General features: G+C 41.2%; 9 protein-coding genes and 1 non-coding gene across 17 annotated transcripts; 6 read left to right on the top strand and 4 right to left on the bottom strand.

The window, feature by feature from the left end:
- The first annotated feature begins 61927 nt into the window (after window positions 1-61927).
- On the top strand, window positions 61928-69859 carry snw1 (SNW domain containing 1). Of its 2 annotated transcripts, none has more exons than XM_065963906.1 (14): window positions 61928-62028; window positions 62512-62665; window positions 62828-62989; window positions 63440-63535; window positions 63860-63966; window positions 64181-64285; window positions 65766-65835; window positions 65946-66011; window positions 66194-66310; window positions 66395-66536; window positions 67233-67338; window positions 68093-68210; window positions 68466-68629; window positions 69521-69859. In XM_065963906.1, the coding sequence occupies exons 1-14, from the start codon at window positions 62015-62017 to the stop codon at window positions 69711-69713; spliced, it is 1614 nt and encodes a 537-aa protein (XP_065819978.1). In that variant the 5' UTR covers window positions 61928-62014; the 3' UTR covers window positions 69714-69859. The 2 variants fall into 2 exon arrangements, with proteins under 2 accessions (XP_065819978.1, XP_020489142.2); XM_020633486.3 differs by having other exon boundaries at window positions 67230-67338.
- A 10113-nt stretch (window positions 69860-79972) lies between these two features.
- sptlc2b (serine palmitoyltransferase, long chain base subunit 2b) lies at window positions 79973-97046 on the top strand. The gene is made up of 12 exons (XM_020633448.3): window positions 79973-80216; window positions 82822-83016; window positions 83449-83603; window positions 83984-84132; window positions 85201-85325; window positions 86406-86499; window positions 87067-87172; window positions 88292-88511; window positions 89716-89842; window positions 92932-93067; window positions 93389-93518; window positions 94728-97046. Exons 1-12 carry the CDS (start codon window positions 80079-80081, stop codon window positions 94839-94841), a joined length of 1689 nt encoding a protein of 562 aa, XP_020489104.1. The 5' UTR covers window positions 79973-80078; the 3' UTR covers window positions 94842-97046.
- Window positions 97047-97517: 471 nt separating this feature from the next.
- ism2b (isthmin 2b) lies at window positions 97518-109507 on the top strand. Its single transcript, XM_020633473.3, has 6 exons — window positions 97518-98236; window positions 102533-102784; window positions 103926-104253; window positions 106222-106359; window positions 106444-106512; window positions 106869-109507. Exons 1-6 carry the CDS (start codon window positions 98126-98128, stop codon window positions 107384-107386), a joined length of 1416 nt encoding a protein of 471 aa, XP_020489129.2. The 5' UTR covers window positions 97518-98125; the 3' UTR covers window positions 107387-109507.
- A 9197-nt stretch (window positions 109508-118704) lies between these two features.
- Window positions 118705-118777, bottom strand: trnat-ugu (transfer RNA threonine (anticodon UGU)). Its single transcript has one exon. It is a non-coding gene; the product is annotated as a tRNA-Thr (tRNA).
- Window positions 118778-118887: 110 nt separating this feature from the next.
- LOC109983647 (cholesterol 24-hydroxylase) lies at window positions 118888-123773 on the top strand. 2 transcript variants are annotated; one of them, XM_020633442.3, is made up of 15 exons: window positions 118888-119109; window positions 119248-119325; window positions 119651-119732; window positions 120038-120111; window positions 120446-120532; window positions 120708-120846; window positions 120987-121097; window positions 121182-121344; window positions 121665-121730; window positions 122122-122194; window positions 122285-122369; window positions 122595-122705; window positions 122893-122981; window positions 123107-123173; window positions 123256-123773. In XM_020633442.3, exons 1-15 carry the CDS (start codon window positions 118961-118963, stop codon window positions 123418-123420), a joined length of 1539 nt encoding a protein of 512 aa, XP_020489098.1. In that variant the 5' UTR covers window positions 118888-118960; the 3' UTR covers window positions 123421-123773. The 2 variants fall into 2 exon arrangements, with proteins under 2 accessions (XP_020489098.1, XP_065820125.1); XM_065964053.1 differs by lacking the exon at window positions 119651-119732 and having other exon boundaries at window positions 119067-119109.
- A 145-nt stretch (window positions 123774-123918) lies between these two features.
- On the top strand, window positions 123919-170168 carry ccdc85cb (coiled-coil domain containing 85C, b). 4 transcript variants are annotated; one of them, XM_029277250.2, is made up of 7 exons: window positions 123919-129011; window positions 156999-157078; window positions 158362-158403; window positions 162465-162566; window positions 166264-166356; window positions 166742-166840; window positions 167961-170168. In XM_029277250.2, the coding sequence occupies exons 1-7, from the start codon at window positions 128288-128290 to the stop codon at window positions 168048-168050; spliced, it is 1230 nt and encodes a 409-aa protein (XP_029133083.2). In that variant the 5' UTR covers window positions 123919-128287; the 3' UTR covers window positions 168051-170168. The 4 variants fall into 4 exon arrangements, with proteins under 4 accessions (XP_029133083.2, XP_020489123.2, XP_020489126.2 ...); XM_020633467.3 differs by having other exon boundaries at window positions 162462-162566; XM_020633470.3 differs by lacking the exon at window positions 158362-158403.
- Window positions 170169-171173: 1005 nt separating this feature from the next.
- ccnk (cyclin K) lies at window positions 171174-178830 on the bottom strand. 2 transcript variants are annotated; one of them, XM_020633489.3, is made up of 11 exons: window positions 178691-178830; window positions 176383-176618; window positions 176007-176088; window positions 175785-175916; window positions 174639-174744; window positions 174490-174547; window positions 173882-174051; window positions 173582-173790; window positions 173407-173437; window positions 173065-173142; window positions 171174-172605 (listed from the first exon to the last, which is right to left on the bottom strand). In XM_020633489.3, the coding sequence occupies exons 1-11, from the start codon at window positions 178697-178699 to the stop codon at window positions 172058-172060; spliced, it is 1659 nt and encodes a 552-aa protein (XP_020489145.2). In that variant the 5' UTR covers window positions 178700-178830; the 3' UTR covers window positions 171174-172057. The 2 variants fall into 2 exon arrangements, with proteins under 2 accessions (XP_020489145.2, XP_020489146.2); XM_020633490.3 differs by lacking the exon at window positions 178691-178830 and having other exon boundaries at window positions 173071-173142; window positions 176383-176635.
- A 3844-nt stretch (window positions 178831-182674) lies between these two features.
- On the top strand, window positions 182675-212983 carry bcl11bb (BCL11 transcription factor B b). Of its 2 annotated transcripts, none has more exons than XM_065963503.1 (4): window positions 182675-183310; window positions 183431-183748; window positions 191318-191704; window positions 207832-212983. In XM_065963503.1, the coding sequence occupies exons 2-4, from the start codon at window positions 183685-183687 to the stop codon at window positions 209892-209894; spliced, it is 2514 nt and encodes an 837-aa protein (XP_065819575.1). In that variant the 5' UTR covers window positions 182675-183310; window positions 183431-183684; the 3' UTR covers window positions 209895-212983. The 2 variants fall into 2 exon arrangements, with proteins under 2 accessions (XP_065819575.1, XP_029133084.2); XM_029277251.2 differs by having other exon boundaries at window positions 182675-183341.
- A 7205-nt stretch (window positions 212984-220188) lies between these two features.
- On the bottom strand, window positions 220189-221529 carry LOC109983678 (uncharacterized). Its single transcript, XM_020633488.3, has 5 exons — window positions 221461-221529; window positions 221329-221384; window positions 221015-221257; window positions 220334-220905; window positions 220189-220252 (listed from the first exon to the last, which is right to left on the bottom strand). The coding sequence occupies exons 1-5, from the start codon at window positions 221484-221486 to the stop codon at window positions 220241-220243; spliced, it is 909 nt and encodes a 302-aa protein (XP_020489144.2). The 5' UTR covers window positions 221487-221529; the 3' UTR covers window positions 220189-220240.
- Window positions 221530-224742: 3213 nt separating this feature from the next.
- On the bottom strand, window positions 224743-226071 carry LOC109983677 (uncharacterized). Its single transcript, XM_020633487.3, has 5 exons — window positions 226011-226071; window positions 225879-225934; window positions 225565-225807; window positions 224885-225456; window positions 224743-224805 (listed from the first exon to the last, which is right to left on the bottom strand). The coding sequence occupies exons 1-5, from the start codon at window positions 226034-226036 to the stop codon at window positions 224794-224796; spliced, it is 909 nt and encodes a 302-aa protein (XP_020489143.2). The 5' UTR covers window positions 226037-226071; the 3' UTR covers window positions 224743-224793.
- Window positions 226072-288358: the final 62287 nt, after the last annotated feature.

Genomic DNA, 288358 nt, shown 5'->3' with positions numbered 1-288358 from the left:
GTCTACTCAACAATCCAGATATGAGGGGAGACACAAAGTGACCTTGGTTGGCATAATAACCCTATCAGCTATGACTGTTGTCAGGGGCAGGGAACTAGCTAATTTTCTGTACATCTACAGAGAAACAGAAATTCAATCACACTCTTATTCATACATGCTAAATTGCTGAATTAACATTAACATGAAATATGGTGAGAAAATATACCTAATCAATATAATCTCTCAAAATGTTAAGCTTGATAAAAGAAAGAATTATTCATGTGAATTGATTATTGTGTTCCCGTGCTTTGCTGCAGCATATTTGATCAAAAGCTATGTATTTCTTTAACACCTCATCATTTTGAGATATTAGCTGGGATCAGGTTAGAATCCATACTGAGTTAGCATCTCAACTGGGAACCATAAGCAACTTTCTCACAATCAGTTCAATCTGATAATGTTCAGGCAGTGCTTCCCCTCCCCCCTGATCTTGGTAGTGCATAACCTGGTGAAATAGCTGGAAATCTTCCATCATGGTCCAATAGGGACACAGTTTCCAAGTAAAGTGGGAGGAAAGCTTGCATCATTGTTATGTACAAAAAGCTAACCGTATATGACCTCCCTTTGGAAGACAATTGAGTCGGGTGATATTGTCTTCCTGCATGCTAGCAAGGGACTAGATAGTGGTTTACCAAGAGCTTGTATTTCCAATAAAGAGCATATCTTATGGCCAATATTTCTATACAACATTTCTAGTAGATTGAGGCTGATTTTGCGGGAAACTATGCAGGATAATTCAATAGAGCTAACTCCCTTTTTAGATTACTGCACTGAATAAAGCTCTGCCGGTTTCATAGTCCAAGGTCTTGAGCTTAAGCATGAAACATACTGTAGGTAGTCAACTCATATTTTTAAATTCCTGGTAGATTAGAGAGTGAAAATGGTTAAATTATTTGTATTTTAAAAAAAAGAAGTGATGTTTCAGCAATGAGGCTGCAACACAGAGGCAGAATGATGTGTGAAGAAAACATACACCTCAGTGCTGAAAGCCCCCTCCACTCTCAAAACACAACGAGAGCTGCTAGGTCAAACACACAACCTCTATCTCTCTGTCACACTGACATGTGTGCGCACACACACACACACACACACACACACACACACACACACACACACACACACACACACACACACACACACACACACACATACACACACACACAGTATTTGAGCAGGGCAGTGGTTTGTGCATGTAAATCACGCCCTTAATGGCCTGTGGAAGAGTGTTAGGCGAGGAGGCTCAGTCTCAACTCTATGAATAGCAAAGCAGATCCAGCGGGGACTGCAGGTCATGGACATAAATAACAGATTAACATCTTTTTTCTTTTACAGATTAAACATTATCTTCCACAGCACGTTAAATGAATCACCGCAATTCAGACTTTTAGGGTGAGTCCTGTGTTGAGCTGCCTGGCTGTGACAGGCTGTTGAAGGCTCATAAAGCTACATTGCTTAGCTAATAAACTTTCCTGGATCAGCTTTTCCAACATGTACCTTGCAGTTATACTTCTGATCACTTATACTTTGTGTAAGAAATCGAATCACAAAGTATAAGCTTGCAGGCATTGTAGCTCTTAAATGCTATTTAGCGAAAATGAAGTTACATGAGATGCTGTTTACTTTCCATTATTGCAATCGTGAGTCTGCTTGGTTTGTCTGCCTCTCTTAGAAGGCAGTTTAAGCAGCAAAATGCAACCACTGCAGAGTGTGTGTGCCTTTTGGTTCCTTGAAAAAACAATCTTGTAGTGCTATATCAAAGAGTATCAGGGATGTGTACCATTGGGTCAGCCAGCTTAATAACCTGCTAGCTTTGGTGTTACAAATGGTAGAAAATAAATTGTTTCTGACCTTTGAGGTAAAACTGGTTCCCTACGAGGTGGTGTGTAAGTGAAGCCATTGGAGGCTGATGGCACACAGATCAGTATTACTCACCAGAGCAGACCTCCACCGCTGAGGGAGCCATTCGGCCCCTGTGCTGTCTGTCATCCCTGTGATATACGCTCCGAGAGAGAGGCTGCAGAGATGCGAGAGGGAGGCAGGATTTGATGGGTACATGCTGCTCAAACAACGAATGGCCGCTGGGCTTGTTGTGTGTGTGTGTGTGTGTGCGTGAGAGAGACTGTTCACAGAGAGCGGGAGAGAAAAAAAGCGTGTAGCCTTTGAGGGATTGACTTTTATTTGTGGCACGATGTCACATTTCCAAGCGTCACACCGGCAGTTCTTTGTATGCGCCCGAGGTTTTCTGGCCCACGTTTCTCTAAAATGCAAATGGACCTTTCCGCTTTTAGTCCAATAAAGACAGGAATCAAGATAGCACAGAGGCATTGTTTGTTTGTCATCACACAATGACATTTCTGCTCATCTCTGGGCCTGCAGCAGGGTAGCAATTTAAATGTTAACATGGAACGGGTAGCACTGGCAGGATAAGAAAAGTAGACGTGGCATCTGTTAGACAAAAAGACCCAATCCTCCCAGTGGGCTTTATGTAATACTCCTACTGTCTTTCAAGAAGGAGCAACTGCTGGTGTATGCTTATAGTGATTTCAACATTTGTAATCATGATAACAATCACTTGATCATGTGACCACGACTCCGCTGTTACATGATGAAATTAACTAAAAATATCTTGTTCTTCTATTACTTTTATGATGACTACATTATCATAAAAAGATACAACATCTGTTAACTTCTGAATATGCAAGAAAAAACTTTCTGCTCCGGCGGAAACCAGCACTTTTTTAACAAGCACATTGACAGAACATCATTTGATAGGGAAAACAAGTTACCAATTGAGGAGTGTTTTTACATCGGCATTTATTTAGACTCTTACCTGTGTCTACCTGATGAATGTAGATCCAATATTAATTCTGAATGTATTATTATGCTGATAAAATATCAGACTTTTAGTGTTCATCCGCTAGCTTTGTCTGTTTGATATGTGAGGTATGTGTGTTGTTATGTTTTAGTGACTGATGACAGCGCTTTGGCGGCATATTGTATAATTGTACAATTGTTATTGTAAGCAAACTGTTATAATTTAAGAAAACGTCTAAGTATCTAGTATGGAAACATAATGTAATGGGTCTTTTCATATCTGATAATGGACTAAGAATTAATTCCAGATATACCTTTTGACCACTGACCACACTTACCTTTTTACACCTCATTGTGCTCTATTGCTTAGGTAATTGGCCTGTATGAAAACTGGGTTAAGTTGCAAAAATGAACATACACCATTCTCTGTTACCAGATGCATGCTCAGTGTTGGCTGATGAACTGCTCATAAGTAATCATTCAAGTTCCACAAGAAGGAACTTCAGCACACAGCTGCTTCATCACTTTAAGACTGATGTACTCTGAGATGAACTGTGTGAAAGCGTTACATGTCCTTAAAATCAGTGACCTCCAAATTTAATTAGCCTACACGAGGGACATCAAAGCAGAATCTCACTTTGGAACAGTTTTGCTTAAAGTTTTTGTTGGCGGAAAATAATGGAGACATAAAAGACAGTGAGTCCTCATCTTTTTTATTTCATTATTATCCTGTGCATTTTCATTTTCTCCTCCTACTCCTACCCTTCATGTCTTTGTGGCTAAATCTGAACACACTGACTTGACACTCACATATTAGTTTTTACTTACACTTTCTGAAAGTATCATAAACATTCGTCTAAAATGTACTTCAACTTCTTATTCATAGAAATTAGACCTACTCATAAATCCTAACTTACCAAGGAATCATCTTATGTTTAAGCTTTATCTGCATCAAAGTTATAAATAAATCATTTGATACTTATTATCAGTGTTCACACTGTGTAGGGGAATAGCTTCATTATTATTCAGCAAAGTTGTTTTTCTTATGTTTAAAATGACTAAACAAAGAAGGAAAAAAATGTACAAAAAAACACCTACTGACCAATCAGGTCCCCTGATCATTGAGCTCTGTGAGCCAATCATGAGAGGGGAGGATGATTGACAAAACACACCGGCTTTCAAGTATGAATTTTCATTCACAATATATTCAGTAAAGACATTCATTGTGCTTTACTGCTATCCTATAAATGCAGCTAATAAGAGCACTAATCTTGCTGCATTTGTCACTCACAGCTTTGGTGATTTTAGTCTGGATAATGTGTTTAACTTTTTAATAGATTTCTAATATCATAGTTAACTCTAAGTTTGTTAAAAATGACAATCTATGGTGGCAAACTTGTTCATGTTTATGCTTTGAACTCCGCTCCTTTCATGAAAACATGTTCGTCGACCTATCAAACTGATAACCACCTTTATGTGACAACTTAGTGCGATTAGTGAAGTAACCTAAAGTTACCCTGGGTATGTTGAACTTCGTAGTTCAGGCCTCCGAACACTTCTAACTACTATAAAGAGATGTCCCTTGCATACAGATTCTGTATTTTCATTCTGGTCTGTAAAAAGAGATTACATATGAAGTAAGGACACAAGAATCTTTTCTCCATAACATTGAAAAAAATTTTAGCTGCTGATTTTTCAGTCTTTGTACGACAAAGATCCATTCAGCACGTTTGAGTGTTTTATTTGTATTTTGAAATAAAATAAAATAATTTGAAATAAATATATTTTAAACAACTTGTGGTTTGCAGACATTTCAGGCTGCCCTCTTTAACTTGCTAATGTTTCTTCTGTCAAATGTCTGAGGTGAAAACTGTTCTTGTCTCTCTATTTGAATTTAAGAGTGAAACAAATTGTCTCCGATCTGTACGTCTGTATCAAAGTGAAAATCAATTTGTCTTTTCCCACCTGGCAGGGAAAGACGGCTCAAATTATCTTCCAAACCAGAGCAGTTGAACGGCACAGGAAGGGGCACCACGGCAACCATACTAATTTCTGCTCTGCCATGCTGTCCAGATGGCAAATCAGAGACCCCCATAATAAAACATTAAGTTTAACAACATCACCGCAAGCAGCTAAGAGCGACTGCGCTACAACAGTTGGTGCATTAACAGCCGTGAATCAAGTGTAACAGTGTCGGCTCTGAGTGGTCTTTAAGCAGAGCGCCGTTTTAATGGGATCCTAGGGGCCCTACACATCAAGGCTGGGGGTCGTACAGGGAAACGCCTGTTTCTCTAGGAAGTAATGAGGTCATTCGGTCTACAATGAGGCAACTGATGTGGGGGGACGGGGGGGACGGGGGGACAGGGGGGACGGGGGGAACGGGGGGGGGGGGGGGGACGGGGGGCAGCGAGACACGAGGGATTTCAACATCAATTTGTCAAAACAGGTTTTGGATTGCAATTTCTCTTAGTTGTTTTCTCCTTCGTGCTCCTTCCTCCTCCCCCTACTGTCTCTAACACACTGTAATTTTGTCGTGTCATCAGTACCAGCAGGGTGTGACAACCCGCTGCTTTTAATCATTCTCAATCAGAGGGGACTGTCTCTCTCTCTCTCTCTCTCTCACTTCGTCTCTTTCCACATCTCTCTCCCCCCCCTTCTTTGTCTCAGCAGGAGACAGACAAAATGGAGAAGAATGAAACATGTGCGTAACCTTTTCAAGGACAGCAGCGAGGATGGGCTGTCCGGCTAGAAAGCACTTTAGGAAAAGAAAACCACTGGTGCGGTTAATACAGAAAAGAAGAAGAGAGGGGAAATAGATGAGGGGGCCTGAAAGCCGACTATGATGACTTCTATATATAGCCGCTGCGGCGCGTGGTGAAGGCCTGCGCCGCTAAGACGGCATGCTCTTCCAGCTAAAGGGATTTCACACTGAAAATGTGTGTGTCACAGAGTGTGCGTGCATGCATGTTTCTGCATGTGTTTATTTGGAGCAGATATTAAACTGAGCACTGCTGCCGACAAGAGGAGAGGAAACGAGGAGGAGGAGGAGGGAGAGGAGGAGAGTTGCTGCAGGAGCTGTAGCGTCCTTAATTACAAAGCAAACAACCACAGGCCTTCTCCCTTATAGGATAAATGCTTATGTATTCCTCTGACAGGCTTTTATTACAAAACTTTTCTACTCAGCAATTTCTAATAATTAAATGTTACAAGGACCCATTTTTCCTGCCAGGATTGTATGGATTTTTTTAGGCTGCATAATTATTCAGCAAAGAAGACGTCTTTTATTCTTCCACGCCTGGTTTGTTAGAGGAAAATAGGCGGCAAATTATCCCTTTAACAAATGTGAACTGTAATGCATTGCAATGTGAGTGCATGAGTTATGTTGCTATTATAAAAATTGCATGGTGTAGGGAAGTGTTTAGAAGGACAACACTGTGATTATATGCAACGTGAAAGAAGGTTGATATCTAGTTAAAGTCTGGATTAAAAGAAGGATTCACTTTTTATTTTTGAAGTGTGACAAAAATCTTTCTTATCCAGAACTAAAGTAAATTCATCATCAGAATTCTGTCAGATGTTTTAATATATATATTTTTTTCTTTATTCTATTCTGGCTGCTTCAGCATTCATGCACCATATTTGGATTTTTTTTTTCTTTCAAGTTTGGTGCAATCATAGAGGCCTAATCATCTACTTTAAAACAATGTGCACAGTGACAGTCTATTAAAAAGTGTCTTTTGTAATTGTCTTTTGTGTGCGTATCGTACATTATTTCTCTTTTCTAAGGTTTTTCTTTTAGAACTTTTTATGCCACTATATGAGAGATAGGAGAGGAGATAGAGCCAGATATCAAAGAGAGAGATGGGGAACGTCATGCAGGAAAGGAGCCACAGGTTGGAACTGAAACCCAGGCTGCTCGCATGCAGGACCACAGCCTCCCTTCTTGGGGTGTGCGCCCCAACCACTAGGCTACCGGCACCCTGAGTAGTGTACATTCTTGCCAGCATTTTAGACGATGTAGAGTTTAATCCAAAGAAGAAACTGAATGCCCAACTTATTTCTTCTCCACTAATTCCTGATTTCCCTTACAAAATGGCAAAACTTTAACCAAGCTGACAGTCTCTGAGTTCACGCTGCACCCACACTCAGTCACCTTCAACAGTAACAGAAAATAAACAACACATGAATGCACTTTTTTTTCCCAAAATGTTTTTTTAAAAAAAGGGGTTAAACGAGAAGAGCATTTAGAATCTAGATAAAATAAACAGATTTTTTGTAAAGCAATAAATAACACCACCACCCCTGCATCCACCTGCAGGCTATGGCTAACAGGGTTAAGTTATTAACAAATCACTACCCAAATATCTGCATGTAAGACCAATATGCAGGGAGTATTGAGGTCAGTTTTTATTTTCACAACAAGAGCAGGTACACACTGTGCTCTTTGTGTTTTTATTTAGACACCCAACATTCATCGACCCCTAACAGACACTTGTTGACAGTGGAAAGAAACCTCGAGCAGAACCAAACTCATTGATGACCAGACTACCACAGCTCAAAAATTACAACCTATTTGTACGTGAATTGCAAAGTCTTACTTTGAAACTCAAGGACAAATACCTAAAGAACAGATACAATGGATACAGATACAAAAGAGAAATTATTACATTCAAGATCATCTTTAACTACAACCGCCAGTTAAAAATGCACAACTGTGAGTTTGTGCACCTTTGGAGGTTTATGTGTGACTCTCAGCATATCCTTTAGTGGGCCTGTTTTGTCTACAAAGCCCTAAACTTCAGCTGAATCCACTTCTACTGCTCTCCAAACTCTGCACCAAGTTTCTACGAGTTTTTACCAAACTTTTTTGGAAAGAAAAGGAGCAACTGAATACATCAATGAACTCCCACAACGTTTAGACGGCGCTCTTCTCAGATTTACAATACAACCATTGCAGGATTGGGCACAAAATTTAAGGAGTTTTACGAACTCCGCTGATGGGCAGCTCGTACTCTGTTTTCTCATTTTAATGAGAAAACCGTCTCCATTAGCTCCTGTGGAGACTGTGAATGGCGATGGAGGTAAATAAAAGACCCCTGATTGTGAAATAATGAGTACGCTGGTTGCTTCTTGGCAGCCGGCTGCTGCTGTCAGCAGGTTTGGAATCACTGTGAAAAGCAGTGGAACGGGGAATAATGGAAGCTATTAAAATTGCTATAAAGATTACCAACATGCCCACCTACCGAACACCTCACCTGATGAAAGAAGATTGGCAGATAGGAGAAACATTCACGTGACAAATTACTTCAGTATGCTCAATGATGATATCACTAGAGCATTAACAAGGTTATGTTGTCTTGCTTGCACCCACAGAGGCCAGTGACAAGGAAATCATCTTAAATGGAATCACTGGGCTTGATCATTTATTAACCAAAGCCATGTTGAAAATGTATTTTTAAAAAGCACTTTGACAAACTATTAGGCTACAGTTTAAACTGATCCACAAAAGACCCCTCACTTGTGACTTCATCTGATAGGTATTTTGATTCCCCGGGTTAGCATTACTCACATGAGAGTATACATTGTCTATTTACGGAAGGAGAATTAGGGGGAAATAATTAAACCTCAGGGGCGTTAAAATAATTTCACTCACAGTTATGACTGCATGATTTCACATAGATTTGTGTTGATGCTCGATGAGACTCACAACTTTAATATCATAAATCAACTCTCAACATTTCAAGTTGAATTCCCAGAGGCCTTAAAAAATATACAGAGACACACAAACATATGCACACAAACACACACTCAAAATCAATAATAAACCCAAGTTGCTCCAAGTTAACTTGGTTTCCGTCAGTGTGCCTCGTTTACATTTTCACAGTTCAGGCAGCTCTTCCACCACAAACTCCTGAATAATTTGTGACTATTTGGAAAGCATCCACAGGGCCCATGATAACATCACCAGAACCTCCAATATGCCTTGATTTGAACATTTCTGTGTATATGATTCACTGTACATGTATGATCAATCAATATGTATCTAACTTACCAGAAAGTCAGCTCTGGGAGAGATTTGGAGATTTTCTCAAGAACACTTTAGAAACTTGTCTGCGTGCCAACACAAGGTCACCAACTCAAAATCCAACATTAAAGGTTAGTCTTCCACCTTGTTATGCCTAGAGGCCCGCTTTGCACAAAGGTTATAGAGAAGTAGACTTGAATTTATAATGATTCACATATTTTATATCTTTTCAGTGTTGTAATAACAATTTATTAGCCTTGAAAGTTTTAGATGCAAAGAATTAAAAAAAACAAAAAAACAAGACGTAAGTATTCCCAACATACTGTCAAGCTCCATTAAGTAAGGATGAAGATTTTTGCAGCTTGCACTGTGGATTTTCAAATGGCATTTTGATCCATTTGACAGAGAGTCTAGTACTTTGTTCAACATTGAAATCTCAACTACTACTGGATTGCCATTATATTTCATGAAGATACACAAAGGGGCCAGAAGACCACTACTACTAAGCGACCATCTGACTTGATTATTTATTTACTCAACATCACAATTTCAAAATATGAATCATAATGCTCCTGATTCTTCTGTGTAGCTACTTTTGGTTTGAATGTATTGTTTAAAACATTGAAGGAGAGTTTACCATGAGATTTGGTCATCCTATTTTGGTGCAACGTTATCTCCAGGATAAGTTGATTAATTAAATATCCCTCAACTTTCATGTTGAACCACCATTGGGGCAAACTTTTACTTTATCCAACAGGGCTATGACTCAAAGATGGTTCTCTTTTTAGGGTTTTGTAAATTGTACTTTGCCTCCCTTTGTGCCTCTGTTTGTAACTTGGTGTTTTTGCTGCTGACTGTCATGACCAGGGCTCTCTTGAAAAAGAAGTTCTTGGAGTTTTTGAAGAATCTCAACGGAACCAACCTTGTTAAAAAAGGTTGAATAAATACATTAAAATACATGAATACATTTCTTCATAAAACCTTAAAGTGCAGACAGAATTTCCAACCCAAAGGTATCAATACAGACAGAATCAATATTTTTGACTGATGACCCTGTTGCAGACCTGGAACACCCACAAGAGCCGCAGTTTTGCAGATGTTCTGACCTTGTTTCAGGCCTCTATCTGTGAACAGCATGTCTCTCAAAAACACAGTGTAGATCTGAATTTTGCCTTGGGGATTGATATAATTAGGGGAACAAAAATGCCATCTCACCATCACACAATTTGGCTCTTGTCAAAGTTGCTCACATCCCCACCCTTTCCCATTTCTTCTGCTTCCAACACATCAACTGCTGCATCAAATATCCCAGCCACTGCCAGGTGCCATTGCACAGAGATAGTCAGCATTATTCCTCTCACCTGTCCGTGGTAATAATGGTATAACTGATTGCTGCTATGCTACATTTTAATGTTAGAATGGGGGTTGACTGTATTTCATCTTTATATAGAGTGTTGAGAGAGAAAACTGAGCAGTTAGGGAATTTGTGTAGTTGATAAAAAGTCCTAACAAGGGTTGAAATAAAAATGTGATTGTACTGTGAATGAATGTGTGTGTGTGTGTTTGCACTTGAAACTACAGCTCACTGCTTTCATCTAGTACATGAGGTTGTGGGATTTTGGTGTGTGTGTGTGTGTGTGTGTGTGTGTGTGTGTGTGTGTGTGTGTCAGGGCTGCTGTGTGTGTGGAGTTCACAGGCGCACGACCAGAGTTACTGAGAGCGGTTAATGAGAGAGCTGGCAGAGTTATTAGCTGATCGCTGTAAGTCAGTGATCTGTGTGAGGGAGGATTAGGTTCCTCATGTCTCACACAGCCTCAGAGGAGACAGGGGCTCAGTCTCAGGGAAGCTTGTTAGATTTAAAAATGTCCGCCTGTAGACACGATGGAAGTGAACTGTGATCCTTACGATGGTGCAGTTCAGAAGGTCAAGCATAAATGTTTGTGTTGGAGGGCAGTGGATGTGTTTGTGTGTGCTGCTCTACATAAAAAAAAACAGAAAAATATGATTTGCCTAATCACAGCCTCACATTCAAATTTGATTATCTGCTGTAACTACTTATTATTCACTGAAAGAGATAAACATAAGGTGTCAGGAGATTCATTTTGGCAAAGCCCACTGACAGTTTTCAGTTTACACTGTAAAAACAAAATTGAGTCATATGGGTGATATAATAGACTGCCAATTAAAAAACAACACATACTTTGTGTAAACAGGAGGCCGCTGGATGTCTCCTGTGGTGCTGTGTTGACAGATTTCCAAATGCTCAAGATAACTTTACTAAAGCTTTTTTATTTGTATGTGTATTATGAACCAAGTTATAGTATCTCTTGGGGATCATTGAAAAAATTGGAAGGTGTTAAAGTTTTCCAGCATGAAAGTTGATACAAATTAATTTGAAAAGCAAAAACTTTCTAGCTTTTAGAAATGGCTAATTCAGCAAATAGATCAGACTTTCAGATTCTTGCCTACGTAATCTATAACCAATTCTTGTAATAAAGGTGTGTTATACATGATTGCAGTCTGGGTTTTTTTTGGCATCTGCCACTCTAGACACACCAGAGCTGCCATGACTGCAGAATTTTCCTCAGAATTATTTAACAAAGGAAAGAGTTACTCTAGAAAAAAGAAACACTTCCTCTTCAGTTTGATATCTTACTGCTAGCATATTGACAGCTTCTGTCAGAAAGGGTTGGTTGCCTCTACTCATAGGCTAGCAACAGCCTTGACAAAGACACATTGATTTTTTTTTTTTACCACATTCAGACAACTTATTGTGAAAACTTGTATTTGCTTACTTGTTACTGCTACCTTTAACACACTGTTCTGAATCTAGCTTTGAGAACGACTGGGCTTCTGCAAGTCCCATGAACCTTCACACCACATATAACAACAACCATGCATTTCAATGGTCAGTATAGGTTACTGAGTATGGATGTGGAAAATGAATTATAGAATACAACACAGTCCTATTCTTTAAGGATGTAGCCGGGGCTGGAGTTTTAATTCCTGAGGTCATAGGCCATTGGAGGCTGTTTTCTTGTTAAGTATTGGTTGGGGCTGCAGAGAAGGTTTCTTTACTTGAGATCATGGTCTTGCTCTGGCACTAAGGTCCACCTCTTCTCAAGTCACAATGCAACTCTAAATGGCACACTTAGATGGACATATCCTGCAGTGAGTGGTTATTATATAAGATCAAGGCCTTCTGCTCGTCATTATGTAACCAAGCGGTGAATCAGGGGGTTGATGACATACATATACTTACAGGGACAGCAGTTCTGCTTTAAGCTGACTCCATCTGCAACTCCTCTTCTTCTTTGTTACTGCTTACTGCTCGCTCTTTTTCTTTCTCCTGCACAATGTCTGCCCTTTTGACCCTTCCTTTTTCTTTCTGCCATCACTCTTACTTTCCACCTTTTATGCTTCCTTATAGATAGCATCATGCAGTATCTGATCTTGCAAATCTCGGTTCATTTAAATAGGGGCACTTCTGCTATAACCTGCTGACTCATTTATTTAACCAAAACTTCAAATACCAGGAGGTCTTTTGATCTTCTTAATGAAATGAATCTTTTTTTTTCGTCTCATCATTTCGTCTCCTATATGGTCACAAGAAAAGCTGTATGACCAAAGTGATGCCAAGGGTGTTTCTTAAAATTGCCAAGAAAAAAGGCCAAGAATGCCGTTTGATTTAATTTATGTTTGCTGCAAGCACATAAAAAGCCTTATCGAACAATCTGTCACAGGCTAGAAACAGAGGCTTTGTGAACTCATGCATCATCTGTGGGCAGAAATTGTCATATACATTCCTACTTATTAACCCATCATTGTCTTCTTTGGATAGGAATATGTGAACCAACATTGAATGTGTCCTTCAGTGTAATAATTAAACGGTTAAAAGATTGCTCTCTGCCTTTATATATGTTCTTTTAATTTTTCAATTTAATATATGACCTTCAAGAGAGGACTGTTAAGTGGTAAAGTGAGGAAAAGAGGAGGAAGGGCACTGGCTCCCGTCTCTTACCCTCTGTATATATATATATATATATATATATATATATATATATATACACATATACATTGTAGCCAATGATCCATGTAAGAACACAGTGCAAGCCACCACGCTCATTGACTTTCCTTTTACTCTGTGTACCATGTGTAAAGTGTCTTTCATTCCCTGTCCACCCATCCAAAACACTCCCCTTTCCAAGTTAGCCAATCAAGACGTAGCAAGATAATGAATTACGTAACAGCAAATTCTGTGTAATCGTCTCCCTGTCTGACTCCGTGCCCATGGCTGCGGGGACAATTAGAAGAGAGAGAAAGATGGGACAGGATGGGAGAGAGAACACCAGGAAAAGAATGGAGGAAAGAAATGGTCCAAAGTTGTATTAGAGTTAAAAAAAAAAAAAAAAAAAACAGGATAAGTGAAAGCAAATAAGAAAATGAGACATTTGACATTTAAAATGTCTTTATTGAGTCATTCAAAGTCCATGCAGGCAGGCAGAAAAAAATCCCTTCTAAAAATATGGTCCACAGAGCATGCAGCATAAAACACAGCAGACTATTAAACAACAAGCTATATCTTTTATTTTGTTTACACGGATAGCTGTTTTCAAGGTTTTAATCAAGGTCAAAAGGTCACAAAAAATCCCTCCTTGCTCAGCGTTGCCTGCGATGGAGATAGCCAGTTTTGCTTTAGTAAGGAGGAAAATGTCCCCACAGGTTTAAGGGCAAGAGAAGTGTTTGATTAAAGAAAAAAATTCAGCCTGCCTCGGAAACTTCAGATAGAGGGATGCTAGTAAACCGATGCCAGGTAGGGTAATTTGGGTCATAATGGGCAGTTTGGTTGAGCTTGTGGGGTTAAATGTAAAACAAAAGCACCAGTGTGGCTGCCAGCTATGATCTGGGTCCAACCATCATTTGCAGTTCTGTGTAGCGGCTTTATATTATGCACCTAATATGTCAGATAATTTCTGTGGATGCAACTCAAGACTTAATCTCCCAGTCTGCTGTCTGTTATCATCGACTGACTTGACACTGAGGTCAAACCGAGAACTCTTCCCATTTTTGGATATTGTGTGTCTCAAGTACTCGGAAAAAAAAGAGTTGCTGACTTCTGCTCTCTAAACTTCAATAGTCTTTTGAGACACTGAGGTCAGGGAGGTTCACTTCCAATTTTATACCAGAGTTATAGAGGTGTGTGAAGAAGTCTTCTAGGGAAGATTCTGGCAGCAGGCAATTTGAACAAAGCTTCTCACTGGTCGCTGTGGGCAAAACTCTGGCTTTCAAGTAGCCTGCTACTGCAGTTAGCAAACATTGTGTAGACATGCAGTCTAAGCTTTTTTCAAATTTGAACCCTTGAAATTTGAAACGAATAAATGGTAAATACTGACAAGGAAAGTAGTATGAAGTAGCTCGAGTATGTTCACAAAGATTGAGACGATTTTTCAACGTTTGCAGGATGTAAACTTCAACACTATCACTCGCTCGCTCCATTGACTTTTCCTGAACATTACCTGCTGAGCTCTCACATCAGCTCACCCTGACACAACACATTCATAATTTTATGAGGGGAAAATTCAGAGTAAGGTCAGGATGGAAAAGCACGGCTGTTTGCATTCACACATGCAACTCACCCTGAAAATCTTAGCAGTTTAGCGCATGTGTGAAACACCCCTCCAGCATTCCTCAAACATTGAACTGCCTTCGTTTGAAACTGCACTCTAACCCCCAATTCACACATACTCTGTGCGCACCGCGGTCCATCAGCGCCGCGCACTACGTTGTACTTAGCTGCCACTCTAGTCAATCACTGTGTTCACACAGGGCGCGCTGCGGTCCGTCTCCGGCGCGTGCCACCGACGGCACTACGCTCTGCTCCGTTTCAAATACGCAGCGAGTCTATTTTCGCCGGAGTACGCTGCAGGCACGCGACAAGCTGGACAGAATATGACAGCCCGGACAGGAAGTCAGACAAGGAAACGCACAGAGCATCCGGTCAATTTCAAAATAAAACACAATATACGGACTCGCGATCATATTTTTCATCACTTTATCAACATTACGTCAAAACAGGAACCGAATTAACAACAATGCATCCTCAGAAAGACAAAGCAACATGTTGTTTGCATGTTTTTCTCTTTATTCCCGCGGGATCTTGTAGTTCTCCTGTGATGTGTCATGGGTGCACTCCGCTGCGCTGACGTCCCAGAAACGGATCCAGTGTGAATGGGCGCGAGACGTCAGACGGAGCAAAACCGTGGCGCTGACGGACCGCGGCGCGAACAGAGTATGTGTGAATTGGGGGTAAGAGCCAAGAGATCCAGAAACCACAACAAATGTATCCTCTATACCCTTACGCCTTCATCCTGCATTCATTTTGGTCTCTTTTTTGGGTTACAAATCAGCCCTGATATTGATTCTGCCCAAACTGCAAAACTTTAAACCATGTCAGCCTTGTGTCATCTGAAATTTCTCTATGCCTTGACAAAAACTTTCACACTCCCCATCCAAAAAGACCTGTGGCAAATATTTGGTTGCCTCATGCTGATTTCAGTGAGTTTTTACTGTTATTGTGCCTAAGGAAGAAACTGCCAAATATTTCAAAGTCTCCACTGAGAAATATCAGTATTTTATCTTAACTTAAGGGATGTATTTCCACCTGTATTCTTCTGTTTCCTCACTAGACTACCTCTTTCTGTAATAAAGAGTAAACACTTCATGAATGCAAGACAGTCCCCTCGGTTCCTTTTAAGTGGTCAGAGACGAGAGATAGAGACTTTCTTTCAGGTCAAAATGTGTGCCACTTTCAAATCATGAAAAATAAACTTGTGCTGTCATCCTACTTTACAGGAAAACCAAATGTTTCAAAGGAAATTCAACAGTGAGTATCTTTGATGACCTCTTCAGAAAAGAGATAACTGATACTTGGCAGAGCTCTGCCAAGACTTTTAAAGCAATTATCCATCGAATGCCTGAGCAAGATGTTGCTTTATCTGGGCCCAGTGCTAAAGCATCAAAACAGGTAAATGTTTGGACCAAGGCCTGTGCCAGACACTGGGAATAACTCAAAGATATGCCTTTGGCTTAGGATTTAGTCCTGAATGTGTGCACTGCATTAATGATAAGAAAGCAGGGTTAAATGTACTTTCTGCTCAAGCCTTACTGGACTTTAAACATCAAAAGCTGAAATTCAACAATGCACAAAGCAATGTATATACAATTGTTTGTTAATTCTTCACAGAGAAATTCAAATAGGATTTTTTTTCAATGAGGAAGTGTTTGGGGTAACACTGAGATGGTGAAATATAATCCAAGGTGAGTAATATATCAATGAGTTGCACACACAAAACTATGCAGCATCTTGTATTGTAAAAAACATGATTTACATCTTGTTAATGCTATCATAGATACAAACTGTAACTGTCATTATGATTACTTTCAATACACAATAAACAACAATAACAATAATGACAATGATGACAACAATACAATCCAACAGAATTTGAGCCAAGAACTACACACATCACTTGTGTTAAAAATCAAAACAACAGGAAAGAGTAGCATGGCTAAATTGGGGAGCAGCCTCTCTCCATCTCTCCTTTTCCCACCTCCAACAATGAGGAAGAGGGGCCTGCTCTTATGGATCGGGAACACCGGGCCCAGGTGTTCTAATACGATCCAGCCACACCTACTGGCAACCTGAAACACACAAACAACAGCCTATCAGCAAAATGAGCAACCAGCAGGAATGTTAGAGGGAAGACATGGCAATGAAAGCAGGATAAAGCAAAAGTAAGAAAGAGGTGAAGAATGAACCTGAGGACGGGAAGCTTACAGTCTGAAAAAAAGAGAATCTGAATGTAAAAGAGGAAAACATCAATGAGAGAAACAAGTTAGCAAAAACAGAGTAAGGAGTCAGGATAATGACTGAAAGGGGGAGGAAAGGGGGACGGACAAAGATGTAGGGCTAAATTAGTAGCTTCATTATACAGTCAGCAGAGTGTGGTGGACATGTACAGTAAATGCTGTGTACTGTAGATACCTGCAGATGTTCGGACTGGACAGAAAAAGGTGACAGTATAGCCTTTAAGCTTGTGTAAAGGTGTCTACGATATTGCCTTGGCTTGACTGCATGTGATAGTAAATGCAGGAGAATACATCCAAAATGGCTATTAGCTGCATGATGTACAGTTTCATGTAGTGTGAAATTGGGTTTTTCAGGTGTTATTTCACCATGCATTCACCATCATTTACTCAAGGACTCTCACAGTGCAAACCAGATGTCAGGCTCATAATTGGGAAAACTCAGGCAAGGATGGCACAGTATACTTGACTGTATGAATATGTTTTTTTTTCTTTGCTTACAGTGACTCTGCTGGTTAGTCAGGCATGTGTGACACAGAGCAAAAATGCCATCCAATTTCCTTTTTGGACGGGGAAAGGCACCTCGCTATCAAGTATCTCTCTGAGTCTGTCAAAACAGATTGCTGTGACATACTGGTTTGACACAAGCAAGGGCATCCCTCGACTCCTCAGAGAGGTTTTTGGGAGAAGATACAGAAGCGAGGAGACAGGCAGTGCTCATAAAACCTGCATTCACTGACAAACTCAATACACCAGAGGAGAAGATGCTGACAAATTGACATATAACTTTACTGTATCTGTCGGTATTTCTCATTTTCTGATGCAATAAACCCTCAAACAGTACACACTGCAAGACAGCACAGATAACAGCCTGTTTCTGACACCCGTGGCCTTTTATGATGGCTGTAAGTCAGTTAGATAAATTAGGAGCCTTCGCGCACACACACAAAGACACTGCGCGCTCACAGAGGGACACATCCTCATACACCTCTTTCTGCTTATGTCATCAAATGTGGCGTTAAATTTGCGCTCGGAGCAAGAATACACTCTACCTGTCACCATGGCAGCTGCGTGGGGTGATTGCAATCGCACAATCAGCGGTGGCTCATGGGAAATAAGCCTGAAAGAATGAGCTCTCCTGAGATACAGAAACAAGACAGAGAGAGGAAGGGAGCAAGAGATAAAGACGGAGGGAGGAAGTCAGGCAGAGTGAGAGAGAAAAGAGCTGAACAGAGACAATGAATCACAGTAACCTTTTGTCTGCACTGACGTGAATTAAGTATTTGACTTTGCATGTTTGCAGCTCATTTGAATTTTTAAAAGGCTGCTCCCTCTGGGGAGAACATGTGGGAAAAACATGAACTAACAGACAACAGGAAGCTTGATTAATGATTATGCATTTACATCTAGATTAATAAATTCCAGAATCTGAAGCTATTGGCTATTTGCTTTGTCAGAGGCGGGATTTATGTCAAAATCAACTATTTGGACTGTGTTACAAGAGGCAGGTAGTAGCTTTCTTTGTATTTCAAAGTGGCACATTTCCTTCTGTCAGAACTTTAAATCATGACTTTGCACAAACAATTTCTCTTTGAGTCCACAAAGAAATGAGAGTAGAAGATTTAATGTTGACACCCTGTGGTGTTACTTTTAAAAGTTTGATGTTCCTCCAAGGTAGGGCATGACAGAAACTGTTTGAGAACCACTGCACTAACAAAACTGTGTCTACTACTATTATTTGTGTTCATGTGTGGGATCTCTCGGATTTTCAAATTCTGTTAAGATTTTAATATAGTATGTCAGTGTTTGCCAGGCTGTTCTCTGTATACCCTGCAAGGAGGTAAACCATTGCAGGATTACACATTCAAAGTAAATAAGGGGCAGGACTTACTAATGGACATTAAAATGTCTTCCTTAATAAAACAAAAGCTCTAGAGGCATGTTTATTAAAAGCACTTATAGTGAGCGCTGCCTCTGGGTGTCTGCGCGGGTTGTTCCACTAGCAGGAGGAGGAAGTCCCCTGCGGTGTAGAGCTCCATCCGGGGGGGCCCCAAGGTGCTGACTATTGCTTAACCTGCCAGCAGAGGATTGTGGGAAAATAAGCTCTCTGAGTTATCAGGCGGGATGTTTTTTGGTAGACTTTTAAATATAGTCCTGCAGGAAACAAACTCCCACTTGACCCAATCTTTTTACAATTCCATGATGTAACACTCCTACTTATGCCCTAAGCTCGTATTTCTTTCTGCTTCCCTTTCCTCTTTTACATCTCTCACTCCATCCCACCCACTCTGTCTGCCTCTCTCGTACATTAGTCCTCTGTGGGAATAAACTGAATGAGTGAACCTGAGTGAGTCTACACTTCCCCTCCATGTGTATCGCTCCACATTAGCCTCATTGCGTTTCCTCTCTCTTCCTTCTTTCCCCCTTTGGACGTCAAATTAGCCTTTTACCCTGAAGCTGCTGCGAAACATAACAACACAATTCACCCCTTCACCTGCCCCCAGCCCCTAGTCCACGTCTCTGTCATACTCCTCATTCCCCCAAAAGCTCTATGTGTCCCCGCTTCACCTTTAACAACACTGCCCTCCACCTCTCTCCCCCTCTTTCCGTCTCCAGCAGCTACCCCCAGCTGCACGATAGAGCCATATTCAGCATAAGCTTAGGAAAATGAAAACGTTCGACTGGAAGATGCCATCGTTGTGTGTTAGTGGGTGACATTTCACACTGGGGGCTCAGAGTGTGTGTTCTCTCAGCTACACGGCTCAAACCGACCAGATGCTCCACGGGGGGATGAAAGAGCAAACATAGCAGTTTCACAGCGCTGCCATTACTTCACGCTTGACGAGAGGAGGATGGAGAAGTAGTAATATATAGTGCTTTTGGAGAAAGGCAAAGCACAACAGTATTGTAGATCAGCCTGTGCAGGGACTCGTACAGCCAGTAGGCCCCACTTAAAAGTCACATATTCTCCATGAAACTAATGCTATAGTGCCAAAATTCTGATTCTGATCTGCAGATCCTCGAGTATGAGGCTGGCTCAAAAAGCGAGTCAGCCCCCATTTGACCCTATGTTAAAGAGGACATATTATACCCCTTTTCAACCTTTTCAAACAGTCCCCTGTGCTCTAAATGAAACATCTGTGCTGTGCTTTGGTCAAAATATAACATGAATCAAGCACCAGAGGAGGTTTGTGACCCTGTATAAACCAGCTCTCTCAGAACGCTCCATTTTGGTGTGTGTGTCTCTTTGAATTAAATGACCCCCCGAGTTTTCCCGGTAGACATCACTCCTCTGTAGCGAGAATAAAAATGGCGGACATATGCAAAAGTTTTGTTCTATGCTGGGGATGGAGTCCATGGGTGGAGATATCAGGGGAGGGGAGGGTATTTTTTTTTTTTACCAGAATCCCACTGTGACATCACAAGGAGAGCAAATTTGAAACGGTTAATTTTTCTGTGTTGTAAGACTTATACAGACCACAAACAAAGGACTGGATGGATTTATTTCACATTTTGTGGGTCAGTAGACACTCAGGTTACCCAAATATATGTTCAAAAACACTGTATAAGTGGATTCTTTCATAATATGTCCCATTTAACATTCAAAACTATATTGCAGAATTTAATGTTTAGAGCCCAGTAAAGGAATATGTTCTGGTCTCTATAGGTCTTTTCTTTTCATGACTGTACGTTGTTTTTTTTCAACTCTTCAATTTAAAATACATTAACCCTCCAAGTTATGCATAACATGGTTGCCATGTATGTAGATGCCAAACTTGAGTCTAAAAAAGAAAGAAAAACCAAAGGGGGATGTCACAGTGGCTATGTCCATTATTTTTGACTGTCTATGGTCTTGTCTTGTTTGCCCATGTGAAAAACCTGGACTTCTATCCCACTAAAAAGTAAGTCTGGTTTGATGGCAGCTGATTCTCTCTTTCACCAAGAGAGCAGTGTGGAAACATGCCTCTTAGTGATTGACTGTAAGACAAATTTTGGCAGCCACAGCACAGTCAATAGAAGTGCAAGTAGAGTGGAAATATCATTGCCCCAGGCATGCTATTCCAAGCCCTGCAGTACACCCTGGTTATCATTACCACAAAAAAAAAGATAATCTCCAGCAGTGTGAATTCTGGGGATAAATATTGAGGCCAAAAAAAAAAGGAAAGAAAAAAAAACACCCAATTCCAGAGAGTTAATTAGAGTTTGGATGACTGGCTGCAGAGGGTGTGGATGAGCAATGTGCTGCTCAGCGATAAAGACGATTGGCTCAGTTTATTGTTGTTTCCTCAGCCTTTCTCCCCCCCTCCAAAAAACTTGGGCTTGGTCGGTTAATGATTGCTGATTGCCTGATTGTTTCATTAATCTGATTACCCGCCAAACTGTCTGTTATCTGAGGGTGGATACAGAGCATGACATGAAAGAGATGCATGGTGTCTTGCTTGGTCGATGGTAATTGCACATACATGTGTTTCAAATTTGCATGCAAAACATACAATTGTACAAAATGATATTTAGAGTTGTAAAACAGCGCTGTATTCTAAGGGGGGCTTCACAAGGTTTCAACAAGGCTGAGCCCACCTGGTTGCATGTTGCATGATTTTTGGTGTTGGAAACATTCTGTTTGTAGTTTGTAGTTTGTGAGTATCATCCACCAGTGTTTCAGAGCAATTATTTCCTTTCAGTTGCCACCTAACACAGAAAGGGATGTATTGGCTGGAAGTCCTCAATGGCTTCATAAGAAGTTCCCAAAAGTTGGCCATTTATTGTCAGTCCGAATTTAAATGGTTCCAAAATTGCATGCAAACCATAAGAACTGAGGCTAAGTCCATAATGATATTGATAGCAGCACTTGTTTGTACCATTCTGATTTGGGTCATTTGCTGCACGTCATCTCTCCCACTCACACTTTTCCTGTCACTTGAAATAATGGAAATCAAATCCCAGCAAGAGGCTAATTCTTTCCCAGCACAGACTATATTTTTGTGCCCTTGTTTTCTTCATTGTCATTATCAGAACAACAGAGGTTGCAGAACTAGCTTTCTTGCAGGCTTGTATGATAGTCGAGGGGTTCTCAATCCTTGATCTTGAACTAGGGTGTGACAAAAGTGCATGATGTGTTGTTCAAATACAATAATCACCACTGAGTGAGGGAACAATGGAGGTCATGTTCAGAAAAATGTTGACTCTGTAAAAAGAAAAAAGGCAGCTAGGTATTTGCTTTGTGGGCCGGTCATGTTTTATAAACTTGAAATATGATTTTTCTAGCACACACATAGAGTTCTTGACATTTCAATCCCCCGATGGCTCAGAAGGGTCTGCAGGTCTTTGTCTTTGCAAGTGATGTTTCTATCGACTCTCCATTCATAGTGCAACTGGCCCTCTCACTTGAGCTCTAATCAATGGGCGCTAATGCCTCTATTATAATCCATGCTCTCGAATTAAGGTAGCATTGATCAACAGGCCTGTTGTTGCTACAGTGTAATGCTGAGATCCTAGAGGGAAATCTATGTATAAAGCACACAGAGACCGAAAGAGGCAACAAGAGGGGCTGACGTGAGATTAATATGGGAACTGAGCCTGTGTTGTTGTTTTTCTCAAACTCAATCTTTAATTTGTTGCCTTTCCCAGAGGTTTTAAAGTATGCATTGTTGCTATCGCTTCAGAGGGGGTGGAAAATTGCATCATGCATGTCGATCAGAGGTGTGCTGGGTATTAAATACCGCTGAGCTTTGGGGTGCTCTGTGAAAGAATTGCTGCAGGTGTTTTTTTACAAAACAGAAATGGATCAGTAAGCCTGTTTGAGCTTATACATGCATCTAGCTTTTCTTGTGTAATCATTGTGAAATACTGAGTGTGGACTGAGTTGTTAAAGGAGCTCAGATTTACACAGCATCTCTGACAAGCGGTCACTTTGCTCTTAGTGTCTCCACCCTATACCAACAAAGAGCTATGATCAATAAACCCTTTATTATATTTTTAACACATAGTTTTGTACAGAAACAATATAAGGGGTTGTGGGGTTTTTTTTGTGTGCAAAAGCTCATTAGGAGACACTTGACAATTAATCAGCTGTGTGTACTCTCACTTCAAAGAAATTCATCAGTTTGCACACCTAACACGAATACGCACATGAATATGCACCATATGTTATAAATCAATTATCAGATAATTAAGAAAGCATGCAAGAGCTGCAGAAATTAATACATGGAAATGTAATAATTCAGCTTTGTAACAAGAGCCCCATTTGTCTGACAGAGCATTCATTCCCATGTGTTGATATTCATTATGAAAACTCCAGGTCTGATTAGATCAATATGATCCTGTTCTTGTGTCTAACCATGCAAGGTCAAACAGCTATCCTTGTTGGTAATGTGCCTTCTATTTCTCACTGCTCACTTACTCTCTGTAATTTATAAAGCCTCTGAGCTTCCTCTACATGTTCAAGGCCGATGGAGTAGTCAGAAACACCATGTGAGGGAGAGATGTCAGAACAGAATGGAGAGGGTTCTTTATCTGATACCATAGTGTGTGTTAATGCACATATATATTAACACAATGCATTGTAAATCCCATTGAATACAATGCATTAGAGTACAGCAATAGATAATTTCTCAAAACAAAACATCCACAACATTCAAACTGGGCCCCTCGTCCTGGGCTCATCGCCACCAGAAGTGCATGCCCACTGCAGGACTGCTTACTGCTTGTACCTATACTGCAAGTTTCATTTGTTGTCCTACTTACTCTTATCTTCAATGACCAGCACAGAAATGTATATCTAGGCTTCCAAATGTCAAACAAAAGCAAACTAGACCATCTGCATAAAGTGTAATCCTTTTTATATTGTTATTACTCATGCCTGAAACGACTGCTGCAGGGTAGACAAAATGATGCACTACAAGCTGCTGAACACTTTACTTTAATATATATTCAAAGGCAAAGATCTTGGATGAGTGATATATTTAAAGGTAGGATGAAATGTTTTGTTAGAAAACACTACTTACTCGTGTACAGGGCAAATACAGCAAATGGATAACAGGTACCATTTGTTTTGTCCAGGGGGCACCAAAATCGAAACAAACAATAAGCTTTTCTGTAGGCAGATTAATGACTTGTGTAACATTGCATAGTTAAGTAAAATAACATCAATCTGAATTGTATTCAGATTGGCTGTGGGATGTCAATCTCCTACATTTTACACCTTCCAAGTTGTTCTGATGACACTGTTCACTATTCTTTAACAGTCCATGCCTAAGGCAAAGCCCACAAAATATGCAACTCATTTAGAAGCTATAACTTTTTTGAATTACAGCAATAAAAGGACTTTAACATTTTGTTTCACTTGAAAGTAAAAACATAAAAAAAGTGAGATTTTTGTTTGACACAGTGAGTGCAGTCTTTCAGTGCCTCCTCCACTGAACACCACAGCATGGCACCTGTTACAAACAAGCTTAGATTGCACTGCTGAAGTTAAGTGTTTCCATTGCATTGGATGCTTTCTTTATGTTTTTCATGTATGAGTCGAACTCTCGGGTCATACCACTGTGACAGAGTTACTACTCTTTGAAAAGCTTTCATTTTTTGACTGCAAATCATGATAACCTTAATTTATGGTCTTATCACTTTGCTCCAAGTGACCACACTATAAGCAGGAGATGGGAGTCGTAAATACTACAGCCATTCAAGGTTACAAGCCTACAACGTTATAGGAAAAAAGCTGCTTGCATAGACAAGCTATATGGCTGGATATTTGGCAGGATGATCTGGTTTAATAGGAGGTAAACTGAAGTAAAGAAATCTTTACTACACTAACTACACTATGGATAATTAAAGCCCGTCGTAGAGTAGTTGACATGCAGCCAAGGGATTTAAATCCTACAAGGTACTAAAAAATACATTAAGTAACATGAAAAAAATATTTTAAAAAACTTTATATATATATATTTGTAGGATTTTTTTTATTTATTTTAAAATCCATTTGTGTATTTTAAGCCTCCTTGAAATGTACTACACACATTTTAAAAAAGATTATTCTGCAAGCTTTAAACCATCCCCTTGATTCCAACTTGGTGTGGTGTCATCCTCGCCTTTGTTGGACACGCCCTTCACCTCCATGTTGGTGCTCATTGGTTGGCCAACAATTCACTTAAACAGTAAGCTTATGTAACAGAGTTTATGATGTATGTTGTTCCACTTGCATGATGTAGGATTTGTTTATTTTGTATTGTTGGCTCAATGGCATTCTCTGTCACGTAGAGTATATATTCAATGGGCAACCGTAATGTTGAGTTGCTGTGCGCCTCATTGTGTACAAATATCGTATATAATGCATGGATTAACACTTGTGGTTTCATGAATACACTGTGTGTGTGTGTGTGTGTGTGTGTGTGTGTGTGTGTGTGTGTGTGTGTGTATTTTTATGAGAATATTGTGTGACATTTCTGTGAGTTAACATGTCAATATGACAACATTGTACATGAATTAGTTAGCTAACTCGCCGCTGTGTTGAATGTGTTGGCTATCCTTTGAAGTGTGCTGCTGTGTGCGATTCTGAACGATCCAACTGTGTGATTTACCAGTAATTACTCTGTTTTTTGTTCAGATAATAAAGGGCAGCGTATACAGACAAACAAGCCTCCCGCTCATCTTTCAACACACAACGCAGAGTTGAGGGGTTTATTGAACCAGCCAGCTGCCATGAAGTGTAGCTGAGCTTGGTTACACTTATATTATATGGTCACGGCCTTGGTCTCACCATCAGCTTTCCCTGTGTTTTCTTGTGTTTCCCTTTGTGTCTGTCTGTGTCTGTCTGTGTGGCAGGTGTGGCTCATACATCTCAAGTCCTGCCTCCTCGTTATCTGGTCAAGCCTCTCCACCTGCTCCTCCTTGCTGCACACCTGTTTCCCGTCCACAACCAAGCCTGGAGTGTTTAAAAACCCTGGTCTTTCATCCAGTTCAGCAGATTGTCAACTCACCAATATTATCAATGGAAGGCCTTTCACTTAAATTGATTATCTGCTGATAGTTGCAACTTTATCAATCTGTGAAAGTGCTTCAGTATGATAGACCACATTGTGGCGAGTCACTTTGTGCAGCTGCCAGATCTAATGTAGTGACCCACAGAACAGTATCTATCAAGCCATTAGTACCTTACTGTCAGTTAATAAGTTAGCACCAATCAGTTGTAGTTCTGGCAGTACATACGATCTAACTTGAGGTTCTGGTATCAGCTCCCAGCCACGTCACTTATTTATCATCAGGCACCAACGCCAAACAATTTTTTTCTGCCACTGGCTCATGGTTCGGATGCCATATCACTAGTTTAACAACGTTTAACAATGGCAATGAAAAGGGAATTTGTTTGGTAGTCACAGCACTGGGGTTACAAATAAAAGAAAGTGCAGCAAGTGGCAGAACGTCGCTGTCGCTCTTAATGCAGTGAGTGCAACAGAGAGGACATCGCCGGAGAAAAAGAATTTGAGTTTAAAAGTCGAGGCCAAGAGGAGGATTGTCTCCCAAAGCCAGAGCGTGTCAGGTTGGGGCACAGGCATACCTGAGCTTACACCGCAGGAGGCCGAGATCGCAGCAATACCAGGAGATGCAATTGTGTCTGGTATTGTGTCAGAGAAGGAGGGAGACACAGACTTGGCCGAAACCACAGAGGAACCAGCTAAAGCAGTTTTATAGTCTTTATTGTGATAGAACAAAAGAAAAATATATACTTGTCAAAAGCACAATGAGCTCATGTTGTGTGTGTCTTTCTATTCTTACAGAATCGGGAGTGCTTCCCAGTGAGGAGGTTCCTGTCGAAGAGGATCCCTGTGAGGGGCCTGTGGGCGCCCAGCATGCTCTTCCCAGCACAAGTGCATCCCGTGTGCATGATGGGCCCGGAGGTGTGCTCATCAAAGCCGTTCTGCAGACACAGAGGGAAACAATTACTGCCATTGATAGGGTGTCAATAGAACTTAAAGAAATTAGAACCCTGATGTGCAATATTCTTTCAGTGATGAACAAAATATCATCCTCATTAAAAGACCTTGTGAAAAACTAAACCTTATTTTCTTGTCTTCTTAGAAACAAAACCTTGCTCCCTGCTGGAATCCCACATGTCTAGGAGGGGGTTATGGGTCTGGATCCTCATTTTGGGGGAGGGGGAGGAGGAGGTCCAGGAGGGGGAGGGACAGTAAACCTCTGTGCTATATTGTGCAGAACGCCACACGCCATGACAATTCGGCACACCATTGACGGAGTGTACAATAATCTTCCACCAGAGGCATCCAAACATGGCCACCTACATTTTAAAAGGCCAATGGCACGCTCCACAACCGTGGATGTGGTTGAAGTGCATTTCCTCCGTGCTCTGTGGGTTCAGTAAGGGGGTACTCACTGTCACCTGCAAGCAAAACCAATTCTAATTAAAGCTTCAATTACTGGAATTAATGTTGTATAATTTGCGTGTGTATTTACTTACCAAGAAGCCAGCCATCACTCACCACACCTGCCGGTAGTCTGCTCTCTGCTGTGCGTCAGGATAAAAGAATCATGTGTTGACCAAGGCCATTGTGCCACTAAATTTCTTAATACCATGTTTGGGCCACATGTTACTTGTACATAAATCGAATGGGTATGCTTTCGATTATCGTAAACATATTCGTTTTCATATGGAGCCCTTATAGCAACATGGTTGTAGTCAATTGCGCCGATTCCATTTGAGAATCCAGACATTGCTGCAAATTGCCTTTCATGTTCGGGAAACCTGATGTGGTGACTACTCAAATGATTTTTTTTTTTTTTAAATTTAAAAGATTTATTTTTGGGCTTTTTGTGCCTTTAATGGATAGATAGGACAGTGGATAGAGTTGGGAATCATGGAGAGAGAGTGGGGAATGACATGCGGGAAAGAAGCCACAGGTGGGATGGGAACCCGGGCTGCCCGCTTGAGACGACAGCCTTCATACATGGGGCGCGCGCCCTAACCATGACGCCACCAGCGCCCCTAATGATTTATGCCTTTTATTACTGCGGGCATTTTTGCGCAAAGGGACGGCTGTTATATCCCAAACCTAAAATGAAATTAAACATATTCTCCACTGTCTTTAGGTTAAAAAAAGTAAATATAGCCAATAGTCAACATTAAACGCATACCTGTCAGCTAATTCCTGTTGGTGGGGAAGTTGCCAAATACCCAAGGGTAGTTAGAAGCTGTATTGGTACAGGAATGGCACGCTTTTCGTCTTGTGTCTCTCTCCAAACCTGGACCCAGTCTCAGCACACAGATCCAAAAGCACAGCTCTCTGGAATCTGACACGGCTTATTAGCCCGTCATCATCTTGGGCCAGAAAATCGGCGTGGTCCCTGAATACTCTTTCTCTCCGTATTCCCCATTTGCATAATCCTCCAGGAGGGAAAGTGCATCCATCATGTAGCATTACGCACGAGTGTCCCCACAGCTTTTATGTTTCCACAAATCAGACTGATTGCTCCACATCTTGCTAATTACCTCACACCTTGTCAATTATCGCTGATTTAATACTTCTCTGATTTATGAATTGTGTTGACTTATATTTACAATCTTATAGTTGCTTTTGGGTGATGGATCACTATAAGTTCAGTTACGAATAACAAAGCTGATTTACATGTTTCTATAGCTTGGATATGTCATTAAAATATCACCTTTTGTGAAATGAAATGTTTAAGAAGCTTTACATCAATTCATCACCTCACTGTCTGTGTCGCACCTGCCTCCAAAATGTACGTTTGCTTACCGGTGCACACATTTACTAGTGTCAGTTTCAGGCCCCATTTTGTGCATACGCTGCGGAAATAAATATGACCCCTGGACAATGAAAGCTTCTATCTGCTGGTTACGAAGGTTCTCAGGTGAAAATGTCTTTGCCTGACATGTTTGTCAGACTGTTCGTACCCAACCTGACACAGAGGTAAGTGTAATCGGCAGGCTTAAAATCACACTTCAATATATTGAACAAAAGATTAAAAAAGGCAATCAGAGGCTATAAATGTACAAGAACCGACCATTTATTAAAATGTATTGTAAGAGAGATATAATGCATGTGATAATCGAGTCTTCCGACTGCTGCGGGACCAGACACTAGGAAAAAGCCCCACAAGCCTGGTGTAGCAGCTAAAAGAGAATTACGGGGAGGTTGCTTTATTTCATGCCCAAAACATTAAAATGTTTTTTTTTTTATTCTTGATCCAACCTTGATCCAGGATATTAAAATTCTGGAGAAGTACGGAATAAGGTTCCATATGTATGTTCAGAAAGTTTATGGAACTATTGTCCAAGTTACAGGTGACAACCTGGGTCTTCACTGTTTGTTTGGTTTTGTTGAATCATTCAGTGCCAGTTATTGTTGCCACTTTTGTCATGCTGAGAAAGAGGACTTTCAGACAGAATCTACAGAAGAATCACCAAAGATTGTTATGCGAACTAAGGCACTTCATGCACATCACTGCCAAAAGATTCCCAGTCTTCCCTATGTGGTGGGTGTTAAACAGTCTTGCATTCTAAATTCCTTGCAGTACAGAGCAAAACAACAAACCTCCAGCAGTGAAGCTAGGAGAGGACTCAAATGACCTAGGGTTAAATGCCACCCAATCGTGGTGTTTACTTCACAATCTACCACTTTTCTTTGGAGACGTGGTTGCTCCAAGTGATCAATGCTGGTATTTGCTATTCCTGATGCTTCAAATTGTATATGTAGTTTTCTTTCCCATGTTATCAAAGGGTATTATCATTTTTCTAAAAACTTCATAGCAGAACATTGGTTATTCCAACATTTGTTTTCAAACAAGAGATTGCTACCGAAGCATCACTTTTTGGTGCACTATCCTTCGTGTATTCTAGAAATTGGACCAATTTTGCATAGCTGGTGTCAATGATTCATGACAGCTGGTGCATGTGATATGAAGCGAAGCATAATTTTTTCACACAACAAAAATCAAGAGCTTCAAAAATGTAACCAAAACATTGACAAAAAAAACACCAAAGTCAGATGGCATACAATTGGAAGTTGTTTGAGCCCAACACAGTGGTGGTTGCTAGCTAAATGTTCACAGGTTTCGTTGTTTATCTGAAAGTCATTCGTGAGATGCCAGTTTTTCACAAAATTGAACATGTTTTTGTAGAAGATCAATCAATCAATTTTTATTTGTATAGCGTTAACTCATAACAAGTGTTATCTCTTTACACTTTACAAAAAGCAGGTAAAATACCTTACTCTTTGTCTGTTAACATTACAAAAGAGCAGGTAAAAAGACCTTACTCATTGTTATGTTACAAAGAAGATGAGGGGTTATTGTTGGTGACTTTACCACTACAAACAATATGTGTTAATGAGCATTTCTATGCATTTAATGTTGTGTTTACAATGGAGAAACCATGTGTGGTTGATGTTAAAGAGCTTATTCGTCACAAAGCATTTGATATACAGACATCGTACAGTTATGATGATACAAGTGTGTTTATTGTTTTAAATTTAATTCAATATGAGTAAAAGTTATTCATGGTGAGAGGCTGGTGGAGTGGCCGTGTGGATACAGTGTTGGAGGGGAATGCTGAGCCGTGTGGCTTACAGCTCAGGTGGAGAGAGGCTAGGTGGTGTGGCTGAGGCGATAGAGCTTGGAGGTGGAAGGCACACATGAAGAACGGAAACAATCTGGAGCATGGGGGAGTTCAACCAGGGTTCTTAAACAGTCACTGATGAGGGTGAAATGAGGAGCAGGTGTGTGTGTGTGTGTGTGTGTGTGTGTGTGTGTGTGTGTGTGTGTGTGTGTGTGTGTGTGTGTGTGTGTGTGTGTGTGTGTGTGTGTGTGTGTGTGTGTGTGTGTGTGTGTGTGTGTGTGCGTGTGTGTGTGTGTCTGTACTACTGGGAGCTACCAGCAGCAGGAAGCCACGTCCAGCCTCTGAAAACACATGAGAAACCACAACAGCAGCACAGGGGAAAAACAAACATATTTCAGAATCACCACATGAAAAGTGTTATAGGCTATATGTGTTCTGTTTTCCCTGACATTATGAACCTCATGGATGATTTCCAGTATTCCTTAGACAACATAAAGTGTCTGTGTTTAGAAGAACAGAGTTCACTTTCAGAGTATTAGGTGGCTAAATACAAATAAAATAATGAATAAATAATGTAAAGCCTAATAAAGCATTGTGCCAGTACAAATGGTCCCTATTAATAGTGCGTATTTGTACAGAAATAAACAGCTGACTGATAGTTTAACGGTGATCAGCTGATGTCATCATCACAAAATGACTTCACTTCACATGACCCTTTGAAAGAAATGATGTCTCATGTCCCTTCAGACATACTTCCTCGTTCCCTCTCTCTGGTGAGAGGCACTAAGACGCAGGAAAAGGACACAAGTACGGGATGCATGCTTGCAATTTAAGGGAACTGAGACTTAGCCTTTGTTACCATAAGATAAACACGTTTTCATATTAACTGTTAATGGGGCAGTTGGCATAGATACAGGGAACAAATGAGGGAGGGACCAACCATCGGTTTGGCATTATGTTATCAATAACTAATGGTTAACGGGGAGGTAGCTCATTCTGTCAGGTAAGGTGGCTTGTTTTTGGTAAGGTTTATTTTTGGGCTTTGTATGCCTTTATTTAGAGACAGGACTGTGGATAGAGTCAATAACTGTGTAAAGAGAGAGTTGATAACAACATATAGGAAAAGGATTTGGAACCATGGCAGCCCGCTTGGACAACTTCAATCTCTATACATGGGGCGCACGCACTAACCACTATCCTACCAGCGCCCCAAGTTATGGTGGCTTTTTCTGTCACGTGAGGAAGCTCATTCTTTTAAAGGTATAGCTTATTCTTCCTGGTGAGGTACCTAATTTATTTTCAAAGGCAGCTCATTCTTCCATGTAAGGTAGCTCATTCTTTCAAAGGCCGCTCGCTCTGCCAGATGAGGTACCTTGTAAATTTTAAAAGATTCTTTCAAAGGTAGCTCATTCTGCTCATTCTGCCAGATGAGGTACCTTGTACATTTTAAAATATAGCTCATTCTTTCAAAGGTTGCAAATTCTTTCAGATGAGGTTGCTCATTATGTCATATTAAGCTCATTATTATAAAAGTCACTCGTTCAGTCAGGTTAGGTATCACATTCTGTTAAAGGTTGCTCGTTCTCTCGGGAGGCGGCTAATTCTCAAAGGTAGCTAAGATGAATGTGAGGAATTTGCTCGTGCTAGCCTCTCATTTCTATTTTCTGTCCTTCCATACATTCGCTTCTCTCCTTTTATCTCTCTCTCGCACTCTGCCTTCCCTGCACTGACACTAATTACTAGAGGTTCACAAGTGATGGCACTTATCGTTCCAGCATTATAGCGGGCATTTTCAGCAAATGCACAGCCTGATGAAGTGTCCACATAGCACTGTGCTATGATTTATCACTTATTTCTGCCACAATGCTCAGGCCGATAACTCTCATTCTACACCATTTACTGTTGCGACATGTCTCACGCAGAGAGGTAACTGTGTTATTTCTATTGATGCAGGTTGAATGTATGCGGAATGACCTCCAAAAATGTAAGGATCTGAGCTCAAAGAAAAGCTTACATAACTGTTCAAATGGTGTGTTGCACAGGACACATTATACAGAATGGTTACATGGAAGGCAACATTGTGCACCAGTGGGCTTTTTAACAATCTGGACACATATCCATCATGTGTAAGTGAAAGTGCCTGTGGGCGATAAGCATGTGCATACAGTCCAGTTGAGGTTGGTCTTCGTCAGGAAAAAAATCAAGGCCAATGCTTTTCTAATACTGTGAGCCAACTTTAACAGTGTTAAAGGGTTTTTTATTTAGAGTTTAACGCCAACAAGTCCCTTCCTATAGAGTACAAAATGTGTTAGACGATATAAAAGATATTACAGTAATAGTTTTTTTTACCAGAAGAGCCGAGGGTAAAGATGGTTGAAAGAAAAACAAGACAAGTTGAATGATGTGGGAATCTGACAAAAATAGGCACATTAACAACAAGGAGTGAATAAATAAGATAAAAGTAAAAAGAAAAGGAATGGGTTTGGACATACAAAACAGGTTAAGAGAGAGCAACTTAAAGAAAAGAAATGTCGTTTTTCTGTTTGAATTAGTCTGAACTCAAAGATGGAAGGAGTGTCTCTAATCAGTCCCCCCTTAGGCCTCAAATCACCTGCCATCCACAAAGTCACCGTCCATCCCACAGGAAAACACTCATTACAGGCTGCCATTACGTTTGGCTGCATCCCTCTCTATAACCTTGAAACACTGTTCACTCAGCCAAAAGCACTTCAATCCAGCGGGAGAGTCGGGTCAATTGAGTCAATGTCAAGAGACTCCTTCCTCCCAAAGGTACAGCAATTGACATGTTTTTCTGGGGGGGGGGGTGGGTTACAAGGACAAGTATAGGTATATCACATGGGAACATAAAGCGCTCTGCTACTGTATGTTGATCTAAGGGAAGCTAGGAGAGGAGAAATAAACCACAAATGATAATGGTGCTTGGCCAAGGATCCCACAGAGTCTTGAAGATTTCCACAAGGATGTCCTTTGTTACATGTATTGTGGATTGTCAGTATCCATCATCAACAACAAGACAAAAGACAAAGGGAAGAACTACCTTTGTTAGTGGCTTTGGTTTGACTTTCCTCAATTTCCATACCTTGTTGTGATCCTTTTGTTGGGGAGAGAACATAAAAAAAGAAAGGTCCTACAAAACTAAAAAGCTGGGCAAAAGGCAATGGAAAATCAAGCGATTACAGTTACCATCATACATTGGTGGGGTAAGAAGAAAAGAACATTTTAATAAATATACATGAATGAAAAGGAATTAAAAGAAGTCATACAACATGGTATATGTGGATGAATATGCATGTTTCTCTCTGAGTTAACTGACAGTAGCAATCTCTTGTAATAGGATGGAAACCCTAAAAATTTCAAGGCAACATTTCACCGTTTATCTCCTCCCATATATGGATTTTAAACTTAAAACATCCTTTTTATATCTTTGAATTATTAAAAGAACAAGAAAAAGCACTCCAAATTTTTCATTTTAATTGCCACACGAACATTTCTTCAGAGTGTGAACAGGCAATTTTTTTTCAAACATCCACAAATGTGATCAATTTATACTTTGTCCAAGATGAGCTCTCCTCCATCACAGTAGCGTGGGGCCCTTTTTCAAACCAACCCCTACACCCTCTCCCTACCCACTACCCCTCCGCTTGCGCGTCCTCGCGGAGGGTCCGCCATATTAAGTCCGTCCCAAACCAATTAGTGGGGAGTGGTGATGGGTTATAAAACCCTCCACCAGCGCGTGTGCACCAATGCCGACTTTCGGATCACGTGCAACGCCTATTGTGCAACCTGTGAGTTCCGTGTGATGTGGATTTCCTTGTTGTTGATATGTTTGATGATGAAGAAATTCGCCGTTGAGACTGACTTGCTTTCAAAGAGTATAATTTTATTTAAGCAAGAAACAGAATCACTGGTCACGTCTGACCAGGAGGATCAAGAAGCCAATAATGATCTCTCGCGAACATACAGAGACAATCGCTTATATGCATCTAAACATCTGCTTTTCGTCATGGGTCATAAAAAACATCATGTAACACATCCATATTTGGCAATACTCCTACACAACACCTCAATGTAAACATTCAACTTGAGGGGACTCCTAAATCTCCTTCAGATACAAACTCTCTCCAGATGTGCACGTTATAAACTTAAAGGAGCAGTATATTATCTCTGTCCTAGTTACGTCAGACACTTCACGTGCAAGTGTCTATAAACACTGCTCCAACTAAGATAGACATTTAATAGCCTCATACAGACGTTAACAACTTCAAATGTGTATTGAGGATCAAATATATGTTTATTTATTATTTAGTGTTTTATATTTACAGGGACTGTATGACTGCATGAAACCCGGAAGTTAGTATCCATACTGAAATGTTCAGTATACTGCGCGGACCCAAAAAATGCATACTGAATGACCACAAAAGTTCAGTATACTGAAACTCCATACTGAATAGTACGTACTACATACTGAACTGTGACAATTCGGAAAGGGCCCCTGATGAAGGGGACTTCACTCAGCTACGAGTGTCACTTCTAACGGAGTGAGCTCTTTCACGGAGGGGGAGGGTGTTAGGGGTTGGTTTGAAAAAGGGCCGGAGTCTCCATCCAACAACCTGCCCACAACACAAAACAACACCCAACCCACATGAGCTTCTTCAATAACGAGGTACATGGGCCATGCAACTCCCTCTACTGTGATGGAGGAGAGCTCATCTTGGACAAAATATAAATTTATCACATCTGTGGATGTTTGAAAAAAGTTGCCTGTTCACACGCTGAAGAAATGTGAAGTAAAATATAAAAATTTGGAGTGTTGTCCTTATCGTTTTTCTTGTTCAAAAATCTTTTGGGGATTCAGCACCCAGTTGTTGTTTTTTTTTGTTGAAAGTGAATTGAGCGTGTTTTTTTTTGTCTATAATTATTAAAAGAAACCTATTGCCTACTGCCAGATTGTAAAAGGAACGTGTACTCATTTGAAATGCATCACACATTACTCAAATTTCTTATTTTGTATAGTTGCAAATTATGGTACAGTTTTGCAATGAGTCTGGCTGTTCACACCACTCTGCAGTGCTGACCCCAGTAATAAATCTAATATTCATTTTTCTGCCGGTTTATTTGCAGTGGAAAGTATTGCAAATAATACAGCAGGGAATAACTGATGTCTAGAGAGAGACAGATCACAGAGGAGGGGAGCTGTAGCTAATTTCATGCCTTGTATTTTCCTGTCATGCATGGCTAATTCACGGTTCAGACCGACACTATGAAATTCATGCCCTGTGATCTTCAAACCCTCTCACCCTGGTCTTAAGTGGTGGAGCCTGAGCTATCTTTATGAGGGGAAGCCTGGCAAATCCATATCATGGTTTCTATTTTCATACAATGCTAATTCTGAGAGACTGATAAAAAACCAAGAGGGAGACAGTAGTGGCAGTTCCATTTAGGTTCGCTACCCTTGACTGGCTCTGAGATGTAAATGACTATCCACCCCCCACCATCCAATGTGTCCCGTCCATGCTCCATTTGTTATTTAATACCTTTAACGGAATGCACCAGGGCGTTGAAATATATATTGAAAAAAATCCTCCATATCCTGCTATAAAAATGTGATTTTTTTAAGATTGACTTTTTATATTTGATCCCAATCATAGTTGGCAATTTTTTGAGACATTTGTATCCTCATTAATCATTTACCTTAAAACACTGTGATGAATACAGCCAGATTCGTGCAGTGCACAAATAATTTAACGATGGACAGAAAGGCTCCATTAGACCTTTATACAGCTAATCAAGAATGTTGTAAGTCAGTAACATGCATGTGATTTTTCTGGATATTTTCACCAATTTTGAACAAATTAATTCCTTGACAAAATCATAGGTGTATAGCACCAACTGTTACGTGCCGTAGATTGGTGTGTGTGCTTTTTGTGTTTCTCTCTCTCTCTCCTGTGCATGCTCCCCAGGTGTTGCTCCTCAGCCTCAGTGTGCCCAGCCACACCTGCGGCTAATTGCCAATCAGTGGCTGAGCTATAAAGAGCAGGAGAGAGGAGGCAGCAGTGGTCAGTGTGTCATTCTGCTGGGTTGTGTGCGTGTCTGTGACGTCGACAAACTTTGGTGTGAGTTTGATTGAGGCCTTATTGTTGTATCTTGATTGTTTGTTTTTCAATTGTGTTGAAGATAGATTGGCTTCTCTTCTGATTTGTGTTGAAAATTTGTGTTAAGTTTGTTAATAAATCATTTTAAACTTTATTTAAGTTTAGTTCTTATTTCTCTTCCCTGGCTTTTATTTTATTGTTACTCCCCTCATCTCCTAGCCATCTTGGGGAAAGTAACACCAAGGTTACATGTCAGTTCCCTTAATTGCATCGAATTGTCCTCCACTTGCATCTTAGTCCCTCCCACCAGAGATGCATGGAGAGATGCAAGGAAACGAAGCAGAGGAGAGAGGAAATGAGGAGATATATATTAAGAGACATGAGACCTCCTTTCCTCTGTAGCGTCACGTGAAGCGACGTCTGTTTGTAATGATCACCGCTCAGCTTTCAGTCGACTTAAACAGCTGTTTATGGCCGCACAAATATGAACTGTATTATTTCTAACAAAATACACACAGTAGTTTAATCTGTGTACTTTATCTGATAACAAACACCTACACATGAAGAACAACCTGCAGTCTGCTTAAAACCAAAAGGACAATTTCTACTGACTAAAATATTTAATATTGAATTGTTTATTTTATTTTTATTTTTTTATAATAATTTGATAATGAACTCTGTATTTCATAAAGATTTTTTTTTATGATTTTCTAGGAATACTGGAAATGATTTAGCCTATTAAGACTTTCTGTTTGACAGTGAATCAAAAACAAATCAAATATAAAGTCTGGAGAGATCGGTCTACACTCCATTATATTGAGTTTATAGAACTTATGCTTCATGTTTAGTTGTTACTCCTCATGTCAGACACTTTTTTAATCCCAGCTCATCACAGACTGACTCTTTTCAAGCTGACATATGTTTACAGTCTGTTTAAATGTCCAACGGTCCGTGTAGCGTCTTGTTAATGTCTGTCTTTTCTCCGCTATTAAACTCCGCTCATGTTGATAAGTTTCACTGAAGTCTGATCTGCTGCAGCGTCAAATCAATGAGTGATATTCAATAAGGGGGCGTGCCTGTCAGTAAAAAGACTTCCACAAAGTCAGCTCTCGTGTATCCTCGGTCATGGCTCCTCGGATCTCCTTCCTCTCTCCTCTCTCCTCTCTCCTTCGTTCAGTTACAAGAGCTTTGGGACGTTCCTTAACATGGCGGGTCTAAAACTACTTCCGGTTCGGCCGAGGAGTAAGGACCGAGGAGACAGCGTTTAAGAGAACTGAGATGCAGGGCAGCTCATGTGTTATCTCAAGACGCTTTACAAAAAATCACATGGGATAATATGCAGGCAGGATTTCTTCTTTGGTATGATATGATTCAAAATAAAACTGCTGGTTTAAATTGTTATGATGACCTGGATCTGTCAGTAAAGGTTGATATTTATTTAAAGAAAAAGCGCTAGAGACATCAATATACATTCTGGCTTCAATTGACCGTCTGTGTGGTCAATTTCCCGTCTCTAAAATGTACGCCTGTATGGGTCAGAGTTTGCTTCCTGATGCGCACATTTTACTGACAGGTTTGTTTTTATAGATCATAAACTTTGTGTGGGAATTGACGTACGCCATTTTCAGGCCCCATTTTGTGCGTATGTAACCATTATAAATGAGACCCATGCTTTTTAGGTAAACTGGTGACTCTAAAATGCCCTTGATGTGAATGTGAGTGTGGCTGGTTGTCTGTCTCTATATCAAAGTTATCTTTTTTCCATACATGCTGGACATACAGAAAAATCAGTAAACTTAAAAAATCATACCAAAAATATCAAATAAGTTTAGCTTCCTGACAGCTTGGTGGATGAAACTGTTCATTAGTCTGGTGGAACTGACTCGGAGGCTCTGGTACCATCTCCCAGATGACAGGAGGCTGAAGAGTCTGTGTGATGGGTGGCTGGGGTCACACACAATGCTGGATGCTCTGCGGGTGAGGTGGGAGTTGTACAGTGGGTACGGAAAGTATTCAGACCCCTTTACATTTTTCACTCTTTGTTTCATTGCAGCCATTTGCTAAAATCAAAAAAGTTCATTTCATTTCTCATTAATGTACACTCAGCACCCCATCTTGACAGAAAAAAAACAGAAATCTAGAAATTTTTGCAAATTTATTAAAAAAGAAAAACTGAAATATCACATGGTCATAAGTATTCAGACCCTTTGCTGTGATGCTCATATTTAACTCACATGCTGTCCATTTCTTCTGATCCTCCTTGAGATGGTTCTGCTCCTTCATTGGAGTACAGCTGTGTTTAATTAAACTGATTGGACTTGATTAGGAAAGGCACACACCTGTCTATATAAGACCTTACAGCGCACAGTGCATACCAGAGCAAATGAGAATCATGAGGTCGAAGGAACTGCCCAAGGAGCTCAGAGACAGAATTGTGGCAAGGCACAGATCTGGCCAAGGTTACAAAATCATTTCTGCAGCACTCAAGGTTCCTAAGAGCACAGTGGCCTCCATAATCCTTAAATGGAAGAAGTTTGGGACGACCAGAACTCTTCCTAGACCTGGCCGTCCAGCCAAACTGAGCAATCGTGGGAGAAGAGCCTTGGTTGGAGAGGTAAAGAAGAACCCAAAGATCACTGTGGCTGAGGTCCAGAGATACAGTAGGGAGATGGGAGAAAGTTCCACAAAGTCAACTATCACTGCAGCCCTCCACCAGTCGGGGCTTTATGGCAGAGTGGCCCGACGGAAGCCTCTCCTCAGTGCAAGACATATGAAAGCCCGCATAGAGTTTGCCAAAAAACACAGGAAGGACTCCCAGACTATGAGACAGAAAATTCTCTGGTCTGATGAGACCAAGATTGAACTTCAACAAATCCAGGTGTGAAAACCTTGTTGCATCATTCCCAAGAAGACTCATGGCTGTACTAGCTCAAAAGGGTGCTTCTACTCAATACTGAGCAAAGGGTCTGAATACTTATGACCATGTGATATTTCAGTTTTTCTTTTTTAATAAATTTGCAAAAATTTCTAGATTTCTGTTTTTTTTCTGTCAAGATGGGGTGCTGAGTGTACATTAATAAGAAATGAAATGAACTTTTTTGATTTTAGCAAATGGCTGCAATGAAACAAAGAGTGAAAAATGTAAAGGGGTCTGAATACTTTCCGTACCCACTGTAGATGTCCAGGCGGGAGGGAAGTGAGACGCCGATGATCTTTACTGCTGTGTTCACCACACTGTAAAAAATAAATAATAAAAGTTAGTGTCCATGCTGCCTTCAAATTTTAAGTCAACTGAACTTAAAAAGATATGTTGAGATAAATTTGTTATTAGTCCAAAGAAATAAAAAAAATTCTAGTGAAATAAACTTGACATCAAGTCAGTTGTACAGTTGTAAAGTTAACAAAACTTTTGGTCACAATTCAGTTCCTGTGAAATAATCAAGTTAAGGCAAAATGGTCTATCAATTTCTTTTGACTTGAAATTAAAAATTGAAAATACTTATCAATAGTTGAAATCACTAAAATATTGAGTTAAATTAATCCATCAATTTAAAGCCCCAATATGTAACTTTTCAGTTTTGGTGCACTTTGGCGCCAACAGCAGGTCTCTGACTGCAACTGCACTGTCGTAAAACGGTTACGCTTCCCATCTGAAAAAACGTGCATTTGTTGACAAGCAGAGAGTGAGACGCCGTGAGAAGATAAAGAACCATGTCGACTCAAAAGGTACAGTAATATTACCAGATTTTGATAAAACCTGGATGTCTGCAGTCCGTTGTTTAGTATGAGTATGTGTATTCAACTGTTACCATGATATCTATAGGCCGTAGCTAAATAGCTATATGTATACATGCTAGTTATCGGTTTGTAAGCTTATAAACTTTTTGGAGACAACATAAGATGGATATATGTATCTATTTGTTATGAGTGTATGAGGTTTTTGTTTTTCAACATCAGTTCTCCTTTTATTCCAGGATTCAACTTCAACTCGCCATCAGTGATGAGCAGGAGCTCGGAGTGGAGCAGCATCACAGGCCTGCAGTATATAGACAATGTGTGTTATGATAGCATGGCTGCTTGGGAGAGGGGAACAGAGTCATGAATCAAAGCTGCTGCGTCTGGAAAATCAGAGATGCTTTCCCGAGTACAGTATCCTGGCTACAGGGTGTGTTGCCTTGTGTAAAAAAATGTGTCTTACAGACATCTACATACATACCTGTTGTGGTTTTGTTTGGTATTTTTGTGCCATTTCAAGTTGAGTTTGTATGTTGAGTTCACTGAAGTCTTTTGTTTTGACCAGTTTACATAATAAAATAGATATCCTTTTCTTCTACTCTATTGTTGTGACTGCATTTAGTACCTGTAATTGACCTGTACTGGTAATGGTTATAACAATTAGTAATTGTGTGCATTGGCCACTGATTTTTAGTTCTATCTTCTTCTTTACATTTACCAAATAACAAAAGAAAGTTATAACAAAAAGGTAAATCCATATCCAAGGTTTCAAGATTCAAGCGATCAGCGTTGGGCAGAACAACAACAACAAAGGTAATAATAAAATAGAATAATTTAATAAGAAGAAAAAGCTAAAGAGATCGAGATAAAATAGTTATTTATTAGACAAACATTGACTTTCCACACAAATACAATCTAAAGCACATTTAGGCACTTATTTACACATTCAGCTGCTTGAGGAGGGGAGGGTGGGGGGGTCTACACTATCCTGGAGCTTTGTTATGATGGACCTGAGCTCTGATGATGCACAGCTGTAGATACAGGCTGTGGGTGGTGCCTGTGGATCATCAGCACTAGACTGTTTTGTACGAAGGCTCGTTCATCTTTGAATTCTCTTTTGCATCAATGGCCGTAGTCTCGTCTCTTTCAAGGCGTTCACACTCCAGCTCTTTGATTTTTACTGCAGCAACTTCAGGACCTTGGACAATAATATGATTTTGTATTAGAGTGGTTTTCATATTTTCAAAACTGTTTAGGTAACAGCAACAATACATTTGTATGTTAGACAACTGTTATACTAAATACTTACATCCTGTGTCCATCACAGTTTTGAGCAGGAAGTCGTCAGTTCTGGTGGTTATAATCAGTAGCTGCAAGCAAGGTCAGTGTTCTGTATACAGGTGTGACCAAACTACTTCCCTGCACACATAAGGGTGTGCTTTTGGAAGTTATCCAAATCTGAAGTTGTCCTGTTGGTTAGAAAAGGCAGACAGAAAAAAACCTGCTCTGTTAGTGACATACTTCTCACTTCCACTTCATACTGCAGCAAATAACATAAAGGTGAGCAGAGTCCTCAGCTTGAAAATCAGCTGGAGAGATAGAATGAGTCAAAATATAAATGCAGTGTGCCATTTCAAATATATTTTGTACTGACTCTAAATAGCATTGATGCATCATGCAGCCATTGTGAATTTGTGGAAATGTGTTTGTATGGAAATAATTACAAATACAAGCATTTGCATGACTGGAAGGTGATCTGCGAAATATATATTTGTGTGTTTGAGATGTAAGTCAAATTTACCTTGATTACAAGACATCAGCCTCCTCCTCTTCCTCATTCAGTAGCAAACACGTCATTCCCGAATCAAAAGACAAGTAGAATATTACATCTTACCATTCAATGACAGTATTTTTTTAGATAATGTTACTCCATGAAAACATACCTGTCGCATTAGACTGGAAGACTCTGGCAGGGTTGTAGGTTGCATTTGTTGCTGGAGATGATACTGATCTCCTTTTTAGAAATCTGAAACAAAGTTTGAAGTCATTATGCTGGTTGATACAACTGTGCAGAGTATGTACAATAATGTTAGTTTCAACACATGAGAAACTTTGCATATGTGCTGCTCAGATAATTAGCAGCCGGAGCTATCGTAACCTGAACCCGGGACAATATGCTGTCTATATTATCATGCTACGGGCTAAACTTCTGCAGACATGAGCTGACTTGGCTTTCAACAACCCGCTAATGTGTTGACAACTTTTCTCGCCGTGCATCTGTCAAAGTCTGCCCGAATAACTCTGACATGTAAGGTTAGCCTGCGTCGCTAACTTATCATCAGGGGACAGTAACTATATTCTGACATTCTGGTCGTTATATGATATAGACTGAATGGGTTTGTGTTGAAACAACTGAGTAACTATGATGCAAAGAAATGAGACACAAAGTTTATAACAAGCATATTACTCACCAACAGCAGCAGTGCCAGCTCATTATCGGACTTACAGCCTACCGTTTCCCGAAGCTCTCTCCAAGCATGTAAAAGCCACTCCAATAATTACTCTAGTCCGGTCGCTCTATCTTTATTCTTTACTTTATTCCTAGCTTTATCTGTCAACGTGCTTTTCCTTTAGGCCTGCATCAAGCAGTACGGAGACAGGCTTACTCCTAATATTTACAGTCTTGGCTAACTCCGAGAACTTGTGAACTAGTGCCGTAAAGCTTACATAGTGGAATATTGAGGCAGCGAACCGCTATGCGGACGTTGGAGAGACAACATTGTTCCTATTAAACTTCGTCTTCACTGTTAGATTGCTTTACAAGCCATTATTTTATGGTGGAAAAATTACATATTTGGGCTTTAAAGTAATATCAAGTTGACCTCTCTTATGGGCCTAGTTCTTATAATTTGGTTTGTAAACTCGGTTTTCTATTTTTTGGTAAAATAAAAACCCACTTTTTCTTCAAGCTTACTCCTGTCTCTTGTGCCCTACTGCTTTGTCCCTAACAATTGGTGGGATCATTCAGTGAAAGACACAGGATTTTGTTTTTGTTTTCTACCCTGTTCCCCCTGAAAAGAGGACAAATGCCTCGTGGCGGGAAAAGTGAAAGGAACAAAAGAGGGCCTGCCGGCCCAGTTACAAGCCAGCGATGAAGAGGAAGACAATGGCGCTTCTGGGTTGGTAGGAAGCACTGAGGGTAAAGGTAAGGAGCCAACTCTGTCAGACATGATGTCCATTTTCCAGGCCCACATGGGTCAGCAAGAGACCCGGCAGGCTAAGCATAGTGAGCTAACTGCAAGGCAAGAACAGCGCTTTAAAGCACTCCAACATCCGCTTCAGCTTCTGCAGTTAGAATTTCCGGCCAGAACAACTCCAGTACCTGATCCTCAGTTTACAGAATCAGATCCATCAAATGTGGAGGCTCCATTGACTACCATGCACTATCCTTCCGCCCAAGCTGAGGCCTCTGCAGGTCCTTTTCACTCACACTATTAGCCCAGGTTGGATAAATAATCTGATAATGACGACATTGAACACTACCTAGTCACATTTGAACGTATTGCTGTAGCATGCCGGTGGCAGAGACCTGATTTGGTTTTTCACTTGTTACCAATCTTTACTGGCAAGGCTAGAGGTGCTTATGTGCATATGGAGATTGATGACTGTCTTAATTATGAAAGGGTGAAGTCTGCTATTCTTCCTAAAAATGACATTAACCCTGAGACTTACAGGCAAAGTTTCCGCTCCCTGGATGTCAACCCTGATGAGAGCCCTAAACAGTTGTATGTGAGGCTCAAGGAGCTCTTTGTTAAATGGATCCAGCCAAAAGGTAAAAACATCCAAGAAGTACCGTATTTTCCGCACTATAAGGCGCACTTAAAAGCCTTTAATTTTCTCAAAAAACGACAGTGCGCCTTATAATCCGGAGCGCCTTATATATGGATCAATTGGTTAATTGGTTGATCCATACTGGTTGTACACGGCGCTCAGCGACACTGACTCGGATAATGACGAGAGGGAGCCGGGCATGTTGGATGCCGTACTCGCCCAACTGTTCAATTCGGACACTGAAGAAGAAGAATTCGAGGGATTCGTGGACGGGGAATGAACTGAAAAAGTGAGCTTTACGTGTTATACGTAACTGAACAATGTTGAGTTATGCACTAACGCAGGGGTGCCCAACCTTTTTTGAACCAAGATCTACTTTTAAAGTTACCAGTCTGCCGAGATCTACCAGTCCACATAGTGAGCCATAGCCTTTACCAACAGCCTACAAACGCATTTAATACTCACACAACAAACAGAAAATAATAAATGAGAGTTCTGTAAAAAATAATGCAGACTACAGACTACAGCAGGCTGCTGTGAGATGATTTTGCTTTTGTTAAATTAGCTGCAGACACGGTGAGAGTGAACGGAGTAAAGTCCAACCGACTGTTTGACGGGGTCACATGTGTTCCCACCTTGTCTCCCAGCCTTGTTCAGTTGTAAACACGTTCTATTCTATGCGCCTTATAATCCGGTGCGCCCTATATATGAAAACAGTTCTAAAATAGGCCATTCATTGAAGGTGCGCCTTATAATCCGGTGCGCCTTATAGTGCGGAAAATACGGTAAGTGAAATGACTAGCCAGCTAGCAGGCCAAGTGCCATTTCACTTCCTGAGTCTTGCCGAGGTGCGCTTGAGCAAGGCACCGAAACCCCAACTGCTCGGGCACTCTTTCATGTGCCCTCACTCTAACATCTCTTCATAAGTGCATGTTGTGTGTGTCTTTCAGCCTGTGTGTGTGTAGCGTGTCTCAATAATGGAGTGAAAAAGTAATTTCTCCCTGTGGGATTAATAAAGGATATCTTCTTCTTACAGTGTCTGTCTCTGATAAACATATTATATACTGTATACGTATTCCTCAAATCGTTCCTCAATTGATAAAGGACGATGTAAAACATTTTACAAATAAATACAGCAGTAATCAAGTATATCCTCTGTAACTGTCTCTCTGAGTCATGACTGTCTACAATGAGTGAGAAGCCCCAGCTGTTCAGTTGTGTTTATATGAACTAGAGAAAAGAAGAATAACATACTCAATGCTTATTTGGATGTGATGTAAGTGTGTTTAGATCACGGTCATTCTGTGTCAGTTTATGTTCAATGTGAAGCTATGAGTTAACCGAGTGTGCTAACATTAGCCTGTTAAAAACAATGCAGGCCACAGGTTATTGCAGCTCCAACCAAGGACAATTTTGTCCACCACTTGCTCGAAATGGTGCTTAATTATGATGTTCTAATTGATAACTCCTTCGTGTGAACGCGAGTGGAGAGGCGTTGGAGGTGTGCCGCTGGAGGAGAGCGGAGGGTTCAGAATAGTGAAGGTGTGGACAAACAGCAGTTTGTTTTGGTTTAATGCTGGTGCTTAAGGGGGCGACATCTACTGGATCACAAAGTCACACATTAAATTATGATGAATGAATTTAAATGTATGCTTTAAAGGTCCCACATTATGCTTTTTCTGGTTTTATATGCTCTTTAGTGTGTTTTCCAAGTGTTCTGTGCACGTTTAGACACATCTATGTGCAAAAATTCAAAGTCCGTGGAAACGCAGCTTCTCCTACGTCCTCCTGTTAGCTGTAGCATTAGCCGCATGTAACGCTCGGTTCTAGCCCCCCTCGATAAAAATTGGTCAGTCCCACGTCATTGTCAGTGTGATATCACTGATCTAAGTCCATTGGCTCGTTGTGGCAAGCCCTGTTGCTCATGTTGCACGCCCGTTAACTTCTGTAGCACGCCCACGATATGCCGTAGCCTGCGGTAGCACAGTAGTGCTAAGGTGCTAATGTTTATGCTACCCTCGGACGGAGCCAAAGTGGCTGCATTCCCAATATGGTAAAAGAGGCGGGACATTTCCGAGAACCGTGCTGAGCGACTGACCAATTACGGCAGAGCCGACAAGCCGACCAATCAGATCAGACTTGGCACACATGGGGACTCTGAACGTGGGCACTTTAGAGCCTTAGAGAGAGAGTCAGAAGCGAGCCGGTACATGGAGCGGCAGTTCATGAAAACAGACACTTTTTTAGAACTTTATCTATTGTGAACATACTTTAGTAGGTACATAGATTAAATATTTAAACCCCAAAAAGGGCATAATATGGGCTCTTTAAGTAAAATCTTTCTTGGAAATAATGGAGAGATTGAAAGCCATCCTGTATGTCTTGGTGTAGATTTTTATAACACTAATCTCTTCACAGGGTGATAAAGAAAATGTTCTGACTCACTGGATGATGGACCCTCATCAGGACAAGATCTGCTCACTCACTCTGTCAGCGATGGCTTAATTCCAGGTACGCTCTTGTTTACAAGTACAGAGTGTGTATATATATATATGTACATATATAGCTAAACACTTTAAATGCCCTTTCAACTCCTGAACATTAATTATCATCTTACTAACATTTAGAAACAAAGTGACACATTAATGGGCTCACATTTTTGGACAGTAACTCACAATATTGTGTTATCAAACCTTAAAAGCAAAGGAGGCTGAGCATTTGCTGTTCAGGCTCCACGGCTATGGAACGACCTTCCTGAGGATCTCAGACTTGCAGCATCAGTATCTTCTTTTAAATCCCCTTGAAAGACTTATTTTTTAACCAAAAGGCCTTCTTGTTATTTTTTATGGTAATGTTTTATTTTATTAGGATTTGTAAGGATACTCTGAGTCTTTGGGACCTTCACTTCCTGGTCATGATTCACTGTTGGCTTGATCTGGCTGTTCATGACTTTGAACTCACCACATAGTGCGACTCTGCCTCCAGGGTGTATCAGTGTTTTAAAACATACTACAGCTGTGATTTATACAGAGAAATGGGACTCAAATAATGATGAAATATCTGTTTCACAGCCAAGACAAAAGCTGCATGAAGATGATTACTCTGACCAAACAAGACGACTGTCAGATATTTTTACAAACGCTTTTAAAGAACTGTGATATGTGATTTTCACGAGGCTGTTCTGAACTCAACATAAAGCTTTATCACTTTTCAGGTCAACTCACTGCAAATACGATTTCTGCCCTCGATGACTCTTTGTTACTCTCTGGATAATACTCAAAAATAAACATGGTAAACAATTAACCCTTATTACAGTGGTAAATGGATCTTGCATGCATTAAATGTAAAGATTTCTGCACATTTAAGTTTGAAATCCTTCAAACGGGAGCTTCTTGTTGTGCAGATCTTGTTTTTACTTTCCTTGCCTGCTCAATAACTACTCAAGAATGTGATAAAAGTTTTAGCATACTAAGCAGTCTTTTTTTTTTTCATTTGTTTTTTTGTTTCTCAACAATAGTCGAAGAGAGCCTATTTCTTCTGTCGTCGTCAGATGCTTCACAGAGGCTTTGCCCGAGAACAGGTACTTCACTTTATTTGGATGCATTTCTATGTTTCTTCCATTTTGTAAAATATTTGTATTAATATTTTGCATCACACTATATCATAAAATGCCCATTGTTTCACAAATGCTCATCTTCTCTCTCCAGATGCAATCATAAAACATTTAAAACCATCCCGTGCCATCTGCCTGCCCTGGGCCGTCTTTGACCACTTCTGCTCCCTGTTTGATCTTGTTTGTTTTGTTAAACTAGTAATTTGTATTTATTTTTATACATAAGAAATATTAGAGTTATTACCGTTGTATTCATGTTTGTTTTACTAAAATAAAGAAATTCTGTTAAATATAAAGATGTATGCCAGTTTTCTTTAAGTCTATGAATATTGTCTTTGATGGTCAAACTGTCTGCATCATAAGGATCAACTGCTGAAAACTTGCCTAGGGCGCCAAAATGGTTAGGGCTCTGTGTCTTTAACTTAAAGGTCAAATATTATGCAAAATACACTTTACCATGATTTTCTTACTCTAATGTGTGTCCCTAGTCTGTCTACAAACCCCCAGTTATTAGAAAAGTAAGAGAAGGTCCACACAAAGAGTCACATCCTCTTTCAGAGAGGGGCGGGGTCAGACACAGCTCATTTACATTTAAAGCTACAGACACAGAAACAGCCTGATCATATCACTGGATATGCTAATATCCGCAGATATTATCGGCTGGCTTATTTATCGGTCGAGCGCTGGATGGTGCAATTAAATGTGCAGCCTTTGCATGCAACTACAGGCTGATCGGAACCAATAACAGTAAAATGTACACATGCTGAGTGAGAAAGCATTGCTTGTCCGCGTTAATATCATTTTCTTGTGATAAATTGTGACTATAGCGATGTGATTGTTACAAATCCTTTCATTGGGATAATGATGTAACTGTAACCCTGACCTATGTTTTAATTTTGTTTTAATTTTGTTCTTTTTTAAGAGTTGGAGAATCTCAAGTCCCTGGTGTCCCACCTCTGTCAGCTTCTGGACCTGCACAAGAAATACAACCGCAGACTTTCACTTTCAGTCTTTGTGAAGGTGTGTCTAAAAGAAACTGTAAAAAGTTGAGTTCAGGTGACATAGTGACATTTGTCCCCAATTAATAATAATAATGTATACTTTATTGATCCCGTGAGGGGAAATTCGTTTTTACACTCTGTCTAGTTAACATGCTACACAAACATAGGCTGAAATACACACACATGCACAAACAGGATCCTATGGACATGCACTAATGGAGAGGTTCCAGAGTGACGGGGCGGCCCACAGTGGGTGCTTCTGAGCTGGTGGGGGGGGTTAGGTGCCTTGCTCAAGGGCACCTCGGCAGTGCTCAGGAAGTGGACTGGCACCTCTCCAGGCCAATTTCCGGACTTGGTCTGTGCTGGGACTTGAACCAGCGACCCTCCGATTCCCAAACCCAAGTCCCTACAGACTGAGCTACTGCTAAACCCCAATTTCACTAATGTCATGCGAATTAGGACGGTGATGTATTCTCTATCCATATTTACCACTTTTAATTAAGTTTTATTTTAAGACAGAGAATATATCTTTGTTGCCTCGTCCATATTATGCGGCTACCACTGATGTTTTTCCAACTGCATTTTAAGCTGGTTGTGGCTGTAATCATTCTAATTGAACTGACTTTGACAGGGAAGTGTACGGAGTGTAGAGTTCTTCATTCTGGACAAAGATCTGCGCCACAATGGAGAGCAGTATCCTGCCTCGTGATGAGCTTCTTCTACAGTATATCAACGTAAGACAACACCACTGCTGGAACATTAACTCTTGTGCCTTCCTCAAATGTATTTAGATTTTTCTGCTGTGAAGTTAAACAACTTCTGACTTGCTCAAAACTACCAAACATTCAATTGTTTTCAGGATTTAACCCTTTAAATGCCAGGTTATTAGTTGAATGGTGATTAAAGACTCGGATATGTCAAAGACTAGCAACAAAGTTTAGTTGATTGCATTAGTCTTTTTTATGTACCCTCTGGACACTTTTTTTAATGGCTTTTGACGGTATAAAGAGGGAAAGAGGGACTCCCCCCTGGTCTGTGAGAGAATGGGGTCTTCGGGAGGTCTTGCGCAAGATTCTCCCTCGCCCCCGGTCTCAAGGAGTTCTGTGAGAGAACGGGGTCTTCGGGAGGTCTCGCGAGAGATGGATGTGTTGGAATCATTGTAAATAGGTAGCCAATTCTTTTTCCAAAAGGCGTCATTTTGTTGAAAGAAAAAGCAAGTCTACAATTTATAGATTTAAAACCACAGCTAGCTCAACTTGAAGCAGGGAACATCTATGCCACATTTCCACAAAGTCTGTGCGCGCCACGGCCCGTTAGCGCCCTTGCCCCACTGGATCTGTTTCTGGAACGTGAGCGCTGCCATGAACGGTTATACGCACATCACAGGAGGATTACGAGATACCCGCGGGAATACAGAGAAAAATTTTCAAACAACTTGTTGCTTTGTCTTTCAGTGCCTGTTTTGAGGTAATGTTGATAAAGTGGTGGAAAATTCAATCGTGAGTCCTTATATTGAGTTTTATTTTGAAATTGACTGGATGCTCTGTGTGTGTCCTTGTCTGAGTTCCTGTCCGGGTTGTTCTATTCTGTCCAGCTTGACGCGTGCCTGCAGGGTACACCGCCGAAAATAGACGCGCATCGTCTATTAGAGATTAGAGACGCTGTAGAGATGGACCACGGTGCCAGCTGTGGAAACACAATCATTGACTATAGTAGAGTGGCAGCCAACAGTGGCATAGTGGTGCACACAGAGTATGTGGAAATTAGCGGTTACCCATCATTGAATCATGAGCCAAAATTCAAGTTAAAGTTGAGTCGTAAACTATAGACCAGAACAGCTGATCACTACACATGTTTGTGTGTCAAAGTAGTGTATTTAAGATGGGTTTTTTTTTCAAATTACCTAAATTACCTAAACATACTTTTCAGCTTCAATGTATAGCCTAGCTTCTTTGTCTGTTTTCAATTCAATCAGGAGAGACTTAATTGAGAATGAAAAATTATTTATTTACAATAAATGTGCAACAATTTAATTTTGAATGTGTAAAGTCTTTGGGGGATTAGACTCCATCGTGACGACTTCCCACTCGGAAGGTAATGAAGCCGACAGCAGGCTAGGAGACCCCACTATGGAGTCTAGACACTGGTGGTGGTGAAGAGGAATGGAGGCTATGATGATCCTGAATCTGGACTCTTCTGAGCTGGAATGGAGGTGACTGTGGCGGTGGTGGGTTGCAGCGGTTGCCCTGAAATGATGGAATGACTGTGGAAGAGACAGAACTGTTTGAGCATTTTGCCGCAGCAGGATGATTGGTTGAGAGAGGTTGTGCCCGAATCTGGTTGGTTAATTACTTAAAGAATAAACGCCCATTATGAGCTGATCACCAGAGCAGGTAGACAGAGGAAGTAGTAGGGGGAGTGGTTTAGGTTGAAGTGAAAGGATGAATGAATGAGTGGAATAATATAACCAGTCTTCCTGTCTGAACTTACGCTGAGCTCCATTAGAGGGGCTGAGCTGACCAACAACTCTGGTGGCTAATATACTTAATGTTGTTAGTACCTCATACAACCCCATTTAAAAAATCCATAACTATCCCTTTAAGGCACTCCAACCTCTAAAATGTAGACGTAATTGTAACTGGGATTAATGTATTGTAATTATTTGATCACTAATTGGCTCCTACACCTTGGGTTAAAAAGAGTCTTATTACTGTCAAGTGTAACAAATTAATACCCTGTTGGGCTATTTATTGAGCTGTAAAGGTGCTGGTAGGGAAATTTTGTTTACTTTAGTTTGATCCAGAGCAAATAAACTAATCTGCTCGTGGCAGCACCTTATTAGTAATCATACAGACTGGAAGGTGTTATTGATCCTCTCATCTATCTCTCAACAAAAAGGTGAAGCAGCATTTTTCCAAATATGTCAAACAAACAAAAAATCAGTCAACATAAAGGTTTTAGACTAATAATATGATAATTGGCTGGAGTTACATCTGCCATCATTAAACACAGCTCAACACGTTGGAACAAATCTTGAATATCGCAGCTGTGTCCCTTCTTCCTCGGGAGATGACGCCAGCTGATCTGCTACCAGGTACGTGTGGGGCACAGCTGCACATGTTACCTCCCATCTCCTTCACCTGTCGAAAGCTGTTAAGGCAGAGTAGCCCCATCGCACCACCCGCTACCAAAACATATCGCCTTGGTTGATATGGAGGATGCAACCATCCCTAGGTGAACCTTGCTGGCACCTTTTCTTGTAATGAGGTCCATTTCGGAAAACAGGCTGCCTGTGGTGGGGTAGTTAAGGGTCGGGGGTAAAGTGGGGGCGAACGGAAGAAATGAAGATGGAAGAGAAATGTGGAAAATTGGGGGGTGGGTCACCTTGGGGAACCTTGATGCATAAAGATGAAAGCACAGGGGCCCTCTTTGCTCCAACAAATCAATCAGACAGTGGTTTAAGGGCGCAGCTGTCCTTGAAGTGCCCAACTGTGACAAGAATATGTCCCAAATACAGTTGTGTGTGTGTGACAGTGAATTTGGGAACATTCATGTGTGCGACTATTTCCTCTGACATATATATATAGAAAAATTCCACTAACCATCAAAACATGCACTGAATACTAGATTCTGCAAAGTATAACACATGCAGAAACTTAACCTTAACTAACTATGTTTTCTTCAAATGCCCCAGCTGCTGTATAACTTGATTTCAATGCCCTTTTCTCAAACTGGATTACCTTTACTGACATAAAATGGAGCAGAAAATGAGGCTGAACTGCAGCTGCTTAAACTCGCCTTCCAAATCCTTTGCTTCACTTTGAGGGGCTCTGTCTCAAATCTGGAGCGATACATATCTCCACTGCTGGAGAGGCTTCTGCTGCTGCTCACTATCAGCTCCCTACATCGAGCAACATGCTCAGGAGATTAGCCCCTTGCGCTGCGGCTACTAGCACTGCCTGTATCTCTTCTTCCCCTTCTCAAGGTCACATCCACGTCGAGGCTCAGAGCACCAGCGCCACTGTTCACGCCAAGGCATGAACGCAGCATGTAATGTAGTCTATCAAAGAGCAGGTCTGCATACTTGTTTATCAGAACACACAGAAGGTTGAGTAAAAAGGCTGGTGATGTGTGCTGAGAGCATTTTAATTTGCTGGTTTGTCTACTCAACGACAAGCTCTGTCTGAGTGACGAAGCAATTTTGCAACTTTTTGAAAATTAATGACTTCCTCTCCAAATTGGGAGGCCAATGATGGGACTGGTGATGGGAATCCAACTGCCTCTGAATGGGATGCAAACTGCACAAGTTGGATAAAGTCCAAACACATGGAGGGGGGGTGCAGGGATTATCTCACACAGCCCTCCTGCTGGTTTGAAGAGACCCTGACTCACTGCAGCTCTCTCCCTCCTCTCTCTCACACCCTCTGCTTTCTCTTGCATTTACACAGACCTGCACACGAGCACACTCAAATAAAAACACATACAGTCACCGACAAAGCTGCAGCATCATCCTGCCATTTGAATGTCTGTCTCTTTTTCATGCAGTTTTCAGAGGAGCTCAGAGTCGTGGAAACACCTGCAGGCATCTCTGTTGTTACTTCTGACAGTGTGGTCGCTTGGATTTGTGTGTGAATGTGTGTGTAGAAGAATGACAATGCACCTTTGAGTGGGGCTGCCATCTAGTGGTGGATATAGGAACTGGGGATTGGATTGCATCCAATGTGTAGGACATGGTTCATTCATCACCGAATAAGCTGATGGGTGAATAAACACATTGCTATATCACTTACTCGTCCTTTGATTAATGTAAAAGGGCAACATACAATTAAACAGCTCTGCAATTGAGGTCATATTTCTGCATTGCATTCTGTTGTGCGTATCTCTGCATTATATACAATCTGCGTAATAGATTATTCAGTGTAGTCATTACATTTTGATGAAAGAGAGTGTTTAATACATGATTCACAACCTCAAGCAGGCAGCAAAGAGTATGTAGTGCATAAATGTGTTTCTGCTGTTTGCATCACTGCATAAACTACATGGTCATAAACACTGAATCATCCGTTCTGCTGCAGACTTAATCATCCATTCCACTGACCTAATTATGTCCATAAGACAAATGCAGACCCATTTCCCCTTACAAAGTAGCTCATGGAAACCAAATCAGACGTTCAAAATAAGTGTACACATAGAGAGCGTGACGTTTTTTTTACCTAACGGTGTGTCATGTAAAATCATCCCCCCTCCCCCCCCCCCCCCCTCCTCCTCCTCCTCCTCCCACAGCTGCCTCCTTTTAAGATTCAATGCTCCAAAGGCAGTGCCTTCAGTTCATTCGTTCTGGTGACCTTGCTTGGTCCCTTCTTTCGCTGGACTCCATCCCTTTCCTGGCACAGAGGAACACTATGCACAAGTGACTCCATTTCTGGGAAAGCCAGATAGCACAGCCGCCAGCTTCAACAGCCATGGGGTTAAGGTCAGCGGTAAAGGTTATGGAGACTTTAGCAGCAATTTAAACAACTTACAATCTCTCTCTGTCCGCTTCGTCTTTTATGATCTCTGTTTGTTGTGTTTGTGTCTTTTTTTATGTCCTCCCTTTTTTTCACTGACCAAGGATTGTTATACAACATAGACACAATCAGAGCAGTACTGTAACTGAACACTGGATGAAACAAGAGGATGTCATTTTTTTGTCTGTGAACTCATTGAAGTCTCGAGTTCAGCATTTTAACCGTCACCATCTCGTTTTGTTGGAAGCAGAAGTGACCATATTTGGATGACAGGGGGGACACATTGATAGTTGACAGTCCACTATGGTAGCGACTTTATAAAACAAGTATATCCTTCTTTATCATCATTCTCTAAAGCGAAGCCCTCTTCAGTTACCGATGTGTTGTGCCACAAACAGCAGCTGGTTAACCTCTTGGGCTGACTTTGATGAGTTTCTGGTTTAGTTTTGTCTGGATGGTTATTTCAGTGTTTACATTTATTTTCCTGTTTCATTTTGACATCCATCCTTGTGTTCTTGTATATTTTGGCGAGTTCCCTTGTGTTGCTTTACTGTTCATATTCCTACTTTACTTCTACTGTTTACTTTATTTGTAATTTGTTTCCTTGTATTTCTCTTTCACATGTGTGTGCATTTCCCTATGTTGTCTTTAATGTTTCCTCTTTTATTTTGTAGTTCCTGTTCCCAGTGTTTCTCTTGTCTTGTCTTACTTCCTCCCTTTGTCTGGTTTCCCTCCATTTTTGATTCCCCTGATTGTTGCACCTGTGTCCTGTTAGTCTCACCTGTGTTGGATTGCCCTCTGTATTAAGGTCTAGTCCACATGGGGGTGGGTATTTTTGAACACAGATGTTTTTTGGCCTTTCGTACACATGCAAACAGTGTTTTAGGTCACTGAAAACACACCTTTTGGAAAACTCCTTCCTGGATGAAGATTGTCAGAAACTCAATCATTTGTCATGATTGTGGGACAGTGTCTCTTTTGTTTACATGAGATTAGTGCAATGACAGGCGTAAACAAACTAGTGCTCTAACTGGACTTTGTACATGCACACACATACATACACAGTTATTTTATCATGTCAAGGACATCGTTTTTGGCTTGGCATGCTCATGACAGCTGTAACAGTGCGTTTTGTGTTTTCATGTTGACAAAGATGTTTTTGAGAACTTGTGTGAAGATTTTTTGAAACGGAGGAGTAAAACCTCAGTTTCATATGACCCGCCTACGTGTGGACTAGGCCTCATGGTACGGCTCCACTGGTTCCGGGGACGGCTAGCGTCTCGACGCGGTCTATTCATTTTCTATGGAGATCCAGAGAGGCGCATTGACATGGGCAAAGGAGCCCGAGTGAAATCGGGACGGAGCGTTGACAATTGTTAATGAAGTTTCATTTGAAAAAAACAAAGGATGACGGTTGGTGAAAGAAAAGGAAGTGGAATTTGTTGTAGGATATAGAAAAGTTGATACAATTGTAGGTATATGGATACAAGTTTAAGAAAAGTGCTGCACTGATGATCTGTACAGAAAAGTAAAAAAAAATAATAATAACGCCGGGTTGCGTCCTGCCGCTGGTCGCCATGACTACAGTCCTCCCTTATCTCTCGTGATTATATTGTAGTCACACACAACTTCTGCTGGACCCTTTCATGACGTAAACGTCAAGATTTTAAATTCTAAATATCAAACATGTTTGAAATAAATCGGGGCGTCTCCGACAATCGCCGGGCAGATCGGGGATGTTAAGATTGGATCTTTGTACCGCTCACACTACAAGATAATCTGAGCAGATAATCGGGTCCGAGCAGCCTTGAGTCGGGAGCGACTCTGCGATTGTCGGGAAGGAAGAATCGGAGCTCAAATCGGCCCGATTATCCTGCAGTGTGAGCCAGGCTTTACACAACCAAAATGTCACACCTCTTTACATTCTGAGTATAATCATGAAAAGCAAAGGTAGTAGAGATGAATGGCTGTGAATGGGAAGGATCCAGTTGCACACTCTCCATACCTGTCTCCTGGATTTACAAATGATGTTTTGCCCAATATACAGGAACACACATCCATGTAATTCAAACTGATTCCCCTCATCAAAACAGCTGCAGAGGGGAGCAGCAATGACATTCACTGTGTAACCATAACTGACAGGTGAGGAGTGAATGGACCTAAACTAATGTAAGACCATCATCCTGCCATCTGTAATCTAAGGTGACACACAGTTAGGCAGCTTTGTGAGATTGTTGGATCAGGTGTAAGGATGCAGTCCAACAATGAATAAGCAGAGTGCCACCATAGCATTGCTTCAATTTGGCAAACATGCTGTGCCCTATGCAGTAAACATCCTCTCAAGTATCTCAGTGTGTGTGTGTGTTAGTGTGTGTGTGTATATGCATGGATTTTACACATATATTGGGAATATGCATGTGCATGTGCACATATCAGTAAAACTGGGAGACTGCCGACCCACTTGGAGTTCTTTTCATTTTTCATTCAATCCTCCTGTGCAGCCACAAGGCTTTTGCTTTCCCTCTTTTCTTTTCTTTTTGTTTCCTGCGTCTTCCTGTTCTCCTCCCAGTATTTACCTGGTTATAATTGTGACATGAATCGTTTCCGACAGGGAGGAGCTCAGTTTTTAGAATAAACTCCCACTACAAAAGCCGGGGAGAGAGGAAAATAAACTTTCTTTTGATTCCCAAAGCTCAAGCACCTGATGAGTTAACTGGAGCTGTGTGTGTGTGTGTGTGTGTGTGTGTGTGTGTGTGTGTGTGTGTGTGTGTGTGTGTGTGTGTGTGTGTGTGTGTGTGTGTGTGTGTGTGTGTGTGTGTGTGTGTGTGTGTGTGTGTGTGTGTGTGTGTGTGTGTGTGTGTGTGTGTGTGTCTTTCTGACAGATTTTTCTAGGAATCTCTGTGTGAGGTGGTCAGAACACAAAATGCTTTATGAAGGAAAAGAAGGCATTCTTTCGTATGAGATGGAGTAAAATTTGATACAAACAGCACACAGTCACACGATCAAAATATTTTTTTCTCCAGCCAGTGTGTTCGACATGGTCTGGAGGTATCTGATAAATGCCCCGATATATAGAACAAACCATATGATGTATTTTTGTAGGCCAACCCGGAAGTAGCATCGCCATGGGGTCTAACAAGATTTCGCCCAATGGGACTTTTGTATTGGATTTTGGATCACTGCAGAAAATAAGCTCTGTGGCAAACGCACGTTTCTGAAGCGTAGGCGTTTTGTTCAGCAGGATAATCTTCAGAGATGAACACCATTTTTATGATGTTTGAAGTGTTAATGCGGCCGACAGAAGTAAAAAGCTAACGTTATGCTACAAGCAAACTGTACCACGGTCAGATGATTGTGACGTCACTAGCATTATGCTTCAGACGATCTCCGATAAATTAATCCGCGTAGCTTCATAAATTGTTTACTAACCTAATATTTGCCTTAACCTAAAGATTAAACCTACATGAGACATCTCCGACTAGTTAAAGAGTTCCCGGCCTCTGTGTCCAGCGTGATGATGTTTAACGTCCCCGACAACCTCTGTAGTCACATTTAGCCACTTGTTAGCAACGGCCTTTTTAAAGACGCGTAAAAACTTCAAAATTCACAAGTGGGGGTATTACATAACGTAGTTTATGTGGTCTAACAAAACGCCAACATCTCTTAAGCTTATGTTAACCACAGACCTTATTTCAGGTCTAACCACAAATCCTTTCAAAATCCCAGTTGATTTTTTGACGTTAGACCCCATGGCGCTCAAATGCTAACTTACTTCCGGGGTTTAGTATTCATTCCTGTGGCGCTCTATTGGTTTGTACATAAAGTTTTCAAATGATTCAGTGATCAGATTAAATCTCAGTAGTGTGGAAAAGAAAGTATTGCCATATTTTTGGTCAACAACAATTCAATATCTAATTCATTTTCTAAGTAATGGCTATAAACTTTTATTCCAAGTTCTTGATTTTACCCAACTTAAAAGAACTTGTTTTGCATTGAATAAGTGGAGCATATTCAACCGTACAGGGCTAACTATAAGTTTTACCCATTTACCCCTCCATTCATCACGCCTAGCATACAATGCCAGTGGGCTTTATGGGCACTGATGTGATACAGGGATCCTCGTGGTTTTGCTCTCCCTGGACATGTTCTTTGGAACTTCTATCTCTGATAGAATGCTGTGATTTTATTGGCTGAAAGAAGCACAATTCTCGTGATAATATCAGCCTGCTCTAGTGGAAGGAAATACCCACCATGGCCAAAGCGAGGGTGGTTTTAGAGTAGTAGAGGGAGTACAAGACACAATCTTCAGTTCGACATTCATCGTTCAAGGGGCCGAGGGGATCAAGAGAGGCTGGAGGAGCTTTCTCAATGTCTGCAAGGATGAACAAGAAATTTGAGCTCTTTCTTCCACACTGCAGCTGGATGCAAAATCCTAAAAGGTGTGACCTGGGGTTTAGCTGCTTCTGCATGGCAGAATAAAGTGAATAAACAACCAGCATGAGTGGGTTTTTTGTGTTCACTTCACTGTGTTTAATTTCATTCTAAGGGTAATTTCACACAATGCCACACTATAAGAAACTGTTAAAGTCATCCCCCAGCCATGCTCAAGACTTAAAGGTTAGTTCCCCTTTCTACTGAAGTAGGCTTCTCATTTTGCATTTAGAGGATGCCATGAATGCAGTTGTAAATAATTCAGCCTGCTATTCCCCATAGCTCTTAAAGAAGGTGCAAACACAGCACTAGCTTTTATCTACTGTCAGATTAAGAAAATTGATAGAATTAAAGTCCACCTGTTACTTCATGGCACATGGGATTTACAAGAGAAAGGCAAACCTATAATGATGGAGGAAGGCTGGGGCTGAGGATCTGCTCTACATGACATGCAGTGGCTCATGTTGGGCAGCTAAGCCCTTCAATCCAATCCAATCAGAGTCATGGGAAAACAACCCTAAAGAGAGTGAAAATAAATACCTTTACAGGAAGTGGCTTCAGTTGTTTCTCTTATATGTCATTGTACATAAGTACAGAAGTAATATAACAACATGTTCAGTTCACTGGGTAGAGATTTACACATCAGTAAATTAAATATTTTATTTAAAAAAAAAATTTTTAACTGTCTATAAACTGTAGTTTGGCTATGTACTGATGCCACAGTGCCTTACTATAGTTTAGCTTATTGTGTTTTAAAGAACAGGGCTACAGATTTAATTATGATTTTGTATGAATTTTCTCTCTAAGACACTGATTATATTTTAATAGCACAAACAGATGTATTATACATTGTGTAAGTTTATTGCTCTAATTAGCACCTCAGGAAGGATTGTATCCTAAAGATTAGTTGTAGCAATATTACTAGCTCTACATTCAACCCGGCCAAACTTTTAAGAAGATAGAGCCTCATTTTACAGCTCCCCTTGTGTGATGTTGGCCATTTTACAATTTCTTTAAAGTGTGAATGATGAGTGCTTATGTATCCGTTTCTTGTGTTCTCTCTCCTTGCCCTGAATCCTCTGTTATCGTACAAAAATCAAACACTATGGTCAACACAATGGACATGTAATGACGATGAGGTACTAGTGAGCATGTTTTGGTTTGGACCGCACAAACTTCTTGTGCTGGGAGCGTTAACATAGCAGCTCTGCCACCTCAGGTCCTATCAAAAGTACTCTTGGCCCGTGGAAGCCCCCACCTATGTAGCATGGCCTCATTATCAGAAAATTGTTTCACCTATTATCATATTGACTAGATGATGAGTATATTACCCAAATGTGTCTTACTCAAAAGGGAGACTTGCTTTAAGCCCTGGTCGTTGTTATGCATTTTTCATTTAGAGGATCCCATTCAAAAATCAAATCCATTTATCAATAAAGCGCATTTTTGAAGATATAGAATAACTGACATTTAAAGAACAATGTATCCTCCCTTCCTTAAGATATCAATACAAATTCTAAAGCACTGCTTACAAGCTCCCTGTAGAGTGACTTTAGCTGAGTGGTGAAAGGATGACCACTTTATCAGTCAAACTGCATGCAGCAAGTCCAGGGACAGGCAGACAGAACAGTATAAAGCTCCTCAATGCCAAATGCCAGGCACGGTCACAAAGAGATGCACCCTGATGATTGGGTATATTAAAAGCTTTCGTGTCCCGTGCCACCGCCTGGTGATTGATCTCCTTTGACGTGTCCTTTTACCCTGTGTCACATTAATACACTGCGTCTCTGCTGAACGACTGACAGACTGCCTCCTCCTCTGAGAAACAGAGAGGGAGAGGAAGGAAAAAAGACAGAGGAAGACCAGAGACAGAGGTGATGGGGAGATGGAAATGATGCAGACACAGAGATAAAATGATTAGTGTTGAAAGAAAGAAAGAAAGAAAGAAAGAAAGAAGACCAACAAGTTACCTATCATTCACAGCAGGGAGGTCACTTTTATTGCTGATCATAAAGACATGAGAGTCTGAGTCACCATATTCATCACTTTCATCATTACTGCAAGGTCTATAAAGGTGACATTACATAATCCTCCAATGTGATAGAAAAAAACAAATCATGCTCTTTTATTCTCCTTCTGCTAAGTTCTCTTGGTTATAAACAAGTGCTTTATTGCATCGCTGCTGTCCCTGCAACAGCTTGAGGGTTTTTCTTCTTTCCATTTTAGACAAGATAATGTTGTCTGGTTTTGGTGCTTATGTTTCTTTATTGCTCTGAGCAGGTGTTTTCTCACTACAGAAGTAACCTTTTCAGTAACCCCAAAAATAGGCATGGCCATTCTCTTATGTCGTTCAAATTTAAATCTACAAAGAAAGGGAATTCAAAGCAGCTAAGATACCAGGTGTAGAAAACCACTATATTTCAAGGGTCTGCGTATAGTACCTAATGGCATATATTGTTGGATTCTCATAATAGCTCAGTGGCAAACTTTCTGAAGTATTCTTACATTGCAACACTTTAAAAACACTGTACATTTATACTAACACTTTGGCTTTGGCTAGCTTACATGAAATAGAAACTTCAGTAAATGAAACCAGGCTAACCAGGATAAAGTGTATGTTTCCTATGTATTTTGCCTTTAAATATTTTATCTGGTGGTATTTGTTTTGTTAAACTCATATAATTTATATTATTGAGTCTTGAAATTACCTGTGTGTGTCTTACACCATTACGGTTAAAGAAACAGAGGAAGACCCTTAAGCAGAGAAAATGAAATCCCTTAAAAATGTAATATCATAATGTCACTAGTGGTTTTTTGACACTGTATCATTTAAATAAACCACTATGCTGGATGTGATAAGTGTGTACAAAGAAATTATAAAAGCATTTCAATAAGTGTACTATCTACTGCAATGCACCCACCCATTAAAGTCCAGGGCTCTGACCAGACATCTAGACCAACAACGTACACTCTCAGAACTGATATAATCTTTCTCATACTTTAAATGATCCATATTTAACATGTATATTAATAATAATTTTTACTCTTTCAGTTTACAGCTCGAAAGCAACATATTATGTTGATCTTCCAATTCTTGTCAGGTCACAACTCTGAAAAACGCCTTTTGCTTAAAGATAATCCTCACCTCTAATGTTAGGCCTGTATGTTATATTCATTATGTAAAAGAGATTTTATGTCTGGATAACTAAAGAAACAATTGGACTTCTCAATTATTTATATTACAATTCAGGCTATAAATCAATTATGGATTCTAAAATAATAATAGGAAAGAGTCTGTGGTAGAACAACGAACCCAATTGGATGATGAAAGAGTTTATCCTAAGATAATAATAAGGATCAAACACAAAATACACAAAAGGGATGTGGCAAAACCTAGTCTTGCCCCTTCACGCAGTGCGCATGCTCAGTAGCTTGCTAAGGAAGAAAGAGGAAAATGTCTCTGACGACGTGAGTACTACGACGAGGCCTTTTGTGCTTTTAATACTCGATATTGTCAAATATTTCGCTCCACATTATGTTATGCGGCTTAAAGACCACTTTAAATGAATCAAAATGATGTTTTAGCTCCGTCCGTCATCGTTACCTTGTTTTTAATCTAAGCTAACGGCATCAGCTAATGCTAGCTAGCTACATTTGCGTGTGGTAAGCTAAACAGTAGCTGTTAGCTAGCTAGCGTAGCAACATGCTGCCATGGTGGCATTACAAGAGTTTAATAAGTACTTTTAAGTGCAGCGCTGGCTACATTCTTCATTTTTGTTGTATAAAAGTATAAATGATTGCACACTGGTCTTCTCTTGTTGTCTGGCAGGTCAAACTCTTTAAAAACAAAGCTGGTTTGTTGAAGTCGGTCGAGCTTGCTAACGCTAGCTTACAGCAGCTGGGGTCTTGAACACGTCGATGATATTTTGACTTGTTTTATTTAATCTCCAGCTTTTTACCGGCGCCGACCCAGCTGTCCCAGGACCAGCTGGAGGCAGAGGAGAGGCTCCGAGCTCAGAAGTCCTACTCCACCTCCCTGGTGTCGTCCCGGAGAGAGCCCCCTCCTTACGGACACAGGAAAGGCTGGGTGCCTCGCACATTTGAGGTGAGGTGTTGTGGAGTTATTAATTTATATCAAATATGTTTGAAGGTGATTGTTGTCCCTTGTCAAAGATGGCTTATTAAATGTATCACTGCCAGTGAGCAGTAAAGGATGAATCAACACAAACAGATCTGTTTATATATATTTAAATGTCTATGTTTGCAGGACTTTGGAGATGGAGGTGCTTTCCCAGAGATCCATGTGGCCCAGTTTCCTCTGGAGATGGGCAGGAAGAAGAAGACATCAAATGCCCTTGCGGTTCAGGTGGATGCAGAAGGAAAGATCAAATATGACTCGATTGCCAGACAAGGACAGGGCAAGGATAAGGTAAACAAATACGACTGGCTGGGCAGTCAAAAAGGATGCAACAACACTGTGCTATGTTTAAATTCATTACTTGAGATAATGAACTGTAAGTCAAACTCTGAGACTGATAACCCAAAGATGGTGAAATAGTTAAAAAGCACAACCTTAAGAACATTGAACCCTTGTTTTATTTTTCTTGTAAATAATTGGAAAGCCTCCTGCCTTTTAGTTGACTTCCTACAATACTTGCCTTTGAGGCTAGGCAAGTCAAAACCCAGCTAGTTTTAAATGCTCAATCAGTTGCTGTGGTAATATTAACCGTAGCTACACCGACAATGTGTTATCACAAAATAAAGGCAATATGTTATGTTAATTTACAGTCTACACAAGCACAGTCGACCATGATACATGTTCTGAAAACAACTTCACTGATACAAATCATGACTTCAATCATGCATTTTATTGTTGCAGGTGGTCTTCAGTAAGTACACAGACCTTCTTCCAAAGGAAGTTTTGAATGAAGATATTCCAGAACTTCAGAAGCCTGATGAGGAGGCTGTCAAAGAGGTAAGCCATTCTCTGCTGGTTTAATTGTTTACAAGACTATAGCTTTGATTTCATAAAGATTATATATTTATTTTTATAATTTGAACTCAAAGAAAACATTCAGTGGTGGTCAATGCAAAATGTTCATGTGTGATGAAAAGTATTTTTGTATTCTGTAGAACCAATTTCATGTTAACTGGAAGTGTATGTGTGAAGTATTTTCTTCACTATATCACAATCAAAAAGTGATAATCTCTTTGTTTCCTTTTTATTTTAACATTTATTATTTAGAGTTATATAAATATAATCAGTTAATATATTTTTTTTGTTGTGTCTTCTTTGTAGCTCACAGAAAAGACTCGGGCTGCTCTGGATAAGCAAGTGTCTCAAAAGATTGCTGCTGCTATGCCTGTAAGAGCAGCCGACAAACAAGCTCCAGCACAGTACATCAGGTATTAATCAATAATAAATCCATTTTAGTACCATATTTAAGCACATAGTGTAAAAAGGTACAGTAATATTGTTCTGTTCATGTTGACATTGTTTGGGAATTAAGGTAGTGATGGGTCTTATTACAATTTGTCATCTATTTACCTGTATTGTTTTTGTGTGGTTTGTCAAACCCTTTATGCATCTTGACACATTTATTCCTTTTTGTCTCTTCAGATACACACCGTCCCAACAGGGAGTGGCATTTAACTCGGGGGCCAAACAGAGGGTAATTCGTATGGTAGAAATGCAGAAAGATCCCATGGAACCTCCACGTTTCAAGTAAGTAAAATATGTTGAATACATTAACATGTAGCCTGCTTGTATTGAGTGTTTAGATAGATAATAATACAGGAGAAGGGTTCTAGTTAACTGAATACTTTAAGGCCTTTTTACAAAGCTGATAAGCCCTTTTATTTAAATTTTTTATATATATAAAGCCTGAAGAGCGCCCTCTCGTAGTTTACTTTTATTAACTTTTCCATCTGAATTGAAAAGCAGGAAATGGCTGAGGGGCCGCTGATTGAGAATTAAGTACTGAGAAACAGAATGATTTAAAATAAATATTAAAATTAAGACCCATTTGGAAGGTTATGCTTCATTTCTTGTTCACATAAAGTTCCTCTGGAGTAAGTCTCCCTTCAGTCTTTATATGTAATTTCATTAATGATTGCTCATTTCTGCTTAAATATGAAGTTTGATCCATTTTATGAAGGTTTTGCTCTGAAAATGAAATAGTTTTTGTCAAATTAAACTTGACACTTAAAAGGAATACTTCACCGGTTGAAATCTGTCTTGAAATTAGGTCATGTATGTAGTAGAAATGTGAAATAAATGTTGAAGTTGGTGCTTTCTTGACCAAGAAAAGGCAGAAGGTGTCTTTTTGGCTCGTGGATGAAAGACAACAACTCAGCCACCTCCTGTTCCTCCAGCAGCCTCAACTGCTTGTCGTTATATTGCGGCTCGTAGAGATAGCCATGAACATCCGATTCGAGCATAAGACTTTCAAAATCCCCTTCACCCATATCAGTTTGGAGTTGAAACATTCTTTCCGACATTGTCTGTCCTTCTCACACCGTGTCCTAACAGCACACGAGCGTTATATGTCGCGTTCTGTCGCGCAGCAACGGACGCTCGCTGTCCACACTGAATGCGTTAAATATTGAATTCTGTGCTCTGTAAATTTCAGTATCCCCCTTGCAAAGAGAATAACATCTAGTGCCTTTGTACTAAAGGCAGACAAACAGATGTGTGGTGTTTTGTATTAGCGAGCAGCTGACTCAAATCACAACACAGAGGTTCGTTAGTAAACCGCTCGCGGTGGGCCGGAAAAAAGTTTATTTTCCGGAGTTACAAGTTAGAGCACAATATTTCAGTCACAGATGTGGATATTATCAATAAACTATTATCTCCCCTTTGTAAGATGAGCTACCAAACGAACAACTGGAAAAGCGAGTGTCAGTGCCTTGTAGGGCCCACTTCTTCCTTGTTCCCTGTCCGTTGACGCAAGCGACAGGGAGGAAAATAGAATCGTGGCGTCGGAGAAAAAACGGTGCTCCGCATCGCGCTGCGTCACTCTCGGTCAGTTAGGACACAATAGGAAACAATAGAATTAGGCTGATTCTAACGCTCGCTCGTGTAGAGTGCTGTTAGGACAGGCTTGTCAGCATGCTCAACATTGCGCTTTTTTAAAAATGTGTGTATTTTCTATTCCCCCGGCTAGAAGAAAATGATGTTAAATTGATATAATTGTGTGTTTCAGGATCAATAAAAAGATTCCTCGGGGACCTCCTTCTCCCCCTGCCCCTGTTATGCATTCCCCAAGCAGAAAGGTACAGCTGAAATGTTTTCTTATTTTGTTATTTTTATGCTGTATTGAATAATATCACATTTGCATGGTTTCAAAATAAATTGTTTAACAGAGTTTCTCTTTTTGTCGTAGATGACAGTCAAGGAGCAGCAGGAGTGGAAGATTCCTCCATGCATCTCCAACTGGAAGAACGCAAAGGTAATGTGACACCAGAGTCAGTGGATGTCTAACACATTGAGTGGATCATGAGGGTTAGGTTATATTCTATAAATAATGGATTTGAAGGACACCAATTCTTATGGTAAATCTAGTTTCATTACCCTCACCTTTTTTTTATTCTAAACTTATTTAATTCTCCTGGTGTGATTGATATTTTTTAGGGTTACACTATTCCTCTTGACAAACGTCTGGCTGCTGATGGCAGGGGGCTGCAAACAGTTCACATCAATGAAAACTTTGCCAAGCTGGCTGAGGCGCTCTACATCGCTGATAGAAAGGTACACCATCAATCCTAATTGTTTTGGATTACAGAATTTTTGCCTATTTACATGTATTTACATCATATTGGCATGTTTCAATAGGCCAGAGAGGCAGTGGAGATGAGAGCTCAGGTTGAGAAGAAGATGGCCCAAAAGGAGAAGGAAAAGAAGGAGGAAAAACTGAGGGAACTGGCCCAGATGGCTCGAGATCGCAGGGCAGGGATCAAAAGCCATGGGGACAAAGGTGAGTCCTGTCGATAACGGGCAAAAGGGATGTTTCTCATTTGTGTTTTTCTGAGTAAGTGGAGCAGACTTTGTTGCTGTTGCTACTTCTAAATCTGGAACATATGTGGCATAAGTGATGACAGCATTTTTCACCCTGCCAGAGATGACAGGAGCAGCAAGCTGTGAAACATTTCTCCTACCCTGCTGATAATTCAGAGATTTTGATAAAGAAAAATTAGTGTTGCATGTCCTCTTTTAGTGCATACTTTTGAATGAGCATTAAGAAACATGACATGAAAAAATAATTCAAAATCCGAATATAATATTTATTATATATTTCAACATCTGTCATCTGTGTGTTTGTCTTTTAACTTTACTGAGCTCTAATGGTTTCTCTTGGCTTAATCTTCCCTCCTCTACGGTGTCTCAACCACCTGCCTCACATTTCTTCCATGCCTACACCATCTGTTTTTTTCATTATCCCTAACATCACTTAACATCCGCTTCTCTCACCTCTGTCTCCTCATTTCGCTCTCCATCTGTCCTGCTCTTTATCGCCATGTTTGTTTTCACCTCTGCATGTCAACAACAACATATCCCATCATCCAACACCCACTACCTCCTCATTTTGTTTTATGTATTTTACATTTTTATTTTTGTGTCTCATCACCACCCTTTCCCTCTTCCTGTCCGTCCATTTCTCCGTCTCAAGCAGCAGGTGGTGAGGACGGCGAGGCCAGAGAGCGTGACGAGATCCGCCATGACAGAAGGAAAGAGAGACAGCACGACAGGAACATTTCCAGGGCTGCTCCTGATAAGAGGTGCTGGACACGCACTTTAAACACACCACATGTGAACTCACACACCCATCACCTCTTCATATATATACACACACACACACACACACACACACACACACACACACACAGCCACACTGCTGAATCATTCATGGGACCAGCAGTTATATGAACAAACACAGCAGGATCCAGAAGAGTACTCTGGCACTAGTCCACAGTGATCCCAGTCTGTGCATGAGAGATGACTGATCGGTGTATGTGTGTGTGTGATCTGTATGTGCACTGTCAGGTTGTCTTTTGATAGAAATGTGGGTCCCTGGAGGAGCGGAGGAATTGAAATTCAGAGGAGAGCTCATTACAATTACCATTCCAGCTGTCAGAAAGCACAAACCTTGTTATTTTCAAATTACCTTTCTTTTAACTTTGACACACTGTTTGCTCAAGGACAGTCAAGATGTGGAAGTCACTGAGAACTTATTCCAGAAAGTGTTTTTGGTGCACACATTTAATTTAAACAAAAGCTTTGAATGCAAACTTGTTGGTAACTTTTGATTTACCCATAGGCATGCATACAATTTCAAATGCTAAATTATGTTGTTTATTATGTAATACAACACCGTCAAATTGCAGTTCTCGTATGACTTCTATAATGCAGCTCCACTAAGATGTATTTTTAAGGAAATATGATATTAAGAGGAAGACTTTGAAGTTTTTTATGTTTCCACATTGTTGTTATTAGAATGAGTCCCTGTTAAATTTCAGTCGTTCTTTTTCTCAGGTCGAAGCTGCAGAGAGATCAGGACAGGGACATCAGTGAGCTCATCGCTCTGGGCATGCCCAACCCTCGTTCTGCCAGTGAGGCCCAATACGACCAGAGACTCTTCAACCAGAGCAAGGTTAGAATCAATCATAGCAACCATTCTCCTCCATCAGTACAAATATGGTGTGAAAAGCATGAAGAATTCAGGTTCCTTCAAACATCTGTTCTTGTTGGAATCACAACACACATTTCTTTTTTTAATTATTTTTTGAAAAAGGAAATGAGCAACATTGATTTCCTAAATTTATTTTCACAATCCCCCTGATGTACATTTGTGTATTTATCTTTTGGACTTATACAAGTCTTCCTCTCTCTGTCTGTCCCTTTCTAGGGTATGGATAGTGGTTTTGCAGGTGGTGAGGACGACACATACAACGTGTATGACCAGCCGTTCCGCGGCGGCAGAGACATGGCTTCAAACATCTACAGACCCAGCAAGAATATCGATAAGGACACCTACACAGATGACTTTGAGACACTCATGCAAAACAACAGGTATTATGGAATCTGCTGTCGTTTTGTCATTCTCAATAACATACACTTATTGTTCTAATATGGCTATTCATATGTTGACAATGTACCATTGTGCCTGGACTCCTTGGAAAAAAAAAATACAAACAGTTATTGTTTTACTGGACCCGTAAATTTCTCATATACTAACACGAACAAAACACCGAAGAGTGGAGAAATTCATTAGTGTCAGGAAATCTGAATAGTTTGCTCATATAATGTAAATACAAGGGTAGGATTAAATGGATTTTTCATTTAATTATGATTAGTTTTGGTCAAGTTTGTGTTTATATATGTAATTTTTTAAAGCCATAGCAACTCATGAATAAAAAAAGTGTGTGCTTTAATCCCCACCCCCCTTTCAAATTATTTTTCATGAATTATTTCATCTTTTAATCAAATCAAGGGGCAATATTAATCAGACTACTTACAGGGCAGCTAAAGTGTTAACCTTCTTAATTATAATTACCAAAAATCTAACAATATCCTGAATAATTTTTGAAAGGTAAGAGTGCACATGACGCCCCAGCAGGAGCCCTCGTCCTTGGGGCAGCGGTGCCACACTCTACTAGTCGAGCATGGCCTGTCCCATATGTTTAGTCACCAGCTTGTCATTGTCCTCCAGGAATGTTGTCTGGCTGCAGGGTATTACATCGCTCTGTGAAGCAATGGAAGAATATATTCGACTTAAGTAGATTTTCTGAGACGTAAAAACAGATGTTACATGGAACAGTTGGATACTTTGGATCTAGACCTGTAGTAAACAAAAAAGAAACAACCTCCAAACTGTTGTCCTCTTCCTCCCTTATTGAAACACGAGTAAATAAGAGAAAAATCTATGGACTTGTGTAACACTTATTCCTCGTCCGCCATCAGATTTGTACCAGACAAGGAGTTCTCCGGTGCCGACCATGCACAGAGGCGAGAAGGTCCGGTGCAGTTCGAGGAGGATCCCTTCGGTCTCGATAAGTTCTTGGAGGAGGCCAAGCAGCACGGTGGCTCCAAGAGGCCTTCCACCAGCGGCCGCTCAAAAGACGACTACCACGACAAGAAACGCAGGAAGGAGTGAGAGCGGCTGGACACCGAGGCAACGTTTGGCTGCTGCTATCATATTAGAGGATGAAGAGGTAGTCTGCACCCACCCAGTGACTGAGAAGTATTTTAATATACCGAGTCTGTATCAGGAATTCTCTGTCCGATTTTTTGTTTTAGTGAAGGTGGAAGATTGCATAAGAGGCTCATGATTTCTCTTTTTTTTCACACTTGTTTTCTGCTCTGCTTTATGTTACCATCATTCAGTGTCGTGTTAACTTTGACTTGAGTGAAACAACGGAAATATAAAGCAAGTGAAGCTAAACTGATAACTACCGTATGTGTGATGTCAGCCTCTGCCTCTGATGAAGTGTCACTGCACAGTAAAGCGAAGGCCATTTTTAGCTGTTGAACGTTACATGTCATGATATTCTGACCATCGATACTTTTAGATTTGAGTTATTCTACTTTTTTTTTTTTTTTTTTTTTACATGTATACAGTGTAAACCCAGCAGGAGCTGTTCACTTAACTTTTTCTCATTTGTCCCTCACCTTGTCAGCTGTGTTTTATTTAAGCCCCTGGTGTATTAGTGAGCACAGTTGAATCCTGTATGTGATGGCAGAAGTGATATGTACAGCAGTATAAACTTGAGTGTAAGATTTAAAGCAAACCAGCTTTATCATTCTTGTACATTACTTCCAATGGAATAAATTTCATATAGTGTGTCATTTGTTATGTTTTTATTGTAACTGAAACTATGCCTCCTCCGTTCAACTTATTTCAGACAAGTTTAGAATAAATGTAAACTTTTACAGCATATTGGCAGAGTAGAAAGTCCATTAGTTGTCTTAATTATTGTAATTTTCTAGTATTAGATTTCCCTCATTTTAATCACTTCCGAGTAATGCATCCCATTTACAAAGATGATTAAATGCCCAAAATGTATTTACAGAAGCCATCTATTTCAAAGTGTGAGTACTGACATTTTTTATCCAGAAATGGGTGCTGCAAGTTATGCGATGATTAGACCCAAACTGGTTCCATTAATTTCAATTAATTATGACTTATGCAGGCTGACAGTTTTATTTTCCCTGCCGTCAAAAAATAATCATCCCAGCATTACGCCGCCCAGCAGACTCGCAAATCTCTGCACAGTGCCATATTTCACTCATGCCTGAATAGGACTCAGACAGTTTTTATGTGCACATAATTTATGTTCTTTCAATGGGGAGTGTTTGTAGCTATGGCTTCCTGTATTTGTTTAGAGCTCAAGACTTTATACTGTGTTTTATGGCTTGCCTTTTAGCAGCATCAGAAAATTTTTTGTCTTTGAACTGTGGATAAACTCAATGAGAAGCCCCAAACTAGAGAGGACCCAAGCCAAGTGATAATTGAATTACTTTGGGGTATGCAAAATGAACAGGGCCAGGCACATCTTCTGCATAAGCTTCAGTTGCTTCTGCTGTTTACAGTCGACAAACTTAAAGCCACTTGTGTTGCCAGAATATCAATGTGGTTTTAATGGAGAGTGTATAAATGTGGAGATTAACTCAATGGGTTCAAATCATAGACTTCATATAAGAAGTGGATGTTGTTTCTTGATTTTCACAGTAAAGTAAAAGCAGCCTTAAACCTGCAATATCTCAAATGACCAGCAGGGGGCGAATATAATCAGAATCGCTTCTTATTGCCAAGTTCATTTACACACAAGGAATTTGACTTGGTGTTGTTGTGGTAAACCATTAGTACAAAGAACTACAGGCCAAAATAGTAAAAAGCTATACAAATTAGCAGTGCTGCTGCTGACTGGGAACCTATATAGAATCAGATAAGAAAGTATAAAGACCACGATGCAATGGAGCAGATGTGCGTGATTTACCGTGCAAATAACAATAGTTGTAAAAAGGAAAATTGATAGTATGGAAGCAGGGACAAAATGTATTGTCCCAATTGCCAGTATCATGTTTTCTTCAATCAAGTATGATTTTAATTTTGTAAATGATGGTCCCATTAAGAGTGAAATCATGGTAAGCTTAAGGGTGTAGCTGCCTTTATTGATATCTGTACCACTGACGGATCAACGATTAAAATGTACCCATGCAAATTCAACTTGTTGTCCAAACGTGGTCGCCTCATGCCCTCACAAAAAAGAAGGTGAGCAATAGATGTGACTCACAAAGATCTTTATGTATTCAGAGGCTCTGCTAAGAAAAAATGTTTAGGAAGGTATAAACCATTGACTCCATAAATGGAGTGGATGTAGCAACCGTGACTTCCCCCATTCTTTTTTGACCTGTATTGCCGGCCCACGCTCAGCATTATGGCTGTGAATGGTAAATGCACTGCACCTAAATGTCTCTTTTGTAATGTACCTACCACTGAAAGGTACTTTACAGCTTGTAACACTTACTAGGGGCAAGCCAAGAGCATCTTTATGATATAATCCCAAATTGTTATTATTTTTTAAACTTACTAAGAGCTTCCACTAAGAAATATCATCAAGAGACAAAGACAAGCTAGGATTGTACTTACACTTGTGCAAATATGTGTCCTCCTCAGGGTCATGGAGATTACCTTTTTAAAACCATTCAAATCCATTAAAGACATGGCAGACTTTACAATGCAAACTCAGGGTCTTAAAGAGATTTCATGGCTATGGCAGAACAGAAATAGTGTCAAAAACTGGGAGGCTAAAAATGCTACCTGTTAAAACACAAGTGGTTCTCCTCACCATTTGAGATCTCAACACCTGTTAGGTCACTGTGAGGCTCTCCAGCTTCCCCCTGCCTCTCGTCTTGAGGACAACTGAGGAACGAGGCGCATTAAACCCTCGCTCAATTACGGCAAAGTGGCTCTGATGTGATTTATCATTGACCTTTACTCCTGTGGAGAGGAGCAGACAGACTTACAAGCTTGAGGGGGAAAGGCGGTGGTGTGTCTCCCCTCTCCACCTGAGAAAACATCACGAAAACCACAACCCTGACCTTTATTTCCCTTTATTTATATATTTCCCCACTCTCTTTGGATTCTTCCTGTGTTTATCAGTATCCTAACAGTAATTAAGAATAAATCCTTGATGTAATGTTACCTGCTGTTTAACAACAGAGGCACATGATCAGGCGGTGTGCATCTGACGTGTGTGTGTGTGTGTGTGTGTGTGTGTGTGTGTATAAATGTTAAATGGATGGATGGATGGGAAGTCGCTCTGCTACCAGTGTGGGGTGATTTAAGGACAGCAGGGGGTTATTGTGAGGGCCGGGTGTGAATGTCAGTGTGAGGAAATCGATCTGACATGTACCATCTTAGCATGACGGACTCATGGTGGGAATAGTGATTGTTGTTTGTGGTTTTGCAGCAACATTTATGAGCGTTATTAAAGTCCTTGCGACAGAGAAATAAAAAAAAACGGAATTTGAAAGTAAACACTCGAGTCAAGCTTTTTAATGCTGCCGGGTTCTTTTCTCTAAACAACAGGAAAGATTTGCTCCCTCTCCGCCCGCATTTGTCCTCAGACCATTGTGGAAATGTAAGGGACAGCTTGATAAAAGGTCTCCACTCAGCTCTTGTCTCCCTTTATGAATGCACACAGAGGAAGATGAATGAGATTCTTATTCATGAAGGTAAGAGGAAATTGGTTCCTTGGCATTGCTTTTGTGCGCTGCTTGATGTAAACGGTGCACATATTGTGTTTGACCATAATGGAATCCTCAGGTTGCAGACAGAGAGGCCGTGATGGATAACTCCTTATCTCTTCTCCACAAGGAAACAAACCCAGAAATAATAAACAATATTGAGTTGTTGCACTGATCTTACCGCTCCATGGACTTGCAAGAGGAGCGCTTAAGTTTGTTTTGTGATGCCTTTTACTGATATTTCTCCCACCTTCCTCCCCTCAGTGGCAGCAAAGCAATAAGTTGTGTGATAAATGTCCCCACTGCCAACGTTGACCTGTCGAAGACGCTGGCCAGATGGCGGTCTTATCTCACGCCATGAGATTTGCTCCTCTCTCGCAGTATTGAAGGCTGCAGCTGTGACAGAAGAAGCCTTTTTTGTTCTGTTCAAGAAGCACACCCACATCCATGGAAGACAATGCTCCTATTCCCTCTCTGACAGCATCACTGTTCTTCATCCGCGTGGACAGATGAGTCATTTTAAGGAGCAGAAGAAAAGTGGGAAAAAAAATGCTTCTCAAAGTGAAATCATGTTGCCCAACTTCCATCCTGAATAATCAGATGACACTAATTGTTCTCTGGCTGATGTATTAACAAATGTTCAGATAAGTTGATGCATACTATTATGGAGTTACCTAACAGAGTAATCCTGCCTTGTTAGATACCCAAAACCTGCATCGATTAAAAAGAATAACGTTTTATTTCCTACTCTCCGTTTAAAATTGTTTGTACTATGCATGAGGAAATAGGTTCTTATATCCGCTGTGCTGAAGGTTTACTTTTTCTGATATCATATGTGGTTATAATTTCATATCTTCAATCAATGTGAACTTTTTTTAGTAGCTTTATTTATGGATTCCTTGGTAGAGGACAACAACTTTTAGTTGGACTTCTTTGTGGACTTTCTTTCAATGTGAGGTAGCTTTGAAGGCAATGATCTAAATGTAGCTGCCCTGTAGCTCTACAGGCTTTTTTGGTGTCCTCTTTTGACTTACTTGTCAACCTCACATGATCAACCCTTATGTTTGGATTTAGGCTCACTTTTCGTATAAACCCTTTTCTTAACGTGCATAGTCTCTATCTATCTCTCCATCACTACATGGCAGATGTAACATCTAGCTAGTAATCTGTCAGATACAGAGCAGGAAACTTTAGTCTTGAGATAAACACACAAAGAACTAAAGACTAAGGTTTGTTAAGTAGCCATAAATATGACTCCCAAAATACTTCTAATGCTGCTCCTTGTTAGCCTTTAACTTTAGTTTCAATTAAATTTAGGCAGCCCAAAGGGATGGACAGTCACACTGAACAGGTGGAGATTAAGTGCCCTCCACATTGGCCTAAACTGGCACCTCTCCAGCAACCAGTCACAATTTCCATACTTAGTCCATACCAGGATTTGAACCGGCCTCCCTCCAGAATCCAACTCAAGTCTCTGAGCTACTGACTTTAAAGTGCTTACTCAAAATGGTAAGCACTTTTTCTTCACTCAAAATGGACTAATTTAAAGCATTGCATACCCTGTAAGGGGGTTTATAAAGTTTTGGCTTCACTTTTTTGGGGAGCGGCCATGTTGTCAATCTCTATACAGCCCTAACTCAAATTATGTTCCTCCCTTACAATGTTACTTCAAACATTGCTTCCATATTTGAATCTAAAGGTTCCCTTTGGGCCTTGTCATAACTGCATATTGTTTATTATAAATGGACTGTCACTTTAATTCATGTTGGTGATATGTAATTTGAATGCAATGGGCAAAGCCACAGAGTGTGTAAACCTAATCTGTCAAACTAATGTTCACTTCTAGCATCACACACCTGAGTTACCTGTCTGTCCGCTGTCACTCACTCCCTTTCTAATCATTAGTTCCTCATCTGTGAATATTTGGTCCGGATTTTACTCATCATTATAGCAGCAGCCTAGAGTCGGACAGAGTCTACTGCTCACTGGAAAATGGTCTGCCATGATGTCAATCTGTCTGTCCTGTCTAACTCACCTGGATCCTGGAGAGCAGACTTCACCAGTCTCCTCAGTGGCTCCCTCTGTGGATCATCTATTATGTTGGGAAGACTAAGACAGGCGTAACAATCTCTAATGGTTGTGTCAGTCAGAAAGCAGCCTACCACACATACTTTGGCAGCGGGGCCCGACCAACCGTGGTGGGAGTGCACACCGTCTGCTCTGGGATTTGCGGGGACAGGAGGTGAGCAACGCCTAAGCCAATGTCTTTATCAGACGGAAGAGCTTCAGAAAGAGAGAGTGGTCTGAATGGAAACTTGTGGTAGAAAAGTCAAATGTATTGCACATGTGTTGATGATGGATGAGTGTTGCTTCTAGAGTCATAAAATCTGTCTCTTGTGTACACCTTTAAATTGCTATTCAAATAGTCAATGACACTGTATTTCAGGATATTAGACACATTGACTGCAGCAATTATCAGTCAGTTCTTGAATGCATCACAGATTTGCATGTGGCTTAGACTTGCTTTGTTCGTGCAGAAGTGTAAATCCTACCAGTGAAGACACTCGTTCATATTCATTTACATGGTTACGTGTGTCCTACTGTGATTTCATCATTTGTTATCGGCCACATTTGGATGCCACTGGAGTATGATAAATGGCTGCTTGCCTAGATTTCCTCACTGGCAGTATTGGGGTCTTAATAGGTTGTCGGGGGAATAGGAGGAGAGATTGATTCTCCTGATGATTTTATCAGATGACATCAAAGCAGGGAAATTGCAACAGAGAGGGGGAATACATCTTCAGTGAATAAGAAATCGTCTGTCGTCTGAAGTCGACTGTAAGAACATCAGGATCGACATGTGACCTTCCTCAGGTGCTGTACAGAAAAAAACAGGTTCAAGGTGGTTTAGAAGCTCCATCTACTTTGCCCTGTTTTGATGTCCACGCCCATGACGACTCCATGATTGTATTAAATTACACCTGAACCTGTTTTTGTGTACAGCACCTGAGGAAGAGCCCGGTCAGGCTCGAAACATTGTGTTCCTTTAATGCAGCTAATAAATAAGTATAGATTTGGGAGCCATAGTGTTACGAGTCTTTGTTTGCGTCTTAATTATTAAGTATTAAGTATTAATTCGACTCAGCACCTAATCAATTGATGTGCGTGTGTTATTTGACTTTTTCCATCAAAGAAGAGGATGTGGCCACAATTGGTATTTAAAGGCCTGAAGTTTGGTGTGTTTGCTGTCACCAAGCCCTCAGTCTTACCATGCTTTATTGTTTTTTTCTTTCTTTAAATAGGGCCATAATTTACATTAAAAGACTTATTCTGCATTGACAAAATGCTTGAAACTAGAGATGGAGAGTTTCATGAAACATTTCCCATCTGTCTTTATACAATCTGATATATTTTCCATCCCCATGGGGTCTCCTCCTGCTGACCATGAAAATGAACGCATGCAGGTTTGAGCAACGTCCGCATTGGCTTCACTTTTTATAACAGAATCAGCTTCTTATTAACAGTTCATGGTCCAGCATCCCAATTATCCCTGTTAGATTTGGGACTAATATTACATATGGGTCTGCTGCAAACAATAACATAACATTTGCCAGCAAGTTTTATGGATCATAACGGCGACATCTGTTTGACATCCAGTGTTTTATTGTAACAAATTCCAAATCATTCTAAGCTCCTTCCTGTGTCTGTATCAATGAGGGCAGATCCTCTTTCCTTTTAACCCTGCCTTTGATCCTATTAAAGCTGGATCCTTATCACCTGTATTGGGTTTGGAATGGATGGGAGCTTTACTGCCTTTGGGCACATTGGCAAGAGCTGGCCGAACTAATCTTTTATTATTCCACACTCAAGGTTACAACCTTGAGCCACAACCAGAGGGAAAGGTTTGAAAATTGATTCCAGAATCAAGTCATCAGATGTTATCTCTTATGTCTTACTCATGGATGTCACACCTTTTAGGTACTCGGAGCTGCAAACCCATGTAACCAAACACTGAACTACAACCCACAACATCAGCCCTATACTCTGATTCAAGGTCTGTTTTTAGGCGTGCTCAACCTTTGCGTGGTCCAACAGTGCCATCTAGGTGAGTGGAAGTAGGAGAAGGTTTATGAAACTGAAGAGCTGATGTTACAGTTGAAACTGTACATGAATACAAAGCCCCTAACACACAAACAAATCGCATGGAAATAGAGGAAGAAGGGGGAGACATAGTCATTCTGCCTCACGGTGGAGTGTTATACAAACAATCAAATCTCATACACACACACAAAGATAGCGGGGGCCATGCTGACAGGCACGTTCCACTGGTCCATGTGCCCCAAACAGGAAGAGAAAAGTACAACCTAGAGGTCCACTGTGACTCCAGGAAACCCGCCAATTGTTGTTGTAGTCTCTTACACCAGAGGTCTTCTCCTCTTCTCAATGTACCTGAAATATTTATGCTGGCAGTCCTCTGCCCTGTAGAACACCATGGCCACAAAGCAGTATTTATTTTATAAAGCAATTCAGTTGTTTTGTCAGAGAGGAAGCCCCACTTCGAGGTGTGGTGAGACTGAAGATTATGTTGACATAGCCTGGTGTGGTTCAGATAAAAGCTCACACGTTACAGTTTCACCCAGGCAATAAAAATCTCATGAGGTAACTTTTGTGTTTGTTTATTTGAAGTCACGCAATCCACTCAATTATTATTTTATGGAAAAACACAAGGCTTGCGGAAAGAGGTGGGAGACTTTTCTAGGCTGCAAAATAAATCGTCCCACACTGAAATAGCGAGGTGGCTTATGTAGTTTAGTCCTTTACTTCTTTCCGGTAGGAGTTGGCCTTGACCCGTGTTCAGCATCTTCCCAGCTCAGGTAAGAAATATCGTCATCGGAGGGAGTGGAGGGGAGGATTCAGCTGACTCCTGAGCAAAGGTTATTATGGGTTATTTCCATGGAATAGGCGTTAGGACGTCCCACGCTGGAGAGAGGTTGACGCCTAACAAAGAGTAAGAATTGAAAGAAGATGTCTCACACGTTTTAACATCAACGTATCTGAAACATAATAGAAGTAGGGGAAAATGTTGAAATCATCATTTTACCATTGAGTACTACTTTTTTTATCTTAACTTGCCAACTCCGATTTGACACTGAAGATGGATAAAAAAAAATTAAAGTACGCGTTTATACATTTAAAAACATATAGACTTTTAAGAAAAATAAATCCTATGGCTTATTGATTTGTAGGTAGGCTTTAAAAAACAAACAAATGTGCCTTTAAATAAACACAATAATTCACAATAAACATTATCCAGGGAAATAAAGTTTAAAAAAGGTACAAGCACCTCGAATTCTCCATTAGACTAAAATAATTGTAACCTGCCGTCTAAGATAAAAACTCAGAATTTGGTCTAATCAAAGAAATTAATCAACAGATATTCAGTGAATCTGTTATTAACTAATAAAACCAGCAGTAGTTCTCACAGTAAAGCATTTACCGTGCTTCAGTTTTTTCTTGTTAAAAAAAAATTGCCCCCAAATTGCTCCTAAAGTCCCCTGCTCTTTTTCCTGAGGACCCTGAGGCACAGCAGACTTCCTCGTGATCTGCTGAAGAACTTTTACTGCTGCACAATCGAGAGCATCCTGACTGTGCTGTCTGGTACTCGAGCTGCACTTCAGCAGAAAAGAAGAATCTTCAGCGGATCGTCAAAACAGCTCAGTGGATTGTCGGCTCCCCTCTCCCATCACTCCCACTCGCCCCGTCTCCACAAGCGAGCCTCAAACATCCGGAGAGACACATCTCACCACTGTATGTTCACCACCCTTCCCTCAGGCAGACTCAGGACCATCAGACTACAAAACAGATTCTATCCCAGAGCTGTGGACAAACTCCTCAACCCATAAACACCCCCCCCCCCCCCAACAAGACGGGAATACAATGTGCATTATTCCCTGCTTTATAATTGGCTATTTATTTACTCAGTCACTGCACTTTAACTGTATATTTATTTATTCATTCATTGCACTAAAACTGTTTATTTACCCATCCAGTCACTGCACAATAATAACTGTATATACTCTTTCAGTGCACTATAACTTCACTTATTTGCACTATATATCGCTCTCTCTCTCTCTCTCTCTCTCTCTCTCTCTCTCTCTCTCTCTCTCTCTCTATATATATATATATATATATATACAGTATATATAATATATATTTATATTTGTTTACCTAATCAGTCACTGCAAAACAAGAACTGTATATGTTCTTTCAGTCACCACAACTGTCTATTTATTTATTTATTATTATTATCATTCATTCACTGAACAGCAATTTCCTTGGCCACTTTTTGCATATTTCTCTTTCATATCACCACAAATATATTTTTGTTGTTGTTTTTGTAAACGCTGCTGTTTAGGATTGCTGCTAACAAAGCTTCGTTGTGTCCTTGTATACAATGATAATAAAGATTAAACCTATCTATCTATCTACTTTGGGAGGCTAAATACAAGGGACATGATTTCTCTCATCTATGACCCTGGTCAGTGTTATGAATTGTTATGTGCATAGACGATCTTTGTAGTGGAGTCTCAGCATCGACCAATGAAATTACTCGTGGGCGTGTATTTCCGGTAGGCTTGTGCGACCACAGTGCAGAGTGGGCGTTTAATCCGTCTTCTCCCCCCCAGCTCATACATGACTTCACGACAAACCTTACACAAGTTGGGCAACTTCAAATCGTCAAATATCCACACACAGACGACAGACAAAGATGACGGAAAGCTCCGCGAACAAGCTGCTAAACGGAGACGCCCGTCACCGGACCTCAAATGGTAAAAAATCGAGTAAAAATGGCTTCGTGAAGAACCACTGTGTGTTTCAGCAGAAGTACCGTCGACCCAGAGACAAGGTAAGGAAGGCCCGACCGACAACTGTGTGTTTTCTACCGTGGCTTGAATTAAGACAATAATGTTAGCTCTCTTATTGCAGCTACAAATACTTAGTTTGTTGTACAGTTTGTTAATTAATGTCCATGAAAAGTATAAACTGGAACATTTTTAAACCAGCTGCTGCCGATGCTTACAATTTAATGTCAACACTGCTTCATTCTCAACCGCAAGGCTTTCAAAATAATCTGCTTTCATTTGGAATCAAGATTTTCTAAACTCATTTTTAGCTTGTAAACATTATTATGTGCTATGTTAATTACACTTACGAATTTTACACCCCTTGTTTGGTGGTTACCTGCTACCTGATCAGGGAGGATTGTAGTGGTGACTTGTTTGTAACTCTACACCCTGTTGTGTGTGTGTGTGTGTGTGTGTGTGTGTCTGTGTCTGTGTGTCTCTGTGTGTGTGTGTGTCTGTGTGTGAATAGCTGGTGAAGTTAGACCAGTCTCAGTTTACATAGACTCTAGCATGATGATGAAGAGCAGTGCCCTCTCCTCAGTAGGGCAGGTCTGCGTCCACATGACACTTCAGGGGGAGGAATGTCTCCTGGCTGTGAAGGGTGTGGTCCCTCCGAGGGTAGAAACACAGAAAACAGTGTATTTGTATTGGTGGAGGTGGGGTATACAGACACACACACATGGCGTTGTTTTTGTTTTGATTAGTTAAGATTTAACACTGAAGACCGATCTAAAAGTCTGTCTAAACTGAAGGAAATGCACCACCTCTCATTTCTGGAAACGGCACATTCCAGACTTGCGATAGCTTAAAGCCGCACACTGCTTATTTCAACATACAGTGGGTTTACACAATGAGGCCCAGATGTTATCGCCGTCATACCAATTACATCTGTATTCACAAAGAGTCTCCATCAACCTGGAAGTGCACAGCTGCATGTTGTGTATATAAATACTGAAATGTTATTCAGGTTGAAATGAAGACAGTGCATTCCTTAACAAAGTTAGTTATTTGGAGCCACGTTTGATATAGCATGTAATGTTTTGAAACATTTACCATTCAACCAGGCCAATGTTTTGAATCCTTTTCATGTAAACAGTGTGAACTGTAGACACCAATGACACAATGGCCAGTATTTACATACACTTAAGTTAGTACAGGATTGCTATCAGCACTGAAAAGGGGGATCCTCCTGTCTGATGTCAGCGCTGGTGGTTGTTGATAGTAGCCTGAAGTTGGAGCTAGATGCACACAGACCCTTTTTTTTTTCCCAGACAATCTCTGTCTGTCTTGTTGCTTGTCCATGTTAAGGGACTCACCTGTTGACTCTGACAGCACAAGCACAAAATGTCCAACATTTTCTAGTGAGTCTGCATCTCCATCACAGACAAGTGACTCATGTCCACCTGGGATAGATCTGCAGCTAAACATGCATCTTTCATATTACGTTAACTTTAATCCCTTAGGGAAAGGCTCAGGGGCGGGATGTTGATGAAGCAATCAGGAATAATGAACTCACTAACAGCTTTCAGCAGAGAGCGTAGTGTCGGTTATCGCTGAATAGAAATAAGACGTGAATGGGCAATTAACAAGGAGAGGACTCGCCCATTTTCTTACTTTAAGATTTCAAGTGATAACTGCACCACATGCCTTTTCTTTTTCTTTACACAATGTTTAGGAGCTGCAAGGCAAGCATGTGATTTCCACACAGTACGTTGGTAGGAGGCTTTACTAAGGAGAGTTGCTGTGTAGCGAGAAGTGAGTTGCACAGGTCTACGTGTTTCCAGGTCTACGTGTTTGCAGTCCCTGTTTGTCCACAGGTATAAAAGATTGAACAAATATGACGTCATATTCAGAGTCAGAGAGAGGGACCTGTTTGACTGGCTTTACACACACACACACACACTGCAGTGCCCTCTTGTTCCTTGGATAAGAGGTATTTCTTGGAGAAGCATGACTAGTCACATGAGCCATGGTTGCTAGGCTACAGGCCGGAGTCTATAATGACTGACCGCCCTCATTTGTTTAATGTTTGTTTTTTAGACAGGAGTGAGTTCAAAGTCCAGCTCATAATGATGCTATTATTTTTCTGTTTATTTTTTGTGGCGCTCTGGTGTGGCCCCTTAATCCAGGATCAATATTGCTATTCATAAAACTCAGTGAAGTAGAACCCTGATCTGATGGCCATTTTACTGCTCACTGGTGGACACGGTCAGGTCTCTCTGAGTTAATGTGCTTATCGTATTGGTTTTCTTTTCCTAGAAAAACACAATTTTAACAGATTGGCCCTGCTGTTGTCACGTTCTTGCCCGGTTTATTCTGGAGTAGTTTTGCTGGTTTCTATAACAATTTATTGAACTACTTAGTGAGGCAGACTCAGTGTGTAAACAGAGTTGATGCATAGATAAACTATAACCCTGTAAGGAGAAACCAACTGCAGGAATGTTTTCAACATTACTTTTACCTCTAAATCTGTGTGTCAGGCTGAGATTTATAAATTTAGAAAAAGAGTCTTTGGTTTGAGCCTGATTATAGCTGTAATATAAATATTTTCATTTCAACTTTTATAGACTTGAAATGACACACTATTTTACTTCATTTTGCCCTCAGAACCAAAATGTCACACACAACTCCAGCCTGTACCAGAAGCCCTTCTTGGAATCATTTGAGGAGACGCCTCTTCTGGTGGCTGTGCTCACTTACATGGGCTACGGCATCCTCACCGTCTTTGGCTATCTCCGAGACTTCCTTCGCCACTGGAACATCGAGAAATGCAATGTGGCTCGGGAGAGGCCGGAGCAGAAGGTAAAGTAGTATAATGAGTTATTGTAGAATGCAAAGGCTGACTTAAGACAAAGTGAATGTGAAGCCACTTAAAACTAATTCACTTTCAAATTTGAATTATTGATCAGACAAATCACAGCAAGACTTTCTTTAAAAGGCGTCTTACGTTATCTAAATCTCAATCCTCAAAACGTATTTCAGTTGCAGGCAGAAGTTTCAAGATGAAATGAACTTTGATTACAGCACACAGCGCTGAGGGTTTCAGATTTTAATGTTAAGATATCCTAGTGGAGATCAAGAGGTCAGCACCTGCCAGCTGTCACAGTGCTGCGTGTCTTCCACACTTTTCCAATGTGGTTCAGAACTCATCTGTTGACTGTGTTCCTTGTCTTCAACAGAACAAAGATGGCCTTTAGAAGTCATAAAATTAAGAGATTTTGTCCCCCCCTGCAGGACTTTGTCCCCCTCTATCAGGACTTTGAGAACTTTTACACCAGGAACTTGTACATGAGGATTCGAGACAACTGGAACCGGCCCATCTGCAGCGTCCCTGGTGCTAAGATGGACCTGGTGGAGAGAGTTTCCAACGACTACAACTGGACCTTTGAGTAAGATGCTGTAATGTGTTTTTGCTACGATTGTTTGTTGATCAGATTCTGTACGTGAGCAGGATAGCTTTCAGTATCGAGGTGTTGTCTTTGGCAGTCATCACTCCCTCACAGCACATTCATTGATTTGCACGTTCAGTCACTGACCTTGTATGTCTGATAGTAAGAATGACATCAACAGTGATTCAGAAAGTATGTTAAAAGCACCCGTATCTGTCACATGGCACTGACAAATACTCGGTCAGAGGTCCTCTAAGAACAGTCTGGTATCATAACAATGATACAAGTGGCAGTCCAAGTGCATGCATATAGAATCTTTATAAAGGCAGTGATGTTTAAGGTTGATGGAAATCATGTTATCAATCCCCTGTCTCTCTCAGGCACACAGGGAAAGTGGCCAAGGGCGTCATCAACATGGGCTCTTACAATTACCTCGGTTTCGCTGAGAACGTCGGGGCTTGTGCCGATGCTGCTGTTGAATCCACACAGAAGTATGGAGTTGGAGTGGGCAGCACTCGCTGTGAGATCGGTAAGGGTCAAACTTAAGAGCTGGTTTTATAAAAGCCTCGATGATTGGTAATCCTCTAAGAGTGCTTTCGAGTCACGTTATGATGAAATGGATGATGCTCTTTCAGCTGACAGCAGAGGAGAAAGGCATGAGTGGGTTTTGGACGATCAACTATTGAGAAAGCTTAGAAGTTTGTTTCCTTTCAGTCCATAGTTTGCTAAAGCCTGTTTCTAACCTGGAAACGCTAGAGTGCGTCTCCTTTCTCATAAAACATTTACAAAGCCGATTTTTCGAATAGTATTTTAAATCCAGCATCGTCTCCATCAATATGTTTGAGCTTTGAGCTTTTAACCTGCCTTTGTTGGAGCAATGTAGCTTTGTTGTTATTTCAGATTTTTATTTTTTAAGTGTGTGATGAATTAAATTAGTTTGACAACAGCTGCTACAATTGTAAACTTTAAGTGTTTGTTCCATATAGTATAAGAAAAATCACTGCACAGAGAAGAAAGGGTCAGATTTCACTTGTAATGAGGAAGCAGAGTTTATGTAAACAGGCATTTGACCTATCTATTTTTAAGATTGAAGATCACTGAGATCACATGGATTCAGACAGAGAGCAGAGTGATGACACTTTCTGGTTGGCACAGTTTGCTCTAATCCTCATTGCAGTGATCGTGGGTTCAGGTCTGATCTTCGCCCCTTACTACACATCTCCCCCCCCCAAGTCTCTCCTCCCAACATTTTCTGTCTCTCTTCAGGAATTAACGGGATTGTGAATAATTTAGCTTCCTGTTTTCCATATTGACGTTTTGTCTTTTTGTCAGGGATAAACGTAGAATCTGCCTGTAAATTTCAAGCTGGATGACTGCAAAAAAAACATTATGTAACCTGTGGCATCCCTAGCACACTGCTATATGTCTTTGTATGTTACCTCCGCCTGTTTATCATTGGAATAGTGTGACAGGACTATGTACTTTATTCCATGCTTGTGTGTCCTCATATATTTCCAAACAAAGCAGGAACACATTTACAGAAAAGGATCTTCATAGTGCTACTAGAAGGAAAAAACTGAGATTGTGTCATTTCCAGGAAACTTAGACATCCATGAGGAGCTGGAGCAGCTCGTTGCCAGGTTCCTAGGTGTTGAGTCATCGATGGCTTTTGGCATGGGCTTCGCGACAAACTCAATGAACATTCCTGCTCTTACCGGGAAGGTAAGGAATTTAATTTACTTCCTTTATATGTTGTTTTTCTAGCTCACTAGCACACCATGATCTTCTTGATTTGATTATGAGGTTATGTTTGCCCCCGTTGCCATCCTGTTATTGTATTGAGCCTCATTTTTAGATTAGCTGTTGGGTAAAAAACACTGTTTCCTGTGTACAGTAAAAACAAGCTGCTTTTCTGATGTATAGCCAAGCTTGGAGAGTTCACACTGTTTCACAACACACTATTTTCCACCCAAAGCTTTCAAAACATTCTGAGGGCAGCGGCCTGGAGATTAATATTTGAAAAGTACCAGTCTCTGTTTGTTCTAACCTCAACAAATCACACACACACACACTTCTCTGCACTGCCATTCTTACTAGCCCTTGTCTTCCTTCACAAAAGTGTCTGGAACAGGAAGTAGATATGAGTTGACAGGCATGTGTACCATGTGAGTCAAAGTGCACATTTCCTGACAGACGGATAAGTGAAGTGAGAGAGAAAAACCTGCAGCCGACAGTAAAGATCAGAGTCACTGCCCTTGTCACATGGGGCTAGCAAACTGATAACCATGCCTGTAACTTTTCTGCTAGCTCACACTTTTATGTTACAGCCTAAATGTGTGTTGAGTAACACGTCCATTTATTCATTGACCAGAGAAAATGATGTGGTCCAGTGTGAAGGGTTCAGTGTGTTGACTTTAAGAGGTGGATGAGGTGTTTGCAATAGCTGTGACATAACAAGAAATACTGTATTGTTATTAAAATATTTGTGAAAATGATTACAAATGATTTTCCAAACAAAAGAACAATCTGGTTCTACTTTTCTGAAGACAAAAAAGCATTTATGGACATTATTATGTTTTTATATACAGTATGTATTCATGGCAACAGGTAGTCCCAGGGTATTAAAGGTGAAGAGCTGAGATACAGAAATAATCAGTCTGGGCCAGAAGGTCGTTGCTTAACACCAAAAGTCTCCAGCATGTGACAACCTGTGGTATTACAATGATGCAAGCAAAGCTCAAACTACGGTTTAATCTGAATTGTCTCATTTCTGCGTGTTTCACTCATTTCTTCCTGCTTTAGGGTTGTCTAATTCTGAGTGACGAGCTGAATCATGCATCACTGGTGCTAGGTGCACGTCTGTCCGGCTCCACAATCCGGGTCTTCAAGCACAACAGTGAGTGACCTTTTATAAAGAGCGCCTTCCTCGAGTACGATTAGGTAGAAATGTGTTTTCCTGTACATCCAAGGAATGCAGTAACACAGCACACACAGGGTTAAATGGACCTTGCAACACCATGAGGGAGGAATTAGTTATAATCTGCTTTTCCAATAGGAGGCATTTATCACGAGTGTGAGTTACAGCAGGTTGATTCAATACGTAGTCTTGATAACTTACTTTATTTCTTCAGCCCTACATTTACTTTTCTTCCACTATGTCTTTCTCTTGTTTACTGTATTGAATCACACATGAGTGGGTGTGGTGTAATTAGACTTTTACAGACACATATACAAACAGACACCACATATTCTCAAGATCCTCCCTTAAATGTTTCCAAGTTCACACTCAGCAGCCAGTTAGCAGGCAGGCTGTCTGCTAAGAAAACACTTCAAAGCAAATCTTCTAAAGGTTGCACTCGTTAATAAACTGCTCTCATCGGATGGTAAAAGAAACCTCTTGTGTTTTTTAAGAGGGAATAAAAATGTATCCTCAGACCATTTAAACATCTTCTCCACGTTGTAGACATGCAAAGCCTGGAGAAGCTGCTGAGAGACGCTATCGTTCACGGGCAGCCGAGAACCCACCGACCCTGGAAGAAGATCCTCATAGTGGTGGAGGGAATATACAGGTACTGTATACATAACCTCTGTCTTTCTCTCCCACACAGTTACAGTAAACCAGCACAAACAAACACACAGAATTGTTCAAATGCACTCAGCTTGATAATTAAGCTAAAAAGCTAATTAAGTTGTGCTTCTGTTTTATTGCTTTGTCACTTCAGTATTTTATAACACTACTGTATCGCTAAGTTTATTCCCAAGTACTTGACACCCTCAGCGTTCTTGGTGTGGACTCGTTCATCCTTCTGCTGTTCTGGGACCATTTCTGCTTTTATTTGTAACATCTGGGAAAATACATGTATAGACACTTCCAGATAGTAAAAAAGAGTAAAGGGCTACATTTTTACGTGTTTTTTAACAAGGAGAACTGCTTCTTGTTTACGACATGGTGTCACAATGCAAAAGTATTGGTACACTAAGCCTGCTTTAAGGCTGTTTTTATTATATGAACCTCCCCATCTTCATTGTTGAAGCATACTGATGTGCAACATTCAGAGTTCAGTATAAAGACATTTTCTGCATTGATTTCCTTTAAAGCTACACCCACATGCTGACTTTGTAATAGATACATCTAACAAAGACGTTTACTGCTTGAACAGTGTGAATAACAGTCACACATGTTTTAGTTCAGTTTCTTAGCCGTGACAGAAACACTCCCTGATACAAATAAAGAAACGAGTGTGCCCATCCTCCTATAGTGTTCTTTGTGTTTGATGTGTGCTTACTGTAAAGACGATCAATCCGGTTGATCAATACTGTTGTCATAGAAACTGCCTGACATAATCAGTGCCCTTTACTAATGCAGAGTTAATGGAGCTCCATGTCCACTGGGATTTGTAAAACAAACGCTTCAGCTGCTAAAACAGTGCCTGGCACAGGCCACAGGCATGAACACACACACAGCCATACAAAGGTTAGGCCGTTTTTAAAGGGTTAACTACGCCCATGCTCTCTGTATTATAATGCAGCTTTAGGGTTAGAGAGTTGTTGTTGGTAACATGAATTTACATAACAGGGAGAGAAAGCTGGGAAAGTACTGTTTATTTATGAAGTCTAAGCTTGTCTTTAGTTCGGATGAGTTGTGACACTTCTCTAAAATCATTTTGCGTCCATGTTATGTCCGGTAGTATGGAGGGGTCTGTCGTGCGCCTGCCAGAGGTCATCGCCCTAAAGAAGCGCTACAAGGCCTATCTGTACCTCGATGAGGCCCACAGCATCGGAGCCATGGGGCCCAACGGCAAAGGAGTGGTCGACTACTTTGGCCTGGATCCTAAAGATGTAGACATCATGATGGGAACATTCACCAAAAGCTTCGGTGCTGCTGGAGGTTACATTGGAGGCAAAAAGGTAGGTGAAAAACAAAATAATGCTGTGAGTTCAGACATTGTAATGTGAGACCTTCTATGCTGTGATGGAAAATAAGAAGCATTCTGATTTCAGAAGCTGGGGCACTTAGTCATACTGACAAGGGAATCTAGCAATTTCCTGATAAATCAGGCCCAGTATGTTGTGTCATTCACTTTCAGTATTGGTCACAATGCGTAGCAGCATAGGGTAAGTTAACTCCCTTTATTTCTAAAAAAGGATTTCCAGTCAGTGTAAGCATTCATTTTCAGATACAATCACGTCTACCTCTTATTAAGAAAGATTTACGAATAACATGCACATATGCACGGTTACATGTTTAGTAATACCCAAGTATTACCGTACTTCAACATTATAGAAGCAAAAGAAACCCTCAAACCCTTAAGCACACTTTTTAAAAATGTGAATTGTTGGCGCTGTAACTGAAATAGTGGTACAGTTTCAAAAATTAGCTACTAAAACAATTACTAAAAATTAGCTATTGTCATTTCGATTTTAAAGATCCCTTATGTATACTTTTTTTATTAAAATGAACTTCACAATAAAGATGAAATGCCAACAGAATGCCTCTTAGCTAAATAAAAAACAACAGGTACAGTGGTTATTTAGGACCCCTTGTCTACAAGAGAAGGAAAAGTTCAGTGAAAAAGTCAATATTGTCTCAATGTGACAAAGATAGTACTTAGCCTAGTGTAACTCTCCAGGTTGTCTGACTGTCAGGATCCCACAGATCCCATACTCGCTCATTCCTCACATATTATGCCCTGTACCTGTATATGCCTTATATCCTTATGTATTCAATTTAAACGCATATAAAACAAAGTTCTGAGTTATTTCCATTGTTTGTAGAAAATCTGAACACACAGCTGCTTATAGGCCTTATGTTGTTGTTGGCTCACATCAAAAGCGACTAAGAAGCACAATAACATATTGCCGTCACTGGAAAGCTATGAGTTGTTGCTGTGGGACGGGTAGATTTAATTCCACTTTCTTTGTTTTCTATTCATGATGAAATAATATGGTTGAAAAGAACCATAATCTATTGCAATATCTTATTCAATCAGACATGTAATGTAAATGTCCTACTGTTGTCCATCAGTGCTTTGGCACATATACCAAAACTAAATGTTTTTATCCCCTTTACTGAAAGACAACAAAAGCAACTTCATTTGAATTTCTCTTTAAGGAGCTCATCGACTACCTTCGGGCCCACTCTCACAGCGCACTGTACGCCACCTCCATTTCCCCTCCTGTGGCGCAGCAGATAATCACCTCTATGAAGATCATCATGGGAGAGGATGGGACCTCACTAGGTAGGTGGCAGAAAATAACTTTCAACATTTACATCAACATCACTTCCAGCAGCATTGAACATTGAGAAGAAAGGGTGGCATCACCACTTAAATCACACTCAAAGACAGTGGAGGGCGTGAATAGTTTCTATTTTCAGAAGGAATGCTGACGTTTTAGGTTAGACAGGAAACATCAAGTATTACAGAGCGACCTCAAACAACTACAAATGTAACATTGGCTTGTTTCTTGGTATTACAGCTGCAATTATATCCCAGATTTCTTCACCTTTGATTTGTCAGTGTGGCTCGAGTTTTGCCAGTTGTCATGACTTTACCTCAAGAGACCACAAGGTGGCAGTATAACATTGCTCTCAGACATGATTTAGTCCTGCAAACCTGTGAGCAATGGTTCAGACTAACATCAGTTTAGCCACCTTTTGTACTTTGGCTCCATGCAGACTGTGCTTGTTTGTCTTGCAATGTTTTCCTTCCCAGGCCAGAGATAAAGGCCATTATCTACGGCCAACTGGTAATTATTTACCAGTAAATAAAGGTGTGTTAAGCAGCCCTAACAAACTCACAGGAATGTGTAAACTCTTTCTAGGTATAGTGTTAGTGCCACATGAGTATGTGTATGCCCTTGTATGCCCTTCATATGTTTGATGTTCATCAGCTCACATACAACGACAAAATTGGATGGATTTTTAAGTAATGGTCATTTTTTGGATTTTAAGTCATACGATCTTAAATTTCAGGATTATTAAAGTCCTTTCATTTAAAAATTGTTCTTGAAAATGTTCCTGTGATCTTATATTTTGAATTAATTAAGCTTTTGAGAGTAACTTTTGTGAGCTGAAGAGTTGCTTTTGGCATTATCACTTAACAATTATCAATCTGTGTATGGTAACGTGTCTTCAGCCCGGTCATTTGAAGGTCTTCAAGAAGTCGTCTACAGCAGCTTTACTCCGGGATATGCATTTTTAAAGCCGTTGGGTGGACTGTACTCTTGTCGATTCAGCCCAGGCTGATCGAAGGTCTTGAAGTGTTGGTATGCTGACTCTTCTACCCTCTCCTGTATGGCTTTCAGATGTGTGTTTCTTTGTGTACATGTGCTTCTTTGCCTTCATGCTGGGTACAAAGCAGCTTGTTGCTGAGGGCCAGAGATCAGTGCAGATCAAGCTCTGTTGGAATCATCCCCTACACACACAAACAGATCACTAGGTATTGTTTTTCTAACAGGGCGGCACCCCCTTACTCTTTTAAACTGCTTGATTGATGTTGGCTCCATTTAAAATGCTGATTTAAGATCAGGTTACGTTGCTCCCCAGTCATTGAATCATTAGGTACAGGAGTAAACACCTAAGGCAACCTTTATTATATGGCTGTCCCACAATGTCATCAGCTCTTTTTCCATATTTCTAAGCAAAGAAGGCCCGACTGTCTGACCTTTTAACATATCCCAGTTTAGAGGACTAACAATGACAGTCTGATTGGTTCCAGGCCCGTCACTCTTTGATATTCAGGCCTTTGAAGATTCAGAAGTGACAGTCAGAGCTGCCTGTGAACAGTTTGTTGCTTCATTCGAGTCGCTGAGGACGTCTGTTCATTGTTCCCGGCAAAGGTCTGCATTGAAATGTGACATTTATTGTTTGAAACTCACATCAATCAAATCTGTGGATGGGAAATAGAAGCAGAAGGTGGGAAAAGCTTTCTTCAACATGAAAAGAACTCCAACCTGCCTGAAAAAGTCTGGATAGTATATGCTGTTTTTGAATGTTTCACATGCTGAGTATAACTTTGGATTCTCCGACTGTGGAAAAAGACGTCTGGATAAATATAAAGTCAAACTGTGTTGTGTCTCTGGATGCTTTGAAGTCCTGGTGTTTTCTGAACTGTTTTTCAACACAGCCAGGCAGATGTGTGTTCCTGTTGGCACGTTTTTAGCCATATGGCTATTTGTTTGATCAAGATGATATCTCTGGAGGTTCAGGATTCAGGGAGTGGATCCGCACTGTGTGTCAGAGCGGCTGGCATATGAGGATTGATGCCTGTTAGATTTCAGCTCCTTTATCTCCACTTTAAAAATCTCAGTTGTCTTCAAGGGCAAGTGATGCATTTCTTTCTCCAGAAAAGTGCAGGACATTACATGCACAACATGGGTTTACTGATGAGTTCTATGCTTATTCAAATATATTATTTGTTGTTTTGGTGATTGAAGTGAGCCAGACGGGGGAATTCTGGGAACTCTGTTGTGAAACTAGTTAATTTACTCCCTTTGGATTACAACAGAAAGACTGAGCCAAGTGACTGTTTCTAAAACACCAATGAAAGAACGCTTCACGCTGACCCTCGGCTCATTTGTCCCAGCAGAACAAGTGCAAAGATTGGGGAATATTTAAAATGACAATTCATATACTGAACTTCATTCTTAAAGTACTTTGTCGGCTTTGTTTTTTGTATCAGATTTGCACTTCTTTCTGTGTGTTCAGCTGTGCTGCTGAATGTTTTTAAAACAAACACATTGTTTAATAATTGTCTTCATACAAACACAGAAAGCACCAAATGACCACAACATTAACACGACTGCATGTTTATGTTGTTTCAACTCTTTTCTGTTTACAGCTGTGAATTATTTCTTTCAGTTGTCTGCTTCACTGACTTCTCATTTATAGTTGTAAGAATTATACTGACTGATAATTAACATGAAATAAATCTTGAGTACCCCCCTCGTCATTCTCCTAAGTACCACTAGGGCTCCACGTACACTCATTTTTACAAACATTGCATTAAAGGATGCAGGTAACCTTAATGGTCTTTTGTAACTTCAAAAAGTCCATGGCTTTTTTCAAAGTAAATACCGTTTCATGAAGGTTACAAGCTTCAATAATAACTAAAGAAGGCGATACTGCACACCCCGGCACATGTTTTCACTTTGCCAAAAATAAAAGTTTGCACTCGCACACAGCTGATAAGAAAGGATAAAAAAAAAAAAAGGGAGGACACTTGTCATCCAGTTGTATTCATTTCCATGCTATATTTGCAAACAGATGGAAGCTTAAAAACCTTTGCCCACATTGTGACCTATGCATGTGTTTTTCTGTCTCCTCCAGGTGCTGATCGCCTCAAACAGCTATCAGAAAACACAAACTACTTCCGCAGGAAACTCCTCGAAATGGGCGTCATCATCTATGGCAATGATGACTCGCCTGTAGTACCCATGATGCTCTACATGCCAGCCAAAATTGGGTGCGTGACTCCTCCATTTAAGCTAATTGAATACAGTATAAATGCTTTAGAGATGAAGGATAATTAGTACGACTATTTGGAAGAATCGCCGAGTGATTTCCCATTTGGAAAAGTCATAAAGGCTTACACTCTTAATTTGAGTGATTTTCTGTACTCCGGTCCCTTCTCCAAATAGAATCTGACTTAATGTGTGGAAAGCTGTTCATGATTTTAGGTTCACACATTAAAGACAAAAAACAGCTAAGATGTGGCTGTGGTGTTGGTGGAGAAGTTGGACTTTCCATGCATTGCCCTGCGTCTCATGTTGCTGTTGCTTTTCAGGGCATTTGGTCGGGAGATGTTAAAGAGGAACATTGGAACAGTGGTCGTCGGCTTCCCAGCAACACCCATCATCGAGTCGAGGGCACGTTTCTGCGTTTCAGCCGCCCATACTAGAGAGATGCTCGACACAGTAAGTCATCCCTTAACCAGTCACTGTCTGAAACACACACACACGTTAATATTTCTGTATTTATTCTAAAACAATAGATAAGGTTTTAAATTCTGAAATCTATTTTTTTTTAAATCAGAGCCATCTTTTAACTTTAAAGTTTTATTTGTAGTGCTACAGAGAACTGTGGCTGACAGACAACAAATTGGTCAGCTCCTGCATACCATTTCCTGTTCACTTACTAACACATAAAATAAAAGGACCCATTTTACTCTGGAAACAGTGTGTTTCAGTTTTACGTTACATTGAGGGAAAATTCTAATACTCTGCCTGAAAAACATTTAAAAATGGTTCCGTGCATCAGCAAGATGATCACCTATTTCTGTCCTGTTTGTGTGATGAGTACAAGAGCAGTCTCAGCTCATGATGCTTCTTTCTATTAAAAACTTCATTATTTAGCGTCTGCTGATCCATCTCGAGGGACATTGTTACAGGACCGAGGTGTACTGTTGAAGACTTAATTTCACACTCAACTTGATAGAAGATGTTACTTTAGTGGTGATTGGTAGGCCTTTTTGTCTGCGTCTGTCATCGGAGTTGAAATGTAAGTGTGCCTGCTGAATAATCAAACTCCTAATATGTCCTTTATTATTCAACAACTTGGAAAGCCAAGCTGTCTGGAAGTATTACAGCGTGGCTCAGACAGAGACTTTTATTTGAGCTGCGCCGTCTCTCCAAAGACACCTCATTCATCTTACTGAGGAGCACGTCAACACCGTTTGTAATAGTCCATTTAAAGGGCATCGGCCCGCCTTTGTAGTGCACTTCGAGGAGCCGCTTTTTCCGTCTTTGGAAAAGCCAGCCCTCGCTATTTCTCTAAGCATGGAATTAGAAAAAAAAAAAAAAAAAAAAAAGTCAGGAGGAAGGTAAATTGTTTCCAGGTGTTGTGCAGTGTTGCAATGCTGATACAGTCTCTGGTGAAAAGAAGTGGAGGGAGTGTGTGGGTGTAGTTGTGGTTCATGCACGGAGCCTGCTGTCATGTTTAGAGCTTGAAAATCCATGTGTGATAAAAGCTTATCACTTCATTTGTCACCTTCACAAGCAATCTTTATTCAAGCTCTGTTTTTGTGTGATCTGCGTATTTGTTGTCTGGCTGTCTTCATTATTTTGATTGACGTAAATAGTTTTTTTTGCTTCAAATTAATAGCCTTCTTCCTGTTCTTTTGCTAGGCACTGGCAGCCATCAGCGAAGTGGGCGACCTGCTGCAGCTGAAGTACTCCAGACGGGAGCAGCCTATTCCCTCTCTGGGGTGGATGTCTGAGGAGAGTCTGCTTCAGGACTGAGCCTGATCATTTAGCCCCTTCCTCACTATCCCTCCCTTTTTCTTTCTTTGTCTTAAATCCACTTTTTTTTATCCCTTATTTTCCTCTGAGCCACTCTCTCCACCATATCTCTTCTTGTTTGACCCAAGTGGACCCTAATTCTTCACAGGTTACCCTTGTTTTTGAAAGCTGCATCACTCACTGCCTCAGTGCATTATGGGACCTGACCAGAAACACCCTCATCTCTCTGTATGTGTCTGATGTTACAAAGTGCGTTCAGAGCCTTCCAGTGTGTCCTAACTTATTGTGACTGCATCTGTCTACGTCTTAATCCTGTGAGCACATCGAATGTGTATCTTATTTGTGCAATAATAACAACAACAACGTGAAGTTTCTTTGTTATTGAAAACAACCTAGAGCAAAGTAGACAGATTCTTACCAGAGTTTCTCCTCGTGAGCTTCAAGAAAAATAAATCTGGTCATAGCTATGAGAAACACAAGAGGAGAAAACTATTTATGTAAATAATATTTATCCCGAAGTTTGTAATACTGCCTTAGGGTGGCATCCCAAACCTCAAAGAGAAAAGTAACATCAGCATGTTCACTCCACGAGTATTTATCTGATGGCATTTCTTTCCTTATCACTTTTACTTGAATAGAAGGTAGAGAATAATGGGTTCTTTCCCTAACCAAAGGATATACTGTATGTGTATAGATATGTTTTCTACCTGTTCTCCTAAAATGCAAAGCAGATGTTCAGTCTGAAAACCTTTAATGGGGAAAGAATCCCAGGGAGCAAGACTTAAGGAATCTTTTTTACTGCTTATTTTCTAGAAATATTTTTCAGCCTTATTTACTGTTTACACCCGAACTCAAAAAACAAAAAAAACACTTAAGTCCAGTGTCTTTAACATTTCTATAAGCTAATGAGCTCCATGTGTAATGTTTTATTTCCCCTACACGCTAAATCGCTCTCACTCAAGTGCTTTAATGTGAATCAGTGACTGCACGATCTCTGAGCACGACGACACGCTGTACCTTACATCTGTATGTATGACGATGGTGCTCCCTTGCTTCTCTGATATACAGACAGCTTTATCTATTCAGAACTTCTTTTTGTACCTATTGTCTTGGGCAGCTCCGAATGAAAGGTGTGCATTTTATCTGACTACTTTAACACATCTTATCTTCAGTGCCCGCACTACTGACAGGCATCTTAAATGCACAGATGACGTAGTCACTGAAATCATTTTTTCTTTGGGTATGCCTAAATGTCGTTGTTGTTTTTTTCTTAATTTATAATCTGTGGTCTGGAATGACATTCCATATCAAACTGTTTTCATTAAGTGTTTTGTTTTGCTGTTTTTGTCTGACTTTTCTATGTGATGTTACCCCAAACAAGGCCGGCATGCCACGTTCAAACATCCTGTCGCGTTTGTGTTTATGTTCTGTCACTTATTTGATGTAAATCTGAGACCGTGTCAATGTCAGAGTCGGCCAAAGAGCTGGCCATCGTTTGGCATTGTGACCATTCCTATTAATGTCCGTCAGAGTGATTCAGCGCAAGTCTCGAGATGTTTTTTATTTATGTTTATGGCATTTTAGCACAGCACAACTTTAGGGGGGGTCTCCTTTTAACTGTACATTTGTTAGACCATTATATTTTTGTCTTTTAGTGAGTCATTCCAATATTGTTTCTTTTGTTGTGCAGAAAATGCTTGAACAACTCATTTGCTTTTAATAAATACAATGTAAAAAAAAAAATGGAACACATGACTATGATCTGGAATTGCACTCCTCAGAAACACGCTCTGACATAAAACATTTTCTTTTGGTCAAAGTTTCCTCTCAAGCCGTCTGCAGCATGGTGCAATAAGTTTAGCTTCTACGTTTCTGTCTATGGAGGCAGAAATGTAATTGCAAACAGCAACGTGACTGCTTCTCTCGGCCAGGTTTCCCTCGCTAAACCTGAGGAATTAAAGTCAAAAGATCACTCAAATGTCTGAGGCGCTCGTAGCTCTTCGATGTATCGTGACATTTTCTAGCCACCCTACAACTCACCTGTAGGATGACCTGCAGTGACCATTGGCAAACTTGCCTATCACTTGTTTTTTGCCCGTGGAGTTGTGTTTGGTTTAGCAATAAACCAGGAGTTTGTAAAACCATGATGTTTGTTGACCATGCTGATGGGAACTGTGCTGATTAAATCATTTTCTTTGTATCAAATAGGATGGTTTTGTGTTTATTTACAGCAGGCTCACACACAGACTGTTACCACATTTAAAAGCTCATTACTAACATGTTTGAAATATTACTCAGCATTCCTCACTGGCCAGTCATTCACTACTGTCTTAAAGTTGTAAAGGTATTAAACTGTTCACCAGTGGCACCGCTGGCACGAGATACTTATTTATCCTGACAGTTTATTAAAGGGCCAGAGGAAAATGAGGATTGTAGAAAGAATGACATAAGGTACTGGCGGAGTATTTCATTTTTGGATTCAGGTATATTGAATGTTCTTTCCCAGTGACCGAGTTAAACGTCCACGTCATGACCTGCGATTTTAGACCTCTGTAGTTTCTATGTAAACTAAACCGTGTACCTTATCAGGAACCCCAGTGGCCCCAGTCCCCCCCCTCGTCACAGCTGTGAGCAATAAGCCTCCCACCCCCAACTCCTGCAGCACCAACCTCCTGAATGCGTGCGTAAAAGACGAGTTTACCGAAACCGGTTGGCTGGGCTGTACGCACACAAATGCACGAACCGGTGGATGAACTTCACGTGGATAATGGATTAACGCATCAGACAGATAGCAAAGACGCAGCGCATACTATGAGCTCCAGATGTCAATGTATTGGAAGAAAACACCCACCCACCCACGACGGAATGACTCACAGTTTAAAGTAGTTGAATAAGCGGGCGCCGGTGCGGACGGGGAGATTCTGCGTGGGGTACTCGACTTGTTCCTGGTATTTAAAGCTCCTCTAACTGTGGGTTTTATGGGGAAGAGAGGCGTTGAGCTCGAGCCGCTATACGGACTGACAGTTGCTGCGCGAGGCACTGGTGCCAGATATGGATAGCGCGCGGGATACCTCAGGACACTGGTGCGCATCTTCATAAAGTGCCAAACTTCGAGACTGTCCAGGCCTGTTATAATCTTCATCTGTCCCACATCAAAGTGGCTGACAAACCCGGGACGAGCAAAACAACAACACTTCTTTGAGACCAAGAAGCGTATTTAGGAAGACATTTTGAGTGAAGTCTCCAAAGTACTTTTACAATTCCCCACAGAGGAAGTGTTGAAGATGCGTCTAGAGGTGGCGTGGAGAATTCAGATGCTGCTGGTGATTTGGTCAACGCTTCTCGTGAGTTTGGGGACAGGGTTTCCAACCAGACACAAACATATTGGCCACAAGGTAAGTTTTCCTCACATACCGAGCTTTTTTTTTTTTTTAGTTTAGCAAAACGTTTTAATGATGCGGTGAAGTCTTTGAATTACACCTGTTGACAAAAACTACTTTATTTTGAGGTTTTCTTTTTATATGCAATTCCAAATTCGGTGCGCATGTAAACAAATAACGTAAGCCTTATTATTCAAATAGCCTATTCTACATTTAGGTGTTCACCCCACTGCACACACAACACCATTAGTAGCATATGTCAAAAGGAAATGTTTAAAAGTGGCTTAAAAAGTCACATTTTCCGTGAAAAGATCCCATTTATTCATAAAGATTTAACATTTTATAATAATAAATAATGATTCAAATGATTAAAGGCCTCCTAAGTATAGTTGCTCTCTTTTTTTTTGCACTTCTCTCTCCATGTAGAGTAAAGGGTTGCCATAACTGGGCATGCTCCCTGCTATAATAGATCCTCTCTTTACAGACACACACACTCACTCACACACACACACACACACACACACACACACACACACACACACACACACACACACACACACACACACACACACACACACACACACACACACACGGGCTGTGCAGTGTGTGTTCTCCAGTGTTTGTGTTGCACACAGACATATTTGGATATCAAAGTCTGTTTGTGTGTGTTTGTGTCAGGGTTCAGTTTTTGCCTTTGAACTCTCCTTGTGTGGCCTCCCATGGATGCCCTGTTGGGACTCCCTCTCTCTCTCTCTCTCTCTCTCTCTCTATCTCTCTCTCTCTCTCTCTCATCATCGGCCTGATTGATGTCAAGGCAAAAAAAAAAGAGACAGGCAGGAAAAAAAAGGGAGGGAAAGGAGGGAAGAAGGGAGTGATTAGTGAGAAGAAGACATCAAATAATCTCACTGTGGTTGTGCGATTGTTCATTTCATTCATCAGAAAGGATGCAGTTGTAGACTCTGTACTTTCGCCTGTGACCTGTGTGTCCGTAAGTGCTGGATGAAGAGAAGAGATTAGCAGAGGAAAAAGGGAAGGAGGAGGGGAAACTCAGTAAAGTGTGTGCCCAGTAACGAGATGCTTATGTAACCAGAATAAGGCGAGCCATCGGCATCTCTCACACAGAGAGGGGTCAAGTGTCATTCATCTGATTGTTTACATTGGCTCTTTTTTTGTGTTAATGTGGAATTTCCTGTTTTTGGTTTAACCCCCATCTCTCAGCAAAGAAGAAGAGGGGGAGGAGAAGTTGTGTTGAAGTGGCCTCCTTTCCCGATATCATGACCTGTTTGCCCCAACTGTTTTGTACCTCCTACCTTCAACCTCCATAACCTCACCCTGATTCCACCAGGCATGCATTTGTTCCTGTTTCCTTTTGCAAAAGACAGTGATCAAAGAGGGTCCATAGATTATTGTTCTTCTGTAATGGTTTGGAAACAGCCAAGTGCAAAGGCCTTTGATATCTGCGGGCGCATAAATCAGGGCTGCCACACCGCCTGCCTTCCCGTCCTGCCCCCCCCCCCCCCCCCCCCCCCAACGCCATCAGATCCCATCCCTGCCCCTCACCTCAGCCCAATGCCCCCATCCAGACTCCCGACCCCCCCAATCCATAACCTGAAAGTGTGTCACCGTCAGCAGTAACTATGACAGTATCCCAAATAGATCCACTTTTTCCATCTAATGAAAGGAAGACTCAGTGTTGCCAAAAGGTTTGATTTAATGTTTTTCTAAGAAGAGAGAAGCGGTTTCCAGAACAGGCTGAGGTCCCCCACTGCATCCACATAGTCTCACCGTTAAACACACCGCATGCCATCATCCTTGGAGCCTTTGATCAGAAGAGCCCCTCTTCAGAGAGGAGGAGAGCAGGATCAGAGAAGACGAGGGGAGGAAGAAAGGAGGGGAGAGTGATATACAGGGCAAAAGAATACAGGATCCAGATGTGTGACAGGACGGGATGAGAAGGGTGTGAAAGTATGTGGCCTTTCTTGTGACGCCGGACCTTCTTTGTGTGCGTCATTGACTCTGGACCTTCTTTGTCTGTGTCAGTATGTTAGGGCATAGAGTGTATATTGTCCCTACAGATTTAACAGTGAGACAGTCCAGGGCCAGGGCTGGGGAAAATGAAGCATCATGATAAACCAACAAAGCATGCTACCATCCATTGCAACACGATATTAACTTTGAATAATTATTCTCATTGTAGATTCATCTGCTGATTACTTTATTAAATTCTTGATTATTTATTTTGTTTAGTTTTTTTTGATCATATCCGAACAGACCATTTTTGCCTGACATCACTCTAAAGTAGGGAGTTCAAATGCTTTCATAATGCCATATAGCTGTCTGTAAAGTAAATCATGGAAATGTGGACAATACAAGAACTGTTATCATTTTCTCCACCACCAGATCCAACCAAAAAAGAGAGAAAAAACGATGAAGTCCAGAGGGAAGAGTGGACATATTACAAGTTTTAAAAAAAACAGTAATAACCCTTCAGCTACCATTAAATATCAGCGAATGTTAGATGTTAGCATTAGCCACTTCTTAGCTAATGTCGCTGTTTTTCTGAAAAGGAGGGACTAAATATTATGATAACTGTTTGGTAGTGTTACACAATAGGACAGGGAAACTCAAAGACATTCAGTATACATTAAGTACCAAGAAAAAAAGAAGCAAAATCAAATCCAAATGTAGAGGCCTTATCAGCGTTGGCACTCAGTAGCCTGTCTGTTGTGCTATTTAACATTTAATAGTGGGATGTTACATGGCGTCTTTTTTTAAACATAACATCAACGAGTCTTTTAAGCCATTATGTACTTCATTACATGCTCTAAATTCAGCAGCTTTGCTCTGATTATTCTCTATTTCTTTATTTCAGCTTTTGGGAATCTGTCTAATATTTGCGTTGGATGTTGTTACAAAGAGAAAGCTAAAATGTCCTTAATAGGTTATCTACTTGTCACCACCAGTGTACAGATATCTAGGGAAGGGGCCAACTTCTCTTCATCTATCATTCATCATGCTTGACTGGCTTCTCCTCTAAACAGCAATAATGTGTTCACATGCTTGAATTTGACCGACCACATAACTTCTTTATGGGACAATCACAGGCAGTCAGTGAAAAGTACGCCTCGTTCTAGAGGCCACAACTATAAATCATCAACCGTCTGGTCATTAATCCAGACATTTTTTCTCCTCTTTAGCCTTCTAACAGCAAGTGTTTTGCATTTAGCAAACCACAAACTAGCTCAGGTCAATTCTCAAGGTCCTGCCCAATTGTACAATGGGGCCAATTAAGCAAATTCAGGATGATACAGAGAGGAGTGAATGGCAGACAAAGGTTCATTTGATTTTTTTCCAGTGTGCATGAAAGATATGTTTTACTGGACGTAAAAATGAATCATGCCAATTTAAAATCACTCCTCAGTATCTAAATTCTTATAACAGTACTTTCATCTACAATTCCCTACCATTATAATGTCATCAGCATTCTTAGATAACAACATTATCCTCCTGTTCTTCTCAGTACTGTAAAACCCGAAAGGTCAAATTAAGTGGTGGCCGTAGTGGCGGCAGCACAGCAGGTTCAGACATGCTTGCACCAGCCCAGGGGTCCCACGCCTCCCAGGCCCTCTCATTAAAGCTAAAAGCGGATCTCTCTGGCACAGGCCCCTCTTTGTCCACGGCCTGGATGCCATGACTGTTGTGGGAAAAAAAAGAATGAAATGAACGAAGGCTGGTTGGTCACTTGGCTGGTTAGTCGGATGCCTCAGGGGCTTTTTGGAATTGCTGACCAAGCTACAAAGTTCTACATGGTTTCAAGGTTTCTTCCTGGAAACAGAGTACTGATTGTTTATATACTCATCAGTGAGCCATTAGTGATACCCCTTTTTACCATTAGCCAGTAGCTATTGGCTTTGAATATATTCCAAATGCTTCCCTTTTTCTTTACATTATATCATAAAGTTTGTGTCAGCACAGACAGGCTTTTAGGCATTTCCCTTCATTTTTTTAATGAATTATTTATAAAGTTGTTTTGATACCAATGGCAGTATTGGTAATGTATCTGGTATGGACAAAATTCAGTCTCATCATGAGTATGCCAGTCAATGACAACATCAAAGCGAGCACAAATTCAGCATCAATGTTACATGTTTTATAATAATGTATTCTTTATCACTATGCTGCTGGATGGCAATTTGTTTTTGGCCAGTAGTCTCGTCTCGGTGTTGGGGAATCTGTTGCTTCATAATTCCTCTAGATTGTTGTTTTTGCTTCATATGAACTTTTTATCTCACATTTTAACTTTCATTCCAGGCTCATGGCCACCATGTCCAAGGCGGTGGGGCCCAGTATATACCTGAGACTTTGGAGCAGCAGAACCAGGTCCAGAGTCTTCTGCCTGATCCCCACAGCCACCAGAGGAGATGGTCCCATCCTCAACATCGCTCAGTCGGTGTTCTTCCACAGCCGGAGCCTGAGGAGGAGACCAAGCCCTTCGTCCTGGATCTCAAAAACTTTCCAGACCTCACCAATGGTGATATCAACTCTCAAAACCCCAACATACAGGTGGGTTTTGAAGATGGCAGCCATCTCCAAACTGTCTGAATTGTTTGTCCATGTGGTCTTTCAGCTTCCAAGAGATCCTGTAAGATATTTATACAATTAAGTTTGTAATATTTAACGCTATTAAAACGATAAATAAACATCAATTTCAGCTTAAATAGCCCTGAGATAAGTGCATGGAGCTTGTCTGTTGTGTCCAAACAGTAACTAAAGATGGTAAATTGTGCGTTAAATTAAAACCATCCATGTAACCAGGGCCCAGGCATTTTCTCTTTCATTTGGTGAAATGATTTGTTTCCTAAATGTTTCGCAAAATCAACAGTCTCTCTGTCTAATCTTAGAGACATGGCGGTGTGTTTTCATGCTACTATTTAATTAAAGTGTAATAAAGAAAAAACAGACTCTGTAGTCATATGTGTTAGCCATTAAGTCCTCATCATTTCATTCCAAATTGGCCCAAAAGATCAAAAAGTTGTTCTGTTTAACTTATCTCATGGCAGTTATGCTCTCCAGCTCTGGTCAGTGTAATCAGGATGTGGTTAGAGGGACATAATGATGCCTGCCTATGTCTACATGAAGTTCAGAAGCCAATGACATTTCTGATGAGTTTTCATGTAGCCTGTCGACCAGATGTACAATAATCCAGTGTAAAGACTCTACACTGAGTATATTCAACAAAGACAAATATAAGTAGTTCAAATCGGACATCTTTCCTAACTATGATTAATCTAACAACAGCTTCATAAAGAGATGTTCTCTTCTTGTCTTTTTTTCACCTCAGCTGAAGCGGACACTTAGAAGTATTGTGTATGAGTCATCTTGAGCTAATGAGAGGTACTTATCCAGAATAAATGCTCACATTCTCTCCCTGAGAAGATCGTTTAGTCGGCTGAATGCTCATGCTTACATCTGGATGGCTGACTTACAGTACATCCGGTGAGAAGTTCTGCTTGCCTAAAGGAGCTTTTCAGCACATTTAAAAGAGTTAATTTCCTGATAAGTTGAGTGTGGAAGAATCAGGACTACTTTCCATTTTTGATGACAAGTCAAGGCAGACACAGCTAAATCAATTGTTGTATGTAAATATTTTTTGGTGTACCACTCAAGAATTTGTCTGACATGGATGCTTTCTTTTTCTACATAGGTAACCATCGAGGTGGTGGACGACCCCCAGATGGAAGTAGAGATGGACCTGGCCAATGAAAAAGAGTGGCTACCCTCCTCATCCTCCTCCCCCTCCTCCACAGTAGATTGGCTCGGCGGCAAGAAGCTTTTCTGGCCACTTTTCTGGAGTTACACAGATTCAAGCGAAGACAGCAACAGTCGGTCAGGCGCAGAAGAAACAGGCGAGGAAGAGGAGGAAGAAGATTACTCCCTGGATTACGGCAGCGAGGAGCCCTTACCCAGTGGAGTGGGCGCAGACTGGGATACGCACTGGAACGAAGGCTGGGATCCAGTGCAGAGCTACTATGGTAAGACTTGCCACGTAGTACAAGTTCTGTCTGCTGTTTCAGCCGCACTGCTCTTAAGATTTGACTTTCAAATGATTACCAAAAATGATCTTGTGGGTTATACAAAATAATCAAAAGGAAAACAAGCTTCACATACAATCACAGAATTCATCTCACTAAAAGAGTTATTGAGTTGACAGGAAGGTCTGGAATGAGAGACAGTGGGAGAGAGAGGGCTGCATGATAACTGCCTCCCCAGTCAGAGACAGCCAAACGATGCCAGCATGCGAGGCAGCATGAGCACTCGACCATCAGGACATTGCGGGTTGTGTGCACTTTGAAGTCGACACTGGTCGTGCTGGTCGCAGAGGCCTGCCTTTTGAAGATGGGTCCGATGCGCTCGCTAATGGCAGCGTGAGGCCGGCACTGTATACTGGGACAAAACATCCCTCTGCTTGTGGACAATTAGAGGGCAGATTGGGAACACAGAATGACAGGGGCCATTCGGCCAGCCCTTTCATCCTTCCCCAGGACCCCGTGGGTCCCCCCAGACCCCGGCGGCCCTCACTGCCCTCTGCGGCTCAGCCTTTTTGAGCCAGTTCAAGAATTTCATGGGGCTTTCAGGGCTCTGCATAACTTTTACAGCCCTTTTCCCCCTCTTGGATCTGCCTTCCTGCAGTGGGGAAAAAATGTTGTGTCTCAGCTTTTGCAAACCCTTTATTCTGTGGTAATAATAGTACATAATAAAGAAAGAGAGGTGTACATTATGAATGAAAGAGTGAAGATGGAAATGAGGGACAGAAGAAGAAAAAGAAAGTTTTATGGGCTTGGCAGTGGTTAGGCTAGTGTGTGTGAGGCCTACTGTAGATCAGAGTGCTGTCATTGGTTTACCACAAACTAAAGCTCTCATTCTTTAGACATTTCTCACAGACACTAATCTGTTCATGATTGATCTGTTTGTTTTTCTGATGTTTTAAGGGTCGGTGAAGTGTGTACTCATTTACGTGTCATAAAATGTGCTAACAGGTGTCTAATGACTTGGCAGATTTGAACTCTTTAACCCTTCTTCTGTCCGTTATTCCACTACAAAGACTGTCTGTTGTGTGTTTTGCCAGCAAAGGGCAACAGTGCCTATAAAGTGGTCACATCTAAAGACTCGCTCAACATAAATCAAGGATGTATGCCTTAGCTTCTTCTGTAATTAGGGCTCTCCTGACACCTCATTGCCTTATGGCCACATGGCGAGTTGGCAGTGCCCACAAAGTCAAATTGGGTGCTCGCTACACCCAAGCTGGTATTTCTGCACCCACCTCGCCTTTAATCAAGAAGGACTTGTTTTTAAGTATTATTAACACCACAAGGAAGCATGGTGCAGGGGCGGACAGCCACAGCACAGCTTCCCTCTCTCTAATTTAACTGAAGTCATCTTAAAAAGAATATGGGCTTGCATGGGAAAGGTTCGACCAGGAGAAAATTGTCATTAATATGAACCAAGACTGCCCACAAATGTGACTATTGAAGTACAAGTTGAGTTGATCTCGGCACAAACTGTAAGGTGTAATTCCATTCTGCAGGGTTCTGCTTTGTGATCAGGATCAACCATTTGGAACTGCTGACTTCTACTAATTTAAAACATGTATATTTATTGAACATCATGACATCAAACATTTCACTTTTTTACCGTTACTTTTAGCTGTTTTCATTTTGTTTTTATCCTTTTTCCGTTTTAAACTTAGATCTACCACAAGATCCTTACTTTATTTCAATGTAAAAGCAAGTAAAGCACTCAGCTTAACACAGTACAAAATTAACATAGTTCAAAATAAAAGCCTAACAATGTTTTATTTCTGAATGTGAAATAATGGAATTTCACAATAAATCAAGATTACAAATTTTAATCGTTAAAATCTTATTACAATATGATGAGTTTTTAAAATAGCGCATACTTAATTTGGCGACAGTGACAAAGTTGTAATTGTTTTTCCACAGAAAAAGAGGCGGATGAGTGGACACCCTGGTCCCCCTGTTCAGTGACATGTGGGCACGGTGAGAGGAAGAGGACAAAATCATGTGGCTACTCCTGCACACTGACAGAAGCCTCTAAGTGTGACTTAGAGCCTTGTCCTGGTAAGATTATAACTGTGAGGTATTTGAACTTTGTTTTCCAGCTGTTTTTCACCTATAAATGATGAACCACTCTCCTCTTTATAGGTGAAGTCAACACTGTGGCTGAGCCTTTTCCCTTTGAGATGGAGAATGGTACAGAGCCATTTGGGACAGGTGAGTTTTCCTTATGGGAAGTTCTCCTTTAATTACCACAAGTATATTTTACTCTCCTTACTTACTACAAGCTGCATTTACATTACTATTAACAATTTAATTAGACAGACCTAATCCTTGGTATATATTTGAGCGGTATATTTATGGTAGAACCCCTTCAGCTAATGGATTATTGTGAGGAGCAACTGATATGCTGTCACAAGCTTATGTCTAAACTGTTTTTAGTCATTGTTTATATGTTAATGTTTATACATGCCAGGGATAGGATTCAGATTTAATGAAATCTGTTCATGCTACCAGTAGTGCCTCAAACTGTAACACAACTTCATGTGGTGTAACTTTTCTATCTCCAACAGATGTGGACAGCTGTGAGAAGTGGCTCAACTGTAAGAGTGAGTTCCTGCAGAGGTACCTCCACCAAGTCTTGTCTGAGCTGCCGAGCTGCCCCTGCTCCTTCCCCTCTGAGGTAGCGTACACTGTGGTCAGCATCTATGATGAGAGTCATGGCCGACAGTTCCGCTGGCGTGATGCCAGTGGCCCCAAGGAGCGCTTGGACATCTACAAACCATCAGCACGAAGCTGCATACGATCAACCCTTTCGAGTGACTCATCTACTCTCGCAGCACAGCATTGTTGTTATGGCGTTGGCGGGCGGCTGATCACTCGGGGGAAAGGCGCAGGTACGCCGAACCTGATCAGCACAGAGTTCTCACCTGAGCTGCACTTCAAGGTGGATGTGCTCCCTTGGATCCTGTGCAAGGGAGACTGGAGTCGCTTCCATGCAGTGCGGCCACCCAATAATGGACTCAGCTGCCCAGAAAATCCGCATGAAGACGTGTTCATGAATGAATTGGAAGAGGCCAGAGAGTACTGAGAGACAACAGCCAAAACTACCACTTCACTCCAAGAGTCAAAGGGCCCAATCCTAATTTTAGCAGGGACTGCCAACCTTAAAAGTCATGAAATATAATCCTTGCACCATGCATTGACTAAGAGGAAATGCAGTTTTTTAATTTGGAGATTCATGGGCTTTGGGTACGATGGTGAAGTGTGGTTGTCCCAGGTTAGGATTTGGCACAGTGTGCTGAGATCAGGCTTGACTGAACTAAAATGCATTGCAAGAATGGAAAAAAATGCAGGGCTTTCCCATCGCTTGCCAACCTGTTTCACATCTGGCATGACATCAAGCTCTCTTTCTTTGTATTTGGTTCACTCTTGGGTGCGTGTAAGCAGGATGTCTACCTACTGGCTTTCTTCATGGTGTCCTGGAGCGCTTGTGATTGACAATAACAACATATGGTAAACATCCTGATTGCACTTCTTGTAGGTTTTATATTTGTATGAATGTAGGCTGGTTATATTGATGAAACAAACACATGGATGGGAAGAGTCCAACAGATGATTATGCCAACTATGCTGCTACAATATAAAATCCTTCAGGTTTTAAGAAGGTATTATGGGGACCAAGACAACAGGACGTAAATAAACCCAAAAGATGCTTCATGCAGTAACAGTAATGAACATTTCAGTCACTACATTTAGTAATTTTAGAATTATTTGGGCTCTTAACCAGAGGTAAACTGTTATTGTTACTAAGCTTAATGAATTAGAATGATTACAAAATCCCTAAAGCAGTGGTAGTAAAGGATCATCACATTTGATGTCAAATGTTTGTGTCTCACAGATTGATTCATGTATTTCCTCACTTTCACAGTCAGGAAGATGTATTATCTGGGTGCCAAAGAGTTAAAATTGGACTGTTGGTGCCTCTGTAAATCCAGTCTCCTTAGTCTCTACTGTTCAAAATGTATCTCCAAGATGAGTAGATTGTGCATATAGATGTGTCTCTATAATGTTCTCAGGGGGTCTAAATTACCTTGCTAAACATATTCATTCATTTACCTCAACAGTGGAGCCCTATACAAAACTAGAACAAAGTGTTTTGGGGTAAGATTACAGAGTACAGGACGTGTTGTCCAGATCGGAATTTATAAGAAGATAATGCTTTCTAAAAGCAGTTGAGACCCTTAAAACTGAATAGTTGCTGTTGATTGTGGTTGTAGGACGATATCATTGCTGTTTAAGCTGTTGCCCTGGGTTTATGTACAGAACTAGATTGGATAGAAAGAACCTTTCTGCTCAAACCATATTCCCAATACTGTAGATAATGCAGTTGCAGCCCTTACATGGATATGATAGAATACAAGTAAAGGCGATATGCTAGCTTTTACCTATAAAAAAAGTGTCAGTATTTCAACCAAATGTACAGTGGAAGACATTGTAAATGCTACTGTTTATCCATAATCAGAGCAGTCATTAGTATTATAGCAGTGGTTGTGTTCAGCATTTCATTCAAAGCAGTGGCCTTTCTCTTAAATGTGATTGGAAATACCATAGGTTCCAGGAATGCTTTTTCTATCCAGTCTAGTTCTATGAATGTTCGCTCCAAATCTTTTTTCAGGAATTCTGCTTCCAGATATTTTTATGCAAACAAGCATTTACATGTTGGAATCACCGACTTTTAATGGAAGGCACTTTATTTAAGGTATATATAAAAATATACAAAAGATATATCGATATGTATTCTTGTTTGCCATTTGATGATGAGTATGGTGTTATTATGAAGGGAAACTCGTCAGATATGCTGCATTGTTCTATGAAAGTGCTTATGTCAAGTGTTCTGTTGAGGAAAGCATGAACTTGTGATTTCTGAATCTAGTATTACATATTGTGTTGTACAGTATTTATTTGTCTATTCTCTTTTTTTGTAAGTTTGCTGAAGCTTTGAAATGTCTCTATACTCAACATGGTGCACTAATGGGACTGAAAAAAATGAAGGCATCCGTTATCAAAAGGGAAACCACTCGCCTCATATTACTTCATACAGCAGCATCAAGTGTGTGTGATTTGTTCTACTTTGTACTGCAGTGCTCTATGAATATGTTGTTGCAATTATACTGAAGAAATATATAAAGACCTTGCATTCATCATCTGACTTTCTAACGTGTCATTTCTTCTTCCATACTTTTGATATTTGCAGCAGAGCCAAACATAGCATAGTACTGTATATCAAAATTCCTCAAGCACAACTGAGTAGTTATACTATTTACTGACTGACATACCAAACTTTTCTACAGCTTTCCTCTCCAACAAGACAGGTACAGTGCAGCAAACATTCCTGTAGAGAGCAAACATGTCACGTCCTTACTTAAAGCAACAAGCTTAATCTTGAGAGAGCAAATGGGAACACATGCTCCAAGACCATGCCAGAAAAGAATCGATACAGGCCTCTCCTTTAGATACCAAAAAATACACTTTTTGTAATACCATGTATGGTAATTATTCTGGACCTTCTTGTGAAAAAAATAGTTGATATTTGCTTTTGTTAATTAACAAAGGTGTGCCACAAGATTCAGTTTTGGGCCCCATGCTCTTCAGTGTTTATATGAATGACGTTGTTTCTTCTTTGAATGTTGTTGTGCCCATCTCTATGCGGTTGACCCTATTTTGTATTGTATTGCTGATTCTGGTCAATTAGCCATCAAAAACTTGCAACTTGCTTTGAATTCTCTCCAAAAATGTATTTTTAACCAAAAACTTCAATTTAATGCAATAAAAAAATAAATTGATGCTGCTCTCCAGAGCCAGAAATATTGATTATGAGAGTGTGCACATCTCTACCACAAATGGCTCTGAAATTGAGTATAAATATGTTGGCATGTGGCTGGGTGAGGAATTTACATTTAATTTCCATGTGAACACTCACGTCTCCAAGTTGCGACAGAAAATTGGCTTTTTGTACAGAAATAAATCATTTTTTTCCTTTGTCCTGTAGAAAAAGAATTGTTGAAGCTTTATTCTTGTCAGTAATGAATTATGGTAATGTAATTTATAGACATGCTGCAGCTTCAACTCTAAAGCTTATGGACACTGTGTATCACTCTGCCCTCAGATTCTTAACTATAGATTCAGCACTCACCATTGTTACCTGTATAGGGATATCAGTTGGCCTTCTCTTGACGAGAGGCGCAACAAACATTGTTTGTTATTTATTTTCAAGGCCCTCATCAGAAAACCTTCAACCTTACACAAAAGACCTGCTGGAGTGGAATTCTGACACCTACACAATCTACTGATTGACTAGTTCTTAAAGTCCCTCAAGCTCTTACTGCACTGGGTGAAACTACATTTTTTTTGATGGCCCAAACTCATGGAAGTCCCTCGTCTATGATTGAAGAACTTCCCTGTCTTGCAGAGTTTAGATTTTCAGTGCTAACAACAACAAAAAATTAATAGTTATGCTAAATCATTTTTTAAATATAATTTCTGAGTTTGTGTATTGTCTTGCTTGATGAAGTTTCATTTTATGACTCTAATTGTTCATCTTTATGCTCATCCAACAGATCTTCAACACACTGATAAGAGGATTAAATAAGTTAAGAGTTCTCCAGCATGCTAGAAATATGTGCAGTTGCTGTTTGAAACGACACCATAAAATATTTCTTCAGCTTTCTCCATTTAATTATCTGTGTGTCCAACTTTGGTTTTCTTTACAAGATGAGTCAGTTCTAAAAGTCAAAAGTCATACTAACATCCATCCTCCAACCACCATCCGTGCTTCAGGATTCACAAATAAGATTTGGCATTTTTCTGGTGATTCACAAGAGTGACACATAATTCATGAATATTGTACTCAATTGTGGTTGGGACAAGTGAAAGCAGCGGTGCTGAATAGATTTCTTTTGATTACAGTGCAAGGGGGGGAGGGGGGGGGGACTGGATATCAACATTATACAGAATGTTCCCCTCAACCACTCAGACAAAACAGCTCTGCTGATACACAAGTTAAACATCTGAAACCCACACAAGCCTAACAACCACCATCACTGTCTTCCATCTCCACTGTGGTATCTTGGTAGATATTCCTCCCATCCTGCTGTCTGAAGCTATACTCTTTCCAGAGGATTACATTACACTGAGATTTAAAGTCCAAAGGTCAGGGTAATGCAAATCCATAGGCTTAGGCAATCCAAACAGTCTTCTTAGATACTCTAATTCCTGTAGGTCACAATGTCTATCCTTCACTTGCTCTCATTGACCCAAGAGAAAGCCTGGTTATGTAGTTACAACAGAACATTAGGGCAAAAGTGTAACACAATTAGCAGAGGATGTTCTCGTGATATGTGCATAACCAAGCACATACTTAGAAATCAATCTATCTCGTCCATTTGTCTGTGCAACGTTAAGGAGCTTGGTAGGTCTACTGTGGTCGCTCAGTGATTCCTACGTTGACTACAGATGAGTGCTGCGTGGAGGGAAGCCAGACACATGTTGACCACATTGCTGCTGCAGAATAACAGATAAATAACCACAGATGTGAAGATGGAGGAGAAAGAAAAGGGAGGAAAAACAGAAAAGGGCAAGAGAGAAAGGGGAGAATGCAACATTAAAGAGAAGGGAGGGATCAAAAACTCTGGAGCTCAAAGATGTTATCTAAAATATTGAGTGAGGCAGGAGGTCCCGGGTGGTACCTCCTGTATTAAAAAGATGGACTAACGCACTTCACAGCTTTAAAAGGGCATATGTATCATGTCGCAAAAATAAGCACTATGTGGTTTTGCAAAGTAATAATTTGTATACATATGAGTATGTTTTAATTTATATTCAAAAATGTAAAAATATTGATTCACCATCCAAAATTGTCAATGCACGCTTTACCATGCAACTGCATTTTAGAGCGTAGTGTGTGTGATTTGATTCATTCCTTTGGTTTAAGCGCTGGTGGCCCGGGCAAGGTGCCAGCACTCTGTAGTTGCAGATCTGTTTACTTTTGTATGCTGGCAGGAACATGAGATTTCCTCTGGGTGCACTGCGGCTGGTCGACCTGAAAACAGCACAGCCCTTCAAGTCCTGCGCTGCTCCCGTTACAGGCAGCGGAGCACTTGTGCTGAGGCTAACCCCACGCAAACAAACACGCACACACTCACACCGAGACAGACAAGGGCTCATTGAAGTGATGAAAAGCAGCCGATATTCTGCATTAATGCTGGCAAATATACACTTATTCAAACACACTAACATACTACACATAAAGTGACTGCTCTACCTGCACGACTTGTAAAAACGCCAGGGGACCGCAGGATTTCATGGATTATCTGGGGTTTGACTTATCCCATTCCTTGACCAACTTGACAGAGGAAGGCCTTGTTCTGTGATGAATAACCCGACTAATCTTAAAATGGAACCTCCATTCATAAGAAGCCTGAAATGCAAGAGTTGTAGAGCATACATAAACATTCACAAAAAGGGCAGTCTTTACTTGTTTATTTCATTTTTTATGAGAAGAGTTCCACTTTGAGCTTTACACCTTGTTAACATAAGCCGTTTCACAAATGCACTCCTGAAAATATCTAGATAATTTCAGGACTGCTCCGGATTTTCTCCTGACCTGGCTCTTCACATATGCACCTCACAGTGGGAGACTATCCCTGTCAAACAGGAGGGGGTGTCTCCCCAAATTAGACGTGACGTGAAAAGAATGACGCAGAAGTAGCAGACGAAGCAACAGTGTGCCCTATTCGATGCTTTATTGAGAATATCTGCCTTCATACCAATGCTTCATGTAGTATAGCTAGAGGTGAAATCTCCTGATTCTATCCTGCTGTGTTCTATTCATGTTCACACATACAGCTCCTCTGGCAAATATCAGGAGGTGTACAAGCACTATTACTCAAGGAATTAAAAACAAAAATTATCAGAAAAGGTTGCACTTATATGTCTCTCTCTATTCGTCACTCACATGTTTGTATCAGGCCCAACATTGAGCAAAGATTTCATTTGTTTGGTGGGAAAAAACTTGAATCACTCAGCTTAATCTATATCGTCCTTTGCGGGGGTGAGGTTTTGTTTTTTAAATTTTCATCCAAGGAAAAGCTTTCTGTGTTTTTTGTCCCTCCCCTCATCAAACACAAGACTTAGAGAGTCTCCAGCAGCTATATGTTGTGACATTTTAGGTTGTAAATGTTTATTCATTTTAAGGCTTAAGTACAAGCCAATCAACATGCGTGACAAATCACTCTGTAGCTGAACGAAAAATAATAAAAGGAAACAGGTAAATATGCAGAGTGCATATTACATAACATATTTAATAAAACCGTAATATTGTTGAAACACTGAGGATACAAAAAATTACTTTAAATCAAATATGTATTTTTAAATAATAAATAATCAAAAAAACAAGATATAGCAAATTAAGGTGTACTGGGCTAATGTAGGTTAGACTCTTGGAGCTGGTGGAGAATTAATTAAACACATGACACTGAATGTTGATAACCGGTTGTGTATTTCAAAGTTCAATTTGTAACATATAACAAAAAACACTTGAATCAAGGAAAATACCACAAATTAAATAAAAGAAAATAGGCCTTCAATTAACATATTCTTAAGGGCACTTTTGACCCTCCATACAACATTGGCTAAATATTCCCAATTCTAGTTGTATAAATCAATGCACCAAACACATTACACGTACTGTAGTTATTTGTCATGTGTGTGCAGATGTCCAGCAAATTCAAATGTTTATTTAGGTAGGTGACAGCCAGGCTTGAGGCCTGCCTTTTGAGGGAGTCTTTTGAAGTTGCTCCTTTAGCTTGCCATCTTCTTTGCTCCAGCAATATGGCCTGACCTGTTTAGGCAAACAGGTAACAAAATTACACATCTGCTCAATTTGGGAGCAGCAATTTAATCAATGTTTCATTCTGGATGTCTCACCAGTGTTCAGTCCTGACACATTCCTCCTCGCCAGCAGCAGCAGCACAGCAGTTGAAGCTTGAAGTTTCAGTTCAGTTGAGTCCAGCTTTGTGTCCAGGGTTGAAAAGCACAGTGTTTTTCTTTCAGAAGTTCTCCTTGACTGTTTTAGGAATGATTATCTCCTGCTGCCTTCTCACTGACTCCTTGATTGATTTCTTGATTAGTGCACCTGGTGAAAGAGGTTAGATGCCTGTTGGCTGTAGGCTGCATCCAATTGGTTCAGGATTTGAATGGCAGCTGCTGTTGTCCAATGTCAGCAGTGTTACATTGTGCAATGTGTTTGTCTTATAGGAACTTTAATGTGCTGATGTTTAGCAGGTGTAACATTTAGGTTCACCGTCTAAGTTAAGCCACTTGGAATGGTTAGATTAGATCATTTTCTGTGGATATTTTTTTTTTTTTTACTCAAGTGAGTAAGAATCATCCTTTTTGGGGCATGAATATCTGTAATAAAAAAAATTTAACGGCAGCTCATTTTCTCTCAGTCAGTGTTCCAGGTTTGCAAAAAATATATAAAAGTAGGGAATTTGATCAACCATTATCATTTTACTGCTTTTTAATTACTCCCACAACTTTATAAGCACTTTGAAGTAAAAGTCCTGAGGAACCTCTGGACAGATTTCATAGTTTAAAAAACATGCAATAACCTCTTAGATACCTAAGACATCAGCTAACATTATCTTTCAACTACTTCCTAGCTAACATCACAGTTTGATAGTGTACAACAACATAACATATAGCCTATTATGCCTAGCATGGATTAATGCAGATATTAATGTTGAGATTCAGATGTTTGTACCTATTTTCAGTGTGTTATTTTATTTGAAGTATGGCCAGGGCTCCCTTCAGAGCTCAACTGTCTTTTGGCTTTTCAGTACGGGATCAATCAAGAAGTTGTGTAATGAAAAAGATTTATCAGATTCTCCATGTTTATATGATTTGCAAACCTGGATTACAGCCCTTTTAGCTTCTTTAACTGTATGACGTTGGAGGAAAATGTAAATATGTAGAGTAGTTATCATGGCTCATGATCCTTAAGAATACTATTGTCTTACTGTACTCGTATTTGGACTGTTCAATGGAAAAGGTAAATTACTTTTATGTCTTGTGTCAAAATAATCTTTCACCTTTGATATTTTTCATTCTCCTAAATCTTGCACACCAAGTAGAGGCAAATTGTTCTATCAAGTAAGAGCAATATTCAGCACAATAATCCCACACTGGACGTCAATATCCTCAGAGAAGTCTGAATAGCCGACATTCTTTGGATGAACCAGACTCTACAAACTTTTGTTTGTTTACTTATGTCCAGTGGAAGACTTAATTTTCTCCATCTCTCCCTCTCTGTTGATAATATAATCAAAAGAGCAGCCAACACAATACCTTTGGACATGAGAGGGGCCTGCAGAGCCAGTAGTACTGAGGCGGCAGCCGGCCAGCCATAACAACATCAAACAGCCCCTAGCCTCCAGCGTTTACCCAGAGCCAAGACCCTGGACCAAAAATATGATTGCTCGTTCTTTGTAAGATAAGAATGCAGACAAGCTTGAAGGTTATTGCGAACAATATATACAGGTATGAAGTGGCCATAGTGGTAGAAGTGGACAGATTGAAGGATAAAGTAGTAGTGGAAGATGTACTTTAGGTCAGAGGAGGCCTCCTGGATGCCTTCGATCAGAATGTGAAAACTTGTCTTTTAAGGGATTAGCATTTAATCAGGCAATTCACAGTCATATTTTGACATCAGAAAACACTTCATGTGTGTTGTTTTCCCACTGAGTCTGCAGCTCATGGTATCATGGAGAAAGCAAAGATGGGGAAAATGACCTTCAAGGAGACTGACAATGGGCCCCCCCTTGTGGTCGCTGGGACTAATTACAAAAGTCTTATCATGGTCTTATTATTCCCCTAATATTATTCTGTCTAAAACTTCAGAAATGTAACAGTTTAATGTTTGCTCATCAAAATCCTCTTAGCCTTCTTTTTGTTGTTATTGAACTTTAAGAATTATATGCATAGAGTGCGGTGCATTCTCTTCTCATGTTGTTAATTCCACAATATGACTCTGAAAAGCTCTTTACAGTTTGATTTACCATGTTGAAATCATCCTATAGTGTGTGTACATCAGTACCCATAGATTAAAATGATGCTCACATGACTGTGTTGCTTATTGCTCAGCCTGTTAGGTGAGTTTGAGAAGAGGACATGTTGAGCTGTTCTGTGTTTCGCAATGTTTGACCCAATATATAAATGTGAGCAAGACTCTGATTCACAATGTCTATCTGCATGACTTAGCCTGATCACTTCTGTATGCATTTCCTCATTAAACTTTTGTGAGAATCTGTGATGACTCAAAAAATCATGGTTATTCCATTGCTCCTGGAGATGAGTGTAATTGTATTTACCCAGTGATTGTTTGCTGCTTCATCAGCTTAAGTGAATGTAGGGAGTATCTGATGTGTGAAGTAGATTTACTTACTTGTATGCTCTGATTGGCAAATCAATCCTTTTTTCAATTGTGAAGGAATTCCCTTGTTCCTATGTGCTGAAACTGATAAATGGGGGATTAGTAAATGGTAAATGGACTTGAGCTTATATAGTGCTACTCAAAGCGCCTTTACACAGCAGGTCACAAACATTCACACACTGATGGCTGAGGCTGCTATGGAAAGTGACCATCAGAAGTAACTAATCCCGCTCAGACACATTTATACACCACCGATGACAAAGCAGCAGGAGCAATTTGGGGTTGAGCCCCCAACCTTCCGGTTGAGAAACAACCAAGAGATGACCGACTCTACCAACTGAGCCACAGTTTAGAAAAAACTAAATTGGGAGGCAGTACAATTACCAACGTAAACTGGTGTTTACAAAATGCACCAGGAACATATCTCATAGATTTACTTCTGCTTTATTTAAAAGGAAAAACAGTAAATTGACAAAGGACCTGACTCAATACAAAACCAAAATGATACAATGCTGCATGGTTTGAAAACATAAATTTATACATCATTTAAAACTGAAATGACAAAAGAGTATAAGCACTTTGGATTAAAAGATGAAATGAGAACATTTGCCATTTCCGAGTCCATTTTAAGACAAACCTATTTGTTTACAGTACTAATCCCAAGTCAGAGCTTTGTAACTTATGTTCATCGCAGTTCATCGATTACTTACTTCTTAGAGAATACATGGCAGCATCTGTTGTCGTCCTTCCTCTTATAGTTAATGTGACACAGTCTGGTAAGATTAAGTGGAATAGGAAGATGAAACGCATCAAAGTGTAAAAACCACTAAGTGTAAACAGTTTAAACAGTATAAAAATGAACTGTGTTGTAGCTAGACCTATGTATTTATTATTTAACTCCAAAAGTGTCTTGACTTAACAAATACTTCTAATACTATTTCAATACTTTGTACCACAATTTTCTTGGGTGGGACTCGTCGCCGTAACCAGCTGAGATCACCAAAGTCTGGACCTTGGTAATTAAAAATTGTTTTTAAAACAAGACAGAAATTGGTATCAATGATTGTAAATTTCCCGCCCATACGATCTGCATTTAAGACCAATGAACTAGTAGGTGACCGATCTCCCTCAGTCTGCACCTCTACATATTGCAGGAGTGTGCACTCAGCAGGTGACCAGAGAGAGAAAGAAAGAGAGAAAAAAGAGAGATGTACATTTTTAAGTTTATTTAAATTCACAAAACTTCAAATAATGTTCTTTTCTTTTGTAGCAGCTGCATGCAGCAATGTGATTCTGCTCTCTCTTGCTGTGTCTTGAAAACAAGCCTGCTTAAACAATGTGCACCTGTTTCGACAACGGAGACAAAAGTGAAACTTGTTAAAGACACAGCTTAAGAAACTCTGCAGGACTAGAATGATGCAAAAACACAACTCTCCAGTCCATATTAACGTGTTGCAATGAGTGCATTCATCATTGCGTGAACATGTGTCTGATGAACAAAAATGAGATTTGAAAAAGACAACTAAAAATGAGGATAGAAATGTTTGGTGCTTCAAATGTTACAGTTATAAATAGGAGGTAAATGTGTATGAGTTTGTGTGGTTGCATTTGAAGACACCATTTTTAGTCATTTATTTTGCACACCTGAAATGCCTTAAATACAATACATAAGAGACAAAGATTCTGGACCTCACTATTTTCTAAACCCTGGTTATGGACCTGGTGGGACTGACATGATTCATGAACAAGAAATTAAAGACAAATCTGCATCCAAAATGTTTTTCTTTGAAGTTCCGGTTGCAACAAATTTCAAGCTAATATAGAAAGGCATTAACGCCACCGGCATAAAGAGCACCCATGAAACTAAACAGGTGAATCGGGACGGTAAATATAAATTCTGAAAACGATTCACACGCAGGCCCCAGCGAGGATCGAACTCGCGACCCCTGGTTTACAAGACCAGTGCTCTAACCACTGAGCTATGGAGCCTGTCACAGCACCATTAGAGTATAAACACAATTTGACAATACATTTTCAACGTGTATTTCACAAGAGTATTGACGTAGCTACCGTACCGGAGCACTTCAGACGACTATCTCACTCACTTCACTTAAGACTCACAAACCGACCGACCGGTTCAGCGACACGGTCTGTGGGAGTTCACGTCTCAAAATGGCGATTTTTCACCTAATTCTGGGCTGGACTGCCCAATTGTTTATGTTTCTGCTCGTTCTGGTTTTAATTGCGTTTCTTGGCTACTGCTTGTATTTAAAACACATTCATGACAAATATGACCACATACCTGGACCACCGAGAGACAAGTGAGTGACATTGGTTGTTTTCCACTTGACACGAAAACCTTACTCGATATCTTGTCACCTAAGCAAGCTAAAGTTATCTTAAACAATTGTATTGGCATGAAGTTAAATGTTACCTGACATTATTTTGTTTCCTCACAGTTTCATTCTTGGACATTCCCCTTCGTTTTTGAAAGTCATGAGTGCTGGCGGAAACGTACACGATCTGTTTTTGGAATGGTAAGCAAAAGGCAAATTTAGTCTTAATAATTAGTACCCAATATTTACAGTCTGTGGTCTTTACCGAACAACATAAAATTCATGACAGCCTTTGACACACAAACTTTACACTGCCAACGAAATGTGACCCCCTACAGGCTGTTATAAGCTACTGCTATTTTATACCGTGATTGTAAGACGAGTCTCACACTTCAAAGATGTCATACACAAGGCAACATAGTGTGCTTTTAAGTGACACCTGTGTTTAAGCTGACGTTTGTAACTATCTATCTATTGTATATCAGACATGTTATTTCGGTTCAGACTTATAATACAGATGTTATAGGTCCGAGACATATGGGCCTGTTTGCAAGATAAATGCTCTGCATTACATCCTTCTCCTTGTGACCTGTCCAGAGACAACAAAGGTAATCCCTCATTACAACAAAAGTTTCATGTCAAAAAGATAGAGAATAAATTGAATCTGTGCATAAGAATGTCATGACCTTCCCTGATACTGCATTGAATCACCACACCTTGTAGTAAGCCTTGTATTTGTTTAACTGTCCATTTCATTGGGCAATAAACAGTGTCAAAGTTTATTGAACCTGCTTTTTGTATCCTCTTTAAATGAAAGGCCCTCTACATTTGCTTTTGTTAAATGTACAAGTATACGCTCTGAAATATTTGCATTAAAACAACTGTGTCTCCTATTTCATTGGATTTGTTTCAGGAAGTCCTGATGTCCCCAAAGTACCCCAAGGACAAATTCCTCTGCAAGAGACTCTTTTCCCTATTTAGTCAAAGGTATCAGACTAGATTAACTTTGAATACTGTGTTCATCTAAAGCATGTACAGATACTGTTTTTACAACATTAATGTCATGTGGCCAAGGAACAAGTGAGCAATACTTAAATAGAAGGACCTCTTGCTTGTAATATTGACATTTTGTTTAGTTTTCAACTTCTGGACCGCTTGGTGGAAACGGGGCTTTAATATACAGCATCATATAATGAGAGTCATCTCAGCACCCTTTAGTAGTTTCAGTAAACTCATGGAACCACTACAATGACTTTGTTGGTTCACTTACCTTTTTTTTTTGTTATTTCAATTTGTGTTGTGTTCACTGTCCCTCTTAAAGGTTTCTAGGTAATGGCCTGATAACAGCACAGGACCATGAACTGTGGTATAAACAGCGTCGGATCATGGACCCTGCATTCAGCAGCTTGTGAGCTTTTAATAATCACACTATTTGCTTGACCTTTGAAATACATTGTTGGTTCAGAATGCTTGTTTTCTTTTTTCCTTTGTTTAACATTGTACACTAAAATAAAAACCTGTGCAGCTTTGCAGATATGTACTGGATATTGTCGTGCACTTTCTAAAGGTACCATTATTTCCAGGTATCTGAGAGGTCTCATGGGCACCTTCAATGAGAGGGCAGAGAAACTGATGACTACACTTACGGATTATGCTGAAAAGAAAACCGAGGCCAACATGCGACAACTAGTCAGCTATGTTACTCTTGATGTTATTGCGAAGGTATTTTTCCAAATTCTGTTTCACAGCTTACAAAGCAGTAGCCCCAATTATTTTTTTGGAAACACACAACCCAAGTTTTGAAAGACTTAAAATTCAAGCTGTAGCGCTATTAGTATGTTTGTTTTCTTGTTCATTCTTAGGTTGCATTCGGCGTGGAGTTAGACCTGCTGCAGAATACTTCTCTTTTCCCGAAAGCCATCGAGACATGCCTTAAAGGGATGGTATACTACGTGAGGGACTCATTCTTTGAGGTATGAAGAGTTTGATGGAGAATAATGGCAATGATGAAAACTGTTAAGAAAAAAAGTTACACTCTTAAAATCTTGAAATTCTAGTACAAGCCAAAGAACCGCCCATTCATCAATGAAGTGAGGGAAGCTTGCTGCCTGCTGCGATCTACTGGAGCTAAGTGGATCAATGAGAGAAAGACTGCCATGAAAAACGGCGAAGAAGTCCCCAGGGATATCCTCACGCAAATCATCAAATCTGCTGGCAAAGGTTACTATCCCTTAGGTTCAGATTCAATGGCGTCAGATAGGAGGACATGTTTGGTAACTAGGCCATAGCAGGAAAGAGGTCAAATGCAAGTGTCGCTATCTCGACATCACTATTTATTTTCATTGTTGTGAGATTTGCAGTACATATAAGGAATAGTAAGCCTCTACCTGTCATTTAAACATTATGTAACTAGGGTAAAGTAGGTCAGTAACTATGCATGTTTGGCATCAGTGTTAATGATTATCTTTTTGTCATTGATTTTATATTAAGTTGAATAGAATACTGTTTACTCGCATAATTGTATTTTCTGAATAATACAGAGGACAGCATGACAAAAGAAGATGAAGAGTTAATGTTGGACAACTTTGTGACATTTTTCATTGCTGGTGAGTATTTTTATTACTTTATGTGTGTAGTGTATTAAATTAAGCTTGTGACTTCCTTTATTCAACCAAATAAGGCTAATTATTTAAGGGGAAATCCATCTGTAATTTCATGAAAACCGATTCAGTCATGATATTTGTTATTCATCATTATATGATACTTTACTTTAAAATTTAAACACTCGTGTATTTATATTTTTTAAAGGTTTTTGACCTTTATACAGGTGCCTAAAGACTCATATATTAACAGTTCTCACTGTGATTGAAACAACCACAGGGCACGATTTGGTATTAGCTTGTTTGAAATGTGCTCTACAAAGGGAAATGGGTTGTTTTGGATTCAGTAGAACATGGTCTTTGTAAAGCTGTTCATTTGCCCTCTTTTACTCTTTAGGGCAAGAAACAACGGCCAATCAACTCGCTTTTTGCATCATGGAGCTTGGAAGACAGCCCGATGTCCTGGAGAAGTAAGACTTATTAAAAAAAAAAAAAGAGTCAAAATATCTAACTACTGAACAGTGGCTTATTCAGTTGTTTTGTTTTTTTCTCCCCCTTAGAGTGAAGAAAGAGGTGGATGATGTCATCGGGATGAAACAGGAAGTTAGTTACGACGATCTTGGAAAACTGGTTTACCTTTCCCAGGTGCATATCATGAAGGGTCATCATGACTCAGCTCTTTTGTCGGACTGCATTATGATGTTGTGAATTCTTTGTGCAGCCTCTACAAACTCAATGTTAGGGCCAATTTCATCTATAGATGTTAAACCAGGGTTATTCACATGCCTTTTTCTTTTAAATTCTGTTGTATCCGTTTTGTTTTTGAAGTGAAACACAAGATTTGGACCTCACACTGTAACTTTTCCCCAGGTTCTCAAAGAGACTCTGAGGCTTTACCCAACAGCTCCAGGCACATCACGTGACATACTGGAAGATATGGTCATCGACGGTGTCCACATACCCGCAGGAGTCACACTTCTTGTGAGTCATCCACTCATGAGTTGGCTTGACTTCCTAAAACACGAAATGTTAGCAGAACAGAAAAAGTGTTGTATAGTGCGATTCCCCCTTTATTTGTAAAGGACACCTATCACTTAAAAACACATGACCAAAATGTTTTGAGAAACAAACAGTAATCATTTATTGTTTATATATTTAAATGTTACAGTTAAGCTCCTACACTTCCGGGAGAATGGATAAATTCTTCAAGGACCCGCTTAAATTTGACCCAGAAAGATTTCACCCAGATGCTCCAAAGTAAGTAACACACAACTTTTATATAATTAAGTTTTATTTTTTGGTCAACATGTTTGGACATTGACCCAGATAGATAAAATAAGTAATGCATATTAAACTGGGCTGTCTCTTATCTCTCTTTTAAGGCCCTATTACTGCTACTACCCCTTTGCCCTCGGCCCACGATCCTGCTTGGGACAGAACTTTGCTCAGGTAATTGACGGTCATAATTAAGCAACACAAACATACTTGAAAACGTAATGTATTTATTTGATGGCTTGTTGGGTGATTACAGATGGAGGCTAAAGTGGTAATGGCCAAGCTACTCCAGAGGTTTGACTTCACCCTGAAGCCGGGGCAATCCTTTGACATCATGGACTTTGGCGCGCTCAGGCCAAAAAGTGGAGTGGTGTGCTCCATCAAATACAGGGATTATAAGAACGAAATGGGCAAACAATAGTTTAACTTGAGGATAAATCATATTAGTTTACGTGGGGAAAACTGGGTTGTTGGTTTGCTTTTACTAATGTTGCGATTGCTGCTCTGTGATAAAAGCGTTTAAACACTCTTCCTATCATTAATACTTCTTTATGCAGATGAAATAGAATCTGAGATGCTGAACAGGTTATTAACTTTTATGATGATTATTTTGTATGAAAGGATGACAATATTGGAAACTTTTTATTTACTGTGACTATATAATTAGCCCTTATTTCTTAGACCTTTCACCACTGAGGGTCCAAACCGCTTTATTTACCTGTAATACTGATGTATATCAAATGTATAATGTATAATAAAAACTACCAAATACCATTTTATCAAATTATCAACAATTAAAAATGATTTGCACTCATTTAGAAAGAAAATGCCTGTGGGTGCACTTTACTAAATGTTCAATTAAAGGCTGTGTTGGTCATTTTCTACAGATACAATTTTTAAGATTTTGGCTGAAATTGTCTTTAAGTCCTGACAGACATTCATAACTCATGTGCTCTGAAAAAGGAATGAAGAAAATACATCATCTGTAGAAGTTGTAAGCCTGTAAAAACTTCGACCAATGTCTTCCACGAGGTACCAATCTGATGAACCAATCACGCCTCCCTGCTCCTTCTCTACCGCGGACCTGCCCACTTTCAAAGCATGAGCTGAGGTCCTCCTTTCTGGACCAATGCTTGTGCATGTAAGTGAGGGGCGTGGCTTTTGAGGGAGCACAGAGGGGAGGGGGTAAAGACGGAGCACTGAGGGAATGTTACTTTCAAAATCATACTACTTTTTGAAAATGACCAACCCTGCCTTGCTTGTAAACTGGTTTTATTTATAAACTCAGTTTAGGATGCAGTTATGTTTTTGACTCAAACTGTTGTTATTTTGAATATTACTGACAGTGTACATAGGGGGGCGCTGTGGCCTTGCAAATAAATCTTAAAAGTAGGCCTACCTATTACACTACAATATTAGACATTTCACACTTCAAGGTTATCACTCATTTAAGCTCCAATAAGAGCCCGTTAACACTGGGTCTGGTTCAAGTGCCGCCAATGACACAAAGTTTAGCTACTTATTAAGAGAAATCTCTTTTTTTCCTATCCTTTCTTTATTTCATTTCTTCATACAAGGTGTCAGTGTGAGCAGTACTTGCAAGCGTCAGCCAGCCCCCTCTTCTGTAAGTACAACTTGCTCCAGAGATAATATGAAATTAAAAAAAAAAACATTTGAACCTGCAAAGTCAGACTCTTGATTAAAATACAGTAATGTAATGTTCAAGTTGAAGGAAATTGCTCTTATAATTTACCTAATAATTCATATTGATAATCCCCTTGTCTCTTGTGGTCTAAGCCTTGTTTTGTAACAGGGAAAATGTTTGACCATGCCCAGCTGCAGGTGTTTTAGTAAAAAGGTGGTCACCCTGACCCGGCCCATGAATAAGCAGAAGATGGATGGATGGACATTTATGTTCCCTTTAAGACTTAATCATTTTGAGTGCATGCATTAATGCAGCACAACAACACATGGGGTGTATGGAGCAAGGACTGGCTTGTTGTTTTCTTTAGCTTAATTCATTCTCAGTAACTATACCTTTAGAGTTGGTGTGTTAGTTTTTTATAAGAAAATGGCTAATTGTATTTCCCTGTCTCCTTCTGAAATTCCCTTTCATTCCTTTCCTTGGACTTGGATGTGGGCTGTACTCATTCTTTGCCTGTTGAGACAAAAGGGCTCCAAGGCTGATGGAGGCTTTAACAGACAGCCAGATAAACCTACCAATGTCTGGAAAGGTAGAATTATCCCAAAAAAGGCCTGTTTTACCACCACAAAAATATATGTTCCAGTGTTCAACCAGCAGAGGTAACATCCAAAGGCCACAGGTGAGCTCCTTTTGTCATATCAAGGCTTCCTCACAGCAGACTCAAGGGCAAAGAGGGGATCCTGATAGGGCAGATCATTTAAAAAACACAGCTATTGGAACCCACCCAAGTAATTAACATACCTTTGAGATAGAGGGTGTTTTATTTCACTTATCCATCAAAATGTTCTAACTTAGCAAATATTAGGCTATGTCATCTAGCACATCAAGAAGTACATAACACCTGTTTCCCCGCCTCCTATTTTCAATGACGCCAATGTGCCCCCACTGAGGGTGCTGAGATCCTGCAGAGAGAGTGTGAGCAGGAGGGATCAGCTGGTGGAGCTGCAGTATTGACCTCCCTCTACTTCTGCTAACCAAAACATACATTCAACTTGCTGTTAAAATTTCAAAGATCCCTCAGGTCTGCACAGTCCAATTGAAGCTTGCACTCACAGTTATGGAAAGTTTAACATAGCACCTAAGGGGCGCATTTGTCAAAATGAGATGTAAGTCATGCCCAAATACCCCTTTTTAAAGCATGAATTAACAAAAGTGGACTTAAAAAAAAACAACCAAAAAACCCATAAATCATCACAAAAATAAATAACTAAAACGAGTGAAAGTATGTTTGTAAAAAATGTATTTGTTGAGTATTTTTTATTTGAAAGTTTGTCCCATCTGTTAACATGGAGGAGGCAGGCTTTGTGTCCTTCACTGCAGACAGAGAGTACTGGGAGCTCAAAAGTGTTTTGGTTTCAATTTTGGTGAGATGTCATGTTGTCCATGTTTTTATAAAGTCTGTGATCTTAATGGGTAGATCCAGTTATTTTTATTATTATTTTATTATTTATTATTATTGTGTATGCTCTACTGGGAACCCTCCAGTGCCTCAAATATAAATGGTAAATGAACTGGCACTAACACAATCATTTAAAACATTTATTTGATTAAATATAACCAACAATGAGACTTAATAACATACCTTTGTACCCTGCACCCAGCTTATGTGACACAAAGTAAAAACAGATTTTGGAAAAAAATTAAAAGCACTTTTAAGCTTGTTTTTTGGTGTCTCTGAACCCCAAAGTGGAACTTGAGAACCATGTCCTATCCTAAAGTGGTGATAGTCAAGTTGCTCTAGAGGTTTGACTTCACCCTTTATACCGAGACAGACCTTTGAAATAATGGACTTTGGCACACTCAGACTGATGAGTGGAGTAGTGTGCTCTATACACAGGGATACTAAGTAATAAACAAATACAGAAAGTAACATAACACAAAGCAAAATCACCATAGCCATAAATAGAAAAGTTGGGTTGTTGGTTTGTTCTGACTAGATTAAAAATGACTGCTGTGCACTAAAAGCTTTTTTAGTGCTCCAATGTTTTTGATAAACTTAATTCAAGTTTGTGAATTTTTCTTTTAAGAAGAAAAATGGCTAAGCGATATATTGATTTTTGTGTGTGAAGGATTGCAGAATTTTTTTTTCAAATAGTAGTATCATTAGCAATGGTCATGTTCAAGTGAACATTAGCAATGTGTTATTCTTTTTCCATAGCCTACCTACTTCACACATTGTTTTGTATCTCAAATACTATTATAGAAATTCAGAAACATCCTTACTAAATGAATAAATGGTTTATTGTAAACTGTTTAATATTTTCTTTTGTAAATGTGGAGTAAATGTTTTTTTTTGTTTATATTATTGTACACTAAATAAACATTTTAATGCTTCAATGCCCGGCTAACTGGTTTTATTGCAGAATGTTTATTGTACATTGATAATTCAAACTGAGTGTGTTGTGCTATTGCTGACTGTGTACACATGAGGGCGCTATGACATTGCCGATAATTCTCAAAAGCACCTGTTAAAGTGAAATTCTCTGAGGATTAAAACTACCAAATTGTTACTCATTTAAACTTCTCTTCAGACGTTTTTTTGTTGATTCTTTGTATTTATTAATCTCAGTTCAATTAAAGTTAGGATAATAAGCAGTTAATCAAATTGTTGTTTGAGTCTGAGGCTAAACAGGGAAATAGGCTACCTGTATGACTAAAAAGATCGAAATTCACAATGAAACTTAAACTAAAATGAACGCTTGTTAAAAATATCTGTAGTGCTCAGTTTAAAAATAATAATAATAAAAAAATATATATGTTTGCGTAAGTGGTGAACTTGTGTTACTGTTCCTTTAAGAGGGCTGAGACTTCACTACACTTCTCATCTACCTGCTGCCCACTCCGCTCCCGCGTCTTGATTGGCCGCCTTGGCCGAAATCCTCTTGAATGATTTCAAACCCGAGAGTTTGGACGGGAAGGAGGGGGGTCGGCTGCTAATTCCGAACTGGCTGGCTGGAAAGCGCTTTCAATCCTCCGTCCACCAACAACAGCACCTCAGTAAAGAGGCTTATCCGAGCAGGGTTGTTGAAAGGCTTTTGGGGAAACGCGTTCAGGAGAGCATCGCCGGGTTGGACAGTGGAGCTTTTTAAGGTGTCTTGTTTACGCTTTTTTTTTTCTTCTTCTTCTTGTTGCTCATATTATCTTTTATCCAGCAGTTGTGTGTTTTTTTTGCGTGTTTCTGTGCACCATCATTTGAATGGAGCGATGTCCAGCGGAGTCGGTGCACATTGCAATGGGACGCGGTTTGTTGTGCTGACATGACTATCAGACAGGACCTGATTGAGAATCTCTGGTAATCGATTTAAAATCACGTGTGTTCTGGTTTGACGGAATGTAAATATTTTGCATTTTTTGGGAGATTCGTATAGGATTTTTCGAGGGCATTCAGTTCATGCACGGGCTGCCATAGCGTCACATTATTTTCATTTTCTTTACGGCCTGTTGAAGCGGAGGGCAAAGAGATACTTTCATATTTTGGACAATGTGTTTCCACACTATTCCGCAACTAAGGCTTGGTTAGCTTTGACCGTCATTTTTTCGAGCCACCCGTTTAAAGATCTGAGACTCAAAGCCAAGACAAGTCATGGCTAAAAATCCATCCGAGGGACAGAAGGATGAGCTGAGCCAGCTGACGGACGAGGAGCTGCTCCGGTGCAGCAAAGAGGAGCTGGTCCGGAGATTAAGGAGGGTGGACGGTGAGAAGATGAACTTGATGATCGAGCATGGCAACATGATGAAAGACATCAACCGGCGGCTGCAGGTGCACCTGCACGAAATCCGAAGCCTGAAGGAGATCAACCAGAAGCTGCAGGACGACAACCAGGAGCTCCGAGAGCTGTGCTGCTTCCTGGACGACGACCGACAAAAGGGCAAGAAGCTGTCCCGGGAGTGGCAGCGCTTCGGCCGGTACACGGCCAGTGCCATGTGGAAGGAGGTGGGGACCTACATGATGAAGTTGAAGGAGCTGGAGGCCAACCAGGACACCGTGTTGAGGGAGAACTCTGAGCTGAAGGAGATTATCCTCATGCTGGACGAGGAGAGGAACGGAGCAGGCTCCAGAAGCTCCATAGACAGTCAGTCCAGTTTAACCAACCTGAACGGGGGCACCGGCACGGTCCGGGATGTTGGAGATGGTAGTAGCACGTCCAGCACAGGTAGTGCTGGTAGCCCCGACCACCACAACCACAACCACAACCACATACTCAAGCCCAGCACAGAGAACGGAAAGGTGGGCCCCACCATGAGGAGGTCCATGGATGACCTGTCAGCACCTCACCACCATAGGAGCATCCCCAATGGACTTAATGGTGAGTAGACACACCTCTCCACCTGTACACCTGTTTGACACTTCTGCATGCAGACTAAACACAGGCCCATCTATGCCTCTTCTAGAGTCCAACCAATCAGGCAAGGGATTAGTTTGAAAAGAAGAGTTGTTTTGCCTTGTTACCTTACAGCGAACATTGGTTTATTTAGTTTATATTTTAATGTTTGTGTCCAGAATACTCTTGGGAGCTTATATGACTGACTAAATTTTACCCATATTTTTGGGGCACTTGTGGGCTAGCGGTTAGTTTGCGAACTCTATGTACAGAGGATGTTTCCCTCAAAGGGTCGGCCTGGGTTCAAGTCTGACCGGTGGCGCTTTCCTATCTCAATAACAGCATTAAAAGCTAGAATGTAAAATAAATTGTTACCCAAGTTTGAGAGGAAACAAGGTTATCATTCGTTTGACTCCTCTTGAAATGATAGTTTCAAAAGATATAAATTTCTATGTAGTTGAGCTTTAAAAATACACAACTGCCACTGACCTTGTACACCCCTTCTTCTTGGTTTCAATGTTAATAGATGATACAGTTAGCGTGTGTTGCACCGACAACATATGCTGATCAAAAACGCTGTGAAGGATTATCATGGGGGGTCTGGGCTTAACCCCACTGTAAGTCTTGATTGGGGTGATTATAACGCAGACACACAGACACATGCACACACTGCATCCTTAAGTGGCCTTTTCAGTCCCACGCAGCCCCATCATTTCAATCTGCACTGATTTAGGTCACTGCACTTGTGGTCCTTAAGAAAGAGGACTTATCTAAATAGCTTTTAAAGGAGGGGGCTCTAGCAAATAGATTTTTTTTTGGGGGGTTGGTGGCTGATAATCATTGTCGTCCTTGGTTTGTGGAAGAGCTCTCATGTCTGCTGGAGGCCCGTTTGAAATGCATGGCGTGGGACCAGAAATCAATGTCCCTGTTTTAAGACCTAAATACACGGCTGAAAGCTCCAAGCCGGATGAAAAAGCCCTGATGGAACAGGAGGACACTAAGCCTTGTTTAGCCAGGACACTGGCTGAAAACTTGCCATGATCTGTTTGGCATGGAAAATAAATTCTGTTTCATATTGGGGAAAAAATGTCCCATCCCATTGAAACTTTCTTTTCTTTTATTCCACCCTGATTTATGTCAGGAGAAGGAGCTGCATAAAGCTAGCTGCTACAAATCAGATTAACACAGGTCACTTATTATTCACTGGACATGCCTGAAGTTGTGGATTCAAATCCGTGAAGGTAACACATGCATTGAGGGACATCTGAGAGAATCCAGACACAAATACACGCACACACACACACGCACACACACACACACGCACACTCTTAGGCTGTGTTTGGCTGTCATTACATAACAATATTGTGTCTGCAGTGGCCAGCACCTCTCTAAACTGCTGTTATGCTGGATGTGTGTGACATTGTGTGCCCCTGAGGCCCTGGCTCAGTGTGTTCATCATTGTCAATGATGTGCAGATACACATAAAGATGCACACATCACACAGCTAGCATGGGAAAACCCCAGCCTAAATGATTGCATTGTTAAAACCAATGCATTGCTAATGCATTGGTTGCATTGCATTGCATTGCATCGCTGCTATCTTATCCCAAACATAGATGATTATCAGAAATCTTTCTGGATTTAGATAATTGGAAGCAACTTCGTGCGTGAAGAAAAACAGAGCTACTGTTTAGATGGTGTTGTGAAATAACTCAAGAGGGCGATCAGTAAACACTACAACAAAGCAATTACTACATTGATTCAAATCTAATATTACACAAGTTGGATGAATGCACCCAGAGGTAGTATTTAATCCTTTTTTTAGATTTACAATTTAATATCCTGAAGTTTGACTAGAGCTTCCACAGGCCTGATGATTTCTTTATTTTTTTTAAACAGCATTGATTCATTCATTTGGCTGCTTGAAACTTGAGTGGGGTGACCATGTTGTGAGGTCAGATGTGCTCGCGGTGTGAGGTCTGCAGAGTCACTTTATTTGATGCTGTGTAAATGCCAGTGGCTCCCCTGGGCATTTAGGAGACAAGCTTGAGGATCGCCGCACAAGTGCTAAATGAACAGCATCTGTCAGGTTGCCAGACGCACACAAATGGGAGGAAGAGGATGAAATGCCGTAGTCCTCTGAGTAAAACCAACCGGTATAGAGGCTCCAGGTTTTTCAATTCAATGCCAATTTTGATAGTTTTTCATATTGTTTGTGAAAGTAAATCTAGGAGTGAGTCTCTTAAGGGGGAAAAGAGGCACTGGGGGAACAGGGTATGAAAGGGGGGCCCAGCAAAGGTCTTTCAATAGGTTTTGATGGTGTTGGGGGAGTGGCTGAGCGATGGTAAGGGGTTGGCTGGGACGCCTGGGGGAGGAGCAGTGGGGGACTGTTGGAGGGCATATTGCGCTCCAAGGAGGCTGGGTTTCAGAGACATCCTGCTGTCTGCTTAATTGAATTTCTTGTGCGTTGACACGGCTGACAACCTCCCCCAATCCTCTTCCTTTGGGGACACAAGCTGTGTGTGTGCATATTAACTTGGACTGTGTGTGTGTGTGTGTGTGTGTGTGTGTGTGTGTGTGTGTGTGTGTGTGTGTGTGTGTGTGTGTGTGTGTGTGTGTGTGTGTGTGTGTGTGTGTGTGTGTGTGTGTGTGTGTGTGTGTGTGTGTGTGTGTGTGTGTGTGTGTGTGTGTGTGTGTGTGTGTGTGTGTGGAGAGACTAAAGGCTTCTGTTCAAAAATAAATAAAACAGAGAGAGAGAGAGAACAGCAGGGTCTACATTAAACAGCACGGTTTCATAACCTTTAGTGTTGACTCCTATTTCTGGACTTCTCCACGTCTGCCTTCTCTTTAGGTGGTCTGGAACCCAATTCCAGTCAAACACCCCCTGAAACCTGATGCTGTCACCGAGAGCATGCATTAGGATCCCCTACAGAGCTTCACTGACTCAGTATAGCTCTATGAGATTAAGACAAAGTGGCCAAGCGAGACCCTAAAGTGCTGCCTTGACACTGTCCAGATAAACTGATAAAGATCCTCAATAATGCTTGTTGACCTTAAGCGGACCCTCATTCATGCTCGTGGCCTTGTAGCTGCCAAATGGCTTTACAGGAAGAGTGTTCCTAACTCAGCAGGTAAAGGGACTTTATCTAAAAAAGCCAGAGAACGAGGTTTCTTATGCTTGAACAGAGAGAGAGGGAGAGAGTGGTTATCCAACTGTGGCTAACTCCAACATGTTGTGCTAGTTTTTCCCCAGTTGAAAGAGTAGCAGGGGGATTTATTTTTCTAGTAGACGCTTAAGAAAGTTGTCCTTGCACATGGTGTTACCAATTTAATAAACAACTTTCTGTTTCAACCAATGGAGGCTGACAGCTTTGATACCCTTGTTGATTTGAGTTAGGTCAGTGCATGCACATGGGGAGACACATGTAGCCTACAGGAATGCATGGAAAAGTAAAACCGGCGTTAAATAAAACATTGATTCACTAAATGGATTTCAGTCCAGCTATGCAGGGAAAACTGAGGCTAGTTCTAGCTCATGGAAGCAGCCCTGGTGGGCCCATCTTTCACTTTCACACAAACTGGTGTGTTTGCTTTTCCACGTGTGTGCGCCTCAGGCCAGTGAGATGTTAGTTCAACACAACTTCTGTTGACTGGTGGACACGGCACACCAAAACAGAGGACCTTCATTAATGAAAAGAGAACAGTGGACTTTTCCTCCCCTCCCTTCTGTAATAGTTAAAGTATAGCATTAAAAAAATGACTAAATTCTGACCTACAAATTCACGATGTCCTCTAAGCTATGTTGACAGTACTTATTGATATGAAAATGTAATGAGCTATTGTAATGTTTAAAAGCTTTAGTGTGTGTGTGTGTGTGTGTGTGTGTGTGTGGAGATGGTGTCTTCATAAAGCAGAGGACAGACTCATCCTGCTATAGAATAACACCAAAACATGGCAGCACTTTTTTGTTACGATTTGCACTGGCATTTTCACAAACTCTTTTTTTAAATTTCAAATACCATCATTCTTTCCATGTTGCACACATTGTGGCACGGAAAGAATTGAAGGACGCTGATGAAGCTTCTCTACTGCTACTAGTACGTCTGGTCCGGCTTGTTTTCTGAGCTGTTAGCTCCTTTGCTGAAGTAGCTCACCGCCTTGCTCTGTTAGTTCCCACTGCATCACTAATCCCATAGAACCAAATATTCTGCAGTGAAGAATGTCAGTGTGGCCCTTAACACTTCACTATCATAAATCTGTCTCTAGCCACGCATGGCTCTCAGAAACCAGTCAGGTAGGTCACTGATTCACCAGGGATTAAGTACCATCAAACTTCCAACGCAATGAATTCAGTTGAAAATGATTCATGTTTTTGTTTCTTGTTTTCACATAAAAGAGACAGCTTACTCAGGCCCTTTACTTGTCTGACTCTGGTGAATTCTGTCTTTACTCTGTTGAGTCACCCGGTAAACCTTCTCTCTTGGGCTCAAATTAGGCCAAATTAGTGCCAATTAACCCACTGAGAGGTCATAAAATTGCATGTTTAAACTGGGATCATTAGCACCTTGCCTATGTGTGTATGTGTGTATGTGTGTGTCTTTAAAATACGAGGTGCCTCAGTGATTGTGAACTTTATCCCCTCTCTGATTTGGAGTCGTTTCTCTCTCTCTGTCTCACTCTTCTTTTTTTTTTTTTGTTTCTTTTTCTTTTACCCTTGGGGAGTGACGTGACCTAAAAGCTCACAATGGAACTGTAAAACCAGCCCTCCCAGTTGGCCACCAGTGTGTCTGTGTGTCATCATGCTAACTCAAATTAGTCAGTGACTCGATATCCCTGTTCATGTTTGAGTGAAGTGTTTAGCCGTTTTTCCTCTGAGGTTAATTATAAGGTAGCTTTCAAAGTCACATCACACATTTAAAGTCCCTTTTTTGATAGTTGAATTAAAAAATCTATGGAGGTTAAGATAATCAAAGACAATCTTCACAGCTAGTTTGATTTCTTCTGTCGGAATAAGTCAGACTTTCAGTATCGTTTTGTGTTTGAGTTTTTTTTTTTTCTTCAAATAAACATCAATCAATCTCAGCCATCTTATCAAAGTGAGCTTTGGAGTTTCTCTGTGTGAGCTCCTTTCTCATTTCAAAGGAAACCCTTGCATCAGCAAAACAATAGTGTTTTTTCTCTCGGCGGTGGTTTCAAGTCTTTGTGTGGCATGTCTGCAGGCTGTAAAAGGGTGTATAAGCAGGAATAGGAAGTGTCTGTCTCGGATTTCCTGTTTGTCCACACTCAGATTCAAGTATGTGTATTCCAAGAAGCTGACTTGTTTGTTTTTTTTGTAGCCGCACCCTAATGGTAATATTTACAGCTCCATCATAACTCCTTCGAGGTGCAACGTCAACAAAAAGGAGAACTTGGAAACTAAATAATTTAGATTATTGACATGATGCAAAGATTGATGTTAAAACATGCGTTAGATATATTGACGGCCTTTTTTCACAGCTATACTTTAACAGAAAAGCTGACCATAAAATGTTCCGCTACTTACTTCTTCATAAGTTGTTTCATTTGCAAATGACACTCATAGACACGTTGATTTGGACACGGATATTTTTTATTCTTAATGATGATTTTGACAAAATGCATTCCTCTACAGAGTCTGAGTTGTGTCATCTATTTTGTTCGATAGTTTCCCTTGAGCGCTGACCTGTCTGGCGATCTCTGGCTTGCATTTCCCAGCACCCTGTCTGCCTGCGTGAGGCCTGGCCCACTGATAACACAGATAATAGAATAGAAACACACACACACCACACACAATAGATACACACTGTAGAGGATGAGAGAAAGAGCCACAGGGGGAACTCTCAGCTGTGTACTGTCAATGAAAGCAAGCCTGTCAGGACGTCCCACATTCCTGGATAAACAAAAGAGGAAGTGGGTCTCTCTCCTCTTAGTGTCACAGCAGGAACTAGACTGCATGGAAAAGAGGAGGGTGGAAATGGAACTACAGCGTGTGTTTCTGGGTCTCTTTTTGAACTTTTACCCCCACTGTCTTCTCTTATCTGAGACACTTCTCCAGTCTTTTCCTCTTCCTCCATCTGCACCCATCTCTCGCTCTCTCTGTCTCTCGGTTCCTGTGAACCTGCTGTCTGATCTGCTGTCCGTTTTTTTTTTCCCCATCATCACAACACTCAGCCGACAGAATGAGGTTATAGAGCCAGCCTGAGAATCACATGCATACATATGGACAAACTGCAAAATGTAATGCCCATGCCTTTTATGAAAAGTAATTTCAACATGATTTTTAACATTAATGTCGTTGTTATAACACATTTTGTGTCATGTATGTCAATTTCAGCCACTTATCTCAAACTTCCTCTGACAGTGTATTCCAAACATCTACACTGATCTAAAAGTATGTCCCTCCTTTCTGATCATTGAGCATTTGGCTGCTGGAGGGGCTTGGGTTGCTCAGTCGCTTAGGCAACAGCAATGATCAGTGGGGCGAGTGGAGGGCGCCCACGCCTAGCCTCAGAGTTACTGAAGCGAAGGGGAGTAAGGGATAGGGGGATGGGGATAGGTTTGGGCATTGTTGGCCTCCATGCTGGATGACCCATGCAGAATGATGCTAGCCAGAGTGAGGTCAGGTGTGTGTGTGTGTGTGTGTGTGTCACTGCTATAGCTGAATAACTGATTCATGAGAGACAAAATGGGCGTGGTCCAAGCTACCTGCTAATTTGTGGTTATAATTAACTTTCATTATATAAAAAAGTTACCTTTACTAAAGTTAATGCATTTTTTTATAAAATCACAAATGAACTGAACTTGATTATTGTTTATTTATTAGAATCAGATAATGACTATATGGCAGGGAATTTCTAAAATACAATGCCCTGTTTGAAAAGCCAAACATCTAAATTACTAATCCACCAAATCTCAATATTAGTGTCCCAAAGTTGAAAATTTCAGTATTAAACATTTCTTAAAGCCTTTGTCTACCTGAGTTTTTTTGTTATCAAGGTTACCTTTGCTTGTCGTCTGTACCATTGTTAGCCTGTCCTAAGCTGACACATCTGCACCCCTTGAAAGACCCATATTGATCTGTGATATATGTCAGACTTATCTAACACATTAAGGTGCAAGCTAGAGTTGCATGAGTGGAGTTTGAAGAGTGTCTGAGTTCAGGTGGCACAGTGTCAAAAACCCATCTGGGGTTTGCACCAAAACTCACCATCAGCAATTTATTTTCTGTCTATGCAACACACCCAATGACCTTCGACAATAAAACTCTCCCAGGTTGCCAAAAGTCAGCAACTCCTCGACAGAGCACCTCTTCATCAGCTTCTTTCGAGGCCTGGGAGGAACAAGGCGTTCATCTGGATTTTCTGCCTGTCAGCTCTTTGCGTCAGGTTGCTGTGACATTGGAGACTGGAGTCAGCAGATGTCTTCACCTTGCTTGGATTTAGATTGTGCTGTCACCTCACTTTAACATGTAGTTTAACAGTTATAGATTGTTTACTGGTGCTGAGCCGCTTGAATTACAGGCACGGGACCACTTTTGGTTAGTCCCAAATGGAAAGGCATCATAGTTTTCAAGCTGAGAGACATAAATTCTAGATTTACATTTTTTGCAAATGTTTAAAATGATGAAAGATCTGTTGTGCTGTTGCAATACTGAAATACTGAATCACTTGATTGGTTGCTTGAATGATAACTTCAAAGTAATAGTTGAGACATAACAGGAGTGTTTACAAAATCATCCCACTGGCAGTGGAGCCTCTAGATGGATGAGATAATGTGTCGTTTTGACGGTCGGCTCAAGCATCTGGAATGAATTCTACAGTCTCAACATTGTCGGCCTATCCTCAGGAAGTTTTTTTTGGATGGTTTCAGGTAACCTTACTCTGCTGGTCTGGAGGCTAATTTCCTCTTGCAGGCTGGTTTTAAGTGCCAAGACTAGACTGTGTAGCTTGGGAAAACATGTACCTGTTTTGGTTTGGGATAGAGCTTGAGAAAGACATTTCTCTTGACTTGATCTTGGCGCTTAGAGCCCAGTGAGAAGCAATAGTTCCAAAGTTATGTATGACAAGTGATCAATCTAAGGGGATTTGGTTTGTGTTGTGTTTGTGTGATGAATGCAGATTGAAATGATTTTTGAAACATGTAAAAAATTCACTGACATACAAGTGGAAACATGGACATGATATGAGTGTTGTGTTACAGTGGAGGAGGTGACTTAGTCAGGGGAGTTAAATGTAACCTACCTCCTCCCATCCAGTAATGGTCATCTGTTAGTGTATAATATTTTTTATCCACGTTACATTAGAAAGATGGAGAGGAAAAAATAGTTTCAGTAATGTCTGTCTGAACTTTTAGAAGACTTGGTAGGTGGGCAAACATTGGAAAGTAGCTACGGTTCATTAAGTCAAGTCACATTACTTTAACAGCACATTTAAAACAACAGGAGTTGAAGTGCTTTACAGCAGACACAGTATAAGACACTTGAATAAAATAACACTGTATATGGATTAAAACAAGTTTTATTAACATTTGCCCCTAGTGTCTTGAGTTTCTTCATGAAAAAGGAACATTATTCTTTTCACAAAACAATCTCTTCCTTTGCTGTTAGAAACTTTAGCAGAATTGTCTTTTGGGTGGCGATGTCAGAAGGTTTGTTGGATGGTAAGTAATTTCACCTCTTGGCTAAGAATGAAATATCGGAAAAGCATCTAGTCAATTATTAATAATCAATTCATATGTTATTTCACACAAGGTTTTTTGGAGGAATATTTATGAACCCTATGAAGATGCTATCAACTGTTGGTTTGTTTGCACGTTTGCATGTTAAGGTTAGCATTTTGCTTCAATAACTGCTACGTCTAGCACAATCACAGGTAGCTTCAGGCTTTGCTGTAGAGCACATTTTCCTTATACTTACTGTACACACCACACTTAACCTCAAATGTATTTCTGTCCTCTGTTCGGTCAAATAGTATAGAGGGCATCTAGCTGATAAAAGGAGGCAAATCCCCAGAAGGTCAAATATCTCCTTTGATAACAAAAAGAAAGAAAAAAGTAATTGCTGTGAATTTTCCCCCAATCATTAAATATTTAACCAGAAAAGATTTATCAGTTTTTCATGTGTCTCAGCTGTACTGCTCAGTAAGAATCCTCAGAGACTCTCTGATCGCCATTAACAATTCCATCAGAAACCCATTGGGACAAACCCACTTAACTTGGCATTGGATTATTATTATCTGTTCAAAATTACAATTTATTTGAACCCTGCCAAATGCAGAGCATTCATTCCACCAGTGTTGCTGTCACAACCATAAAGCGCTTAGGTGAAAGCAGATGAAAATGATCAGTTGAAAGCTGACCATATCAAACTGCAGGCTCAATAAAAGGATCGAAGGTGGTTCAAACCCAAATGCATTTATCCCTTCATTTATTTGCCCTGATATGAAATTCGTGGTGGTATTAGTATTAACATTCTTGGAACAACCATAAGGGATGTCTACCTGATTATCTAAAACTCTGGAGTTGTTCCTGGGTTTCCCTAAATCCTCTTTAGCTCCCTGAGAGTTTCAGCTCATAATTCCCTGATCACACACACTGGTGTGCCACAGTGATTGATTTGAAAAGCAGATGTGTTGGAGAGAATTGAATAGCGGTGTTGATATGGAGACTTTGATTTAATCACATTTTAAAGTAGAGGAAAGAGATGCGCCTCTCCCATGCTTCCACTGCAGTCAGTTTTGTCAAGAAGGCCATTATAGCTTGGTAGAGAGTTGTTCGGCATCAGATGAGGCAAATGAAGCCAGTTATTCATCCTTAGAGGGGCATCACACAGCATACTCGTATTCTTCTCACTCACGCTGAGAGTAGACAACGTTTCTGACAGTCAATTACAGCCGTTTCTCCTCTCCAGCACTGTGGCCTCTTTAGTTCAGATCTCACACTATTCCACTCCTCCGCTGCTGTATTTGGACAGTTCGACATCAGCACATTTTGAACCAGGCGCTAGCTTGCAGGGCTCTCTTGCTTGTGGTCTCTGCATAAGCACATCAGAGCCAGAGTAAGACTGTTTTGAAACATCAGCTGTGATGATTTTAATGATGTCTGCATGATGTTAGACTGATGAGTGAACTCAATGAACCCATCCACACATTGCATCATGCATTTCTTTGATTATTCCTCTTAGACTTGTGGCTGTCTTAGAAGCTATCCATCACCTTTTTTTTTTTTTTTATCTCAATCCTGAAATTAATAATTGACTACCCCAAGCCTGCCAAGAGGGCTTTAAGGAGATGATTTCCAGTCGGTTATCTACCGTATATTCTTTGTCTTATTCCTCTCAGTGGACCAAAGATGTTAGGGAATTAATCTATCGATGCTGCTTTTACACTCTGAAATATGGCCGAGGGTTTAGAGGGGAGGGCTTCCCTGTTGAAAGGATAGAGGAGCAGAATCCAGTGCTGTATTTCGGCCCACCGCTCTTTTAAATACATGGCACGTAGCCCTGCGTATGATATGCACTCTATGAACAAAGGCTTAGCTCTTAAACCCTTTAGGACCCATAACGTTGTTAAATGGCATGCAGACTTGATGAAAGTGCACTTATTAGGGTGCAACAGGGTGTCCCAACAGGAAGTTTAAGAAGAAAGAGAGGTCTTGGAGGAGACAATAAAGAAAGATGCAAGATTGAAGATCCAGGAGCAACAGAGGACAGCACAGAGAAAGCAGCCTTTGCTTGTTGCTAGGATACCCTTTTATTCGGTATTATCGGGTGTGCTACACGGCGCTTTCTCTACACTGTTGCGCCTCTTTCAGCTCTGTGAATTCCTACCGTGTTAATAAATTTTCTCTGTCAAGTTCCACTCTTTTTGTTTGGGGGACTTCTACACAAGTTGGCTCTTGTTGCAGAGGAATGCGTCTCGATCCAGGGATTTATGTTCTCCCTCTAGGAAATTGTGGACCTGCAGGGCCGTCTTGTACCATGCACATGTACAATAAACAAAAACAGTAGGCATTAAGTATAAAAGGATGAAGAGGGAGATTGTTGCCATGTGCAATGGCTTAGTGATTCTCCAAACTCATACTCCACATGCTGCAGTATTCATACAGCAGCACAGCAGAAGATGAAAGGTCCAGTTTGATTTTTCCATGCAGAGGTTAATAATTGACCTGCGGATGAAGGAAAAATATCATAAAAAGCCCGCCAAGTAGAATGAAAGCAGAAGCATGGAACCGATTCCCTTTGTATTGATGTTGTATTTACCACAGTCATGGCAGTGCGGTTCACCAAACGGGTGGAAAGGCTGACGGAGGAGGTTTAAGAGGAGCCCACATCAGTGGCCCCAAGCTAACGGAGCGCTGAGGAGAAGTGGAATCTGAGAAATGAGGAGCGTACAGTCCAAATGTGGTACAGGGAGAGGTGAGATAAGGAGAAATGGAATGGTGGTTGGGGTTATGGAGGGTAAATGTTGGAAGAAAATGAGAGAACAGAAAGGAAACTAAAGCTGCATCACACATCGCTGCTGCTCACCCAGACTTCACGCTGAACATTTTACCAGGGGGCTACCGGGGACAAGTCTGGGTGAAAACTTTAGTCATTTGCGTTCACATAGGCAGCTCAGCATAAAAACTGAAAACACCATTTGTTAAAAAAGTGAATAGGGAAGGCAAAGCAGATGTAAGGGACAGCTGAAAATTGGCATCCCTGAAACATCAGGGACATTCTGTCAAGAGGCAGGGGGTTAAAAAGACTAAAGGCCAGATAACACACCACTGAGTAGCTCACTTTTCGCACTTTTCTTTTCAGGGAAGTTAATATTTCAACAGGGAAATCAATTTTTATCTTGACTCACAGAGCTGCTATCACTTTAAACTTTGACTGATGAACTTTTGAGGTAGAAAGGAACACCAATATTTTATGTGCGAAATCTGGAAGTTTTCTACAAAAAAAAAAAGATTCCTTAACCTGAAAAAATCTACTAGTTTTTACAGAAATGAATGTTGTCACTGACTATTTGGGTCTACTTTGAAACTGAGAAATAAATCGTGCATTTCTTGCTTACAAGTGCAAACACAAAGGTAAACAAACTGTACACTCCCTCTCCACATTCCAGCAGCTTAATCCAACAGGCCCAACTCTATTCAAAACTCTATAGACCTGCTTATTTACTCTGAGTGTTTTTTTCCCCACAACTGATCCAACTTGGCGCATTTCCAGGTGCTTAAATGCTTTTCTATTCTCACATGTTTCAGTGGTGGTCTGACGTTGAAGTATTTACAGTTTTGCTGTGAGTTATGGTCTTCAATTTGCGATCCTTGATTGTGAAATTGGGATTATTGCAACGATGCAGATGTTCAGAGCTCTTGGGTGGGAACTTGCTCTGCCTTTATTGTTGTGGGGAATGTCAAACGGGAAGAGCGTGCTGACAGGAACTTGGATAAAAGCTAGAGAGTCCAGCATATTGCCATTACATTGTTATAAAAAAAACAGCGAGTTTGGTTATGTAAATCAGACGTCGGTATCTGTGAACATAACCTGTTGATGAACTGCTTTGTAGGATGTGGAATGAAACATGTGAGAGACGGGTCAGGAGTTTATATTTCAGAGAGATGTGGGAGAGTGTTGTGTTTTCCATTATTTATACATTTCTATGCTATCCACAAGTTCAGACAAAGGACACATGATGTTGTCTACAAACGTAAATGAAGCCATTGCAACACATGTGGTAATACGCCAACACAATCCATAAGCCTGCAAGAATTTACATTTTTATAAGCCCCTGTTTTATCATCACAAAGTCAGGCTTGAATCTTCGTTTTCATCACTGCTGACACCAGATGTTGCATAATCAATAATCCATCCATTCCTATTTATACCTGCTTTTTATCTTGCACACAGTGAGAGGGAACTGGATCCACAGTCTACCACAATGCTGACACACATAAAATAACACATTCACATTTCAGGGCAATTAACAGTCACCAGGGAGTAAGACTAAGCATGACATATATTCCCACACGAGGAAAAACAGTAACACTCTTAATAGAAGAACTCAACAAGTTGAAAATTATGAATGATGTCAATTTTTTAAGCAACAGATTGAAGTTAATGACAAAGAGCTAGCATATGTTCCTATTTGCTAATCTGGAGCTTTTCAGTAAGATGATTAGAGGTTTTATATCCCTCCATGTGCAAAACAGCATAAAATAGCAAAGGCTTTTGTGGAGCAAGTTAGCTCTGATTTGGCCACTCTTAAACCTTCCTTCATTACAAATTCAGAATCACTTTAATTTCTCTATATTTGTCTTTCAAAGTCGAGATTTTCCACCATTTTTCCTTGGTAACACTTTCTCTTCATCCACCGCTGTTTCCCAACCAGTTTCTGTCCTGGTTTTACTCTTGACCTCCCTCCTTTTCTCCGTCGGTCTGTAAATAACATCCATTGATCCAGAGGGAGCACCTGGTCACAGTTGGCTTCTTCTGATCTGTGTCACTCACAGTTAATGTGTTCTGACACACAGCGGCTCCCGAAGGACAGTTGGCCTCTTCAATAGACAATGGAGGCCAAGCAGCGTCTGACCCACCTGTGCTGTCTAAGGGAAAGGTAGTCCTGCTTGGGTGGGCGACTCATATCTGCTGCCTTTTCAATGTTGAGGCAAAGGTTCCTTTGGGAAAGGAGGTCTGCCTGCTGACTTTAGGAAGACAACAGCCTCAGGGGAAAGAAGCACTGGCTGTTCGCCTGACAAAAATAAGCTGTAAAAAGAACATTTTAAATTTGGAGCATTAGTCATAACACATTAACGCATTTAAAATGTAATATTACACATCGTTAAATGTCTATGGCCTTGCATGGTATGTTGCATATTAACCAGCTTGTTTGTTGTCTCTGATAAGACGAATATGGCTTCAAAAAATATTGAATCCGTGTAGGTTAGTCATCAAGGTCATGGTAACTCATGGCTTGATCCAGAAGGCAACTGGACTTTAAATAAGTCTAGCTGCCTTTTGACTCAAGCTCAAGTAGAAGTGGTTTGGAGGATGAAGGTGACATCAACAAACTCCGACGGTGTTTGGTCAGTCCAAGCAGTAAGTGTTCCTAGCTGGCTAGCTGTTTACCTGCTGTTTTTAAGCGTCCCTGAATGTTGCTTCTTGAATTACTGCTTTCAGGACCAGCATTACGAGATGCATCATATGTTCCCTTCTTGTAAAGTATTTACCCAGTAGCCTGATACTTGATTCAACACTCTCCGGCAGTTCAGTGGTTTCTTGAATCCCAGTGGCAGCATATCAGCGTCAGCCACAGCTGTAATTTTCCTGTCACAAACAGTTTTAGTTTATAGTTTGGGAACACATTTTGCTGTTTTGTATTTCATTTATGGTAACCAGACCCCCGAAAATGTTCAAAGGGTTCGCCTGTTTGAGTGATGAGGTTGCATATGATTCTGCTCCGTCAGAGGATGTATCAAACCAAACGGCCTCTGTAACCACCCTGCAGTGTAAATTATAGCCATACATCATAAAGTGAGAAGTACGTAGCTTGACGACCTGACGATGGGGTGTCAGGGAGGTCGTGTGTGTGTGTGTGTGTGTGTGTGTGTGTGTGTGTGTGTGTGTGTGTGTGTGTGTGTGTGTGTGTGTGTGTGTGTGTGTGTGTGTGTGTGTGTGTGTGTGTGTGTGTGTGTGTGTGTGTGTGTGTGTGTGTGTGTGTGTGTGTGTGTGTGTGTGTGTGTGTGTGTGTGTGTGTGTGTGTGTGTGATGGAGTCCCACTGTACTGTGGTCTTCGTCAGATTGGTGTGTGTTGTTTTACCTCCTCCAAGCTACACTAATAAACCAAATGGCTATAAAGTCAGAGGTGGGCTTTAGGCCTATTAAGGGATGGAGCGTCTCTGTGCTGTACCAGCAGATATTGGGTCAGGGCCTTCATAATATACTCTAGTCCCGTGTATAATGACATTTAAAGCCCTCCCTATGCACTGGACTACAGGACATATATAATGCCATAATCCACTCCATCATCCGATAAATGTGATGCCCTAAATTTTAAACTAGTTTGACATGGGCAGCAGCAGCAGCAGTTATGACCCTTTGGGAGGAAAAATAAAATGTGTGTAGAACAACTGAAGGATGATGCCATTCATTATCTGCAATTAAATGTTAAGTGGTTAGATTAGTCACAATCTAATTGGAGCTGTATTAGGTTGAGTAGCAGCTTGTTTAATTGTGTTTTTTTTTTTTACTTTGTAGAGCACTGACGCACTTGCTGCATGTACACAGTTTGAGTGTGTGTGTGTCAGCAATCAGTCAACATGTCTTCATGTATTCCCTTAAGTTTTTGAAACTCCTAAATCCTCCCACACTCTGTCCCCAGCTGTGACCTAATTCCATACTACATGTTTGTATTATAAATGAAATCAAATGAAGTTCAATTGGCACACTGAGAATGAACATGCTGCACTGTTCTTACTTATTATACATTCTGTGGTGGAGGTCACTTGAAACTTCAACTTTATAAAAGAAACAACTGCACCTCTGAAACATCGCATGAAATGGCTTTTTAAAGGCTGAGTTCAAGATGATCTCTAATGTAATTGTTTTGCAACGAACAGTGTTGCATTGTGGGAAATATAGTGAGTCCACCCTCCTTTTTTTTTTTATCCTGCAAAGAAAGTGCTGTACTGGAACAATTAATAAAACATGGCAGAGGGATGATGACCAGTGGAGAAAACTACAACAACAACAACAACAACAACAACAACAACAACAACAACAACAACAGCAAAGACAGGACAACAATGTGAAATGTGGAATAAAGTGTTCAAAACTCTATTCAGAAACTTTTCTTCAGTATGCTTACTAAACCTTTTTTAGCTATTCTGAGTCTACTTTTCTCCTCAAAACTGCCATAGAATTAGATAAGTATAGTATATATATAGTATATATAGTATGTAGGACATTTTAAAAAGCGTAACCTGTTTTTGGCACATTGTTGTGTTTTTTTTCTGACTAATTATAAATCAACTCCCCTACAGACAAAGGACACATGATGTTGTCTACAAACGTAAATGATCAAACAGAAGATGAGTTTCAAAAAAACATGTTCTCTGTGCAGACCCTCACTCAGCCCGGACCTGAAGCTTGCTCGTCAGGGCTCACTAACTTTAACTCTGAAAGGTTGCCAAAATCTACGCTCACTTGACTCTTCCACTTCATCTTGAAGAAGTCAAAAACATTGATGGGGGCACATGTGCTTACTCTCTTTCTCCGCCTGAAGCTGCTCAACTTCGGCACAGAAAAAGGGAATGTGTGTGTGTGTGTGTGTGTGTGTGTGTGTTTATGTGTGTAGACGCTCAGAAGATTAAAATGTTACTTTGCTGCTGCAGCGTCTTACAAGAAGATTTCATGTTAAGGGGGTTAAAAATAGCCCGTGTTAGCACCATGTGCCTGTTTGGATATGTTTCAGATTGTTCTGCCCTGCGGAAGAGGATGAGGAAGTTTGCCACTCAAAGCCAGATACATTGGTCACTTTTCGCCAGTGGGTCGATGTGATTTGGAGTCGGAAAAACTCTCAAGGGACAAATCCGGTGACGTGGATAATGACTCCTGGCTAGCCTTGTTCACGATTGTAGTGGAGACCTGGATGAAGCTACGCAGTCTAGCCTTAAGCCAGTGCTAAGCACTCATAATGGGATGTAATAGAATTCCCTCGGTTATTATGCCGGTTTCTGTCCTGTCTTTACAGTTTCTCTTGTCTCCTTACTCCCACTGTATCGCCTCTCACTCTCACTCTCCTGTTTCCTTTCTGATGGCCTCTTTTCCCAACCACTGCGCTGTCGCCTTCGCTTAGTTTCACCACATCTCAAAACGCTGCTGTCGGGCCGAGTCAAAGGCTATGGGACTGTGGTCCAACTTCAATCCAATTTTAGCTGTGGAAGGGATGAGATAACTGTCTATCTGGGCAGCTCTTGCGTAAGATGTCTTTCTCTTGGTGGCAATTACTGCGCTAATAGCTCTTCTGAGATCCTTTTATCCATCAGTGCCACGTTAATAGTTGCTAAAGCTCCGGATGACACTGGGGTTTTGAGTCTCCGAGTCGTTCTATTTGAGAGCTTTAACTACTCTAGTTATCACACATTTCATTTTAATGGCCGTAAAGAATAGGTCTCACTTGTATTTTTTTTTAGGGCTTTGTTTCTGTTGTCACAGGTCATTCTTTGTTGAGTCAAAAAATTATCCTAAACAACCTGGATTTTGTCAGCACTTGAATTAAATAGCAGAACCACAAGTTGAATCTGGCCTGCTCTGCCTTTCTCACTGATTTGCATTAGAATAAAATCAGAGGCGGTCATTATTCATGTGAACAGTAATGAAACCACTAGATGATGTCAGTGGAAAGAAAAGGTTATTTTCCCCGAATTGGAAGAAACCCCCTTTGCATATTTGCATCAGAAACCGCATGGCACATGGGGATTTTCAGAGTCCGATAATAAAGGGGTTTCAGGGAGTTATACCAGTCACTGTATTTACCATCTAACTGCTCCCTATTAGACTGTGCTTACATAAGCACCACCTTTGCCAGCTCAGCAGTCACTCAGACGGGCCTTTAAAGTAGCGGGGAGGTATGCAGATTCATGCAAATGAGGTTGCTATGGGGTTTGTGGTGGGGAAACCGTGGTAACAGGGAGAGGAATGAGGTTAAAGAGGGCCAAGGGCTGGGGGATGACTTTCCCTACCCATAATGCCCTCTGGTGTTTGTTTACACACTGTGGTGGCTTGTGGGCTTTGCGAGGCACAACCATCCATCGCTTAAGCATCTTCTGGAAAGCCTATCATTGGTGTCATGTTGACGAAATACAGATGTTTATAGGCCACAAATCTGCTAAATTAAATAGCTGTTTTGGTTGACATTTTCTTCATGTTTTTGTAGAAAAGGCCATCATTTAACTTCAGTTTAACCAGCAAGTAAATATTCATAATGTATTTTTTTTAAACACATTTGATCTCTACAACGAAAAACCTGATCTACATAACGGTTGATACTGAATTTTGTTTAAACAGTTGTCTGCACTGCTTCGCACAAGCCTAGTTATTCCACAGTGTGTGACAAGAGAATAGAAAGTTTAAATGGTTGAATGATCCAGTGGTATGTACCGTCCCATCCCTAAACCAGTGAAGAGTTACGACCTTTGACTTTAAATGTCAAGGGCCATGATTGTCACTGAGTGTGTAACAGTCGAAAAGCCTTTCATTTATAATTAAAGTAAAAGAAACATTGTGGAGAATATATATTTCTCCCTGTAGATAGTCTTAATAAGCCATCCCAGTTGGCTTTAATGGACTCTTGCGACACCCAAGGAACCATATAAGTATGACCCATTACCAACAGGCTTTAAACATAGCTTGTCCTGATATTGTTAATTCATTTGTTCAATAAGTGTTCCCAGCTTCTTAATGAAGCTTATCTGAAACACAACATATCTGACTTGATTCCTGAAGATAAATTATAGCCAATACATCTCCAAATCTCAGTAATCTTGTTTTTTTTCTTTGGTTTCTCAGTGAATACCACCGCACGCATATACTGACAGTAATTAAGGATGTTGACCAAACATAAGCCCACAGCTTTGATTTCCGGGGATTAAACCCAACTGGTTGCCAGATTGCTATTCTTCTAGCCTAATCAAAAGATTAAGGGCAGAGGGGACCAACTTTATAGGCAACAAATGAGCTCTGCCACGTTGTTTCAATTGTTACTTTATAATTCATATATGATGCAATAGTGATTTAATTTTCCCTAGTCAAACTAAAAATATCCAATAATATTTAAATAATGAGTGGACTTGTTAATAAATCCCAGTAACACATTATCTGATATGAACTTAATCACGGATGCACGCTAACATCACATGTACATGGACACATTTTCAGTGACGCGCACAGCTGCAGGCACGTAAAGACGTCCGCTGACCCCTGCATGAGTGTTGACGACAAGATGAGGCGACAGCAGAGAGAGATGCATCACTTTGCCGGACAGGATGTGTGATAGCAGCGAGACACACGTCTGTGTTACTGTCTACTGTGAACCTATAAATAAGCTTCTTCTCCCTTCAGTCCCTCTCTTTTGTCTCCTCCACTGAGGACCCCGACAGGCTGATCGATAAATAGACACGAGAGATGAACACCGGTCTTCAATTTCCACTCAATCGACATTTAACAGCCTCTGGTGCATTAAAGAACCACAGCTGACCTCTGCATTACTTTAAAAGACTGATGTGGGTGTAATTACATACAAAACATGCAGTGGTTATTGTGTGTAATTAGATTAAGTCAATAGTGATTATACATCAACTTCCCACTGTTTAATCCAGATTGATTTACTTGGAGCATAGAAGAGGAAATGAGGTTCAGCCTGGGTACAGCAAATAGGAAACAAGTGGGAGCCTATTTGGCCAAATAGAGAAAGTTTCCCATGGCAGAATACAAAAAGCATATGCACTTTCTGTGTTCAGCACCTTATCTATCAGTATTTCATGCCACTACCAAAGCTGTTGTCAGTATGTTTGTGACCCATACGGATACTGGTATTTGTATCAGTATTTGACATCGTTTTCAATATTTGTTAAGTCCCCATGGAGCAGAACTTTGAGGGTATCTATGTACCAAAGCGTGACATATTTCCAACTCAAACAGGATAGAACCAATCAGAAGATAGAGGGTGGGACATAACGTTGGGTATGGAATTTGATTGGATAACAGGAGATAACAGACAAGACAAAATCTGTGTGCAAATATTGCAAGAAGACAGGGAACTACACAAATGGCACAACCAACATGATGCAGCAATTAGCCTGACACCCCAATGAGGAGCTCCAATCACTTCCTCTTGTTGCGAGACACATTAACCATTAAACATTAAAAGGCAAAACCACACTGGCAAGCGGGTTTGCAGCCCCGCTCGCCCCAAACGAGTGCAAGAACCAAAGAGATTACGAGGTGCATTAGTGTTTTCATCAAAAAAATGAAAGGAATCTTTTTCAGTCATCTCATAATTTGTCTTCAGTCTCGTTTTGTAAAATAAATCGTGAACCCATTATCGTGAATCTTACAGTGTCATAAGTTTAGTGAACCGTTACATCGCTACTTTCCATTGTATACTCTGTGGTCAATGTCCAAGGTCCAGTCACAGCCAATCAGCAGTCTTGTTTTAACTGCAGCAGCAAACAGGGCTTTACTAAACTATTGTACTAGCATGATACACTAAATGGTGATAAATATTTAATCCACTAAAACCTCCGCGAGGTGAAATCTCTTCTAGCAGTTCTGTGTTTGACACAGATGATATGTCAAACGACCTGTGACTTCACATCAAATGGAAAATGAATTCAGTGATGAGTTCAAATCTGACAAAGCCGTCCCTCGTTGTAATGGAGATCTGCTGTATTCACCTGGTCAATGTTTAAGAGTTGTTGGGACTCACAAGCCGTCCTTTTAAAGTGTAATCCATTTGACACTTTCACACTCTTGCTCAGCATGGGGTCGTCTCTCTTCAGGCATGGAGTAATACTGTGTTGTTATCACACCTAGAGACACACACTTCGAAACATTCACATGCACATGAAAAACATGTTTTGCTTTCTCAAATGCACACACACACACACACACACACACACACACACACACACACACACACACACACACACAGCAGAGAGTGCGTGGGGAGGTAAGGAGCGTTCTCTCAGAGTGGGTGCCATGTCTTGTCGGATGGGGTTAGCTCCCTGCCAGCTGATGAGCCAGGGCGAGCCTTTGAAGCCCTTCCAGGGGCCTGCGGTTCATGTGCTTGGGTTGCCAGGTTCTGCCATCCCCCTCATTAATGCAGCATGGGTGCCCACTTAACTTGTTCGTCTCTGTTGCTGTGGTCAGCCTGCCCTAGCTATGACTGAGCGCTGGGCGGGCCAAGCAAAGGAGGCACCCACAGGCTAAGCAAATACATGATAACACACATTGCTGAAGGTTGCTGTTAAAGATAAAAGTGCAACGGATCAATAAAGACTTGCAATTTGTAACACTAACCTACCTACACGTGTTCAGACACATCAATCCTTTGCACTTCTTTGGTGTGTGTTGGCATGCACAGCCTAATCTTGTATGAATATCATGAATGTAGAGATAAATCAAACAGTTCAAACTCTCAAAACAGCAGTTGAGACCCTCACAGCTTCGTCTTCCAAATGTTTGTCAATGAAGCTGTAATAGAGATACTTGGTATCTACAGATACGTTTGGACTGTGGTTTTCTATTTCTTTCTGCTGATGCAAAGCCAAACATTTGACAGCAAAGTCTAATGAAAACAGGTGGCTTGTCCACTCTTATGACCTTCCAACAGTTTTCATTTTTAGTTTTAAGTCGTTGGATAATAATCCAATACCTTTGGGTTCAGACCGCTAAACAGACTTAACAGGTAACATGGGGCATCACCAGGTTCATCAGTATCTATGGAGAATCTTAAATGTTTTAGGCCTATTGAACATTGCCGAACAGTCCTTTCCTTTCCTTCAAACCCGGATCACATGACATTCACCAAAGTCTGTCTGGAGGCAGTGTTGCCTCTCTCATTCTTTGTTTCTTTTCCCCCTCATCAACCCCTTCCCTTTTCATCTTTCCCTCCTTTTCCCAGTTTAAAGATGGGCCTCAGGTTTTGCTGATTTGTATCAGGATTTTTTGAAGTTGCTGGTACACGGAGAGGTTTGTACCGGATGATAAATGAGACTTTCTGGAAAGGGTGAGGTCAGATTACATGGAATTCAGTGTACTTTGCGTTGGGTGTTGGTGAAGAAAAGGAGAGAGACTGTTTCTGCTCTTTCTTCAACATCTTGAGGTAATTGACCCAACCTCCTGCCTTGAGCACACAAACTACACGCATGCACACACACACGCACACACATAAACTACACACACACACACACACACACACACACACACACACACACACACACACACACACACACACACACACACACACACACACACACACATATATATATACAGTGTAATCACAGATGGGTTTGAAAATCCCCTTTCTGGCACAAACCCTCTTGCTTCTCTCTCCCACTCGCACATACATTCAGCCATGCATCCCACATGCGTTCGCTGTCTTACAAATGCTGCACATATAAGCACTTATTCATACCAAGCGCACACACACACACACACACACACACACACACATCGCTGGGAGAATATCCATGTCTCCATGCTTAAACGCTGTGATACAGCTGTGAATAGGAGATGAAAGCCAGAGCCGAGCCAGGAATAATAAAAGCAGAGTGATTTCAATTCACTGCAGGCTTCTATAGGCCATGGGATATGACTTGAAAACATAAGGGAAGCCTGGTCCTTTTTAACCATACAAATTTACCAAAGCTTCTTTGATGTAGCAAAAACCTTGGAGTCAACAGCTTGAAAGTGGGCTTTGCTCTAATTGTAACTTTCCCCGGCAGTATCAGCTCAATGCAGTGTAAATTTACACGTGTGGCCTATTTTTAACACAAGCCATCCTAAATCTAGCAGATTTTTTATTTTTTTTACCAGCAAGCGTGCAACACGAGCTGCCTGCACCTCCCCAGTTTGCCCCAAAATCCAGTGGCCTGCATTGACCTCTAATAAACTCAGTCCCACCCACTGCCCCATACTGGGAGCTGACACATATATAGAGAGGGCGGGACGGAGAGGAAGAACAAATGAACAGATGGAACTCAAACTAGAATTGTAAGGAAGACACTGCATTGCAGAATAATTTCAGCACACTGTTAAAAAATCACGGGCTGCCGGAAACCCAATACTTTCATACTATTCATACTAAATGTGACGTCACTTGGAGCATGTATTATGATCTGACTTTTGTGTATGCGAGAAATAACTGGACGTATACTAGATCAGCCAGAATTTGAAAGTATGAAACAGGAGCACACTGGTCGTTTTAAACCGCCCCACAATGCACTGCGGCCCTCTGACTATCCAATAGCAGAGCTCACTAGCCAGCCACCTATAGCGGCCTTAAAATAAAATATTTGTGCTGAAATGCATTTCACATGTTGCCAAATAACATTAGAATGACTACGTGGTTGTAAAAGTAATAAATTTTTGCATATTGTTGTTGAATTGTATTTACAGACCTATGGTCGCGCTAGCTTGATGCTAGCTCATCGTAAGGAGCTCGGACTGATAGTATGTCGCGTCGCTTGACCCGTATTTTAGCATGTTGCTAATAACATACTAATGGTTGGGTTAGTATGCAGTGTATATATTTTGAGTATGTTGTATATGATTTTGGACAGCCATGCACCTTAAGGACCATAACAGTGTTTGTTATTTTTTAGCACATTAATTTAAAATAACCTTAACACACTGAACACTCAACAGAATCGCAAAGCTGTACCAAACAAATGTTTGAATGAATGTTGTTGTTTTCTACTATTCTAGACAGCCACTGGTTTCTATTCATTTTGTGTAACATTCAGAGGATATGTCTGGAAGCATTCATTATCTTTTTTACGGTAAACAAATCCAATGAAAAGACCAAACTCCCCCCCCCCCCCCCCCCCCAAAAAAAAAAAGCAGAGTCTGATTCTGCGTCTCAGTCGATACTGCCTAACTTCCTCAGCCTCTTTGAAGCTCTCAGCCCCAAGCCTGCTCATTCCAACTGAAGACCCCAGTTTATAAAAAGGTCTCAAAAATATACTTGCATTCAAAATAATATTTCTTGTAACTCAACAGCACTTAAGTGTTCAGTAAACATTACCTGAATAGGAGTAAACTGAAAAAACATGTTGGGGACAATTTACAAGTGCTGATTAGACGCACTGGGTTGTAAATACATGAGGAAACAATGAGGCTTATTTTGGGTTTAGAAAAAGTTTTGAAAAAGCAATGTTTTATGCGTAGAATACTGAGTCATGTATCAAGCTTTGGTACATAGTTTGTGTTTTGCTGTGGACATTTAGTGAAGTCTACTGCTATAAAATAGAACCAGATGTAACAGGGTTTAGTTACTTAACAAAAACAAACCTCCCTGTTCACTCAAAACAAAAAAGTCTATTATTACTATCAAACAAATTTGACCAAAGTCAGTGACTACCGGTCTATTAACCATATCACATATGGATTCTATCACCATGACAACAGGGCAAACTTCATTCACATATTAGGACTGTGTGATACAGGGGGAAAGATCTGGGAATATCTGGACAAGTTAAAATACTCTCTTTCTTCAAGATTCTCTCTTTTGGATTTTTGGTTCTGCTGTTTTTGGATGGAGTTTGTCCTTCATTTCCAGCGGTGGTAAAACTATCTGCAGAAATGTGCAAACAGTGTGAGTCAGAGTAACTTCGGCGTGCTGCGGAGGCTGAGTGATCTGTAATGGACAGATGGGGACGGGGATGTTTGGAGCTCAGCGGAGTACAAAGAAGGACCAGTTAAGGTCACAACCTTTTTTGCGGAGTGCAACAAATTTGCAAGAGTTTGATTTCGCTCTGCTTAACTTTTCCTGTTAAAGGAATGAGAACTAACTTCCGAGAAAGCTGAGTCAACAGACAGATCAGCTTTAAAATAGCTGCTCACTGCGAGCAGGAAAGAAAAGCAGAGGCTGGAAAAGTAAAAAAACAGAGGGATGTGATAAAACGGAAAGAGAGGGAAACAGGGAGCAGTGAAGGAGGGAGTGGCCGCTGGAAGTGGGTCACAGCCGCACTGACGTGATACAAAGTGACGCGCGGCGAGGGGGGGGACGGACTCGCGCCACCGTCTGCGTCACCTTTTGTCCTGCGTGCACGCCAACACACACACAGGCTTTCACATTAAGAGCTCTCACATGCGGCCGATTCATTGGGTAAACAACACTTGTGAGGGGGTAAAAATAGCCTCCTTGTGCGTTGCAGGACAAGGTTCCCCCCCTGTGTGTCTGCGTCTCTTTCTGTATTGTTTACTGCTCAGTTAGACTCTCCTTTATTCTCGTTATCAGCCCTTAAGATTGCATTCAGGTTCTGCGTATGAAATAAAGGCCTCTCCTTGGGCGCTTGTTATGTACAAAAGGGAAGACGCAGTAGACAGTAATCATTTCGCTGTGGCTGTGTGATATGAGATGCTGTGCCTCATCTGTAGCTTCTCCTGCAGCTTCACTGGGAAGGGAATGTGAAGCCGAAGGGATGGAGGATGGATGAAAGGATGGAGGAGTGGCAGGGGGAGACAAGGAACAGTTTAATTGCCTGACCCCTCTGTCCCACCAGGATGACTCTCCGGAGCCGGGTGTTTGAGAGAGAGAGGGTGACGGCTGGGTTCTCCTTGCAGATCCCCCCCCCCGGCTCTTTGCGTGTGTGCAGCATGTGTGTGTGTGTGTGTGTGTGTTTGGGGGGGAGGTGTCTGGGCGTTTTGTGCATGTTCCCACGGAAGATCTGCACATATTTAAGCAGGACCACTTAATCTTGTCATGTGTGATGCTGGAGTGATGCGCTCTGAGATTTAACATAACCCCCTATAACACATCAAAGGCTTAATGATGGGGAGAGGACGGGAGACGTAGTGTTCTGGTATGTGAAGACTCAGACTTACGGTGGAATTCCAACACTCGTAGCTCTTCTAGTTCAATAGAGCCCACTTGAGTTACATATCAATATTTATATTTGATTGCTTATCTGGATTTTTGATTAATTAGTTCTAAGGAGATACAAAATAATCCTGACAGACTCTGAGGATTTTTGAGTTTATTGGATTACTGATGGCGAGATCTCAATCTCTGTAAGTAATCTAAATATCCACATTGCCAAGGAGGGAAAAAAAAAAAAAAAAAAGAAGCAATGAACATTGATTTCCCCTCCTCCCTGTTTTCCTAAGGCTCCTTTCTTTGTTGTTTGAGTTTGCTGGCGCTGACTGAAGACCGAGGAACCTTCAACCTAATCGGATTGAGATCTGGCTGCAGGTCAGGCCAGCAGATGAATCCAGATTAGAGGGTCACAAGGCAGAAAGAGAGGATTACCAGCTCTGGCCTCTGCAGACTCCTCCTCTTGTCTAAACAGTCGATTGACGGCACTGTCTGCAGCCGGCCGTGCTGTAAAGTCAAAGAGCCGGACACAGAGGACCTGCTGGGTGCTGCTGTCACTCACTCCTGTCTACCCTCAGGTCCTGGGAGATGGATCACTTTTCTACTAGAAAAGATGGCAGCGAAGTGAACCAATGAGAGAGATCTTACTTGACACTGGTTACACTTTCGTACTTGCCCATACATCTTTAAATCTACATAAACATTAAACATTTTATTAGAAGAAATCAGATGGAAAAACTACAGTTCTGTCATCTCTGGTAACTGTTTCGGACACAGAACCTTTAAAATCCCCGCAGAAAGTTAACCAAATGGTCAAGACATTCTCAGGCAGAAATCTAGCTACATGTTTTCACCTTTCTCTCTGGTCTGTTTTTGCCTGATTGTGGAAAACTAGCTTTCTTGTTACTTCTACACATGCTTCGTGTGCCAAGAAAAACTGTAAGAATTACAATCTGTCTCTGATCGATCAATGCTGCTTTTGAGCTTGATTTGATAGTGTAATTCTGCAGAATAGTGCCCCCTGGTTGCAAAAATTCAAATCAAATATTTTGCATGACTCACACAGGCCGTGTGGACTTGTTAAGGTCAGTTAAGTATAAACAAACTTAGGTCAAGCTGCCTCACTGATGCAACAAGCTGCAGTATCGTGTGTGTGTGTGTGAGAATGTGTGTGTGCTGCACTGCACAACATTGACTTCTCATCTCCATTTATCTCAACCCAGTGCAGCCTTCCAGTCGACTTTCTTATGACTCCCCACCACTCTCTTCTCTCCGTCTGTCTTGACTTCCCATTTAGAAAACAAAATAAAATAAATCCGTGCTCAGTGGCGTTCTCCTCCGTTAGCTGCCGGAGTGTGCTTCCTATGCTTCTCTCGTCTTTGATCTCGCTGTAAATTAAACATGCCTTTTTAGATAACAGGCTCTGTGCCACCTACTGATTCAAACTGCACCTCCACTCTTCGCTCGGCTCTCTGTCCCTGGTTTGAACTCAGCGAAGTTGATTCAAGTGAAAGCAGAATGCTGATAAACAACAGTTGGGGGAATCTCTGTGGAGCAATTAGGCCACAGTTAGATTGTTTGGCGGGCGTAAACAGTATGGAGACAGTTTTGCATAAATTCTCAAATATATCACGATTGTCTGGTTATTTTTCACAACAAGTGAGTGAGTGAGTGAGTGAGCGAGTGAGTGAGGGAGCCAGCGAGCGGGGGAATGTGGACCAAACTGGAAAGATGGCTCCAGTCAAGAACGGGGTCGAAAGTTAGGTCAAGCACTGCTAATCTGGGTGAGACCGCTGAGTGCTTGACCCTTAACATCAGGATACAACAAGTTTTTATAGCACATGAGGACTTTGTGAAAGGAACCACACATGGTAGACAGTTTAACAGAAATACACAATAAGGACTTTGCAATTTTCCTAAAAGAAAGTGGGCTCAGTGGATTTAAGGGACGAGTCTTTGGTTTATGACATAATTCTTGCAAAGCCGACGACTTGTCTGTGGCTGTACTCTTCATTTTGTTTTTCCTGCTTTTTCTTTTTCTGACTGTTTCACCTCTTTTGATAAAGTGATATAATATATGATGTTCATGGTTATTTTAGTCTTCAGGGACTCATGTTCTCCAACTGACTAGAAAATGTGTCCAGTCCACACTTATTCCAACAAACTCCATGAAACTAAACATTGTACATATTTCCTCTTCATGGTCAGGGGGTTGAATAAGGGCGTGAAACCCCTCAGAGTGGGTTTATAGGGCTGTAAAAGTGCAAGCAAACTTTTTGAGTTCTACGTGGTCCTTTAACTCCCATGGCCATGCTCGCCTGCTTTTCCGCTCGAGGTCTTTGAGATGCTAATCAGCTCTCCTTCTCTTCTTCAGATTCCTCCTCCAACTACATCAGGCAGCTGGAGACGAAAGTGCGGATCCTCGAGGACGATAACAACAAGCTTCTCACACAGGTGAGCCACACATAAACAGACACTTGTAAACACTACTGCATAATCATCATGTTGTTGTTTTTTTTTTTGCCCTGGCCATTTTCCCCCTGGTCCAGTTTTGAACTTATACCCTCACTAAATACCACTTTGGCAACTTCCAAACTTTCCCCAAACATGTGATGTGCGCTTGTGATGAGATAAAGTGGTTGCCTGATGCCTCTGTGAAGCTATTCACTCACAACAAGCCTGCCTGTTAGTGGGAGAATATGTTTATCTATGTTTTATTCATGGGGAGTCAGTAAGCTTCTGTAGCGAGCAGTGATGTTAGCCCCCGAGGCGAGCTGTGAGAGAAGAGAGGAAGGAAAAAGGAGGAGAAAGAGGCATTAAGTGACGATGACAGAGCAAAGTATTTCTCCCAAACGTTGACCTTGCTCTGACTTCTCTCCATTTTTTTAAAATTTTATTTAGGATGGAGGGCTGAGTGAGTTGAGGTGTGAGTGTGAGAAGGGAGGGGGTTTGGTTTTTTAGTCTGGTTCACCAGGAGTTCACATGTCAGTCTGCAGAGGTGTGTGTTTCACGCTCACGCCCACAGACAGTGGACTCGGGGCTCCAAGTTTGAACTGAAACATCAATTGGTCATGTTAGGGGTCAAACAGCACAACGGTCACAGCTATGGCTCCTTAATTACTGGTAAATATGTGCACATCAAAGCCTTTTTATGGATCATTTTTTTCTCTTTTATGATGTGTTTCAGTTCATTTGAATGCGAGTCAGGCTGCAGACAGTCGACTTGGAATTTCACAGTTTAAAATGGCCTTTTGATTCAAAGCCTTTATTCTTTTTATAAAGTGATTTCTTTTCGCCCAATTATCTCCCAGCAGATTTATATGTAGGCAGAAGAGTGTGGGCTGAAATCACTTGTACAGAAACCTAAGTTATCCACATAATTGGCCCTTACATGCTACAGTGAGGTGCTTCACTTTTTCTCACAGCCGCCAGGACTTAAATTATGAACGTGTTTTTTTTTAGTTAAGTAATTGTCCATGTTCACTTTTGAAAATGAAGATGTTTTGTCTTTACAGGAGTATATTTTATTTTTACAGCAATACAACTAAAAGTTGAAAGTAGAACAAGACTGTTACATTCTGAATGTACAATAATTTGTATATGACTGTAAAAGCTTAAAAATACTTTTTCTTACTGTGTCTTCTTATGTACAGTTGCCATCATTGATGTTAATAATGGCTCCCACGAGACAAGAACCTATTAATGAACCAGTACACGTTATGTTTTTCTCTCTCTAGGCTCATAACCGCTATAGTTTATCACAGATACAGACGAAAGAGGTAACTTTGTGAAATGTGTCGGCCCCTCTGCTGGTCAGTTGGTTCAGCCTCTCTTGCTTTTTCTCAGTCTTCTATCTGTTTGGTGGTGGCGGGACTTTCACAGCTTGGAGCTTGACGCTTTCCAATATGCAGACACTGGACACAATCAGAGCAACAACTGCACAGCGTAATGCACTCACTTCCTGTTCCAATGAACTGAATAATGTGTCGACGTTGACACTTTAACAAAGCTGCTGAAACAGCTCTATGGTAATATTAGTAGGACTAGTTTGGGCAATATGTTTATTCACCTTTTGCTGTGCCTGAGAGAAGAGTGATACCACTTTCATGGTCTTGTATAATGCTTTTCAAGTCTTCAGACCACTCAAAGCCCTCATAAACGAGATGTTACATTCAGCCATTCACACCACATTCATACAGGGAAGGGAGAGGCTGCTACTTCAATGGCCTAACTGCTCCATTCACACGCATTTACACCCCAGCCAGAGCAATTGGCAGTTCAGTGTCTTGCCCAAGGACACTTCAACATGTGGCTACAGGACCTGGTGATCAAAACCTGCATTTGGTGGAGTCTCTGGCAACTTTAAAGTGATGACATGACTCCAGGAAGTCATTGTACCTGGCCAAGAAATACCTCAGCAAGCCACAATTCCCATTTAATCACTTAGCATATTAAAAATGTTTTGTTTTTTTTTAAAAGAAGAGAAAAGAAGATATAACATTTAAAGTTATTGAACTTTAAAGGTGCTCATTGGCACATCTTTCAATCTTCATGCTAAGCTAAGCTAAGCTACGTCAAGCAGCTATTGGTTGTAGCTTTATTTATGGTACACACATGAAAGTGGCATCAATTGTCTCATCTAACTGTCATCAGGTGAATGAGCGTTTTCTTTAAAAAAAAGTCTAAATATAACTTCGGAGCTCCTTGGTGATTTACCAAATATTTTGTGCAAAAAATAGTTCTGTTAAACAAATGGCAGCCTTCAACATCACCATAGAACTATATCACACTTGTTACAGTATCAGTATTGTTAGCCCACATGAAGTGGATTGCATCACCTAGCACAAGTGTTGCCTCTGTGTCCAGTCCCTGTTATGCACTGCTAGCATGCTAGGCTAACAATTGAGCACAGGTGGCTCTGCCTGTATGTGGCCGAACTTGGCAAGAAGGCCTCTTTCTGTCCTTGGATTGTTTTTTTGTTTTTTTTTGCACAGCCCAGTGAGTGTTGAGTACACGTTACCTCAGGTGAATGAATGCTCTGCTTGTGCCATGGTGCATAAATGATACACGCTTGTCCACGCTTGTTGGGACGTCTGGTGGGCTGAATAATTGAAGGTGGGAGGTTAACACAGGTAGACCCATGTATCAATAATGCATGGCAGACGACTGGTGTGTGGGTGCATCTAAAATATGAAGGAATGTCTGTCTGGTGTAAAAAAAAGAACTTGATGTCTTTGTCATAAATAAACTTTTTATCTTTTTATTAAATTATAAGATGAACTTAAGGCTTCTCTGGTACATAATGGAAAAAATGAGCTGGAGTTTACTTTTTAATTTTACTCTTATGCAATACTGTTCTAACTCAGTTTGTCTGACTGCTAGCAGGTGGGATTGTTACAATGAATTAGCTGCCTCAATGGACATATTGCCTAACTTCCTGTGTTATGAAACTGGCCTAGTGAAACTTGTATTGAGCCTGTAGGAAACAATAGCCTCTTATCACAGGAATGTTGACACCAGCTCTGCTAAAGGACTTTACCGTACCAAAGGGAGCAGTTAACAACAAGGTACCACGGTGAATATTAACAAGGGCCGACACCGCGCACAGGTGTGAACACAGTGAGAGAAACAGGTGTGTGCGTGTTCACGGGCACGCCCACGCTCGTGCTCCCAACATGCCCGGGCCACGATCCGCTCTCTTGCTCCTCTCTCACACGGCTCTCCTGTGTCTTTCAACCGTTACTTACTGCTGTCAGCTCAGTGAAGTGTGAGGCGCTCTGTGGCGTTCCCTACATGCTCTCGTCTACTTTGTCATTAACACGAAAGTTCTCAGTGTGACTCTGAGAATTGAATGATTTATACGATGGATTAAGATGACCCTCTATCCGTTAACTGTTTGCTAATCTAGCTCAATCTATAAGAGAGGACCGCAGCAGGGTGCAGGGAGCCTTGAGGTTAATGAATTGTGTATTACTGTGTGTCAAAGTTTTGATATGACTGATTGCCCTTGAAGAAGAAAGATCAGACCTTGCTTTATTTATGGCTGCTACACAAGTCAAGTGTTCCATTTTGCATGCTATATGAACACCAATGATTACACTGCAAGATCTACCACTCCAAATACTAAGTTATTCATTAAATCACTGGATCCTGCAGAAGGCTGACTGGCTGTTTTTATAATGTTTTCTTGTTAACTCTTTCAAAATAAATAGCAAATATTTTTGAAGTGGTCTGAAATAAGCTAGCGTCATTCATTACATTGTGATTAAACATTGAGGCTAAAGCTGCAGCTCCAGGCAGAAAGTAAGCATCCTTACGCCGTGTGATCCATAAAAATAAAATAAAAACATTGATGTTTTAAAGCATACAAGGAGCTGAAGTGTTGTATTACAAGTAAGATAACAAAAAAATGTAAGGTCGTCCTTTACTTATTCTGCTCTGTATTCAGCTGAATCCCAGCTCTAAAGGTGCATGCTGCCGTTCTCTCTTCGTTATTGTCAAGGCTGCATCACCCCTGCCCCTCATAACTCAAACAGGAAGTGATGCGTGATGCCACAGCTTCTCCCTGTCACCACCAAGAACATTGTGATGGATGTGTAGACGGAGGGGTCTGGGGTTTGGACTGCAGAGGGTCAACTGTCCCCAGCTGTCGCGCTAACAAATGGCTTTGTTTGGTCTCAGTGGTCAAGGTCAACACACGGGGCGCGGCGGTAAAGTTGTAGATGTGTGTCGGTTTGTTGCTAAAGCTAGAGTCAGCAAAACGTTTTGTTTTTTTTTAAATCAAGGACATGATCTTTCCATGGATTAAGTGTTCTGTAAGTGTTCTGGATATGACATTTAAGGCATGTCTTGCTAAATAACAAAAAGCTTGGAGAAATGACAAAGAGATGTTGGATAACACGCAGAATGGAGGGAGCATGAATATGGAAACCCAGAGGATGGATCAAGAAGAGCCATGGGAGGGATTGTGAAAGGTTAGAGGAAACGGCAGCAGGATACCAAGCTGGAGCAGGAGAGGAGGGAGAACATCAAAGGACAGGGAGAGACAAGGGGAATGCTGATTGTAGCTTTGTGTGTGTGTGTGTGTGTGTGTGTGTGTGCGACGCAGAGAGACATGCCGCTAATACAGAGGCAGCAGACAGCGCAGCACAACGTCGCACACACCCACTGCTCATTGGGGGCTATTTATTGCCTGAGCACTCGTAGGCGTCACGTGTGTGTTTACACGGCGCGCCCCGCACAGAGGGAACACTAATGCGTGACATGAAAAATGTCAGAAGGAACAGTGCTGCTGCCATGTTCCTGCCTGCAGACATGAGTCAGGCTGGTTACCGCCCCAAGTGACTAGTGGTCTTTAGCTGCTAATAAGGACAGATCTTCTGAACTTTGATCCTGCATAACGGCATACTATCGATGACACACAGTGGTAGAGCCCAGCGTCACTAAAGTGCCATTTATGAAGCTTGCTCGGAGCAATGGCGTGAAAGATGAAGAGAGTGCATGTGCCGGTGTAGGAGGAGGACAGAACACATACACAACACAGCCTAACCAGTTTTTAGACTGGGGATATTTGCTCATCACTGGTATTGGTGTTCACGTTAAAGTGTTAAGCACATGCAAATGAATAGATTTCTTTGTAACAGTAACGATGGAAACATTTAAGACGGTGAAATTATTCAACTAAACCTTGAAAGCACTTGTGAATAAAAACTGGTATGACTCAAGTTTGTCAAGTTTTTGTTGAAATATTTGGTCGCTTGCATCGAAGCCTCATCTGTTTTTTTTTTGTTTTTTGTTTGTTTTTTGGTGTGTGTGTGTGTTTTGTTTGTGCGATCAGCAGTGTAACCCAGGTGACCTCCGTGCCCTGAGGAAGGGGATGACCCTCTACCACTCCGAGTCCCAGCTGTCCTCACTGCCACAACGCCAGGACGCCATGCACATGGTCAGTACCCAAGAGGCTAAACAAACACACACACACACACACACACACTCGCATGCACAAGGTACCGCACAAGAAGGGTACTCGCGTAGAGAAACACCCACTCATTCAGTCTCTCTAAGATCAACACTGTCACACTGCTTACACAAAGGTGGTTACGTATGGAGACAGGATTTAATTTCACACACACTTAATTGTAGAGAAGACTGAGCCAGTGCCTCCGCAGCGGAATCAAGTCAAGTCAGCTCTAATTTACTTTATTTCTAACTCTCCAATTATACCTTCACATGCAACCTCACTCTCTCACAAATGACAGGAAATGAAACACACACAGAGAAAGAGAGAGGGCAGAAAAAAAAGGGGGAATGAAAGGAGGCAGGGGGTTGAGACTGACTGGAAAAAGAAAGGAGAGAAAGTAAAACAGAATAAAATGAGGATTGGAAGTTAAGATGTTAGACTGTCCCTCTCTTCCTCTCATATCCTGGCCCTTTAGCTCCCTCTTCCCCGGAGCCTGTTTGAACTGAATCCCACTATGAACGTAATAATCCTCTGAAATCCATCGCCACCCCTGACCCTGCCATTGTCTGGGGGAGGAGAGGCTGGGTAATTGTTTTCTGACTGCTTAAGGGAGGTCAGAGCTGGGCTGCGCCACTAACCAGAGGAATAACCCATCCCTGTGTATACGAATCAATATTTTGTTTTAATCACGGGCCCTCAGCGTGGGGCGTAGGTCAAGTGCGCTCAGAGTCGGCTTGCACCTTTTAAAGCTCATGGGTCAAACCTGCCTCCTCGTGGAGGTTTATGCCGCTCAATAATGTCCATGAACTTTGACCCCACTTGAGGTCTCTCCTGCAGGAGGAAGGATAAACTGCAAATTAACTCGATAGTTGCCTTCTCGCATGTAATGTTACGGTGCGGGTTCACATGAAACAAGGTCATGATATGGACTTGATGTCATTCTTACTGAGACTGTGGATTTGTCTCCATTTATCATATCCAGTCCAAAGTGGAGGTTTATGCATCACTCAATTAAATCAGGTGCTTGTTTCACCTTTTCCGATGATCTTATTTGTAGTAATCTGCTTTTGCCCTTTTATAAGCTGTTTTTACCTTGATACCAGAGAAAATGTCTAACAAAAATATATGGACTAGTGGAGTTTAACACAGCACTGGGTTACAGAGTAAACCAAACGAGGTTGTTCCAGTTTTTATAAGTATTTACATCCAGTACATCAAATGGAACTTAGCTACCAAAACTAACCGGCAGAGCTAAAGCAGCTTGCTGGCATTCCTCTTTTCAGCTAGAGAGAAATCAGAACCTAAATGATTAATATCTAAGAATCATTTATGAATAATAAGTTATTTTTATTACTATCACTATGTCCTCCTTTTATGACGGCGTGTTGTCGTGAGAAATAATCTTGTTTATCTGTATGATGATTGATTTGCTGCTCGATAATGTGACCTTAGTTCAACCACAAAAGAAAAAGTGCTCGTTAGAAGATGGAGAAGGAGACAAAGAGCGAAAGTGAAGATGAGAGATGTGGGGCCAAAGACTACAACAGCATGTTGTATATACACATCTATCATCATCTATCATCTATTGAGTCCTTTGTCCAATCCGGGCCCCGTTTCAGGTTCAGTGTGCGAGCGTGAGATCGCCAGGAAGCGGCCGGCCTGCGTGATTCTCACAAACATCCAACAGTCAGATCTGATCCTGTATGCTGAAAAGAACAAACCATTGATTCTTACAATGTTTGTCGTCCTCCCCTCCTCATCCTGCAAGGCCCAAATCCAGCCTGTTTATGCAGACGAGCCGTCCCAAAATGTACATCCATATGAACAGTAAACATGCCTCGAGCTGCCTGCGTTTGTCTGCTGTCCAAATCTGTTTCTGTTCCACAACAGCTCGGGCAAAACAGAAACTGATGCTAGCAGGACGTGTTTACACATTTCAAATGATAGCTCTAAACAACAGAAGAGTGGTGATGGCCATTTACATATTCTTTTTCATGCAGTTGACTTCAAAGTACAACAGCATCAGAGCTGCATAACATTTGACCTTTAAACAAGAGAAAAAACTCTTTCTTTGTATTTATCATAATAGTGGTTGCATATCATTTTCTATGTATATAGAATACCCACTATTCCCTTTGTACTGATACACACTTCTAAAGAGGCACATCAATGAATTGACATGTTTTTATAGTCTTCAAGATTAGCTTCAAGTGTCATGCATAATTGTATCATTTAAAATAATGTCTTGTTATATTTTATGTACTCAACATGTGAACTGTATCTTTCTGTGTTACAGCTGACATGTGAAGTTACTTTATACCTCATTATGTGCATTTTTTACATGTTAAACCAGAATCTGTGAAGAAAAACCACAAGCTGTCAAATTAATTATTTTTTATGCAAAATTAAAAAACAACACACACAGAAGCTGCAAGTAGAGTTTTTCAAACCTGGTTGATGAATTTCCGAGGGAGCTCAGATACTTCTGTGCGTGCAGAAGAATCTTTTTTTAATACAAATTTCATGTTAACCTTTTCATTTTGTACATTCTTTTCTGAAACCTAAGCTCATGACGGTAATAAGTAGAGGCAGGCGACTCATCTCCATGCTCCGAGGCAGAGCATGTTTGACTTTATGAAAACCACAACTGTGTGTGGATGACAACTTTTGCAGGGAAACAAACGCAACACAACTGCTACATTTCTGTTTTTGCCTTTAGACTGTAGTCATACTGATGGCCTTTCACCTTTCATTTTTACATATTTAAGCCACAATGTAATACCTGTACATTAAACACAAACTTATGTAACAGTATTTCTTGAAGTGGATTTCAGATTTGCAGTTGTCAGGCAAAACCTGCAGAATCAGCAAACATAGTCTGTTTTTCATGAGGTTTATTTGATATGATTTAACTGTTGGGCTGTTTCCACCAAACCTCCCTCTCTGCTGCAGTGGGATTATTATTTTATCTCTGTGCTATTAGGTTGTGTGGGCTCATTCTGGCACCTAAATGGGGCCAGTGGGTGCGGAGGGAGCTGACAAGCGCATCACTAGCGAGCAGAGAATTGAACCCAGGCTAACAGAGCCACAGAGCTGTGTCTAATGCAGGGCCCCGATGCCAGGTTACACTGAATGGTGCCATTGTGTGTCCCAGAGATCTCTGTGTCCCTCTAACAGAGAGCCACTGTCTGGAACTAACCAGGGGGTAGGATGAGTCAAGCAAACCCCCAGTCCTCATCCTGGCTGGCTGCTCCCATCACAGCAGGTTAAATCACACCATGCAGGTAGCAGACCTGGCTGGGAGAGGAATGCGAAAAGGGAAGCTAAACACAGAGAAAGGAGAGGTGATGTGAGTCAGGATGAAAGCGATGGCATTTTCAGTGCTGCACTAGAAGAAGTCTCTCCTGTTTAAATCAGGGCGAAAAACACCCCCTGATACTGAGAGGGGCGTTTATTTCCTGTCGTTGAGCAAGGTTTCCTGGAATTGGCTCACATGAGGAGCTACGTGAGGTGATGCTCATGTGACCTCCGGGTTAAACACAGTGACAGCAGAATTGATGAGATAAGGGCGTGACGGTCTGCAGAAAATGTTAGCCGGATGGTGTTGGTTTAAGATCTTGACTGCTTAACCTTGTCCCAGGTCATCTCTTCTTTAAAAACCTCTTTCTTCTTCCCCTTTCAGGGAACCGGTCGTCTCCCTACCAGCGAGTCCTCTCCTGCCACAGGCTACCTGTCCTGCGTCCAAAAGCCTGAGGCCGTGGTGCACGCCATGAAGGTACTAGATTAACTCCGTGTCATTGTGTCCAGGACAAAAATGTAGTTTCCCTTCTCAATTTCCTTGAAGTGTAATTTACTAATATCTTGTTTTGCAACTTCTTTCTGTACCGTCCAGTATTGAGTTTGAGCCCTTTTTGCCACTGCATACTCTGTTGCAACTTCCTGTAGTGAGAAATTGCTTTAGCATGCTAATCAAACTGAAGATAAGATAAGTGAAGATGAAAGATAAAGTAAGAGGGGATACAATAAACTTTATTGATCTGTTGTTAGAAGTTCCCGCGTTAAAGCAGTTCAAGAGCCGGAGTAAAGAATAGAGCGATCAGGTGATATAGTGCAATGTAAATGATAATTAAATGAATCGATAAAAAAATGTGTGCCATCAGGTGCTGGAGGTCCACGAGAACTTGGACAAGCAGGTTCCCGAGGACTATGAGGACGACCTGAGCGAGAAAGAGAAGGCCATCGTGCGAGAGATGTGCAACGTAAGTGTGAAACGTTCCCTGATGATTCTTCAAATTGTATTGATGTGTTTTTCAATTTCAGTTCCTTTTTTAATGCAATAAAAAAAAATGTAAAAAAGGATCACACGAATAAATGTATGATTTTAAAGGAGGAGGAAGTAGGGAGCGCGTGAGGTGAGCATGTGATTCACCAAAGCAATTCATCTGCAGGGCTGCAGAATAACTTACACAACATGTCGGGTATTAAGGAGTAAATAAGTGAAGCGTAAGCTGGTTAATGCATTCAAGTGTGTCACACTATTTTCCATACAATATGCTCTACATTGATGTAAACAAAGGAGCCTTAAGTCCAGAAAGTTCCTGTCTGTTCTGCTGTTGGTCAGATTTTTCGTTTTTGTTCCGCTCGGTGCAAATCAGGTCAGCCTTTGAGCTGATTCCACTAATGAGGGAGCCTCATTTAGACTCATTTGGTTTGGAATGACACTTGCACTAGTGTCCCCGGCTTTCTCTTTCCTCTCAATCTATCTCTCCATCTCCCCCCTCCCACTCCCTCATCGTCCCCGCTCCACGGCCAACTCCACACTGTAAGTAGAGGCTCGTAGTTGAGCTGTCAGAGCAATTAAACCAGAGCGGCAGGGAAAAGAGCACCCACCAACCCCCTGCTTCAGCCTCACCCAACCATTCTCCCTCTGCTCTGCCCTCCCCCTCCTCTCCCTCCATCGTTCTCCGCTGGTGCTGAAAGGCCCGGTCGTAGATAAAAAAGGTCCGCTGATTAGAGAGAGAATGAGAGCAAGGCTATCTGGGCCCTGCAGAGGTATGTGACAGGCCAGGAATCTGGGGAGCACTACAATAGTACCTCTGTAATATCCCTGGGCTCCCCCAGAGACCCCTCTCCCTCACTCGCAGAGAGATCTCAGCCTCAGCAGAGACAGAGGACAGAGATTCAGAGATAGCTCTACCGTTACATGTGTGTGAGTGCAGACTCTGCAGCTCAAAGCCAAACTGTGAACATTTGAAGATTTCACTCTTGAAGAAGAAAGTCCTTTTTCTGTCTCTGCCTCGCCTCACTCTGCCTCTAAGTCTGCCTCTCTCGCTCTTCCTCTTCCCCTCTCTCAACTTCTCTCCCTGCTTTGGTTTGCAGGTGGTGTGGAGAAAGCTGGGTGATGCAGCAGGATCAAAGCTGTCCATCAGACAGCACCTCTCTGGGAACCAGTTCAAAGGGCCTCTGTAGCACATCATCCAGAGCGAGCGAGCGAGAGAGAGAGAGAGATCAGGATTTACAGTACCTACACTCACCTGAAAACACCTCATTCTACCTGCGCCTACACAACCCATCATGCCATGCTCCCTACTGCCTACAGCACCCAGCATTCCTTCAACAAAAGACTGGCTAAGAAAGCTACCACATGGACCTGTTAGTCAAACATGTTTTTATCTCAGAGCTTATGAAGCGTTGACGACTGGCAGCTAGTTTCACCGATACACCACTTCTCTTTGTTGATTTTAAAGCTTCCTGCAACACAATGATCTCTCTCTGTAAAGGCTATAAACACACACACACACACCCCTTTGAGCCCTTTATAGCATAGCTGTGCTACACTAAGCTAGCGATGTGACATGGTTTAAAGCACAGACCTGAAGAGGCTGCGGGGGCAGAAATCTCGACACTTGTTGCCAGGACGTGAAGGCATCTTCAGATACGTCTTGATAGTACCTCCTGTAGAGACCCTAGCTCCTGTCACATGTATTGCCCCCTAGTGGTCAACGCGTATACCTAGCATTAGCATTCTAAAGTGTTAAACCCACTGTGACCTAGCGCCTTTTGCTCATCAGACAAGTCTATGGATTATAAAGTCTAGAGATCACTGTTAACTTGTGTATATTATGTATAAAACCATAGCACTACTTCATTGTTATTGTTGATTTTTCTTTTATCTATTTTGTATTCTAGCGTGGCCATGTGATCAATTATTTAGTTTGAATCGTGGACCTTAAACAGGGTTTGCTTTTGGTTAAAAAAAAAAAAAAACACCTTTTTTTTTCTTTTCCTGATTAATTGCTATTCTTCTTTTTGTCTGTAACCTCTGAAAATGTTTCACGGCCATTCTGAATCAAACCATCTCCATGGGTTAATTGATAGATCATTTTCTTACTTAATGAAATTAATTCAAATTGTATGCTGTGTGCATGCTTGACAATCATTTTCTCAGGTTGGGAGGGCTACAGCTTTACTTTTGCCCATGTGTGCGTGCGTGTGCATGCGTGTGCGTGTGTGTGCGTGTGTGTGTGTGTGTGTGTGTGTGTGTGTGTGTGTGGAGACTGAATGGTTCTCTTACAGCTGTAGCATCAACCTGTGAATCCTCTTTTTCTCTCTTGAACCCTGGTTACAACTCTGTTGAAGACTGCTGAAGGCGTTTGCTGAATCCATACAAAATGATGATTCCCAGTGATGATAAAATCATAGATAAATATAAAAGTTCATGGCCAATAGCTGATGTCTACCTTCAGTTTGTAAGGCTTTTTTGGATCACAGATGAAAAACAGTCACTCCACTTAAGCACAGTCCTTTTCTCTGGTCTTGGATTCAGCAGGTGTGTTTATGCAGCGCATGTTTCTTAAAGTTGAATTTTGTTTCATAGAATATGAGAGATAAGTCTTCCCTTAGGTGTCTCCTGAAAACACTAACATTTAAAAACGAGTATTTCTTGATGTCAGAATGAGCAAACACTGTTTGTCAAAGTATTTATTGCCGGGTGTTAGATAGAGATGGGAGCGCTATCAGTGACTAATCAGTCCTATTTTAGATTGATCAGATTGACTGAAGCTGTAAAGATTTTTCATAGACACGTTTAGTGACTGAAAGCTCCAGCTCTCCCATCTCTAGTGTTATTTGTTCCAAATTAGAACATTTTAAGGCTACCTGCCATGCACCTCTCTTCTTTCAAATGATGGCTCAAAAATAAATCAAAGTATGGTTTTTTTAAAGTGTCCTTTTTTCTAGGAACTAATTTGAAGCCATGAAACAATTTTGAATACTTTATAAAAAAAAAAGGCATTTGATTTAAAATGTGCCACATTTTTTCTGCATGGTGTTTTGATTTGGAACTCAGCTGTCTTTTTCATTTTTTAACATCTAGAGTGTTTCTTTTCTTTCTGCCTAAATGCTAAAACCACAGTACCGAGTCCTAGAACCTACAGCATAAAAGTCAATTCCTGTAGTGACTAGCATGGCTGTGACTTCATTTTGTGAACTTCACTGATGAGAGGAATATTCGGCAGGTGAAAGAGGAAATGAAATAGGCCACTTTTAGAAAAATTTGGGAGAAAATAAACAAAGTTGGTTACCAAAGCTGTGCAGTGTGCTATCTTTATTTGTTGCTGTCAACATCTCTGCAGACGTGTGGTTCTCTTCAGTGGGTGAGTTAGACTGCCCTCTGGTGGTACAGTACTGGAGGTAAAGCTACAGATTTGTAAAGCGAGCACTCAAATACTATCAAAATGAAAGTGAATGAACTATGAAAAAATATCAACAGTGTTTAGATTATCAAAAGTATACATTTGTCCTAAAGGGTACAGGAACCCCGCTAAATATGACATGTTACAAATGCTACTGATCTTACATAATTCAGCAATAACAACAAGTCCACGGGTAAACAGTTTGATGGCTAAACTTAACAATGGTGAGTTAACAAACAGGTGGAAAGTTAGGTTAACGTAATGGATAAGCATAATCGTTTAACACGTTATCAGGTGCAGGAACATACCGTAAAAAAGAAATCAAGACTCCGTGGCACACTGAAAATAACGTCACTGTATTTTATTGCGAGCGAACACTGCGTCCAGTGCTGGGCGAACCTGAGGAAAGCGAACAGGCGAAACGAGTTGTTCGCTCACAAAAGACAGTGAAGTTATTTTCAGTGTGCCACCGAGTCTTGATTTATTGTTCATCAACAAGCAGTCTAAATAGTAAACTAATAAGAAAAAACAGATCAAATAATCATAATTGTTCTATGGTTAATAAAAATCAAATGATTTAAAACTTCAAATTGTTAACTATAGATAGTGTATTAAGACTAGTATGAAGATTAACTTTATTAGACCGATGCGTTTCATACTGCAAGTATGTGATTAAAAGTTTCAATGGTTAGCTTGAACTAAGAAAGTCTAAAGTAAGTATGCTTAAAGTCATGGAAAACATTTGTAATAGGTTAGCTTAAATTATTTGGATTACTTCAGGTGTCAGGAGTGTTTAGGTAAACAAGAAAAGTGTTCTGAATCACTGCTGCACATAATGAATCATGATTATTTAATGAGAAATACCTTACCTCATACAGACTGAAGAAGCAAAGCTTGATTCAAAGTAGGAAAAGCTGCTTTATTGTCCTAAGTGCGACTCAGACACAAACCAAAGCTGCGTGCAGGATACAGAAAAGAGAAGCCTGGCTAAGGCACATATGGATAATAAAACTCTCAAACAAAGGACTCTAACTGGAAAGATCAGATATGTACAAATATACGTAAGACTGTCCAGTGTTAGACATGGTTGATAACAGGCTTGTTGTTCTAAAGTTCATGTACAGATTCACTAAAAAATGTTATTTCCTTTTATAACAAGACGACTGCATGTCCGATCATCTCATGTGTTACTGCACTTCGATTTCTCAGCAAAACAGTAGGAATGTGGAGAAAAGGATAGCAGGGAGAGAGACACTTATATGAGCGAGTGTTTATGAAAATCAATCAAAGAGAAAAACAAATACAATCAGGCCAACTGAATATAGAAAGACTCCATCTTTGAACTCCTAAAGGTTAAGTAAAAATTGTACATGGCATCCCCTTAAACTGAGTGAAAGAGTGTGTGACTAAACAACACAAATAAAAAGATCAGGGTTCAAACATTTCCGGGTACATTTCCAGAATAACAAACAGCCGACAGTCTTTGTTACAAGTTCCTGGAACTGGGCACAATAGTACCATCCTGTACATGTTTGAACTATTCATTCAAAACTGTTATGTTTTCTCAACGGGTCAGGTTCTACTGATAACACCACGCTTGAGGTTATGAGAACCTGACCTGGTGAGACCCGTCCAATCCTCACTTTGACGTTGTGAAGCCTTCATGAAGAACCTCGACAACAAAAGTCAGCCTGGAGCTGATCAGGCTCTCCTTCAGTTCAGTTCCTGCTTGTTCTTTCTTTACAGCTGCAGAGACTCAGTTCAGACTCTGTTGTCTCATTCTCATCTCATCCAACCGCCACGGTTCAGGGGCATGCCAGGTGGAGGGGGCAGCGGCACCTGTGACTGTCCTGGAGGACCAGGAGGTGGAGGAGGGTACCCGGTAGGTGGGAGACCGATACCTGGAGGAGGCACATGGCCCGGCGGCATGCGCGGAGGTGGTGGAGGATAGTTGTTGTAGCCTGGTGGGGGATACGTGGGTGGCAAGTTGGGCGGTGGATACGAGGATGGAGGCGGTGGAGGGCCTGGAGGTGGTGCTGCAGGCGGTGGGTAGACGTGGGGGTGGTATGGCGGTATAGGGGGAGCATAGTTAGGAGGCATGGGGGCGTAGGAGGGAACCTCTGTCTTCATCATGGACTGCAGGCTCTGGAAGCCTTCTCCAGACATGTAGGAGCTGGTGGTGGACATGATGTAGTTGGAGGGTGGAGGTGGAGGAGGGCGATGGGGGAGTGGAGGGGGCTGATGTGGAGGTGGGGCGTGCGGGGGTAGAGGAGCTGTTTCACTTCCTGGTTCGGCCTCTGTGGGAGGGGCTGGAGCTGCGGGTTTGCGATCTGGTGAGCGACAGGGAAAAAAAAGAGAAAACAGAAAGGTTACAAATTTCGATCATCACTCTCTTAAAAACCTGAGACCCCCTCAGACGACTATGATCTGGAACAACCTCTCCATTCTCAGACTGTGAGCGCACAGTCAGAGCAGGACTGCCAGGCTTCAGCCACACAGGAGGTCTCATTATCAGGCTCAGGCTCTAATCAGATTGGTCTGGGAGAGGTTAGGAGTGTGTGTGTGTGTGTGTTAGGAAACATTGTGTCCAGACGAGTTGCTAGTTATGTAAGAAGACTAAAGACTTAATATTGCTCTCTAAGCTGGAGTCCCAGGCAGGGGGGGCTGGCAGAGTTTTAATGGGCATTTTGGTGGCACACACAAACAAAGTACCAATGCTCTAACCGTAACACTAAATAATTCAAACTGTATTGATTATAGACTAGAGGAGGAAGGAAGGTGGCGCTCACTTTTACCTGGTGGAGGCTGTGATGTGGGCAGGGGGGGCATGGGGCTCTCCAGTCTGGGAATCTTTGATCCAACTTGTTCTGTAAATATAACATAAAAGACAATAAGACTTTTAAAAACAGTGAATGCATTCAGGGACTTTGATAAATAAAGACTTGAATTTTCTTAAAATCCTAAAACACTTATCACCTGCAAAAATAAATGTAATAAATTCAAAGACGTTGTCTAAATGTTGTCTTAATGTCCCAATCATTAGCAGACTTTACTCTCAGGAATAGATTTTTAACATTTTAACTGATTGTAAACTCTCAGGAATAGATTTTTTAATGGCATGAAGATCTTACCTGGAGCCTTTGGTTCATCTTTAGGGGATGTCTGAGAAAGGAAAAAGAGAACTCTAGTTAAACAAATGAACAAAGCATCTGGTGAATATTTTTAATAAACTAATAGGGGAATTGAAACAGATTGGAACAATTTCTCCACTGGCCATTGTTTTGTGCCAAACAGAATATTACTCACATGTGAGCGTTTGAGCTGGCGTGCAGGGCTGCCTCCCTGAGGGGAAGTCTTCTTTGGTGGTGGGGGAGGAGGGTTGGCGGCTGGCGGCTGTCCCAGTGGGACCGGGGGAGCGGGGAGAGGAGGAACAGAGGCCCGCTCCTTCTCCTGGATCTGCTGAGGGATGGGCTTGTTCCCCTGGGAGTACAGGTCCAGGATCTGGTGGCAAATGTCTGGAAGACAAGGACATGTTTGACATTGAGACAAGTCAGGAAACAAGATGGGGGGGGGGGGGAAGAAGTGATACGGCTTTATGATGAATACCTTCAAGCAGCTCCACTGGGACGTCCTGGACAAACTGCTCCCACCAGCGGCGAGACGATTGTTTGGCCGTCCACTCCTGGATGTCAAACTTACAAAGACGGCCAGCCAGGTACATGACAGCTACAGCGATAATCTCTGGCTCCCACTGCAGAGACAGCATGGTGCACAGGCTGCAGGGACACAGGAAATATACACACAGCCTTTTCTCAATTATTTAAAATATAAGGAATCTATTCTCTATTTTTTATCCTGATCCTTAAAGGACATAGAAATTTTCATTAATCCATCTTTATCAATATTATCATGAAATGAATTGTTCAAATAAGTTTGTGTTATTTTCTGGTTAGAGACCAACAGGAATGTGGGCAGCAATATGCAGAATATATGGATCTGCAACTAAAGGTACAGACTTCAGCGTCAGGAAAGCAAAGAGATACTAAATAAATAAATGCTTTCAAGATTAATAATCAGAATCAGAATCGGGTTTTGGTGCTAAACAATTAACAAGGAAATAACGCAGAACTAGCAATAACTTAAATAATACAGTATAAGAAGCTATTAAAATATATAAAATAAGCCAGTTAAGAGTTTGATTACGAATTGCTCACCTGTCATTGACAAAGGTCCATGCCATCTGCAGCACCTTGCACACTTTATTCTTCTCACCTTTAACAAGAAGAAAAAGATCCATAAGCTTTCCAGATTCCTTAAACTATGAAGTATTAAAACCCCGCGTGCGGCTCTTATCCCATCTCACCTTTCAGCTGCTTGACGTAGCGCAGCAGGAACATGTAAGGGTGCTCCACCTGCAGGTCAAATTTGATCGTCTGCAGCAAAATTCTCTCCAGCACCATGACCTCTTCCTGTAGGAATAGATAGCTTGATTATCCCTGATGGTGAGATACAAGATTCTGTTCATTTGTCCTTTTCCTTATGTATCTGCACACATTAAAAAGACTAAATGGTTTTCTCCCAGCCCCGAGCAGTGTGACAGAAAGAAAAGTAAAAAATAATTTAAATCAAAAAGAGCAGACAAGAAATAAAACACGATGCAGCATACAGTTAGCACCACAGCCATTCAATGAGTGTCTAAAGTGATTTAAAGGCCAAGTGCAGCTTGTGTGCCTCTGATACTGATTAGTGTGACAGGGGAGGGGGGGACACAGTTTGTGAATGACCCTGACAGCCTGTGGAAAACAACTGTTGAGCATTGTCAAGGCGAGGCAGAGGGGACACTAGGTAAGACAAGAACTTTCCACCTCGCAGAGTGTATTCCACCTCTCTCGCACTTTAAAAGTGAAGATGTGAGAGCACTGCCATCACGTCTATGATGCAAACACTAAACTCTAAAAGTTAACAACTGCATGCATCCTGTAATCATTTAATAAAACGTTGTCTTAAAACAAACAGAATGTAAAAATATACATTTAAAAAAATGTGATATCTTGCTATTATATCATCTTTCCAATTTGATCCAACTACCCAAAGAGAAGGTAATAAACACACATTAAGTTGATCTTAATCTAAGTATTTTTTTCTCAGTTGGATGAGAAAATAAGCGTGTGCTACTTGTCCTTTTTCTGAACAAATTGTGTACTTCCATCACATTGAAAGTTAGTTGGAGACACGTCTAGTGTGAGCTTGGTTACTTTGCACTCAGTCAATGAAAAGTGAAAGTTGTCAGTCAGGAGGTGAAATCCTGATGTTTGTGAGAGCAGTTCAACAACAATTAACACTGCTAAACATTTTCCATCATGTTTTTTTCTAACTATCTCTGCATGAGATCCCAGGGCTCTGTAAAGCAGGTTTATTAAATATTGGGTTTTCTTATCATTTACCTTACAATCACCACTTCACACAGGGAAACTGTCTAAACACAGAGGAAAAATAAAAGGCATCGCACCTTCGGATCGTCTCCAAACTGGGCAAACTGCACGTCATTTAATAAGCTGCGAGCGGTTTTGATGATGTCTTTACACTTCTTTGGGGTTTCTTCCACTTTCCCCGCCAGGAACAGACAGCAAGCACCCGTCACCTGTAAGACACAAATCCAACCATCAGCCCCACACGACTAATCCATTCCAAGGAACAGGAAAACGCGAGGATATCCGTCCACTGAACTTACATATCTGGGGAACTGCTTGAAAGAGTGGAACATGTAGAAACGGTGGAAATATATGATGCCAGTTGCGAGTGTGTCATAGTGTCTGATGACAGTCAAGGAAATCCTGAGAACTGTTTACACTTATTTACTAAATTAATTCTTAAGATATCAGCAGCTATGGAAAATAAAATGACTTCACTTTCACCGATCATCTATGACCATTACATGCAGTAACCGACTGGTGGTCTTATTCACATGTACATGGATAAAACAGAGTGGTACTATAAGTGGGGCATTCTTCTCTCTCTATATTTTTCATTAGGATAAAATGAAAATGTAATGATTTGTTTACTGATGCTAAACCCAGTGTTCAGATATATCAATCTATTAAGGATACAGGCCAAGTCTGGTCCCCACATCGAAAATGAAGCGCGCTCCTTCTCTCCGATACCGAGCCTCTGTGCCAGGATCCAGGCCCTCTGACTGAGAGGGCGTGTGGGCCAAATCCTTCTTGTCCCAGTACCAGCACGGCTTGATGTGGTCCAGCATCCCTTGGTTGGTCATTGAGTAATTCTCCTTGGAGTCCTTCATTGGCTGAGGAGAGGCGACAGAGGATGGACCTGCTGTGCTGGGCTGTTTAGATACAAAGCAACGACAACTCAAATGAAAGTTATTCTCAATTACTGTTAAATATAATAGCAGCATCACAGCCTGATGCAGTGGTTACCTGATGCAGTGGTTACCTGATGCAGTGGTCACCTGATGCAGTGGCTACCTGATGCAGTGGTCACCTGATGCAGTGGTTTATTCGACCAACTGTCAGATAGTCTGACTCTGTAGTTCACATTTGGTCGTTTCAAATAAAAGCTTGCGGTGATGCGATGTCAAATTCAGTTCTCTTGCTTAAGACTCAAAGGGGAGAGTTCAAATAAAGGGTAACTGGTGACAACTCAGAAAACTTGAGCCACACGTAATATCTTAACGTAGCAACTATGACAACGTTAATCTGCAAACCATGGTGGAGAGATGGGTCAGTTTGCCCAACAATACTTTCCCCATGTCAGGTTTCTGACGAGGTCACAACGTAACAGAAGAGGGTGTACTTGTTTTACGCAGAACATTAATATCAGCCTTACATATATTATCATTATTATCAATGTTAAAGAGAATCTGAGAGCAGCTCAACTTCAACTTCTATAATGATCATAATCAGTCCTCCCCGTTTCATGATTGTGACAGGGGCTAACGTTGATATTAGACTGATCAGTATATTATCATACTTAGCTTTTTCTGCTAATACCACACATACCTTTACCATTATTACTGGCATCGTTGCTAAATCTATTTTATTCATCGTTGCTCATTCTCCCTCTATCCCCTCCCACTACAGTTTCAGCAGATGGCTGTTCATCATGAGTCTGGTTTCCTGACTCTTAAAGGAAGTTGAAACTGAAACTTAAGAACTCGGTCGACTTTAAAACCATTCAAATCATGCACAAAGTTAAAAAATGATCAGATACCGAACAGTATCCAAAGGTTTTTTCAGCAGAGGGACAGTAAACACAATCTCAGAAGAATGTTAAAAAAACAAAACAGCAATAAGGACCAACATGAAACTACACTGTATTACAGCGAAGGGTGTTAATTTATAGAACAGCTGCAGTGATGAAATGAAAACATGGAAAACATTAACACAGTTTAAACACATTTTCAAGAATAACATATTTAACAAATATAAAATTGAGCAGTCAATGGGAAAAATTGAATCAATATGAGTTGTAAGGTCTGTACCGTCTACCAGTTAATGTGTGTAATACATTATACCTGTTGCTTTTGTTACTTCATTATCTGTATTATTCAACTTTATTTTTTAAAGCTTAGTCTTGGATTCATTTATTAAGCTAAAAAGATAAAAAGGGGTAGGACGTGATAAGTTATTTAACTTCATCCTACACCATTTTTGAATATGGACTAGTTAAGGAAAAATAATCAAGCCACTGCAGAAAGTATGCTTTGATTGCTGTTTGCTTTGTTTGTAATGTATATTTTTATTTTATTTTTAAAACATGTTCGAAATTAAAAATAAATAAATAAATGAATGAAAAGTGTTTTCTTTTGCAGCTGTAACTTTATAACACCTTGCTGTGCTAGTGATGGATTAATGACTGGGTCTTTGTAAAGTACTATAACAAAGAGTACGTCATGTGTCTTGAGATTAGATGTGTTATATAAATAAAGTTTGATTGATTGAACGTACAGACACTTAATATCTGCACAGCCCACCCTGTCACTTCATTAAGTACAGAGCATGCTCTCACTACATGACATTATGAACATTGAATATGGGGCATGGTTAAAACACAAGTATGGATATATAAAAAAACGAGGAAGGTTTGAGGAACATGAAGAAACATATTTAATAATATGAAGCCAAGAGAGTAAGCTCTTAAAGTTACCGCCATGAAGCTAACGTTGCCAAATAACCGCAAACGCGAGGATATTATTGTGTTGTATAACTCTGAGGTAAGATCAATGTAAACACTCTGAACGAATTAGTTTGTATGTTTGAGCCCAGGTGGTCAGAGTTACCGAGCAGACAGGTGAGCCTCTGTTAGCAGCTTTGGTTAGCTCGACTCGAGGTCTGACGTAGTCCAAACTCACACCTATCATCTATCCGTCTGTCTGTAATGAAACACAACTCTTACCTTTAACATGAAGCCGATACAATAAATACACCAACACGGACAGTCGAGGTCTTAATCCGCAGTTATTCACCATGAGTTGGCTAAAAAGTGATAACCAACAATCTCCATTGTAACAAGGGCACCGCCATTTTGGCGTACGTCACAGAGACTGTTGATGCAGACGTCATTACGCTAGCCTTTGACGCACGTGTGCTGTGGTTTCATGTTAGTTATATCTTTTCTCGCTGTGGTTAATTTGTTCAAAGCTTAAAAGTTATTCTCATGCTACAGGAAAATGTCACTTAAAAACAGCCACTGACATTTTTTTTTAAATTTTGCTGTAACATGTTATTTCAGATTATATCCACTAGAGGGAGACAAAGAACAACACATGGACTCACAGGGTCACTATACACATTTTTACATCCAATATTGTTGACCAGATGACTCACTAGAAATTAATATGATCTCTCCTGAAAACGTTATTCTTTTCTGATCATTGCTTTAAAGTGCAGATCAGATAAAAGAAATGTAAAAAAAAAAAATTATTCACATGATGAATGATGCACTTTATAATGGGTTTTGAAGCCTACCTGTTTCTGTTTAAAAAGACTGCTGTTCTGCGCACAGACTGCAGGCCTGTATTTTACTCAAATGGTTTCAGCACTGAGGCCAGTGCATATATATTTATTCCCCCTTCATAAATAGAAAAAGATAATTATTGCCATCCCCTTAATACAATTTTGGATGGTAATTTGTGAGGGGTGCACAATTTTATAAAACAAAAATAATGATTTAAAATACCAGAACAAACACAAAAGGCAGATAGCTGGATTATCTCTGATGGTTAGATCACTGCACACCAAGCAGAGGGGACACAGCACTTGTTCACTTGGCAGGATATCAACTTTCCACCTTGCAGAATGTTTTTCATCCCTCCCACACTTTAAACGTGAAGAATTAAGAGCGTTGACATCACGTCTATGATATCAACTGTTAACTCTAAAAGTGAATCACTGCATTCAGTAGTAAGCAAACACAAAAGGCAAAACACCCCAAAGATAACTGGATTGGGAGACGTTTTATTTCATCTGGTGAAAAATGATTTGAGAACCGATGTTATGTGATGTGTTTGTTAATGGGTGAAGATATTAATACAAGAAATGAAATCAGTCATAAAATCTGTTTGTTTGTTCTTTAATTAACAAACCAGGCCTCTTGTTTAATATAAGAGCTACATGTATTTTCATTTGTCTCCATTAAAAAAACAATAATAATAATAATAACAGTAAGATGCAGGATATAAAAAAATGAAAAGAAAACCTGCTGGAGTTACACAACAAGGTTACAATGCTGAGCAGCTGAATCTGACATTTAAAAAAAAGGAAATGATCACTAGATAAAGCAAAATAATTTGTTTTCTCACTGAGTCATCTAAATTAATTTGAACACCTCATCCTCATCACCTTTGTCTGAATTATATGTTTCAGCGTATAAGAGCAGCCTACATCTGAGTAACATCGTGTGCCCTCTTAGTTCCCCTGCCAGCATCACTTCTGAGAAAAGCCAGCATTGAATCATTTACCGCGTCCAAATTAAAATTTGGAATCTGCATGCATTATATATTCACCCGTGCTCGGACAAATCCTCTTAACTGCTGGAGAAATTGTCAGGATGTGTCCTGTAGAAAAGTAAGAGCCTTGTCTCGTTGTATTGCCCGTAGCAAGGGAGCATCTCAATCTGTCACTCAAGTCCACACACACACACACACACGCACACAGTCATACACACACACTACAGTAAATCAGCTTATGAATAATATATACTTGTACTTTCTTTATTAATATTAAACATTGCATAATGAAGCACAGACTATAAGCAAATCCCAGAGCAATATTCATATTACCATGAGCTGTCCTGGAGTGGACCTCTCATTGTTTGTGTCAGTCCTTTTGTGGTTAAACACATCAAAACGCCAGTCTTGGCGGACTTTTACACTTAACCTCCAGTGCACAAAAAACATACTCTTATTTTATTTCATTTATATGCAGAATATTGGTCTATTTTAAGATACAATTGTTCTATTCTTCAGAGATGGGAGGGACATAAAGAATAAATGATAAAAAGATGTGACAAAGGTTGTGACCCAGAATCAAAGTTCCTTGTGCTTTTGTCTACTGATGTGCAACATCGTCTCATGACTTCACAGAAATTATAAGAGTTCAGAAGCTACTGAACTCCTGGGTCATTTTTTGGGGGAAAGTTGTAACATGGACAAAGCTTTCATCTCAGCATGTCCTCATCTCTTGTGTAGGCATTGCCCTGCGGTGCGTTCAGGGGATCTCCAGAGCGACGCTGGCACTTTACCACGCGTGCTTGTCTCCTCAGAGGCAACACTTTGGACTTAAAACCTTTCCTGTGTCCACAAGCACGGTGTTTGTGGTATACTGGCCTTGTGCAACCCAGCTTAAACTGCCTTTGCCCGCAGCCTGCAGATACAAGCTATAATGGAGACATTGATGTATTATTGAGAAACCCATGGGTGAGGATCAAGGAGCTGCTTGCAGGCAGCAGGGAGCACAATGTGTGTGTGTGTGTGTGTGTGTGTGTGTTTGAACTCAGGATAATGCTTTCCTTCAGCATCCGACGTGTCCACGACTTGCTGTTGCTCTCTTGGCCCCCTTTTGCAGAAAAAAAAGAAGACATTTCATGTAATATCACATAGCGAATTTATGCTCTCCAGTCAAAGCAATATGCTTGACAACATGCTGGCCCTGTGTGTGTACAAGATAGCTGTTGTGTGTAGTGTTTCCATGTGGAGTCTGCTGAGGTTATGTCTACTTGAGCCAGAGCTGAGATGACATTTCATTTATATAAATAATTACTGTCCTGAAAGTCCCCTAGGCCTGCCCCGAAGCAATCAAACTTCTAATGCTCTTAAAATTGCCCAACATGTTTTATTAATGGCAGACTATAAAATGCATATAGCTGCACACTTCTCTGCTGATCCACCAGGAAACAGTGTGGACTTTAAATGGTCGTATTAGGCTGTGTATTTTTATTCAACAATGTATTTCACTCAAATTATAGCACAGCGCAGGTTTGAATTGTATGCTAAGGTGAAAAAAGGAACTTAGTCGTGTTCTTATCTGAGCTATGGCTTGTACAAAGCACTTAACTGTGCACACACAAATGAATACAGTGAATTATGTGCCGAATGATTGCCCATTAGAGCCATTAATTGCCTCTGAGTGAACCTGATCCGCTCTTCAAGGACTCTCTTAGACTCTGAATTGTATAAATGGCAAATTAAGGAGGCTTCATTCTAAAAATAAGAGTAAAACAGTGTAAGTCTGCCTGTGTGTGTGTGTGTGTGTGTGTGTGTGTGTGTGTGTGTGTGTGTGTGTGTGTGTGTGTGTGTGTGTAAGGTATCATCCTCTGAACAGTTTGTTATGTCTCCTGACTGTGCCAACAGAGGGTACTGTTGCCTCACAACATGTTTAAATGATCCAACAACAAAGATGCAGCCTGCTGTTTTAACCATCTGATTTAATGTGAGTAAAAAGGTGTGTGTAATATATAGGAGTGTTATCTGGTCATTTAAAAGTCCAGAATGTCACAATAACATTATAGGTTCTGTCCAAATTATAGGTGACCTTTAACCCTGATTGACAGATATGTTCTCTACAATCTGATAGGTGTGTGTGGTCCTGACGTTAAAGGTATTTAAAACGTGTTATTTCTTGTATTCTAAAAGGGGGGGAAAAAAAGTTTCAATAATATGATTTAAAAATAAAAATGGGGGGGGGGCATGGAATGGAAAAACAAGATACCAAAGGAAACAATGTTTTTTTAGGTGCTGGTCAGACCAGCAAAGTGGTTAAAAGTGAGTGTAAGAAAAGGAATTTGGCTGCACGAGAATGTGACACATGTAAGCAACTGCTGATAAGTTATCGACACTTTAGTGTGTGGAGGAGCCACGCGCAGAGCTCCGGGGAGCCTCCAGTGTCCGCGTGCTGACCGCTGGCTTCTTCCCCATGCTTGTTGTGTCTGACGCGTAAACGTCACGGACGCACTTGAACTTGAATCCAATCCGACTTACGGAGGCAACCCCAACCACACACACCCACGCTCACACAAAACACTGGCAGCAGAGCATACACACACACACACACACACACACACACAGAGACACATAAACGCGGGGTCCTCCCTAACAGAGCCTCTTTCATCGTGTGAGTCAACAAGAAGTAGCCTCGACATTGGAGGAAACTAGGAAACATTGGACCTCTGCTTGTTGGAAGAGAAGGAGGAGGAGGTGTCTTGTCTGCCCGCCTGCTCCCTCTCTCTCACCCCCTTTCTCTCTCTCTCTCTCGTTCTCTCTCTCTCAATCAGCGAGGCTACTGCCACTAGAGCCAAGAGTTGCCGTTCCGCGCACCGATGCCAAAACGCACAGGAGGAGTCAGTGCCAAAGGGTCATTTTAGCGCACCACTGCTGAAATGGAAGGACTGTAGGGAATCCTAGAATATACAGCAGCAGTTTGACCCCTGATGATATAATCATATCATTAGAATAAAGGAAGGGAGAGGAGTCAAATAAGAGCCAGAATCACCGGGGGAGCCACCGCGGTCGCTGCAGAGGTGGGCAGTCTAGGATTTTTATCCGCAAAAGGTCATTGCAAACAAAAAAATACCTGAGCATTTATCAGCACATCGGCCACTACTGCACCCTAAAACTCAACTTTGGCTTCCTCAATCCAGGTGTTGATTCCTAAGCAGACGCTGCCTGCAGGACACTGTGGAGAGACTGCTCTTCCATCCTTATTGCGCGCCTGTCCGGCTCCTCACTCACCTTCCCACGCGCACGTCAAAGTTGCAGCTAAAGACTGTGAACAGCTGGGGAATTAGGAAAAAAGGAAAGTTGGTCTCTTGTGATTCAAAAGGGAACCGACACCACGGTCCAAGCCGACTCCAAGTGCCGTTCACCGGGCGATGCCAGAGTAAATGCCGGGGCAATGTCCCGCCGCAAGCAGGTGAACCCGCAGCACTTATCACTGACGCACAGGGAGACAATACAAGGTGAGTCTCTGCCTGCAACACTTTTTAATCGATTCCGTTGATCAATTTAACAAGTTATAGTTTATCATTACTATTCATTCTTATTTTCATTTATTAGTTTAGGAATGATTCAAATCGTATACTCGTGTTTTTAATCTTTAACATTTGCCGGACAAGGAAGCCAATTACCGACAATAACTTTGATATGTAACAATAAATTAGTGACAACACACGTGCACACGAAAGAAAGAACGGTACTATGCCATTTTTTAAAAGATTCCTATTTGAATTAATTTGAGTAACTCAGTGGGTTATTAATTCATATTAAACACTTTTACAAATACACATCATTAGGCTACAATTTAGTTTGAATTTTAAATGCAAATTTGCAAGTTTGCTTAACTTAACTTTAACAGATGATCTTTTACAACTATTTTGAGGACTTTTTTTTCAAAGTGTGTGTCTGTGTCTGAGTGTTTCCATGTGCACGCACGAGCGTGTTGCGCGTGAGTGCAGAATCCAACATTTTATCATAACACAATTTTCCAACATATTGCAACATGTGGTATTGTGTTTATACTTTACGTGTTCTTTGTTAAGCATTTTACTGATGTATATTTACAGTGTTTTCTTATTTTCTGCACACTTAATTTAACGTTTATTTTGATTTAAATAATATTTCGCTTTTGATCTCAATCTGTCAATCACACGCACATGAACACACTCATACACACACAATCACACACACTAAGACAAACACACACAGAGTTTAAAATAAAATTTCCCTGGCACATAATGGCCTATCTGAACTTCGTGGTAACATTCAGACACATGACAACAAATGACAAAAATCAAATTGTGCAAAAAAACAACCGAGTTCAATTGCAGGAAAAGAAAAACAAACACACACCACACACAAACCACCATCAACCTAAACTTTATTCATACAATATTTTAACACACATGCTCGTAACTTATTTTCAGATTTCCAGAGCTGCGACCAAAAATTGTGATGAAATTGCGCAGATTAAATCTGAGACAGGAATCTGTTTTTTTCGTGGGCATATGATTAAAAATAATCCAATTTCAAATCAATTATATCAATCTAACCTTCATCTCCCAGCGCTCCCTGCTTTGCCTAAATCCAATTTCATAGGGGCCTAATCTGGGTAATTCATTGCAGAAGTTCATGATGTAATCTTTGGCCAATCTGGTTTGTGTTGAAAGGGCTCCGGCGCATTCCGTCCCACCCGACACGTTTGGCATTTAGACTTATCATTTATCCCATTCACTTTGTCTCTGCTTCATGGCCCTGGCGTTTCTTCTGTTGAGTTCAAATAATTACGGTAATTCCAGACGTAAAGAGCAATCTGAAATCTAAATGTTTGCTTCAAGAAGAGTTTTAGTTTTTTTTCTTTAGTTTAATTTTCCTGAGTTGGATCCTCAGCAGACTTTAGCCACATGACAAAGATCGATCCAGTTTGAATATTGATCTGACAGTTTATCCTCTGCTGGCACTGTCACTTCATTGAAGTGGAGACCGACTTCATCCCTCACAATTCATTTTCAACCGTGCACACACAAAAAAATCCTCGGGCATGTGTGCTCATTTTTAACGTTTACCTGCAAGAAATATGATAATAACCTAATATTTGTAACCTCAAGCATATTTTCATTTGTCTTCACAGCATTGGTAGAAATTTGGACTAAATGTTGAATATTTGCCTCTCCCCCTTCCAGTCATGGGTCACTGTTTTTTTTTTTTTTTTTTTACATCTTTTTTTTTTTCATAGTACTTGCACAGACCCTCCCAGCACCTGCTGTGCAGTCAGCATATTCTTCAACCTGTGGTGCTGAATGTAGATCCTTGCATAATTAGACTGATAATTAGGTTTAACAGATTCAATTTAATTTCTTAGTTCCTTGTTTAAGCTTCAGACGTCTCATGCATACATTTGTTTCTATCTGAAGCTTCTAAGGACTAGTCATATAAAACTTTATGAGCATTTCTGACCAGTTTTAAATGACACCTTGAATTGACATATTTGCAAAAGCTGACAAATGTTTGGTGCTGTTGAATTTGGTCTTGCAGAGGTCAATACTGTTATGAAACGGCTATTAGAGCAACTACAGTAAGGTGCCATAAAGCAGGGCCATCTGGGCCTGAATCTGGTCCTACCTGTTCTCTCACATGATACACACTGTCTTCTGTTTGATGAACTGTGGCCTTGAGCAGTGACAATGACCTGAGAGGCACAAGTGCAAAATTAAGGAAGGACTAAACCTGCAGGTGTTTTTTTGTTTTTATCTTTGTGATGCATTCAAGGAAGTCAAATTAATTGCAAAAAAAACAGATTCTTAACAGAAAAGCAACAAAAGAAGCAATTGCATATTTTCTTTATCTCCCATTGTTCTCTCTCTCCCTGCAAGAACAATGTGTGTGAACTTGTATTTGCATGAAGCACCTTTTCTGTTTGCCATCTGTACAGGACATCTTAATAACGATACCGCATCAGGGGCTGTGATAGATGGATGGAAGACTTTTAATGTACCCATCATTCAGTGTGAGGAGGCTGTGTGTCGCTGTGGGCTGTTTCCTTAATAAGCTGGGTGGGTCTGAGGAGGACCAGGATCCCACCTCAGGCTGGAGGATCTGAGGAGTGCTGGGGGAAAACCAAACTCTAATTTGATTGAATCAACATAAGAGGAGAGCTTTGCAAATGTACAGAGGACATTTTAGAAATTCAGAAAGAAAAAGGCACCAAGCGGACTTTCTTGTTTGTCCCTTTTTAATTTGGTGTTACTCTGTAAATAGGTTGTGTAACATGCCAGTGTCATTTTGAGTGTCAAGATCTCCTTACACAACTAATAATCTGCATGAGTGCCAGCATATATCAGCCACATGTCAGACAAGGGGTTACTCAGTTCAACTAAACACAGCCTGGTGCCCTGCAGCCATGGGCTTATAGGTCACACGGTTGTTAGGTGAACAGAGAACCTGAATATCAGCATATTTCTGGACAGGCTTTCTGTGGAAGACTATGTACTGGAAATCGACTTGCAGGGCCAGACATCAAGAGGGACACACAAGTGACTGTAACAGCAGTGAATGAACACAACGCTCAAGTATGCACCAAAGAAAGCAGGCACTCACACAAAGACCCGGTTAAAATTGCACGTATCACCTTGAAAATGCATCAACAGACTCGCTTATCACATGTAACAAGCTTGTTTTGACCTTCAGTTTGGTGTTCATCCTTTTGTTTAATTAAGACTCCTGCAGGCAAACATCCCCTCAAGGCTTTTTAAACTCTTTCTGTAAATGATGAAGCTTCAACGACGAAGAAATCTATTCGTATATATCCTTATGAATCACTCACACATTAATGTAGCACCTAGAGTGTCGAGTTTCACAGGCCTCCCTTGTCTGACCTGGCGTTTTTTTGTAATCAGGATCACTAATACACAGGATTGTTTTCTGCCATCCAGCCATGGAAACGCCTCGCCATAACTGTTTACTCTCAGAATTGGCATGCTACTTGTGAAACAGTTAATGTTTTCCCCTTTATTCACACCATATGGCTGTCAAATGCTGGGGGAGAGAACCAACCGTACGCACTGCAACAGCACAGTAAATATTCACACACACACTCACATTGTGGTAACCGGATGATAATCTCACAGGAGATGATTGGTGAGCGATTTATGATTTACAGCGCAGCGTTGCTGTTTGTTCTCAGCTTCTCTTTCCATTTTGCAATATTATTGAACACATTTAATCAATTTTGCAATGCTATAAAGCTCCTCTATTATTATTATATCTTCTAAAATTGTTTGGCAAATTTTGATTTATATCTCCAAATGTCATGCCTCATGGCTCGCAAGTCATTTACTACGATTTAGTGACAAGTCGCAGTCAGCAGCAGAGCCGTATTTTGCTCACTTTCAGCCTGATAATCTAAGATTTATGATAAGAAATGTGACTGCTACAGATTAAATGGTGATAAGATAATGAAACACACAGGCCTGGCCTTACACAACCGAACTGTTGCAGCTCTGCTTGGCAATCACAGGCAAGACAAAAACAGGGATAGGCTAAGCGAGGCCGCTTGTTGTTTGAATTTTTGATTGCAACCATCTGCAACGTTGCTGGTGTCATTTATTTTCAATGACAGCGTGAATCTTACCCGACTTTCCCTGTGGGGTTTACACACATGTGTGTGTGTGTGTGTGTGTGTGTGTGTGTGTGTGTGTGTGTGTCTGTTTTAACTCAGCAAATGGAAGGAGAAAACAAAGAAAGGGAGACAGGTCTGAACCCATACAGGATGGTCGACTGTCATACAAATGCCCCTGGCCTTACTCTGCCTCCACCAGCAGAACAGAGTGTGCAGCTGGTATTAAAATGTTGTGTGAGGTCAGGACTCCAACGGAAAATAGTTTCACGGTTTCTGTTGAACGGCGCTCACGAGAATCTAATCAAATCTGCATCACTGAATAAAAACAAATGTTTCAAATCCAAGCTGAATTACATTTCCTCCGCTTGTAACTCCTCTTAGGAAAGAGGGGGACTTGTTAAACTATGTTATGAATTTTATTTCTGCTTTCACCTTTCCCTGAGGCAACAACGCAAACAAGAAAAAGTCATCAAGTTTACGAGAGCGTTTAAGGACCAACACAATAATTAGGCATTAGCAGGAGAGGACTTAAGAGGAACCGCATACATGCATCTTTGCATGCTATACCCACCTTTCTTTTTTTTATCCTGCTGCAACTGTGAAAAACACTGACATAGAGGACACATTTACTGGATTAAACACCAATGTTAATTGTAAAATTATAATGCAGCCTTATACCTGTGGTGCAAACATTTCGAAATTTTAAAGTACAAAAAAAAAAAATCCTTGGAAATGCAACAATTCTTCTCCTCTCACAAAATAGCTTCTTCTTTGAGAACTTTTTGTGCAGACTTTTCAATATATTTTTCCACCTTTTTTTAAGCACTAATGGAAATATTGGTGAAAGAGGCTCATTGTCTTCCCCTCTGTCTCCCATCTGGTACACATTGTGCAGCAGCAGCAGCAGCAGCAGTGGAGTGACTGACTGACTCTCTCCTCATCAAACTGATAGGGGGTGCTCTAAGGCTGCCTGACTTAACTTGCACTTGATAAGGCAGAGTAGCAGGACTGTCATTGGGTGACTAAAACTCCCTGAATGTGTGTGTGAGAGAGAGGAATAAAGTATGTGCGGTATCGCGTTAGACAGCTGGGTTTCATTGCTATCATCACGCCTTCTCCTCGATGGCATGTTTGACAGTGTGTCTGCTATGCTCCCTTACCTATCAAGCATGTTCCTCTCACATACGAGTTTATACAGAGGAATTAGACACTGTCTGTCACGATGATAGGCCACATTAGAGTGTTTTTCTTTCATGTGTATGTTTCCATTTCACTCTGTTTGTGTCCACAGTAGTTTTTTTCTTCTTCTCTTTTTCTCCCCCTCCTCTGGAAGAATTCCATGTTCAGTTCCTTCTTGCACCTGTGTTGTTCTCACACAGGTAAGCCTCAGGAAAGACGAGGGAGCGAGCGGGTTTTTTCAGAAAGGGGTGCGGTTGTTAGAAGATGTCCGACTGATATTTGAGTGGCATAGTGACAGTGCCAACGCCTGCTAATTTACAGCCTTCTGGCCCCAGGCCGTGTTACTTAACTAGAGGCTAACGAACAGGCCCTACTTTATCTGTCTGTGCAGGGAGAAAGTTAAGTTCAAATTCCCAGGTGTCTGTCATCTTGATTTACAAAACATTAAGATCCGGGTCTTTTGCCACCTTTCTTGTTTGTTTGGTTTGAAGTTTGAAACAAGAGTGCTACATTTTAAGCAAAGAATAGTCTGGCATTTATATGCATTTATTGATATGCATTGCACATATACATGTATGCATGCATGTGCACGGTTACACAGCCTGTGTGAACACACTGGAACATTGCTCCATGTGAATTATGGTCGCAAGCTGTGAACTGTAGGTAAATATGTGTTTGTGTTCCTTCTTTGCCGCCAAAGATTATGAGATGGAAATTATTTGGCAGGCATCCAGGAACCCATCTCCATTTAGAGAAAAGATATTTGGCGTTGGATCATCACTCCAGGGCGAAGTGAGTGGACTGGAACGTGTGTGTGCGTGGGAGGGAGGGTGGGTGCATGGTTGGGTAGAGTAAGGGGGTGATTCATAGTTGCAAAAGAATATTTGAAATAATAAAAAAATTCGGGAAAACTGTGCATCATATTCAGCCTGATCTCTACCCGAGTCTAACGGTTAAGACTGGGATTTTTAGAGGAGTAACACCTCCCTGGGAGATAAGAGAGTTAAGGATCTTTGTCTGATAACTACACACCGACACTCCGGCTGCGCACACAGCAGCACACACACTCTTTGTCTAATCTTGCAATTATTAGGGTGTCATGTTTGAGAAAAAAAATAAAGGAGGCAAAAAAGGGAGGGGTGGGTGCAGAGACAGGCAGGCGCTGCTATGCTCCTCTTCCAGGCATCAACACCTCTCCCCGGGTACCCGCTCACTCAGACGCCCCCTTAAAGCCTCTGGAGCTTCAGGTTTCCTCCAGGACATGTCTTCATACTGGTACATCAGGGTGGTTTTAGAAAAAAAGAAGGAGCTTGTGCATGAGGGATTTACGTTAAGCTGAGGGAGTCAGTGTGTGCCATAGGGGACGAGCTGGGGGGAAGAGTGTGTAATGGTTATTAATGACCGTGTCAGATCTGTGAAGAATGAGATTTACTCTCTTAACAGGACCTCGGGTTTGGCTTTATAGATTTTCTGTCTGTGGAGAATACAGTGTTCGAACTCACCTGCTCCATTCATGCACACACACACACACACGCACACACACACGCACACACACACACACACGCACACACACACACACACACACACACACACACACACACACACATTTCTTCTTCTTCTTTTTCTCTCATTTTCTTTTTCTTTTCTATGCCTTATTCTGTGATCCGCACAAACATGCACACACAGACACACTTATGTTGGTGGATGTGGCCTCCGCTAGGCAACACTTTGTTCTGCACAAGCCGGGGCTCCCACGTGGTGAAGGCAGCCATCTAACTGTGACAGCTCAGTGCAGCAAAGGCCCTCACAGGAAACCCAGCCTGCACCATGAGATGAATAGCTTCCTGGCCGCACACACACACACACACACACACACACACACACACACACACACACATATAAACACACACAAACGCAGACAAAAGCAGGCACTGACACACATATGATACAGTGTATCGTCCCACCCACGCAGATCTCTCACAGATTAACTGCACAGGTGTTTGTCTGGGCAAAGCAGCTTCACAGGGGCATTTTTTTATGCCAAGAAAGTGCGAATGTTATGATCATCACATGTGGGACGAGGACGGGGGGGGGGGGGGGGGGGGGGGGGGGGTCAGCTTTTATCCAGTAACATAATCAGGAATAACTTAACCTAGATGTATGTTGTTTTATTTCTGCGTGTGTTTCTATAAAAAGCAACCAAATTGATTTTCTCCACATCTCTTCCTTCCTGCAGCTGCTGAAGCCAATCATGATTCAGGTGCTGGATCTTCATCTCCACAGCTGTCCACTCCCAGCCCGCAGAGGTTGGGGCCAGGGGAGCATGACCTCCTGACCTGCGGCCAATGCCAAACCAACTTCCCCCTGGGCGACATCCTGGTCTTCATCGAGCACAAGCGCCGTCTGTGCCGTGGGCCAGGGAGCAGACCCGGGACCTTCTTGAAACCCGGGGAAAGTGGCGGTGTGGCAGGCATCGAGATCTCTCCCAGGATCCGGACGCTGGAGCTGGGCAGAGGGTCCATTCCAGTGGAGGTGGGCATCCAGGTGACCCCCGGCGGCGAGGAGCATGAGGAGAGGAGGATGACGCCTGCGAGGGGAATCTGTCCCAAACAAGAAAGAGGAGGTACGGAGACAGACACACAAACGTAAAGATTTAAAAGGATGGAAGAAGCAGCTCAAGTCTTAACACTGTTTTGAGTGGTGCTCTCATGGCAAAACACACATGCACACACACACATACACACACAAAAACTCACACACCTCTCTCACCTGTCCAAGACAGATAGCTGTCTTTAAAGAATCCCAGCTGCTTGTTATTTTGACAGTGGCCTTCAGGAGGGATTAATGTAGCCTGGGATGATTTCATTAGAGTCAGTGAGAGCTGTGTGCGTCTATTCTGCTCCGTAAAAGTAAAACATCACACACTCACACACAAACCCACAAACCCACACGCACACACGCACACACACACACACACACACACACACACACACACACACACACACACACACACACACACACACACACACACACACACACACACACACACACATAGACAAACAAACACACGCACACAGAAATACATACCAAACAAACAAACCAAAACACACTGGCAGGCCTGAAGGACTTCTTCAGCTGAAACCAATTGTGAAAGGCGAAGAAGAAGGTGATAGAGGAGCCGCCGCCCCCAGTGTGTGTGAGTGAGTGTGTATGTGAGTTTGTGTGTATTTCTTTCAGTGGCCCGTCTGTGTGCGTCACGTGTCTTAACGTTTGTAAAGAAATCCTGCAGCATGTGAAAAAAAGAGGTTAAGAAAGCTGATTAAAATTCATCTGTGTGCGTGGTGAGGAGAAGGGGATTAATAAAGCAGCAAGGCCGTTCATCTGGCTATGGGGGGGAGGTGGCTCTGTAGACTGCCAGCGCTGCAGGGAAACCAGTTCAAAGTTATCACAGGAGACAGTCACCATCACACCCAAGAGCTGGGAAGGCTATCCAGGATTACACAGACTCCAGTAGACTAAGAGGGACTCAGTTAGAGGAGGGCGAGGCTTTCATCGTGAAAGTTACCCGTCACACTAACATGTAAAGGGATTACACCCAGAGGCTGGTCACCACAGTGTCTTAAACTGGTGTTTAATAGTGCGAGCAGTAAAGGGTTAATTTCATAATGCATTATGATGTATGTTACTGCATGTAAAATAATGCAACAGTACTATTTTTCGCCGTAGGACTCTTTAAGCTGGTCTTCAAACTTTTCTTAAAGGGACAGTGTTTCAGAGACAAAGTTTAAATATTTTAACGTTGTTCATGACAGAAATTAAGCTGGTGTGAATGTATTTTGGCAGAAGTCTGCAAAGAAGTCGGCCCCTGTTCATGAATTTTGTGAGTGTGGTCATCATTTTTGTAAGTGGAAAATAATTTCACGAACCAGACATGATAGCGCAGTCGTAGTTTATATTTGAAAATAAAAGTAATGGGAAATTCAAAGAAATTTCCGACTTAATTTCTAAAGTATAAAACAAGAAATATGACATTAATTCTTTAAGCACGCAAATAATAAGGAAAAAGTTGAGACAGCACATTCTTTAAGTGATTTTAACTTCACTGTTGTATTTTCCTTTTTTTTAATTAATAATTTGGACATTAAATGAATATTAAAACCACCTTGTTGCTGCACAAAAACATGGAAGTCATTTGGAAGCTCATGCAATGAAAAAAGACTCAATTAATTTTTACACAGCACTTTGTCTGTTGGGTGGTCAGAGGAAAAACATTTAAGCAGTTAACGAGTGAGTCAGCCTGTTAGAGCGGCAGCATTTAGTCACTCACACACACACACACACACACACACACACACACACATACAGACAGACATATTGACAGTCTTATCACTAAGAGAACAGGACATGAAAGCACTCCAAGCCCCAAATGAAGGAGAGGAGGAGCGCTTTGTTCAACACATTAGATTGCCACTCAAGGCAGTCTCAAGTTTCAACCAAATTAGATTACATTATTAGGTCTAATTAAGTCCAATGTGTTAGCAGCACACACTCAAAGACACCCACGCTCACACACCCATAAGGAAATATCATCATGTTTTTTTGCAAGCATGTGGTGTTGAGGACTTTGCAGCCATAATACACATATTCTTCAGCACAGGTGAAGAAAAAAAGGACAAAATGAGTGTATGCATCATGCATAACACACACCTGCACTCACATAAGTATAAAAATGGACCATAATGCATCTCCGCGTGCATGAAATACCTAAGCTGTATTGCTGTATGCATAACGCTTAACCCTTTCCTCTCCTGGATTGTTTTTTTTTCACCTGCTTGTGTTTTATAACATCCTGTCTGCCCTCTTTGTCTGTCAGCCTCTCGCTTAAACTGCAAACATGCTGCAAGGCTAGCAGATTCAACCCCAGAAGGTGCAAACACATACACACGCACGCACGCACGCACAAACACACACACACACACACACACACACACACACACACACACACACACACACACACACACACACACACACACACACACTCAGATGCAAACATGCAAACGCTCTCACACACATTCGGAGGTGAAAAATGGCCCTTCTGTGCCCTATTTTATTTTCCTTGAGTTTCTCTTGCTGATGCATGCACTCTGCGTGTTTATGTGTGGGCTTTGTCACCGTATGTTAATATGCGTGTGTATGTGTGTGCTGTACCTTGTATGAATTTGTGTATGTGTGCAGCGTCTGTGAAGAATGACGCGTGTCACCAGGCAAGTGAGAGGTTGTCGCTAGGGGAGCGTTACCATGCTAAGACGACCCTGGCCCTGCTTTGAACCCCTCCCAGGACGGCTGGCGGCCCCCTTGGAGCACTTAAACACATCCAGCACATCCGGGCGAAGTCGCGTCATGACAACTCGTCTCTCTTCTCTCTGTGTCTGTCTCTTTCTTTCTCACTCACAAACACTTTGTATAGAGATCACACACTAAATATTTCATGAGACCATGTGAGCGACAGCGGCAAACATTTTTTTCTCTCGCTCCGTCCACCTCTGATCTTCTTTCTTTTAGCTTCTGCATCACTATTTCAGGTGAAGGTCTGTGGCTTTTTTTTTTTTTGTTGTTGTATGGGAAGCTGCTGATAAACCTTGATTCTATACCGATACTGCTATGTGAACTGAATTGGATTGACACTAGATTTATGATCAAAGAATTGAAATGAGACGCCCGCCACTTGAAAACTGTCACACCTAAATGTTGAACATTTTTGCAGGTGTGAAAGTGTGTGAAAGTGTGCAGATGTTTTTTTTTTCCAAACGTGTTAGGATCAGTTTTTGTTCTTGAGCCAATCAGCATCAAGAATGTTTTTCTTTATGTTAATGATGAGTGGTAGTTTCTGCATGAAAACATGTGGTATTACCTAAAAAAAAGTGACTAAAAGGTGAATTTAACCTCTGTACCCAAAGAGGTCAAACCTTCATGTTCGACACTTGTCACTAAATATCTGTGACATTCCAGTTCCCACACCTCACCACCGCTGTGGATTTGAAGGTGTCCCTCTCTTCTTCCCTCTCTCTCTGTTTCAGCCCCCATCTTTTTTTCCCCTCCCTTTTTGCCCCACCACCCAATGCTCCTTTAATCACCTGGCTTGCTCTCATTTCCATATTAAATAGGCTTTAATCATGAAAAGCAATCAGGCTTTTGCATATTCATACCTTCCCCTGTACGCCGGCTTCCCTGTCTCGCTCCAGTGCCAAGCAGCCAGTAATCAGTAGGCAAGCGGCGTAATGCCATAGCCCCGGCCCATCGCATGAAAACACACACACACACACACACACACACACACACACACACACACACACACACACACACACACACACACACACACACACACACACACACACACACTGTGCGTTAGAAATAACTTCACATGCTACTTACGCATTATCTCTACTCCGGGAGAGAGAGAAGAGAGAGATAGAGGGAGAAGGGTGAGAGATAAAAAAAAAGAAAGATGGCGAGACTGATCCCTGATTTGAGCTGCGAATATTTGTACAGAGGCTCAAGGAAAAGTCGATTTGCATAATGACTTTGTAGTTTTGCATTAATCACATTTGCATATGAAAATGCTTTAATTACTCCTGATGATTTTTTTTTTTAAACTTGCTTCATTTGATGTCCAAGCTCTGGGGTTGTGATTAGGGGTTACATGGTGGCAGTTGTGTAGGTGGTGTGTATACACTTTTGTGTGTGTGTGTGTGTGTGTGTGTGTGTGTGTGTTTCTGGTGCAAGTCTCTGTATGTTTATGTTCTCTTACATGAGTGTTTTGAATGCTTGCCAGGGAATTTGTCTTGTGTCTGCTGGTAGACATGAGTGTCTATTTTGTTCTATTCTCTTATTGTTTGTGTGTGTGTGTGTGTGTGTGTGTGTGTGTGTGTGTGTGCGACTGTGTTGAATTTGGCAAATATTTCCTCATTCCTCTGTTTCCTCTGTGGGTGAAAATAGAAGTACACTCCTTACTCCATAAAATACACAAACGTTTGTTTTTGATTATTACAAACTGAACTCATCTCCACCTCATGCATTTTTTGTTGTTACACTTTTGAGCTCCATTATTGAAAAGAAAAAGAGATGGACAGGATAAAGTGATGGGATGGTACTGATATTTACAGAATATATTTTAAAACTGTCACCACAGATAGACTCTGAGCTTAATGAACACTATTGTTGTGTAGAATTCCAAAAGAGGGTGATCTTTGGTGATCCATTTTTTTGTGATATTTTAAAATATGAATTAGAATAAAAAAATCTAAAAATAAACCCAGCGACAATTATTCAACATTTCTGGATTATTTTTGTTATTGCCTATTATTTCACATGCTTCTGCAGACTTTCTCTGTTTGAGCAACTATACTATCAACTTTGCTTATTTACTCCTGGTAACTCAATTTGCTGTAAAAAAAATTCTAAAATTAAATGCTTATAGATTTTTAAAAGAGAAAGCAACATGTTTCCCTAAAATAATAAAGATGAGCACATAAAAAGTGATTGGAATCCTGCAGAAATAGAAAGCGGAAGTAACTTTTACCATTAACTTCTGTAATCAATTCCCTCGTTATTTGTCTGTGCGTCTATGGGCATCTGTGTCCAAGTACCTTACTTCTGTGTGAGCATGTGCGTGTGTGTACAATTACAGTATACGTGTTCTTGCCTGTGTATGGGCCCCTAGAGTTGTTGGCTCATAACATTGTGCCTCAGACAGGACCACCCCAGGGGCCGTCTGACTCTGCTTGTATGTGTCTGTCTGCTGCATCCAGCAGGGTCAACCAGGTCTATAAGAAGGCTGCTAACATGGCACAGCTGCGCATGCACACTCCCACCTGACACAAACACTTACACAAAATACACTTACAGATAGATATGTACATTCAAACGTTTACGCATAACTCAACAGAGTGCTTGAATACTCACATTGATAAGAGCCACACAAACACTCATTGTGTGTGTGCATGCAGGAATGCATACAACTCACATTAAGGCCTAACACAGTCGTGCACAGGCAGACACACGCACGCACTCACACAGCTTAAAGGCTCCCACATGAAGGCATCAAACGCTCTACAGCCAGCTTTATGGCACTCATATGGCAGCAGATTTGATATTTTCCTACCACAGCGGGGGAATAAAACTCGCCACTAATTTGGACTGCGAGCGCCACCGCTAACTTTCAGCATGTGCCGACTGACTGTGTCTTCCAGATGTGCGGACTCTTTGCTCCTTAACAGCCTTACTTAAGAGGCATTAGAAACCTCACACCCTGTCCCTGCTACGCATGGAGAGCGATGATGGCGCTTGCCTTGGTATTCCACACAAACACATCGCTTTGAGTGAAGTGCTGATGTGAAGTTCATGGTCTCGCTGCTGCGGACCATAAGTTGTCTTGTGTCAGTGGGAATCTGTGAATGTGTTTATGTTCTTTGCATAAATAGCTATAATCAAGGTAATTTGACGGCTGCTCAGTAGTTATTCAAGCTACTTGTTGTTTCTCCTCTCTTGCTGTGACATTCGATTACAGGTGTGCTTTCATCAGTGCTCAGTTAAGGTGCAAAATTCTTTAAAAACTTACAGTAATTGTATTTTGAATGTATATGTGTAAATACACATATACAGGAGCCTACATAAGAACCTGCTGAGCAACATGTTCACCTCTTTCTGGCTTTTGAAACACACCCTATAGAAAAACTTGAGGACATGCCGATGAAACTCATGTGTCTGTGTGTGTTCAGGGATTGTGCAGTCAGTGTGCCATAACATATAATATGCCCCATTCAGGAGTAAATGGGGAGATTTTCTGACCGGGGCGTTCACTCCAGCTCTCTATAGAAAAGTGTTTGCCTTTGGGTGGAAGAGGGCTACCATTAGTATTTGTGAAAAGAGAAAAAAGGGATGGTGCTTTTTAGCCAGTCAGACAGGGGTAATCCTACTTGCTTCACTGTTGTTGCTCCTTTCCTCTTATCTTATTAGCGTCCCACTCTGATTGGGTGGGATTGTGGGAGAAGAAAATGAGGACACAGCGTTTATGGTCCTATTTTTCCTTTTACAGGCTGCTCCGCCACACGAGATATTGAAAGCCTTTCATAGAACACTTATGATTCCCCTTATTTCATCCACTTATTTGTCTCCAGCAATTACAGAGAGAGAGAGAGAGAGAGAGAGAGAGAGCGAGAGAGAAAACACACCGGACACAGACAAACACATGAAGATCGCAAGCTGCCTTTATGTATGTTTGTCACTTAAATATAAACCAGTAGTGAGGTAGTACCAATAAAAAAGTGTAAAAACAAAATATTGGAACAGAATCTTTTTTTCTCACAGTAACTGTTTCCTATAAGCAGTTAAAGTTAAAGAAAGAGATAAAAGCCTAGAAAAATGAACTTTTGATTCCTACACAAACCCTATACAAGAAAGTTTAATGGAATTTAATTTTTTAGGGTTTAAAAGAAGAAGAAAGAAATGCATTAATGAATTTTAATAGCAAAAGCACTTTCCAGAAAAAGCGTCTTTGCTACTTTGTAATCCAAAGAACACGCTCCGAACAATTTTCATAGAGACTCTTTTTTTGGCAGGAAGTCGTTCCATTTTCTGTGAAAACAGTTAATACCAAAGTCCTTCTAAGGATCATCCAGAGCACCAGGGACCTTTATTAAACATTGATGTTTTTTTTTTTTTTTTTCAACACATAGGCATATTTCTTCTTTTAGTGAGCACCCAAAGTCTTTATTGGTGTGATTTGATTATTTATAAATTTAAGTGGGAAATGTATTAAAAAATAAGACACTTCACTTTTAAAAATAAAAAGTAAAAATGTTTTTATTTAAATCACTTTTCTTACGCTTAAACTCACAAAACCTGAACTCTCATCTATGACAAGAAGGACTGAAACGTCTGCACCGGTCTCGTTCTGGGATGAAAGAGGGCTTGCACTGTCATGTCCGTAGATGGCATTGCAGACAGGGGAGTTAACTGCTCAAGGTTAAGGGGGCTGCGCTCTCCTTTTATACGGAGTAATTCATACTTTTCCATAAAGCCCTCTTCTCTGTGTCTGTCTTTCCCAGAGCAGAACAGAGTGAGCCAAAATGAAATAAAGCCTAAGATGTTATCAGGGTGATTGGTGCCAGCGGAGCTTGTCTGGGCCTGTGGTCTGGTCGGGCAGCGCCGGCCTGTACCAGTGTTAGTATGTGTGTGCGAGTGTGAGTGTGTTTGTGTGTGTGTCCTAAAGGCACTGGATAGATGAAAGCTTTCTTTAACCATAAGCTATGCAGGAGCCGTGCCAGGAGCAGGAAATGTATCAGCGTGATAACAGCCAGAAAGACAGAGAGAAAAACGAGAAAGAGACAGAAGAAACAACAGTGAGAGACAGAGAGACGGAGGGAAAGAGAGAGAGAGAGAGAGGGAGAGGCCACATGAAACCCACAGGGGGAGGCCTGAGGCCAATCAAGTCAGCCCAATCTCACACACAATTGTCACTCCATAAATATGTCTTGGGTGTGTATGATGAGAGATGGGTATATGCTCATGTCTGAATTTCTCTGTGTGAGTATGGGTGTGTGTGTGGAGCATTCAAGGTTAAATGTTGGAGACGGTTTGACACACCTGAGTATGTATAGGACCCAAAGAGCAGGAACAGAATGCACCTGGTGACTTGAGTGTTACAGCTAATAATGCTGTGCTTCTGGCCGTCGCTGGATCACAATGGGATCAAAGATGAAAGGCAGATTAAAAGATAAGCAGATAAGACAATGATTGTATTGTATCATAGCACATTTAAAATGTTCTACATTCCTAATATTTCAGATGTTTGTAGAGAAATAAACTAGTTTTTCATGTCAAATTTTCTGTCTAATAAACCTCAATCCTAATTAGTCTGCAGGTTTTAAATTTAATAAGCATTGATAGGCCTACATGAAATATGAAGGAGAAAGTTAGCCTTAGCCTGCAGATATAATGATTGAAAGTTTGACATTCTGGTAAACATAACTTCAGTGGAGACGATACGTGTCACTCTCATGTTTGTATGCTGAATATAAGGCTAACACCAGTTGTTGACTAGCTTAGCTAGGTACAAACAAATAGAAAAAGTTAAAAAGTTAAAGAAAAACTTTGGAGATGGTGTTAGATGGATGTTTTTTTCCTTTCAAAAGCACTGCTTCCAACTAACAAAAATTGTATTTCTTTCTAAGAAGACTCCAGGAAGTCACTGCTTCACAGCAGGAAATAGTCTAATACAGAGCAGTAAAACCACAATGTGTAATTATTAAATGTCTATTCATGTATGGATTACACAGAGAAGAAAAAAGTGTTAATTACTGAGCATAAGAGGTACTTTTAGTAAGAATAGTACCTTTGGATAGAGTCAAGCTTGCGGTTTCCCCATCTTCTTTGTGCCAAGCTAAGCCAACTAGGTAGCACATAGTCACATCCTTCATTTTGAAATTGGCTACAAAAATCTTTTTTTCTTTCAAATATTATTCAAAGCAGTTTTATAGACATTTGTGGTTCATTTTTATATTTTTTAACACTCCCCTCTCTTTGTTACTTCCTTTTTGTAAGCTAACACTCATTAGATGGCTTGCAAAACTGGCGTCAAATGATGCAACACTTCTGGGCTCTCTCCTGTGATGCTTACAGCCTTTTACTTTGTTGTTGGAGCATGAGGGATAGGAATGCATCCTCTCACAGCCTTTACTGGCCAGAATCACGTATTAAACTTGAGAACATTTTGGAATAACAGTAAATAAGAACATAAATGTTCAGGCTTTGTTTCCTAATCACTGGAAAGGACTCTACGCCATGTCTAAAGCATGTGAGGGGCAAGTTTTATAGCGGGCTGATTGGGTTGGAAGGGCCTGTGTGCTTCATTCAGGGCCTCGGTGGTATTTTCCTGTGGGCTGCTAGTTAAGTGGGCCTGGCTGCTTGGCTCCAGTGGGCAAAAAGCAGCTGGGGACCATTACTACTGCTGAAAGAATACAGCACCCTGTCACAGAGTGGTAGCAGAGATACACACCCTGAGCATGGGCATATACATGCAAACACATTCATGAAACCACATATACATACATCACAAACAGAGGAACAGAAGCACTATTTTTCCTTTTTTCTTGTCCAAATCTATCTGTCTTTTAGGCACACACACTCACACGTGCATACACATACTAGGGCCATGTAAGTGCAGAGTCAACATCTGACTGCAGCCTTAGAGGAGTTTGCAGAAGTAGCCTACACCTGCTGTATCACAGGCTGAAACACTCTGGTTCAATTTAATTTAGTTAAGTTGACCGTTCAAGAAAAGTATATTCAAAGGATAACATAATACATTTTTTGCACTGTTTGTATAAAATGATTGATCCGATGAAAAATTTAATAAACCCACAAAACAGAATTTGCGTGTCACTCTCATGTCAAAGTCAATTTCCTTTCCCCTGCCGCTGAATAGGAAATTAACTTTCTGGACAAAGTGAGAGCCCCTGAGGGTATGACTGCAGCTCATTTGGATGTAAAACCTCAAACAAACATTGTGCGAGTCCACAAAGTCGCTCTGCATTTCATTGTGGAAGTCGCATGAGTTTTTGTCTTTGATGCCATCACCTATCCAAACATTATGCTGTTGTCTTTGTGGTTTGTACGTCGCATCTGTTGGGGCTTTTTACTTTAAAGATGTCACCTTGTATTGTTGCATTTGCTAATAGGGATTCATATATTCACCCCTGCTGTTCTACCTTGGCTCCTTCATTTTCTACTGCATGGCCTCATGTCTACGCTGATGCTGTGTCACTGTAAAATGGGAGAGTTGTAGAATAGAAGATGAAATTGGTTTTAATTTTTATGAAAAATTAAAACAAGCACAGGTGATGAGACAAACTATGCGCTATTTCATTTCCATTTCCCAGAGTTCCTGTGATTCCCTTTTTTCTGTTGTGCAGTCTTTTCCTTTTCTTCTACTCCCTTTCTCCCACCGCCCTCATTTTTCCATCTTTCATCCTCTCCTCCATCTTGCTCGTCTCTCTCGCTTCTTCTCGCAACCACAAGCACGATTGAGTGTCATCCATTTGTCAGCGTCACATGACAGACAGCAGACCCCACAAGTGTGTGCACATACCCTTGTTACACACACACACACACACACACACACACACACACACACACACACACACACACACACACACACACACACATACACAAATACAGGCGCTGGGACCAGTTAGGAGCTGATGGCGATGAGTCAGGCTTTGAGAAATGCCACAGAGAGCTTAGCTAATGCACTTTATGGAGCTCCCTTTTTCTTTTCATTCCTTTTTTCTTCCGTCTATATCGCTCCCTCTTTCTCCCTCCCTCTTTCTTTGTCCTAGAAGCCGAGCCAAAAGTCATAGCTCTTCGCTGACAGAGAGGTCTTTCCAGTTATTTTTCACAGCGTGTCCCCTGTGCCCTCACTGGGATAGCTAGCCTCATGTCACTAACATGCTACACGAGAGCCTCCTCTGCTCGTGCATTGTTGTAGAGCGGGACTCACTCTGTGTGTGTGTGTGTGTGTGTGTGCGCCTGTGATTAGTTGTTGAAGATACCTGATCCCTTTTATTGTTCATTTGACCCGCATCCCAGGAGGCATGAGGGTCAGGGTGGAGTACCCAGATACCTTGTGCAGGTGCTGAGTGTGTACGTGAGAGAGAGAAAGAAGACACGAGGGAGAGGAAACTGTAGAAATGAAGTTAGGAGCTGAAAAGGGAAAATAGTTTTTGCTTTCCATCCCACACACTTTCCAGCAAACACATTAAGCGGCACTGTTTCTTTAAAACTTCTCAGGCATTTCAGCTGGTCATACTGGCTACACACGCACACACACACACACACACACACACACGCACACACGCACACACACACACACACACGCACACACGCACACACACACACACATGCTTGCACACAGATGTATATGGTTAGCAGGCCGAAGCTGGTTTGAGTTAGCATGGAGCCAGTCACACTGTGTGAGAGCCTTACCCCCTGCCTGCTACCGCCACCCTCCACAGTCTCTCTCCTTCTTTCTGTCTCTCCAGCTCTCTCTCTCTTTCACTTCATACTGGATATACGACGGTCAGCCATTGCTAGTTCACCTTCTGAGCCCTCGGTGACCTGTGAAACCCACCTGCACACACACAAGCCTGTTCTGAGTGGCCTCCTGATTAGCTCCTTCATGACAAACATGCTGTCAGAGCAAAGGGTAGACTGGAGAAGGAGGAGGGGGAGCAGGAGGGATGGATGGAAGATGTGCAGAGGAGGAGAGGAGCAGAGGTGTAAAGGGAGCAAGGGGGGGGGGGGGGGGCAAGCGGGCGAGGTGAGGAGGGTGAGACCCCTGGGGACCCTTAGATCACAGCCATGCTAATGAGGAGCTGCTTTGCCAACAGCAGAGGTGTCAGCTAACCCCTGACAGGTGCACACACACACACACATGCACATACTCCCAGGGTCGTGCCTGTGTGTGCACATGTGTGTGAGTGTGTGTGTGTTTTATGTGAGGGAGGGGCTGCAGGGGCAGGTTTGTGTCCCAGTGGCCTAGCCTGCGGGTGGCTTTGTTCAGTATGCAAATCTGTCGCGTTCTGTCGCCCTTGATGGAATGCCGGAGCAGAACAGCGAACCTGAACCCCTGGAATGCTGCTTTGGACACACACATATACTTTCACACACACACACACACACACACACACACATGTGACATCTACTGTAGTACATCTACTGCACCAGCCACTTCCTTGTTAACAACCCGGCCGTGTACTGTCTTCTTTTTCTACAACAAAGCAACATTTTACTACATGCTCCAAACTTGCTCTCTGTATGTCTTTTTCTGCCTGCTGCTGAAGTGTCCATGTCAGTGAACGCAGCACAGCAGAGAAGTTGGCGGGCTACTGTTCAAATCCTTCTTATTTTCAATTACTTTTTTTCCTAAGCTTTGAGAGAGTTAATTTGGCATCAGTGAGCGTTCATTACCATCCACTCACTGTTCACTGAGAAGCTCCAGTCTGCCCATCTTGTCGCAGGCTGAGTTTGCGGATTTTTTGTTATTCTTCTGTGGTCTTATTATAAGTCCCTCTGGATTAGAGCGACTGATAAAGCCCCCAAACTCTAAGTGTAATGTAAATGGAAGGAGCTCATGCCTCCAAAATATAAATCAAACTTAGACTGCTGGGATAGCATATGTGAATTCCTAAATTAAACCAAAATCCACATGTATGCCTGGTCCCTACTTCAAACCCTGCCAAGCTCACACCAACTTTCCTCCACTGGCCATATGCAAACAGTCAATATCATGGCTCCCCTTCATTCACTGGCATTTTGTTTGTACTTTTTAAGGCAAAATAATGGCTATAAAAGGCAATCTGGAAAGAATAAAATCTGATGTAAAGCTCAGATCTTGGTCCCTGAAGACTGGCTTAATTGGACCCGTGGTTTAGTAAAAAAAACCAAAAAAAAAACCCAGGAGAGAGGGAGGGCATTATTACTGGCCCACCTCAGCTCCATGCATGTGCCAATGTTTTAATAACTTCCTCCAGGCCTCCTGGCCCTTAGCCCTTGTTTTGTTGCAGAAGACAAAGAGTGCTAAGCTGGGATCAGATCCGTGTTGTGATCATCTGTTTCCTGGGGAAATATGTCTGGATGGACACCTTGGAGCAAAAAAAAACCCGGATAAGTCAAAGTTTCTGAGCATTTCGAGGGAAATGCATCACACTGTCACACTGACATATTGTTGTACTGCGGGCTAAATGACAAAAAAAACTTCCCATTCAGTTTATTATGTAACACCAATTTACAGAATCCTGCTGCAAATCCATTTCATTTAACCTTTCATCTCAGACGCATTTACCGACCAGCGTGTGTGTAAATGTGTGTGCATCATTATGTGTCTGTGTGCATATGGTGTGTCAGAGTAAATTGGACGATTAGGTCCGGCATCAGTGACTGCGTGACAAGAGACGAGAGTGTAACTGTTCTAACTGCTAGTTGACCTTGGCGGTCAGCAGTGGAGGGGTCCCTGCGTGTGTTTCAGAGAGACGACTATAATTACCTCAAACTGAAGCATGACACGGCCCATCGTGATTCTCTAATGAACACTTTATTGGCTGGAGCGCAACGCAGTTACAATATTCACACTCGCCTAGCATGTGGACAAGTGTGTGTGTGTGTGTGTGTGTGTGTGTGTGTGTGTGTGTGTGTGAGAAGAAAGATTGGAGTGTGTATATCTGTGAGCATGTCTGGGTGTGCATGTTATATTATAGGGGGGAAGTGTGATGTTATAGTGGAAGTTTTCCATCCTGCAGGTTTTGGATTTTTTCCTAATTTTTCAGACGAGGTCAGGGTGGAGCAGAAGAAAACCATAACTGAGTCAACAGCCCAATACAGCTGTCAATCAACAAACATGTCAGTCTGAAAGCATTAAATGTTCCCTTAATTGATGGCCTATTATATTCATTGCCAAGGTACATCTATCTATCTATCTATCTATCTATCTATCTATCTATCTATCTATTTATCTATCTATCTATCTATCTTGTTTTCCTCCTCTCCCCCCTCTTGCTTGCCTGCTTGTTTTGGATGTTGACGAAATTTGTCTTTGGCCGTCATTAGGCAGCAGCCATCAGCTGCCAGTCTATTAGCTGCCACGCTTCCTTTAACAGCATATGGCACAGCTGTGTAAGATACGACAAGATGCAAATTTGTTGCTGTAGTGGCGGTGGGTTTGAAGGTTGTGGGGGTAGCGCTATGATTTGGTGGCGTGTATTGATGAGGCCGTGTGTTCAGAGCAAAACAGAGATAAAATAAGAGAAAAAAACAGAATTTGATTAATTGAGAGAGACGATCAATCCCTCTGCCAATTTCACATCTTCATGTCATATTGATCCTCGTTTGTTGATGAAATTAAACAACTCCCAAGTCTACAGACCCCATTGGTCCCTAGGGGCGTGTAAATGCCCTCTATGTGTGTGTCACTGTTAATGTGAGTGTGTGTGTGTGTGTGTGTGTGTTTGCCCATAGCACGTGTGGCCCTTAAAGTCCCTCCACCTCTCTTCTTACCCCCTCTCCTCCTCCTCTTCCCTTCCCTCTCTCACTCTCTTCTCCGCGTCCAAGCTGTTAAGCTGTCCAGCTCTCTGCTGCCAAGCGGCCGTGTGAAGCCTCGCCAAACTAAACACGGGCAGGCAGCCTGCCACTCGCCCCCCACGCACACACAAAAATACATCCTCATACATGTCCACACACATGCACACACACATGCTCCTACACACAGGAGGCAGGTCATCTCCCACCACACACACACACACACACACACACACACACACACACACACACACACACACACACACACACACACACACACACACACACACACATACACACACACACACACACACACACACACACACAGTGAGAGTGACGGCTACAGCAGAGCCCCACTAATAGTGGAGAAAAACAGACAGAATCAGTAAATGAGCCCCTCATTAACTCTTTCTGACCCTGTCTCCCCTGGGGAAAGCCAAACCAATCACACCGCCAAATCAGGTTCCTGTACGAGACACTGATCCAACATCAGCTTTCGCTCATCTGTTCTGCAAGATACAAGCGTGTGTGTGTGCCTGTGAGTTTGAGAGTGTACTTAGGTGTACTGAAAAGAAAAGTGAAAAGAAAATACCCTGCGTGTGTATCTGTGTCTGCATGTGTGTTTTACATTCCATGACAATGTGCCGCTTTGAGGCAGTCAGCCATCTTAAGGGCTCTTTTTCTTGATCACATGAGACTTTGGGCAAAAGTAACTCCTCCGTCTTTGTTTTCACCCTCCGGGCTCTGAGCTGTGGGACCACCGTACCAACTTGACTCGGCTTGCGGTAGCCACTGATGATAAAAGTAGATGCAGATGCTCTGCAAGCAAACACAAGACTGTAGAAATTCTCCTTCAACGTTAGCCTGTGTTGAATTAAATGAATTCAAACTGAGACTCTTTTTTTTTTAAGATTCACCAGCAGGCTGACAGGGCCGTGCCACAGTGACTGATAGATTCATTTGACATTATTAAGTTGTGCCATTTTAAGGGGCAAGTTGTCATTGAGTGATGTGTGATGGTGTGTGTGTGCAGCCACAACAAAGAACTTTACTGTACTTGTTATTACACCAGTGACGTCGAGCGTTATTTAATGTGGATGCTGCTTTAAGACCGTAGGGGTCTGTACTGTTTACACATCTTACAGTCTTTATCACCTCTCCTGTCTTTCCCTTTGTGTGTCTGTCTTCTCTCTCATACCACATCTCCCTCACCCACCTCTACTATAGTTCCTTTTTCTCCCGTTGGTGTGCTTTTTTTGTTCCATCACTACCTCCCCTGTCTCCATATGGAAATGACAGAGTAGACGAGATGGATCTGTATATTAAAGCCAAGCTGACATTAGAATTAACATAATGTGTCATGGCCTTAGGGCAATATCTGCCATCTGCATTAGCCTGAAGACACACACATACACTCAAAATCATGCATACACATGACAAGCCATGGCAGACCCTCATATAAAGCAAAAAAACTGTACAAGTAATAATCCTTATTTTACATGAGTTCACACTTTGTTAATGAACATGAAGTATAATGTTGGAGATCATTGAATTTTGATTTTAAACTTAGCTTTTTTTTGTCTCCAAAACTCATGAAATTTTATTTTGTTTTGCCAACAGATAAAGATGAGCCATCCAGCTATATCTGCACTACCTGTAAGCAGACATTCACCAGCGCCTGGTTCCTGCTCCAGCATGCCCAGCACACCCACGGCATCAGAATCTATCTGGACAACCACCTGGTCAACTGCTCGCTTACGCCCCGCATGGCTCTTCCTCCGCCCCCCTGCACTGATGCACTGCCTCGATCGCCTCTCCCCACTTTCCTTGGTGACACCAACAACCCATTCCACCTCCTCCGCATGGCTGCGCCCTTGCTCAGGGAACATGCCCCGCCCCCAGGGTACATGGAGACCCGGCTGCCTGCAACTCCGCCCTTCATCAGCCCCCCGCCACCGCCTAGACCCCCTTTAGAGCGACTGGGCCCAGAGGAGATGGGGCTGCTGTCACAGCACCCCAGTGCCTTTGAGAGGGTGATGCGGATGGCCCCCATGGACCCTCCATCCATGGACTTCTCACGACGTCTAAGGGAACTGGCAGGCAACACGACCAATAATGGCGGGCCAACACCCCCTCTGTCCCCCAATCGCGTGCCACCAATGCACCGCCTGTTGAGTCCAACACTTTTCCAGCCTGGCGCCAAGCCTCCAACGTTTCTCACCTTTGCCCCGCAGCCACCAACTTCTCAGGGGGGACACGGGTCTTCTACCCCTCCTGATCCTCAAGGACAGAACCAGACCCCGGGAAAGTCCAAATCCTGTGAGTTCTGTGGCAAGATCTTCAAGTTCCAGAGCAACCTGATTGTCCACAGACGCAGTCACACAGGAGAGAGGCCATACAAGTGTCATCTGTGTGATCATGCCTGTTCCCAGGCCAGCAAGCTCAAGAGGCACATGAAGACACATATGCACAACAAGTCTGGGTCCATGAGCGGCTCCCCAGAACAGGGAAACAGAGGAGAAGGAGAGGGGGAAGAAAAGAGTAGGGATGGAGATTCAAGAGGGATGATAATCGACAATGAGGAGGAGGAGGAGGAAGAGGAGGAAGAAGAAGAGGAGGAAGAGGAAGAGGAGGAGGAATTGAGGAATGGATGTCGGACAGATTCCAACCTAAGTGAGGATTTGCAAGAGTTTGGCCAGAATCGGGAGAACGGCACAAGGCAGTCTCCGGAGGGGAAACCCCTGAGCGGGGATAGAGGAAGTGACAGTGCTGGGATGGGCATCATGCACCCTTACAACCACCTGGACAATCACCTGAGACTGAACCCCAACAAAAGAAGCCTGGAGAGGCAACCCAACGGGGATGGAGGAGTGAGGGGTGAAGGAGAAGGAGGAAGAGGGAATGAGAGGGAGGAAGAGCCACAGCGAACTGAGCAGGATGAGCACAGGCCTTTGATGAACGGCAGGATGAGTGTATCTGAAGCAGACTCTTTTCCTGGGCTGTTCCAGCGTCGGCCTACCCCCATCACCAGCCAAAGCCCCTCCAACAACAAGAGGATCAAGATAGAGAAGGAACAGCTGGAGCTTCCCCCAACCATTCCCCTTATCTCCCCGGAGAACGTCTATTCCCAGCTCCTCGCTGGCTACGCCGCATCACGCCATTTCATCAGAGAACCCTTCTTGGGATTCACAGATTCCCGCCAGTCGCCGTTCGCCACCTCCTCGGAGCACTCCTCCTCCGAGACGGGAAGCCTTCGATTCTCAACCCCACCTGGGGAGCTGATGGAAGGAGGGAGCGCCTCAGGTCGCAGCGGCAGCAGCACTCCGCACCTCATGCGGGGACCTGGACCCGGCCGGCCCCCGAGCTCTAAGGACAGGAGGAACGACACCTGTGAGTACTGTGGCAAGGTGTTTAAGAACTGCAGTAACCTGACGGTGCACCGACGCAGCCACACGGGGGAACGACCCTACAAGTGTGACCTGTGCAGCTACGCCTGCGCCCAGAGCTCCAAGTTGACACGCCACATGAAGACCCACGGGCAGTTCGGGAAGGAGGTGTACCGCTGCGACATCTGCCACATGCCCTTCAGTGTGTACAGCACGCTGGAGAAACACATGAAGAAGTGGCACGGGGAACATTTGATGGCCAGTGAGGTCAAACTGGAGCAGGCGGACAGAGGTTAAGCCAGCAGACATTAGTCATACAGAAGACTTTGTACACAAGCAAACACTCACACACATACACACACAAAATCCCTATAACCACTTCTTCAGCTATGGGGCTTGGCTGGATAATCTTTCTCTAAAAAAAAAAAAAAAATTAGACTGATTGATGTCCATCTTTTTCTTGTCACAGAAACTGCCACCTGAGAATATAAACAAAGGGAAACTTTAATGAAAAGTTGTCTGGAAAGCCATGCTTGGTGTTTCTTGGCAAACTGTCTGAGGATTTTATCAGTTAGGAATCCATGGAGCCTTTCTACTGTGCAATAATTTCTGTATTTATTGGATTTTTTGTAATGATATTTGGCATGTGCAGGTACATCTTTGTGGGATTTCATATGGAGTTAGTTTTGAAATGTGCTTAAACATGTTTTTTTTTTTCTAAAATGAGATAGCTGGAAAGAAGTCCCCCTTAATACAAATTTTCTTTTTTTTTCTTTTTTTTTTCCTTTAAGGAAGCTTATTATCTTGTGAGAGTAAACTTTTGTGAAGCAGTTAGCTTTTAAAAGTAAAAATAATTGTTTTCTATATTATAAACTGCAGCAGCGGACTACAATCCATTCCCTCACACAGGCCTAAAGCACTGAATGTCAGCCTGACAATAAAAACATCAGCGTGGATTTGAAAAATCCATCACCGTCTTAGAGACACTGATTAGCTACCTTCTTTAAATTTATTCAGGAAATTTGTCCTTTTAGAGTATTGGCACGTGAATAACTATTTCCAAATGCAGTCACTGTATTGCTGTCCTCGCGTCAGTCAGGACATAAATAAAGGTTACACTTAATGGAGACACCCTTAACTGATGCTCAGTACATTCCCAATGTAGGATTAAACCACCCTAAAAAGTTAAGACTACTTGTGATTAATGTGAGAAGAAGAACAGTCCTGTTTATTGTTTGTAAATATATTCTTTTTTATGTTAAAGTAGCCCCGACTGTACATGAAAGACGGCCTAAACAACTAACTAAACAATCAGAAGACCAGCTGCTCGCATCATCCACGGTATATGCTAAGTGTAACTACCATTCATTAGAACTTTTTCAGACCCACCTGTTTATCTCCACACCCACATTTGTTAAACTGAAGCTACTTCAACTATCGCAACAGCGTCTGAATCATTCTCCATCTCCCTCTCATGTCTGGCCTGGCCGCTCTCTGTGACCCAGGTTGACTCCCTGTGTCCCACAAAACGGTTCCAAATGAAATTCATATCAGTGTGTGTGTTAGCGTGTGTGTTTTCTTCTCTCCGCAGCGTGCTCTAAGCCTCTCTCCGACGGCGTCTTTTCACAGTTCACTAGCTCAGATTCATGCATTAGAGCGGCTTTTAAAAGGGAAGCCTGTTCATTCGCTTCACAAAGTGATATGGGTTTAACTCGCAGTAACAGATTCTGAGACAGTGTGCATGTTCGTGACTTTTGGGGATTACAGTTTTTTATTTTCTGCATCGTTCATCCTGAAATGAATCTGGCTATATGAGTTATGATAATTTTGAACACAGCTGCAATGGGGGGTAAGGCCAGGCGACCTTGGGTAGGGGCTATTCTTAAAGTAAAAATGAAAGATTGGCGCTGAGAAATGAAAAAAGAAATGGAGGGAGAGAGAGAGCAAGACCTTGACCAGGCAGAAGAGTCATTCAAATGAAATTGGAAGCATATGAAAAGTGAGGGGGGTTTTTTTTGTACCTAAATGCACATCTACTGGCCACATCATATAACGGACCGTCAGAGTGAGACAGCGAGCTTCAGTGGGAGGGAGAGAGCAAAGCCACATGAAAGGAGACAGAGACTCATCTTTCATTTTAGTGCTGCAATTCTCAATCACGTTCTCAAAAGTTTGACCTGCCTTTTATGCCCTCTTGTCTGGCTTTCATTTGCGCCAAAACATACTTGTTTTGGTGGGAAAGTAATTTTTTACTTTATCTTGAATGCAAATTTCGTCTTTTTGTGATTTTTTTTTTAAGAAAGGAAATGATGTTGAGGTCACAGCAGCACTCCATAAGCTATTCCGTTGCAGCCTAGTTTGGTAGTGTTTTGAGAAATAACACAAATAAATCGTCTGAAGAGCTGCTTTCAGCTTGCTTACACATATTGATGCATGAGTGCAAAAATCCAGATCCTTTTGTGAACGCACAGTGTATTCATTTAAGGACAACTCAGTCAGGCCTCAAAGAGCCATACAGCTACAAAATACATCACCTTCAAGTGATGATCCGACGAACCCTGAGATCTAAAATCACACATGAACATTCAGTCTTTCAATATGTTTACAGTGTTGAAGTATGCCATTAATGAAATACTCTGTGTAAGTGTTTAAAATGATAATAAAGTATTGTTTTCTCCAATGTTCTTTCAAATGTTTTTGACTGCCAGAGCAGTTTGGTATGATTATCCTGGTGGAGGGATTTTATCTTCATGGATATGTTTCTGTATGATTACTTGTTCACTGTATGGGAAGACACATTTTGAATTGTAATATTGCAGAATCATGCCAGATTATTGTTTTTTTTTTTTTTTTTTTTTTTTAACAAGAGTGGTGCCATTATTGACTTGGTTTCTTCATCCTTTTCTATTTTATTTAAAGTTTTTATATTTTTGTTTCCGTTGTTTGTTTTGTGAAGCTATCCTTCATGGATGTAAAACAAAAATGAATTTAAAAAAAAGAATAAGATGATCATTACGAAGAAGAGCCTTCGGCAGGGGAATACGTTGCTTTGTGCTGGAACGCTTTTCCAAATCAGTTCTCTGAGATGTTCATGAACTTTTTTTTTCCCCCCCTCATGGTCGGTTGAAGGTCTTGTGACAGCACTTACAACTGTAATTTAAAAAAAAAAAAACATTTTCATATTTCACTTTTCACAACTTTCACTTACACTCTTTGTACAAAATAGTTTCCTTGGTCTTTTTGGGGGGAGTGCATCATTGTGAAAAAAAAAGTGATTTCAGAACAGTACACATCTGCTGTTTTGAACATATATGTATTTTTGTAATGTGTTGAAAAATCAATACAAGAAAGCCAACACTTCAATAAATGTTGCAATTGCTCTATGATTGAGGCATTTTGTATTCTGATTATTTGCTTTTCTTTTTCTTCTAACTCAACAATCATTGACACGTTTGATGACAGTTTTATGTGAATTTTAGTTTGTGTGCACGGCAAAAAAAAGTATTTTTGCAAGACTCTATAGTTTGAATTCCACGATTCAGGGCCGTTCTTGTGAACTTAACAATCTGTTAAGACAGAAAACATTTTCTATGAGTTTACCAAATACAATGTTCATTTAGTAGTCAGGGAATGAAAACTTTCAGGAAATGTCAACAACTTTACACCCCATACAACAACACATATCAGGGGGTTATAAGCTATAAACAATTTAAATTATAATTACTCTGAACTGATTTATTAAAGTATGACTTGTCAGAGTTTTACCAACTGCCTTCTAACTGTGGCTGACCCATGCATTGTTGAAGCATTTAAAGCATTTAAAACAACTATAAAAGACACACCTAACTAGAAGAGAAAATAAGACTTCTCAATTATTATTATGTGAAATATGTGTAGCCCGGTAGTAAATAAGGGAATAAATGAAAGTGTAAAAGCTTTATTAAGTAATAGGAAGACTGCGACAGGATGAACAACTTTAACCATTAGCATGTAGCATAATGCAGAATAATGAGCTAATAGAAGTTGACCTAGTTGTCTTCCAGAGTTTCTCCTGCACTGTTGCAATGTTTGCTTTAGTGTGAATGAGTTGTAACAGTTCTCATGTGTTAAGCTGTGATAGTCGTCTGTGATACGATGGTTTCTTAACAAGTTTAAAGGTAGTACTTTTCTCATTTTAAACTATTAATTATTTTAATTACTCAAATAATGCTGGAATCAAATTCCCCCTACATTATGCCCAATTTTTCTTTCTTCCTTCTAACACCAAAACGCTGCTATTTCTGGTAATGAGGTGGGGATAAAAACATACAGAAGTTGTTGTTGTGGACCTCTCAAATCAGTTGACAGTTATATGATAAGATTTCAATTAATAATCTACCGCACGTTATCAGAGAAGAATCTGTCTCACTTTCACCTATTTGGCGAACGTACTGAGGGCAAGACAAGACACAGACAGATACTGAATCAGAATCCCACAGATAAAATGTCTTGTTTTGATGCAACACCAGGTAATTGGTCAAAAAGAAAATCAGTTTCCAAACGTTTAATTTTCAGATATAACTGCTACTACAACTCCCTCAGTCTTAGACAACAATACAAATGAAAAGAATGACTCATATGTTTAGTTTGTGAATGTAGCTGCTGAACATCTCATGCTTCATAAATGAGTCCTGGCATGAGTGTGGGGACCCATCAGGTATTTCTTGATATCAGGCCAACCGCAGTCAAGCCTGTCCTCGCTTGAGCCTCCAGGCCATTGGATAACATAACAGCATAACAGAAAGAGTGCACAGTGTGTGTGTGTGTGTGTGTGTGTGTGTGTGTGTGTGTGTGTGTGTGTGTGTGTGTGTGTGTGTGTGTGTGTGTGTGCGCACTAGCTTGTGTGTAAAGCGCAAAAAGAGAGAGAGAGAGAGAAGAGGCAGAACAATGGAGCAGAGATAGAGGAGTGAAGAAAGAAAATGGGGGCAGGTTCGTGTGAGAATTCTTGGTGCTTGCCAGCTCTTGCCACACACAATGACCCATGAAGTGTTTCAGGATCTCAGAATTATGCATGAGCCAATGTAAAAATATAATTATTATGTCAGAATATCATGAAAATAATCAAACAAGCAGACATAAATTGCTTACATAGATGGTGTTTGTAGAATCTCGCTGTTTGCAGGGGGGAACGTTCCTAACTGTGTTTGTGTGTGTTTATGCCTGAAGGCTGACATCTGGGTGCCATGTTGATGATTCTGGTCTTCTGGTCAGCAGAAATGTGCATGTTGTGAGGATGTCACATTCCCACAGCTCTTATCCCAGAAGTAGCAGAACTATTGACAAAGCAATTGGAATAGCACGACTTCCTTTGCATGGTTAGTTGCAGCAAATGGTTGAAATTATTCAAAATAAGTCAGAAATTAAGTCTTCTGTCAAACGAGGCTCTCTACTTTTCTACCGAAAACATAAAGAGGATGCAATTTGCACAGCATTGCAAACATTTTACTTGCAGCAGTTGTGTATCTGTCTCGCAAATGTAATTACAACCTCATGCTTCATGTCACACAACCTATTTTGGCATTATTTAGCCCGTTCTGAACTGTCTATTTTGTGAAAGGGCTATTCTGTGTATAATCAGAAGCCGCACAAATGTTTGCTCACAGATCCGATCCGGCCACTTCTTCACCACCAGCCACATGTGACACGAGGTTACAAAGTTCTCTTTTAAGCTTGTTTAGGAGCAGGCCCCCCTCCTGTGTGCCCAGCTCCGTGGGAGAAAAGTGGCCTGGAGCGCCTGTGGTGAGGAGGTGCTGTATCCTCTTCACCAGTAAGCGCTGGGCAGAGGCCCTGTAGATGCAGACAGTGAGTCGCAGAGCGGGAGTTGGGAAATCACGGTTTGGAGTAAAACCACGTCCTCGGGGAACAGGGTGTCAGCAGGGATGGCGGTTGACGTCCTCGGCCACACAGAGCCACAAGGCGGCCACAGAGACCCCACTTTCCATTGGATCACAGGGCTCAGGCCCCACTGGCCTCTCTATAGATATACAGTCACTAATCTACTGCTCCTGACCAGTACCCAGTCAAATGACACTGCCCGCCCAGTAAACACACTAGGCTTCACCAGAGTAAATCCGGCACAGCTGGCTGCTCCTGGGAAAACAGGGGGGTAAAAGGAGGGAGAAATGGATGGAGGGCGAGCAGGGAGAGGAAGGTGGTCAGGAGACTGAGAGCGGTGTGGTCGAGCGTGGTCACTCAACAGCTGCGGCTTGGGAAGACTCTCTCTTTTGGGAAAATCTGACCCGCAGGAACAAAGGCTTTGTGGTCATGTCGAGCGTGGAACTAAAGGACAGGAAATGCAGTTTTTTTTCAGAGGGTGAAAAACACTGAAGCCACTCGGCGGGAGGTTTTGGTCGTTTACGATGCAACCATGTCGTCGAGCATCAAAACTGCACTCATCAGAAAACAGAAATGACAACTTATGGTTGTGATTATTTTTGATCCCTTATATTCACAAGTCCCTTAAATATATAGGAAAGATCAAAACCATTGTTACTTTTACATGGAAAAGAGTGAAATGAGGCTGACGTTTATTCAGTGATATCTGTTCGTGCTATACATACTTAAAGTTTTTAGCTTGCAAATATAAGAGGACATTTTCAAGATATCTTTATGTTATAACTTATTTCCAATTCAGAATCAGCAGTTAGGCATCTAACTTAAATACACTGATGAAGGCATTTTCCTTTGATAAGACGCACCCAACTGATTAAATTACCAGGCTATGACGCTAGAAAGAACTAATGAGTCAAAAAGATGACCCTCTTGTGAAACAAATGAGCCAGACAAAATATTCCACCACATCTTTCTATACAGAAAAAAATGAATCAGTTAAAGGCTTCAGAGATCATCCCAAATTCCCAGCTATAGTCTCCATTTGGTTAATTACATGAGGTCATTATAAAATAGCTGTTTCAGTTTGAATGATTAGTTCCCCAAACCTGCAGAAATAAGACTGGGTGTAGTTCAAATTTACATTGACTTTTAAAGACTTCTGCAAATAATAGTAAGAAAAAGTGAGCAGACATGACAACGAAGACACCTGATGTGATCCACTTAAACAATGTTTTTTCCCCCTCTCAACAGGCCGTCACCTCGCCATGGAGACACAATCGAGCAAAACATTTATTTATATTTTTGCTTCAGCCACACCCTCTGTGTCTGCTTATTTAAGTCTTCCCTTTACTGTTACTCTCTTCATGGCTTGCTCCGTCTGTCATAACTTCACTTGTATCTATTTTCAGTTCTTTGTTCCCCGATTCGTCACCTTTGCCTGCTTCTACTCGATTTATAGCTCCAGATAAACTTTTCTTCCACATAACTCCTCCTTCCTCCCACTCCTCATCTTCCCTTCCTTCTTTATTTTACAGACAGACTCTCCTCTCTCCCCTGTCCCACTGTATGTTTAATTCCACTGGTGTCAGACCTCCCAGGTGGACCCAGACGCAGGTACATAGCTACTGTGGTGGGGAAGATTCTCTGTGTAGGCTTCCTGACGCCTGACCTGCCCCCCACACACTCACACACACACACACACACACACACACACACACACCTTGCCACAGGGGGGTCAGTGTCATTGTTGGCATTGGGCACATGCTTGTCGTGGCGCAATATTAAATCTTCTCATTTGATTTGGACTGTAATTATGTCGTAAAAACAAACTGGCTGTGAAGCCGTGGCCCGCCAGTGTGATCTACTTTCATCAAGTGCAGACTGGCTTAATTATAGAGTGTGCCATACACCCATCTTTCACTGGGCAGCTTTTCCTGCTGCTTCTTTAAGCCATCACATTCTTTTATTGTGCGTTAATCACAAGGCAATTGGGCCGTTCGCAGTGGCTGGGGGTAGATTTTTAACACTGGTCTGTACACATCCCTTTTTTTCCCTCCCCCTTGGAAAAAAAAAAGTAAAGCAGTTGTACATGGTAATGGAATTTGATGCCTCCTCTATTTCTGCGGTGCACTTAATGATATGGTATTCATACCACAAAGGTATTCAAATGTGAGGAATCTCAGCAGAGAATAAAGGATTTGCTGTTCTTTGTGCACTTCAAATTGAGTGTGTGAGCTTAGATAGATAAATAAGTAAATTTGACAATAAATGACCGAATCTCATCAAAAGAAATCACACTGATGAGAACGACTGTAAATAAAAGTCAGATCTTTCCCCCCCCCCCGAGGGATTTAATTTCTGTTTCATTATGTTAAGAGGGAGCCGTAAAACACTTGGAGGAATAACACTCAAGTATGAAGATCTATGAATTTTATGGGCAAATTATTTCCCCCATATAGCCATGTCTTTTTATCTGGCTTTTTTTACTGCCAGACATCTGAAATTCATGTTTGTTTAGGCCGACATTTGCCTCATGGCTAAGTCGAACCAGATCCCACCTTCACATTGACTGGCACAGGAGGACGCCAGATGCCAAATCGCAACATATGGTAATATGTATATTCATTTTTCTCTGCGCTGCATGCAAAACGCTTTCAAGCACTGCCTCACTGAAAGAATTAAATTACATTTATTAAAAGTGATATTTCAAACTAATTTCCTGTTTTTGTAATTTGAGTTTAAATGAGTTTGGTTATACAGAACAAAGTTACCATAGAAAACTAGCAATTGATCATTCAAATGGAAAGCCTTTACTCCTTAAAGTCACAAAAAGTAACTATAAATGAAACCCTAAAGAAGAAGCCATTTCCTCAGAATATTAATCACAATTACAATCTTGATGTCAATGCTCAGTGGCAACCAATAAGAGAACACATTCAGGATTTTATGTCAGAGATGAGTGTGTGAGGGGAGGATAAAGGATGGAGCCGTCTGGGGACTGACCCCTTTATGTCTTAATAGTCGAGCTGAAAAGGAGGGGAGACTATGAAAGCTGAAGGGTCACCGGGGGAGAACTCTCTCGTTTTTGTCCCTCTCCACCAGCCTTTTATGATGGGTTCATCTGTGTTGTGACAGGTGTGTGAAGTGGGCACCTTACTGGAGGTAATTGCCATTTCTCTCCTGTGGGTCATTGTTTGTCCCTTTGCCTGAAAAGACCATTAGAAAAAGAGGATTTTAGGTTGTTACAGTGGCACAGGAGTAAGAGATGAAGATTGTGTTTCTTTTTTTCACTCTGGCTCAAATAGAATAAAAAAAGTGTAATTATTAAATGTCCAAAATAACCTGAAAGGGATCCATTAATAGTGTGTTTTGCTGCACATAAACAGAGGCAGTAAACACACCCTGCTGATGCTGCTGTTCTTTGGCTTGAACAGACTGCTGTGGCTTCACTGTAGAAACCATTACGGTGCCACAGAGGAGAGTCATAAAGGTGATTAACAGCTGCTTCTAATTAAAGATCAATGGAGACTCTTTGAGGTGATTTGTTATATGAATTAGGATGCCCACTGTCCATTAATGACATCAGGCAATGTCACTGTAACAGATTGGGTATTGATTCCCTCTTGTTTGAGATGCAGCTCAAACCAAACTATACATCAAAACTACACAAGACGTTGGGATTTGTTTATGGACGTACTCAAGTGAGATAAAGAAAGGACCTTTCACCAGCCATTCTTTGGCCTCCCATGTGTTAAAAATGTATGGCTTTTACTTAGTGTAAGAATTGCATCAGAAGATGGATATGTGGCATACGTCTTTCTAATGTTGCAGCTGGGGAAGTTGGATTTTAAAGTCCCACACCCTGATTCATTGATTAGGCAGATCAGCAGTGAATCAAAGGGTATAGGAGAACCATGAGACCATTGTACAACCACAGTTGTGTAAACAGTTCTACACACCAAAATATGGATCCTGGGAAAAAAAAAAAAAAAAGCAATAGGAGTGCCAGTGATGTGAGGGAGCATGTAAAGGTTCATCCAAGTGCTTGGTAACTACCCACGTTTAGGCCCAAAGTTTCCCTGTGGCATGCAATAGACAAAGTGGGCATATTCTTTTAGGCATGGAGACATTCTGCAAGCTTATGGGTAAGCATCAAAAGCTCCCTTTGGTTTGACCAAGGACTGTAATCTTGCTTTCCTGGGCCAATATGAAGTGTTGCCCCATGCATCATCATACCACCATCCCAAACATTTGCCTGCACCATCATGAAACTACTGCTTGAGACTGGATGGAGTCCAACTTTGTACAGCTCAAGTAGTTTAAAGGTACTTGGTGAGAACAGCCTTATATGCAAGAGCCCTTGCAGAGTTTTACAAGGCATATCAAGCAATGGGTTGACCTATTCAAACATCATTTTTAGGCATTCTTTAAGGCTAGTAATCATCAACTCAAGAGTAACTGTAGTTACAATACTATAAATCAGGCCTTTAATTTTAAGTCTTAACAGTTTAAACCCTTTTGCTTATCTGCTACATGCAAGATTTCCAACATAACCCATTACACTGACATGAGTGAGAAGGATTTGACTTGCACCAAGTCTAACACTACCTGTAGAATAGTTGAATATTTTTTTAGGAAGTTGGAAACACTTCAAGCCATTATGTTGCTGATGTCTTTCGGCAGGATGACTCGACTAAACAAAACAGAACTAAGGCAAATGTGAAGTTAAAGAGATCTTTATTGAAACCACAAACAGGTATGCAGGGATCAATTTAGTAGCCAACCTGGAAAGAAGAGAGAGAGAGTACAATTTATATCTCTCAAGCTTTGACAATTCTGTTTGAAGCTAAAAGAAATTAGCCTACCTTGCTCATTCCATGTCCACCTGTTGAGCTGCCCTGACCAACTCCTTGGTAGGGATAGTATACACCGCCAGTGCTTTGCGCCACAGGTTGGCTGGGCTGATTGTAGGTCTGAGGGGCTTGCAGCTCAGGTACCGACTCAGCCTGCTGAGTACTGGGAAAGCGGTACCTAATGTAGTGAGAGTCTTGCCACTGGTTGGCTCCCTGTTCAGAGCTTTGGCTCGAGTGAGTGAATGTGCCTGGAGGATACTGGCCGGTCATAAACATGTAGTCATAAGGATAAGGAAGAAAAGGCCAGCTTCTGCCAGGGAAGGGAGGTTGAACAACACTGGTGAACTCTGGTTGGGCTTCCACTGCTGCAACACGAGGGTATTGCTGGAAGCCTTGCGTTTCAGTCTCAGATTCAGAGCGGCTGTGGTCAAAGCCGCCTTCATACTTTGACAATTCACCTCCCTGGTACTGTGGATAGTAAGGGCTGACATTGCTGGAGTAAAGATGATCAGGGTTACTGGACACCCATCGAGTTCCATCAGAAGGAAGCCTAGGAGGTTCAACAGCCCAGGCTGAGGGGCCCTCTAGGATGAGAAGGTAAAATTAAACTCAAAGTCAATGTCAAGTAGTAAGCACCAACAGTTACTAAAAAAAATAGCGCTAAAACAAGAATGTAAAATTAGCATCAGTTACCTTGGACAGCGGCTGGTTGAAAAGCGTAGCCTGAAGGTACAGGTGCAGCAGAGTTAGGTTGTTTCTGCCCAGTGGGTTGAGAATAAGGATATTCGTTGTCTGGGGCAGCTTGTACAGGTGCTGGATTTGAGAGAGCCCCCGAACCAGAAGCTGACGGGGCATAGCTACCATAGGAAGGCATTTCCCAATTTGAGCCAGCAGGAGGGTTTGCACCATGACCGCTGCTTGAGCTGGGATTATTACCTAGGAAGAAAGAGCAGGTCGTAAGTTTTAAGAAACACAACTTTCACATACTGATAAAAGAGATACTCTACCTTTCTGTGCAGGGAAGCTGTAACTTGGACCAGTCAGCAAAACCAGCAGCAAAGCCCTTTCGACAAAAAAGACAAAGTGTGACTATACCATGCAGAAATTAGCCAGAGCATCACAAACAAAACCATGCTTACCCAGCAGTGAAAACACAAGCCATCATGTTGAATGAGCAGCTGCACTGCCATCATCAAGCCGAGAAGCGTTTAAGTATACTGCAGGTGACTTGAACTGACCAATCTGGACATAACAAGCAAACAACACACGGCTGCTAGCAAATCAATCCTGATGAAGGTGATCCACCATGCTGACACTTTAACAGAGGATGAGAGTCAGAACAGTTCTCTCAGTTTTTGCAAAAGTTAAAGGTTTTGGGAACAACAAAAGTAGATGCATTACAGTTTTCTACACACATTACAGAATATTGTTTATCTACAGAAAAATCAGTTTTTCTTCTTAGTTTGTGGGTTTTGTGTATTTCTTGTTACTCTTGTGATTTTCTTTTTTCTTGTCATACAGTGATATCATTAAAAGTAAACAAATACAATAAAACTAATTATTTACTTTTGCTAAATAGTGTGCTCTTCCCATACTTTATACAGTAATAGTATGGCTTTTACTTAATGTAAGAATTGGATCAGAAGATGGATATGTGGCATATAGTCCATAGGCCAGAGCCCAAAATTTAACTTGTTGGTACCATTCAAGGTGGCAAAGGTTAGTGATGATTTTTGAAAATGTCCATGTCTGTAGATTATATTTTGGTATGATAGACTTTCCTGAGTGGTAGCTGAGTCATAGAAACCAGCTCATAAAGAGACCCCCCCCCCCCCCCTCATTTCAGTAGTAGATTTCTGAAATGACCTGACCTTCAGGAATATCTTTTGCCAGTTCCAAAACTGGTTCATGGTTTTGTATCTGAGCTGCCCTGAGTAGAGATCTCCAGGAGTCAACACTTTGTGCTGAAACTTAGGTCTGATTATTTATTGTCATCACTGGCACACACTGTACGGGGGGTGATTTTTTGTTGAACGGCTCCGTTTTGATTTTGAAATCTCAATGAATTATCCATAGTTAGGCGCGTAGCTGACCTGATTGACAGTTGGGCGCGATGCAACGATTTGTCAAGAGGCTTAAAACCTGCCTCAGCTCCAGCACTCAGCCTGTTGTTAGGTTGACTGAAAGTTAGGGTGAGACAGGATTTCCATCAGGGCGGCTGCTGATGAGCCCCCAGAGCCTCCTACCGAAACAGGTGGGTGACGTCACTCAGGTTCCGTCCAGTAATATTTACAGTCTGTGGTATATGCTTAATGCTATGCAGGTTAAACAATCCAAATCAGTATGTCAGGCATTCAGCAAGTTATTGTTGTTAGGCTGTACTGATGTGCACAGGCTAGTGGTGCAGCAAATCAAAGCTTGGGCAATTAGTTAAAATGTTATAATCCTTTTATCATGTACAATAACAACACAGTATGTTGAGGGTAAAGTTAGCACTTACGTTGTCAATATGTATTATTTGTTTAACTTGTTCATAACTGTTTGTCTATTTATATGTTATAGACTGGGAGCAATGTAAACCACAGTCAATTGCCATATATGTGTACAAATACTTGGCCAATAAAACATATTCTGATACCCTCCAAAAGATGGCTTTGCTTCCATTTCCCGGGTCAATCACAGATCTCTAGCTAGCTAGCGGGCTCACTAATTTCTTTACACGCTGGAACAGCTGTACTGGTTGAAGCAGAAAGGGCATGTGCTGGATACTGGGTGGTGGTAGGCTTCAAAGAAGAGCCACTTTCTTAAAGTGGAAGTACTGTGAGTAGTGCGTACTGTATGAGTGAGTGAAGTACTTAATTTTTTTAATTTGGTTTATTTATTTTTTCATTGTTTTATAAAACAGAGTAAACATTTATTTTAAAGACACAAAATGACTCTCTTTCAGAGTATACTGTTACAAATTGTATTTGACCTTGTTCTAGCCCCGTCACATTCCATTACAAGCTGAAATGGGAGGGTAAACGTGAGAGATTTCTGTCAGTCATTGTTCTCATAATATTGTTTCACAGTGATAAAGTATGGGCATATCAGACATTTCCTGAATCCTTAGAGGCTTGTGAGTATTCCAATTTCTGTATTTTGTGTCCCTGATGTTCCTAGATGTCACAGCGCTAAATGCGAAAGCCTATATTAAGCGGAAATTGGAGGGAAAATTTGTGGGTTTTTTTACCATTTCAAGAGCCACAGTTACCTCAATGTATTTCAGAAAGATTCACAATTGGTCTTGAATGAAAGCCAAGAATGCCCCCTTTAAAATGATACCAAACACAATAGTATTAAACATTGACAAATGTTCTGAACCAAGATATGCACCAGCATCTGAAATGCATTTCAGTTTGGGGAGGGGGGGGGGGTCTCTTCATGAGCTGGTTTCTATGACTCAGCTACCACTCAGGAAAGTCTATCATACCAAAATATAATCTACACACATGGACATTTCCAAAACCCCACTAACCTTTGCCACCTTGAGTGGTACCGGAATCTGGTCTGGCCCATAGACTAGTACATTTCTCAAATGTTGCAGCTGCGGAAGTTGGATTTAAAACTCCCACATCCTGATTCATTGATTAGGCAGATCAGCAGTGAATTAAAGGGTTTAGGGGAACCATTGTACAACCAGTGTTGTAAATAGTTCTATACATCAAAATATGGATCCCAAGAAATGCTGTAGAAGTGTCAGTGATTTGAAGGACCATATAAATGTTCATCCCGAATGCGTCGCAATTACCCACATTTAGGCCCAAAGTTTCCCTGTGGCATGCAGTAGACAGAGTAAGCATATTATCTTGAATGTGTCAGTTCATTTAGGCATGAAGACATTGTGGAAGCTTACGGGCAAGGTAGAGAAACGCACCCTTCGCTTTCAGGCAAATCCCAACCATTTGCCTGCACGGTCACTGGGAGTACTTTCAAACTACCACTTAAAATGGGTGGAGTCGAACTTGGTACATGCAAAGTAGTTTAAGGTACTTGGTGAGAACAGCCTTATATTTAAGAGCCCTTGCACAGTTATTTTACAAGACATATCAAGCAATGGGTCAACCTAGTGAAACATTTTAGTAGGCAATCATTAAGGGTAACAATTATTAACGCAAGCAAAAATTACTAATTTTAGTACCATAAACAATGCCTTCCATCTTTAGAGTTTAAACCCTTTCGCTTATCTGCTACATGCAAGAGTTCCAACATGACCCATTACACTGACATGAGTGAGAAGGATTTGACTTGCACCAAGTCTAACACTACCTGTAGAATGGTTGAATATTTTTTTTTTGCAAGTTGAAAACAAGTCAAGCCATTATGTTGCTCATGTCTTTCGGCAGGGTAACTGAACTAAACAAACAGAAGCAAGGCAAATGTGAAGTTAAGAGATCTTTATTGAAACCACAAACAGGTGTGCAGGGCTCAATTTAGTAGCCAACCTGGAAAGAAGAAAGAGATTACAATTTATATTTTTCGAGCTTTGACAATTCTGTTTGAAGCTAAAAGAAATTAGCCTACCTTGCTCATTCCATGTCCACCTGTTGAGCTGCCCTGACCAACTCCTTGGTAGGGATAGTATACACCGCCAGTGCTTTGCGCCACAGGTTGGCTGGGCTGATTGTAGGTCTGAGGGGCTTGCAGCTCAGGTACCGGCTCAGCCTGCTGAGTACTGGGAAAGCGGTACCTAATGTAGTGAGAGTCTTGCCACTGGTTGGCTCCCTGTTCAGAGCTTTGGCTCGAGTGAGTGAATGTGCCTGGAGGATACTGGCCGGTCATAAACATGTAGTCATAAGGATAAGGAAGAAAAGGCCAGCTTCTGCCAGGGAAGGGAGGCTGAACAACACTGGTGAACTCTGGTTGGGCTTCCACTGCGGCAACACGAGGGTATTGCTGGAAGCCTTGCGTTTCAGTCTCAGATTCAGAGCGGCTGTGGTCAAAGCCGCCTTCATACTTTGACAATTCACCTCCCTGGTACTGTGGATAGTAAGGGCTGACATTGCTGGAGTAAAGATGATCAGGGTTACTGGACACCCATCGAGTTCCATCAGAAGGAAGCCTAGGAGGTTCAACAGCCCAGGCTGAGGGGCCCTCTAGGATGAGAAGGTAAAATTAAACACAAAGTCAATGTCAAGTAGTAAGCACCAACAGTTACTAAAAAAACAGCGCTAAAACAAGAATGTAAAATTAGCATCAGTTACCTTGGACAGCGGCTGGTTGAAAAGCGTAGCCTGAAGGTACAGGTGCAGCAGAGTTAGGTTGTTTCTGCCCAGTGGGTTGAGAATAAGGATATTCGTTGTCTGGGGCAGCTTGTACAGGTGCTGGATTTGAGAGAGCCCCCGAACCAGAAGCTGACGGGGCATAGCTACCATAGGAAGGCATTTCCCAATTTGAGCCAGCAGGAGGGTTTGCACCATGACCGCTGCTTGAGCTGGGATTATTACCTAGGAAGAAAGAGCAGGTCATAAGTTTTAAGAAACACAACTTTTACATATTGATAAAAGAGATACTCTACCTTTCTGTGCAGGGAAGCTGTAACTTGAACCAGTCAGCAAAACCAGCAGCAAAGCCCTTTCGACAAAAAAGACAAAGTGTGACTATACCATGCAGAAATTAGCCAGAGCATCACAAACAAAACCATGCTTACCCAGAAGTGAAAACACAAGCCATCATGTTGAATGAGCAGCTGCACTGCCATCATCAGGCCGAGAAGCGTTTAAGTATCATGCAGGTGACTTGAACTGACCAATCTGGACATAACGAGCAAACAACACACGGCTGCTAGCAAATCAATCCTGATGAAGGTGATCCACCATGCTGACACTTTAACAGAGGATGAGAGTCGGAACAGTTCTCTCAGTTTTTGCAGAAGTTAAAGGTTTTGGGAACAACAAAAGTAGATGCATTACAGTTTTCTACACACATTACAGAATATTGTTTATCTACAGAAAAATCAGTTTTTCTTCTTAGTTTGTGGGTTTTGTGTATTTCTTGTTACTCTTTTCTTTTTTCTTGTCATACAGTGATATCATTAAAAGTAAACAAATACAATAAAACTAATTATTTACTTTTGCTAAATAGTGTGCTCTTCCCATACTTTATACAGTAATAGAGCAAATCACATTGGTACATGTTTCTGTTGATCATTATTCTAATTCCTTAGTGGTACTTTATAAAGTCTAGATCTGTTCATATAGAAAAGAAAAAGCCCTGCAAAGATTTAACAGATTAGAACAAATAGTAAAATGTAATCTGCTGGCACAGCCTATTGAGAGGCTCACAGAGAACGGCAAATATAAGATCTTTTACTATATAAAAACACCCTGAACCATATCATTAGTTATCAGAAATGATCAAACTTCATCCCAAAGTACAGCAGTGTTTTGTCACTTCATAATATTAGGGTGTAAACTTTGACACAACCCAAGATTTAAAGAACATATTTGAACAAAACTGATAAACTGCAAAACTATATGAGAAATGGGAGAGTGTTTGATAGCAGCACATCCCTTCATTAAGATCTTCCTCCTCTATACCCAGCTTGAGACTGTGCCAAATGTGCCGTGGCTCTGCATTGTGACAATTTCCGGCACTTCAGATGTGTATTTCCTGGCTTTCTAATCAGAATGCTATTTTGTATCTCAAAAGGGGCTCCATTCAGCCCAACATTAACAGCCCTCGTCTGTGATAATGTGGATGCTTCGGGCCATAGGCCACCAGCTGCATCCACTTGTCAGTCTTTGGTACAGATGCCCTGTCTGTCTGCTGTGGCGAATGAAACTCATGGACTAAATTGGCACTTATTGTGCAGAATGATTTTATGTACGCATTTTAATGTGCCTCATCCAATTTCTTAACATGGTTTAATTATATCTGCAGACAGCCATCTCAGATTTTAAAATGATTTTAATGGAAAGCTCCTGTCCCTCTTGTAATTTATGTCTTTGAGTGGCCAGTGGAGACCGAATGGAAACGTTATAGATCTTTGTAAGGAACTGAATACTCTAAGCTAATTTACCAAAATCTGCTAGATTTTCTGTGCATCATATTAGTTTCTCATACAAATCAGATGAAGAGAACTCAATTATGATGGATCAATAATTCAGCATTCTCAATTATGCTTTAATTGTAAGAAGCAATATCATCCAATCTTATTGTGCAGAGAGGTGTTGTTGCTCTGCAGAGCTTTAGCTGATTGTTTATATGAGATTAGAGCTGTGTATCAAAGAAAAGATCAGGCAATGTCACACAGCCTTGGATAGCCAGCAAGTGACACGTGCATAGACACACTCCCGCACACACTCGGATGCACTCCCCCAATACACACACACACACTCTTAATGACACAAACACATAACATAAAGCCAAATGCTGCCACTAAAATTTGCATGGTGCTCAGTAATGCATTAGTGAACATCACTTGGCAATCTGTTCATACGGGCTTAATTGGATTTTAATACCGCCTCTGATCTTGTTTTCTAATTAACGGCGGTGGCTGGCAACCAAGCAGAACCATGCACCCAGCAACACCTTTGATCCCGGCCATATGGAGTTCCTCCAAGCACGCCGGGGATGTAAAAATCCCTCACCTAGACGTGGGCGAACAACAGGCCCCTGAATCAAAATGGATGGGGTGAGGAGAATGAAGGAGGGTGGAGAATGGAGGAGTGTGGCAAGGGGTGTTGAAGGAGGAGGACGAGGAGGAGGAGGGGGGCGGCACAAGGTGGCGGTGGGGGTGGGCAGTGGCATGTGTCATCCACACATCCCGGCGGCTTTGTTATTGATTAATTTCTCTCACGATCACTTGTGATCACAGATACATAAAACATGAGAGGGGGGACTGAATGCCTGTACACCTTATCATCCTTGCTGCCATTTGACACCCCCTTCTTTGCTATGTGGAAATGTCAATAGCTTTTCTAATCTGTTTACTTCTCCCCTTGTGGCTACTGCTTTATGCTTTTGATGAAGGGCTGCCAAAAATGTGTCCTTTTCTACCCTTGCTTTTCCTGCTTTGGCAGACCGAGTGCGGGTATTAAACTTTACGTCTCCACAGTTGCCCTGGCTCTCTTGCTCTTATTTCAATATTTAAAAGGAAATCACACTCAACACCAACTTCAGTTTTAGAAATGACGATTATTCAATAGATAGCTTTAAGGCTCGTTCAGTCAGCTTTTTGAGTACTGATGTGGTCTCAGCATATTGACCAACCAAACCAACTCAGGTTTAATGTTCAGCAACATTTTATCAGTAGAAGCTCTAATTTGTTTATGCTGTTAGCGGCAATAATGCTCTTATCAATGCTAGGGACATACTTTTTTGGCGGAAACAAATACAAAATTCATGATTATAAAATTTGATATAAAATAAAATATTTGCTAATCATCCACATTCCTTCTGCTGTAGACATGCCTCTTACTTACTTATACAATAATCTGTAAAATGGGGATGTGTACAAAGGAATTTAAAGGACTTATCAGTGTGCCATGAACGAACACTTAGACTTTTGGAGGTAAACTCGTATCATAAATATAATTTTTGAGTGAGAGTTGAGTAGATAGTTTATACCATCCTGATCATGTTTTAAAAAAAAATGATAGCTTAGTTTAGTTTAGCTTGGTTTAGCTTGGTTTAGCACATAGAGTCCAACCCTGGGGTCTGGGGGAGCCAAAGACCTCAGGGAGAGTGTGAAAAATTCCCCACTCCAAAGTTGTCAAAATACGTTTTTGCTTTAATTGACTTAAATCATGATGACACAATACCAGGTAGTTTATACAAAGGTCTTTTGACAAGAACAAGTGTGTAGAGGTCTATTCGGTTGGGTTGCTATGAATCAAAACAAATTAAATTGATCTAAACTTTTGACAGAAATGTATCCTTTTATTCCGTGTGGGCCCTGGAGGGGCTCAGCTTTTCTTAGATACAAGTAGGGGGTGCCCAGAGGACAAAATGTTTGGAACCACTGCTTCAGTGAGGACAGTGAAGTCTGCTCTGTCAAATGGTAACCAAATCTGTATCCCTATAGCTAATATAGACAATTTAAATCTTTTCCATTTAATCTGTAAAAAAATGGATGTGTAAAACAGCAAGTTGGGGCTTCACGTGCATGACTATTTTTTGTCCACGAGCACTTACCTGCTCATCAACATCATGTCTATGATGAGAGAAAAGAGGTAAATAAGTTAAACAATAATCTTGAAAGGCTTTGATTGACATTTTTATACTGTCAGAAAAAAGGATTCATTTAACACCTGGTTCCAGGTTTTATGCTAAGTAAAGCTAACTAGCTGATGACTGAAGTTCTTATTTGATATAAATGCATGAAAATACTAAAAATGTTTATTTAATTATTGGCAAGTGAAGCAGTAAAGGTATATCCCAAAATGTCAAACACTTTCTTTGAGACCTAGTCTGTGTGCTCCTTTTGTTGGTTTCTTTCACCTTTTGCACACTACTAAAGGGTGTAACAGGATGCCTTCAAGGCCGCGGACATTCCTGAACATCCCACAAGAGGTACTGACTGTTCACAGTATATCTGTAAGGTTGATGGATCTCGTCAAGTTGGGGCAGCTGGACTTACTGTGTCGTTTTGAAGACATTTCAGAAGCCCTCCCGAAGGCTTAACGGTTGAGCACTGATGTAGGGGGAGGTCATCAGTTGTGAACCTCTCTGGGTGCTGATAACCTTGACTTCAACTGAGAGTAATGACAAAACACGTGACAATATGGCAGTCATCCATGCATGTGTTTTTTTTTAAGCTTGGCAAGCTGCCATTTACGCTGTCTGACAGAAAGAAGCTCATTAACAATGCATATTAATTAAAATATCTGAGAAAATGTGGCCTGCACCTCTTTGATTGACAACCAGAAGGATAGTACTGTTAGAGTGTGTTTTTGGGGGTAACATTCACTGTATAAAGCAGAACATCAGACCAGGGAATTACATTTTTATAGTATGAAAGTGTTGATCATGGCAGCAGCAACCCTGAATAAAAGTGTGAAAGTCCACACTCAAGCTCTTATGCTGCTGTTTGGCACATCGCTCTGTGTTTCATTCTGACTCTAGCAGAGAGGCAGTCTGACATCTCATGGCCTTCGACAACAATAGCAAAGAAAAGGAAAGGCCTGAAAGTCCTCGCCAAGTGCACCTGAATGATGATGCCATTTTACATGCTGGTTGTTTGTCCTTCACAGGGCAATTATTCCAACAATGTGTACTAACTCTTTTAAAGAGGATTGTGACATATTGTGCCCTGGCTAATGACAAGAAATGCATTAAGACTGAAGTGGAGTTTCTAATGAGACAAGGCCCGAATGCCTTCTCTTTCTTTTATATGGAACTGTTTCTTTCTATGAAACATGGAGTCCTTGCCCTCCTTTATTGATCAAATTGTCCTTCGACCCTTGCATGTCAGGGAAAGTCGTCTTTCTATCAAAAACACTTTCAAGCACACTGAAATCCATGTTTACTTAAGTGGGACATTTTTAATTGGAGTCTTTTCTTTTACAACGTAATGGATGGACCTATATGGGAAGCGGCCTTTGCTCCTGTTTGAATCTAGCACTTTATGCTTTCTATGTCTACTAAAAAAGTTTCATAAAAAGTTGATTACGTGCATTTCACAAGTCACACTGTGAAATAATTTGGTGTTAGCCAAGTTTTGATACAACAATGCCAGTCTACAGCTCATCTTACTGTAGCAACATACATGCATGTCAACAACTGTAGCAGCACTGATAAAGCTCAGTTTTGTGAGTATTCTTATGTACCCTCCTTGGAAGTCAAAATGTTGAAAACCCTTACTTTGACGCTTCCAAATAAGCAAATCCAGTCATTGAAAATTAAACTGAATTTGGAAACTCATTTGAAACTCTCTCAGACCATTACATTATCATCTTATTGTGTTTAGTAGTATGTTCCTCCATTCACGCGTCAGCCGGCCCATGGCATGATAGCTGTTCCACCAGTCTGACTGACAACGTCACACAGGCCTGTTATTCAAACTGTTAGCACAGACAAAAGGTTACACGCAAGTCATCATTGTTCATCTAAGGATGTTCTTTTTTATTGCTAACTATTTTTATTTTTTATTATCATGTTACTTCAGCATCTTTTGCACTACTCACCACTGTACTGTTTCTTATTTAGTCTTGTACATATTAGTCTTTGCTTATGGTGTTTATTTTTGATATTTAATGTTATACTTGTACATAAGAGAGCCCAGTCCACCAAAGTTAAATTCCTTGTGTGTGTAAGCATACCTGGCCAATAAAGCTGATTCTGATTGTGATTCTATTTCTGTAAGAAGACAGGAAACAGCTTATACTATTTAACCAAAATTACCTGACATCATAGGACGACGCAATACAGACCCTGTTATTTCGAACATGTATAACAATTTACATCTTATGTTGATATTATATTCTAAATATGTATATTTTAGTTATTTGCACAGGTGCCCATTTGTATTGAAACACAAGCCATTTTCACATATGCACTCCTTAAAATTTCTAGAAAATGTCAGACCAACTGTCCCTGAGTTGCTTGTTCACACATGCACCTTATAGCGTCTCTGTCGCACCCCCTGTGGGGGTAGGTAGCATATGATCTCAAAAGAACGACCGAAGTGGTGGACAAAGCAGCAGAGTACAATGATATGGTGCTATGGGGCCGCAGGAGATCCCCAACCCCACTCCCATCAGACATGTTGCTACCTTGACTGTACTTCACAGCAAATGGGATTAAAGTTGCACCTTTTAACTGACTTGGCTTCTCAACAGTAAAACTCAGGTCATAAATCAAGATTATAATTTGACCATAACACCATAATTGTTGGATACTAAGATGAAAAACGGAGGATTTAATATTAATCCAGGGTTTAATCACAAAGAGAGATGAAAGATGAAAACACCCAGATGGGATCATGTTTACATTTCTGCTCAGGGTAAATGTAGTGTACATGTTTTCCAGGTACGGTATGTACTCTTATAGCAAATATGGGTTTTGGCTGAGAGTCGAAGTCGAGGGTCTAATTATGGGTTCCACAAAATAGACTAGAAAGTCCTTTCTCCCTCCTCTGCTCACACACATACATGTGTATGCATCATACACATTGCAACGTCCACAGTGATGTACACGCCCAGTGTACTTAGCCCAGGGTGATTCTGGCACGGATACAGAAACCAAAAGACAAGTCATATCAGCAATGCAAACCGTCCCTCGGGTCAAAAGTGATCAACATCAGTGGAATACCACAGCGAGTTACAGACTGTGGAGCAGTTAGCTTCAAATACAGGAATGAGCCGCCTTGCTCAATCAGTGTTGTGAAACCAAGGGAATAAACATGCATTTGGAAGTAAGGTTGATTTATGGTGTGGGCATTTTATAAGTAGTGAGTGAAGTTTGGATTTTTATGTTGTGTCCTTATCTGAGGTGGAAAAGTGAACATAATCGTAGAAGTACAGATTACTATGTAAAGAAAAAGACTTTTAAACTAAACTTTTACATAAACTTTGCTTCACTTTGCAAATCAGCTCAATGCTGCTCTTAATGAGCTAAGGTATTGTCTTCAACATCTTTAACGTTGTTTTTGCCATTTTTTCGTCTGTTGAGCGCCGTTTGCACTGAGGAAGACGCCAGAGAATCTTTATTTAATGTGTTCTTTAATGTGGTCTCGTCCATTAAGGTTCAAGAAGTCTTGAAGTTTGTGAAGCAACGACTCATAATTCCTTCAAATGCATCAGCTTTAGTAAGGACCTTTTTTTGAATATGTAGGGATCGGCAACTACATATTTTTGTTAGACTTTTGACCACCCTTGTGGAAAGAACTGTATGTCTTATCCTGACCTTTACAAATGTATTTGTGCTTTGTTATTTCCAGCCTCTGGTCCCTATCTGCCTTTCCGAAAGACACTCACAGTTACAAGGAAAATGTATATTTGACAAGAAGTTGCAGGTAAAGAAATGAAAAGACTTTACAACAACACATTTAAAAATACATGATAAGTGGAGCTTCTTATGTATATGCTAGGCTGCAAAGGGCAGGAATAAAGGTTGTCTCCCCCACCAGAGGAAGGAATTTGAAAAGAATATGGTCAAGTCAGAACCCCTTTGTATCATGGCAATTCACTTCTTTTCTGCCTGCCGTCAAAGAGGAGATTAAGTTGTCAAAATGTGGGTCTTGGTCCAGACTGGTCTTTTGAGTGGATATTCACCAGTCTGATCTCCGTCACTGCTAATAGACAGAGCTCAAAGGGGAGCAGGGAGAACAGAGGAGGGAGAGGGGTAAAGAAGGCTTTAGGATCACTTTACCTGGATTCGGCACTGTGGCGCTGGTGGATTAGAGCCCCGGGCCTCATGGCACGCTAGTCTGCAAACACCCCCAGAGCGCTGTTGTACAGGTATGAAGACACATGGACACACACTTGCTCTTTTACAGCTAAGTGGGCAGTAAACATATTTATTTGAGGATCACTTCTCTGGGCATTTCACCCTGATCAATCATCATCATCTGTAAACATGTCAAAACTCAAAATGATACACAACAAAATGCCCACTGATGTTTATACTTGGACTACATCTCAGAGTAACACGAGATAAAAACAAGTACTCTTAATTCCAGTGGCTTTAAAAACTTCTGCTCTGATTCCTGGCTTGTGTACAGTTGGGATGCCTCACACAAACTTTCGACGACATCCTAGAAGCTTTCCGAAGTCTGTTCCTGCTCTGATACCACCGTGTAAGGTCACTCACTCATCCAGAACTGCAAAAACCATAACCCATAAAGAGAAAATACAGGTTGTTCTTGGCAGGGAGGAGAGAAAACCCACCGAAGCTTCATCCCTCTCTGCCGCCTCTGCCTACTCTCCCCCCAGTCACTACCTGATGACTTCTCCATCCGTTTTAATTGGTAATTATTTTGCGGGGTTTAATGCCTTTATTCAGACTGTCAGTGTGGAGTCAGGAGAGGAGGATTAGGTGCCCCAGGGGGACGAGACACTGGCACGGCCAGGACAGCTCATTTTTACACGGGCAGGGGAGGAGGACAGCTCATCTTTGATCCGGTTGGGGCTTCGCAGGCCAGAGGGGTGACAGCTGCACTTTCTTTAGCCCACATTTGAATTTGAATTCTATCTTAGGATGCAGCGCGCCGCGGACTTGGCAGGGCAGTGGGGTAATCTGCTCGGCACAAACGCCCGGGCCTTTTCTTCCTGTGTGCCCTCGCAGAGATTGGAGTAATTAAAGTTAAATGGAATGCATTAAAAACTCACTTGTGCCGAGGCTGTGGCGGCCGTGCCAACAGTGAATGGGCTGGGGCTGTCCTTTTACGCTACTCTAATCCTGCAGAATATATGTGTGCCCCGTGACTTTGATGCTACGCTACCAAAGCATCGGAAACGGCTACCAGCGGAGCTACAACTGACTGCTGGCTTTCACCTCAGAAGAACATCTTGGAGAGCAAATTCAGCTGGATTCTGACATTGGCAGCAGGTCGGATGGAATCAGTTTGAAAAAGGCTATTAGCACTTTCCAGACTCACATGTCACTGTCACATTGCTCTGCCTTGATTTACCGCCTATTTAAATGCCACACATTCCCCTGACCTGCGGTAACATTTAAAGTGAATTCTGACAAGCTGCCGATGACAATAACTTTGACATAAAGAACTTGAACTGTTAATTGTTCTGTGAAAAAGGCCGGCCTATACATGAAGAACAGCTTTCCATGCCAACAGATTCTGGCTCTGGACCAATGTATCTTTCCACAAGAGATGGGCGCTCCCAGTTCGTTAGCTATCTGTGTATGGACAGTTGATTGCCGCAGTAGAAATACCTGCACCTATAGTTATAGACTGCATGGGAACCAGGCCTGGTCTTCAAAGTGCGTGTCAACAAACTTGAAGCATCAAACACAAAGGTAATTGATGTCGTCTTTCATTTTAGAGGAATGTGGACAGAGACAAAGAGGGGCAGGCTCTCAAAACTATCATCATAATCTCTCAGTGGCTTTGTGTGTGATCCTCAAGCCCTTCTAATGAGAGGAGATAGGACGGGAGGAAGATAGGGGTGTGGGAGATGTGAAAAAAGGGAGAGGGTTTTGTGAAAATTCAGAACAGAGCAAGTGGTAAATACTGATGCTGTGGCATACCATCAGAATATTACTTTAATTAAGAGAAACATTAAATCATTAATTGATTAGTTGATAAGTTCCAATCATAAGGCCTTTTCTATCCAGAAAAACGGAACAGAATGGCTCAAATGTGTCTTTTACCATCACATGTTACACCAAATATGTCTCTTTAGGTCAATAAGAGTCCAGGTAACCAGCTAGTATGGCACTTGTCCTTGTCATCTGATGTTACACAATAACTTTTACATGCCAGACATATTTTGTGGGAAACAAATCAAACAAGACTGACAGAAGTAAGTATGTGTTGCATCCTTTGTTGGGCAATGATTGAAAAAAAAAAAAAAACTTAGCTACACACTTTGTCAAGATTTCATTCCTTGTTTAAATGCCTTTCCCTTATTACAATTTCCTGTTATCCTTGCAGCCTGGTCACATCAGACACTTGTATTCTTCCCTGCACTTGGAGGTACAGTACGAAGGCTTAAATCCCAAGAGTAGTTGCCACTATATCTTTGCTTATTGTGTAATTTGTTCAATCAAATTTTAAAAATACCTTTATCAGAAGATTCAACTCTCTCATTACATCCAGTGCAAGTGTTCCTGTACATGTGTATGCAGCGTTGACAAAACATGTAATCCTGCTTTCTTCTAAAGGTCGATTGTATGTGAACATTTGCAGCATAAAATGTAAAATAAAAGCATTTTATAAGGGTCTGACATGTCCCATTGTAGCAGCTGTAGCTCAGTTGGTAGAGTTGGTCATCTTTCAACCAGAACATTGGGGGTTCAATCTCCAGTTCCTGCAGCTTCATGTCCCATGTGTCCTTGGCCAAGACACTTAACCAAAAGTTGCTCCCTCTGCTTTGTTGGTGGCGTATGAATGTGTATGTGTAGGATTAATTATTTTTGATGGTCACTTTACATAGCAGCCTCTGCCATCAGCGTGTGAATGGGTGTGAATGCGTAGGTGTGACCTGCAGCGTAAAAGTGGTTTGAGTAGTCAGAAAACAAAGACCATGTAACATTTGTGTTAATTGTAAATGCAAGCTGGAGTGAGGCCCAGGCTGCAGCTGCTGAATGCAATGCATTCTGGTAAATGTAGGCACTGCTGGATGACTTTTGTGAGCAGGAAAACTATTTATAGATCAATACTGCAGCCACTGAGGAACATACTGCTTTACTTGAGTTATATACTATCAATCTTGATTGAGCTCAATATCAATTCTTCACTTAAAACGTGACAAAATGAAACCTCTTTAAAGACATTTATGGGGATTTTTGGGAAGAAAGAAATTGCTCTTTGCCTCGATCACCTCCCCTTAAAGTAGTTATAAAGGAAATATGACGTTACATCAGCAGATGGTTTTCCTGGTTATCTAGTTTGTTTAATCTATTAAAAACAAAACAAATTTTATTTTAATGGCTCATTCTTCTTATTTAACCACCCATGACAACATAAGTAATTGAAAATTTTCAGGTAATTCCCCAACAATTGCTTATTTACAATCATATCTACATTACAGTGTCTATAGTGTATCTGCTGTGCACAGGTACTGTGGAAAGGGAGAATTGTTTAAATCTGTAATGTCGGGTTTTGGCAAATCATTTAATGCGGTGGGATCAGTTTTGATTAAAAATCCCCATGGTTTGGTGTTAAATTGAAATTCAAGAAGTCTACAGATGTACTTTAGCAATTCATCCAAACAATTCTGCAATCTATATATTTTACTTGATGAGGCAGTCTCATCTCCGATGAATATTTTGAATCCACATAATAGGACTCTGAAGACAGATGATCTGAAGGATTATTTAGGCTCATTAGATGAAGAGGTGTAGATAGAAAGAATATGGAATAATAGGCAAAATCACAGATAATAAAGCTGTCCCTGTAATGCACTGACGGAGCTAATCCCACAGGTCATACCACGTGTACACTGCACATCTGTACATTTCACCTGCACTTTGTGATTCAAGTAGATCTGCAATGCATACATCATCCTTTTAGCTGCAAAATCATCCAAAAGTGTGACGATTACAATCATACTTCTATTGTCTGTAATAAACAAGTGAGCTGGTGCTTCTGTGGAGGTGGGATTCAAGTGCTTATTCACTTTAAAGTGAAAAGAAACCCTGAATAACTAATTAAAAAGCATTTGAATACCAGTATAAGACCTTGGTTTATACTTCTGTGGATTTGATTAGTTGTGATTTGTCTATTCGCTGACAGACGTCTGATGTTGGCGAGATAGGGGAAGAAAGCCAGAGCTTTTGGCTGGGAATCACTATTATTCATGGGCAGCATTTGAGTGTGTATTTCCATTAGATGTGTGAGGGCCTCTAAGGTCTAAGAATGCACTTTAATAGATACCTGTCAAATGTAATTAACTATGTTTTTCCTATATCATACGCTTTCCCATCGCCTCCAGCCAGAGGCTCCACAGTGTGTTTGTGTGTGTGTGTGTATACAAGTACACAGGCATGTGTGTATCTGTGTGTGAGAGAGACAAGAGTCTGTCTCAGCGCCTTTTGCCACCCAGCGATTGGAGACAGTTTTAATTGCAGCATGACAACCACAAGAAAGGACCAGAAGCCCCATAAAAGCCAAAGCAAGCTGGCAGCCGTCCCACAGTGGAAAGCTAGCCATGCCATAATTACAGGTAAAAAGACCTCTAGCACTGCAGCTCAGAGCACCGTGTTTATTTGACACCAATCATGCAACTATGCAGGTATCCCAACAATAACGTGCTCTGTCCCGACAGGACCGCGATGCCTCCGAGAAACGACTTGGACATCACCGGTGATCAAGGAATGTCTTGTGGCGTTGAGACCGAGCCCATGTCAGGACATGAAAGTGAACACAGAGACCTTGATTTTTTTTTTTTTAAGAGCTCAGATGAATTCACCAGCGTGAGTTACATTACATCCAGTCAAAGAGGAGCCTCGCAAGGCATCAATAATTCATTGTTACAAGACTCACTTCTGCCCCCGGTGAGCATGTCCATTTAAACGTTTTCATACATCTAAGGCTGTGAAGGGGCCGCATTAAAGACGCATCAGCAAACTTAGTGACACCTGTTCAGAAGGGAATTCAGTCTCTTTTTTTTTTTTGGCAGAGGGGATCACCTGCGCTAATTCAAGCAGTAGATGTGAGATTCACTGACGTCTTTCTTTCCTGGTGTAGATTATTTGTTCTTGTATGAGCAGAAGACTTAATGCTCGATACACACGTGTAAGTGATGTTTCTGAATAAAAAAAATATCACCCTGCTGTCCTTAACAATCAAACATTTTACTAACTGTGATTCTCTGGAAGTGTGGAAAAGGCAGTTTTACAGGTTGCTGACAACTGCTTCATCTGACACCTAACAGGTGGAAACTTTTTCTATCTAGTCAGCAATTTTTCAGTTTTTTGTAGCTCATAGAGAGGCATTGATATAAATTTCAGTTTGTTTCATAACCAGCTAAACAATCCTCACAGGAGCTTTAAATGAACTTTGAGAATTTTTGAACTGGTTATGAAAGAGACTGAGCTGAACGTTGATGTCTCTGTGTGACCTCCAATAGCAAACCAAACTAAGAATAAGATTGTCTATATTGTTTTGTTCAATACCTTATGGCGCTGTAATTGTGACATGTGTTGAGGCGTCTCAGAGGGCACTAAAGGTTTGTTTTTCATTAACGCATAAATTGGTGCTGAACATAATTATCTATTTATTTGATTATTCACGGACAATTTTTAGTCTGACTTATTCTGATTGATGATATCTGCGTCTACTTTTTCTTTAATGTCTGCAGAGCTTTGTGTTGTGTTTGCACTGTTGCTTTTGCGAGAAAATGTAGTTTCCAGCGGATAAATAAAGTCATTTTGGATTTGAATCTGAGTGAATAACCCTGCTTCCACCAGGTACATGTGTGACCAAATAAAGCACACTGGCTGAACGTGCCGTAAATATCCTGTAATGATTTGCAGTGAATGCTATATTTGGAAATTAAACAGCTTTGGCCCCAAACAACAAATATACAGGAAAAGATCAGCAAAGAGATGAGAAACCTCTTTGTCCAATGGAGAAGGAAAAAAATCAACCTCAAAGTACAAGTTCAGCTTTTAAAGGTATAAAAAAATATGTACAGCACCAACAGTAAAAGTTCTCATTGTGCAGAATAAAATAAAGTTTGGTATTTTAATCAGTGATGTATAAATGTGTTCATCACATTAATGTTGCAGGTGATTAAATGGATGAGCTTTTACAAATGAATAACTTAATAAGCTGCTTGATACTTTCAATTTTAATTATACATTATATTTTATTTGTTTATTATGATATGTAGATCTAAGTATGAAATGTAACTAAAGCTGTCTAAACATGTTGTGCAGCAATGTAAAGGCCCAATTTAATAGAAGTTGTGTTGAGTAGAATTAAAAAATGTAAAACACTCCAGAGAAACACAGTTTCCCATATTAGGACTAGTGCAGTTTAAAGTACTTGTTAAGTAAATGTTCTTCATAATATCTCAACCTGGTCAATGGGGGATGCAGAGTTGTCTGGCCTGATGACAAAGAGGTTAGAAAAAATGACTCATTGATGATGAACTTTCAGAAATGTGCTGTAGTGAGCAGGGGACCCTCCTTCAGGACTGCCTCAGTAAGACTTTTAAATCTGCTCAGCTCATTCAATTCAAACATCATCTTTCAATTTTGAGAAATCACATCGGTAATCACACCAATACATGGAGAGTGTAAATCAAACACATTTTAGTGACAGCACTGCTCTCTATTTGGAAATCCAGACCCCAGCACATAAATCTCACCTCTGTAAGTGCTTTACGAGAGCACAATGTGTGTTTTATGTGTTCTTTATGAGTGTGGAAAGGCCACATCTTGAATGACACTCTCTGCCAGACCCATTGGCAGGAGAAAAAAAATACAAAAGCGTTTTACAGGCTCGTTTTCTATAACATATGCTCACTTTCTCACTAAGAAGGAGCACGTGTAAAAATGCGACATGTTTCCTCTCGCGGCTGCTCGCCTCTTTTTTCATGTATTCATTCATTGACTGCTCTGTACTTGTTTCCAGGTTGTGGTGATTTACTAGTTAGCTAATGACTGTCAGAGCAATTGCCTGCTAAAGTGGTGAACCGGGGCTCAAGTGAAGAGGAGTGTTTATCACCGTATTGACTTTCTGACGAGGGTGTCACAGCCTCTTTTTAGACTCTTTTGTCACCAAGATCAGGCCACTTGATGTGCTGGGCGAGGAGGTCACATGAGCCACAACTCAAACTAATCCCTGTTGTTTCAGAGCTTGATCACGTTCTGTTTTCTCCTCTTTCTTTCTTTCTTTCTTTCTTTCTGGTTTTGTTACAGCAGTAAGAAAGGCCAACATGATGAACATGACACGGAGCAAGATTACGGTAAAAAATAAATAAACTGTTGTAGATTTGGTCAATAAAGTCTGCCAACTGGACGGCCAGCACACAGCAAATAAAGACAAGTTAAAGGAGCAGTTTAATGTGTTTGCTCAGAATTAAACAAGCACACTGATCACACTGTGATGTTTGCAGGTTAAATATGGAGGTAGAGCCAGGGGGGGGTTAGCTTAACGGCTAATACTGAAAAAACAGATAGCACACTTCTCCTCATTTAAATTGAAACATTTGTGTTTTTAGGTTCATTATTTATTCATTTTTCATGTAAAGCCAAGACTGTCCCTCCAGTATAATTAATAAACTAAGCTAAGCTAATCACTCTCTTAATAAAGCTACAGATTAAGCATACAAGGACAGGAGAGAGGTATACGTCTCGTTGCTTCACTGTTTGTAAAACATCAAATAAGTGCATTTCTTTATATACACATCTCTTAAAACAGTGGCCAAAGGCAAACACCAACCTTTAACTTACAAGCAGTGTCAACACAGGTTGAGAAGATTGCAGGTGGCTGTTCAACATGAGTCTGGTTCTGCTGATGGTTTCTGCCTCTTAAAGGAAGTTTTTTCCCGCACTTTAAATTTACTAAATGTTTCTTAGTTCTCATGATGGATTAATGTTGGGTCTTTGTAATATAAAAAAAATAATATAACAAACTTCTTTTACCTGCTCTTTTGTTAAGTGTCTTGACATCAAACTTGTTGGGAATTGGCGCTATACAAATAAAGATTGATCAATTGATTTATTGGGTACGTTTTTGTTGGCCTTTTTTCATATTATTCTCTTTCACAAATGTCAGATGGCTTGTTTTGTATCATTTTATTGAAGACAACATTAAAGATCTCTGACGTGATTGATTGATTGCGTGGAAGAATCCATCTCTGCCAATACAGTTTGTGTGATTTTTTTTGGACTGATCTAAATATTTAAACCTTGAATTAATTCACCCACAAAACATCTCCTGTATATAATTGCTATTTTTGACAACATGAATGAAGGTTTTGATCTATTTTCCTTAGGGACTCTTTGCATTCAAACACATATGTTGACCATCTGTCCTTACATTTTCCAAACATGTCATTGATCTACTGTCAAATTAAGAAGGACGATCTTTTGCATCAGACTCTGTTTTCTTCATTGTTGTGATTTACTGCAGCTTAAATTAATGCTAGGGATATTGTCAGCTGACTTTGCAGTGAAGCTAATATTGTTTAGTGATACCAATAAAAACAGCACCATGACAGTGGGGAGTTAAAGCACATATGCAGGATGTTGTGGTTATGGAGCTTTTTACTGCCAGAATGCACAAAGTAAAGGTTTATAGAGGACTGAAATTTGGAAAAACTACACAAGTGATTGCAAAGCTTGCTTACTGGATTAACTACTACGACTGTATATAAATGGGAGAAACACCAGCCTGAACTATTTCCACGGGATTTTCTGTTGGCCCGAACCACTGTCAGCTGCGGTTAAAGGAGTGTGTTTTCTCCCTAAGGGGTTTGACACACTCCAGTGTAGGATCACAGTGAGATATCGGTCAAAGATAAAAGAGTGGTCTGAGATGATCAATAGAGTTTTCAGACAGACTGACTGGCCACCAGCACTTTAGTCTGTGTCACACAGTGATGAACTCCTCTCGGAGCTTCAAAAGAGAGGCGGAGGAAATAAGGAGGAGACCACACGCAGCCTGGGAGGGAGGGTGGTCTCTGATCAGACAGAAGATGAACGAGGGGGATTTCATACCTGCAGTGATATGATGTCATCTGGGTCAAGTGAACTGAGACATGACTGTTTCATTTCACTACAGTGTGTGTTGTAGTTACACTGAATGGGGCTGTTTAAAGCTGACCCATTTCATCGAACTATTTATTCTGATTTTCTCAGATCTATCATGTCATTACATATCATAGCAAATACTGTCTTATAACTTAATCTGTAAATCTTCTTCTTTAACAGTGCATTTCTCCAAGTTTAATGGTCATGGTAAGACCAAGCGGCAATATCGGGGAGTGAAAAAAAACCCTGCAGTTTCTATTAGTGTCCACTTGAGGCTGGCTGCATAAGCCAATTAATCTCCATTAGGTCCCATATTAAAATGTCCATGTTTACAGCATGGTACAAAAGAAACAGGTTTCGTCTTGATCGCTGGTTTCTTTATTGGTAAAAACCATATGTGGGATGAAACAGACTGAAATGGATCCATTTGAATTAAGGATACCAGTTATAAGTTTCATAATAAGGGCTGGGGTTGAGTTTACTGAGATGTGGGCCTGTTGTAGCTGTTTCCCAGGAGGCCTCAGCTTCCCCTCTTGTATGTTACTGGATTGGCCAAAAGTTTTGGTCGAGTCAACATTTCCATCATGGCGACCATTATCGTTGGACTTAAAGATGCGTTTTCAGAAACCAATGGGTGACATCACTGAGACTATATCTATGATTTATGTGAACTATGGCTAAGATAAGGTTTGCTTATTTGGCCAAAACAATACAAGTCTTTTTCAGATATCTTATTGTTTAGAATGAAACAAACGTTTTCCAATGCTGCTGAAGAGAAGATGAGTAGACACGATTGGTTATGACACTAATATATTTATCATACACCAGCAGTATGTTATCTTAGCATAGCACAAAGACTGGAAACACAGGGAAACTGCTAGTTTGGCTCTGACCAAAGATCACCAAATAATTTTAACAGCAGTTGAATTAGCTATTTATCATTCTGGTTGATGTTCACAAAACATAAAGTATAAACATTAAAACTAGTGAGCAATGTAATCGGCACACACCTTAGGATGTTGCTGCCTCAACACTGTCTGACCCACAATGGAGTTAGAATTTGTTACATTTTCACTTTTTTGTACGCTTTAGAGGGGTTGTATAGGCAGATTTGGTTACCTTTGAATGGCACAAACTAGCTATGACCTACCTTACTCATATTGTATAGACCCTATTGTTTGCAGTATGCTAATCTAAGCTAACCGTCTATCATTCTTAAAATAACAGAGTGGTATCAATCTTCTCATCTAAGTCTCAGCGAAAAGCAAATATGAACGTTTTCCAAAATGTCAAAGTATTTGTTTCAGTTAAAAGAGAAACAGTACATAGAGTACCAATCCCATGCTGTCTCAATGAGCCACTTAGGGACAGCATGCTAGTGTGTGCATAGACACACTGAGACACACCCACACATGTACAGTATGTGCACATGAACCCAGAGACCCACTGCAGGCACTGCTATGAGTTTTTTAAATGCCTCTACTTTGCTGCTACAACATTTTCAACCATGTGTGTCTCCCTCCCTCTCTCCGTTTCATCGCACATGCATGCACACACACTTTCTGCGCTCTCTCATGACAATACATTTGCATATCTAGAAAGTATTTCCTGGTAAGTAGAGCAATGGCAGTTCTCAGGAGAGAAACAGACACAGATAGAAATTTGTATTAAAAAGAAGAAACATCTAAGCAGAAAAAGAACAAAACCACGGTACACCATTACTTTAATGATCCATCATGTTCAAAGGAAACTTATTCATAATGCTGCTGCAATAAACAAGGGAGTGAAACACTGGAGTAAAGTGCTTTTCATTTGGAGTCTGCATGTAGCAGATGTTTGCTCTTCTTCACTCCTCCTTTTCTGCAGATTTTCAACACTTTTCAGAACTCCATGGCACCATAATACCAGTAAAGATGTGTTAAGCTTGTGACAATGTGGATCCCACTTTCACAGGCCAACAAATTAGAGAACAGAGTTCAAAAGTTATGATACCCAGGAAGTGTCAGCCTAATTACCCATGAGCCCAGAGGGTTTCTTTGTATTTACATAACCTTTGGCCCTTTGGTCGCTGGGGAGGCGCACACTCTCTGTCGTTCAAGTCATCATTCAATCTCCACTTTACTTTTCTTCTCCTCAGGGTTTCAGGGTTCAAGTTCACTGTCATCGCAGCCCGGCTACTTCTGTCTGTGTGTGGTGCAATCATGTGTGTCAGGGTTGAAATAGTGACAAACTAGTGTCTTCTTTAAATTACATTTGTCTTGCTTGGGAAAAATGAACACAACTTTATCACAGAAGATTAGGGAGATTTTCTGTGCAGGAAACACAGATTTACAATGTCGGAACAAATTCTTGTCCTTGGACACAAACTTTACCAAACACTACCGACACCAAGTCCATTCAGGAGCAGCTCAAGAGCTTGAGATCATAATAAGAATTAGAATAATCATACATCTTTTTTATTAGAGGGTTAAAGCACAGTGACACCATACTTTCCAATAACGTCAGAGCTCTTTTTAAAATTAAATTATAAAAATGCCATACAATTATTGTCAAATACAAACAGTAAAATGAACTAACCTTTGATGACACCTAAGTTCAGACACTAAAAACAAACTTTTTGTTTTTTAAGTGTTTTTTAATTTACTTAGAAGACTAGGCAGAGTTTGTTGACCTGATCTCCCCAGTCAATTCATTCAGAGACTTTTATATGCAAAATCACAAGTGTACATTCCCTTTTGTCTGCACGCTCACCTTAAAGTTAACCCTCAAAAGTCACTCTTTTGATTGGTTTACTCATTTTTTTAATAATATTTCAAGTGTGTGCTTTGTTTCTGCTGTATTTGAGGTCAAGCATGTGCACTGCAACCAGGCAAGCATGCTATTAAGCAGAACTTTGAGCCAACACAGAAGAAAAGTTGTCAAAGTGCTCTGAAATAAAAGGTACATTTTTTTTTACGACAACAATCAATCAACAGTAAACTATCAGAAGCTGAGTTTGAGTTTACCTTCATTTGGGTCATTCTTTATAAACATGGCCTCAAGTGACTCTGGTGAAGCTGACTTGTTTGTGAGGGCCGCCAAACTGTAGAAAGGCTTCGACCAGGAGACGGATCAGAGACTCCCAGTCCAGGATCCTTCCTTTCCTTTCCTCTCCTGCATCCGTCTCTCTCTTAACTGCCTGATTGTTAAAGTGATAAGTGACGCTGATGGATGAGTTGTGTAATTATTGTGTAATGATTGTCCTGGTTATCATTGTCACTGCTGATGGCATACATCAGGATGTCCCAGCCCATTTTGCATGTGATGAATAACAGTGGCTGGAAAAAAGTACATTCAAACGGTTTGTGAACAGACTCCTGCAATGTTAACACGCGGGGCAAGGCTAATGGCGGGTCCTGCTGTGAAATCATGATTATCAATCGATGCAGTGATTGTGATATTTCTTTGCAGTCTGAGCAGTGCAACATCACAACATCCCATATGCACACACATTTCCTCTCCGCCGGTTTGGAAGCCTTTTTCCTCCCTCTCTGCATGTTCTAGCTTATCCAAACAAAGCTTCTTTTAAAGAGGAGTCATTCAGTCTTTTTATACACTTTGTCTGAGGTGATTAACTGATTAGAACACTTTATCATGCGTCTATGATACTTGACAGCCTTTAGGTGATGTAATCTTTGAGGATGATTTATGGATTATGGCAATTAGCACTCAGATAAAGGCTATTATTAGAGTTCATTTGCTTTTTACACATGACTGTGTGCATTGTTAAGTCATTTCTCTTTTTCGAGGAACATTTACACAGTACCTGTGTGGAGATAGAATCTAGTGCGAGATAAGGAGCGGCTTGAGGGAAGTCTGTGTTTAATCCACAGGCTATCTAGACTCTGTGATGTTCCTCACACAGAGATATCATCTGCCATAAGCTGCATTTGCCTGATTTCAGTTCTGTTTATGATAATAAACGCAGAACTTCCTGTTATCTACAACAAAATGAGCCTTGAAATGGTACATTTTGCTGCGCTGCTCCTGCTTCTGTCTCTTTCTCTCTCGGACTAGAGCGAACATAACCTTTGACTCCCAGCTCTGTGGCTGACTGAGCATTATGGGATGCTAATTGGCCGTGTAGCAATTTATCAGACTGTGATATACTGCCATGTAAAATGTGGAGAACACATTGTAGACTAATTTGATTTCTCAATTCCACTCATGTGGCTGCAACTTAGATCTGGCAGGTCATTTTTTGTACAAGCAGGTTCTCATAAAATCATCTTAAGCAGGTTTTATTAACTCTCTCTTTTCTGGTCAAGTTTTTTTAATATTTAAAACTTGTTTTTGATGGAAACGTCTTTAGGTGTTTATTGTAAAAAGTGTACACTTATCTATAAAGAAATACAATATAATAATGACAGGAAATGAAATAGAATAAGGAGTAGTAATAAGAATTACACAAAAAAACAATTAAGTATACATATGCTTATTTTTTTAAAGATAGTGTTTTGCCTTTATTTGATGGGACAGTGGAAAGAGTAGGAAATTGTGAGAGAGTGGGAAATGATATGCAGGAAATAACCACAGGCTTAACTTGAACCTGGAGGACTGGAGTTTCCCTTCAGGGGCGCGACCTAACCGCTAGGCCATCAGTGCCCCTTACAGAGAGTGTTAACTTAAATTACAGGGAATATTTATGCAAAGTTTTGTTCATTATTCAATAATATATAAGAAGAAATATTTATCTAAATAACATTGTATACAGTTTCTTAATGCGCAAAATGTTAATCTCAACCCAAACAGTTTATTGTTTATTCATGCACAGTTTATATCTGCCATTTTTGTCAAATGAAAACTGTTTTTGTGCCTTTATCCCACAAGAGTAAATATTGCATTGTACTGTGCTGAGCAGTGACCTTTACAGACCTCTCTTCCTTTTATCCCATTTCATTTCATGAAGGAATCCATCCTCCGTTTACTAGTTTGAAATGTCACTTGATCCCATCGATTACGTTTTGCTCTCCAGACAAACTCTCTCACATCACCTAAATGGACGTTTGAAGAGATTAGATGTCTGACAATCAAATGAAAAGTAGAAAAGAAATACAGTGAGAAGTCACCTGGGGCTGTTTAAGAAAATAGTGACTCAACTATAAAAAGTGACACCCAACTTTCTTTCTGCTAGTTTAAGGTCATGAAAGTGAGCAGACAGGTTATATTCATGTGTAGTATTTAGTTTGTTGTAGCCGTCATGTCAAATGTCCAGGTTTCATTAGCTTGCTGAAACATCTCTGTTTTAATTTGTTCTCATGCATCTATAGATAACTCTTAAGATTACAAGCTTAGCTTAAAAAGTGTGACAAGTATCTCAGCCAATAGGAACGGTCCATCCTTACGTACAGTACTATCGAAACTTTTTCATCCAATTTGTGTGTTCATGTTTTCCTTTGGATGTCTAGAATGAAGTATTTTTTTTTAAAGAAAAGGAAGCTCTCTGTTACTTTTGCAGGAAGATCTCATTAAATATAATTATACAATAAATACAATAATTATTTACATCTTTCAGGCAACAGAAAATGAATTTATAATCATTTTCAGCTCCAGTGAGGAACTTTCGATCGGTGCTTTTGCTTTTTGCTTTTCTGTCCTGAATATATTTAAGAAGTATTTTTTTAACAAACAAATCTAGTGTTGTAGTCAAGACCACACTAACTAAGACCAAGACGTACCAGAGACCAGAGTGCTCCGAGACAGATCCAAGACCAAGACCAAGGCAAGGTGAGATCGAGTTAAGAGGGCGTGTAATGCTGTATAAGAAGCTGATACAGAGGCATCAGATTTCAGTGGAGGAATCACACATTTTTGTTCCCTGTCACAAGGCAGACAGGGAGCAGTTTAAAGGGCCCTAAAGGCTGATCAATCAGAGCTGGTGTGTGGAAGTTGAACTGTTGGAAAGGTCAGACGGGTCAGGGAGTAGCGAGAGTTCACTGCTGCATGCCTGAAGCCGAGTTTCAGTCATTTTAACAATAGGTCATTGTCACACACAGGTATTAGAAATGATCCTGATTTAATTAGCAGACATAGTCTCGAAAATCAAAGGCAATGATTAAGATGATTCAGATATTAAAAGAATGTCTAGGAGTTTTTTGTGCCAAAATTCAGGTGTGTACAGCTGTACAATAGATGACCTGAAATGACAGCAGCTTGGATACATGAGCCACTAAGTACTCCATAAAGCACCTTCACGCCTCTCCATCTCTCCTTTTCCTTCTCTCTGTCTCACTTTCTACACCCCCCCCCCTCCATCTGTCTCTTTCTATAGCCCTGTCTTACTCTCTCACCTCCCCTCCCCTACTTTTTTTTTCTTCATAGACAGATGATACGCTGTCCTCCTACCAACACCCTCGCAGTAGCATATTTCTCTCCCTGGAGCGAGTAACTCTGTCTTCTGCCTGTGTCCACACTCCTGTCCCGCCCCCCCCTCCTCCCGACACACACACACACACACACACACACACACCCCAACAACCCAGGACAAGCATGGCCTGCAGCCTCGATGGCCCTCCGTGGAACAAAAACACATGCTGCCTCTCAAAAGCCTCCTTTATCCGTGGCAAACAAAAAGACGGCTTCACCTCCGCACTGTTCCCACCATTAGGGCCCTGGCCTGGACCCGATTCCTCTCTTCGTCCCCTCCTCTCTCTCTCCTTCTTGGTCACCCCCCAACTGGGTCCTTTCAGCATGGGGGCCGTGGGGGTGTGAGGTCCGCCCTTTATGTTCACATGTGTCCATGCTGGTTTACTCTGTCAGACCTTCCCCTTATACAAAAGACGTGCAAAGAGATTGACCAGCAGCTTTTGACGCCACAACCCCCACCACTCAGATATGAAAGAGCAAGAGAGGAAAAACACACCTGCACCTTTATGTGCGTGTGTGTGTGTGTGTGTGTGTGTTCACAGTAAACGTCTAATGGGTTTAGGTGGAATGTTTTGGAGTTATGCCTGTGGTTATCAATCAATCAATCAATTGTTTATTTTTTACTAGTATAGCTCAAAATCACAACAACATTTATATCTTGACTCTGACTCTCTCATTGACAAAACTTGAGCAGAACCAGACTCATGTTGAACAGCAATCTGTTGTGACCCAGTGTGCTGAAAAAGAGGGATAGATTAACATGAAAGCTTGAACATCATAGGGTAATACCGCAAGACCATGACCAATCACCAAAGTAAGAACAACATCAAAGATACAAAATACCACAAAAAAAAAGAAACAAATGAATAAACTCAAATGAATGCTGATGAAGTGAATGGGGGACCTACCTGTGAATCAAAGACTTCATGAGAGTGAACGTTTGATGGATGTGTGGGTTACTCGCTGTGACAGAGGAAAGATAAATAAAATAATACTCTGAATTAGGGGGAATGAAAAAAATAGGGGGCTGGATACAGCTGAAGGCATTGGGGGAAAAGAGGCATCGGGTTTGGTGCTGTAATTGTTAATATTACTATCAGTCATACTTTTAATAATTATCATCATTTCAGTTGTAATTTATGTATTATTTGTCTCTTTCCATCTATTACAACTCCCTCCATCCCACTTTCTCAGCACATTGGGTCGAGGCATATGAGCCTGGATCTTCCCAAGGTTTCTGCCTTCTCAGAGTATGTTTGTCATTGACACTGTTGTCAAGTGCTCACGGTGAAGTTCCACAATTCTACAACGTACATCCTTGAGTAAGTACAATACAAAGTAGGATCTAGAGAGGAGGAAACAACGTCTGTAAGTGAAAACAAGCAGCTTTAAGTCTGATCAGATACAAGTGCTGACAGGCAACACAGTTGTTTACTGTATCCTCATCATCAACAACATCGACAACTTTACATGAATATTCTGATCAACATCAAAATCCTCAATCATCATCATCATCATCATCATCATCATCAGTCCCATCAATCTCATAAAGCACATGGTGTTAATGAAAGATGAGTCTTTAGCGTTTTTCTTTTGGATAAAATTGAATATGCGGATTGAATGGAGTTTGGGTAATCCGTGTGGTGTCTCTCTTAAAACCACAAAAATACTTTGATGTAGACCTGCTCAAGTGCAAAGTGTTGTGAGACATCTTGTTATTTTTTGCTTTGAAACAAGGTTTTTTTATTCACAGAGTTATTTGTACTCATTACTTGATTAAGATCCCCCTTCTATGTTATCCATGCTCTCTTTGCTTTGCCCCCAGACTGTTGAAAAGTTGTAGACCCCCTTGCAGGTCAATTCCCCTCTAAAGCAGCCCCCTACTTGACCGGGTAAGCTGTGTCCGTCTTGTGGAAAACATTTTTTCATGCTTAAATGTCACCCTATTTTGATATCATGAGCAAATGATATGTTCCCTTGTTCAACATATGGGAGCAGCACTCAATCAACGAGGTCTAACGACGCAGCAGCAAATTTGCATTGCGTGAATACAAAGTGGGTCATTTGGAAAACGGTGTTGGCATGTAGACCCTGCCATAAAACCAAATGCGTTTACATATTCAGTAAATGCCCCTGTTTCGTGTAATGTTCACCCTTACATTCACTCCTCCTTTCAAAAATAACCAAACGAGACGCCTGGGCCATTTGACTCTGACTGGGTCCATGAAGAAATCATTATCCCCATGACCCCGAGCTATTAATTCCATCTCTCACTCCTCCCTCTGTCTCTCGTTTCTCTCATTCTCCGCACAAATTCATTTACATGAAAGACCACTCACACTGGCACGGGCCTGCAGGTAAATGACAATCTAACCAACGATTTCATGCAATATTACCATCTCTCAGCTGTGTGCGTGCAGTCCACGGGGCTGTGGTAAGTGTATCATTAATAAATCTGCCCCTTCTCCATGACTGAGGGGATCAACATGTTTTAATTATCCTGCCGTGATTTGAACTCGATCAGCGTAGCGTTCAGTTACACAAACATTCCAACAGCCAGTGAGATAAACACTCTGCCTCCGCTCTCTGCATACTGAGAGCGGCGCAGAGGCAAGGTAAGACACGGTCAGACTCTTTTTTTCTGTTTGTCTTTCTGTCTGTCTGGGTATTACTGGAGTTGAGCTGTTAGGTTTGTTTGGTGAGGCAGAAAGACAGACAGTGTATCCGGACAAGTCTGGACCTGGTTGTGTCTGATCAGCCACAGCAGCCCCAGACATAAAAAGAAAAGGAGGGGAGAAAAAATCTATTAATCATATTGTGGTTTTTACATTTTAACAAAAAAAAAAACATATTTGAATGCTTTTTTTTTTAACAAAACTTTGAATAGATACATTTGAGTAGTGAACAGATGCTAAGAAGGTAATATTAAGACACATTTTCTCTTACATCTGTCGTGTCCTTTTATCCAAAAACTTAAACAACACAAGTCCTTCAGAAAATTCCAGACAGCCCAACATATGGCCTTATCTTTAGATGAAGGTTAAAGCCTATATAATCAGAAACCACTAGTCCTGCATATTTGGGGTTTAGACTTTTAAATACATATAAATATACATTCAGAAGAGTAGAAAACGCTACTTATCTGTATATTGAGTGATCAGCTCATGACTGAAGCCAGCCGTCAATCACATCTGCGGTACCAGGGGGGAGACACGGTGGTCACCTGGTGAAAGTGGCTCAAAAGGTCAAGTTAACCGACACCTGAGGCATCAGAGTTATGATGCCAATTAGATAGTGCAGCATTGTTTACATATAATATCACCATCTAAGATCGATAAACTATTTGACAATCTGCACCTGTTCTCTACCCTGCAGCTATGCTCTACAGGTGTAGAAAATCACAGATGACAAAGAGCTGTCTGCTGTTAAGTCTCTCGTTAAATGCAAGTTTTTTTTGGAAGAAGGGAATTGTAAGTGAAACATTTAAAAAAGGAGTTGTGTTCTTTGGGCCCACAAAGAGAGAGTGGGACAGGACACCCACATGTGTTCAGCAGGCTCCTGACGATTTTGGGCTGTCCCAGACAAAAGATTAATTGTGGCAACATCTGTGGTCGTGGCTCCAAAACGCTGGTCCTACGTCGCACTGTGCGAGAGGATCAAAGATGACCAATCTCATCGTCTTGCGACCAAAGTGCCAGTGTCAGATATTTCGGACTGCAAAAATGCTCTGTTTGACACAAGAGGTTCTTGATATAAGAATTGTTGTACTTAAAACAAGCAAATGTGTGTACCTGTGCAGTGAGCTGTCTGAAATAAGCAACTTTTCGGAGGTTTCAGAATGAGATAAAACGGACTGGTTTGAAGAAGTCTATGGAGGCCCTAGTTTACTCTCTAGTACTTATTGAGCATTAAATTCCCACAATTAAAACGTCACAAATTTCCACCTACAATAAAACAAAATAAACTAAATCTAAAAAAAGGAAATACCATTCTTTACAAAAAATAACATGTTCTTATTTACAATTGTAATGATGCAGCATTTGCATGGTCATGCCTTGATGACTGGCTCTTAACACCGATCTTAAAACCCATCTGATTCAGCTTTGGTCATAAGGATTGAGTAAGGTCCAGCTCATGAAAGCTGAGTACCTCAGTCTGGAGGAGGGATAACACAGTGACATCACATTGGGGACAGGTGAGGTGGGAGGTGTAATAACAGCACAGACATGTAGTAGACTGTCAGAGCTAGGAATTGAACTGCTAACCTTTTGATTGAGATAAGACCAACTCTGCCCATCTACTGTTGTACCAAGTGACACACAGCAGCAGTTTTCCCCCTGCTCATGCTTTACACACATCCCAGAGGTACAATTAAAATACATTAAGCTTAGAGTTAAAGCAGTGAGAAGTCATAGTTACACTGGTGACAGAATTACATCAGGGACTATTTTACATGATTAGTTACAGTTAAAACTTGCCGGACAGTCTCAAAAAACCAAACGCCATCAGCTTTGTAATGGAAGTATTTTAAAGTTGTTGCTTTGTTTCTTGCCATCTTCCCTCTTTAAGTGCTTTGTTCACAGTGGGAGAGCAGCATAAATACTTGGACTGGGACCTCGGCATTTCACTGGAACAGGCTCAGGCAGTACAGCCATTTGTGTGTGTGTGTGGGTGTGTGTGTGTGCGTGTGTGTGTGTGTCCTCCCATCTCCTCATCATGAAAAACTGCAGCCTTTTTTTTTTTTGCTTCTTTGGTGTCTAAAGTCCCGTAGGGCAATGGGCAGCTTATGTAGTTCACACAAACACCCAGAGCAGACACACACACATACACAGACACACACACACACACACACACACACACTCACGCAAGAAGGAACCTGTTATCAAAAGCTCGTCCCACTGGCTGGCTGCCAAAAGAAACGTGCTGAGGCGAACACTAATCCACTTTAAATTACAACAGTACTGAAAGCCTGTGACCACAGCCAAATATTGATACGGGGTCATTAGTCAATTATGGCGGGGACTCTCGCCGAGTGATCGGAGGGGAGGAGCCGGGGCAGAGGTGACCAAACGGGAGGTGTCAGTAGCAGTCCGAGAGGAGGAGGTCACGGCTGTGGGAAGGGGGGGATTATGGTATTAAAAGGCGGAGGATGAAACTAGATGACTAAGTTAGAGAGGATAGAGCTGTAGCTGCAATCGAAGCGGTCTTTTGACCACAATCTCCCACTTTTTCTCTTCATTCTCCTCCTGCTGCCTCCTCTCTTCCTTGTGGGAAGGCATGTGTGTGTGTGTCTGTGTGTGTGTCTGTGTGTGTGTGTGTGTGTGTGAAGGAGACACAGAACATTTTGGATGTGGTGTGTTTTTCAATGCAAGGGCCAAAAAGCATCACCACCCCCCCTAGTGGCACATCAGGTTTTAGTCTTCTAGTCTTATTCCTGGGCTGCTTCATAAATGAATTACATCTCATTAAAATAAAATATATTGAGGAAAATGTAATTCTGCCTGGCTTCAGAACCCTTCCACTACAATTAAAGCCTATTACAATTATCTTTTATTAAATTCTGCATGATTAAGACATCCTTTTTTCTAATTTTTACCTATTTTTATTTGTTAAATTGACACGTAAGGCACTCCATTTTCAACCGTCATTATAATTAGTGTGAAGCTGGAAATAAAATCTAGAGGAATCTAATCATTCAATTAGGACCATAGTGTTTGAGGCTAAGTGAAACTACATCAATGCCTTGACACAGATGATACCATTAATTTCCTCTGGGTTGGTAATTTGATAAGGCATCATATTGGAGCGATTGCATTGCAAAGGGCATCATCACAACCAAGCCAATTTAGACACTGCATGAGGCTGCAGATAGACGATTAGAGAGTGGATGCTTCAAAAGATGAGTTGTGTTGAAGTCTACAATCATTGTAGTCTAAATAAATGTTTACGTTTTTACGATATCAATCATATATATTGCCATTCAAAGAGGCCAGAAAAGTTTTTATGTGTACAATTTGTCCTTGACAGACACCATTAAGAGTTTTTATTGTCCACTCCTTTTTGCTCTGAACGTTGCAAATAAGCAAACTAGCCCAGTAACAGACCACCAGTAACGTAAAGACCACCTATAAATGCTTTCCATCAGTGGGTTCACAGAAGCACTTCAGCTGTAATACTTTAATTGCTCAGGGACTCAAAGTCTAATAAGGTTTCTAAATCGAGCTGCTTTATTTGTTTTCCTTTGACTCGCGGCTAGAGCAAAAATGCAGCCACTCTAATTGCAGTGCCGTCATTAAGAGCTGAGGGTATTAAAAGTTTCTTCCTCCAAAAAACGAGCATGTTGCAATGTTTGGTTTCTTTTTTTTTCTTCGACACTGAACTGAATTATATGGGCCCCTTTCCATCAAGACCAGGTTCACACAGGAAGTAATTGAGTTTAATAGAAGAAATAATAAAAAAAAAGCGCTAAGCCTAGACAAATGTTGAGATACAGAGGGATGCACTTCATTTGGTGTTTTTACTGGTGGTGTGTGATGTTTCATGACCATTGTCTGGTCTCTGGTGAATGGTTGCTCGCGACAGAGATCCAATCTTTAATTCATTTTATTTAACTACTATGAAACTGCAGATTTTGTTAAATCATTCTAATAAAAAGTGAAATATTTTCTAGCAAAAATATCTCATCACACGTATCACAAGCTGCATTCACCTGACAAGTGACTACAGCTTATAATAACATCTTATTTATAAGATATCACAAGCAAAATATACATTTCCATGTTAAGTTATTACAAGAAAGTGAACAAGTACATTTTGATGCTGCACTAGTAGGAAGTTCTACTTACAACCATCAAGGCAGGCTTTTATTTCTGCTCGTAGTAAGATTATTTATTTATCAGGTGAATGTGGCTAATAATAACTGTAATAAAAAGAAAATGTTGACTTAAAATGATAGAAATACACTTTGTAAGAATTGAGGATTTTGCAGTATGTCTCTTGTTTCCAGAAATTACAATATCTGTGCCCATCTCTGCAAATCTCCCACGATCTCAAGGACAGACGTGTAAAAATATGTATTCTTAGATTTGTATTTTTATTCATATTTTAATCAAACTCATCTCCTGTCCTCTTTGAGCTGCTTACTTTTAATTGAGTTGGTATTACAGTAATTATCACGTGAGAAGGAAATGAAGTATCTGTCAGCTCCATGTGTCGCAGGTACACTCTCACACTGACATGGGGAAGGGGTGGAGGTGGAAGGGTGGGGGGGGGGTTCTTGTACTTCTCCTGATGAGGCACACAATGGCAATCACAACTCAATTAACACTTTCTATATATACAACTGGAAACGCACACACACGCGCGCGCACACACACCCAAACAGGAAGACAAACAGCGAGTAGAGGAGCGAAATCTCAGGATCCTTCTATTGATCCTGTGACTTTGACAGCTACACCTGATGTAGGACCTGTGAAATGAGACAAGAAGAAGGCGCTTAAGACTGCACTTGTTTGATGCCAATTAGTTAACTGTTTTGTCATTCCCCTTTACTGCCATGCACAAAGTTTAGGTGGCGAGAAAGAGAGAAAAAAGTTTAATTTAAAGGAAGAGGGGAGGAGGGAAATCTGTCTGCCATGAATTTCTTTTCACAAAAAGGTCAGAAAGAAATTCAGCTACATGTATTCTCAAATAATGTTTATTTATCGGATTAATTTAGACTGAATGAAAAAAAAAACTCATATACCAGGCAAATCATTCTGAAGTTTTGTAACTTTTTTCATGCTAGACTCACATTTTCTGCATAACTGTGCATGTATAACGTGTATAAATCTGATCCGTGTGGCTGCTACTTCATTTCTAAATTTCCTCCATCGCTTCACAGCCTCCCTTTATTCTACACCTGATCTGCTTTTTACCGCGGCCAGTCAGAGAAATCCACCTGAACTTATTTCAAATACATTGTCCTTCCCCTTTCCCTGCATGCCTTTCTTCTCCCCCCCCCCCCCCCCCTTCCCCTTTTTCCCTCTTTCTCTGTCTAAACTTGCTTTCCTTGATGAGTCCTAGCAGGGAATCACAGGCTCGGAAAAAAGGTAGGTGCCTGACAGAGATTGATGTCTGAGCGCTCCCCCTGATTCGCTGATTAAACCCATCAATCAATATGCAGAGGAGGTGTCCAATGCAAATGGATCCAATCAGGCGGAACGGAGGGGTATTGTCTCTGTGTTGTGGCGAGCGGTGAAGTTAGAGGTGGAGGACGGGCACTTCAGAGTGCTTTGTCTCTGTAGGACAGCGACTAAAAATGGGTGCAGGCTCAGAAAGAGGAGACACAGTTTGAGGTTATAAAAACAAAGACGGAGTGATTATTGTTAATTGTACTTCTGTGTGATCATGGCCGACATTGCCATATCACAAACACGTTTTCTCTCTCCTCTTGTGTAAACAGCAGAAAAAAGGGGCTCATTTGACTTCAGCTGCTAATTTACCATCACACAAACACACACGGGCTTCCTGCGTATACATCATCTGGGCGGCATTCTCCTTGCGCAGTCCCCTTCAGCTCTCACTTTCTCACACACACACACACACACACACACACACACACACACACACACACTATCATATTTTCCATGTCTCCATCTTCATCCAATCTCACTGTAATGGTACAGCGGGGACTACGGCTGGATCTCCCCTCTGGGCCCCGGCTGCTCCCTCAAGTATCTGCCTCGCTCTCACTTCAGCCCTCATTTGAATACAAGCAGCATCCTTGGTCATTATAGTGGGAGTGTGTGTGTGTGTGTGTCCTGCTCACTTGTCATTGAGATTGGTGTGTGTGTGTGTCGAAGTGACACAGCCGGGATGGATACCATTGCACCCAGGGGTCACGTCGGCCTCTGAGAGCTGCGGTTGTTTCGGCTTGTCGAAAAAAGAAAAGAAAAAAATGTAGCAGCCGTTCAAATCACCCCCAACCTGTTTTTTTTTTTTTTTTTTTTCTGTCCAGCTCAAGTTCATTATTCATGATTGTTCCATCAGAGTTCTATCTCTATCACCCTCCTCGTTCAAACCCCACAGAAAGAGAAGCCCAGTCATTTGTTTCAGTAAATGACACAGATGCCTCTCACTCTGCTTATAGACTTATTCCTCCCCCTTTCTTTTTTGGGTGAAGGGGTGGGGGTGAGGTGGCGGCGCATGTGAGGGAATGATACCATGACACGTTCTTCCCTCCCTTTTCCTCCTCCTTCATCTCCTCCTCCTTTCTTCACCACTCTATCCCTCCTCCTCCTCCTTCTTCTCCCTCAGCTCCAGTAGGGAGACAACGAGCCCCCAAAATGGCTGCCTTGGTGCCAGGGGGACCACAGGCTGCTCTCCCATCTCCCATAATCACCGGGGCGATGCTCGGATGCCTCCCCCATTTGCATAATGCCATCCTGACACTTTCACTTCCGCCATCCATCACCGGCGGCGTGAGTCCCGCGGCCTGCTCCGTCGCTCCGTCTCCCCCTGATTGCGTCCTGTGTTTATCTGCCCAAGCACAAAAGATTGATTCCCCGCTGTCTCTCGGCCTTATGTTCAGCAGATAGGGATTTTCGCCGAATGATGAAGCACCCAGTCAGCTAATGATAAACAGAAAACACATATTCAAAAGGACGGTCTCTCCCCCCCTCCATCCCTCCCTCTCTCTCTCTCTCTCTCTCAAGCTTTAGTGTGGCTGCCGCTCGCCTCTGCCATGTGTGGGGAAGGGAGGGATGTCAGGTTAAGGAAGTGAACACACTCTGCAGGGAGTTCAATTTGAAACGCAATTGTTTTCCTGTCAGTCCTTTTACATTTTTTCTGTTGATTTGCTCCAGGGGTAAGGGAAAATGAAGGACCGGGAGGAAAGGGAGATAGCAATTAAAATAAAACTGTCGTCTTGATGGCTGCTCTTGTTCTTCTAGCACAGCACAGTGCAGGCGGATCTGACAGAGCGTGCTTTAAGAACATATCCTGGCTGAAAGATAAAAGCATACATGAGTGCAGCCCAGTAGCTTTTAAGAGGAGGGAATTGGTACAAGAGGGTTCGTATACTAGTACTTAAATAGGTACAAACCAAACCCAATGAGTGCATTATTCATTTAATCACTAAGCATCTAACTTGACGCCGTGTTTAACCTCTGAAAGCCGCATGTTGTAATAGACGCATATTACATTATAACATCCATTAAATCAACAAATAAAATGTTTTGACATCGTGCTTCGCTGTAATGAAGTGGGCTGGAGTCGCATTTCTGTAAATGTTCTTGTGCACAGTTTACAATGCAGCATTGACTGTGCAGGCAGTGCTACTGTACACGGCTGTAGAATGCAAAGCAAGTGCACCAAGTCTGCAAAGTTTCACTCCCCGATAACAAAATACTATTAGCTGCTGTCACGTACAGGAGAAGAGAGATTATTTTATTTATTGAAATGAGATTGAAATGATAAATCTCTCTCCCCATGATAAAACACTGGGACTCATAAGCCAAGTGTGGGGGATAGGGATTAGAAAAAGATGGAGGCGAGAGAGAGAGAGAGAGAGAGAGAGAAAGAGAGAGAGAGAGAGGGAGGAGTGAGAGGGGAAGAAATTCATAATGCATAATAAAACAAAAGGTGTCGTGGGAAACATCACTGATATTAAAATCAGAGGCAGACAGATCTATATGAAAAATGCAGATTTGAAAATGTAAATAACCATGGCCCCGGGGGGGAGGGGGAGTGATTCAAAGATAGGATGACAACATGAAGAGAAAGGCATTTATATGGGGGCTTTGATGTTTCTCACATCCAAATTTATGCTACTGACGACCAAAATAATGCCACTGAAGGGGATTTTACACAGTGCACTGCTGGCCTTGTTTCATACCATGATGATATAAAACACATTATGCTTCACATTATCTCAGTGTGAGAATGCCTGGTAATGAGATGATTCACATTCAAGAGGGATACTTAAGATTGCATTTCGACATTTTCCAAACAACAACATGTTATCTTCACATTAAAGCCCTTATCCGAAACAAAGGCGTTTGATCCGACGCTCTGTCGTGTCTTCGTTCGACGGCGTGAATCCACACAGTGTGCCTAACCTGAGCCTTTCCAGGATGACCTCCTCACTTTAATCCAAATGCATCCCAGATTGCTTTGATTTTCTGCCGGAGTCCATCTGTCAATCAAAATCAGTGAGGGGACTGGACCCCTGTGTTTGGATGAAATATCCCTTTAATAAAGCAGACTGTCCTCGTCACTCAGGGAGCAAGGAAACGTGCTCCTGTTTCTGCTGCTTTGCCAAAATGACAGTGCAGGTCGCTGAAATATGATCATGCTATAATGTAAGGCTTATAATTGTGTTGTACATCCTGTTCATATCACAAATTTAGATCCTCTTTGGTGCGTCCTCCTCCCATGACATTGTTGCATGTGACAGAAGGTTTGTGGGAGTGTGAGAAAACTATACTGAGACACCGTGTTGACTATTGCACATCTTTTATGTGCAGGAAAGCTGAAATGTGAGGAAAAAAGAGTGGGAGTCGCCGGCTAGTTCCCCATGTAAATCCACCGCACGAGTTTAGCCTTGTCGCGGTGCTTTACAATGCTTGCCTCCCCAACATTGCCATTAGGGAGCTCTCTCACAGCCATTATTTTGAATATATCATTATTCTGGCAGCACTATCGCATCCAGCTCATCACCATTTTTCTCTTTTTTTTCTTTGTTTTGAATAGATAAAAGCTTCATGAGAAGAGAGCATCAAGTCACTTGAAACACTGACGCCTCAGTAACCAGATTCATCGGCTTCTTCAGGGTTCTGCATATGTTGTTGAATGCCTATCCACTTATTATGCTGTTTTGAATGCAAGATCTCTCTTCTCATAACTGCTGTTTTCCCCAAACTTTAAAGGTATGAAACTCTCTCTGGCTGCTCTTTACATTTTTTGGTATATAGTCTTTTCAAAAAAGAATCCCACTTGGTTAATACTGTTCACTTTAAGTAGAGTCTTTTTTTATTTAGTTTTGACCTCGATTGGTACTAAATGATCTGCTTAAAGTGAGGAAATATAGACACAAGTCATTCAGGGGAAGACACATGCAGCTTAAGGATTGTATAGATTTAAAGAAACCCCCGAATAAGGCAGGAACAATTCAATTAAATCCAGACTTTATTAAAGATGTGAATAAATGTCCAAATTTGCAAAAAAACTTTTTATATCAGAGATGTGACATTAATAAAGACACACATGGGATATCTAACTGAAGATAAAATCCCCGAGACTACTGGGACTGGATGACCACTTACCTGCTGGGACGGCTCTGGACTGAAGTTGATTTATAAACAGGTAATTAAACATAAAGAAATCATTATATACAGTTATAGCTGCAAAACAAGCCAAGACATTTGACACTTTTTAAATCTGACAATGCATAATTGAATTGTACTTTTGGCTTATAAGTGATCCTTATATAATCCATGTTTATTTTATTCAATGTTAACCTATAGCCATATGTCACAATTTATAAACCCTTCATAAAAAGAGTGGTGGCTTTTGAGACGACAATAAAAGTGAACTGTTGAAATATTTCTTCCATATTCAGCATATCCTCCTGATAAGTGATCTTATTAAAAATACTGACTTTTCTATGATCATTCTGACATGTTTCCTGATTTACGCTATTTCTTTGTTGACTACGAGATGTTACAGAAATGATAATAGAAGCATCAAAAATATGACCTGAGTGTTAAAAAGGGGAATACGATTTCAATTTGGAATCAAAGTAAGAAACGCATGGAGGGAAAAAAAGTGAGTAAATGTGAGCTATCTGCCAAACTTGCTAATGTGAGGTGTTACCACTTCCATGTGGAGCTCTGCTGAGGTCAGTGTCTCTGAGCCCTTTAAGAGCAAACGGGGCCTTCAACCCCGCCCGCTCCACAGCTGCTTTTAGTCAAGGCCTGAGGTCCCTCCATCCTTCCCCCCTCCCCTTCCCCATCCCCTTCATCCCTCCTGCCCCTCAGTTTTCTGTTCTCTTGCCAGGACTGTAATCAAGCCTTCAGCTTGTGGCCAGGGCCTAAACCCCCCCCCCCCTCCAACCCAAAAAAAGCCACCAACAGACTAAACTATGAGAGAAATGAAGGGCAGAGACAGAAGGAAGCAAGCCGGGTGTGAGAGATACTCATTAAATATTCGCCCTCTATGCTGACTGAACACAAGCGTAATGTTTTAAATACAGGGATCGCTGCAGTTTGTTTGGGAAAACATTATTGCTGAAAGTTCTGGCACCATTAAAGATGGCAGAGCAGGAACAGTACGCGAGAGAGGGAGCACTAATCCAAAACATGTGCACCTCAAATTCCTCTCATAGCAGTGTCTGATTAAGGCCTTCGTCAGGACGTTTGTTGGTGGCAAAGATAATGGATATTATGCACACAGTCAACATCTTTTAGAGGAATTGGGCTTGCTTTGCTCCAGGCACCACCTTTTAGAGCCATTATCAGTGTCTGAATGTACCTGCTTTTGTGTGCTTTCTACCTCTGCAGTGTCATCTTCTATGGCTGGAGGGGACGGATCACCCGGCATGGTCATGTCCAAACAAACCCCCACATCTTACTTCTCAACACGACGGCCTCTCAGATGACATGAGAGCAACAGCAACCCATTATTCTGGACAGGCTTTTGGTTTGCTCAAGGATGTCATGTTGTCAGTGTTGCTTTTCAAGGCCTGGTCCAGGTTCATTCGGTCAAGGCTACTGAAAAACAAAGCAGAGGATCATTACGCAGATATGCAGGGCCATAATCCCCTGTTTTGCATGGAGATAATAGTGTGTAAAGCCGTATATGTAATATGATAATGATGCCATGGAATTTGATGGAAAAGAAACTTAATTTTCTGTTTAAAAAAAAAAGGTTTATGGAGCAGTATATTCCAGCATGGGCAAAAAAATTACTTGCAATAAAGTTCGGTCCCCACTTCAGAAGCTTCCTCTTCAATATTTTTAGCATCTAAATATTTGTTTGCCTTCTTAAACCGCATTTAAATAAAATAGGTTCACTTTATTTTCTAAAGACATTTGTAAAGGAAAATCCATGGCAGGAAATCCGCCCAAATCCTTGGAAAATCCAATAATATTTGCATAGAGCTTAAAACATGCAAAGTCCCTGCGTACGAATTAAGCTGGAAAGGAAAGCCCTGCTGGTTATGCATTAAAATGGATTGGAAGCAGGGTTTGACTCCTACAGGTAAAAGCCCCGCAGTGACGACTGATTCTGCACTTTGAGGAGACAAAAACCCAGAGATGTCCCTTCACTGCTGTCCAACTCCTCACTGTGCCGGGGGATAATCTGTTTGGCAGCGCTGCCGTACTGCTTGGTGACCCTCTCCAAGCTTTCACACCTACCTCTCTTGAATAGGAAAGATGAGCACAAAAGAAGCTTCTATATGTTGCACCAGCCCATTGATGTACATCACAGATGAAACGGGTAGATTCCTTTGTGACAGCAACGAAATGAGAGGCAAACTTGTGCACAAATGCTCATGAGAACATAAACTTGAAGAGAGGAGAAAGCGTGGATGGGTTTTTTTTTTCTTTAGCTGAAGTTCTTCCAAGGCCAGTGTTGATTACAGGACCCGGCCTGACACAGTATGCCTGCGCGCTGTCAACTCGTGGAAAACAAACACGGAATTTATAGCACATTAAGAATTCAACAGGCAATCTATTCAAGCAATTAATGGCGTATGAAAATAAGCTCTGTTGGCGTTGAAAGCACTCCAACATGAATGTAGGCCACGACTGTTGTGTGCTTTTGTTTTCCGCTGATTCGCCCTTGAGGATCACAGTTCCCGAGCTCACACACTTCACAAAGCCTCCCTGCAAGTTGTTGTTGTGAAGCCCCTTTTCATATTCCTGTGTTAAAACGTACAGCACATCTACAATTACATTTCCACCGCTGTTTGCCCACAATGCACATTCAAGGTGATTCTGATTATACGAAACAATGCTCGACACTGACAACATATTCAGAACATGATTGTCTTTTGTAATCTCAGAATTAAAAAATTACTCTTCTTTGAGTACACAACACATTTGGGAAACAGCGTTCAGATCTTCTTGTAGGATACAAAAATAAAAGTAAAATACTGGACATTCAGATCATTTCCCTGTTAGCTTTAGTATGTTCACCATTCTGATCTAATAACTGGTTATGCAGGAACCCTGATCCTAAACACACACACACACACACACACACACACACACACACACACACACACACACACACACACACACACACACACACACACACACACACACACACACGTGGAAACCACACATAAGCTTTGTGCTGTTAGACATGCAGGTACTGTGTTAAAGTGACCTGTTAGCTAACTATGTTTGCTTTGCACTGTACTATTGTCAATCACAACACATTCTTGCCATATTTGTAAGGTCAGGAGGAGTAGCTGTTTTCACTGTACCGTAGTAACTTCTACCAAAAATGAATACAAAAGGGTGAACACTTATTTTATTTTGTTTATTGTCTCCTGGTTTACTTAAAAAAGTTAACAGATAACTTGCTTGTTAAGTGGAAATAAGAAGAAGAGCCTATGGCAAAAGGGTAGGTTAGGGGGTTACAAATATTTTCCCGTTGATACTTTTGTTGTTATTCAGCATTCCTCACTGTCATTGCCAGAATGATATGGATTTATTTATTGACACAGACATGGGTGACTTCATATACAGCCTGCAAACTTTGCTGAAAATAAATAAAGAGTTGGTTTTAAAAAATATTTAAGACTTCAACACTGGCAGGGAGTTATTGGTAGAGCTGTTTAGAAGAGGTGGCCTGGGGTGGCATGGGCCCCTCTGATATCTGACCAGCCCTGGTGGCACCCTGTAAACTTTGATTAACTATCTGCCTGTTCAGACACGATGCTTAGAATTAAACCATTTTATTGAAATTGGTTGCAAGAGGCTGTAAACAGCTTTTAAGGCATTTTCATTGCAACATCTTACTGAGTAACGTTACCTTACGCAAATGGTAGAGGTACAAATGGTACCCATATGCAGAGGCGTAGTCCTTGAAGTAGGCAGCCCAGGTTCGACCCACAACATTTTCCTGCTTGTCATACCCTATTCTCTCATCCCTGTCCTCTACAATAATGGTGCGCTCCATTTGCCTTGGATGTTGGAGTTGATCACATTCTAATTAAAGGTTGGCAACATGTTGGAAAAGCAACATGGACGCCTCCAAGAGTACCTTTGTTTGATTAGCTAATACAAGGCGATAACAACACACTACGTGATAGTTTGCAAGCCAAAGCATCATGACAACATGTCCACAGATAGAACCTGCACGATACTATCGGTGTGATTAATTTAATTGAACAATAAAAAAGTCTAAGTTGCTAATTATCCCTATCATGCTGAATCTTTACTGTTGATGCACGAAGCAGCCATGTTGGATTTTGAGAAGTTTCCGAGTCGGCATTCCTGATTACATATCCGATTGGCAACTCTGCATTTCCGACTTCTGAGATCAAATGGAATGAACACCATAAAGGCATATAAGACCCAATTCTGATGTGTGTGCATACAAACTGGCGGCTACCCGTGCTTAGGTCAGTGCCCTGCATTTGAGCCACCTCAGTCAGAAAAATTCTGGGCACCTGGGTCTTCTTTTCCCGACTTAACAAGGAATATTTGAGCAACCTGTTACAAAAACAAATTATTATGCCAAACAATGTTGTTTTTTTATGCCACAGTGAAGTAAAGGCCGGTACCCTGTGTAAAGCTGTACAGTAAACTGAGACCTGACACTGAGTCCTGACCCATGAGAGGGATTACGGTGAGCCTCTGACAGCTCGGAAGTTCCACAACAACCACTTAGGACAGGAATCTGGCCTTAAGGTCCTGAGGGGAATTTATGTATGTGTGTGTGTGTGTGTGTGTGTGTGTGTGTGTGTGTGTGTGTGTGTGTGTGTGTGTGTGTGTGCGTGTGTGCGTTTTGGAGGAACCTGCAGTGTTTCTCACGAGTAAAAGAAAACAGAAATGAGTGACAAGGATTGTAAAGGACTTGTTATGAGTGCAGATTCTTAAATACAGCCCATCAGGACGTTTCCAGGAGAAGGTTAATGTTGAACACACAGCTTGTAGGATAATCCACCTATACATTTACCGTATGCAAAAGTAGACATTAAATGTATAGCTTAAATCACCTCATTGTGTGAGTGGTCCATTAAAAACAGCACATCTCACATTCATGATGCAAATTTGAGAAATTTACACACAAAGATAAAAAAAAAAAAAAGATCCCCACATGAATGACATAAAGTAAATGTTTGAACACTAAACACATGCACAACATTAGTTTCGCATGTTGTAACCTCATAAAACGATTCTCAAGGAGAGGCTGCTACAGATTAACACAGTATACATTATAGACCACTGATGCCTCCCTGACATGTGACCAAAATTAATCAGATTTAGATTCAAGTGATCAAACTGTAATTAATCATGTGAAGAGGGAAATGATCCTTGACGCGGCTCCAGCTGCGAGATGCCTCTGTTTGGTCCCGCGTGCCCCTCTTACAGGGGGTCCACCGGGGCTACATTAAGAGGCTTTGTGCCAATGTCACCTAAATTACAGTCACTTAACACAACAGATGTACTGAATGTCGAGCAAATGATGTGCTCTGGTTGGGGTTGTGCATTCGCATGCATGGAATAAATTTTACTCAATGTATCAAGCGTGTTTTTGTTGCGGTAAATTTGCATTTTGCAGTGTGGATAGCATGCTTCGCTAACCCACACTGTCTTGTATCTCAATCTCCAAACAATTCCATCCACGCCTCTTTTATTTGCCGGCCTTTACCGTCTCCAATGCTGCCTGTGCATAGGTAAATTAAGTGTATTTATTTCAGTGCATCAGTTTGAGAAGATTTTCTCTGCTCTTATAGACTCAGCTGTGGATATGCCAGACGAGCTTAGTTCAGAAGATTATTTTTCTCTTTGTGTGTCACACTCCTCAGCACAGGCACAGGCAGATACAGGTATTCAGACGGGAGCCAACGCGAGGACCGGGCCTTTGTGCTTTCCCGTATGCAGGAACAGAGCGTTCTGGCATTGCAGGTATAGAGGGGGGACAATAACCCGGGGTTGCAGGCACAAATTACATTCATCAAGTTTATCAATAGCAAGTCGGGATTTAAGCCAACGAGCTCACCCTACCAACACCTCATCCCCCTCCTCCGTAAGTCTGGCTTTCAATGCACAAGTTAATTCTGCATATGAGAGGAATGATCTGTGCACAATTATGCCTCCTTGGATGGATATTTTATGAAACCAACACACCGCTACCGCCACTGCTCTGGCAACAATCCTGCAACATCAGTAAAGATCTCATTGCTGTGTATAAAAACTAAAAGCATTGATAGTATAGCCAGTCTCTTTTATGTGAAAGCGAGAGAGAGAGGAGAGAGAGATTATAGGCAGTTTAAAAGACGACATCCTTCAACAGTCTGTAATTGTACTTTGCTGGGAGAAAGAATAAAGTAAGAGGGGATATATTCTGAAAAATCATAAGCCATTATGCTTCAGAAAGGGGTTTGTGGGGCGGGGCGTGTATGCACATAAAGCACTGCTGAGAACCTCCAGCAAATTACCCCGCAGGCCTGCGAGGAGGGGGAAATATCACTAATTGCCCTCCATTCTGTCAGGTCAATTGACTCTAATTGGAAAAATAATAAAAAGCATACTACCCCGGGAGCGGCAGGCTCTGAAAACGACAGGGTCCTTTTTTGGAAAGGAGGAAAAAAAGCTTGAATTCCTCAGTACAAATATGGCATCTGAAATCTATCTTTGCCACTGCCATTCGTGCCTCAAAAACAATTACAGCGTGCCTTCCTCCTGCCACTTGACGGCTATAATTACAGGAAAATGGGGCATGGGTTACATACCAAAGGAATATAATAAAATGACGTGATTAGGCATTAATATGAAGCTCTATTTACACCTTAAGTGTAATGTTCGATAGTTTCAAGACGGTCTGCGGACAGCGGCCTTCTGGTCAGTTGCCGTTGAATAGTCTCCCCAGACAGCTCGATAAATTAAAGTCAAATGAGCGTAGGAGGGAGGCCAGGCCACCTACAACAGTTAGAACATACAGTATGAGAACAAGGAGATTGAATATGAGCGCTGCCCCAGGTGTTGGCAGACAAGAGGGAATAGAGCTAATCTACTATCTACATTACTAAATTATTGGAGATGAATGGCTCTGCTAATATAATCTCCCACCCCGGGGGGATGATCCTAAGATTAAGGGTCTGACTCAGTATTCATTGCAGTATTCAGCCCCTTTGAGTCGCTCCAAAGTTGTAATTTTGTTTAAGCTCAGTGCTTACCACAAACCAGACGAAAGTTCTCTGTCTTGCCTGTTCAAACTTGGCAAAAACACAAACGGCGTGGGTTTGTAAAGTATGTTTTTCTTTCCTCTTCTCTTCCATAGCTGAGTAACTGATAAGTTTGATCACAGCAGTACAATACATATCAGTTTGGGTCAGAGCATGGGATTTCCTATGATACACTTGGCAGCATGCCTGTACTGTCCATATGTGTTAGAGTGAATCATATTCTAGGTACTGCAAAAGATTTGTATTTTTCTTTTTTGTGCTGTTTTTGATTTATCATGAGAGTACAAGTCATGAGAAGTCAAATTCCATCTTCCTTTCTTTTGTCCTGCATTAGACCTGATCTAAACAGAAATTTAATCTTCTTTTCAGTGTGTGAGTTATTGATAAAGGCCGTCAAATCCATCAAAACTTCTCTGACATACAATGTTTTCAGGTTCAGTTTTCCTGCCATCGCAGGTCTTGGAAACCTTGTGATAAATTCACCGGCATGTAAGGCTTCCGGATGACAAAGACGTTCTCCTGTGAGACCCACTGGCACATCCCCCGCCAGCGACGTCTTGCCCCCAGAGACAAACTTTGGATAAAACAATGACAGGAGCCCAGCAGCACACAAACCGGTGCCAAACAGCACACCCACCTGCTTATGATCAATGAAACCTCAGCGTATACTATCTCTGCATACCACGCTAGCCGCTGATGAAAGGCCTCGTCGTTAGTGACCGTCTTTGATCGGCTCATCGCCTGTTTTGAAATGTAAATCGACAGGAAAAGGGCTCCATGAAGGAGTGGCATGCAGAGGAGAAAAGGGGACCCCACCCTCTGGGGAGATTAACGCCACCCCAGTCAGACATGTGTCAAGTGGCGCTTGATGAATCCTGGGAAAATGAAAAAAAAATGTATGAAAAAAGGGGAGACAGAGGAAAGAAAGCCCTTTCTCTTCCCTTCTTGCCTCCTGCATATCCCTGCCTCTCAGATCATCATCTCCCGCCCTTATTCTGTCAACGCCCCTCTTGATGGTTACTGTCAGAGGTGTGCATCTCTTTTGTAGTGTGGTGTTTTGCTGCTGCCACGGTAGAGATGCTTCCTTCCTCTGCATATGCACAAGTAGGCAGGGGTGGGTGGGGGGTTGGGGGGGGACAAGGATGCCTGTGGTATGTGCTGATCCTGACACACCTTTGGGAATAAGAAACCAAAGGACAGAGGGAACGCTTCTTGAGAAATAGTGCGAGCATGATATCGGAGTAGAGGGATTTGGTTGTTGTTGGTGGTGGTGGTGGTGGTGGTGGTGGGGGCTGTTGCAAGGGCAAGACACAAGTCTGTGACATTGTGGAAGATAAGACAGGGATGACAGCTAACCAGTGTGGTGAAAAACTTAAAAGGAAAAGGAGACCGACTTTTAAAGGTGTGATCTTAAGCCTTAGTTGGACTGTAGATCAATCTATCAATTAATTTGCATTTATTTGTCACCAAATTATTACTCAAATAACCTATGGAGACTTTAGAAAAAGAGTCGGTCTAGACTGAACACTTTTGTATATTTTTCTGTAGGGGTGAGGAAATATGGACACAACAATATATTCTTGTGATGACTCGAGTAATACAGCTATCGATGAATGATAAATATGGATATTTGAATTATACAAAATACGACGCTCTACACAGCTTTTCTGGGAAATTCGACTCACTGAGTCACTACTTCACTAAACGCTTCTGAAAGGAATGACGGTATCGTGAGCTGAAGTTAACTGGCTAAAGAAGGAGTTGACACCGGGGTAATGTCAGCAGAAAAATGAGTCATTAAGTCACGATATGAAGCATAGTAACAGGTGAAATTTATATAAAACTGCAGTGAATAAATACTTTAATCCTGCTCTATACATTAAAGGGAATTTTATATTCTTCCATAAATCAAATATTGTGATTTATCATTAAATGATCATCTTGCAATATATCAAACATCACAGAATCTCTGTAGTGTGATTGTTATTATTGTTGGCCACGTACCACATATCATATCAAATGGTATGCAAGAATCCCAGGATTAATCGACAGTTGAGCACTTGGCAAATAGTGTCAAGGAAAAACTTCATTTGAGACAATATGCAGAGTTGTGTCTAGAGGGGTGGCCAGGGGTGACTTAAGTACAAAACAACTATTATGGCATTTTTTCAACAGGAATAGGTAGTAGCATCAGTTACTTTGCATTTGTCCATAAAAATGTCCAAGGATTCCTCGCACACTGTCTAACTTGCAATGGACTTAATTGTCAATAAATGTATTTTTGCAAGTTAAGATAGCATACAAGCGTCTTTGTTTTTGAGTCCCTAAAGAATCAAGCTAAGAAGATTTATATGTTGCTGAATTGTGTTACTTCCAAGAACAAATTAGTGTGGACAGAAAGGGTAAATATTTTTTAAATGTATTTGAGTGCTTGTGCCCACAAACTTCTTGCCACCCCTCATAAGTCATTGCCCCAGGAGTGCCACCCCAGTTAAAAAAAAAGTCTGGACAAGGATAGTGGGATAGAGAGAGACAGAGTAATGGGAAGACTTACACAGCAACAAAAATAAGAAAAGATAAAACAGACTGAGTAAGATAATTGCTGATAATAAATATTTATTATCTTAGCAAAAATCAAGCCATCAATGATAAGCTAACTATGGCTGATAATAAAAAATGGAAGCATTTGGAGTCAAGCAGACCAGACAACTCATCAAGGATGGGTCCCTGTTTGTGCTTTGGTCATCAACCTTTATGAAAAGGAATGTCTCTCTCGTCACAGAAGGGCGGAGGTGTCACCTTCTCGCTTCAGTCCTGTGTCTGTCTGCCTGCGCCTGAATAGACCATTGCATCATTTGAAGTGACGATGAAATAGAATAGCTAAATAATGTCCCAGCAGGAGGCCGTGTACAGAGACGATACAATGCGCCGGGCCTGCAAACTAATGGCCAGCTGTCTTATAATGAGCTCCGGCGATCCAGGCCTGCTGATTACCCCCCTTGCCCCATTGCCGTCCCCACTGTGGGGACATCATGGGCACTAAGGGGAAAGGAGGGGAAGGTGGAGTGGGGGAGCTGGAGTGCAAAAGCGGAAGATGAGGGTGGGACTGTCCCTCTATCTAACAGCTCACAACCCCCTAGCCCTCCATCACAACTACTGAGCACCGAAACCCCTCTCAGTTAACGAACCAAGAGCCGTCTAATTAGAGCTCAAAAATTCATGAGGGTCCTCATTAATATTGAATATCTGTTGTGGGCCACGACTTCAAAATAAGCACTTGCATATGCAGATGGAAGGTAAGAGCGAGAGAAGAGAGGGAAGGAGCGCATTGTGCATCGCTAAAGTAAAGGTAGTGAAGTTAAGGTGGAGGGAAGGAGGGAGAGACGGATCTGAGGGGAAAGGGAGTGGGAAGTATATGAAAAGAAGGGCGACGGAGTGGGAGGCAGATGAGAAGAGGAGACAAGAGGAAAGGGGAGGAGAGGAGAGGGAAAGGGATGAGAAAAAGTGAGGGACCCAAGAGAGCTGTACCTGTGGAGAAGAGTTGTAATGTTGGAGGACTCTCCTGGGAGAATATGCATGGTCTTTAATGAGGAGGGTGGAGTGCAATGGCGAGGAATAACAAAAAAAAAAAAAGGAAGAAAAAAAACATTCCACTCTTAATCCCTCGCTGAGAGGAGAAACTCTTTTAAGCAGGTACGCAGAGGTATCACTTTTCAAGTCCCTCACTCCTTCTGTTTTACCCTGGAAAAGGGTACACAGATAAAAGGTACTGTCATTTGAAGATTGTCTGCTACCAACAACCATCATTTGCCTTTGAGATAATTCTGGGTTTTCCACTTCAGATTTAGAGGCATATGGGTAATACAGAAGAGGAGGAGGAGGAGGAGGAGGAGGAGGGGGGAGATACACTACATTAACTATATGTCAGCCACTCTGGAAGACATCAAGAAAGTCATTTCATAGTGAGGAAGAAATAAAGAAGATGACACAAATAAACAATTTCTCCTCACATTGCTCTACTTGTGGTTGGTTTTTGTCTCTTGTATCTGCAACATTATTGTGGAGTTTGTGCCTATGTCCTCGGGGCTCAGTTAGTGTACCAAATTTTGGGACAATACGCCTCATCTATATTTGTCAATGTAACTGTTACATATATGTGTCTTTGTTGGAACCATGACAGATCTTTCTAGGGTTAGCAAAGGCTCAATACAGTTCAGGGTTTGAAGATATCCTTTAGTAATAGCACAAGGGGAAATAACTTTTACACTATTTTATTCAGACATTTTTATTCAGACATGCTACACACATGCACACACAGGACCTGATGGACAGGCATTAATGGATAGATGTCAGAGTGAGGGGCAAGAAAGAGCACCCGAGCAGTTGGGGGTTCAGTGCCTTTCTCATGGGATCCTAGGTGCACAGTACCCGGGAGGTGAACTGGCACCTCTCCAACAACTGGTGACCCTCCAGTTCCCAACCCAAGTTCCTACCATATCATAGTCAGGTCCAACAGGGCACCTGAAGTTGTTCGTAAGTACTAAAAATTACTCATGCAATGGAGTTTACCTTGGTCCCTAATCACTCATGGCAAAATTAATTACAATTATAAAGATTACGGATTAAAAATGCATTCGACCCTTTTCAACTGGGATGTTTTTTTATTACCTGTTAGCCAGCCCATCTACTTAATATGAGTGTAAGCAGAAATGGGGTAATAGGTTGTTTTCTTGATTTCAGGTCTCATGGTTTCAAGGAAGGGCTTAAAAATTAAAGTTTTAATACAATGCAAACTACATTTGCAGGTTTTCTCTGAACATATGTACAGGAAGCTCCAGCTCCAGCAGACATTGTCATTGAGACCAGTAAGCTTTTTTAGTTATTTCGTTTTGTGTGAATTTTTCCCCAAAATGACTAACTAAGTATTTGACAGCAGAGTGAAACTTAACTTTACTTTGAAAGTTTTCACGTTTGTTGGCTCATCGTTGCATTTGTGAAGACCTGAAACACCTATTTTGCTTAACTATGCAACAAAATTGAAAAAATATGTAGATGAAGAGAATGAAATTTGGCTACAAATGCCTGTTAAGCTTCTATAAGTTATTAGCAACCTATACCTTGTCAAATCTGTAAAAGAATAAAAAATATTCTTGCTATTTCAGTGAGATTGCCTTAAAATAAAACATGGTAGCATTTTAGCTTAGCTTTAAGCCGTATACCTTTGTATGTAAATGATATGCATGGAAGCAAACGTGTATGCACATAAAAGTGAAGGCAGGTCTAAATGAGTTTCTGGTTGTGTCAGCTCAGTCATCTGTTTGCCCATGTGTGTTCAGCACATTGCTTGTGTCCGTATGCGTGTGTGTGTTTGTGATAAAAGTGACTGTGGCTGGGGCCGACCTGAGCGCTCATCCTTAATGTGTCTGGGAGGTCCAGGAGAGTCGAGGGCTTTCGAGGGCGTGGATGCGTCTGCGCTGAGAGATTTATAGGCTTCAGCCAGGATCACTCTCTTTCTCCGGTGCCAAGTTAAGCAGTAGCATAATTAAAACCTCAGAGGAATCCTTTTGAAGTCAACAATGGGCTCTTAGGCGAACCTTAATGCACACATACTGCACGCACACACACACACACACACACACACACACACACACACACACACACACACACACACACACACACACACACACACACACATGCAGAGCCATGCACTCACTTGCTCGCACACTTTCTGATACACACAACGACCACACACATATACTCTATGTCCATGTATCTTCACACACTCTGAAAAGATGCAGGGCAGATTAGATTAGGGCTCTATTTGTTGTCGAGGAGGAAATTCATTTCCACAGCCAGCCAGTTGCAGGTACATTCATACAAGACAGTTATTACTCTGGCACATGATTTGACACAAACCAACTCATAACAAGATGAAGTTCCACAAAGCTGCAGAAAAAAAAGACAGAGCTCAGGGTGCTTTTAAAAGAGCTGGTAACATACAGGGTAAAATGCATTGATCTTATATATTAGACTGAGCCTCTTTGTTAGCATATAAAATAAATGACACCCCCTAAATGCTCTCCCTCCGTTTATACTTACTTCATCTTTCACTACACACATATATACACACACACACATGTATGCTGTACAAGACAATTACTCACATTAAACCCCAACAGATGCCATCTTGATTAAATTTGACCGCACAAACACAAATGGAGTCGAGCGGGTCTGCGTCAAGAGTTCCCCGAGCATATGCCGCGTGGGTCGCCGGGAGCCAGGCAAAGAGGGAAGGATCTGAGACCGCCTGCTGTTGTTGCCTTGCTGACAACACACCGTGGAAAATACCTTCTGAGCCCTGAGACGGCACGGGCCGTGACCCACCATCCGGCCTCGCTCGGAGGCTTGGCGCGAAAACACCGAAAGATGTAAACAAGAGAGGAGGGACTACAGTAGATGCTGGTAATTTGCAGCGTGTGTAGGTCCCGACCTTGTTAAGTGAGCAGTATTACCGCTGCAGAGACTTGATGGAGGTGTAAATTGAACAATTCAGGCTTTTTCTATAATGAGCTGCATTTTTTTCACAGCTTTTGGCTCCACATCTAAGTGCGAAACGGTATAGCTTGTGTATCTCAAGGTTGCAAAGTCAAGTTAGATTCATGCCCCGGACACATACTGCAGCAGATCAAAAGTACTGGGCCTTGTAATGTGATCACAGTGGGAGTTCACAATGTGAGCTAACTCAGTATTCAGAAGGGGGGAGATGAAAATAAATGTGTGATCCTTATCTGCCATTGCCCATAACCCATGCAAGCATGCTGGTAGTATGCATCGATAAACTCATAAACAAACTGTAATTACTAGCCCATTAGAGTCAGGCCCTCACAAACACACGCTCATAATCCGTACACAGGAGGCACGGAGGCTTGTCGCTCATTTTCATACGACCCACTGCGCCATAAAAGTGGAGCAAAATACTTAATGATTTGTGACCGGGGGACAAACAAACCATTTTCATATAAGGAGCTTACACACTCTCAAAAGAGATGTAGCAATGTTGACGCTCGTGCTCATTATTGTACACACTCCCCGTGTTTGAATATGAGCAAAGCTTAATTTATAGGGGTTGGTGATCAGAAAATGGGAAAGTAAATTGGTTGTTTCCTGGATAAACACGGACTCCTCTTCTGGGAGTAATCAGAGAAATAATCGCTTCAGCCTCGACAACAAATCTACTTGAGTAAGTTTGTAGATGATAGCCTCGTTGTTTGAACTGGACCCTGTGGAGTGCAGCTTTTTTTCCCCCGTATAAGTCTAGACAGAAAGTCTCTTGGCAGTCCGGTCCATGCTCACAGAAGGACAAACCCAAATGCAGAGGGATTGAAGGCAGGGACCCAGAGTTCGCTCATTATACAAGGTAACGCTCTTTCTAGCTCTAGATGTCACTCTGTCACGTTTTGTATGAAACCATGGCTTTTCTTTGACATTTTGGACATTAATATTGCAGGGATTCCTTACATCCCCTCTCCATACTGTTATGTATTCTTATGGACTCCTTCAAAGGCGCTGGTCAGGTCCTCTAACCTGAGATATATGTGCCTCCATGTCCTTCTGTCGCCTCCTAGTTGGACAGCAGGGATATTCTATGATCCTCTAAGTGTGCATGTGAGTGTGTGTGTGTGTGTGTATAACTCTTCTACCTAAATCTGCCTCTCTCCTAACCTTCAATGGACGCGGTATGACTGAGTGATCAAGCAGATCAAGCCGGCATCTACTATCAGCTCCTCTCTGTGGTGACATTTCGCCAAACCCCAGACAATCCAGTCCGCCCTGATCCCCCTCAGCCCATGTTTATTCAGGAGGAGGGTGGACCAAGCGGCCCAGGAGACTGTTGGAGTCTTTGGATGATACAGAAAAAAGACACAGGGGTGATATTGTTACTATTAGGGGTAGAAATGGCGCAGAAATCAGTTTGCATACCTAAACAGGGAAACACTTTTTGTACAGATAAAGTAATCTCTGAAGGTTTGTACAAATACAAAGCAAAACTGCAGATCTGCAATTTTGAATGTTTTTGCTTTTTCTTTAACAGCACTTGTTCTATTTTAGTGTTCCTCATAGGAACTGATAATTTATTCATTTCAATTTTATAAAAACAAATTCTACAATCCGCATAGCAAATACATTGATGTCAAAATCCCTCTCCGTATATCTTGACTAAAGCAGTTGTTCTTAAGGATCTTCTTTTTTAATTTGTGAAGAAATTATTATTTGATTATTACAATTGTAAGATTTGATTTCTTACCTTCTTCAATATGAGGAATGATTTCTTTAGCTGTTTTTTCTATATTTGAATGGAATAGTAAAAAAAGTTTAATATTTAAAAAACGTTTTTCTCTGACATGTTAAACAAGCAATACGTGCACCAGAGACTGTAGCCTTTATACTGTATATGGGGCGTCTGCTCTACCAACTGAGCAAAACCTCCCCTGTCTTGTCCTTTAATACAGATATCCTGCCATATTATTAATCCTCATTATGCCATTTTTTTACACTCAACGAAACAAAACTGGTTATTGTTGCAGCCGTGTGATTTTAAATAGCAAATTTGCATTTTGAAAAACATAGCAAGCAAATGATTGACATGTTACGAAACTGAAGCTGCCTGATTTGGATGTTCAAAATATGAATGTGGCAGCGGGATGATTAGATGAAAAGGCACTTCCAGACCACATTGTATCCCCAACTTTTTGGACATGTTCAGCTGCAGTGAGTTCAGTTTAAATTTATTCTTTTTTTGATTGAACTCTTGTAAATGGGAGGCAACCGTAAAAACATCACACTCTTGTCCAGTTGAAGCGTCCTTATTAACACATAATGCTCTGTTTTCTGCTGCAGCATTAAAGGCACAACCACATCATCTACAAATTCAATCATTCTTTACCTCTCACACGTGAAGCGCAACTGGCGATATGAAGGCGAAACATTTCTGCCATAAACAGGCTGTGTAAAATGGGAAAAATTCTCAATTGAATAAGAAGTGACTGAATAATGTCCTCCAAGATGAGGTGCATAACATTTAAAAAGTGTGCTTGCCCTTTAACTTCCTTTGCATTATTAATCTAAGAAACAATGCTAGGGCTCTCTTGTTCCAGCAGAGATAAAATGCCTTCAGTTTGTAGGGGAAGGACAATAACGTGTGGGTCTGTAGCAGGTCTAGAGGTAGTTATTAATTAAAGTACCTGGTGATGTTCAAGTGTAAGGTATAAGGATCTTTTTTCCGCTAGCGGGTTGCTTGTGGTTGTTGACCGGCATTGAGCTCTCTAATACGTCTGCAGGGACTCGGGAGCTTCTAATTAATCGTGAGCTGACGGCCAAGCCAGGACATCCCGAGGGAGGCATCAGGGAAAGCAAGGAGTATCAGCACACTTATCCACAGATTAGACTCTACTCCCTCACTGGGAGGCTAAACGGGATGTTGGGCCAAAGGGTTGCAATTGTTCTTCGCTCACCTGGCTAAGTGAAAAAACGATGCCTTAGAAAAAGGTTTGAAGTAAATCTTGTGTTTGGAGAAAACCAAAAATGATCCGGGTAACATTTTTAAGATTTATCTGTCAGTCAAATGAGAAAGTGTCACTGGAGTGAAGCAGTGATAAAAAAACAGGAATATTCATGTCCTGTCTGACTCACTCAAAGTTTCCTCTGTTGAAAAGGTTGTCTGACGGAGGATGAATCTCATGCATGTTTGTCAATATAATTTGCTCTCCCCTTCACCCCAAAGGAACATGCTGGTCCCTTAAGGTTTCCCGCTCAAATGCCAACATCTGTCTGGCAACGCGGGCAGAATGAGACAGACTAGGACACCTTCATCAAAAGGTATTCTCTGGCTGACAGAAGCCACAAGGTGCAAATTCAGAGATGAAATAATGGGCGAGCTGAAAGAGACTTAGGAATGCAAATCCCCTAAACAATCCATCTTGATTAATGAAACTATATTAATCAGGGAAAAAGTAGAAACTTTTCTGCTCTCCCAGAGGACACTTAATCCCTTGTTTTTCTGATATTCCTATGTGTGATGTCATTTTCTGGGCGACCATCTTGGAAAAAGCAGAGACAAAACATCTTGTCATAATGGTCCAAAAAGAAACCAGCTTCTCTTCTCTGTCTGGAGCTCATGATAGTCGGAGCACAGCGAGGCCAAATATGCTGAAGGTCCAACAGCATTGAGATACACAAACAATTTGGCATGGCTGCTCACACTTATCCCCATTCACAAACCGTCTTTTATGTACGTTTTACTTGGCACTGTCTGCCCTCCTTCCACCACCACCCCCCCCCCCCCCACACCCCCCTGAAGCCCTGTGGACTGATAGACAGAGTGTGTGAGAGCAGCACATCACAGTACCACGCTGCTCTCCACCTCACCACTTTCATTATATTGTCATTTTGAATTATCAGCAGCGATGGACTGGCAAGGATGACTGACACATTCCTGCGAGCGGAGCAGCTACAGCCTGGCTCTCCGGCGTGTCCTGGCAAGCCCAGCTTTGTGTTGTGCCAGACTGGAGAGGGCCGGCCAAGTGTCTGGCCGAGGGGCTGCACTAATACTGCATAAATAGGGGGGAATCCCCTGCCCCTGTGCTGGCTGAAAACAATACATCTATGTTGAAATGGAAGGAGATATACCTGGAAAGACATGTGATTATATGTAATTGAGTAGAAAAGTCACATAAAAAGGTTCCAATGCAGATACGCAAGGGTGAGTACATTTTAATATCAGCACTGTATCCATTACAAAATGTCAATTTCAAGTCAAGTGTCATAATTGAATAAAACAGATGCTCTCTTGCCAGAAATATGAGGCACTGTAACTAATGTGTCAGTGAAAATCTATCTAAAATGAGCAAGGGTGACAGAAAAGATATCACTATAAAATGTGGTTTAAGCAGCAAATTAGATCGCAGAGCAACGGATTTCACCATAATTTGCATTTTGCATGTAAGCAGTGTCGTGCCAAAAATACTCGCCGCAACCCCACAGTGGTGGCGGTCTCAGAGGGCTTAACAGCACCAGCAGACAGGAGCGAGAAAGAGAGGAAAAGAAGAAAGACAACAAAAACACAACTTAAGATGAAGAAAGGAAAGTTTTAAAAGCAAAGTTTAAAAAAAATACAGAAAGGACGTGCTAATAAAAAGGAGTCCCAGTGCAGCAGGGCGACGGCCAGCGTGAATTCTCGTGGGATGTTACATTTCACAAGACCCTGGGATCCACATCAACCAGTTAGCAGCGGTTTTACAGCTATGACTCTGTGGTAAAAACCACTTTGTTGCCTTGGATGTAAATTACGTGTTCATACAGAATTATAAGCTCTGACAACGAAAGGATCCAAAAATTCTGATCCTCTAGTGTTTCTCACTCAGCAGACAGCTCTTCAGATTTGTATAACAAAGCTTTAAAAAAAAAAAAAAAAAAAGGTAGGCGAACGTCTGCTAACTAGAAAAGTCTGGGCATTATTAAGGCTTGTGTTGCCTGGCAGGGTGGAGCTGGGATAAGAGACAGTGAAGAAAATGCAGCCACGCTCCGTACTGTACTACTTTTTTTTAAACTTGAAACACAAGGTTACTCACTGACAACTCGGTGCTTTTAATATCCTCAGGACTGCAGCTTTTTCAAAGACAAAGACGGTTAATCTGATCTCCTGCAGCTCACATAAAAATAGTTGTCAGTGAAGTTCTAAACATTTGTCAAACAGAAAGGAGGCAATTTGTAAGTTTGACAACCAAGACCACAAGGTTAGAAAGTGACGGAATGAATTTGTTTGAATGATACTCTTTAAAACTGGAGTCTAATTTGATAATTGGGAACAGAAGTCAAAAGTAAAGTGAAAAAAGGAGACATTAGGTGAACTAAATCTAATACATCTCATGAAAAATGTTTTAACTCATCTTCTCAGCCCCTGAGATTTTACATGACATCCAATATTTTTTGCCTTTTTGACTTACTGATTTTTTGACTTGTTTGTATCAGTGCAATGCCAGATAAGGATTGGTTGTGCCTCATTTAAAGCAAATCTCTGCTTACACACACACACACACACACACACACACTGTACAAGGAGCACTACTGTAACCCTTGCAAAAAACCCTGGCTCTTCTTATTTATTTAACTGTCTGTCCAAGGCAGAACTGAGACAATGTTTACTTAATTCCCCTCTCAGAAAAGTTGGGGGAGCAATCAGGTTTTTGCCCTTGGTTGGCACAGATGTTTGGTAAGTTTTTACCAAGTGGCAACCTCTGGTCTTGAAGATTAGACATGACACGAGAAGTCAAATACACACCACAGCCTAAAAAAGCATGCATACAGCATGAATGAACATGTTTACAGCATGGTACAAAAAAACAATATAGGTCTGATTAGTTATTGTCACACTACACGGGGGGATACATTTTTTTAATGGCTCCGATTTGATTTCGTAAACAATGCGTGTTATCCATAGTTAGGCATGTAGCTGACATGATTGACAGGTGGGCACGATGTAACGGTTTGTCAGGAGGGCTTAAAACCCGACTCAGCTCCAGCTCTCAGCATGTCATTAGGTTGACTGAAAGTTAGGCTGAGACAGGATATCCAGCATGGCGGCTGCTGCTGATGAGCCACCGGAGCCCCCCTGCTGTAAGAGACGACAGACGTAACTCAGGCTTCGTCCATTAATATTTACAGTCTATGGTTTCTATGCATCAAATCTGACAACCATTTTTCACATACTCCATGCGTATGGTCAACGCAATGGTTTTGATCTGCCTGACGGTGCACTCCCTGCCCCACTGGGTCCGATTCTGGAACATGTGCACAGCGGAGCGCAGCCATGAGCAGCTGTAACATCACAGGAGAGTCTTTCCGCAGTTGATTTGTTCTTCATTTGGTGCCCGTTTTGTCGTAATGTTGGAAAATGATGGAAAATACTCAGTATTTGGAAATTGGGAGTTAAAATGTATAATGGGCCGCTTTACTGACAATAATAAACATTCTAGCTCTGTGTGTTACTTTAGCTAGCATGCTGCTTTTGGCTGTTACAATCTCACATTCATTACATGCAAAGGGAAATAGAACACCTAAGCTGATTGTGTCTACTCAAACATTTTGTCATTCTTTCTTCACTTGTCTGGTTTAGTTCATTGATCTCTGTAGCAGCAGGTTTTCATCAGTCTCTGTTTTGCCTCTTCCATGTGAGATTGCCTCTTGTCATATTCTATAAATGTAATTTTTACATATCTTGTACAATGTTCATGTTTGAGATTGGAGAGAAAATATCTGTTAAGTTTCCCATTACATGCATAATTCAAGCAGATGTTCATTCCTGTTGTCTGTGTCTTAGGAAAGTCATCTATTCAGTGAAAAGAGGTAGAGGCTCACAAAAGACAAAAACAGTGTTGCAACTCCTCATGGATCTTTTCCCTTTTAAAATCTCGTCGCCATTCAGCCAATCCTCACCTCTCTGTGATTGTTGGCACACACATGGACTGGTGTCAAACTTGTTGGAATGAGAAGAGGCATATAGAAAGGTATTGTCAGGCGCTCATTCTCATTCTGGTACATATTTAAAAGAGGGAAAAAAAGCTTTAAAGGACCTGTTGACTTCTCACACTTCTTCTTTGAAATACTTCTGAAAACTTGGTTTAACAATTAAATTAGAGAGTAAAAAAATGTCCTTTGATTTTGATTTGAATTTTTTTTTTTTTTTCTTTTTTTTTTGGGAAAAGTTAAAAGAGTGCTGAGTGGCTGAAAATGAATTATGAGCACTCTTTCTTCTCTCTGCGTAATTTTAGTATTAAGGAGAATGAGTGTAAGGCCACAGCTGAACCAACAGAGGACCGGTCGCTTAAACTAACTCTGCCCATAAACATCCTGACGCCAGTTAATTGTTGGTTTGAAGATCAGACCTCCCCTCCCTCAACCTTGCTTTCTTTCTCTCACACTCTCTCAGTCTTTCTCCCCATTCTTTAACAATGAGTGTAGTTTTTATAGAAAAAGCGAGATAGAGTTGGTGAAGCATGGAGAGAAAGAAAGTGAGAGAGGGACAGGGAGAGAGATTGCAGGCAGCAGTGGTGGTGTGAGAAGGGGCGTATGGCACCCATTATCTTGTTTATTAAAAGCAAGTTTCTTTCCTTTGCTCCCTCCTCCCTGCACAGCTGACCGCAGATATTTCCAAAGGCCTTGCTCGGCTCTTCTGTGCCTACTTCACAGGCTGCTGGAAGGGTCACAGAAGTTGAAACCAGAGGGTGTCAATCGCCTGTTTGACTTCGTGACCCAAGGGAGCCATCTTGGAGATAAAAAAAAAAATGTCCATGTGTGTCATCTGTGCGGCTTGTTTGCTTGTGCACAGCTGAGCATAATTTATGTATGCACGTGCATTTATTGATGAAGCATCAATAAAAAGATCTATGAAGACAGGGAAAGTCAGATCTGTCAGCTGTTGTGCACATTCATTGTGACAAGGATGGGAACTACAGAGTCTGCAACATGATGCAATGCAGAAGTCAGTGTCTTTCTTTCAAAGGCTTAACCGTCCACCTCCACTGGTTCCGACGACGGCTAGCGCCTCAACGCTTTCTAGTCACTTCCTATGGAGAGCCGGAGAAGCAGTCAGTGCATGTTTGGATCGTTGCGGCGAGTTCCAAGAGGGGCTCAGCGCTCGCCGGACAAGAATAGACCAGAGCTCTTTTCTATGCAAATGAGTCCAGGGACCGCCCAGAGCCGCGTGTTTATCCAATCAGGTGCATTCATTAAGATTATGTCGACTATTGCGTAACCTACAGAGAAAAACTTGGCTATCAAGAGTGGGTGGAGAGGTCCAGGAGGAAATTGGAACAAGCCAACTTTTCAGTGAGTATATGCCCATCGGGTGACGATTTGAGAGCTCAGGCGCAATCCCTAGCATCCCCGCTTGAAGCAGTGGAGCCTTAACGTAAGTGTCCGACATGTTCCAGCTTGCAATTAAGAAAAATCTTTAATTATGTTTTTTTTTTCTACTCTATTGTGAACATTGGTTCACTGTAATTCGGTAGCTCAGTCTGTAGGGACTTTGGTTGAGAACTGGAGGGTCGCCGGTTCAAGTCCCATTGCGGACCAAAGTACAGAAGTTGTTCTGGCAGCTGGAGAAGTGCCAGGGCACTTCCCGAGTACTGCCGAGGTGCCCTTGAGCAAGGCACTCTGGTGCGCTCTCTGCATAGCAGTGTGTAGCAGCCCCACTCTGACATCTCTCCACTGATGTCCACAGGTCCTGTTTGTACATGTGTGTGATTCAGGCCTATGTGTATAAGAAGCATGTCTCTCAATAACAGAGTGCCAAAACAAAATTTGCCTCAGGGATTAATAAAGTATTAAAAAAAGCTTGTTTAGCCATACTTGTATCGATGTTCAAGGATAAGATTAAGGGAAAGGTTGTATGATTAAGTTGTTGGACCATTGAAAAACTTTTCAAGGATTGTAAGAAGGATAATCAACTCAGCAAATGTGGTAATCCATCTTTGCCTTATAGGGCGGAATAAGCAAAAGGACTAAAAACTAAAGTCTTACTGCTGCTTAATTAATTTTTAAGGAATATACTCTACAGAAGTACAAAGGAGGTAAGAAATACATGATCTGAGTTGTGTGTGATCCAATTGTCCCAGGGCCCTCTTGCATATTATTGCAGCCATGTAGTGACGTATGCTAGTCAGATCACACTGTCCTCAACCCCTGCTGTGATGGAGGTACAACGTTTTCAACTCAGTAGAGACAGGTATAATTGCTGGAATTCATTTTTTTGTGCAATTTCTAAGCATTCCCAGCAGTAAACCTTAGAAGTAATAAAATTCTTCCGCCCCAGTAGCTCAGTCTGTGGGGACTTGGGTTGGGAACCGGAGGGTCACCGGTTCCCAACTGCTGTGTAGCAGCCCCACCCTGACATTTCTCCATTAATGCATGTCCACAGGTCCTGTTTGTGCATGTGTGTGATTCAGGCCTATGTGTGTGAGAAGCATTTCTCTCAATAACAGAGTGTAAACCAGAATTTTCCCTTGGGGATTAATAAAGTAAAAAAAAAAATTCAATTCAATTAACCTAGTTATTTTGAAGCTACAGAAGAACCAGGAACTTGAAGTCTAAAAAAACTGTATTTTGAATGTTCTCCTTTCAGTCTCTACATTCAGGTTGGTTGTGCCCGGCGTGACGCATTCATTTCGAGGTGAACTCACATGTCATCCAAATGTTGTCTTGCGTAATAAGGAACACCACACATGATGTCTGTGGTCGTACTTTATATTTTTTCCATACTGTATCAAGATGCCCACATGTTACCCAGCAGACACTGAGGGGTACTACTGTATATGAAGTGAAACAATTTCACTGCTGGTAAAACTGCCTGTTAAACATCTGAGGCATTTCTTTATCTACTCCGTCTTCTGGTACAACTGAGTCCAACTCTGTCTGAACAGAGAGAACCTACAGTGAGAGAAAAATCATGTGTTTTTCATTGATTCACTGTATAAACTGTGCACATGAATGACTTAATCCCATAGCTACAAATAAGGCAAGAGGCAATCATGATGCCAATTGTATACTCTGTGTAGATGAAGTGTCGACAGTTCTCAGGGGGAGTTTCTTGTGTTGTGGGTATTTCTGTAGAAAAACTGTTAACACAACACAGATTTTGTATTTATGAGTTATATATTGCCTGTTATATATTTGCTGCAATTGTAGCAGCTCCAGATTGTTTCTGTCATAAACATCACAAATTAACATTCTGGTCTGTGTGGTCTGCAGTTTTTTGGACAGACTTGGTCATGTTTGCATACGCAGACTGAAGCGTCATCGGGAGATCATTACAAAAAGAACTGTACGTCTTGTAAGGGTTTTTAAGGCCCAGTGTTTCCCTTGATGAACTTTAACCGCTCAAAAACAAACTGATTATTCTTTTATCACCTGTTCACTTCTGCCAATTTTCTGAGAAGTCTTATGAACATGACATTTTTGAGAAGCCCATTATGAATGTTTATGTGCTTTATGTCCAGGATTGTTATCTTTGGTACTTTTTTGTTATCCCTCCTTTTTCTCAGCAACAAATATGATTATTTGGATTTATCCAGAGGAGTTTTGTAATGCTTTATTCAAAAGTTGTCTAATTATGAGTTCCAGCAACCATACAATATAAGTCCATATCTTATCAATAAGATAATAACCTGTACATTTTCATTCATCCATCTATCCATTATTATTGAGGTCACTCTAGCCCTTCCCAGATGTCATTGTTAAAAAATGCCTTCCCTGGCACTAAAACTTAAATTATCTCTGCTTTTTCTTATGTTAAGCATGGTTAATGGTCATATTTTAATGTTGTCTTCAATGCATCAGAAGGTCAGTTTGTAACATGAAATGTTGCAACTTTTTAACTTTTGGCTGTTATGTGGTTGGAAAAAAGATTTAAAGCTCATTTGAGGACTTTTTGGCTGATTATGAAGTATTCTAAAAATAATATTGATGAATCTGTAGACACTATTATTTCTAATGCCTGAAACCTCTACTGCAGGGTCGGTCAGATTGGATAAACAGCATACTTTTGCTGCTGCCTGTCTTGGCCAGGTCTTCCTTGTTAACCAACCTGGTTAAATAAAAAATAAAAAATTTACTGCAGAAATGGCCATTTCAAACATTTTTTGGACAAAGATCAGATGAGTGATACACTTGACTTTTCAAAGAAAGCAGAACTGTTTATAAACAGAGGTGGATCCAATCAATCAGAAGATAATGCCAATGTCACCAGATCACAAGGGCTTAATCATCTTCGCACTGTTACATATGAGAAGGTCAAGCATGAAGACACGCATACACACAGGTACACAGACACTCTTCGACCTGCGTGCGCTCAGGTCATTGAGCGGTATCATTATCTGACACATCTACAGCAGGAAAACAACCGTTATTCAATTTGCACCAAGCAAATCTCCGAGGCTGTTCAATTCATCAGGGCCAATTACTGATACAAAGTGCTGGAGGTTATCTGCTCTCGCCACATATACTGCACTCATTCACACACAGACCATCGGCTCTGTTATGAATCAGCCCGCCGCCCGCCTGCACAATGGGCTCACAGTGCAGCTGAAAACTGGGTGGTCTGAAAGTTTGACACTGCCCAACACAGCCAAGGGCCCCACTGTAGCGCAAGTCCAGTTTGTGAAGGACGCTGATTTCAGATCAATTTGCCTCAGATCAAATTCTTCTGGAGTAAGGAACTCGAGCTGATAAGAGATCAGTGCCAGGAATATGAAGCTAATTAGCTGTTAGCCGCAGCAGGGTGCATGCAGCTCCACCGGGTCTGCTCTATTTGCATGTCCTGCTTTGTGATCCCTCCTAATTGGCCGTCATTACACTCCACATTACCCTATCAGGGCACGGCTAGAGGGGGAAACAGACCATGGTGGTGGATGGCACGCTTTGGTAAGTCTGAATTACACAACACCGGGGCCATGACTAATATTGGCGCAGTCGATAACTGCTAATGTAAGCAATGGAACAGATGCCCGCAGTGGAATAACAACAAATATAGTCCGGTTAACCTTCTCGCTAGGCTGCCTTCGACCAGTCGGGAGAGGCTCAAGCTCGGTCAAGCGCACATGATGGCTCTCATTCAGCTGTGATTGTGTTTCACTCTGTTGTGTTAAGTGTTTGTTAGTCTGAGCTGTTTGTTTTTCTTCTTTTTGAGAGAGTGTGTGTGTGTGTGTGTGTGTGTGTGTGTGTGTGTGTGTGTGTGTGGCTCCATATGCATATTTCTCTGTTTGTGTGCGAGGTGTCCCCTGTTCTTTGTGGTCAATTGGATGGATTTAATTAAAGTCAGTGTTTATGAAAAGCTCCACCACAACATTAAAAGGGAAAAAGAAGTCCTTTATAGTAATAATAGGTACTCAGGCGAACAAACAACAGAATGTTTATTTGAGTAAATATGAGCGAGGAATCACTCGAGACCGTCCAGGAAGTAAGATAAAGATGAAAACAACAAAGATTACTTCCATACTTTTTTGTGACTCATGAGTTTAATTGTTTGTTTTGGTTCGGAGAGTCTGATTATGTTAATTATGCTCGCCTCTGTTTGAGAAAAATAAGAGTCAAAAATATTTTTCAGCACAAACACTTTGACAGCATGCAAACATGAGAAGTCTTCCCCCCCCCCAAAGAAATCCACACCTCTCAGACCCACAGAAGGAAATTAAACATCTGTCTTTTCTCTCCCTCACTCCTGAAAAACTTGGCATCTTTGAGCAATTTTTCTTTCTACATCTTCTGTTTTTTTCTCCTGGTCAGGTCTGGGATTCCCTTGCCGCAGCCGAATTCAATTTACCACTTTTTTTTCTGTTTCGAGCCCGGTTCTTCTCGCACAGGAGAGACGCGAGTTAGAGACTAAAGGCCTTATCCAAACCACCACAGAACCAGCCTTGGCCGTCTTCAGACCCGATAGATGATTCTGCAGCCTTGACCCATGTGCAAAGCTGCCGGGTCGCTTGATTGAAGTGCACCACACTTGAGAATATCAGCGCCTTGCATCCATTGAAATAATAAGCTGACCCAAAGAGCTGTTCGCCTTTGAGCTGCAGCCAAGCCATCTGAATCCACTCTGCCCAAATGAGGGCTTATTTTTCAAAGCGTCTCTCTTGTGAGCTCCGGCCGACCCTGCAACCGTCTTCTGTATGTTTCTATATGTGCACGAGTTGGTGAGTGAAAAGGGCGGCAAAGGCCTGTTTGGAAAGGAGAAGGATCACGTTTGTGGCTAAACAGTTTTCTTGGTGAGTCACATGTTCCTGGAGAGTTTGTGTTTTCTTAGTTTG

Source organism: Labrus bergylta, chromosome 15 (genome assembly GCF_963930695.1).
Source record: "Labrus bergylta chromosome 15, fLabBer1.1, whole genome shotgun sequence".
Taxonomy (NCBI): Eukaryota; Metazoa; Chordata; class Actinopteri; order Labriformes; family Labridae; genus Labrus; species Labrus bergylta.
Note: the sequence above shows the minus strand (reverse complement) of the source record. Positions and strands in the feature narration are given on the sequence as shown.

Excerpts from the sequence above, each read along its gene's own strand:
- snw1 (XM_020633486.3), top strand. Across the intron at positions 63,536-63,859 it reads ATGAGGAGGCTGTCAAAGAG|CTCACAGAAAAGACTCGGGC; the intron begins GTAAGCCATTCT and ends TCTTCTTTGTAG. Across the intron at positions 63,967-64,180 it reads GCTCCAGCACAGTACATCAG|ATACACACCGTCCCAACAGG; the intron begins GTATTAATCAAT and ends TTGTCTCTTCAG.
- sptlc2b (XM_020633448.3), top strand. The coding sequence starts at position 80,079 with ATGACGGAAAGCTCCGCGAACAAGCTGCTAAACGGAGACGCCCGTCAC. Across the intron at positions 89,843-92,931 it reads AGAGGATGGGACCTCACTAG|GTGCTGATCGCCTCAAACAG; the intron begins GTAGGTGGCAGA and ends TGTCTCCTCCAG. Across the intron at positions 93,068-93,388 it reads TACATGCCAGCCAAAATTGG|GGCATTTGGTCGGGAGATGT; the intron begins GTGCGTGACTCC and ends GTTGCTTTTCAG.
- ism2b (XM_020633473.3), top strand. The coding sequence starts at position 98,126 with ATGCGTCTAGAGGTGGCGTGGAGAATTCAGATGCTGCTGGTGATTTGG. Across the intron at positions 102,785-103,925 it reads CTCAAAACCCCAACATACAG|GTAACCATCGAGGTGGTGGA; the intron begins GTGGGTTTTGAA and ends TTTTCTACATAG. Across the intron at positions 106,513-106,868 it reads TACAGAGCCATTTGGGACAG|ATGTGGACAGCTGTGAGAAG; the intron begins GTGAGTTTTCCT and ends TATCTCCAACAG.
- LOC109983647 (XM_020633442.3), top strand. The coding sequence starts at position 118,961 with ATGGCGATTTTTCACCTAATTCTGGGCTGGACTGCCCAATTGTTTATG. Across the intron at positions 119,110-119,247 it reads CCTGGACCACCGAGAGACAA|TTTCATTCTTGGACATTCCC; the intron begins GTGAGTGACATT and ends GTTTCCTCACAG. Across the intron at positions 123,174-123,255 it reads TGGGACAGAACTTTGCTCAG|ATGGAGGCTAAAGTGGTAAT; the intron begins GTAATTGACGGT and ends GGGTGATTACAG.
- ccdc85cb (XM_020633467.3), top strand. The coding sequence starts at position 128,288 with ATGGCTAAAAATCCATCCGAGGGACAGAAGGATGAGCTGAGCCAGCTG. Across the intron at positions 157,079-158,361 it reads ACAACAAGCTTCTCACACAG|GCTCATAACCGCTATAGTTT; the intron begins GTGAGCCACACA and ends TTCTCTCTCTAG. Across the intron at positions 166,841-167,960 it reads TCGTGCGAGAGATGTGCAAC|GTGGTGTGGAGAAAGCTGGG; the intron begins GTAAGTGTGAAA and ends TTTGGTTTGCAG.
- ccnk (XM_020633489.3), bottom strand. Across the intron at positions 174,052-174,489 it reads TGGACCTTTGTCAATGACAG|CCTGTGCACCATGCTGTCTC; the intron begins GTGAGCAATTCG and ends GTGTCCCTGCAG. Across the intron at positions 173,791-173,881 it reads CCCAGTGGAGCTGCTTGAAG|ACATTTGCCACCAGATCCTG; the intron begins GTATTCATCATA and ends CTTGTCTTCCAG.
- bcl11bb (XM_065963503.1), top strand. The coding sequence starts at position 183,685 with ATGTCCCGCCGCAAGCAGGTGAACCCGCAGCACTTATCACTGACGCAC. Across the intron at positions 183,749-191,317 it reads GCACAGGGAGACAATACAAG|CTGCTGAAGCCAATCATGAT; the intron begins GTGAGTCTCTGC and ends TCCTTCCTGCAG. Across the intron at positions 191,705-207,831 it reads TCCCAAACAAGAAAGAGGAG|ATAAAGATGAGCCATCCAGC; the intron begins GTACGGAGACAG and ends TTTTGCCAACAG.
- LOC109983678 (XM_020633488.3), bottom strand. The coding sequence starts at position 221,486 with ATGATGGCTTGTGTTTTCACTGCTGG. Across the intron at positions 221,385-221,460 it reads GCTTGTGTTTTCACTGCTGG|GGCTTTGCTGCTGGTTTTGC; the intron begins GTAAGCATGGTT and ends TTTTGTCGAAAG. Across the intron at positions 220,906-221,014 it reads TCAACCAGCCGCTGTCCAAG|AGGGCCCCTCAGCCTGGGCT; the intron begins GTAACTGATGCT and ends TTCTCATCCTAG.
- LOC109983677 (XM_020633487.3), bottom strand. The coding sequence starts at position 226,036 with ATGATGGCTTGTGTTTTCACTTCTGG. Across the intron at positions 225,808-225,878 it reads CAGCTTCCCTGCACAGAAAG|GTAATAATCCCAGCTCAAGC; the intron begins GTAGAGTATCTC and ends CTTTCTTCCTAG. Across the intron at positions 225,457-225,564 it reads TCAACCAGCCGCTGTCCAAG|AGGGCCCCTCAGCCTGGGCT; the intron begins GTAACTGATGCT and ends TTCTCATCCTAG.